The 288,358-nt window shown below is 41.8% G+C and overlaps 1 protein-coding gene across 9 annotated transcripts; it reads left to right on the forward strand.

Moving 5' to 3' along the window:
• The first annotated feature begins 30,836 nt into the window (after positions 1–30,836).
• LOC148038088 (putative RNA-dependent RNA polymerase 5) lies at positions 30,837–208,393 on the forward strand. 9 transcript variants are annotated; one of them, XM_087668744.1, is made up of 21 exons: positions 30,837–30,902; positions 30,988–31,916; positions 32,061–32,482; positions 32,608–32,743; positions 34,798–34,878; positions 34,981–35,149; positions 50,484–50,685; positions 62,885–62,975; positions 63,062–63,211; positions 77,386–77,463; positions 114,371–114,474; positions 114,581–114,729; positions 137,438–137,663; positions 137,825–138,053; positions 141,536–141,681; positions 189,899–190,061; positions 204,052–204,232; positions 204,339–204,523; positions 204,657–204,949; positions 205,032–206,487; positions 206,569–208,393. In XM_087668744.1, the coding sequence occupies exons 2-20, from the start codon at positions 31,878–31,880 to the stop codon at positions 205,042–205,044; spliced, it is 3,057 nt and encodes a 1,018-aa protein (XP_087524870.1). In that variant the 5' UTR covers positions 30,837–30,902; positions 30,988–31,877; the 3' UTR covers positions 205,045–206,487; positions 206,569–208,393. The 9 variants fall into 9 exon arrangements, with proteins under 9 accessions (XP_087524870.1, XP_087524929.1, XP_087524921.1 ...); XM_087668760.1 differs by having other exon boundaries at positions 30,840–31,916; positions 206,569–207,566; positions 207,674–208,393; XM_087668779.1 differs by having other exon boundaries at positions 30,840–31,916; positions 206,569–207,322; positions 207,674–208,393.
• Positions 208,394–288,358: the final 79,965 nt, after the last annotated feature.

A 288,358-nucleotide genomic window follows, 5' to 3' on the forward strand; every position in this document is an offset into this window, starting at 1 on the left:
TTCCTTGGTTGGTTTAGGGTTTGAGTCACATTTGAACATGCTAATGTATCAATATTCTTGGTCACAATGGTGCTTGCATTTAGGCATTCTATCATACTCTTGATTTGTGTGGTTGCACCATGTTATTACATCGATCGCATGGTGGGGTGCTTCATATTCATAGTCTTAATTTATGTGGTGTATGATCACATGATGATGTTTCTTAGTTGGTTTAGGGTTTGAGAATGATGAATCAATCATGAGATTGGTGTATGATCCCGTGTTCATCCATCAATTTCAAAGCTACGAACAACCTTTATAGATTCCTTTTTACACGAACTTGTTAAAGTCATTGGGTTCCATCCCTACTCTGCCATTTCAAAATTAGTATTTTATAATAGTTATACTACTTAAATAATCAAGATAATTGGTAGACCATACAACTTTATGCAATTTATGTTAACTCTAGTAGATGGCTAAGTGTCAAGAGTTTTATGTAGCATAAAACTATCTAATTAAGTCATAATGGAAGTAGCAATCTATCAGAAGGCTCTTATCGCCTCAAATTTTAAGCATATTTTGATCTTAAAGTTGTCAACTATCTTGATGCATTAAAGAATTCTATAAATATACAATGAAATTTATATAATTGATATGTGAATTGATATTTATATATGTCCTAGGAGATTCATATTGGTAAATTCATAATAAGTAGTACCAAACGATAAAAATACTCCATATTGCAAAGATAAACAATGACTAAGTCTTCAACATATCAATAAAATATTAACTTTGAAATATCATGTGTGATTTGACGATAGTACTTTTCCAAATATATATTGACTTTTATTATGAAGTAAGTACTATGTCAATATTTATGGCATACCCTTTGTATGACAAATTTATTTGATATCATAATGGGAAATGTGCTATAGTGAAAGACCCTCTAATTGATGCAAGAGTATTCACTAATTTATTTGATATCATAATGGGAAATGTGCTATAGTGAAAGACCCTCTAATTGATGCAAGAGTATTAACTAATACAAAGATGGAACTTCCTCGACCTTTTGAGTCTTAAGGAAAAGGTGTGCATCAAAAATGCAAACCCAACAATTTGAATTAAGTTAGTCAAAAAATATTCCAATAAAACAATGCATAAAGGATCCATTTTGGTGCAATGCATCAACTACGATATGAAATTGTCGTGCTATATAGGAAACTTGATGTAGTGCATCATGTCGGTATGCAAATAAAGCACGTTGTGGGAAAACTTAATGCATTGTATGAGGTTGGTTTGCAAATATAACATTTTGGGAGCAACGCTGTTACGTGAGTTTTTTTTTTGTTTTTTTTTTTACACACACACATTTGTGTTTTTTGCTTTTCAAAAAGCATAGAGGCTTTTTATGCTTTAAATAAAACTTTAAGGCAATTTGAATGCCTTATAAGTTATAAAGCTTTTTATAAGCTTTACATCTTCTTTCAATTCAAAGGTTCGAAAGCTTTTAGCATTTCGTTTTTTGTCGGGAGTCGCCACCCTACGCTTCAAGAGGCCATTGAATCCACCCACCATTGAAAATTGTCACCGAATCTTTTGCGTGCATTTGGTAATGCCACCAACTTGCTTCCGTTTTAAAAACTATCGTCATTGCTCCTACCCGAAATCAAACCTCGCCTTCTCTTTGCATTCGTGCTCTATGGGCTAATAATTAATCAGTATGTAACACATAATTATTGCTTCTTTGAAGTATCACAATAGCATCGGGACAAGCACGACCTTCTTGTAGGACAAACTTTGGTAATTCCAATGTCCATGCACTAATAAAAGCTTTCTTAAGAATCTAAATCTGATGACATAACTGATTGCCTTCCCTATTTGTGCCTTCTAGGTGCATTATTTTGCTCCTTCACAAATTGCAAAAATCGTCTTTTGTGCTTTTCCTTTCACGAGAGAGATGATATTAGTCTTCTCTGATGAAGCAATTCCACAACAAATGATTATATTGCAAAGTGTGGCCACATTAAAAAGTCATAGAGTGAAAGAAAAAACTATTGTGTCACATAATCAAAGTATAAAGCCCCAGATAACTAAATGTGTGATCCATGTCCATTGTTGAGAATCTATCGCATGATGTAGACACACTAATATAACCATTGAGATAATCCACTAGTTGCCAATGCTTCACTTGTCAATGGCTTATTTGATAAGTAAGAAATGGACATAGAAGACTACTAAACTCTGCCATAATGTATCTAGCATGGTGACCCAAAATAGCAAACTATTGTAATTTCCATCTCTTTGTCCAGCTCCATAGAGAGAAGAATATTTTAGCAATGCTTTGTGTGCAATGTCATCGTGCTCTCTCTCCTTCACATTTATAATCTTCCAGTTATTACATTGCCATGGTAATGAAATCTAAACTATTCTTCTCTAGTTCCTTTTGTGGCTCAAATTAGTCATTTCCCCATCGGTGTCAATCGCTCTTGGACCATTTCTTCGATATCCTTGGATGTTTGCATAGCCTTCAAAATTCATGTAGCATCAAATTTGGATAATCTAACTAGCATAAGCTCCCCACTTGGTACACTCATACTTAAGAAGATGTAATATTAAGGATATTTGCTCCAACTTGAATAAGAAAATTCATTCTAAACTGCTAGTCATCTCATGGCAATCCACCATAGTGATGTACATTCTCTGAGTCTTCTAAATTGTTATTCTCTTCATATGAACCAAACTTTTGTTCATGCAATGTGTCTTAGCAAGAATATGCTACGAAAAAATGTACACCATGCTCAACCATTCACGTCATTGAGAAGAAATGAAAATTTGAATCCATGCTAAGCTATCAATCAAGCAATAATTCACATGAAAATTATGGATGCACTGATGAATTTGTGCCTAGCCTATCTACATGTGCTCGTGCATTATGCAAAATGCAAACACAATTCCTTAATTATTTAAGATCCTTATCCTCAACAAGAAGAAATGTCGTACTCCACTCCACCTACCCAAAATCTCTCTATCGCTCAAGAAAAATGATGGTCCTCAAAATATCAACCAAATAAATATGACCCATCTCACAACTGTCGGCATCCTTCACAACCCTCAAACTCACCCAATCACCTCTCCCACTTATCCTAACACAGTGATGAAATTTCCAACTCTCATGCATGTAAGAAGCATTGTGTGTTCATTGAATGGTGCTCTCTCAAGTGTGTGTGCATCCAATATTTACTGCATATAGTTGCAGCAGGCCTCATGTCGTGCTAGTGCTCAAGGACGGTGCAAAACGTGCATCAACCCAACCCTTGGCATGGATATATTTGATAAGATTAGGAGACAACCCCCGAGTTCAATTTTCAATTTTCAAGTTTCGTAAAAGCACTTGACAACATAATGAGTACAGTAAGTTGGTATGCAAATATGACATCCTTTGGAGCAACCTTATGTAGTGCATTAAGTTGAAATGCAAATATGATACTTTGTGAGGAGAACTTAATGCAATGCACCAAGTTGGTGTGCATGAACTTGATATGAAAATTAAACATTTTTTAAAGGCACCTTCATGTAAAACATTTAGTTCGTATGGATACTTTCCAATATGGAGGGTCAACTTGATACGCAACATAGTGTTGACATGTATACTTTATTTTATTTGTACAATATATTGGTTTACTAAGAGTACACTTGATCATCATACTAAAATAGAAAGTCGTAGTTTGGTGGTAGTTTGTCTAATGTAAAAGTTTATATAATCTTGCCATTGTTTATTATGTGCAGTTCAAACATCCATCTTCTAGTATATTTGTTGCTTATGACTTGTAGGGCTTCCAATTTCCTATATGCTTTGGAAAATATTATAAACTACTTATTCCGCTATGAAAATGAGTGTCTCACTATGTTCTCCTATGCAATATATTAGCAAGAATGTTGATGGAAATTAAAGACAAGGCTTCAAATGAAAAGATAAGCAAACATGGAAGACAAAATTAATTGGGTATTTGATGCCACCTACCTCTTGTTATATATAAGATACATTTAGCTATAGGGAACATGTCATAGTTGATACCAATCAAAATTTCCCTTAAACTTCAAAAAGTATTACAAATGGATAAATTCATGGAAAGCATGTTGTCAATCTTCAAGCTCTATTCTATGTTGAACCTTGGATCTCTTTGGTGTTAGCATTGGTTGAGGATTCTTAAAAATAAAAAGTTTGATGCTTTTCTTGAGCCACATTAAAAGCCATAGGTGGATTGTTTTCAAAAAAGCAATAATGGTAGCAACGCTTTATTGAGCCAATTATTTTAAGTTCAAGTATCTTTTGTTAGCATTGTAATCTCTTACATTGCAATCGTTACCTATGGTACATGCATGATTTTGAAGTAATATCATTGAGCATATTTTTTAATTTAGTCATTTTCCATTGCCCTCATGTATTTCATATTAGTTGTGCTTTGCCTTTGATAGGTAAAGCTAGAAAATCATTAACATTGCTAGTTGACGAGCCATCGTCACCGCCCGAGCACCTATACTAAGTTGTATGTTGAGGGCAGGCCTGGAAAGTGTATCATCCAACAACACCCATGTGGCTACACCTCGCTCAACCACACCTAGGTGCCTACACCATGGGCACTTGCTACACTGGCCTCTTCAACGAGGCTAACATCGAGCCTCATGACCAATATTAGCCTCATATTAGCCAAGTATAGCATCAAGGTATAGGCCAATTTGCGATGTCTATGCTTACTACGCATCAAGATAGGAGCAAGTAAAGAGAAATCCCAATTTCGTGTGTCCAAGCACATTATCAATGTCTTCTAAAGCCAACTAGTGTGTTCTCAGGGGGGAAAGAGGTGGTGTTGAAAGAGCACAATTTGAGAAGAAGTGGAAGAGGGGGGGCGAGAGAGAGAGAGAGAGAGAGAGAGAGAGAGAGAGAGAGAGAGAGAGAGAGAGAGAGAGAGAGAGAGAGAGAGAGAGAGAGAGAGAGAGAGAGAGAGAGAGAGAGAGAGAGAGAGAGACCTTGCTTATTATGCACTGGTGGACTCGGTGGCAGCATTGGTGCCTTGAAAGATGGTGTACTTAAGAAGCTTGCCAAGGAGGATGAGGCGAATGGCAGTCTAGATCTTCGATGAAGTAATGGTGGGCTTCTTATTGTAGCAAGTAAGGCATAGGCCTCCTATGCGAGCTTCTCGATGATGTCATTTATGAAAGAGTTCATGATGCCCATGGCCTTGGACAAGATGCCCATGTCTAGGTGCACCTAGTTCAACACCTTGAAGATTTAGATATTGTAGCTATCCATCGACCACTTCACCTTATTCTCCTTGCCTACCTGGCTAGACTACCTTCCTTGGACAACGGCTTCTTCTGAACCTTGGGCTTCTTGGAGGCCGCTACTAGCTTCTTCTTAGTAGTCTTGGCAACCTTCTGCTACACCTCTGCATAGGTTTTTTTGGATTTGTTCTAAAGTCCAGCTAATATAGTACCAACCACAACACCATGCTCATCAAGTGGCATTTGGATAGTCCTGGCATGGTCTATGCTAGGCAATGCCAATGTGCATCGATCAATAGCCAAAAGAAGTAGCTCTTCCATCGATGTTGCCATGGTGGCGCAAAGCCTCCAAGTTTTTTCTAAAAACAAAAATTTCACATGTTTCAATGTAATGCATCAGAGTAAGGATACTTTTACACCAAAAATTGTTGACACAATCAATTTAGCATTTTTTTCAGTCAATTGATTGAAGTTTATCATGTTTTAATAAATAAACCCATTCTCACACCTTATTTGCATGCAATCTTAACTTTGAGAGAGTTTAAGCTATATTTGATGTGACATTGTAACCTATGATGAATATATATCCACTAGCCAACCTTCTTGAGACTCATGGGCAAGAAGGGAGGATAAACACATTTTTAGAGAGGGGTCTCCTTCTCATAAGAGCTCAAATTTGAGGATAAAAGGTTAAGTCCAATTTAGAAACATGACTTCAAACATAAGAAAGTATTTGTATGGCAATTATGAAGCTTCCTACTAGTAACCAAAAAGGAGAATGTTAACTACTAAAGTTGACATTTTCCTCTAATTCTATGTGCATAACGTAGGGTTCCACAAATTGGCCATGCACCATTTGTAGAAAGGCACAATCAATAATATATCTAGAGTACTAAAGCATTTACTAGAAAATAGCAAATGGACCACCTATACCCCTTTTCTCATCCACCAAAAAGAAAAATGAGAAACGACAAGTGACATAATAATACATATTATAAATTCAAAACTATTGCTATAGAGGGCCTTGTCTTTAGTTAAATATAAAATTATTATTAATTAGATTAGTTTCTTTAAAATGTTGAAACCCATGGCGTAAAAAAAAAGACAAGAATTTTGATCAAAATTATTGGTTGGGACTCTAGGAATCATCATCCATTTCATCTCAAACGGCTAAAACTAAAAATGACCAAAGTTGTATTTTTAAATTAAGTAAAAGTCTTTTCAAAAGGTTGGAAATACTTTATCTTATCATAAAATATCAACCTCTTCATAGGTTAAAGCTTAAAAGATAGATTAATTTAACTATTTTTAAATATTTAAAATAGTAAATATTTTTAATGGTATTTTATATTATTTTCAAAATTGATTGACTAAAAAAGTGGGCTTTTTAAAAAACTTATTTAATTCAAGTATTTTTAAAGAGAATCTTTTGAAAGATCCCAAATGTTTCTCCTAAGGTGCAATATTACCCAAAAGGTTTGCAAAACAATGTTTACAAATCTACCTTCACTACGAGTAACCCTTTGTTGTTTTCTTAACTACACATACAAAAGTCTCTTTAATTGTGAGTCTTCACTACATTGGAGATGTACTAAAGTCTCTTTATTTGCACACACAAAAGTCTATTTATGTGTGAGTCTTCACTACTCATTGTGTGTTCAAACTTTTCCTTTAATTGAGTAACCCTTGTAGAAACAAATGTCATGGACCACATCATGCCACCTCCATCCCCAAAAAATAATAGCCAGTATACCAAGGATGATGTAATGGAGCTTGTGCCATCAAGCAAATACCATGTTAACCTCTCTTTCACATCCATGCTACGTGCTCGATGGGGTATCCCAACCACACATCAAACACCACATGCTTCACATTCATTTCTCACATCCACCACCATTGCCTTCACCACTTGCACATCTACCTCCATCTACAACAGCCCCCATTGTCAAAGTGTCGTCATCCACACCGTATATGAAGCTACCAACATAATTAGCACCATATGCTTCACAATCTCTCAAGGAAATTCCATAGGCATCACATCCACCATGGAGAAGACCTCAACCCTATACACCATCCCAAAATACTAACACACCTTCTCTCCCAACAAACAATCATGATGGCATCACTAAGAAAATGAGCCAACTTTGGGGGAATATGGAGACTACCGTACTATTTGAACACTAAGAAGGGTGATGGGCGGAGGTCTACAAAGGGAACTTTCAACCCAATAATTGGGTTTTGGTCACGAAGAGTGTGAATGAAGAACTAAAGGATGCTTTTATGATTGCCCAAATGAAAAATATAATAAACACCCTTTGAAAGAAGTACAGGAAGGAGAATAGTAAATCTTCAACTTCTAGGAGTGTCCCCTCGACATGGAAATACTTTGACATGTTGGATAATTTATGCTCGCACACCTCTCATTATGTTAGAATCTTTAGGGTGTTGACAAAATGATGATCAAGATGCAAGAGACAACAAATGACAATCTGACATATGAACAACAACAAGACAAAGCAAAGGATGTCACAAAGGAGAGGGACACATTTCAACCATAGCTAAGGGCATCAAGGGACATAAGGCGAAAGAGAGTAAGAAAGGCTCCATGGCTAGCTATCAAAACCATGAACAAGGCCAGGGTGGCTCACAAAAGAGAGGCTAAGGAGTGTTGCGAGTAACATGAAGAAAAACAACTCTAAATGCAATTGCACAAGGAGACAAGACAAATGTAGATGCATATGAAAATGCAACTCAATCTTGCAAAGTTGCTAGCTCAAGACAAGATAACACTTACACACAATATGTTGTGGATATTGTGAATATTTTTAAAGAAATGTTTTCCTCCATGTGTGTGTGTGTGTGGGGGGGAGAGAGAGAGAGAGAGAGAGAGAGAGAGAGAGAGAGAGAGAGAGAGAGAGAGAGAGAGAGAGAGAGAGAGAGAGAGAGAGAGAGAGAGAGAGAGAGAGAGAGAGAGAGAAGGGCATGTATTTTAATTTTCATTTGGTTTCTTACATGTAGGATGGATAATGTTGCAAGGCATTTACTCTTACGCCACATGATGTATGCATGCAATCAAAGCACTCATAGTACAACAGTAGGTCACATCACTGCTACAGATGATGATATCATAATGATGTTTTGTTTCATTTATCATTGGGCCTCATTGCTTGTGTTGGTAGAGACAAGGGTGATAAAGTATTCCCCACACATATGGTGGTGCTTTCCAAAAGGCAAATCACATTTTGGAATGCCATCCACTCCTAGATATGGTCAAATGCGAGGTTAGAGAATCAACCTTGGTATGTGACATACTATCACATGTCGTATGAAGCATTTCATGAGTTGAAATCTTGGATTGAGTGGCACTTGCAATGTTCAAATGAGAAAGCTCCCATTAGAGAACCCATACATCCAAATCTAGCATTAGCGTGTGCCTTATGGTGTCTAGGCAACACTAGCTCATCTACTAGGATAATGGCCGAGCTTTTTGGGATAAGTGGCTCAACAATTATGAAATATGTAGAGTTGATCGTGAATATATTGTGCACTCCAATATGTTTTCTGGGAATTTAATTAGCAATAACACCTACAAACTATCATGGTGGAGTTTGAGGACATGGCCTAACTCCCTAATATGTGCGGAGCCATTGATGGCACACACATAAGGTTGAAAAAAAATTCAAATCATAGGTATCTCCCATCATAGTATATTTCTAAACATGGGTTCCACTCCTTGCTATTAAATGAGTGGCTTGCTCAAGGAAGTTATTCTGGAATGTAGTTTATGCAACTTTGGGTACGACACATGACCCCACGAACTTCAAGGCTTTAAAAGTGCTCCTTCAAATGAAGGCTTGCCAAGTGCTAAGCAAACCAATTATACAAGTGTATACTCAATAGATCATGCCATATCTTGTAGGGGACTCAACATATGAGCCCACTAGTTACTTGCTAAAGGCATTCAATTCAAAAGGAGGGCATGACCTTAATGAGAAAAATATGTTTGACAAGCAAATAACTAGAGGTCGAGTAAAGTTGGAAAATGCTTTTGGGGTTCTAAAGAATAGATGGTGACTTTTACAAGAATTGAATGTCATTACCATTTGCCCCAAAGGTCGTTGCAATGTGTTGCATTTTACATAATTATGTACATATTAGAGAGAGCCTTTGGAGCATGAGAGCTCATTTTAAGAGCAAATTCAAAGTGCAAAAGTGGCCTGAGAACTGTAAAAATGACAATTTTGACGAAAAAAGTGTCGATCATCATAGATCAAGAAGCTAGAGTTTTCATAGGTGTATTTTGACGTCGAGAATCCAAGCAAGTGCCCATTCATCAATCGAAGTGCGTTTGACCCCCCATTTAATGACTGCAAGCTTTGGATGTGTTTTTAGATTGCGATTCTAAGTCTGTTCGGGGCTTCGATTTTAAGCAAACCACTTGCCAAACTATGCAAATGCAAAGGACATGAATCAATTTTTTGAGTATTTAAGCTTAAGAAGCTTTAAATGACTAAAAACTCATGATTTGGGAGAGAAGAGGCACACTTTTTAGGATTTTTGATCATTTTAGATAGATCACATGGTGTTTGTAGACAAAAATGAAGATTTTAGGCTCCAAAGTGGTTTGTGGTGCAAAGTGATCAAGGCACAAAAGATTTCTTCTTGCCTTGATCAATGAGAGGTTTTATTTGTTTCCTGATCTTTGCCATCACCCTCTCTTCTTCTTCTTCTTCCTTTTCTCTCTCTAGCTTCATTCGAGCTAGGTCCTTGGACCTCAATGGTGCATGTACATCTTCTTTGGTTCTTCATTTGATTATTTGGTTAATGGGGGACCAAAATCAAATATACCGCTGTAAACTAGAATCTTTTACATTATCACCCTCCCAATCTCAAACATTTAGCTTTTGGCATGAGTAGTGAACTAAGGTCCTCAAATTTTGTTGATACTAAATTTGAAACTTGATCGATGAGGAGTTGTTTACATAAATTGTTTCTAAAGTCTAGACATTTGGAGGTGCTCAAGTGGTTGGAAGCATGGCATGTATCAACCAAAAGCCTAAGCTTTAAGTCTAGGGTCCTTAACATCCCTAAACAACATTCGATCTTTATTTGTACATGGGATTGATGAGATTCTTTAAGAATAGATGGGATTGATGACATTGTTTAAGAGTAGACAAGGAATTTAACATCGAGGTTCAAAGCATCCATGATTGTCTATTCAATGAGGGAGACTATGACTTGTTCTAACTCACCAGATGTTCCATTATCCCTATTCCAAACTGTGAATCCTTGTTATATAGTTCTATGAATTAGGTGCACTTATCATAGTCAATTGGTTCATCAAGGATGCTAGGTACTTCTTTAGATTGAGTGTAGAGACAAGTTTTTCAATAGCAAGTTTCTTCTTTGGGACATTGCTAGACCCTTTGATGACTTTTTGTCATCTTGTGAGGTGACCTCCATATCAAACTTTATTTGATCATTTGTCAAAAGGAAATTATGGTTGGCCCCAAAGCATGGATGAGATCATTCATAAAACATCAACGTTCTTAGCCACTAAACTTCAAGCGCTACTAACTTTACAAATGTCCTATGTGATTTTAGTCATTTTATGTGCAAACTTCAAGGTTTCATTGTATAGATCTATAGGGGTTCCTTTGGCATGTTTACTTCATTAACATAGAGCTAAGCTCTACTTGCATTTCAATAAGGACCATTGGTGGAAGTGTAGATTACGTTGAATATTGGCAAGCATATCTAGTGGCACTGAGTTCACATACAACATGTTTAAATGCATAATAACTTCCCCATGTCTACTAGCAACATGTAGCTCTTCTTCAAAAATGAATTTCTCCAATAACAAGTGATGATTTAACCTATCTATAATAGGGATTTCTTCTTCATGATGAGCTTGAGCTACAATTTGAATGGTCCCAAGGGCTACATACATTGGGTCATAGCCCATGATTTTCTTTATCCTATTCCTCTTTAATTCGGTGATGATTCCATGTCCTACAAGATTGAGAGCTATTTTATCAACACGCAATCTCTTAAGGAAGGGTTGATTCTATTGGAGTTTCAATTTAAGATAACTCTTCCTTCTTTGAAGATCTATGAGACCCTTACGTATGATGGTGTCATTCTACTTTCACGTCTTATGGCACAATTATATTCACACAAAGAGTTAATTGCATGATTTTGGGGAACCGTACTTTTTTACTATCTTTGTAATACCCTTGGGCCTCCAACAGTTAATTGTGTGATTTTGGGAACCATGTTTTTCTATTAGCTTTGTAATACCCTTGGCTCTTGAGGAGTTGTTTGGGCATTCATATTTCATTTGTATGCATCCTCTTGCATTCTCAATATCCTCAATCAATCCTCCTAGGTTTCTCATTGCACAAGCTATTCCTCTTTGGTTGTTGTGGTCTTTGATTTGTATGATGATAGGTAGAGTCTGGACTTAGCTTATTATTGATGTGCTTAACCCTACTTCGAGCTTTTTTTCACATCTTCACTCCACTTGTTAGATTGTTTTTTGGGTTGGGACTCCTTTGGTAGACTTTATTGCTTAGTGAGGCTACCTTAATTGGACACTTCCATAATTGTCACCTCTAGCAAAGTGAGATCCATTCATTCTACTATAAAACCTCTTTCCCAACATTCACACATATAGGAAATATAAAGAACATTCTATATATATTTTTTGTCTCGATGGACATAGTCTCTTACACTTTTCCAACAATACTAGCGGTTTCCCCACATATAGGCTAATCTTAGGATTGGTAGAGACATGCTTTGGTTATCCCAATTGGGTGGAGCCTTGTTCAGGTTTGAAGCTTCTGACAATGAAAGTTAGCCTCCAAGAGGAGGATTCTCACTTGGTATGATTAATGTTGATGGATTAGACAAGTGGATGTTGTGTGAGTATGGATTGACATGTACAATTCGGTGGTATGCCACCAATGACCTCTAGAGTCCTACCACATGATCTCTTCATTTCTCTAAATTATTTCATTGCAAAGACATGATGGGTAAGTTGTAATTTCTATTTCTCTCAATCTCAAGCATCACATCATATACTCACAATTGTATATACACCATGATGAGCCCACAAATGTGCATGCAAATGCGACCATGAATGATATAGATGATTTTGGGTGTACATAAATCCTTGATACGTGGAAGTTTGATTTCCTAATGACATGCACAGAGATAAAATAGAAAAATTTTGCTATTCTTTAAAGAATCACAATTATCTCAAGCCACTTACACTAGCTTGTACATTAGATATACCTCTTCACTGTAACTCTTGGAGCTATTTCATTAATAGGGCCACCTAAAGGCATCGGGACCTCTAGCTACCTTCAAACATATGAAACTATTAATATGATACATGACATCAAATCAATGCCATTGTTAACAATTGGTTATATCAAGATGGCTATCGTGGTCATTCCTCAACGACAAATGACCCATTTTATCACTTAACATCAGATGTAGGAGCTATATTCTGTTGAACGGTACTATTTGATTTATGATTATTATATTATTTCACTAATATTATGAAATACATACCTTGAAAGGATTTCACTGCCTTGTTAAGCTAATAAACTTTGATTACTCTTCTAGATCGTTTGTCAAGAATAGTTGAGTTTTTTTTTAAACAAATTAGAGATAGCAGCATGACAATTAGTAGATTGATTTCAATAGAAGGAGAAGTGAAGGAGAAAGAGATTCTTTGTTGAGTTATAAATGTGTGCTTGCAACACGTAATTGAATTTGATACCCAAGTAATTAGCCATTTTTAGAAATGATAATGAGGGAGCATACGGGTGTAATTATGTATGAAAAGACAACCATACCATCATAAAGACTATATACATTATAGAGGATTGTAGATATTGTTAGGAAGAAATGACCCAAGAGGGCTAATTGGGTTGTTTTCTGGGGCAAGATTACAATGCCACACTTCCTACTGGGGAAGTTGGTTTTTTAAACTATGATGCATGTGATATTGAGTAGGTATTGCATCCTTGTGACTATGAGAAGAAGTTTATTGATGCTAAATTTTGAAACACAGATAGGGGAAGCAATTACCAAGGAGCTATAAGAGTTATACCTTAAGGAGAGGAAAAAGTTAGTAAAAAGCTTTGTAATGGCCTTTAGCTTGCGTATTGAAATATCGAAACTATTTTTTAGTAGTGCACATAGCAATGAGTATTTCTAAAAGAGTTGTGGCAAGGGCCTTCATCAATGGCAACACAAATTAGATTTAATATGAGTATGAACTTTTTACCTCTACCATGGACTAAGTATGTAGGAGTATGTTCATTGTGTAAATGAGAGCAAATGACATACACACTCATAAAGGAACATGATAAACATCGTTCATCATCCAGAAGCTTGGGTCAAGCTTAGGTGCAACTATGCTTTGGCTATTCAACATGCCCTAATCCATGGATATGTAGATACTCGTGTGCTAATACAATCCTATAGCATAAATAATGATATGGATACGAACATGCATAAAATAGGGATGACCTTATCAATGTAAGGAACACATCTTGCATTTGAAAGCTTTCGTGAAAGACATGCATCTTGAATTTTTTACCATAAATGTCAACTTTCGTTAATCATAGACATAAACACAAATAGAAATGGCTTAAGAAAACTTGTATATATTGTAAAGAACATGAAGACAATAGTGATGCATTTATAGTACATAACATGAAAAGGTGTTGTAGACCTCTACATTTTGTTTAATGAATGTCAAACTCAAAAGAGAAAGAGAGAGAGAGAGAGAGAGAGAGAGAGAGAGAGAGAGAGAGAGAGAGAGAGAGAGAGAGAGAGAGAGAGAGAGAGAGAGAGAGAGAGAGAGAGAGAGAGAGAGAGAGGGAGGGAGGGGGAGGGAGAGAGAGAGAGAGAGAGAGAGAGAGAGAGAGAGAGAGAGAGAGAGAGAGAGAGAGAGAGAGAGAGAGAGAGAGAGAGAGAGAGAGAGAGAGATGCCATCACAATGCTAGTGCGTCTTATAGAAAATGTAAGTGGAGTCTCTTACACAAAGACAACAAAGAGTTTTACCAGTGCAATTCCATATGCCAATGGTAATAGATCAGCAAGTGCTATTACAATGTTATTGAGTGTGCAATGTAATAAATTGTTCACTTAAAACGCAATACAAGAAGTGTAATCTAGTACAACTTTATATATGATGGGAACTGAGCACAATTGCACTCCTTGTACATGTTTAGCAAGAATAATACTACTACTTTATTTGTGTCACTTTTTATACCACATAGGACTCTAAGCTTTTCTTGGTGAGCAATAATATATTGGCCAACATCATGGAAAAACTTTTCATTGAGGTCTTGTATATAATCAAAAGTATGAATGTACCCACCAATGGTTTGCAAGCAATCTCAATTCCAACATGTTGAGGTCTACCAGATCACACTCTAGTCCATTTTCCAACACTCAAGTCATCCTCTTAATAACTATATCCAACTCACATTGTCTCTTGCAATGCTTTTCTGTAATTAGATTGGGGCTCAATGTTATTTTTCCTAAGTCAAGGGCTATCTCCTCAAGGGTGTTGAGGAGTGACTATTCCTCACATGTGACACCTACCCTCTTGCTTGAGGATGTCATACCTTCTACCATTCAAACACATGTATGTTTATTTTAAGGGTGTTGAGGAGTGACTATTCCTCACATGTGACACCTACCCTCTTGCTTGAGGATGTCATACCTTCTACCATTCAAACACATGTATGCTTATTCATGGCTTCCAAAAACTTTGTCAATGGTAATTATGCATGTACACTTTTCAAAACGACTTACTCATATGCAAAATAGAAGCAAGTAAAGGAATATATTCTATTCCAATGTGATAGAGCAATTCAAATCACAACTATTTAGTACCTTGCAAATTTATATGCAATGCTTTGAAGAAGACGCCATAAATTTTGCAAAAAGAGAACATCAAACTTGCAAGAAATATGTGCTCCAAATAACATCTAATATCCAAGGGAAAGTCTAGACTATCACATCTCAACAAATAAAAAAGTAAATCAGCAAATATATATTTAAAATTGGTCAACTAGCCAGTACATTGATCAAGCAACCTCTACAAGGAAGCCAACTATGAGATTTACAGCTTCCAATGTGGTTTTCAAGGACTCGTTTTGACACTTTTCATGTCCCTACTCTGCCATATGTAGTTGCTTGTCACACGACCCTACTCCACCATTTCCATCCCATGGATTATGTCAATAGTCGCGGTTTTTAGTACAACATAAACTTCTAGGATCCCCTTGCATCCACACTTCAACACTCCTGCTGAAGACATGTTCGATGATGGACCATGTGTGTTGGGATCTATGTCCCTCATTGGCTTTGGAGGTGGTTGCACATCATCTATAAATTTGATAGAAACATAGTTAAATTCAAATACAAACATGTTTTAGATTATTATAACATTCCTCACACATGCATGCACAACTACAACGTGGAGGATCATAAGAGCTTATTACATTTGCTAAAGGGTCCACAACTCTCTCTTGTCCAAACTGACAATATATGAACCCACACAATTACTTCTCAAAACTAAGGTATCGAAAACAAACTCAGGTATCAGAAATACTCCTTCTTTCATTCTTCTAATGTCATCATCCAATAGTTATTCTTGCCACTTGGAACATGATATTCCCAATTTGAAATTTGTTGGTATGCTTGCCACCACAATCGAGCCCACCTAGCTTTGACTCATTTTCCATAAATTGGCTTGCAAATTGAGATGCAACATATCTTATATTTATGGGAATAAAGTGGGTTTATTTGGTCTGCGTCTCCAAGATCAAGTAAATCATATTTCATACCATCTTAGTGTTAGGTAAGGTAGGGACAAACTCCATAGTGATATGGTCCATTTGCCTCAAGAATAGGAAATGGACGAAGCAAACCGACAACTCTTTGAGCATTTTCAATTTTTAGTCAAGATGGAAAATGTTGAGCCACAGAAGTTCCTTACATTCCTTCATAACCCTTTTGTTAAGAAGCTTTTAAATTCCTCATATAAGTGTAAAAATGCCTAAAATGATCTACCAATATTGAGGAATGCATTTCTTCCATGATGTTTCACTTTAAGGGAGAAGTATAACCAGATTGCCATGTAAGAACCTTGAAAATGCAATTGCACTTTTCAACAAAGTCTTTGTAGCAATAAGCTTGTCCATATGTACTTTGGAACATACAAGTTCTCAAGAGCATTAGTGATGTGGCCCATAGATTAGAGCCCCTTGCCCCCCCCAATTAATAACAATGACAAAGAAGTATCATTTAATCCATGTCATAGTTTCATTGGCCAATTGGAGAAGAAGCTTGGGAACTTGATCAAGCGAAAGGGTTTTCCCATTTAGGATGCTTGGAAACCAACATCCATGCTCAAGATCTCTGTTAGCTTTGATATTATCTAGTGGTTATTCAAGATAGAGGCTCTATTTTAGAATAGTCAACTCATTATTAGTCCTATGTTTTAACCCATTATGGATTTTAGAGTTATGATGGAAAAATGATGATACTTGTATAACATTCATGTAAATAAAAATAATTATTGTTTGAGCTATCAAGATTTTTGTTTGGTTTTAGCTTATGGAAAGTAAGAGTCAGTACTTTATAGACATAGTGGATTGCACATGTACCTTTGTTTGTACAGGCATTTTGTTGAAAACAATCCATCAAGTTACTATGTTTTGTTGAAGTAAGCCCATCATATCACCCCCTTTGTGTTGCATGGAAGTGAAGATAAGACCTCATTTAGTTGGGATATGGAGCTTCAATGAATGAGTTCTTAGCTATTTGGATTATAAGGACAAAGAAATGCAAATCCCCTATCCATGATGGCTTGATCAAAGTTGTGCCTAAGTTTGCTTGTAGAACTAGAACTAATCATTGATAGACAAAAAGGTAATGGCTACAACATTTGTTTTCAATAAACAACCATGTGGACTAAGTTGTTGCATCCTTTTCATCAAGGTTTTTCCATGGAAGTAGAACTTTGGGATGCCCTTTTGAAGCTAATGGCAATCATGGGTTTGGCAATGCAAAGTGGAAACCACATGCCCTTATCAACATGCATATTGATAAGGCATATGTCATGATGTTTTAGTAAGGTATGTTGAAGGTCTTGAAGGCCATTAGGTATAATAAGGTTTTTGTGATATGATTGAGATATATTTAGTAATGCTTCTTATAAAGTGTGCATTGATGGTTTTCTCTAGAATGGGTTCAAATTTTGTAAATCTAGAAGGTAAGGTTGTTGAGCAGCACATTTGCTTTTCATTGTCATAATTGAGCCCACTTAGCACAGCTGAAATGAGGAGTGTTGATGATACCATCAAAGGAATAAGCATTTTTGATAGTCAAATGTTTGGAGCACAAATATTTGTGATGATGCATCATTTTGAACCCTTAGTATGGAAGCAGATGAGATCTAGGGAGACAATGCCCACATGCAACGAAGGGAGACAATGCCCATGTGCAATGAAGGGAAACAAAACCCACATGCAATGAATGAATCAAGGTGCTCTTGATGTGCTAAAACCAAGCCATAGCGATGTGTAAGTTTAAGGCAAAAGTACTTTGCTTATTCTCCAAAACATTTAGGATTTCCAGTGTCATTTTGAGATTTCTTGATGAATGATACACCCTCTCAACCAACAAAATGTTGCGTGTAACCAAAAAATCAAACCAAAGAAACAACTAAGTTCCTAGTTTAGCTTGCAATATCAACATTTCAACTTCTTGTACCTTCCAAGTGCGAACATCCTTAAGGTCAAAGGCTTGATAAGGTGAACTTGATTTTTTTGAAGGACATGCTATGCGATATGAATTTATCAAGGGAGACATATTCTACATAACATCCTGAATGTGCGAGTGGGAATAAACTATGCACACTACACAAACCAAGATTTGGTAATGATTCAATTGGATCCAAAAAGGCATTTGACCACCTCTATTTTGGGTCCATAGTGTTGCAAAAGCAACATCTAGGTTGGGGTGGGGGGGGCAAGAACAGTCTTTCTTGGCCCAGCCTATGCAAATGATCAGATTTGTCCCTAGAATATATCACTTGATTTACACTATCACGTTGGAATTTTCCTACAAAATCATGCTCAATGGAAGTGTTACAAAGCCTTCTGCTCTTCATCAATTTGTGAGACAAGGTTCCCCTCTAAGTCCATTGTTATTTGCTTTTGCCACTCATCCCATATTGATGATGTTGTCGTGCTTGGCTATAGATTGTGGTTGGCCTCTCCCTTCCTTTAGTGGAGTGTATGGTTGGTCAAGCTTTGGTGTGATTGATAACACCTTTACATTTTCGAAAGCTAGTAGTGATAATGCTCATAAAGAAACAAAGACATGGGACTTGTTCACTCTTGCTTCAAGGATTTCCATTAATGCCTCCAAGTTAGCTCTTGTTAATTGCATAGAATGAGACCTTTAGGCCTTGGCTTGCAAGGAGAGGGGGTCACTAAAGGACATCATTTTTAGGCATTTGGGCTATCCAGATGGGGTAAGTGTTTTAGTCAAGAAGTTGTTTGAGTGCATTTTCACATTATTTATAGTCAAGTTTGTGTACTAGAAATCACATATTTGCTTGAAAGTGGCTCGAACTATCATGGTGACAATGATTTCATGTTACTTGCCATTACTCCCTTGATCAAAGTCTAGTTTGTGGAGATCACTCAATCCATTCAATTCTTACTTTAGAATAAGGATTTTATGCGATTAGGCATCTATTGGATCTCTTGGAATCATGGTTGCTCCTCAAAAAGGATGGAAAGTGAATCCATTTTAGATGTGGAGAGACACATCATTGCACTTTGTTGGTCTCTGTTTCGAGCTTCATGTGTTGGCTAGTAGCCTTAGCCAACTATGATTAATGCTAAGTAGCCTATTCATTTCAAATCTTTTGTGTTTTTGAATCATTTGATCCATTCTTGGAGAATGGTGCTTGCTAAGTCTTCGTGGCATCTTCTTATTGCAAATAAGCTAATTCCTTGCGATCTAAATTGCTGGTTATTTTGAGGCTTCTTTAATGTAAAGGCAGACGACAAGAGAAGCCCACATTGAACAAAATTGCACAATTGGGGGGGGGGGGACTGTTTATGATTGTTGATGTGCTTCTGTCTACACATCCCAATATCATGTCTTTTATATCAATTTGATGATTCTCTCAATTCCCACAAGCTACCATCATTCGTGGGAAACAAATACAACTTCCTTGTGGGTCATGAAACCATTTCCCCTGTTGAATCTAGATACCCCTTAGCTACATTGGATTATCAATGGTAGATTGCGCTTGGGCAAAGTGTTAGCAAACTAGATATATCATTTGCTTATAAAAGACAAGAATTGGTTGAGTAGGGAGGGTAATCATGTTTCAGGTCTCCATAAGGGCAAGTCTTGGTGAAAATTAGTGGTGATGGTGAATTGGCTCAATAAAACTACGTTTAAATACAATGTTTTTATATGGAGAATATTGGTTGAAGGTCTTCCCCTTTCCTCCACACTCTCAAATCTTTAAAATGGTGTTCTCATTCACATACACACACACTCACACTCTCACACACATTGAGAAAAGGGCAATGCTCTTGCACATGATAATGCACCCTTGTTCCTTTCTTGTCTAGTGGGGAGAAGTTTCTCTTGTTTCTTGTTTGTTCTTGAGTGGTTGGGCCCTCAATATTCCCTGTTTATGAGGTCTTCTCCATTGGTAGCTTGATATCATTTAGCTAGTACTTCCTAGACACGATTCGCTTTCTTGGCACATTACAATTTCTTTCATCTCTTTCTCAACCATATAGACCATTTTCTTTCTTGAGACACTATAGTTTATTCTATCTCTTTTTAAACCATATAGGCCATTTGTATTTGCTGTCTTTTTGTACATATGAATTTTTGACCCCCCCCACACACACATGCATGCACGCACGCATGCATAGAGAGAGAGAGAGTGTGTGTGTGTGTGTGCGCGCGCGCATGCGCACATGCGCGTGTGTGCGCCACCTCCCCTCCACATATATTTTGATTCCATCCATATAAAATCGAATTACATTTGATAAGGCTGGAATATTATTCACAAATGGAATAAGGCTTTAATCAAGTAAATCCCTCAAAGTCCTATCATAAGGGTTTGAGAACTTGGCGGTTCCCATCACCTAGATTGGGATTAAATATCTTGAATTCTAGGTAAAATTTACAATGATTTCACGGAGTTGTAATAAAATAGGGATTGTAGTAAGGAACTACAATGAGTTGATGGGTGTGGGAATTATCGACCCCTATTTTGGGTCCATGGGGTTGTAGAAGCAACACTTACTTTTTTTCTTTTTTCTTTTTGGTTTTTTCTTTTTTTTGGGGGGGGGGGGGGGGGGGAGGCTTAAGTAGTAATCTCAACCCAGTTGTAAAGGGAATATTTATTGGCTGACTAGTGAAGCTTAATGACAAGATATGGCAATTAGATGATTATTGACTTCCATAGGCTATGAAAAGGAAACCTTTTATAAGATCTATTATCATCCATTTGGCCACAATAAGCCTTAATCTCTTTGCTTAAAATATGTATAGATTCATTGCTTTTTTAGTGATTTATTGAGACTGATGTGTTGTGTGTTAAGGACCATGCAATGAATCTTGTGTAACATGATACTTAAGCAAGTTGTTCACATACATCAAAAGAGTGCAGTAGCATAACTTGCTAAGATAAATATAGCTTTTTGGTTACATAGGGTGGAAAGTGGGTGGATGAAGGTCCCAACGATCCAAGCCTATGAATAGATGGACCTAAATAGGTGGCTGGCTTTCTAATGTATATAGGACTGGGGCTAACTAATCACAACTGCTTGCATGTGGCTATGCTAGGGAATGGGGATCGATAGAATATTGTTTAGGGGAATGGAGTGTGAATATGCTATGGGAGAGGGGTTGAGGCGTTTGATGGCTGCCTTTAGGATGTCCATAGAAGTTTTAGGACCCTTGCAATGGATCCTTTTGGATCAAGGCCTTGACTTATTGTCATGAGGTTGAGTTAGAAACTACTTGATGAGCTAAGTCCATGTATTTATGGGGTTTGGATAGTATTGCTCATGGAGAGGTGTATAAGAAACTAATGGATGCTTCCTCTTCTAGCCGAGTATATCATAATAAGACTAACATGTTCAGGGCTAAGGATGCTTAAATGAGAAGGTTGCTTAAGTTTCCTTATATCATGTTCTAAAGTCAACTAAGTGAGAGTAGAATTGATTTTTATTAGTTGGGACAAGATCTTTGAATGGATTTCCTGATTGAGATTTGAGGTGGCTAAAGCATTTTCAATCATTAGGTACCTTAGATATTGATTAAATTTAGCATTGCCATGGCACATAGATTTGTGTGGTGATTGGATAAAATCAAAGGGAAAAGATTGAAGTGATAAGGTCAATCTTGGGAAATGGCAAGGAGACTAATGGTCATTAAGTCAATTCTCTCCTCTTATGTCCCCATACGAGCATGGGAACTATTTTCCCTTGAAAGAATTGAAATGCATCTTATGGACTTTGTTGAAGGCTATGCTCCATATAAAGATAAAAGTCGTGGACTATTGTTGAATCCAAAAAAAAAAGGGAAAAGATGCTCGTATCTTTGAGATCAAAATTGAGCTAAATGCAAGCAAACCCACTTAAGTATCAGTGCTTTATCGAAGGGAAAACATTGCTTACGATTAAAGAGAGGCTAGATTTTCTTAATCCATGTCTTACTTTTATTAAGAAGGCCAATACTAGCTAGCAAAAATAGTTCCCTTCTCTTGATATGGAAAAGGAGGAGTAGGAGGTTTTGGAAGGTTCCACCCTCCTTAAAATTAATGTGTTCCTATGGAGAGTGTTGATGTGGAACTTGCAAATTGTATCCTTTAATCTCAATATGTTCTCTTTTGGAGAGTATTAATGTGGAACTTCCAATAGTATTTCACATTTGATGCACCTTGTAAAAAGAAGGAAGAAAATGTCTCCCACTTGTTCTACGAGTGCCTTGAAGTTAAAATACTTTTGAAAGGGTCATGTTCAATGCTCAATTGCATGGCGTTGTTACATTGTTAGATGTAAACACATTTTATCTAGTGATAAGGGGGATGTGAATGATGGTTCTCTAAAAAAATTGGGGAGTAGCTAAATCGATAGTGATAGATCAGAAGACTATCTTAGCCTTGTGCTTGAGACTTTAGGCTCTTTAGCTCTTTCCTTTTTTAGAAAATTGAACACATTTGCTTCATTTAGCACCAACGTATTGGTTTTGCCAAAAGACATTAGGTTAAATTAACATGTGCTCGTAGTTCGCACATCAAGAATGCATCTGGTAGATATTACATTATGTGGAGGAGGCTCAAGTTAATGATAAGGGGGACAATATACCATCATATCACAATCTAAGTCAAAAATTTAAAGGTCGCAACCCTAGGTCTTATCCTTCTAGAATGGTCACCAAAATATTACCCCTCAAGCAAAGTTTGATGAATTTGAAAAAATGGTCAAAGTGCCCTTCAAATATCTTTATGAAGAAAAGGGAAGTTAAAAAGAAAGTAAGTGAGGGGCAAGCAATGCAATATTGCTCCAAGGTAAAGCCTTAAGACATCTTTATAAGCTTTTTATTCTTTCATAGGCCATAGATTATCAATTTATTGTAATTTCAAAAACTATCTACCACTACACCAAATGTACCTCCTACCTAGAATAGGAATAGTTAGCAAAATGGGGTGCAGTTAATAGTATACATATAAAAAAATGTGGCATTAAATGTAAAGGGAATGCAATGCAATTTATGTATTGGATCACAACCCTTGAAAATTAAATTTGCATGGATAACGAGTTTTAAAAACTGAAGCAAATGGGGTCATCTATAAAATATTTACGAAGGCCTTGGCCAACAATATGGGACCAATAATGCAAATATGTATTATTAAGGGCAGGAGTTTATTAGATAATATGCTAAATGTCTTGATAGCCTTTGAGTAGGCCACCATGTATGGGCAAAAAATTGTCTTATTGCAAGTTGATATAGAGAAAGCTTTTGATGGGGTTGTGGTTGGGGATACCCAAGGCAAAATGATGTTGTGGATGGGATTCCACCATAGAGTGGCCAACTTGCCATATGTTATTTTTGAAGGGGAGCAAGTTTTTATTTTAATCAATGGAAGTCTTATGGAGCTTATTAAGATAGGAAGTGATATTAGATGGGGATGCCCATGGAACCCCCATCTAATATCATGATAGTATAGTGAAAGAAGGGTATCTATTAGGGGTCAGATATTGTGGCAAGCACTTGGTTTTGCTGATGACATGTTGATGATGCTTCAAGGCAGCAAGCAAAATTTCGAGAATGCCATGGATGTCTTAAGGTGGTATGAAAAGGCCATGGCTTTTAGGATCAACATATAAAAGTCATTTTTGATTAGTATGATTGAAGATGATTTGATAAACTTGGGCTGGAGAGGAAGGATTGTTAGTGGATGTGCAATATTTAAATATCTTAGATTCCCAATAGGGCATCAAGTTATTGACAAATGGATATTGGACAAAATTAAGAGGAAGTTCATGTACTGGAAATCTACAATCTGACCCCTACATGTGAAGCTAAAGATCCTGAATACATTTGTCTATCCTACTATCATGTTTTATCTCAGTCCACAGGTCTAGGTAAACAGGGTTTTCACAAGTTGTGGGCAGCCATAGCTCACACCTCTTAGAGCTTTCTTCACCTAGATCTTGCTTCTAGCCTATCAAGGCTTAGTGTAGGCCTTCTTTGGCCCCCATTTGTGGCCCCTTTGGGCCCCATTGTTGACACATGGGATAGCAGACCCCCCCAACTAGCTCACGTTTTTTTTGCGCATGTTTCAAAATCTGGCCCAAAAATCACTCTTTTTGTCATATCTCGGGCATTCGGAACCCAATTCAGGCAAGGTAAGAGTCTAAGTTGGGGTTTTGGCATGCTTCGGACATGATGGTGATATTTCATTTGACAAATTCTGATGACAAAATATTCTGCAATAGATTTTAGGTCCGAGACAACATGTATTTGTATGCCTATGCTTGTTTGGGCATGACTACATAACCGGTTTGGTGCCTATTGCATCCCGATTGATTGGGGGATTGAACCTACATGTAATGCTATGATTTTGGCATGATTGTGGGGCTGGAAATACACAGTTTATAACAATAAATGCATGCGGAATACTCTTAGACTGAAGCTATCTTTCATGCTTTGACATGTGCCTATTGGTTCCGGGTGTATGTCTTGGGTTATGCTATGATGTATTGATCATCGAGGGACGACTTCAAGCTTGTCATTGGATCCGGATACTTTTGGAAGCTTGAGCTTATTTCAGCCCGCACTTATTGACATATGCTCTTTGGGTACATGCTTACCCGATGCCTACGGCTTGATGCATTTGTCTTGGCACAGTGTACCATGTACCTGTTGAGCTTTAGTGCTCTCTGAAGACTTGGCTTGGATTCTCATTTGCTATTCCAGAATTTTGTATTGGATGTCACTTTAGTTGTTAGAGATCTTTATTGGGATGTATGTCTTGCTCATGGATGCTACCTACAGCCGCTCTGTAGCCGTCATGCTCTTGGGATGCTATTGAGGCATTGACTTGGTTACCTGTCTTTGGTACTTTGACTTGGTTTGATTGAGATGTTGAGCTCGTTTATCTACCTTTTGTGCTAGTGGGAGCATCTTGTATGCTTGACCGACATTGAGCAGGAGGTTTATGCTATTTGAGCATTTTTGTAGATACTTGAGACTTTGGGATCTCTTACACTTACATGTTGCATGGTTCATGCACTGATATCTTGGAATTACTTTTGACCTGAGCTTGGGCTTTGCACTCTAGTGAGCATATACCTACTGGTGTCAGGTCTTGCCAGTGTTATGTATACTTTGCCCTATTGTCCAGGGGGTATGCCTACTCACATTAATGGATACTTTGGTGACATGTTTGGGTGTTTGCTCAGGGTCTTGATGACTATTTGGTGATGATTTATGCACGTTTATGGCTGGTTATGTCTTGATTGTCATTTATTGACTTGGTGCAACAATTTGGTCATAAATTGACTCTCACAGTACCCTGCTGTCATTTATTACAGCAAGCATATAACTCCGGATTTACATGGATTTAACACGCTGAAATATTCTAAAATGATGTATTTTCACTAGTACTTGGTGGGCAGCAGCTTTGGTTACACTTTTCCCGCCATTTTCTCTCAATTTTGGTGATTTTTTTATCATTTTCTACAGTAAACAACAAGCAGTTTTGAACTGTCTACAGTCTTTCAGCCTGCATTATGGCGAGTTCGTCCACTCATCATCCTATTTTCAACATCACTAAGCATGATGGTATGAATTACTCTTATTGGAAGAGCCAGATTTGGCAGGTATTGGTGCAGACATCTCAGATCAAACCATTGAGGTTTGAGCTTGATGAGTTATGCAAGTCCACTATTGTATTATCTCTCACAGAACATGTTCATTACAATGTATTTGAGGAAGAACAAAGTGCATGGCAGTTGTGGGATAAAATCAAGAATCTCTATGACAAGAAAAGTCCAGCAAGTAAGATGTATTGGCTAAAGTAGCTTATGGATCTGCGCATGAAGGAGAATGTGACTATGTCTGCTCACTTGAGCTAGTCCCATGCTATACTCAAGAACTTGACTTCGCAGGACATCACTTTTGCAGAGGATGTCACTCCTATTTTCTTGCTTGGTACTCTTAATGAGTCATGGGATTTATTCCGCATTGCATTATGTGCCTCTACTGCTACCTTGAAATTATCTGATATTGAGAGCGCTCTTCTGCAGGAAGAGGTTAACCGTAAGAATTTGGATGCCTCTCGTGTGTCGCATGCTATGACAGTTAGGGGCATGAATGATGGATATAGAAAGCATGGCAGTGGCAGTGGTCGTGGATGGGATTCTCAAAAATCTCAGTCCAAGTCTCGTGGGAAGTCACGTAGCAAATCCCGTGGCAGGAATGCAGATGTTACTTCGCACCGTTGTGGGAAAAAGGGCCATATTAGGCCTCAATGCCATGAACTGCGCAATGAAAGGCACCAAGATAAGGGGATAGACAAAGTGCAGGATAAGTCTTCTGATCGCAGCATAGTGCCTGCAAAGTCCAGTGTTAAAATTGAAGAGATCAATGTTATGTAGCCTGAGGATGTTGATGATGATTATATCCTTGCAGCTTCTTCTAATGCTTCGCAGACGATAGAGATACACTCTATGTATGCACAGTGTTGGCTCTTGGACTCAGGTGCGTCCTTTCATGTGACACCTTGCCAAGAGTGGTTTCATTCATACTGTACTATTTCGGATTATGTGCGCTTGGATAATGACAGCTCTCTTGATATTGTGGGCATTGGTGATGTTAGGCTGCAGTTTCCTTCTGGCAGCAGTTTTGTTATGTAGGATGTACGTCATGTACCTCCCTTGACACGCAGTCTCATGTCAGCTGGACAACTTGATGACGCAGGATATCATGTATGTTTTGGAGACTCTGCATGGAAGATCACTCATAGCAGACTTGTGATTGCGAGAGGTGCTAAGGCTGGCAGCCTCTATCCCTTGATTGTATCAGCTTCTTCCCTTGATCATGTTTTGTCTGTGGGTTCTATCCCACATGTATCTCTTTGGCATGCCCTTTTGGGCCATATGTCTTTGAAGGGAATGAAAATGCTTTCTGGTTTGCAGTACTTACCGCCCCTTGATTATGCATGTTTTGATTCATGTGAGTGTTGTCTTTATGGCAGGCAGACTAGGTCTACGCATAAGAAGTCTGGTAGGCCACGCATGAGTGAGCCCTTGGCATTGGTACATTCGGATGTCTGTGGGCCCATGCCTTGTCAGTCTATGGGTGGTGCAAAGTATTTTGTTACGTTCATAGATGATTTTTCACAGAAAGTTTGGGCTTATCCCATTAAGCTGAAATCCGATGTCTTGGTTGTGTTTCAGAGATGGCTTGCATTGGTTGAAAACCAGTCTGGATATAGGCTAAAATGCCTAAGAACAGATAATGGGGGTGAGTATGTCTCACGTGCTTTTGAGCATTTATGTGATGAGAGGGGTATTAAGTGTCAATTGACCGCCTCCTACACCCCCCCAAAAAAGGTTTGGCTGAGCGGATGAATAGAACCATCCAAGAGCGTGTACGCAGTATGGTTAGCCATATGGGCCTACCACAGAGCTTTTGGGCTGAGGCTGTTAGTACAGCTGTGCATGTCATAAACAGATCACCTTCTAGTGGTTTGGATTTTCAGGATGCAGAGGAGGTATGGACTGGAAAACCTCCCTCTTATGCACATCTCCGTGTCTTTGGATGTGAGGCATTTTGCCATGTGCCCAGGGACAAGAGAAGTAAGCTATATCCTAAGAGTGTTAAATACATTATCCTTGGTTATGGGGATGCAGGCGAGATGGGTTACCGTCTCTGGGATCTGTAGGCGCGGAAAGTCATCCGCAATCATGATGTAGTCTTCCATGAAGACAAGATGCATAGGTAGCCTGAGAGAGTTGTTGAGATTCGTAGGGTCATATTTTAGGAGGAGTCGAGAGCTCCTGCACAGCCAGTTGGACAGCCTACAACTGCAACAGATGCTCATGGTTAGGGTGTTGGACAAGCAGCTGGGCAACCAACAGAGCTTGTCGTGAGACGGTCTACTAGAGATAGACGTCCACTTGATAGATTTCAGCCCTCAATGCATTATGTCTTGGTTAGATATGTAGGAGAGCCTTTCACTTATGGTGAGGCTATGCGCAGTGGTGACAGTCACTCCTGGGAGAGGGCTATGCAGTCTGAGATAGACTCCTTGCATAAGAATGAGACTTGGGATTTGGTTTCCTTGCCTACAAGCAAGAAGGCTTTGTCATGCAAGTGGGTGTACAAGCTGAAAAGTACCCCTGGACACCCCAAGCCGGCATACAAGGCTAGATTGGTAGCAAAGGGTTTTAAGCAGGAGCATGGTGTGGACTTTGATGAGGTCTTTTCTTCTGTGGTTAAGATGACCACCTTGCACTTAGTCTTGGCTTTGGTTGCTCAGGTTGACTTGGATTTATACCAGATGGGTGTCAAGACGGCTTTCTTACATGGGGACTTGCATGATGAGATTTATATAGAGCAGCCTAAGGGCTTTGCAGAATTTGGCAGGGAGCACCTAGTGTGCAAATTGAAAAAAAGTCTTTATGGCTTGAAATAGGCACCTAGGGAGTGGTATCATAAGTTTGATGCCTTTATGCAGTCACAGGCTACAGCATGAGTGCTATGGATCCGTGTCTTTACACGAAGAAAGCCCGTGATGGTTCTTTATTGATTTTGGTACTCTATGTGGATAATATGTTGATAGCAGGGAAAGCTCATGATGAGCTAGATGCTCTTAAGGCTCAGCTCAAAAAGAGTTTTGAGATGAAAGATTCTAGGACAGGCCTCTCACATACTTGGTATGCGCATTAGACCGACAGGCATCAGGGACTCCTCTACTTGTCTCACAGAGGGAGTACATTCATAAAGTCCTTGAGCACTTCCACATGCAGCACGTAAAGCCTATTGGCTGTCCATTGCCTTCTTATGTGAAGGTATCACAGGCCGATTGTCCGCAGACAGATAAGCAGAGGGCCGAGATGGCCAAGATTCCCTATCCATCCGTAGTGGACAGTCTTATGTATGCCATGATCGCTACTCATCCAGATATTGCCTTTGCAGTTGGTGTTGTGGCACGCTATATGGCTACACCTGGCAAGAAGCATTGGGATGCCATGAAGGGTATCATGAGGTACCTGAAGGGCATTGCAGATATGTGCATATGCTATGGCAGCCCGGATACTGGAGTCGTGGGGTACACTAACTCTAATTATGCAGGACATGCACATAGTAGGAAGTCCACTTTCGACTATGTACTAACCTATACTGGAGGTGTTGTTTCTTAGATGTCCAAGGTGCAGAAATGCACGGCCCTTTCTACTACAGAGGTCGAGTATGTTGCAGCCACTGAGGCTTGCAAGGAGGCCATTTGATTGGGTCGTTTGGTTGCTGACATTGGTATTGATGCTACCCCTACACTGCATATAACTACACTGACAGTCACCGCTACTGCACACTGCAAGTGGCGGGCACCCGTCACCGTCACTTTATTCTTTATTATTTTAGTGACAGTTTGAATAAAGGAAGGCGATCACACATTGTGACTGTTGGAGTTTCCATTTCTTGAACCTCTCTTTCTTGCTCTTGCTCTCCCTCCATAGCTCTCGAGTGCAAGCTTTGATCCTTCTCTCCTTTCAATATCTACATATATCTTATAACGCACATACTAATTGAGTTATAAGGGAATTACTTAGATGTTAAGCTTAAGGGGGTAGTTTAATTTAGTTTAGTTTTATTAAAGTAATTGAGTTATAAGGGGATTAGTTAGATGTCGAGCTTTAGGGATTGGTTTAATTTAGTTTGGCATTGGTTTAGTTTTAGTAATTAGAGTTGGTTTTATACAGGGATTAGTCAAATGTTAAGCTTAAGGGGTTAGTTTAATTTTCTTTAGCATTAATTTAGTTTTAGTAAGTAGAGTTAGTTTTATAACCTCTTTTAGTAGTTATAAGGGGGTTAGTTAATTTAGAAATTAGGATTAGTTTTAGTAGTTTGTTATAGTAGTTATACTCTTAATTAAATAGTGATACAATTTACTTTAAAATAAGGGGATTACATAGGTATTAGTTAGGGACTAGGAGAGTTAGTTTTAATTGGATTATTATATTAATTAATTACTAATAATTAATTTTAAGTCAAGCAAGTTAGTTAGTGTTGGGCTCAATGGGTTAGTTTTAAATAAGTAGCTATTTATCATTAAACAATTCATTACTTGTTACTTTCCATCGCCAAACTAATAATTGTTTTACTTTATCTTTAAGCAATTTATTACTTACTTAAAATTAATATAGTTTGCTCATTTGCTTCTATCTAATCATTACAAGCTTCAAGTTAGGAAAGGCAACTATGATATTCATATATACGATATTTTACAAGGTTAGAATCTACATTTACTCCTTTTTGTCAACACCGAGAGTAAAGGAAAGTAAAGAAAAGAAAAAGAGTGATGCCTATCTTTTTGAAAGATGGGAAAATGACATCTTCCCCCATAATTGTAAAACAACGAAAAGACTTGTGCTAGTTCTTTGGCATGCTTGCTTGTATATCATGTTTATATGTTTTTAATTTTTTTTTTTGATTAATTCTTTGCTTTTACAGAAGTGTAAGTTGATTGTCAAACAAAACATATTTATAAGAAAAAATAAAAGGTAAAAACCACCAAATCTCATCTCGGATCAACTCCAAAAACTTGTAAGTATTGTTCATCTGATGCATAGTTTAAAAAAAGAGACGTTTCATTTTACTTAACATATGATTAGATATACTTTGTGATTTTTTTCAAGCATATTAATTGAGGTATTAACACGATACATTCTTATGCTAATAGAGTACAGGACATTAGTGCACTGTATGGAGCTACCAAATGGGAGGACCTCATGCAGGCGGGCACCTGGCTGCGATCGAAAAGAAAGGCATATGCCTATTGCTGCTCTCTCGCTTCACGATAAACAAAAATAAGCGCTAGTAAGTATTCACTGCGGTTCCATGTGCGCGCAGGCTTTTTGGAGCACACTGCCCAACGAGCTGCTGGGAAAACGTTTGAAATTCGAGTGAGAGAAAAAGCGGGGAAGTAGCGTAGCTCGGCTAGACTACGTACGCTTCGAAGGCTTGTGAGACGCTCTCTCTGTGGGAAGGCTGGATTCGGCACACCGACGACAGGATGGATCGCAAATGAATTACAACAAAGATACTGTCAACAAACAAATTTTGTTCTAAGTCCTTCAGCATGTATCTTTTTGCCTTACTCCAAGGTTCTTAAGCAAGCTCAAGCTTTCAAGCCACTAACAAAGGTAAAAGCATTGGGGCAAAGTCTGTAGGGCAGCTGGTTTAACATACAAAACAGCATTCATTGCAAAACTGTGATATCAAAGTCCAATTAGAGCCATCGACCAAACATCAATTTGGTCATTGATTGCTTCAATTTTCCCTCTAGTGCATAAACCAGAGTACGACATATGCTGTCACTCTTTGATTGACCGAAGGAAGCTTCACTGACTGGGGGCAGCTCACCTTGCTGGACAGAAACTTCACTGACTTGGGAGCTTACCTTACCTTTTGTACTTGAATGCTGAAGCCCCGTTGAAGGAAGCGTTGCCTCCTTACTTTCAATGGACTGAAAGGAGCCCATACAATTTGCGATACAGTATCTCAAGAACCGTTTTCTTGAGCTGAAGAGATTCCATTCGGGGTGTAGATTATCGTGCTTAACTTTACGACATGAGAATTCTGTATGGTTTTTCATGGCAGCGATTGTAAAATGTGGAGCAGGAGTATTCCTGCCCCACGTAAGCGCACCGTAACTTCAAGCACTTCACCTTATCCTGCCACATGAGCTTTTTTCTGAAGCATTGCACCTGCAGTCAACAACCGGAACTTCCCCAATTACAATGGGGACACGCAGTGTTTCTACTTGCTCCATGGCGAAGGTATGGTTTATAATGTTTTCTCTTCACTTTAGGTTAGCCATAGTTGAAAGCAATACAATTTTTTGTTGCTAATTAAAGGACTCGATTGTAAGCATGATATGTTAATATTACTCTCATGATATGTTAACTATTCTCATGCCACAGCTCAATTTTGGAGATTACCACAGCAACAATAGTGATTCCATTGTGGGCACAATAATGCATGCAAACGAGCTTAGCAATGTATTACAAGAGTATGATTGTGAATCATACGATGATGCATTCTTTAGAGAGGTCGAAGAAAAAGAAGAAGTGTACAAGTCTCCCTTGAAATTAACCACATCAATGGAATCTAGCGCTCATACTTTGATACGCAAAACTAGCATTTTATGTGCATTTGAGGCTGAAGCTAGAAGAGGCCGTAGCTTCAGAAAGTTGGATTACATGGATGATAGGAGGAGTAAGTTAACAACTTGGTATGATAAGATGGTTCTTTGTGGTGGCGAACAACCATCATTGGAGTACCTTGAGGCACTTGGAACTTTGTCAAAAGAAAAGGTTTTGCTTCTCTTGACGTACTTTCCAAAGTAAGAAATTGCCTTTCTTTTGAATTCGGGTCAGTTAAAATCTTTTTTGAATTGATAAATTGCAATCTTTTTTTTCTTTTCTTTTTTGCTCGTTGATACGATTGAGGTGGGTGTTGGCCTTGAAGAGGGGGGTGGGACAAGGCTCTTCCTTTTGACGAACTTAGAGGATATGCATCTAAAGATATGAGCTTGCCGGAGATGGACAGCCGAGTGCGATACTATGCAGAATTTTACAGCTCATCCAATCAAAAAGCATTAACAGTGAGTTGCATGTCAATATCAATGTTTCTATCTACATAGTTACTTCTTTAATACTTATATTATCAGCGTGTTTGTAGATGCTGTGCTCGTACATGTATGGTGTAAAATGTTAGTTCATGGGTTGTGAAGAATTCTTGTATGAAGGTCACTCCGGCTCCAAATTGTGCTCTTAAATTGACTTGATTGTCTAAGTAATCATTGTATGTAGTAGTTTTTGCTGCTGTTGTAGCTTGCCATTGAGTTGATGCCCTGAAGAGGGTGCCCCCTCAAGATTCAGCTGTAAGTGGTGTGTGGTGGCCAACATTTCCCTAGGAATTGCCCTAATGTTAAATGTGACATATGTGGGAAGTCTAGCTATTTAGCTAGTACATGTTGGAGTAAGATTAGTTCTCTCCAGCAAGGGAGCAGGCAACTAGGTCCAGTCAATCATCGAGCGTAAGGGAATAATCTCCAATAGGATGATGGACCAAAGAAAATATTGCAAAGAGGGAAAGCTACTGTAGAAGAGCTACCTAGTGGTAGTGGTGTTAGCCTTATTGAAGCTATGAGTGTCAACAACATTGAAGCTTCTAATTTGTGAGCCATTACAAGAGAGAAAAGGGCTAAAGAAGGCAATAGGGAAAATGTAAAACTTGCTGAGGTAGAATTAGTCTTTGTTGTCATTGATATGTTTATTTATGCATTTTTGATGGCTTATTATCCATAGGACTGGAGTTGTATGATCATTGGGAAGGTGCTGATTGGACTTTATGGAGTTACTTAAGTTACATACTGTTTGTGAGATGTGTTAGCAGAAGTCAATGCACCTATCATATGGGAAACGAGCCAACAAGGGCCCACATTATACTGTTGTTATGCGACATGTTGAGGGCTCAGTTGCACATGTTTCAACAAACTTGATGCCAAGTATAAAGCAACAGGTATGACTAGTGGATCAGATGACAGCAGATGCTATGTGGGAGGGATTGTGGATGACATTATCAGAAGAAGGAGATGGAACTACAGTCTACTACTGTCACTGGGATGCAATTATTGTCAGCTAGGCTGGTGTCCACTTTTAAAAGCAGCTTTATTGTTTTATAGAGCTTGTAACAACATCTACTCTAGAGTGTATATCTTATGACTTACCCGGTGATTCAGGTTCTGTGGCAGTAACTTGGGTGCTGGATGACTGCACACTTTTGTGCAAGTAGTGCCCATGCTCACAACAAATGGATTTTATTTTGTAGCGATACATTTGCATGCCCTAGGTTCAGTTGTTTCTGATCCTTGGGGTCTAGCTATTTCCAGGTTGAGATTTCTTAGTTTATCCCTGTGTTCTATCTCTCTATCTCTTGTGCTTATAGTTCCTTCCAACTACCAATGGCACCATCATGCTAAGTCTTTACATGCCATGTGTAGAAATTGAGACGAGTTAAAGTTGGAATAGGCATCAAAGAGACTCTGTCTTTACAGTGGAGGAAGTTCTGTTAGCCTCATCCATAGATAAAGGCAACTGTGACTCTTATTTGAAGGATGAGAGCACTTAACATGGGAAATGAGGACTTGCTATCCATGCAAGAAAAGCATAGAGACTCTGACAGTGCACCCACTTGATGAGCTGCAAATTGCTTGTACCAACTGGAAATCGTGTCTGTAGACAGTTATTACAACTAAGATTGGAGAGTCTTAAAACTTATTTGAGAGATGGACAGACCAGAAATCTGTGTTCTCCTGCATATTGGAGACACCTTTGTCCACTGAAAGAAACATCTTATCTAACCACTTTGTAAATGTGCCATGTGCAAGGCCTCAATTCTAAATGTATATATGACATGCCCAGATTATCACTATGATTTGTGATAATGCAGTTGGGAGCTCTGGCATTGGCAGCAACTGTGTGGTCAACATGCATGTTCTACCGAGAATGAATCTTACCAAAGAATGGTTAAGTCAGTAGATGTACCTGCAAAAAAGGAAGATGTTAAAGCATCAGTACTTTAAGTTTGAAGAAAATGGTTGTTCTGTGGAGGATCAAGTGTTTTGGTTGTTTTAGTGTGCATATTTCTTTGCAGGTGGATTGGTCCAGGCAGGAGAAAAGCAGTCACATTGTCTTTCACTGCGAAGTAACGTCTGAAGGACTACAGGTCTTCAAGGTTTGAGTCTAGTCTCATTTGCTTTTGTGATGATTGTAAATAGTTTTCTCTTAGTATGTATGAAATGTTGCTGCATAATTAGTCTGATATGACAATTGGCAGGGTCCATATTTGGAGCAGTCTAGTAGCCCTTTACAACGAGTTTTTGGGGATGCTGGTGTCCTGCGTGTCCATTTTGCTGATCATAAAAACATTCAAGAGGTTGAAGGCCGTTATAGGAGAGTAGCAAGGGAAGGAATTTGGGTTGGGCTTCGACATTACATGTTTTTTGGTATGCTTTTTAACATCTTACTTATGTTCTTCTAGCATAGATGTTGGGAATTGTCTGAGTAAAGCATTCATAAAATTTTCACATCATCAAGGGGATTATGTTTATCTAGCATAGGTTTGAGAATTTTCCAAGTAAAGTATTGAGATGTTGCAATGGGAAGGGGTTTTAGAATGATAGGAGATGTTATTGAGATGATTTACTCATTTGCATGGTTGTCATGTTCGATGGTGTCTAATTAGTACCATTCGATACTAGTACGATTGTCACGGGGATGTGAAATTTTGAGATGCTTTAATCTTGTCGATAACATTTGATAAGTTATTAATCAAATGCGCAAGGCTGTTTAAGCATATGTGATGTAGATGGCAGTTATTTCATGGTAATAGGCCAAGGACATCGAGGATGCAGTGGGTGTCAAAGGCAAAAGTTGTGATAAATTATGCCGATTGGGTTTTGTTGGTCAATTGATATCAGATTGGACTCTAGGATAGTAGTTTAGCCAATAAGTGTCGGTGGTGGTACTAGGGACTAGCATTAATTAATTAATTAATGCTAGTTTAAGGGTCAACAGAGATTGGGGATCACTCCAAGTTGCAAATAGCCTAACCAATTTAATTATGGATGGAGACATTTAATTTTAGGTAGGGTGAGAAGGGCTAAAATTAAAATTTAAGAATATTTTACTCTAAAAATTAATTAAATGGCTAGATAATATTAAAAAATGAATTTAGAAGATTGCCACTTGGTAAAAATGTCCATGCAAACTAAGAAAACGTTTTTTGAGGTTGGGTTTGAGTCATTCAATTAGTTTACAGCGAGAGAGAGAGAGAGAGAGAGAGAGAGAGAGAGAGAGAGAGAGAGAGAGAGAGAGAGAGAGAGAATTTAGTTATAAACACATGTACAATTGATCTGTTCCAACTAACAAACAAAAGAAAGTAAACTTGTAACCACAAAAATGGTTATCAACACATTTTTATAAGGCATGGTTTGATTTCAAAGTTAAATGTATTGTGTATGTTCGAATATCAAATATCAAATATAAATATACCAACCATCATTGGATTATCAAAATTGCTCAATGTAAACCTCGAGAATGAGACATCACATTGTGCGGTGCAATCTCCACAGATACATAGAGAAGGTTGGCCAGAAGATTGAGCATGGCAGTTGCATAGAATTCCTGAGGACTTTCGACATCCAAAGGAACAATGACACAGTCACCATTAGGCAAGGCAAAAACTCTAAAAGGGTGGAAGTTGCCCTTAATCCAAAATTTGTGGAGAAGACATTGGGATTAGCAGAGAAGTTGGAGGAGAGGCTAAAGAGGGATGTGTACGGGATACTGGAGATGGACAAAAAGAATGTTTGCACTAATGATGGAATCAGCCTAGCTGATATTTTGGATTCCACCATTCGTCTGCAAGCTAAAATGGTCCACACCCTTTTCTCAAGCTAGAGACATAATACTCTCATGAATGGACTAAGCATACCATTGTTGAAGAGTCTTGCAACCAATGCCTTGGATGAGGTAAATTGGAACGCTTACGGTCGGAAGACAATACATGCATCGGCAAAAGTACTAGCCATAGCATCAAGGGTGGCAGAAGGGGGGTCTCCAGCTTCCATAACGGAGATAAGGAAAAAGCTAGTAACTAAGATCTTTAACATAGGTTTTGAAGGTGTGTCAAAGCATCAACAGCTTCCATGCCATTGGCCATACCGGCATTGACCAACTACGATGAGTATGTGCAGGAGCTCTTAGGCCAACTTGCAAAGATGAAGGAAGACAGGAAGGCCGCTATGGTAGAGTTAGAGATTGAGAAGGATGTATTCGTTGCCTACCAACTAGAGAAGACAAAGCAGATAACCATCTATCAAAGGCAGGTTAACGGCGTAAAGAAGAAACTAGAGGCAAGGAAGAAAATGGACGCAAAGAAGGAAGAAGAAAGTGCAAAAGAGCTACAAGTGGAGAGGGTAGAGGGAGAAATGGGGTTGGAAATGGGCTTTTTACGCCTCACATAGGGGCAAAAAGATATGGAAGAGCAATTTGAACAACTAAAGAACTTGGAGAGGAGCTAAAAAGGGTAAAGATACAAGCGCATGTAGAGTTCTATAAGGGGAGAAGGCAAAAGGAACGACTACTGAAGGAATTGCAAGAGGTTAGGGCCTAGAAGGACAAGGAATCAACTAAAAAGCTGCTAGAGGTAGAGAATCGACCCTCAAAGAGCAGGAACGATTGAAAGAAGAGTTGAATCGTCACAAACAGCCCCAAGGAAAAGATACTGTTAATCTGGAAAAAATAAGAGGAGGTGGTGACAACGTTATCACAAGAGTTGAGGCAGATGGAGGAGAAGGCTAAGGCGTATGGGAAGAGAGAAACCTTGGAAGAGTTAGGGACCTGGTTGAACGCCTTGCCCTAGCAGAAAGCGAGAGAATTATGGCGGAGGCAAGGGCCTAAGTAGTGATGGCAGGGCTAGAAGTTGAGCAACAGGCCTTTCTAAACACAGTGCTTCACATAACTCAGGCTGGAGGTGACGACTCCGTGGAAGGGATAAAAAGGAAGCTAGAGATCTCAAGCAGGGCCATAAAATATGGGCTATATGAGCATACCCTTAGAACCAGTACTAGCCCAAGCTTAACACAACAGAGACAACTTTTGGTGCAAGTGGGGCTCTTGACGGAGGAGTTAGAGTAGCTTAGAATCAGAGAGTAGGAGCACTAAGAGGAGCGAACCACAACGGCCCAAGGAGAACCACCAAGGGACGAAGAGCTCAGTTTTGAGTAGTGGGAGAATAGGTATAGTCCATTTGAATTTGAAATTTTCTACCCTTTTACCTTGAATCGATTATTACCCCTTGAAGTGGTAGAAGGAGCTCTTCAGGTCGCAAAGAGGCTAGGGAAGAGGTGGCTAGAAGAGAGGGTTAGAAATCCCACATTATGGAGAATAGAGCCTGCGAAATACTAGGAGGATAAGGTCATGGAAGAGCCAAGAAAGGTCAAAGGCTATGAAGCCCAACCCTAATGGCGTCGAAAGATCTGGGACACCCATTTTGAGATATGGATGGCTTTTTGCAACATGCTAGTATCTGAAAGGGATGATCCCATCTACATGGCTTACTCGAGGTGCCATGGTGTGGATTTTGATCAAGAGAAGCATGGCAAGCATGACTTCCCTTTGATTTACAACGTCAATGCCGCGACTTCTGAAGAATGTTTGATCTTTGGGGCACAAGACCTCCAACCCTCTATCACTCACTTCTTGGACAGGTTCACGACATGCCCCGACCTCGCTTTCCTTACCACTTGTAATTACCTTTGCTTCTTGCGACTCCCAAAATAAAAATTGGTAGCCTCAAAAGAGCACATGCCACCCCTCTATTTTGTTATCAATGTAGAAATAGACAATTGTGCGATCCACTTGATGTTAAGGGCCGCTCTCTTGCCAGCTTTTTGTATGAGCCTTTTGGAAGATATGAGTGATAGCAGATTCTCCAAATGTAATCATCATTTCCACTCTACTACCTCTTTGAATGTAAGAATTAACGAAAAGGGCTACATGCAAATCCATGCATTCCTCAGCAAATCTCTTAGGGCTCCTTGAAATGTAACTATTGAAGAGCATCAGGACGAGGTCTAGTGTACTTCCTCTCAATATATCTTTAAAAAAAAAGAGAAGAAAAAAAGAAAGAAAGAAAGAAAAAAAATGAAAAGACCCACGCGAAGCAAAAGGAAACGAACAAGGAGCTTTCTCTTGTAACATCAGAGTACCACAAACATTGGACCTAGGGGTTCTCAAGTTAAATGCGTCTGGTGGCCTCGGTTCGTCGACACTGTGCCTAATCTCCTAGCCTTCTTTGTCCCCCCACTTCACACTTACGGCATATCAAGGGCATGACACACCTAGGGAGTTTGCTCTTGCCTACGGTTAGACCTATCTCTCTAAGATACACCCACAACACCTCCCCTTGTACACAAAGTGGGTCCTTAAGTGTGGGACAACACGACAAGCTTCCCTGAGGTTTCGACTCAACTCCCAGTTTCATTGGCACGGACACCATGCACTGCACAGTGAGGTAGACACACCCCTAGGTAGTGCACTTCATTTTCTTTTTCAAGTACACTCAACAACTAGAATCAACCACTGACATCAAAGGCTCCCATTACCCACCCAATCTATCCTCGGCCTTTGCAACCTCTAATTTATTTTGTTACGCTTCTTCTCTACAACCAATCTCCCCAAAGCCCCATCATCCACCCACATGGCAACCTTCAACCACCTCAGTTTTCACCCACAAGTGCCATGAGATTGGTACTCGGCTATGAGAGGTTAATGGTAACCCCAGTGCAAAAAAAACAAAAAGAAAATTAAAAAGACGTAGGGCAAAGGAAAAAAAGGTGGCTTGATTGAAGAAACAGGATGAAAAAAGGCCAAAAGCACAAGGGAAACCTTAAAGAAAGTTCAGGGCAAGTACAAAAGAAGAAAGGCGCATTTTGAATATAAAAGTATACTCTAAATCTTTGTAAAAGAGTGCCAGGCTCCCTCCTATGCAATTTGTAAATGTAGATGGGCATGGGTGAAGAAACAATGTAAATAGGAAGGGAATAGGGAAAGAGGATCTAGGCTAAAATGATCAGTTATCTAGAAAAAGAATGGGTGCCCAAAGGGGATTAGGGCATGTATAAAAGGCAAAAAGTGAATGAAGAAGCTCATTCTTGTGTGTGGCCAAAACTAGCTCTCATCTTCTTCTCCTTCTTGTTCTTGCTTGTTTGTGCTTGTGCTTGAGAGAGAGAGTGTGAGGGGGTGAGGGAGTGCTATGGGCAAGGACGCCGAGAATGCAGTGGGTGTCAAAGGCAAAAGTTGTGATAAGTTATGCCGATTGGGTTTTGTTGGTCAATTGGTATCAGATTGGACCCTAGGGTAGTGGTTTAGCCAATAGGTGTTGGTGTGGTGATACTAGGGATTAGCATTAATCAATTAATTAATGCTAGTTTAAGGGTCAATAGAGGTTGGGGATTGCTCTAAGTTGCAAATGGCCTAGCCAATTTAATTATGGATAGGCACATTTCATTTTGGGTAGGGTGGGAATGGCTAAAATTAAATTTTAGGATTATTTTACTCTAAAATTTAATCAAATGGCTAGATAATATTGAAAAATGGATTTAGAAGGTTGCCACTTGGCAAAAATGCCCATGCAAACCAAGAAAACGTTTTTTGAGGTTGGGTCTGAGCCATTCAATCACACACAGAGAGAGAGAGAGAGAGAGAGAGAGAGAGAGAGAGAGAGAGGAGGAGGGAGGGAGCTACTAGTCCATTTTTTGAATAGAGAACAGCAATTTGCTGCAGAAGACAGTCATCTGGGAGACTCAATACGGAGGGGACAGCAAGGATAGACCTTCCAAGGGCTGGCAACAGTTTTGTTGATTAGGTGACAGCATTTTGGAGGTGTTTGGCAATAGGTGATTGCATTAAATGCAGATTGGAGTAAGTAACATGAAAAATTTAGAGTTTTCTCATGAAGAAAATCAGATTTTTCACTCATTTTGGCTTTCTCTCACCTTCTCCAACCCATTCTCAAGAGATCTCAGCATTGTTTAGCCATTTTGAGTAGATCTCAGCCAAATTTGGTGGACAACAGAGAGATCTTTGCTATAAACCCTAAATTTATGTAGAAATTAGGGTTTAGTAGCCACCTTGGGACCCGTGCCAATAGGAGAAGGCATCGTACACTGAAATCGATATTTAAAATTTGTGAAATTGACAGGGATTTCATGTGCCAATCCTTCCATTGTGAATAAGGCAACATTTGGTTAGTTGGTGGTTCCGTTTGTGCAAGTCTTGGGTGAAAAATCAAGGGGCAATTGGCTTGAATTGCTTATTGATTGTATGTATAACAAGGGATTTTTGGAATAGCAAAGGAGATTGTGAATCTCAGCTTGTACTCATTCCATTAGCAGTTAAGTTAAAGAAATACCGAAAGGGGTCCAATGTATGAGATTATTAAGGTAATTTGTGCATTTCAAGTTATATTCATTTGTTGATTGTTGTAGCTAAGTGCTTAATCAAGGAATTCCTGCCCTTTCCAAGAAGGAAGGTTGGTTTCAATGGTACTAATCAAACTAATAAAGCTTGGATGTTTGATGCTACGTCTAATGCCAAAGAATTGTATATATGATTTTAAGACCTATACTTAATTGTTGGTTAAAACCAATACACTACAAGTTTAGAGACTATATTGTAGGAGTTTATATTTGTAGAGCTTGAGCTAGAGAGGATGGAGAGCTTGAGAGCTCAAGGGTAAGAGGGTGGAGAGGACAAAGCTTGAGCGTAGAGAGGATAGAAAGTTTGAGGTTAGAGAGTAGAGCGTTTGAAATTCAAGCATGAAATTCGAAATTGAACACACACACACACACACACACACACACACACACACACACACATTGGGATCTCTATATGTACCTCTTTTTCTTTGAAAAATAGTTGATGCACATTGTCTTTTGATATCCATTGCCAGATTTCCAATGCTTGCTTAAGCACTCTTGTCCGGTACAGGTGGAAGTGGAGAGCTGCTTGACAGTTTATTGGCCCTTTTAAAAGATGCAATGGCTGCAATTGGTTGTGTTCGTACCCGCAAGTTTGAAGACAACCACCCACAACTGACTATGCACATTGTGGGATACCAGTAGAAAGGGACCTGGTTGGTTGCATCTCAATTGCAGCGGCATGAGGCCTCTTTGCTTTCGACACAAGTGGGGTACTTTTGCTGGTTACTGTTTCTTGTGCGGTAAATTGTGACGCTTCATGGCTGAATGTCCTAGTTGCAAGAGCACCGTGGTGGATCAGCCAATGGACATGGACCTAAATAAGCTGCATAACGAGTTTCTATCGATTGTTCCACAACAACCTACTCAGCCAAGTTCATCTAAAGGCAAGCAACTAGCTTCTCTTTTAGTTTTAGAGATATAGGGTGACGTAATAAAGGAAAAGCGAAGGAATCTTTTGTGCTTGCACCCCTTGCTCAATCTTCTTCTTCATAGGACCCTATTTGCACTTATTTGCATCGTCGAGATAGATTAGTGGACACGCCTATTACTTGATCTCATGTTCTTGCAAAGGATCCATTGCCCACTTGTGACCCTCTAGCCCAATTGGCCTTTGATGCTAATGGTAGAGTCATTACACTTTGGGATTGTAAGTATCCAAGTCCTTTCTCCCACCTTGTAGATGTACCTTCTTCCTTGCAGGCTGAACATCAGAGACCCAAATCCTTTGTGGTATCAGGAGACTTCTTTGAAGATGGTGTACTGGAGACATTGGCAATGAAGGTCTAGGCTCATGCGGCAAAATCTCACGAATCCTCTTGATTCTTTGTATTTGTCTAGTCTTGGGGTACCTCTTATACTGTCATCTTTTGTAGTTATTGAATCCTTGTATCTGGTTCATACATGATGGCCTAGTGTCGCCTTGCACTTTGTAATGCTATCATATTGTATCCCTTTTTTTTCAATAATTAATATATAAAACCCATTACGGAGAGAGAGAGAGAGAGAGAGAGAGAGAGAGAGAGAGAGAGAGAGAGAGAGGAGGAAGAGATGGCGGATCTGGCTTTCCCTTGACCTGGTGACGTGATTCCTGCCCTGTGCGCTGCGGGAGATCTCTCTTAGACCAGCGTGGGGTTCGTCTTGCCCCTAACGCCGACATCAAGCCTTGCCCTCGACATCTCGCTCTGTTGACCTACCTGTCGACTGTTTGTGCCTTCGTCCCCATTGACTACTGGACCTGCGCCATTGCCTGTTCGCTGCATCCCCGTCGCCTATCGGATTTGCGCCCGACTGCTTTTGTCAGGCAATCGCTTCTTTGCTGCTCACGTGCTGCACACCTGGTCACTTCGACATGCTCCGCCAGCTATCCAATTAACACGTATACTTCAGCCGTTGCTCCGCCAGCCATCACCACTGCATCTGCTGCCTGTGGGTGCCTGCAAAGTGCATGTTGTGCACAAAGAGAGAGAGAGAGAGAGAGAGAGAGAGAGAGAGAGAGAGAGAGAGAGAGAGAGAGAGAGAGAGAGAGAGAGAGAGAGAGAGAGAGAGAGAGAGAGAGAGAGAGAGAGAGAGAGAGAGAGAGAGAGAGAGAGAGAGAGAGAGAGAGAGAGAGAGAGAGAGAGGACCCGTCCGCGCCCGTTCGGACCAGTCCGCCCTGGTTCGCACCGTTCTTGTCCGCCCTGGTCCGAGCCAGTTCGCGCCCGTTCGCCCACGTTCACCTTGGTTTGCGCCCTGTCCGTGAACCCTGCCCGACGTCGATCTGCCCATCTGCGAGACCCCGCACGCACGACTGTGCCGTTTTCCTTGTCCGCCGGTTCCTGCGTTTGCATGACGACCTACCCCGCGATTCCCTGTGTCGGTGCGCCCGCCTGGCCCCTCGTCTGACCCGCCTTGCTGAACTTGTGAGGTCGGCTGACCTGCCCTGCGGACGCGAGACATCGGCTGACCTGTGACCTGGCTGACCTGCCTCGCGGACCTGCGACGTTGCCCTTGGTTGCGTGCCTTGACAGAGAGAGAGGACAGCAGTATGGCTGGCCTGGATATGGATTTTATAGACCGGACGGTGACAGCCCTTGGCCTTGATTCTGATACAAAGGAGCCGGAGGATATGGTGCCGTGCACGGAGGAGATGCCTTCTGGTTCTGATCTGCCGCCTGCGGGCAAACGCTCCAAGCATACTTCTGACGAGACAATGGGCCCTCAGGAATGTTCCTATGCGCAGGTGGCCTCTGATCCTGTGGATTCGCAGGAGATTGACTGGGAATATTTGCTGGACTTTGCCAATACTCTGCTTGGCGATTATGTCTAGCATAATCATGAAACTTTTTCTGACTCAGGAATTGATGAAGTGTTGGAAGCCACGGTGGACCCGAAATCAGTCTTGCGGTCTTTTTCGGTGTTTTATGACCGTGCCGTTATACTTTTCTTCACTGGCAGGATCCCAGTGCTTTCCCATATTCGCCAGTGGTTGCACCATTTATTGCAAGGGGAGTGTGTTGAGGAGATCTTTCTTGGACCCTGCGGCTTTTATGAGGTGTTGCTGAAATCAGAGACACATCGGACTGAGCTCCTGCCCAAGTTGCCATTATTCTTTGATTGCCGCTTGGTCCATGCTGTGCCATGGCGCCCTATGGCAGACTTCCAGCCCCTGCTTCAACGAGAATGTCCGGTGTGGGTGGAAGTGGGAAATTGTCCGGCGGTCTATTGGCCATTGTTAAAGGATGCGATGGCAGTCGTGGGAACGGTGCTGGTTCCCCCAAGCCTAAGGGCTATGAATCGAAATCGTTTATGCATGTTATGGGACACGGCCAGGAAAAGGCCTGCGTGGCTTCGCCTCAATTGCTCTGGCATGCATCCTTTGCACTTTCGCTTGAAATGGGGCAACTTTGCAGGACACTGCTTTTCATGTGGTAAATTGGGGCATTTTATGGCCGAATGCCCAGAGAGACAACCGTCTTCCGATGATGCGCATGTTGTGCTGCCTAAGGATGACATGTTGCTTGATGTCCCGGCACAGGAGGCCCCGTAGCCACCTAATGTTGTTGATAAAGGTAAACAACAGGTCCTGGGTTTGGATTCCCGTAGCAATGATTGGATCGAGGCACGTCCAAAAAAATGTTAAAAGTTGGATGCAAGCCTGCTGGATTTTGGGCCTAATGCTTCACAAGATTCTGTGCGCACATATATGCGCAGGAAAGAAATGTTCTCTTCACAGCGTGCTGCGCGTACTATGGCTCCTTCAGCTCCACGTAATCAGTCTACAAGGAAAGTCTATACAGACGGTCCAAAGGGCCCACTTGCTAAGCTGGCGTTTGATACTAGAGGTAATGTGATTACACCCTGGGATCGTCGTTATCCCTGTTCCACTCCAAAGGCAGTGGATATTCCATCTGCCTCTAAAGCGGGCTGCCAGAATTCGTTTGCAGTGTTAGCTGATTTTCTGGATGAGGGTGTCCTGGACGCTCTCGCGGAAAAGGTGAAATCGAGGCAACAGGTGCCTCGTTCTTGATTCTCTTTTTTTGAAGATATATGAAGATAGCCACGTGGAACGTGCGAGGCATTTGCTCTCGTCATAAGCAACATGCCATGTGGACTGCCTTGCATTAGAACCAGTGGGATGTCTTGTGTACAGTTGAGCACAAGAGTCATGGTGAAGCGGGAAAAGTTGTGGATTGCCATGGATTCCGCCTGTTTTATGTAGGGACACATGCTATGCACTATTTGGGCGTGCTTATGATTGTCCATGAGAAATACCAGCGTGTTTTTATTAAAAATGATATACAGGGCCGCTTTCTGGTAATCGAAGTCTTATTTGAAAGAGAGATTTTATGGTTGCTGGGCCTCTATGCTCCAAATGACCCCGCACCCCGACGGGATCTTTGGACGACTTTGCAGAGCTCCATGTCACTTGGTAGAAGGGGTTTTTTGATGGGAGATTTCAATATGTGTGTTGATTCTTCTTAGTCCACTTTAGGGTATTCGGTAATGGATGCTCCGGAAAGCCAGGTGTGGAATGCCTTTGCTCTTCATGTACTTAAGCAAGATCTTTGGTCTTGGCTCCACCCTTCTTCTACAGGGTTTACTTTTCATTCCGCACAATATGCAACTACTTGGTCGCGGTTGGACCGAATGTATATCATGCAGGGGGATGATTTTCTTCCCGAGATGCTGGAAATGAAAGTCTTGCAGCAATATGCATTGTCGGACCATTTTCCCCTCCAGCTTGAGATGCTTGCACAACCTATTGCACCTTTTATGCAGTTGCTGGATAGACTCCCTTTACGTTTCATCTCGTCTTATTTGAAGCATCCAATCTTTCAGGGCTATATGCAGCAATTGATTGAGAGGTTCTTATTGGACTTCGCTTCTAAGGGCTTGGCTTTCTTTGCACGGATGCTCTCTAATGTGTAGCGGGTTGCTCGGCAGTATGGGATCCATCATGCCTCTATTTGTTGGTGGCGTCGACATGCAGCGGAGGACTTACTGGCTTTGGTCCGTTCCCTGTTGGTGGACACCCCAGATGATGAATTTCTGCTGTCACTGGCGATGCATTTGGCTCATCTTATTCAAGTATTTCAGCTGAAATCTTATCAGCAGGCCAAGTTGCACAACTTGACCGACACATTGCAAGATAGTGCTTGTTAGACTCATAAGTTCTTTCGCGCCTTGCATGCTTCTCCTGCTCGTGAAAATATGACTAGACTCCAGGATTCAGAAGGTTGCATGGTGACTGATCCGCAGACCATTGTCAATATGTGCAGAAATTATTGTATGAATCTTCTTGGTTCTTCTCTGTCGCCTTCTAGCCAGGTTACGCATGCACGCTCAGTCTTCTATGATCTGGTCCGCCAGCAGGTTCCACTTGATATGCAAGCTACTTTGGAGGCAGATATTTGCGAGGAGGAGGTTATGGATGTTTTGTTACACCTACCTAAGGATAAAAGTCCTGGTTGGGATTGTCTCACCAATGAATTCTTTGAGAACTCGGCCACCCAGTTGGTGAAGCCATTGGCTGCTATGTTTCAGCAGGTTTGGGAAACAGGGGTCATGCCTTCCTCATGGAAAGAAGGCCTTATCAAACTGCTTCCAAAGGTCCCTTCGCCATCAATGCTGCAACATTGGAGACCAATTTTTTTGATGGGTTCGATGTATAAAATCTTCTCCAAAGTGCTAGCGAATCGGCTTCACAAGCACCTTCCAGCTATTGTGCATCCTCTCCAATATGGTTTCATTAACAGCCGCAACATTCTGCATAATATCTTAAATGTGCAAATGGCTATTGACTATGCGAGGCACTCCAGTCAGGAAGTGGTATTGATTCAATTGGATTTGGAAAAGGTTTTTGACTATTTAGACTGGTCTTTCATTGCAGAACTCATGTCTGCCATGGGTTTTGGTACTCGGATGTCCCGATTGATCTACACCATTAGTGTTGCGGCTTCTTCATGAGTTATGCTCAATGGTGGGGTTACAGAGCCATTTGTCCTTGCACGCTCGGTCAGACAGGGTTGCCCTTTGAGTCCTCTCTTCTTTGCCTTGGTGACTCACCCGGTTCTTTCAATGTTATCTTCAATGGCAGCTTTTGCTTAGCTGGCCGGATTGTCTCTTCTTTTGGGACAGCACTTCATTAGCTAATCTCTAGCTGATGATAGCTTTATGATTTTGCGGGCAGATAGGGACAACATTCGAAAGGCATTAGATGTTTGGACGCTCTTTGGTCATGCTTCTGGTCTTCGCATCAATGCCTTTAAATCAGCCATACTCAGTTGCACGGAGCCTTATTTACAGTCATTAGGCTGGCAGGGCCAGGTTGTTTCCCGTGGCTCCATTGTCAGGCATCTTGGATACCCATTGGGGGTGGATGTTCGACCAAAGGAACTACTGGAGTGGATTTTACAAAAACTGGCAGCGAAGTTTATGTATTGGAAGTCGCAAGCGTGGCCATTCCATGTCCGCCTCAAAGTGGCTCAGACAATTATGCTACCAATGCTAACATATTTCTTGCCATTGCTGTCGTGGACTCCTACTTTGAAGGCTCTCACTCGCCCCATTCGTTTCATGTTATGGAAGAAGGATTCATTGCAAGCAGGTATTTCGTGGATTTCATGGTCACATACATGTACCCCTAAACGCATGGGTGGTGGAGCTATTTTGGATGCTGAGTCTCATATGCTGGCTCTTCGTTGGTCTCTTTTTCACGCCATGTGTGTGGATCGTCACCCATGGACCATTATAGCCCGTTATTTTCTTGAGGACAGTGGGTTACACCATGGTAATACACGACTTCGAGGCTCCTGGTGGCATGTCCTTAATGCAGACTCTTGGTTTTCCAGTCCCTCTTCCTCTCTGTTACTGCATTTGGTCGGCTCCTGGAATGTGGTGCTCCAAAAGGCGCGTTGGCATCCAGTGGGGGACCGCTTGCATACTAACTCCTTTCAATTGGAATTGTTGGTAGTCTCGAGATTACTTTCATGGGAAGACGAACATCAGCTCAGACCAAGATTTAACCGCATGGCCTGTTTGGGTGTGACTTCGGTTGCGGATGCTACCCTTGCCACTCGCAATGTCCTCGCATCGTTTCGTACTGCCAGGAGACTTTTCAAGATCCCGCGCGGATACCGTGATTTATGGGAACGGCTTTTGTCGGTGCTTCGGGGTAGGTAACCCTTTCCTGCCCTGGCTGTGGATCGTCCTTGGCAAGACTGGGACCTTGCAAGCCAGTTGAGTCTGGGAAAGGCCTCTGCTAATCAGGTGTATCATCTTCTCATTAAAGATCATCAATGGCTGGGTGTGAAAGCTAATACTGTATGGGGATTGCGGAAATCGCAGTCATGGTGGAAGGCAACTGTGATGGAGGGCTGGTTGAATAAGACACCTTTCAAATGCAAGGTCTTTCTTTGGCGGGTAATGATTGGTGGTCTTTCTCTTGCCTCGGCCCTTTCCAAGCGTATATCTGGTCACTCTTGTCACAAGTTTGGCGCGCAGTGGTGGGGTCCTCACTAACTCCTTTCGATTGGGTTTTTGTGCGCCCAAACTACCCCACACCGCCACTGTTGGATATGAAGATCTTATTCCACTTTTTCAGATACTGGGGATGCTGGCACATTTGGACCACGCGGAATGCCTTTCTCTTTGATTCGGCCTCTAATGTACCGAGACACATTGCCCGGCTTAAAGGTCTCTTGCATTGGCAGATAGATCTCATTCGGCACTCGGACTTGCTCCCTCGGGAGGACTTGCTTCCCTGGCATATGGCAATTGCCTTTGGGTCTTTGCCATGATTTGTGTAACCTTTTTCGTGGATTAGTATTGGGATTTTACACACGTTGGCCTAGGGCCCTCGTGTATTTTGTAATCATGTAATCATGTAAACTTGTACCTTTTTTTCGTAATTAATACAATTACCTTTTACGGAGAGAGAGAGAGAGAGAGAGAGAGAGAGAGAGAGAGAGAGAGTTTTACCAAAAAAAAGAGAGAGAGAGAGAGGGGTGTGAGGTGGGGGGTAGGGAGAGAGAACACATGATATATTGGGGGTGTGTGCATGTGTGTTGTGGGAGAGGAAGTTTGAACAGCGCCTACAACAAACCCAAATGGTCACAAATGGGCAGCTTGAAACGGTCAAACAGTTGGGATTGGATGCCATCATATGTCATCCAGGACAGATTGAAGTAGTCCATCCGTCCATGAGACGTGGACAACTATGAGTCACTTGATATAGAGTGTAGGATCAGAAGTCTTTTCTATTATACTTACTCATGATTGGTTTCTATAGGACAAGGGTGGTAACAGGCTTCAAAGGTTCGTAACCATGCTGCTTTTTAAGCAGAACAAGCTGCATGCATGGTCCTCTTGCTGCCTTTCAGCATCTTAGCCTCCAATTGCACTCATCCTCCAAATTCCACTCCTTTGAAGGCTGTTTTCAGTTTTCACATCACCTCGCTGTGGCCTCATTGCTACTCCAACACGCTTGCCTCGTCGTCGTCGTCGTTGTCCTCCTCCTCTTGGATGGCCGATCTTCCTGTTCTGGTCGTTGCTATTATACTTCCTCCTCTATGTCACCACCTCTTTTGCCTTGTCTCAAGAAAGAAAAGTTTGAAGCCACTCCACTTTTCCTCTCCTTGCTCCTCCATCTCTGTCTCAGCCCCCCTTCTCTCCCTTGCCCTTTCTTCCCACTTTCAAAGTAAAACCAACACCCCTTTCATTGTACAGTTCCATTTCTGAGCTTTCTTGCACGTGCAAGTTTCCTTAATTGCTCACAATAGCAAGTACGAGTGCCATGGCATGTGCTGATAGACTAACTTGTATGTTGAGGGAGAAAATTGTGCATTCCTTCATGTTCATTTTTGGGGAAGGCATAGGATGATGGTGCTGTCCCATTCACACACCAAACCCAAGGAGAATGAGAAAAGCTAGCAAGGGAATCAAGCTTGATCTATCAAAAACAACCCCAACCTCACTGAACTCCATGTGTTATCAAGCACTCATGTACTCATTCTTTCAAATAGTTTGTGTTTCTTTGTGAGCCGCTCCATTGTCATGCCAGCTGTTCTTTGTTGTAATGAGCCACTAGGCTACTCTCCTTGTTGCACATTTTTGTGTCAATGTTAATACCTGATGTGTACATTTATCACATACTTGCAACATTCCCTTGCCCCTACATTTTGGACTCAGGTTAATGGTCGAAGTAGTTGTGCAAAGATTACTGGCTCTGAAACTTTCTTGTTTGAAGGAATCGTTCTGGATTTTCTTTATGAAAAGCTCACATCATTACTACGTATTGAATTTCTGTTCACAGCATTTAAGGACCCAAAATCCAAGAAGAAGCAAGGACTGGAAGACACATCTAGCTTACCGAAATGCTTCTTTGTATGTACTGATTCTTTGGCAAAGGCTGATTATGAAGATCCCAATTTTAGGCAGTTCAAAGATGTCTCTGAGGCCCAACGATACATGATGCACATAGAGAATGTACATACGTTCTCTAAGAAGTTTTCCAGGTCTGAAGCTCTTTCTGTCTTCCTGCTTATATATATTCTGCATAAAAAGGTGGGAGTTCTTAAGGTACACAGTCTTAAATGTGGGTAGCTTTTGCAAATTTATGGAGAGGATATCAAAATTAATCTCTACACTTGAAGCAAGTGTGTTGGCTGCATTACCTTGTTGAATAGCATCATACAGCAAGCATCCATGTGCTTTTGTGTTTACTCACCTTCTTCCAGATATATGCTAGTGGGGGGCCTTGGGAAACATAGCTATGCAAAGCAATATATATTGCTGTTCCCACAGAATGTAGAAAGAGCTTACCATGCCGCGTAATGAGACTGCTTCTCGACTAATTGGAGACCTCAAGAAATAGCACATTACTTCAGGGAAGAAGGGTAGGAAATAAATGATTCAGAAATATGATCCACAGTATTCATTGAAATTATTCAAACTCAATTTTCAACCAGCCTTTGAAATTGAAGCCATATTTGAGATGAGAAAGGTTCATGATGCCTATGACTCTTGAGTTTCCCCTAGCAACTTTGGGCCTATTAGCTATTGTATTATAGGTTGCATATTCTGAATATCTGAAAGCTCTATGAGCAAGAGCTGATCTTACTCCCTCACAGTGGACGTAAAGCATGTGTAGACAGGTCCTATAATGTAGAACGAATCATGGCTGGGATTACCAAAAGATAGGAGGTGCAGCCTCACAATGGAAGTAAAACATGTGCAGACAGGTGGCATAATGCGAGAATGGATCATGTTGATATGGGCAGGTAGTATTCGTGCTATTGAGTTCTCCAGCTGCCAAGACCTAACGAGAAGACTTGAAACATGACAATTTTTTCACTTTTATTTTTCTAGTGGTAAAGTTTGTGTGTTTTTAGCTCCATTGGGAACCAATATATCACAATATTATGATGAAAAGAGAAAGAAAGAAACTCATAAATGAAAATTGGTGTTGACTATGATGGAGGGATCTCAACACTTTTCTGACTGTATTTATTAAAGTGAGTTGCCTTGGGAATGTTCAATGGTGATGGGAGACGATAGCTTGGATCCTTAGATTGTCATGTGGACAGTCCCTGGTTGAAAGGGGATTGGGGCACCAGCTCCATGCATCTTTCATGCATCTTTGTGGCTTTGTGCATTTCAGCATTGTGATACTTCAGCCTCTGTTCCCCGCTGTAGAGACTGTCATGGGGCTGGCTGCATGTGCTCTCTGTATTCTTTGGACTTCAACACTGCTGCGCTTGACACTCCAGGTTGATGCCCTGCTGTCATCAAGCTCTCTGAGTCATCATCTCCATCCTCATCCTCTCCAGAATTGCTGCGCATAGTCCTTTTTATATAGTTTGCTGCTAGAGTGGTCTACATCAGATTTGTGCACCTAGATTGGTGGTTTGCTGCCCTCAGGATCTGTTCATATAGGACAACAGTCTCCGACACTCTCCCACAGCCTGCTCTCACTAGAGGCAGTGGCTGTTAGACTGCCTCGGCTGATTTTGCTCCTTGAGTACACATTGTATCTATATCTCATTCATTAATCATTTATTCGATATTCACATTTGTTCATCTTTTGCTTTTCTGCGTTTAGTTTGATTTCATTATGATAGTCATGTTTGCATACTCTCTGTGTTTGTTTTTTCAAGCACTAGTGTTTCCTCACATTGGCGAGTCTTTTAAATTTTAACAGAGTTTGGTGCAAACTTTAAATTATAATTGGCCTTACCCAAAATTCAGTCTGAAATTTCACTTATGTTTGGTTGAAAGTTTCATATTCAAACCTTGGAATTGTTAAATTCCAAGGTCTTGACTCTTTTCCATGTCCTAGAATGTTACTAATGCGATGTCCATCATACCCATCATATCCAGAGTTACTTTGAAGTAGATTCACATGATGGTGACACTTGGACTAATGCAATGTCTTTCATGTCCAGAGATAGAGTGAATTCACATGTTGGTGACATACCAGTAACCCCAACAGGATCATGAAATCTGTTTTGTGGAACTAAAGGGCAATAATAAATAAACTAGCTAAGCACAATATGCTTAACTGTAGATTAATAAACAGCTTACTTGTAATGTTGGCAGTATCCCACTGTTGAAAGGATCACAACAGTTGGCCTCAAACTTTGGCACTGGTTGTGATATTTCTTTCAATTGTGGAAGAGTCCTTTGTGAAGAAATGCTCAGGCAAATAGAGGGAAGCACAACATTTACAACAACACAGTGAATGTGAGTGCGCAATGAGATTGAGTGTGAATGAAACAATGAGGGCCTTGAATCTGTGTGTCTTAACGACTAGGACAGAGGTGATCTGCTTGTGATGGATCCTAAAATGCAGCAGCAGCAGTCCACCAATCATGATGATATTGTAGGGAGAAACATAGAGTCCTTTGGGCACAGGACCTCAGTGATAGCTCCAGGCAACAAAGGGCAAAGCTTGCTGGCTGAGATGAAGCCCCCATCAGCAACAAGGGGTGGACATTGTTGATGTCAGCTGGCACCCTGCCACAGTAGCAAAACACAGCTTGCTGTATGCAAAATGCAGACAATTTATCACTTTGATCATGGTGACCAGCTGGGCAGCAGCGAATAGAGGGGTGATGTCCTCCAACAGGAAGGAGGCAGCATTAAGCACTGGGTAACAAGCTAAGTAGCAAGGGTGACACCTCCTCTAGCTAGGTGGCAGCTCCTTAAGGGTGTGGGCAATAGCAGAAAGGTAGGATCGATAAAGGTTGAATGATCAAGGATGAGTTGGGATGTGCACAACGTACTCTTTTATAGAGGATTTTTGGGCGTTTGCCCTACTATTTAAAAATGAAGCCTTTTATTTTGCTAATAGCATTCAATCGATTTTTGGAGGTATTTTAAGGAGTCTTATTTGTGCATTAATGCATGTAAATTTGAAATTAATGCCTTAATTTTAGTGGCTCGGCTGTCACAAGGATGTGTATCTTTAATAGTTAGCTTTGGCATTATTAAGTTTTGCACATGTGAGGTACACATGTGAAGGGCAAGTTAGTTAAGTCATGTTGATGGCCTAACTACTCCAAGTGAGCAGTGGGTGATATTGGCAAAAGTTGTATAAAGTTATGTTGGACAGGCACTTGTGGGTGCTTGGTGTTATTTTGGGTCTAGGCCATTAATTGGGCCATTAAATGTCCATGGTGACGTTAAGGGGCTTTGAAGTCAAATTTGTATTTGCCATCATTTAAGCTTGATGATTTGTATTATCTAGCATTATCGGTTCCCAACGACCATAGTTGAAGAGGAGAGGAAGCGACCTCTTCTCTTCAATCACTATATGTAATTGAAGTCGGGCCACACACTTGGATTGAGAACCTATCTATCTGGGGGGAGGTTCTTCTTTGTAGGTTGCTTTCTTAATGCGAGCATAGTTAAGGGAAACTTTGGAATGGGAACAAGAATGGGAATGGGGACAAGAATGGGATTGAGAATTTTCAAAGGGGATGAAACGGGAATGGGAATGCCACATCATGACGACAAGATGAGGATTATGTGATATCCTAGTCAATAAGATTTAAAGACTGGTAGCATATGTTAGTTCATGTGGCATTTTTTATTCTAGTTTGACCAACCTTTATTTGAGACATATTTTATGCCTATGTATTGGGGCTCCTCCTTCTTAGTCATTGTCATTCACCTCCTTGAGGTTTTAGTGGAGAGAGGGAGTTGGTGCTGGTGCCTTGATAGTTAGTGACTTGCGTTGGATGTGTACTGTCTTATATGTTGGTATATGAATTCCATTCTCCAAGCATCTCTTTGCTTTTGAGTTCTTTGTGTAGTGTTTCTCTTTTCTTTGTCTCGTGTGTTCTACAATTTATTAGGGTAGTTTTCCACCCTTCCATCACTACATCCACTTCTCACAAAGATTTGCTTTAGAAACTTAAATTTATCAATATGCAAGAACTTACAGTTAGAAGTTGGAAGATGTTAATGAAGCTATAAGTTGGAAGAAGTTATATTTATACACTCATTCATGAAAAAAAGAGATTAGCTTCTCTATTGGTCATAATTGCTGGTCGTAAGTGTTTGTCTTGATTGACTCATTGTAGTCAAAACCAAATCATGGCCACAATCCTCATTTTTGATGACTTTTAAAGTTCGCATGTGGAAGAATTTGAATCTTTCTTTTATGAAAGGTCATGATTAAAAGGGCGGATTCCTTTTTGCTTTTAACAGGCTGTATTGAAATGGTTGATCCGATTTCACTTGATCAACACTCAAAATGGCACATTTGTGGCCTAAAATAGATTATATAATATATTTTCTTAAAAGATTCCAAACTTTCGAATTTTGATCATAAATATTGTATCATTCCATGCAAACTTTTTATTTCTTGAAACATTTTCTAAAACGTTTTAGGTTTGGCTTGAAACACCACATGGTGTACTTCATTCGAGAGAAGCTTTTGGATGGGACCATTGATGTGGAGTACTGCAAGACGGAGGATAATCTTGTAGAGTTGTTCATGAAGGCGCTTCCCCAAGCTCTTCTTCGGCAACATTCCAGATCCCTTAGTCTTTTGGCTTGTCCAGGATTTGAGTGGGGGTGTTAGAGAGTCATTTCTTGGATAGTAGTGTGCATAACAGTACGGCCAGAGTGCCATGTCAGTAGAGTAGGTGCCACGTCAGCCGAGCACGAGCCGCGTCACTAGCTGCAGATTCCACGTGGCAGCAGATTGTTAGTCGGACAGTTTGTGTGTAGTCGGACAAATTTTTACCATTATTTTATGCAACCGGCTGCATTTATTGCAGCCGACCTGGTGCTGGGCATTATTTCCTTCCTGGCTATTTATAGTCAGATTGTGGCACATTCTTAGACATTCTGATCGTGAGATCTGACAGAGACAGACTGTAGAGACGGACATCACTTGGGCTGACGGAGATCGAGGTCCTCAAGGCAGAGACACACATATATTTTCTTTGCACCTGTGTATATTTTTGCACTTCTATACAACATACTTTTCTGCAGATTTTTTGCGTTACATTGTCTCCTTTTCTCTCTCGCTCTCTCCTCTCTGTGTTGACTCTCTCTCAATCTTTGTCCTACGCTTTTGCATCGCTGCACTGTGACATGATGCTCATATGATCCTTTATCACAGACATGATGCCTATCTGCGGCACAGGCCAAGGATACTTGGTATTTTGATAGTGGGGCTTCAAAGCGCATCATCTCTTTTTGTGGGCTGTTTGTCCTATGAGATGCACCCAAGGGGGGATCGGTCATTTGTGCCAACAATGCTTCCTATACAATCAAAGCTTTGGGTGAGATTCCTATTGTTGTATCATGCTCAAAGATGTCTTGTATGTGCTTGGCATTAAGAAAACTTGCTTTTAGTTTCAACCATTGCATGTGCCTGTTTCATTGTTAGATTCCCTATGGACAGATGCATTGTCCATGATTGAAGTGATGGGGATGACCTTGTTGTCACAAGCATATTGTACAATGGAACCTACAAATGTAATTTGTGTAAGAGGAGACCATTGGTGGATGCAATGCCAATTGATGCTAGAATCATGGATGATATTGAGTTGTGGTATACTTGGTATGTAATTATGGTAGCTTGCTTCATCTAAGAAGCAAATACATGGTGGATGCAATGCCAATTGATGCTAGAATCATGGATGATATTGAGTTGTGGTATACTTGGTATGTAACTATGGTAGCTTGCTTCATCTAAGAAGCAAATACATGGTGATTGGTCTCCCTTCATCGAAGGTAGTTATCAAGAACATATGTGAGAGTTGTATGCAAAATGCATCATGCTTTCTTTCCAAAAGGTGGATCTATATGGATGGATAGAAATTGCAGCTTATGCATAGTGATGTTTGTGGTCCCATGCACATCCAATCCCACACATGGACTTGTATCTACATGCCACATTGCAACAAGCAATGGATTTAAGCCAAAATCTTTGAAGATTCAAAATTCACACGTTGAGGGTTTTTCAAGGAAGATGGAATTAAGCGATTAGAAGACTTAATAGAAAGCAAACACAAAATGGGGTAGATTTATGTATTAAGGTGATGTGAAGATATGCTAAGGTTTGCATTGAGGAAACACATAATGTATGAACATGAGTAGAATACAATAACTCCGAGAGTAATGCAATTAATGCAAAATGCAAAAACACAAACACAAACAAAGAAGAAAAAGGACTCTGAAGGGAATGAATCAATGTCGTAAATGGTAGAAAGAGTGCACAAGATGCTCAAAGGCAGAGCAATGAGAGTAGTTGGAGTGTGGCGTCCACTGAAGGTAGATCCCAAGGCCTATAACCACCGGTTGGAGCACTAAGAGTGTTGGATCTAGAAGGCCAGCAGGTTGGGAACCAAATGCAGCAGTTTGGAGGCTGAAATTTGTAAATGCAGTAGTGTACCACTCGTCGGTGCCTATCATCTCTCTAGATCGCAATCTAAGCCTCACAGTGGAAGCGCACAAGTGGACAAAGCCAACTTTGTTTCACTCCATTTGAAATTAAAGTAGTTTTTGTTCTTCTTATATTTGCTGTCTTCTCTATTGCTTGCTCAAATTTTGTCCGTTGTGCCATGCAATTTCTCTACTAAAGGCCAAAGCTTTTGATGATGGATCTGCCTATGCACAGGTGAGGAGTAATGACAACAAGAGGATTGTACAATTCTTCACAGTTTATGTTAACCATGTACAAAATATAGATACACTATGAGATTATCCTTTGCTTCCAAAAGAGCAAGATTTTCATTACGTACCACATTTGGTGGGATGACAATGGTAAAATGTTGATGACATGGCAGCAGTCACGTGAGGCTAAACAGCCATTGCAAGCAGGTTGCAGGTTGGAAACAAGGCGCCAACAATAGTAGAGAGGTTGTGGGCTGATGTAACTTGCAAAACAAGGATCGGGTGAATGGTGGGTGGCTCGTCTATTTATAGATGAAGGATCATCCGAAATTAGAGTTTTGCTTATGAGGCTGACAAACTCACAAAGGGTGCTTGTTGGCAGCCCAATGGCCTACCAAGTCTTGTAAAGGTGGATGTAACCACATTGAACTTTTTTTTTACATTTAAAAAAATAAAAGTGAGAGTTTTAGGTAAACTTTTCATTAAGTAATTGTGTCCACGGGGAGAATGAATAGGGATGGTTAGATCCAACACGTCACAAAACTAACAAGCTATCCCAACCATTGGTGGGTATTGGTGACGAAGCACAAGGGTGAAGAAGTAAAGGGCTGAAGAAGTATGGAGGTGTTATGGTAAGGTGGTAAAAGGACTGTGGGTGGAAATAGCCTAGGATCTACTTAGTTTTGCTTTGCACATTAAGATGCAAAGAGTAATGCTACATGATGAGAATGTGCATTAGCAAGGTACCACTTGGACATGGTTCTTCTTGGGAAAATTGTGGACTTTCCTTACCGCCGTTTTACAAAGATGATGATGATCATGCAATCCAAAGGGGAGGTACAACATGGAAGGGAGGCCGATGTCAAAGACCAATGCCGAAACTTGTAGAATACCAATGAAGGGGAGGAATCCCCTTACAACCATGGATGTCGATGCCAAAGGAGGTAGAAGACTTGGATGCTAGTCTTTGTGTGGTGTTGAGAACCATGATGAATGATGAAGCTAATGATGAAGTAATCTAGGCATCCCTTACCTAGAATAGTCAAAGGAGAATCAACCATTTGGATACGTGGAACATGCTCATACTTGATCTCAGGAGAGGGCTTCAATGCTGACCAAGTGGTGTAGACAATTATGAGTCTCAACCTTGGGAGAGGGCTCCATACTAGTTGAGAAGGATGAGGGTTGTAGTTCACCATGCAAATAGATTGGATGGATGGAGGAAGACATGACCCTTCGTTAGCAGATATGTCAGTTCATGGTTGAGTTGTGCATGTGATTCAGTAGGCTAGGGCACTAGGTTATTTCCTAGATTATTTAGGCATTTTATGATGGCTGTTTTCGCCTATAATGCTAGCCAACTTGACATCATTTATGGCATTATTTTTGCCTATTTATTTTAGGTTCCTCCTCCACAGTCATCATACATTCATCATCTGAGAAGTTCTGGTGGAGGGAGAGGAGCAGGTGCTAGTGCCTTCATAGCCAATGACTCACATTGGTTATGTACTAGCTCATATCTTGGTATATGGATTCCATTTTATAAGTTTCTTTTACTTTTGATTTCTTTATACAGTGCTTTTCTTTTTGGCAGTGTTTCTCTTTTCTTTATCTCTTGTGTCCAACAGTCTATTACAGCAGTTTTCCACGCTTCCATCACTGCATCCACTTGTGACATGGTATCAGATTGCAGGATTATGGTACTTGTTGCTGTTTTACACTGTTTCAGTTCTGAATTTGGACTTATTGTTTGCTGTTTGGACCTGTTCTTGCTGCTGCAACTGATGTACAGCCTAGGCAACCTTGCTCTGGTAATTTCTGGCTTGTTCTTTTGCTATTTTCTTAGTTTTTTGCAGTCTGCCATTTACGATTATAGTCTTTTGGGGTTGTTATAGGGTTGGGGACCTGTTATTGACCCTTCCCAATCTACGTTTTTGGAAACTGTAGGCGTAGGTGACCTTGTTTTCTTGCAGGTGGACGGGAATTAATGCAAGTATTATCTGTGTTTTATTGATTAGCATTTGCATTTTGCTCTTTTGCTTCTATGCAAGGCTGGGCAACAATATTTCAGGTTGTTTTTGGTTGTGATACATTGCTTTGCTTTAGAAAGGGTTGATGTGCATTCGAGTGTCGTGTTCTCATCACTACACTCTGGTTACTGTTGCTTGTTTCTCTATGTGCTTTCTTTATTGCTTTGAACTCATGCAATCCTTGTTTCTCTATGTGCTTTCTTTATTGCTTTGAACTCGTGCAATCCTTGTTGGTCTGTCCTTTTGGCATGCTTTTCTTCTTTGTATCTCCCTCATCATGGCTCCTTTGGTATCACCTCTTGATAGTTAGTATGCAGACATTATTTACTCATCTATTAGTGTTATGTTGGAGACATGTTGTGCTCAGCTTCAGGTTTTTGTGAGGATGCTATCTCTTGGTGCTTCAGAAGTTTCAGTTTTAGAGAGGGTTGTTGTATGGCGGAAGAGGGAGACGCTTCAATGCTATTATTGTGGTAAGAAGGGACACCTTCAAAAGGAGTGCAAGACACTAGTAGCCTTATGGTAGAAGCACGAGCGGAGGATGAGAAAGGGTGATGAGTCTTGTTGTTCACTAGGTCCAAGTTTAGGCTCCAACTATGTGGCCCTAATGATGGTTGTATAGGCCTCTTTTCCAGATTGCTAGTACAGGTGATGTGATCATCTCTCACAACTCTCAAGTGCCAGAGAGGGAGTGTGAGAGGTTGGTGAGATGGGGTTGGTGAACCTCATCTATACAAGTATACAAGTGCATAGGTTCTCAAGAGGGGTTTTCTTAACGCATAGTGTGGCAAGTTCAAATCTTGGAGTTGGGATTGACGTCTAGGTTCATGATGAGCTGGTTTTTTGATAGAAAGCGGGATTGGCTCCTAGTCTAAGCTCACGTGAGGGGAGACTTTCGCGGTCTGGCCAAAGGTGCGGGGAATCCATGATTACATGTGTTCACAAGCAGTTTTGACTGGATGGGTCTTGTATGCTACTGTGAGACATTGTTGATAGATTTTGAGAGTTGCTATGATTCTTGTCTGTTTTCAAGAGTTGATATGATTGATATCGGCATTAGGTTCTCTCTGAGGCATCTTGGTGGTGGCTTGTGCACCCACTGCTTGGGTATCCATGGTTCTACTTTGGTGATACTTGTTGTATGTACTATGATGGGCTCTTATCATTGTATATTGTATTGTATTAGATCACCCATGGTTTGAGAGAGGGTGTTAGTAGATATGTTAGTTCATGGTTGAGTTTTTGTATGTGATTTAATGGGCTAGGGCACTAGGTTATTTCCTAGATTATTTAAGCATTTTATATGGCATTTTATGATGGTTGTTTTTAGCATTTTATGCTTGCTAACCAACATTTAATGCTGGCCAACTTGACATCATTTATGGCATTGATTTTGCCTATTTATTTTAGGTTGCTTCTCCATAGTCATCATACATTCATCATCTGATAGGTTCTAGTGGAGGGAGAGGAGTAGGTGCTAGTGTCTTCATAGTTGGTGACTCACATTGGTTTTGTACTGTCTCATATCTTATTATATGGATTTCATTTCTCGAGCATTTTTTTGCTTCTGAGCTCTTTGTGTAGCGTTCTTTTCTTTTGTAGTTTTTCTCTTTCCTTTGTCTCTTGTGTTCATCAATCTATTACAACAGTTTTCTACGCTTCCATCACTGCATCTACTCCTGGCACCCTCCCCAACTAGAAGAGCAAGGAAAAGTGAGCCACCAAGGCAATCGATATGTGTCCGTACCTGATCTTGGGAGAGGGCTCCGATGCTGACCAAGTGTCCTAAGCATGCTTGAAAGTTTACCTCAAGAGGTGGCTCTATTGCCAACCAAGAATGCTAAGGTTCAACTGCTAAAGTAGGAGTCCACATGCCGTAAAAAGGAAACAAACTAGTAGTGTAGGAAATGATGATTGAATGATAAAAACACCTCAATTGAAAGGAAAGAAAGATGGATACCAAGATAAGAAAAAAATATCTAAGACTTCATCTTGTTGGGAGACAAGATACTATCTCCATCTTTTTGTTGATTTAGGCAATACTCAGAAAGGCACTAGTCGAAACATATCTTCAACCCAAGTAGGACCTATAATGCTCGTCCTAAATTGAAATACAAAATCCAGCACGAAAGGATTAAGAAAGAAACCTACATTCTATATGTTTATAGCCTTGGGAGGATAATGACTGAACCAATTAGAGATGCAATGAGGCTTGATGATAGGAAGTAGTAGGCAGCAACTTGAACTGAGATATCCTCTGTCAACAGGGTGTGGACAGCAAAGAGAAGGCACTTGTAAGTTGAAAAAACAAGATTAAGGTTGAGTGGTGGGCAACCTATCTATTTATAGGTGGCTGTGTCCTCCCAAATTAGGATTTGGCTTATGGGTCATTTTTAGCTCAATACAATGCTGTAGGAAATTGCCATAACTACCCTCTTTGCTACCACAACTCCCAAGCCAGCCATGACCTGATAAAAGCTGCCACAAACCATTCGAGAACTAATGATCCCTCCCACTTTTTGTGCTCTCAGCTTTTCCCATGTTTTTCTTTTCAACAAAAGTGGACTTTAATCCAAAATATTAGATCCCAATATGTTGGGTCCAAACTTTGGCCCTCTTGTCCCATATTTAATATTTCAAATGGAACTTTGGCACTTAGACCCATAAAGCCCGAAATTATTTGAATATGCATGCATATATTTAGACATTACGTAATTAAATAATCTTTGTCTTGTTAACATCAAACTCTCTCTAGTGACCATGGTGTGCACAACTTATACAATGTTGACATTTAGTATCATGGCCCAAACTATAGCCATCTTGCCTAAATTGGATAATTTTAGTGGAACTTCAGCACTAAGGTTCAAAAGCCCAATATTAGTTAAATGTGCGCCTACTACCTAGGAACTGCATACAAAGTAATTAATTGATTTTTGATTGTCTAACAGCAAACCCTTGCACTTAATGGACCTAGCTGCCTACACAACTTATGCAATGTCTTGTCTGCCCAAAATGCTTGGAGTGATTTGAATTTGATGTAATTCTAGAGTTGCTGAAGCAAATCAGAGACTACTCACAAATGTTAGGTTGATGATGTGTTTTACTCTTTACTTGTAGGGGATAGCTTGGCATTGTAGTGTCTTAAGCTTAATAATTTTTAAGGGTACCTATGTCCAGAGAAGAAACGTTTCATGTAACCGTAAAGGAGAACAATTCTGTAGCTCTTTTGAAATTGTGAAGGCCTTGTTATCCATGCAAGTTCAGCAGCAAGTTAACAGTCTACATGGGTCCTTTGACGCTGCTGTTGTCTCTTTACCTATGCCAAGGATCATACAGTTTTTAAAGTCCCTCCTTTATTATGGAAATTCCAAGGTTCTAGCAACAGTCATTTGTAACCATGGGAGTCTTTATGTTAGTCTTAAAATGAGTATGAAGTCCCGCTGATGGAATTTGAAAATAGAAAATGCTTTTGCTATGTGCACAAGAGAGCTAATAAAGATCTCTTGTTTTTCTTCTGACTATCTCAAGCATTCATGTTTGATTTATGCAGACTTCAGCTGGCGTTATCACAAACACTACCAATATGGGATTTGAATGATACAGACGCCAATGTAGTGGTCACTGATGATATTTACTGCAGAGTAAGAATGGCTGTTTTGATCCTGGAGAAAAAGATCTCTTTTTTGGAGTAAAACTTTTACAGGTTTTTATGATGCTTCACAAGTAGGATGAAGATGGCAAGATTGTGAAGGATTCAAATGGAGAGCCTCTCATTCATACGGATGGGACGGGTTTCATATCAAGAGATATTGCTGCCCGTTGTCCTCCACATGTTTACAAAGGGAAAAAAGTGACGAAGTATGAGGACTATGACCAGGTAAAACTTTCGAGGATTGGTTTGGTTATGAAGGGCCTGAATAAGTATGCTAAGCATGCTATGGATAGATGTAGGGATTTAAAGATAGTGTATACCAGTACTCCTGCATTGCTTTGTACTTTATGCAATCAGATTACACAAGTTTGATGCTTCACAACTCATTTGATGTCTGCCTTTTAGGCAGATCGGAGGTTTGAGGTAGAAAATGGTGCAAAAGTTGCAATTTTGGGGCAGTATCTTGTTGGTATAGTGAATGATGTTTGGGGAAAATCTGCTTATGTGGGGGGTGTCTCTCAGCATGGCTCCTTCCTCTCTCACCTGTTCTCAACATTTTCATAAAAAATTTCAGCAAGTTAGGCTGCATGTTGCCCTCTTGTACATTCCCTTGTTGCTGCAACAGTGGTTTTTTGTTTTGCCTAGTCTCTTCTCCTTCATATTAGTTAATTCGTTGAATTCTCAGCACTTACCTCATCTACTGCAGCAAACCCCAAAATCCTCTTCAGCAAGTTAGGCTGCATGTTGCCCTGTTGTACATTCCCTTGTTGCTACAACAGTGGTTTTTTGTTTTGCCTAGTCTCTTAACCTTCATATTAGTTAATTCCTTGAATTCTCAGCACTTACCTCATCTACTGCAGCAAACCCCAAAATCCTCTTGATATATTGATATATTTTCCTCTTCCACATATAGAAACCTTGTACAATCTCATCCTTTTTCTTCATTCTCATTTTTTCAGTTTGAAGCTGTGGCTATGTCAAATGTTTATGTGGCTGTGGCTACATCAAATGTTTATCTTTTCAGTTTGCAGCTGTGGCTACATCAAATGTTCATGTAAGGAAGAAGCTTTTAGGAGTCAGTGTCAAGAAAACACAAGGAAACCCTAAGACTGCTTTGAGACCATGTGGACAAGCGGTAGGCATTGACGTGGAGATGGCAGAATGTACAACAAACATGAACCATGAATGAACTCCTAGACGAGAGAATGAATGAAATGAAGAAGACTGTGCAATGATCATACATTGGGCATCTGGCCTGTGTGTTTCTAGGACCAGGGCTGAGGTATGAGTCATGGACTTTGATATTGATGGAGTGACTTGAGATGATTGCACTGTCCGGGCTGATCAAGACGGTAAGACCTATGGAAGGAGGATGCTGTGTGGAGGGAACAAAACAAAGTCCTCCAGGCAAGGGGATGTCAATGAAGGCACGGGATGAAGGTGGTCAAAGTGAAGGGAGTGAAACACAGTCCTCCATAGCTGTATGATGAAGAAGAAAGATCTTGAGGTGTTGCAATAGCCGAAATGCAAGTGTATGCCGATGGAAAAGATTTGTATCAGATAAAATGCAGATGTCTATTGATGGATAGAGCCTCTAGGAAGTAGAGTGACTGCTTTAGAAGGTGTGGCACAGTCTGTTGCAGCCATAGCAGCACGCAACACAGATGCAGACCTTAGTAGATGATGGCCACAGTGCATAGGAGAAGAATACCTGCTGTAACTGATAGGTGATTGCTGTATGATGATGACAACATTTGAAGATGGTTGCCAACATCCAAAAAAGAATGAAAACCAAAACACTGGTGATAGCCCATGGAAGATGATGGCGATTGCTGTAATCAGGGTCTGGAAGGCTGCTGCAACCAGAGCTGCTGGGGCAGCAACCAATCAGATGTTGCAGCCCCTCCAAGTTCCTCCAAATGGGCAGGAATAGCTCCATTGTGATTTCATGGAAGGAGTGCTTGCATGAGGAAGCGGCCAGCACTTGGAGAAGAGGGAGTGTGGCTAGGAGACAGATTGAACGTTAATTAGGGTGATAGAGAGTGTGAGGGTCACGACATCCATTTGATAGATTAGCCAACTGTGGAGAGCGGCTAGTGTGACTAACAGGCCAAACGATGTCAAGCCTGCTATGGCTGCGAAGGTTTCCTCGTAATCTATGCCATGCCTTTGTTGAAAACCTTGCACTACAAGGGGAGCTTTGCATTTATCCAAAGTTTCATGAGTTTTCATTTTGGTCCTAAAGATCCATTTAGTCCCAATGACCTTCTGTGGTCTGGACAATCCACCAAGGTCTTGTTAGAATTGTAGTAATGGAAGCATAGACAAGTGCTGAAATAAATTGCTGAACATAAGGTAGAAGAGAAAGAAAACAAGACATTGCAAAAGAAAAGAACTCAGATATGTGCTCGGGAGATGGAATCCATACACTAAACACGAGAATGACGCATATAGTAGTGAGTCACTGGTCGCGCGGGCACCGGCACTAGCTCCTCTCTCCAACAAGAAGACAACTTGAAGAATGATGATGATTGAATGGGAGGAGGAGAAGCCACATAATAAATAGGCATAAAATAGGCCTAAAATGGCAGCTGGTCAGCCAGCATAAAATGTTGATTGATTGGCATAAAATGCCACACAAAAATCACTAACATAATGCCTAATATACGGACTACAATGCCCAGCCCATTTGGTATGCACATACTCACACATGAGCTGACAATCTTGCTAACACCCTCTCTTAGATGGGTGATCTGATATGATACAATGGTAAAGGCTAATCATAATCCATACAACAAAGAACCACTAGAGTAGAACCATGGAGACCCAAGCAATGGGTGATCAAGCCACCACCAAGGTGCCTTGGAGAGAACTTGATGTTGATGTTGATTGTATTAACTCCTGAAAATAGAAAAGAGTCATAACAGATCTTTGTGTCTATCAACAATGTCTTGGAATAGCTGGTGCGCAGATCGGACGCAGATAGCTCACGTGGTGAATCCCGGAAGGTCCCCAAGAACAAAGTACTTTACTTTTTAGCACAAAAACCCATGTAAAAGCAAGCACGACAAGAGGCAAGAGACAAATTGGGTTCAATCTCCCCCATGCCTTGTGTGAGCGCTTCACAAAGCATGTATTTAATGTATATTTCCAATCTTCATGCTCAATAATAGCCCAGTTACAAAAATATGACAAGCTTTTAGCTTTTGAGTTTGCTTTCTACAAAAAATAGGAAAATAAAGCTAATGGACGGTGCCCATAGTGTCTGGCACGCCCAATCTCAATGTCCAAATAGAAATAACATATCCAGGCGCATAAGCGCATACAAAATAATAATAAATAATCGATGTCTCTATAGACATAACAAAATATAGGCGTGGCGCCTATCAAAATATAGTCCAAAGGTCGAAAACCCGCTAGACTCCAATGCTTTCCTCCGCCACTGCTGCTATCTCTACACATCAACTGAAGCATTCACAATCGTTAGTAAAATAACACAATTAAACCGACAAAAGTGAATACCTAGCAGTCTTCAGCTACATAAATAAATCAACCGGTTAGAAATAAATCCTAACCTTAATTTATTACGAGTGCGCACTCTAAACTCATAAACGTTTATTAATTTAATATGCATTTTGCGGAATCACCCGCTATGGAATCACCCATGTACACACTAAATTAATGAAACACCCGAAAAGGACAGGCGTCCCCATCAACTTCTCGCACAAAGAATCCTCTTTGCGTATGAGCCCCGGTCATCTAAGTTTACGGAATCCACCGTAAAACCTTACGGAATCCACCGTGGAATATGTCTCCTGGCATCATACCCCCGGGGTGGGATAGCAATTGACCTCAATTGCTATTAGCTCAATGTGGAGCTAACAGAGTGGGGAAAGCATTTAAGTCTCTAGCGTGCATCCATTGTGCTTCCTCTACAGGATGGTTCTTAAATTTAACTAGATATCTAGAATACCTTCGGCTAGTTCTAGTGGTCATGTAGTCAGTGTCTATAATGGCTTCTGGTTCAAGTATTTCAGTCTCTTCTTCTAGTAAAGGTGGGTTTTCATAGACAGGGTGGATAGGTAATTGGCCTCTAAATGGTCTCAATAAACTAATATGAAATGTATTATGAATTTTCCAATGAGATGGCAGTTCTAACTTGAATGCATTGTCATTAATCTTATGAATGATTCTAAATGGTCCGTAGAATCTAGGAGCTAATTTGACAACTGGATGTCTATCTACACTTTGCAGTCTACGCTTTTCTATTCTAAGCCAAACATAATCATCAACTTTGAAATTCATGGCTTGTCTTTTCTTGTTGGCTTGTTTGGTATATGATTGTTGGGCTTTAGCAATCATATCCTTTACTTCATCAAAAATAGTGTTATGCATAACAGCAATATCATCAGCACTCTGAATTCTATTAGACAAAGATGCAACAGGTGTAGATAATCTATATCCATAAATAACTTCAAAAGGTGCTTTCTTTGTAGATGTGTGCGGTGTATTGTTATATGCAAACTGTAATAAATGTAAATGAGTGTCCCATGTCTGAGGTTTAGAGATAGTGTATGCACGTAAAAGATCTAAAATAGTGCTATTTGTGGCTTTTGTTTGTCCATTTGTTTCTGGATGAAATGCAGATGAGAAATCAATCTTTGTGCCTAGATTTGCAAACAGTGTAATCCAAAAATTATTACAAAATCTAGAATCTCTATCTGAAATAATCACTTTCGGCAATCCATGGTTAGTAAAAACAGTTTTAAAAAATAACTGTGCTGCTTGTGATGCTGTTAAAGTTTTCTTACATGCAATGAAATATGCTTGCTTACTAAATCTATCTACAATTGTCCAAATCATGTGATGGTTGGATTTAGTATTTGGTAAACCAGTAATGAAATCCATAGATATATGTTCCCAAGGTTTAGATGGAATAGACAAAGGCATTAATAGTCCATACTGTTTACCATGATGTCTTTTTATTCTTTGACAAATCAAACATTCAGAAACAAAATTAGATACATCTGCATCCATATGCGGCCAATAAAAATCTTCAGTTAACATGCGTAATGTAGAAATGATACCTCTATGACCTTGATATGGAGGGCAATGAATTTCATTTAAAACAAAAGATCGGAATGGAATAGTAACACACAGTGTCTTTTCAAAGAACATGAATCCATCATTATATGACAATGAATCAATAGGAATGAAATTATTTTGAACTAATTTTTGCCAATCAGAATGAAAAGTAATATCCTGGTGATATGTGTCTTTCATGGCAATCAAAGAATCAAAAGATATGATAGAAATGTTATGAATTGCAGGTCTTCTACTCAATGCATCAGCAACTATATTTTCTTTTCCAGGTTGGTATTGAATGATAGGATGGAAACTTTGAATGAATGAAGCCCATTTGATATGACGGTCAGAAATTTGGGGTTGGCTAAGTAGATGTCTAATGCTTTGCTGGTCGGTCTTTATCATGAATTCTGAATCCATTAAATAATGCTTCCATTGTTTTAATGCTTGTACAACTGCTAAGAGTTCTTTGTCATAAGTGGAATATTTAAGCTCAGAGGGTTTCAGCTTAGAACTAGAATATGCTATTGGATGGTTGTCTTGCATTAGCACGGCTCCTATTCCTGATCCGCTAGCATCGGTCACAACTAAAAAGAATGGTCTTTTAAAGTCAGGCAATTGTAGAACAGGGGCATTGGTTAATGCACGTTTGAGTAAGTCAAAGGATTTCTGCTGATTTTCAGTCCATTGATAAACAATGCCTTTCTTAAGAAGTTTGGTCAATGGTAAAGCAAGTAATGAAAAATTACGTACAAACTTCCTATAGAAACTAGCAAGACCAAGGAATGAGCCTAATTCATGTACATTTTTAGGAACAGGCCAATGCAATATTGCATCAATTTTCTTAGGATCAACTTTTATTCCTTCTTTTGATACAATATGACCTAGATATTCTATTTCTGTCTTAAAGAATTCACTCTTGTCAGGATTTGCAAACAATTGATTTTCTTTCAGTAATTGAAAAACTAATGATAAATGCTCATAGTGCTCTTTTTCACTTTGACTGAACACTAAAATATCATCAAAGAAAACAATCACACAATATTGATATTTTAGAAAAATACGGTTCATCATTCTACTGAAAGTGGCAGGTGCATTAGTTAATCCGAATGGCATAACTAAGAATTCGTAATGGCCAAACAGTGTCCTGAATGCAGTCTTAAATATGTCGGATCTATCTAGCCTCACCTGATGATATCCAGACTTAAGGTCAATTTTACTAAATATAGAAGATCCTTGCAGTTTGTCCATAAGGTCGTCAACTCTAGGTATAGGATACCTATTCTTTACAGTGATCTTGTTTAATGCTCGGTAGTCAATACACATCCGATAAGTATTATTCTTTTTCTTGACTAAGAGCACAGGTGTACCGAATGGAGAACTGCTAGGTCGAATTAAGCTTCTATTTAGTAATTCTTCAACTTGACTCTGGATTTCTTTTTGCTCTATTTGATTGTGCCTATATGGGGCTTTGCAAGGTGGTTGTGTGCCAGGTATTAGGTCAATCTTATGGTCTTCTGGACGTGATGGTGGTAAACCTGGTGGTAGGTCTTCTGCAAAACAATCCTTAAAATATGCGAGAAATTCCTTATGCCTAGGGTGCATATGATTTTCCTTTGCATGCAATTCATTCACCCAAATGAGATATGATTTAGTATTCTTACGTAGTGCACGTTTTGCTTGAGTATGCGAAAGCAGTGGAAACATATGAGATGCATGCATACCAAATAATGTAATAGATTTTCCTTGAAAATTTATATTCATTGTGTGTGTAGTATAATCTATATTGGGATTATGTTGATGTCTCCATGGCATTCCTAGAATAATGTCGCTTGACTGTAATGGGACAACTAAGAAATTTCTTCTTTCAATATATGGACCAATTTGAATTTCTAAATCTTGAACTTCTTGTGTGCCATTGTACCTAGTGCTTAAAAATGCAGCTTTTATGCGATAGTACGTAGGTACAGTATGCAATTTCAATTCCTTTACCAATTTTGCTGAAATAAAGTCATGGGTACTACCGTCATCATGCAATATAGTTCTTTCTTTTCCATGCACCATACATTTCATAGTCAACAATCAATGTAAAGTAGGCATACCTGGTAAAGTGTCGGAAGTAGTAGTAGGATCATCTTCTTCTTCAGTGAAATCCGGCATATCCTCATGCTCGTCTTCGTCCATAGCTCCAAGGTAGTTGATATGTGCTGATGGCTTCTTTGAATGACAATTTGCTGCGAGATGCCCTGGCTGGTGACACTTGTAGCATACGATGGGCTTGGCTTTGGTCACATTATTTGCAATGGCTGGGAGTCTGGGAATATTTGGATTTGCTTGTGGAATAGGCTTAGGATTTGGATTAACAGTGGATGGTAATGCAGGTGGTTTAGGCCAATTCTTGCGGAAAGATGGTGATGAGAAACGACCTGGATTAAACCTTCTGAAATTGGAATTGAATTGTTTAAATCCATAATTACCGTTTGCTTGGAATTGCTGTGGTCGTCGATCTCTTCCGCGTAACTTATCTTCAGTGTCGTGAGCTAAGGAGATGGCGTCTTCAAGGGTAGCAGGCTTGAACATATTTACCTCAGCGTAGTAATGTCCAAGAAGTCCAGACATATACTTCCGCTTATGTGTCGTCTCTGGTACGTCTTCAAGCATGCGTAACTGTAGAAGTGCATTTCAAAAACGCTCTGTATACTGTGGAATAGGCTCACGATCGCGTTGTTGAAGTAAATCCCATTGCTTGATAGCTTTCTCGTGAAATTGCGGTGGAAGGAAATTTTGCATGAACTTCTTCTTGAAATCTTCCCATGTAGCAGGACATTCTATGCTCTTGCGGACTACAGTCCACCAAAGTGATGCTCTGTCTATCAGATGATTAGTAACACACTTGATTTTATCTTTTTCGGGATAAGTTTCCTCATGGAAATAGTCATCAAACTGGCTAATGAATGATAAAACAGTCTTTCCTTCTCTTATGCCATTGAAAGTGCGAAACTTGAAACTTCGTTTACTTATCTTGGATTCCTTGCGAATTGTTTGTGCTTCAAGAGTGGCGTCGATGGTACGGCGAATCAAATCTTCAGCTTGAGGTTCTTCTTTATCAGTGGACGCTCCTTGTAGCTTTGTCAATTGCGCTTGCAAGGCTTGCCTAGCTCTTCGCTCTTCTTCCAATTACAGCATGATAAGATCCAGCTTTTGTTCCATGGTAGGCTCGGGTAGATCGTCTTCAGCCATAGGATCATCCATATGTGGGGTAGTCATCCTGTAAAACTCAACAAACCTTTCTCACTCAAAATCAGTTAGCGGGATGAGCGTAGCTCAAATTTGGGGTTACAAGGCTATGTATTCTTGGGTATTTCTTCTTCAATTTTCAGAAATTCTGCAATATTTCTGCCTCTATTTGCTGAAAGTACTTCAACGAACTTGTAGATAGGTAGAACAGCTTGCTGCGAACAACTTTCCAGTTCAGAGTTTTTGCATACGAACAAGTCTTCTATGAGTTTTAAGCACTAGTCAGTTCTGATTTAGTCTGACTTGCAGAGTTGCAGACTTAGTAGACTTGCAGAGTTGTTGACTTGCTGGACTTAGGCCGACTTGCAGAACTTGCAGAACTTGATTACGAGTGACTTGCTGAACTTCTTGATCTCCGCTCCGCTCTGATACCACTGGTGCGCAGATCGGACGCAGATAGCTCACGTGGTGAATCCCGGAAGGTCCCCAAGAACAAAGTACTCTACTTTTTAGCACAAAAACCCATGTAAAAGCAAGCACGACAAGAGGCAAGAGACAAATTGGGTTCAATCTCCCCCATGCCTTGTGTGAGCGCTTCACAAAGCATGTATTTAATGTATATTTCCAATCTTCATGCTCAATAATAGCCCAGTTACAAAAATATGACAAGCTTTTAGCTTTTGAGTTTGCTTTCTACAAAAAATAGGAAAATAAAGCTAATGGACGGTGCCCATAGTGTCTGGCACGCCCAATCTCAATGTCCAAATAGAAATAACATATCCAGGCGCATAAGCGCATACAAAATAATAATAAATAATCGATGTCTCTATAGACATAACAAAATATAGGCGTGGCGCCTATCAAAATATAGTCCAAAGGTCGAAAACCCGCTAGACTCCAATGCTTTCCTCCGCCACTGCTGCTATCTCTACACATCAACTGAAGCATTCACAATCGTTAGTAAAATAACACAATTAAACCGACAAAAGTGAATACCTAGCAGTCTTCAGCTACATAAATAAATCAACCGGTTAGAAATAAATCCTAACCTTAATTTATTACGAGTGCGCACTCTAAACTCATAAACGTTTATTAATTTAATATGCATTTTGCGGAATCACCCGCTATGGAATCACCCATGTACACACTAAATTAATGAAACACCCGAAAAGGACAGGCGTCCCCATCAACTTCTCGCACAAAGAATCCTCTTTGCGTATGAGCCCCGGTCATCTAAGTTTACGGAATCCACCGTAAAACCTTACGGAATCCACCGTGGAATATGCCTCTTGGCATCAATAGCAAACAAGACCATCCTCTAAAAAATGCCTTTGAACATACATGACCATGGATTCCTTGCCTTTGGCCAAGATTGCCAAATTGTCCCCTCATGTGAGCTCGACCAATTCCGCTCTTTGTCAAAGAAACAACCCATCATGAACTTGGATGTCAATCCTAGCTTCAGGACTTGAACCTTGAACCTGCCAGACTTTAGTCGATGTGTCAAGGATGGCCCTCATTGGAACCTGTGCACAAGCATACCTGTATAGATGAGGCTTGGCTGCCCCATCTCACCATCCTCTCACATTCCTCTGTGGCACTAGAGAGTTGTGAGGGATGATCACATCACCTGGACTAGAAAGCAGCTGAGGAAGGCAGAGTTAAGCCCTTTCCATGGTCTAAAGAAGTGGATCCTTGCAGTGCCTTGGACTTTCTTTGGCCGGAGGATCAGAGTCGAAGTCTAAGGAAGAGGATGATTTGTTGAAGGAGTTTGTATCCCACTTCTTCTTTTTCTCCTTCTTCTATCGTGAGGCTGTTGACTCCTTGCAGCCCTTCAGCAAGTGTCCCTTCTTACCACAATGATAACACTGGGCCTTCAACTTCTTCTTGTCACCCCTCTTGGAAGTTGTAAAGGCCTCAGTAGAACTTCCATAATGAGACAAAAGCCTCCCTTGTAAACACAAATATGTCTCATGCTCAAGCAACATCGAGAACATATGTGTAAAGCTCACAAGTGTAGAGGATGTTTGCGATTGTAAAGCATTGGCCACTCCATCAAACTTCAGGGGGAGCTTGTAGATTATTGTTCCCAATATATGTGTCTCTAGAAGGGTAGATTGGATGTGTCGAAGTTGGTCTTGAACTTGTGTAACAAGAAGCACAAATGATTGAATGGTGTCTATCAGCTCAACTTTTATTTGCTGAAGTTGTTCATAAAGGATCACAACGTGCATGTTGAAAGGCGTCTTGTACAATGTCTGAAGCTTTGACCATATTTTTGGTGATGTCTTGCAGGAGGTAATTGCCGGTAACACTTCCTTAGAGATACATCGAAGCAGTGCAAAATATGCACATGCATGGTCCGAATCTCATGTTAGCATAGCTTTCTCATGGTTGTCCTTATCAAAATCTTTGGAAAGAGGAAAAGGATGATGAGGCTAAGGAATAGCTCCATATACAATGTATAAAATCCGCTTCTACACAAACCAAGCTTTCATCATAGCACTCCATATAATATAGTCAGGGCCATGTAACTTATCCTCTGTAGAAGTGTACGGAGGAGCCATTGGGAGAGGATAAGAAGAGAAAATAGAGAATAGAAGATATATAGAGAAAGAGTACATTCAAACCAACAGCAAAGACTTCACAAAATGAGAGTTCACATGCAATGTACCTAAAAATCTAATCAGAAACGGAGGCCGATTGTTGCAAAATGAAGAAAAACTAGTCAAAAAGTGCTAGAAACAGCAAAAACAGCCTATACAAACAATTAACCAGCCATGATTAGGTGTAGAAAATGAAAAATGCAGGTTGGGGGAGCATTTAATGCAGAAATTGACGATGGCAGGTTGGAATCCAGGCACAAGTTGAAAATGCAAGGTATTGGTCTAAAAAACGTAGGCCTGATCAGCAAGGGAAAGAAAAACCTATAATTAGTAGAAAAATCACAGCAGGAACTTAGATCTTGCAATTTGATACCATGTCAAAAGTGGTGTAGCAATGGAAGCATAGACAAGTGCTGAAATAAATAGTTGAACACAAGACAGAAGAGGAAGAAAAGAGAAGAAAAAAGAAGAGAACTTAGAGATGTGCTTGGGAAATGGAATCCATATACCAAATACAAGAATGATATGTAGAACAGTGAGTCACAAGTTGCGTGGGCACCGACATTGGGAAGACCACTTGAAGAATGATGATGATTCAATGGGAGGAGGAGCCACATAATAAATAGGCATAAAATAGGCCTAAAATTACAGTTGGTCGGTGTCGGCCGATTGGCATAAAATGCGACACAAAAATGATTAAAATAATGCCTAAAATACAAACTAAAATGCCCAACCCATCTAGCATGCACAAACTCATACATGAGCTAACAATCTTGCTAATAAGTTTAGGTTTTGTTTTGGTCAATGCTGTTAAGCTCCTTTTCCATGGCCTCATATCATTGCTTGAGAGGCTCTTGCCAACTCTCAGGTTCAGAATGCTATGCAATCTTCCATAAAGATTGACAAGAAGTAGGTGCAAGCTAGGTAGATCTTCTTGGGCCATTTGGGATGCAATCTAGTGGAAGGATCCTCGAATCCTACATGGTGTATTGGTACCAACGAGGTAATGGGTTTCTAAGAAGAGGGTTGAAAGTGGAGGTTTTGCAAGTGGGTCAGGAGCGGATAGTAGACGTGGCTTAGATGGCACTATCTCTATTAAAGTAGGTTGAGGAATTAGCTTGGAGGTTGGTGTAGTGGGTTGCGTTATATCCCTCTCGTAAAAAACTATATCTCTTTGGGTAATTACCTTGTTTGTTTGGGGATTGAACAAGTGATAGGCTTTTGCCTTGGAGGATTATCCTACAAAATTTAAGATATTAGCTCGGGGATCAAACTTTCGAATCTTATCATGAAGGGTGTTCATATAGGCACGACACCCAAAGACTCAAGTTGAAGGTAAGGGGTTGAGTGCTGGAGAATGCCTTGAAGGGGGTCTTTTGAGGGATCATCGTTGGACATTGCTTGAGGATGTTTGCTAACGTGTTAATGACCTCAGCCTCCAAAGGTGCTCGAGGAGCTCTACTACGAACATCATAGAGCATGCCATGTTCATCATAGTCTAGTTCCTATGCTCTACAGCTTCATTTTGAGAGGGAGAGTTGGTAGAGGTGAGGTGACGAGAGATGCCATGCTTATGCAAGAAGTTGGAAAACTCGTGGGAGCTAAACTCACCAACGCTATCACTCCTCATGGTTTTGATAGGATGACCTGTTTGATTTTATGTAAGATACACCAAAGTACCGAAGTATGTGAAGGTGTTAGATTTGTGCCTTAAGAAATACACCTACATATATCTCGAACAATCATCCATGATAAAAAAGAAGTACAACACGTCATTCAAGGTGGTAGTGGATGTTGGTCCACAAAGATCAACGTGAATCTAAGAGGCCCCTCAACTCGATGTGTGGTCTCTTCAAGGAATGTTGTGTAGTGTTGCTTCCCAAGCTGAAAGGCTCGACAAATATCGTTGGACAGTGTTACACTTGTGAAGAGTCATTTCCAAGGTGTCCAAAGTGGAATGCTAGAGACACTTATGTTTCTAGGCTCATGTCTGGTAGCTAAAGCCTAGAAATGGTTGAGTTGTTGGTAGTTGGTTGGAAAATAAACCAAGTTATTATATGGAGGCCACTAGATTGTGCCTTGTTGTGGCTAACAATTACTAATCGGGTTTGAGAGTCTGTAATCTCGATTGTGGTCGTAGTGAAGAAAATTACTTGTCCCAATCAGCAAAGTTGTTGAATGGATAAAAGTCTCACCCGAAGTTGGGGAATCGAATACACATTGTCTAGCTAAGCGAGATCTCGGCTCTTGTTAGTATTAAACTTGATGTGATCTAGACCATTGATCTTGATTGAGGAGTTGTTTCCACATTGGACATTCTTGGTTGCAAGGGTTCTAGAGACAAATATGTCTTGGATAGGGGTCATGTGATGGGTAACTCTACTATCCGTAATCCAAACATGTGAATATGTGCTTGGTCAAGTAGAGTGGATCTTTGTGGTCTCCTTGTCAAAAGGCAACCTGCAAACATGAATTAAGCTCACATTCTTTGATATCTCAACAGAGATGAGGTGGGCTTGTAGTCTAGCTTGTATGTACAATTGGTAGAGATCCTGTTGCATGATCGAGTTCCTCTGTGTGTGGGAGAGTTGTATGAAGGGGAAGCCATGATAATGTGAAGGGGGGAAGATGGTTCATGTTGATCCCATTTAGTTTCAATAAGGTTTGACCCTTGATTCGTGTTTCAACACAATCTATGAGATTTGATATTGTTATCTTGTTGGCAATATTGGATATTGACTGTTTGATATAGGTTTGAAGCCTATGAAACACTTCTAGACTTTTCTTATGTGCAAAACACCTTTTGTTAATTTTTTTTTGGGTCTCCCTTTTTTGGGGAAGGGAAATTAATGGGACTTCCTTTAATCATAGAACAATACATGGTGAAGGGGGATGGAGGGGAGATTTATGGAGATTTTAGTCTTTTTCATGATTCTATTGGTTTACCCCATTACACAAAACTTGTTTTCAACCATTTCTCAAATTCTATGAAACTTTCCTATGTATGAAATTGGTATGATGCGTGCTTGGTTGTGGTGGACCATTAAAATGGTGCAAGCATTCAAACATCATAGATAATGTTGCAATGATTGTCACCTTGCTGCTCAAATAGTAAAATTACGAGAAGCGTTTGAAGCAACTCATTTCATAGGAGTTCGGTGGTGCTGTCCCCAGATCTATGAATGTACCAAAGACCTCTAAAGCTTCAAACATTGGAAAGTATGTGATGTGCAAAGTGGGTGTTTGGTTTGTGTATACTATGCTCATCTGCATATGCCAAAAAGGATACCGTAGTAAATCCTTAACAATAGTCGTTTGCCAAAAAGGAAAAATTTGGGGGGCTGGGGGTGGGGGTTTTGTTTGGTTTGTGAATTTGCATGCATATACATCTTCTAGAAAGAATGCTTATGCAATATTTTTGTACTCTTTTGTTGGAATCGGTTATATTGATTGAGTGCTTATGCTTTTTAGGAATACCCTCTTTTGCTGCAAGTACGCGTATTCTACAAAGGAACTGTGGCAAAGGGCACGTTGTTGGTAAATTTAAAGGTGGGGAAATAGAATCATCTCATTTTGATATGCGTACTCCTATTGCATGCATAGGCATATGTGAGCAGACATACACACATACACGTATGCATGCGCACGTGCGATTTAATGTGAAACTGATTTTGAGCTTAAAAGTAGGATGTGAAACATACACACAGACACAAGAAATTTGTGTGGAGAGGATTGTAGTAATATACATGAATATGCATATATGAGCAGTCACACACATATACATGTATGCAGACATGTGCATCTTAATGTGTAACTGATGTCGAGCTTAAAAATAGGATGTAAAACACACACGTACGCACGCACACACAAAAACATGCACGATTATTTTTGGCTAGCGATTATGTTAACACAGAGAGAGAGAGAGAGAGAGAGAGAGAGAGAGAGAGAGAGAGAGAGAGAGAGAGAGTTTTACGAAAAAAAAAGAGAGAGAGAGAGAGAGAGTTTTACGAGAGAGAGAGAGAGAGAGAGTTTTACGAGAGAGAGAGAGAGAGAGAGAGAGAGAGAGAGAGAGAGAGTTTTACGAGAGAGAGTTTTACGAGAGAGAGAGAGAGAGAGAGAGAGAGAGAGAGAGAGAGAGAGAGAGAGAGAGAGAGAGAGAGACACACACACACACACACAGACACATGCAGAAGTTTTTGTGGAGATGATTATATTAATTGTTAGTGCACAAGTGGCTTTGGGTGGGTGCAGTCTATGAAATCTCACAAAGTTTGATGATAAAGTCATTTTGAGGTCTATGCAATCCTTGATTAACGAGGTTGTGTGAACAGTGAGAGAGATGGGTTCAATGATGTTTTGAAAGATAAAAAGTGCAGTCACTAGAGATAGTGGCCTCTGAAGTAGTTGAGTTGTGTAGGCTTCAAAAGAGTCCAACAAGTCTAACAGACTAGCTAGGCGAATGAGCAGCATAAATTTTTAAATCTCAAAAGGAAGTTACAAAATTTTGCTAGTGATATTTTTCTATTCACCATAATCCTATGCACAAAGCCATAGTTTACAGTAACTGGACCAACATGTTGCTGCTGTTCCTGCAAATGCTATATCCTGTGTGATCTCCTACATCCATCATGAAGAATCTTTGGAAAATAATGATCTCTTAGACTCCTGTATGAGAGTCCTGAATAATGTAATACTTGAAAAGCTCACTGCTGTGAGGCTTCTGACTCTTCCTGGGCACTTCAATCCCATAACAATGGCTCACTGTCCTCATTGTTGTCATTTGGCACTAAGAACTGTGTAAATGACCACTGATGTTATGGAAAATTAGGAATGGACCTCTGTAGAGAGGGTATTGAACATGTGGGAATCCTTGCTAACTTAGGGGTAATCTGTGGGGTAACTTATATTGTGGATTGATGAGGTCCACCATGATAGATGAGCTGTTCCACTTGAAGCCAGGAGGGGGTAGGGGGGGTTTGTGGAGTAGGAGGCAAAGACCAAAGCTGAGGATGAAGGGGTTGTTAAGAAATGACTGCTGTGAAAGCAAACCAGAGAGATAGTAGGGTTTGTGGGGGGCAAACAAAGAGTGTGTATGGCACACATTGAGAAAGAAGAGAAACTCAAAAAACACAAAAGAAGAAGAAGATGAATCATTGAATCATGCTAAGTGAACAAAGCTGATATAGCAGAGCCAAAGCTCAAAGGATGACTTTACTGTCCTGCCTGATCAGGCGGCAGCACTTGAAGGAAGCCTGCACTATAGAGGGAGTGAAACTCAGTCCTCTGGGATAGTGGAATGCTGAAGATGTATGCTGAAGGTGAAGGATGGCTGTTGAGGGAGCGGAACACAGTCCTTAGATGCCATTGGAGTTGAGGAAGAAGATCACCAGCTATGAACGTGTACTCCGAAAGTTGAGGATCAATAGGATGGCCTGCCAGATGAGGAAATCCTGCCCTTGATGGAGCAAGAACTGCAAAAACACAGGTGTTGTCCAGCCCTAGAATCTACTGCGTTTTAGTTTCCAGCTTGCTGCCTTCGAATTCCAACATCGGCCTGATTTGCGTTTGTATCTATAGCAGCTCGTTTTTGTGTTTTGAGCACTTTTCTTCACCAGACTCTACTCCAATTGGTGGTTACTACACTCTCGGATTTGTCTATGGTGGACAACACACATCGACACTTTCCTCAACCCACTCGCACGAGAGCCATCGGCTATTGGACAGCTTTGCCCACATCTTGTGGAAGTACCCTCCTCTTTCTTTCCCTTGATCTCTTTCTTTTCTTTGAAACCCTTCTCTTTTGCTTCCCGACCTTGATGATCACTCTTGATCCACAAGAGGTTAAGTCTCACATGGTTGCGAGGTAAGCAAACTAGTATAAAAGTGTGAACCTCGTAGGGTTCTTCAGCATTTTCCACACCTGTGCCGCAGTACGTATCTCCTTCACATGAACTAACACACTATCAGTAGATTAAGGAAGAAGAATGTCAAATCTCTAGGCTTGACCTTGGTTTACAAATTGGCCTGATCTTGTGAATCTCCACCATCAAATGTAAGTCTCAGGCGGGAATAATTTGGAAGACTAACTTCTATTTCTCATAGCTGTCAAGAATGTACTTGCTCTTGACCTTTCATAAGCAGCAGTTGGAGCAATCCAACTTTTAAACCTCAGAAAGGTTGAGGGGAATTAGACCAACCCCTGTTGGTGCAAGCAGAGAGAAACGAGGCTTGGACCTCTTGTGCCATAGTTGTCTATAGATGTGGAAGTAGAAGTAGATGAAGATGATGCATGACGCTGAGAACTTGCAAAGAAATATCTTCAATGATGCAAATGATAAGACAGCTAAGCACAGCTGCCAACAAACCTAGCAACTCTGAACATCAAGATGGTTGTCCACCATTGGTATGTGAGGCCTTTGGTTGTGTAAGGGGGTGTCCACAAGAAAAGGCACCAAGAGCAGCTTAAATGTGGAAGTGTAGCTGCCAACACATTCCAAACAGCACTATTGCATAGAAACTCTGTTTCTTACATTTTCTAAACCAATTCAACATATCTTAACTTTTCTTTTGTACAAAACGTTTTTTAAGAAGTTGACCTATTGATTTTCTGCAAATATTTAAAATAGTCAAGCTGTTTATTTCTTCATTGTTCATTCAATATGGATAAGTTCCTAGTATAGAATTTGATTTAATGACATTTTTCAAACTTTAGTACACAAGTTTCTATTTATTTGCCCTATTGTATGACACCTATTTCTTGCTGATCTCTTAACTTTTATGAAACCGTTTCCTACATCTGAAACATGTACAAACCCCCTATTTTTGAAATTGAAATTCCTAGCTCGATCAGTGAGTGAACATCGAAACACAGCTCCGAGATTTGGAAGGACTCCAGGCATTGAAATAACAAAACACATGATCTGGGTGGAGCTGTAATCTGCCAACAACAGCAGGAAATAGGTTGATCAGCTGGGTGATGCAGGTGTTTGCAGGCTGCTGAGGAAGTGCTGACGATGATTACAGCAAGATAGGCAATGGTTTGATGAGAGAGTTTTGGAGCTAGATAGTGCAAAAAAAGCAAATGTGACCATGATGGTGATCATACTACGTTAGGAAGGAAGCGGAAGAGGGAACTGCGAACAAATATGAAGAACATTGAAGAGCAAGATGAAGCCAATGAAGGACTTTGATTGGTGCAAAAGAAGGGTGATACTAGAACAGATCCTACATGAGATATGGAGTGTAGGAGGCTGTAGCAATAAGCGCATTGGGGAGTGAAGTTGGGAGACAGAGGAACTAATAGGGCAACCTATAAATTATAGTTGCACCAGTACCAGGTATGAAAGGGTTCACACTATACAAACTATAGGTATTGTAATGTATGTATTAGTACCATAAGATAACCAACTTAATGGAAACTTCTTTTCCAGTTCAATCTGCACTTTGGGATGAGCTAAATGCTTCTTGTACTAATATAATTCTCTTGTGGGATTATGTTATTTGAGATTCAAACTTCTTCTTTAAATTTTATTGTCAATAACAACTAGGTTTTGGGGAGAATAACACGCTTTTATCATATTGTACCTTAAAAAATGTTAAGGTACTGTTTAGTACCATATTTTATGGTATTGTACCATATTATACTTTCTGTACCTTTTAGTACCGTATTATATGGTCCAAACATGGGGGGGCCCAAGAATAGTGCGGACCAAACAAGATCAAATTGATCCAAGTGACTAAATTGGATAGAGCTCTATATGTTCGCCATTGACTTAATGTACGCCTCATAATAGGAAGTGACCTGCTAACATAGTATCATTGAAAATAGACTAACATAGTATCATTGAAAACAATAGGTTTATAGCATGTGGTTGGGCAGCTCTCTTTTTAGAAGCCTAGAACTTGATGGATTCACAAGCTCACTCCAATGTGTTTAATGCCCAAATGTTTCACCCTTGAATAGAATATCAACATTGCCCCTCAGATTCCCTTGCATTATAGCCCATGAGATTTATTGTTCTCACAACCATCGTATTTTTGATGTACTTAGCCAATCTTTACGTAGTTCCTTGTACTTTGTACTTTGCCTCAAGGGGGCGTTAGTAATAGAATATTCTTGTCTCGAAAAAAGAGATGAGGGTGTGTGTCATTACCAACAATCATAGAAATAGCGAACGGTTGTTCCGGCCCGTAGGAACGGCCTAACACGTTTCAAACCCTACGAGAAGGCAAAACGGACAAGGAACGTTCCTTGCCTCTCTCAAGCCCGTTCCCTAGCGTTCCTTGCCCTTCTTTGTCGTTCCCCTTGCCGTTCCTTGTTTGGTATGTCCGTTCTAGGCTTGGTGGCCAAAAATTGACATTTTTTCTAATTTTTTTCTTCTTGCTTGTGTCAAACTCCTACCACATGTTCATCCATCTCTATTGCCTAATGTGCACGCACTAATATATATATATATCTCTCTCTCTCTCGCTCTCGGGTTGAAGAATCAAAGTGTCAAGACAAGCCACAAGCCAATCGTGAGTCCATGCAAAGTTCAAATTTGATGCATTATCAACTCATGCAAATCACAATCAAATTTCAGGCCTATCCTCAATTTGGAGGTATGGGGGCAATCCAATCAATTTTGGGACATTTGGGTCAATTTGGAGTATTAAGGGATATTGGGGCAATTAGAGACATCAGGGGCATTCAGGAATTTGTGGCATTTTTGGGGCATTGAGAGCAATTTGGGGCATTTAAGGCAATTGGGGGGCTATTGGGGCAATTTGGGGCAATTTGAGTCATGCAGAGCATGGGCACTTAAGACATTTGCCGTTCCCCCGTTCTCGTTCCTTCGTCTCCCCATTCTTGGGGGTCCCATTTTTGTTCTTGTTCCCTATTCCGGGTAACTGTGCGAACAATGCATCCAATTGTTGGCGCATGGGCCAATTACTTGTGGCTGAGTTTCCGGCATACGTATGGACTCCACATACAAGCCATTATGTTGAGTTGCTCATGGAGGATATCAAGAAGCTCAAATGGCTAAAGAGGGTCGTGCTTGAAACTGTTAGCAGAGTATTTGTCAGCTCATGTGTGAGTCTGAGCTTGTTCTGGGCTGGGCATTTTTATTAGGTATTTTAGGTATTTTTCTGGTGTGGCATTTTATGCCAGTGGAGCATTTTTATGCACCAGTCGGCCAGCATTAATGCTGTCCGACCAGCATTATTGCTCCCCACTTTTTCAGCCTATTTATACTCAGTGGCTCCTCCTCAGTCAGTCACTTCACCATCTGCAGACTCTGTGGAGAGAGGAGCCAGTGCCAGTGCCAGTGCCCACGCAGCCAGTGACTCACTGTTGTATGCGACTGTCTCGTGTTCAGATATATGGATTCCATTTCCAGTGCATACATCTGAGTTCTCATCTGTATCGTGTTCTTTTCTTTTCTCTTTTTGTCTTGTGTTTCAGCAGTTTATTTCAGCACATGTTTATGCTTCCACCGCTGCTCCACTTCTGACATGGTATCAGTTTTCAGGATTTGTGTTTCTGCTGTGTTTTATTGCTGATTTCAAGACTGTTTTCCCCTTTTCTGCTTAGGCGACTGCTGCTCAATACAGGCGACCTGTTCAGCCTGCGTTTTTTGCAGTTTTGCCATCGTCTGCTGCCTACGCACCCTCTGCTGCTTGCGTTTTTCATCTGCAGCTGCTGGCGACAGTTTTCTACCTGTTTTTCTCCAGTTTACAGCCTGCGTTTTGCTGATTCAACGTCTCTCGTGGCTGGGTGACTGTTACTTCAGGCCGTTTTTGCTGTTTTTGGCAGTTTTTGACTGATTTTTTGACTTTCTGCAGCAGATTTTGTCTTCTATTGATCAGATTTTGGGTTCTATTGCATGTGAACTCTCATTTTCTGCAATCTGTGCTTGTGTTTTGGCTGTGTTTCCTCTCTACATTCCATCTCTTCTCTACTTCTCCTCTTATCCTCTCCGTATGGCTCCTCTGTGCACTTCCACTGATGATAAGTTACATGGACTTGATTATCTCACATGGAGTGCTGTCATGAAAGCTTGGTTTGTGCAGAAGCGGTTATGGTACATTGTCTGTGGAGCTACTCCTCGTCCTCTCCGTCCTTTTTCTCTTCCTGAAGACTTTGATGAGGACAACCATGAGGAAGCGGTGCTCACATGGGACTCGGACGATGCCCGTGCTTACTTGGCGTTGCTTCGGTGTATTTCTAAAGCGGTCTTACCGGCGGTTACTGTAGGGCATCTCCTAAAGTATGGCAGAAGTTGTAGCAGATGTATGAGGCACCTTCCACCATGCGGGCAGTCACACTTTATGGCCAGCTCCAGCAGATGAAGTTTGAGCCGAAAGATACTATTCAGTCTTTTCTTCTTCGTGTTACGCAGGTACAGGACCAGCTTCGGCACATGCAATCTGCTCTTTCTGAGGCGCATCTCGTCGGGACGGTCCTCTACAAGCTCCCCCCGGAGTTTGATAGAGTGGCCAATGCTTTGCAGGCGCAGACATCATCGACTCCTGTCAGTTTTACACATATGACCTCGATGCTTCTTGAGCATGAGACATCCTTGAGATTACAGGGCTGCTTCCGGCACATTATGGAGGCGAGGCTTATGTAGCTTCAGAGAGGGGTAACGGGAAGAAGAAGTCGAAGGCCCAGTGTTACCACTGTGGCAAGAAGGGACATTTGCGGAAGGACTGCAAGATGTTAGTGGCTTCCAGGAAGGAGCAGCAGAAGACGAAGCGGGATGTTGACTCTACCGATGAGTTCTCTCCTTCATCAGACTCCCACTCAGATCCTCCGACCAAGGTGAAGTCCAAGGCGCGGAAGGGATTCTCTTCTTCGGATTGCGGGAAGGGCTTGGTGGCCCCTTCCTCGGCTGCTTTCTAGTGGTGGCGATGAGGTCATCCCTCACGACTCTCTTGTGCCAGAGAGGGAGTGTGAGCGGGTGTTCAGATGGGGCAGCCGCGCCTCATCTGTACTTTTATACAGGTGCACAGGTTCCAGAGAGGGACGTCCCTGACGCATCGACTTCAGTCTGGCGGAATCAAATCCTAGAGCTGGGCTTGACATCCAGGTTCATGATGAGCTGGTTATCTGACAGAGAGCGGGAGGCTTTCGTCTGGAGCTCACATGAGGGGACGCTTTGGCGGTCTGGCCAAAGGCGGAGACTCCATGGTCACCTATGTTCAGGGGCATTTTTGATAGGCTGGTCTTGTATGCTACTGCGAGACATTGATGATGGACACAGAGACATGCTATGATCTTCTCTATTTTCAAGTGTTTGGTACGATTGACATCAGGTTCTCTCCGAGGCACCTTGGTGGTGGCTTGATCACCCACTGCTTAGGTATCCATGGTTCTACTTGGTGGTTCTCTGTTGTATAGTTTCTGATCCCTTTTCATTGTACTATTGTATTGTATCAGATCACCCATGATCTGAGAGAGGGTGTTAGCAGAGTATTTGTCAGCTCATGTGTGAGTCTGAGCTTGTTCTGGGCTGGGCATTTTTATTAGGTATTTTAGGTATTTTTCTGGTGTGGCATTTTATGCCAGTGGAGTATTTTTATGCACCAGTCGGCCAGCATTAATGCTGTCCGACCAGCATTATTGCTCCCCACTTTTTCAGCCTATTTATACTCAGTGGCTCCTCCTCAGTCAGTCACTTCACCATCTGCAGACTCTGTGGAGAGAGAGCCAGTGCCAGTGCCAGTGCCCACGCAGCCAGTGACTCACTGTTGTATGCGACTGTCTCGTGTTCAGATATATGGATACCATTTCCCGTGCATACATCTGAGTTCTCATCTGTATCGTGTTCTTTTCTTTTCTCTTTTTGTTTTGTGTTTCAGTAGTTTATTTCAGCACATGTTTATGCTTCCACTGCTGCTCCAGTTCTGACAGAAACCATATCGATAGCCACATTTATCATAGTAAAGATAAGTTGGATGCAATGTATCCTAGGCATATAGAAATCGAGTTGAAGAAGCCTTTTTCATCTTGGTTTGCTTCCATGTTGTTGCTTTTGGAGGGTCTTTATGAGGTGCGGTTTGCCCTTCACTAGATAGTGGTGTCCACTCTATGGAATGAGTGGGATGAGCATGAGAGAGAGGAGGCCAAAGCCATGCAATGCTTGTGCCGAAATGAACAGTTTTGATAAAGGCTCGTGCTACTCCCTTTTATAGGTTGTTGTGCATGTGTGATTGTGAGGGGTTCACCATGGGCCCTCTTGTTAAGTTTTTTAGAGTAGCATTGATGGAGGTGTGTGCATGCACATGTCATTGATACAACAGAGAGAACATTGAGAACAAGTAAATACTAAACCATAAGAGTATATTCTTAAATTTCGTTTGTTGATTTCTACTATATGCTTTACAAATTTCACCATTGTGTATAGGTGAATGTGGGCACCTTCAAGTTGACAATTGACTCTCTTGAGTATTCCTTAAGAGGTTAGTGAGGAGGGGTCGGTCTTCGTGGAGCTCTATGGGGACCTAATAGTAGTTTATACGTGTGACACTTGCAGGTAGTGTGCTTGTGGGTGAGGACTTGGAGTTCAGGTAGGTGGTGACAAGGACTTGATCATTTGGTGCCCTTCAATATCGACGAGGAAATGTTCGAGTGGCAGACATAAAAATGCAAGGCAAGGCTCTAGTAGCTCCAATCTCGTGCCTCAAGATGACATCCCCTTGCCTAGGGAACCATCATTTGATGATGAGTGTAACTTGATCAATGAGGATGAGCGCAAGAGTTTTTTGCTAACCGCCCTTGAGGAGCCATTCTTTAGGTTCTCTTGACGAGCTTTCATATTTTATTTCCATTGCGGAGTGCAAAGTCATATTTCTCATTTGAGAGTTCTTCGCTAGCAGCATGGTATCATATACTATGCGGGCGTTCTCCTTAGGATTTGTTTGTGACTTTTGTACTTTTACCCTTTAGGAGAGAGAGAGAGAGAGAGAGAGAGAGAGAGAGAGAGAGAGAGAGAGAGAGAGAGAGAGAGAGAGAGAGAGAGAGAGAGAGAGAGAGAGAGAGAGAGAGAGAGAGAGAGAGATTGGAATTATTGGCAGTCTTGCGTTTACTTGCATGGGAAGGCAAAAATGAGCTTAGACCACAATTCAACCGGATGGCTCGTTTGGGCTTGTCTTCGGTCGCGGATGCCACCCTTGCTAGTCACAATGTGCTTATATCTTTTCGTACAGCCAGGAGGCTTTACAGGATCCCGCGGGGATATAGGCCTTTATGGGAACAGCTTTTGCGGATGCTCCAGAGCAGACAACCCTTTCCTGCCCTTGCTTCAGATCATCCCTGGCAGGATTGGGACCTACAAGGCCGGCTGACTTTAAGCAAAGCTTCTGCTAATCAAGTTTATCATATTCTGATCAAAGATCAACAATGGTTAGTTACCAAAGCCAATGCTTTATGGGGCTTACGAAAATCCCGGTCCTGGTGGAGGGCAACTGTGATGGAGGGCTGGTTGAACAAGACCCCCTTCAAATGTAAAGTCTTTCTTTGGAGAGTGATGATTGGTGGTCTTCCGCTTGCGTCGGCTCTTTCCAAGCGACGAATCTCCAATGGCAATTGTTTCTTTTCCACCACTGCTGTGGAATCAGCCCGCCACAGATTTATTTCTTGCCCCGTCGCAAAAAAAGTCTGGTTCTTTTTGTCGGCTATTTGGCAAGGAGCGGTTGGATCCACCCTGCGCCCCTTTGATTGGGTTTTCGGGCAGCCCAAATACCCCACTCCTGCGCAGCCACATATGAAACTCATGTATCATTTTCTTCGATATTGGGGCTGTTGGCATAACTGGACCATTAGGAATGCTTTTCTTTTTGACTCCGCTTATGATGTTCAGCGACATATTGCGAGGCTTAAGGGCCTTTTGTATTGGCAGTTGGATCTTCTCCGGCATTCTGATTTGCTCTCTAGGGAGGACTTCCGTCCTTGGCTTATGGCAATTTCATCTGCCCCCTTGCCATAACTTTGTAACTTGTAGCACTTAGCCCCTTTTCACATGATGGCCTGGATTGGCGTCATGTATCTTGTAATCAAGTTATCTTGTACTTTTTTTCGTAATTAATACAATTACCTTTTAGGAAAAAAAAGAGAGAGAGAGAGAGAGAGAGAGAGAGAGAGAGAGAGAGAGAGAGAGAGAGAGAGAGAGAGAGAGAGAGAGAGAGAGAGAGAGAGAGAGAGAGAGATGGCATTTCTTGGATTTCATGGTCACATACATGTACCCCTAAGCGCATGGGTGGTGGAGCTCTTTTGGATGCAGAACATCATATGCTAGCTCTCCGTTGGTCCCTTTTTCGGGCCATGTGTGTGGATCATCACCCGTGGACCATCATAGCCCGTTATTTTCTTGAGGACAGCGGGCTCCGCCATGGTAACACCCGGCTTCGGGCCTCCTAGTGGCATGTCCTTAATGCTGACTCCCGTTTGTCCAGCTCATCTTCCCCTTTGTTACTGCACTTGGTCGACTCTTGGAAAGTGGTGCTCGAAAAGGCCCGTTGGCACCCGGTAGGGGACCGCTTGCAGACTAACTCCTTTCAGCTGGAATTGTTGGCAGTATCGAGACTACTTTGATGGGAAGATAAACATCAGCTCAGACTGCGATTTAACCACATGGCCCGTTTAGGTCTGACGTCGGTTGCGGATGCTACCCTTGCCAGGCGCAACGTCCTCGTATCCTTTCGGACTGCTAGGCGACTTTTCAAGGCCTCTACTAATCAGGTCTATCATCTTCTTATTCAGGATCGCCAATTGCTGGGTAACAAAGCTAATACTGTTTGGGGACTGCGGAAATCGCTGACATGGTGGCAGACAACGCTGATGGAGGGCTGGCTGAATAAGGCACCTTTCAAATGCAAGGTCTTTCTTTGGCGGGTAATGATTGGTGGTCTTCCTCTTGCCTCGGCCCTTGCCAAGCGTCGCATCTCCAATGGCAATTGCTTCTTCTGTACCACTACGGCGGAGTCGGCTCGACATCGTTTTCTTTCTTGCCCGCTCGCCAAGAATATCTGGTTACTCTTGTCGCACATTTGGCGCACTGTGGTGGGCTCCTCGCTAACTCCTTTCGACTGGGTTTTTGTGCGCCCGAAGTATCCCACACCGCCATAGTTGCATATGAAGATATTATTTCACTTTTTCAGATACTGGGGATGTTGGCACATTTGGACCACGCGCAATGCTTTTCTCTTTGATTCGGCCTCTAATGTACCGCGCCATGTTGCCAGGCTTAAAGGCCTCTTGCACTGGCAGTTAGATCTCATCCGACACGCCGACTTGCTCCCTCGGGAGGATTTGCTTCCTTGGCATATGGCAATTGCCTCTGGGTCGTTGCCATGATTCGTGTAACTTTTTAGTGCATTACTACTGGGATTTTCCCCACGTTGGCCTAGGGCCCTCGTGCCCTTGTAATCAGAAAGAGAGAGAGCGAGCGAGAGAACTTTTTCACCTGATGGCTTAGTGTCATCAACTATCTTGTAATCAAGTAATCTTGTATTTTTCGTAATTAATACAATTACCTTTTACGAAAAAAAGAGAGAGAGAGAGAGAGAGATTCGTGACACGGAGGTTATGGATGTTTTGTTACACTTGCCCAAGGATAAAAGTCTCGATTGGGATGGTCTCACCAATGAATTCTTTGAGGTTTTTGCTACCCGACTGGTGAAACCCGCGGTTGGACAGAATGTATATCATGCAGGGGGATGATTTTCTTCCCGAGATGCTGGAGATGAAGGTCTTGCAGCAATATGCGCTGTCGGATCATTTTCCCCTCCAGCTTGAGATGCGGGCTCAATCTGTTGCACCTTTTATGCAGTTACTGGATAAGCTCCCTTTACGCTTCAACTCCTCTTATTTGAAGCATCCAAATTTTCAGGATTATATGCAGTAACTGATTGAGAGGTTCTTATTGGACTTCGCCTCTAAGGGCTTGGCTTCGTTTGCACGCCTGCTCTCTAATGTGCAGCGGGTTGCTCGGCAGTATGGGATTCACACTGCCTCTCTTTGTCGCCGACGTCGACTTGCAGCAGAGGACTTATTGGCCTTGGTCCGTTCCTTGCTCCTGGATTCCCCAGATGATGATTTTCTGCTGTCACTGGAGCGCCGTTTGGCCCATCTTATTCAAGTCTTTAGCTTGAAATCTTATCAGCAGGCCAAGCTGCATAACTTGACTGACACATTGCAAGATAATGCCTGCCAGTCTCATAAGTTCTTTCGCGCCTTGCATGCTTCTCCGGCTCGCGAAAATATGACTCGACTTCAGGACTCGGAAGGTCGCATTGTCACTGATCCGCCGACCATTATCAATATGTGCAGAAATTATTTTATGGATCTTTTTGGTTCTTCTTCCTTGCCGTCTAGCCAGGTTACGCATGCCCGCTCGGTCTTCTATCAGCTGGTCCACCAGCAGGTTCCGTTTGATATGCAAGCCTCTTTGGAGGCAGATATTTGCGAAGAGGAGGTTATGGATGTTTTGTTGCACCTGCCTAAGGATAAAAGTCCTGGTTGGGATGGTCTCACTAATGAATTTTTTGAGCACTCAGCCACGCAGTTGGTAGAGCCTTTAGTGGTCATGTTCCAGCAGGTTTGGGAAACAGGGGTCATGCCTTCTTCATGGAAAGAAGGCCTTATCAAACTGATCCCCAAGGTCCCTTCGCCGTCAAAGCTGCAACACTGGAGACCAATTTCGTTGATGGGCGTGATGTATAAAATCTTTTCCAAAGTGCTGGCAAATCGGCTTCACAAGCACCTTCCAGCTCTTGTGCACCCTCTCCAATATGGTTTCATTAAGGGACGCAACATTTTGTACAATATCTTGAATGTGCAAATGGCTATTGATTATGCGAGGCACTCCAATCAGCAAGTGGTCTTGATTCAACTGGACCTGGAAAAGGCGTTTGACTGTGTGGACTGGTCTTTCCTTGCAGATCTTATGTCTGCTATGGGCTTTGGGATCCGCATGTCCCGATTGATCTACACCATTAGTACTGAGGCTTCTTCAAGAGTTATGCTTAATGGTGGGGTCACAGAGCCATTTCTCCTTGCACGCTCGCTCAGACAGGGCTGCCCTTTGAGTCCTCTCTTCTTTGCCTTGGCGACTCACCCGGTCCTTTCAATGTTATCCTCCATGGCGGCTTCTGCCCAGCTGGCAGGGTTATCTCTTCCTTTGGGGCAGCACTTCATTAGCCAATCTTTGGCTGATGACTCCTTTATGATTTTGCAGGCGGACAGGGATAACATTCGCAAGGCATTAGATGTTTGGACGCTCTTTGGTCAAGCTTCTGGTCTTCGCATCAATGCCTTCAAGTCAGCCATTCTCAGTTGCACGGAGCCTGATTTAGAGTCATTAGGCTGGCAGGGCCAGGTGGTTTCTCGTGGCTCGATTGTCAGGCATCTTGAATACCCATTGGGGGTGGATGTACGGCCAAAGGACCTGCTGGAGTGGATTTCACACAAATTGGCCGCGAAGTTTATGTATTGGAAGTCGCAAGCCTGGCCGTTCCATGTCCGTCTCAAAGTGGCTCAGACAATTATGCTACCAATGCTGACGTATTTCTTGCCATTACTGCCGTGGACGCCCAGTACTTTGAAGGCTCTCACTCATCCCATTCGTTTCATGCTATGGAAGAAAGATTCACTGCAGGCAGGCATTTCCTGGATTTCATGGTCACATGCATGTACCCCTAAGCGCATGGGTGGTGGAGCTATTTTGGATGCAGAAACTCATATGCTGGCTCTTCGTTGGTCTCTGTTTCGTGCCATGTGTGTGGATCATCACCCGTGGACCATCATAGCCCGTTATTTTCTTGAGGACAGCGGCCTCCGCCAGGGTAACACACGGCTTCGAGCCTCATGGTGGCATGTCCTTAATGCTGACGCTCAATTTTCCAGTCCCTCGTCCTCTTTGTTACTGCACTTGGTCGGCTCTTGGAAAGTGGTGCTCCAAAAGGCCCGTTGGCATCCTGTAGGGGACCGCGTGCAGACAAATTCTTTTCAGCTGGAATTGTTGGCGGTATCCACATTACTTTCATGGGAAGATAAACATCAGCTTAGACCAAGATTTAACCGCATGGCCCGTTTGGGTGTGACTTCGATTGCGGATGCTACCCTTGCCACTCGCAATGTCCTTGCATCATTTCGGACTGCTAGGAGACTTTTCAGGATCCCGCGCGGATACCGTGATTTATGGGGGAAGCTTTCCTCGGAACTTCAGGGTAGGCAACCCTTTCCTGCCCTGGCTATGGATCGCCCTTGGCAGGACTGGGACCTTGCAGGCCGGTTGAGTCTGGAAAAGGCCTCTACTAATCAGGTATATCATCTTCTCATTAAAGATCACCAATGGTTGGGTGTGAAAGTTAATACTGTTTGGGGCCTGCGGAAATCACTGTCATGGTGGCAGGCAACGCTGATGGAGGGATGGCAGAATAAGACACCTTTCAAATGCAAGGTCTTTCTGTGGCGGGTAATGATTGGTGGTCTTCCTCTTGCCTCGGCCCTTTCCAAGCGTCGAATCTCGAATGGCACTTGCTTCTTCTGCACCACTTCGGCGGAATCGGCCCGACATCGTTTTCTTTCTTGCCCGCTCGCCAAGAATATCTGGTCACTCTTGTCACAAATCTGGCACGCGGTGGTGGGGTCCTCACTGACTCCCTTCGATTGGGTTTTTGTGCGCCCGAAGTATCCCACACCGCCACCGTTACATATGAAGATCTTATTCCATTTTTTCAGATACTGGGGATGCTGGCACATTTGGACCACCCGAAATGCTTTTCTCTTTGATTCGGCTTCTAATGTACCGCGACATATTGCAAGGCTTAAAGGGCTCTTGCATTGGCAGCTAGATCTCATCAGGCACTCTGACTTGCTCCCTTGGGAGGATTTGTATTCTTGGCATTTGGCAATTGCCTCTGGGTCCTTGCCATGATTGGTGTAACTTTTTAGTACCCTAGTCCGGGGATTTCCCACACGTTGGCCTACGGCCCTCGTGCCTCTTGTACTCGTGTAATCATGTAATCTTGTACTTTTTTCGTAATTAATACAATTACCTTTTACCAAAGAGAGAGAGAGAGAGAGAGAGAGAGAGAGAGAGAGAGAGAGAGAGAGAGAGAGAGAGAGAGAGAGAGAGAGAGAGAGAGAGAGAGAGAGAGAGAGAGAGAGAGAGAGAGAAGACTAGCGGGACGTGATGGTGCGTGACGGGAGCTCCTTCCCGGACCTGAGCGGGGGTCGTCCGGCGCCTGTCGCCTAGCCGCCTGCCGACTGCGCGTCTTGTTGCCCACGGCATCGTCGTCTGCGTGCTTGGGGGTCCCGTCGCCATTGTGTCTGCTGGACTGCGCGTCCTCTCGCCTAGCCGCCTGTCGTCTGTGCGTCTCGTCACCCACGTGCCAGGCTGCCACGTCGTCAGATACCCTAGCTCTGCCCCTGCCGTCGCCTGGACCTGCGCGTCCTGACAGAGAGTACGGTCGACGCCTGGAGCTTGCCCGCCTGTTCCGCCCCTGTTCGCCTGTAGAGACCTGCCTGACGTCAAGCCCTGCCCCTGCCGTCGCCTGGACCTGCGCGTCCTGACAGAGCGTACGGTCGACGCCTGGAACTTGCCCCGGTTCCGCCCCTGTTCGCTTGGAGCTTGCCCGCCTGGTCCCTCGTTTGACCCGCCCTTTTGAACCTGTGACGTCGGCTGATTTGCCCTGCGGACCTGAGACGTCAGCTGACCTGTGATCTGCCTGACCTGCCCCGCGGACCTGCGACATGGCCCTTGGCGGCGCGCCCTGACAGAGAGAGAGGACAGTGGTATGGCTGGCTTGGATGTGGATTTTATCGATCGGACGGTGGTAGCCCTTGGTCCTGACTCCGATACAGAGGAGCCGGAGGATATGGTGCCGTGCACGGAGGAAATGCCTTCTTGTTCTGACCTGCCGCCTGCGGGTAAACGCCCCAAGCATACTTCTGACGAGACAATGGGCCCTCAGGACCGTTCCTATGCGCAGGTTGCCTCTGATCCTGTGGATTCGCAGGAGATTGACTGGGAGCATTTGCTGGAATTTGCCAATACTCTGCTTGGCGATTATGTCCAGCATAATAATGAAGCTTTCTCTGACTCGGGAATTGATGAGGTGCTGGAAGCCACGGTGGACCCGAAATCAGTCTTGCGGTCTTTCTCGGTGTTTTATGACCGTGCAGTTATACTTTTCTTCACTGGCAAGATCCTAGTGCTTTTCCATATTCGCCAGTGGCTGCACCATTTATTACGAGGGGAGTATGTCGAGGAGATCTTTCTTGGACCCCGCGGCTTTTATGAGGTGCTGTTGAAATTAGAGACACATCGGGCTGAGCTCCTGTCCAAGTTGCCATTATTCTTTGATCGCCGCTTGGTCCATGTTGTGCCATGGCGCCCTATGGCAGACTTTCAGCGCCTGCTTCAACGAGAATGCCCGGTGTGGGTGGAAGTGGAAAATTGTCCGGCGGTCTATTGGCCATTGTTAAAGGATGTGATGGCAGTTGTGGGAACGGTGCTGGTTCCCCCAAGCCTAAGGGCTATGAATCGAAACCGTTTATGCATGTTATGGGACACGCCAGGAAAAGGCCTGCGTGGCTTCGCCTCAATTGCTCTGGCATGCATCCTTTGCACTTTCGCTTGAAATGGGGCAACTTTGCAGGACACTGCTTTTCATGTGGTAAATTGGGGCATTTTATGGCCGAATGCCCAGAGAGACAACCGTCTTCCGATGATGCGCATGTTGTGCTGCCTAAGGATGACATGCTGCTTGATGTCCCGGCACAGGAGGCCCCGTAGCCACCTAATGTTGTGGATAAAGGTACACAACAGGTCCTGGGTTTGGATTCCCGTAGCAATGATTGGATCGAGGCACGTCCAAAAAAATGTAAAAAGTTGGATGCAGGCCTGCTGGATTCCGGGCCTAATGCTTCACAGGATTCCGTGCGCACATATATGCGCAGCAAAGAAATGTTCTCTTCACAGTATGCTGCGCGTACTATGGCTCCTTCAGCTCCACGTAATCAGTCTACAAGGAAAGTCTATACAGATGGTCCAAAGGGCCCACTTGCTAAGCTGGCGTTGATACTAGAGGTAATGTGATTACACCCTGGGATCGTTGTCATTGTTGGGTATCTCACACGCCTTACTTACGCCTACGCTCATATGGGAGTGTGCGGGTGATCACTAGGACACTAGGGCACTTTTTACTCTCGGTAGGAGAGGTTTTTCCCCCAGATTATGTGTACTATTTTGTATGTGCTTGTGGTGCACACTTACGGGCACTTACTGTGTTCGGGTGTGAACAGCCCCTTATAACTCTAAGGTATAAGGGTTATCATTTGTACTTTCAGTTTACACTCTATTCAGTACTATTGCATTGGGTGTCGTGCTCAACTCTGTCTCTCACTCTCACACTGTTTACTGCACTTCAGCTGCACCTCGATCCTCTCCCATCTGACATTTGGTATCAGAGCTCAGTTCTAAGCTTAGCTTCTGCTTGCAACGTGCAGTCCTGACCGCACTCGAGCCACCTCTGTTCTGCATCTACCCTGCGCGCAGCTCACAATCAACACGCAACACTGCCCTGTCCCAGCGCGCCACCAGCAGGCGTATCGCGTCAGCTGCAGGTGCTGACGTTTGTCAGCGCAGGCTTCTCACTACAGTCGTCCACGTCAGCAGCTGCCCGTCAGCAGTCGCTCGTCAGCTTGCGAGCAGCTCCACCAGTCCGCCAGGGCCCTGTTTCGTGCAGGCGGAATCAACGCCTGCTCGCGACAGTCTTACCTCGCCGTTTTTGACGACGCACAACTCGCGACCTGCCTGCCCGCTTCAGATTCGCGCAGCCCGCCAATCTGCCTACCGCCGTTGTAAAGCTCCACGTCAGCCAGTCCGCCCGCCCGTCAGACGACCTGCTCCACGTCAGTACTCTGCCACACGACCAGGTAAAATTTTCAAAAATTTTATTATTTCAGCCTAGAATAAAATTCTGGAAGCGGCGGTTCACACGCAGTTGGCACAGATTTACTGGAAAAGTAAATTTCATGCAAATTTCTGACTGAATGGTCAGAAAATTTTGGGGCTTTTGTGTATTTGGAGGACAGATGCATTTAAACTGCTGATACAGTCACAGACCGACTGTTTTTGACAGAGATTTTGGCAAAATTTTGGGGATTTATTCATAACAGTGTTGCACTGCACTGTTTGCACATTGGGAAACGTGCTGTGTCTGTCTGTGACACATTGAATGCACATTTTGGGGCTTTTGTAACAGACATTTGTGACAGAAATTTTGGGCAGAAAATTTTGGGGCTTTTGATGTTTTAGTGCTGCTGAGCACTAATTGCACCTTGGGAAGCGTGCATCAGTGACAGTTTTTTTTGACAGAGTACCCTTTGCACATTAATTGCAGACTTGTGTTTGCTGCAATTTCTGGAAATTTGCAGATTTCCAGCCCGTACTGCATTGACATTGCTCTATTACCTTTTGGAAAATAATGGCAAATCAGGGAGGAGATGTATTCACCTATGTGTCCAAGGAAGACCGATTGGATGGGAACAATTATTCCCTTTGGTCTTTCATGATGAAGAATGTATTAGTGGCCAAAAATTTGTGGGATTATGTCAGTGGAGAGGAAGCACGACCGGGAGTTGTGGCTCCCGCTACTCCTCCTCCAGGAGGACGTGCAAGAGGGCAACCTCAGCCCCCTCCACCTCACCCCGCTCAGCCACTTCCCCCAAGAACTGCAGCTCAGAAAACTTGGGATACACGGGATGCACAGGCTATGTCGCTGATTGCATTGGCAGTTCAGCGTTCTATCATTCCTCATATTCGTTCAGCAGCTTCTTCACAAGAAGCTTGGTTGATATTGGAGCAGATGTTTGCAGGAAAGAATGAGACTCGCATCTCTTTCTTGAAGAAAGAGCTAGAGACTCTAAAGATGAATGAGGGTGATTCTATGCAGGATCATCTCAACAAAATTCAGGACTTGCGGGAGCAACTCATGAATGTGGATGAGTACTACTCAGATGCGCAGCTGATTTCTACGACATTGAATTCACTGCCTCCCTCCTACTTGGCTTTTCATATTGCCTTGAACCTCACTATGAGGATTTCGAAAGAGCCCATCACTTTCATTCAGCTTGTCAGTTTGCTTCTAGAGGAAGAGCAACTAGACGGAACAGTGGTGTGGATGGTATAGCCTCTGAGCAGGCTTTTATGTCAAGGCAGAAGGGTAAAAACAGCCAAGGGAAAAATGCTTCGCAGAGTTCTGCTAGCAGTAACACTTCACAGACAAGTCAGAAACAGGGGGGCACGCAAGCCAAGAAAGGAAAATGCCATTACTGCAAGAAGCTTGGCCACTACATCACTGAGTGCAGGAAGCGCATCGCCAAAGAGAAGAAGAAGGAGTCAGGGATGTCTGTTTCTGCAGCTCCTTCCACTGCTAGTGAGTCCGCGTCCTTTGTTGCAGACAGGGACTATTGTTTTTACACTTGCAGTTATGATGTCTCTTGGGTTGATAGAGCATTTAGCTCTACAGAAGATGCTGACACTTGGTTCTTTGACAGTGGTGCTTCACGGCATATCACATCTCGTAGAGATTTGTTTGCTTCTCTTGGTGCACCTCCCGTTGGGAAGTCTGTTCAGTGTGCTAATAATGCATCATACCCTGTTCGTGGTATTGGGGAGATTCAGCTTACAGCCATTGATGGCTCTATTCTCCGCCTACAGGATGCTTTGTATGTGCCTGGCATTAAGAAGAATCTGCTTTCCATTTCTTCTATGGCACGTTGTGGTTTGCAGGTCACCTTTGATGATGACCGTTGCATGGTCCGTGACAAGGAACACATGACATTGGTCTTGACAGGTTCTCTGTGTCATGGGTTATATGAGTTGGATGCTCTTTCGGTAGATTAGTCTGCATATTTGACATCCACTCTTACTCCTGCTATGTTAGAGGCAGAGTTATGGCATGCTCGTTTGGGGCATGTAAACTATGGCAGCTTGATGCTATTACAGCGTACTCAGATGTTGGATGGATTACCTCTCTTGGAGAGACCTCCTGAGCATTTATGCGAGGGTTGCATTTTGGGGAAAATGCATCGTTTCTCTTTTCCCCGTGATGTTGCTTTTAGAGCAACAGCCAGATTGCAGCTTGTGCATTCGGATGTTTGTGGGCCCATGCAGACACAGTCATTGGGTGGTTGTTACTATTTTGTAACATTTATTGATGACTTTACACGTTTGTGCTGGGTCTATTGCTTGAAAAAGAAGTCAGAAGTGTATGATGCATTTTTGGCTTTCAGTGCACTTGTGGAAACTCAGTCTGGTTGCAAGATTAAAACTCTCCGTTCGGACCGAGGGGGGGAATACATGTCCTCTATGCTGAATTCTTATTTGCAGCAGAAGGGCATTATCCATCAGTACACTACTGCATATACTCCACAGAAGAATGGGGTAGCAGAGAGGAAAAATCGGTCACTCATGGAGATGGCCAGATGTATGCTGAAGGCAAAGAGTTTGCCTCATAGTTTTTGGATGGAAGCCGTCATGTGCGCTTGCCACATTTTGAACAGATGCCCTACCAAGGCCTTGAAAACCGTCACACCTTTTGAGGCTTGGCACAGCCGCAAACCTTCTGTTGGCCACTTCCGTACTTTTGGGTGTCTTGCATATGCCCATATTCCACAGGTACTTCGAAAGAAGTTGGACAACAAGGCTGTAAAATGCATCTTTATGGGATATAGCAGCGAAAGCAAAGGCTACAGACTCTATGATCCCGTGACCAAGAAGGTTTTTGTCAGCAGGGATGTTGTATTTGATGAAAAATCAGAATTATCCTTGGCTGGTTTTGATACATATCAGGCTGCCCGTGATGTCTTTGAAGGGCTGCTGCCCATCACATTTGGTGATTCAGCTGGTACTTCAGCAAATGAACCTAATGTTCAGCCAGCTGCTCCTATGGAACATGCAGGAAATCAGCACATCGCTGAAACTGAAATTCAGCAGGAACTTGTACACAGTCAGGAAGCAAGACAGGTGCCTAGATGGTACACGCAGACTATGAGAGATAGTCATTTGGAAACACCCTTGGCTGGTCGTACTCGAAGGCAAACTCGACTGCATGATTCAGCACATTCCATGGAGTTTGTTATGGCAGCATGTACTCATGATAATGAGGAGCCTGAATGTTTTGAGGATGCACGACATAGTGTGCATTGGATGGCAGCCATGCAAGCTGAATTGGATTCTATTCATAAGAATCATACTTGGGATTTGGTGTCTTTGCCAGTTGGCAAGCGTGCCATTGGTACGAAATGGGTCTACAAATTGAAAAGGAATGCAGATGGATCCATAGATAAGTACAAGGCACGGCTGGTAGCTAAAGGCTACGCACAGAAAAAGGGCATTGACTATGAGGAGACCTTTGCTCCTACCTCCCGTATGACGACCATTCGGTCTATGATTGCCTTGGCTGCACATTTTGGTTGGAAAGTGCATCAGCTGGATATAAAGACTGCATTCTTACATGGGGAACTTCAGGAAGAAGTGTATGTACAGCAGCCCATTGGTTTTGCAGTTGAAGGCTCAGAAAATTTAGTATGCAAGCTGAAAAAAGCTCTATATGGTTTGAAACAAGCTCCACGAGCTTGGTACGCAAAGATAGATGCCTTCTTGCTTAGTCAGGGGTTTGTAAACAGCCCATCTGAGTCTACCCTTTATGTACATAAAGAGAGGGGATCCATGCTGATTTTGTGTCTATATGTAGACGACCTTTTACTCACTGGAACACGTGCTGATCAGATTTCAGCATTCAAAAATAATTTACAGCAAACTTTTGACATGTCTGACTTGGGTATTTTGCACTATTACTTGGGCATCCAGTTTGTACATGATGCTAGAGGCATTGGATTATGTCAGTCAAGGTACATTGGGCAACTTCTTGAGAAGTTTGGCTTACAGGATTGCAAGCCAGTTTGTACACCCATGGAACCTGGGCTCAAACTGTCATTACATGATGACAGTGATTTGTTTGATATCCATACTTATGCTCCAGCAGTGGGATGTCTCATCTATCTATGCCACACTCGGCCAGACATACAGTTTGCCGTTTCAGTTTTGAGCAGGTACATGCATCAGCCTCGTATGTCGCATTGGCAAGCTGTGAAGCGTGTGTTTCGTTACTTGCAGGGTACTAGAGCTCTTGGATTGCTTTATGCCAAGGGGGGACCACTCCAGTTACATGCTTACAGTGACTCTGATTGGGCTGGTGATTTTGATACTCGTCACTCCACTAGTGGCAATTGTTTCTTTCTTGGCTCGTCATGCATTTCTTGGCTTAGCAAGAAACAATCCACTGTTGCCACGTCGTCATGTGAAGCTGAGTACAAGGCAGCCTTCACTACTGCAGTTGAGTGCGTATGGCTTAGACGCTTACTTGCTGATTTGGATGTATCTGTTACGGAGCCTACTCCTTTATATAATGACAGTCAGAGTGCCATTGCAGTGGCACGGAACCCTGTGTTTCATGCTCGCACGAAACACATAGAGATTCACTACCACTTTGTCAGAGAGAGGCTACATGCAGGTGATATCAGCCTTGTCTACTGTCCTACCACCAACAATGTGGGAGACATCTTCACCAAAGCTCTTCCACGAGACAAATTTGAAGCATTTCGCGATGCTTTGAATTTGACGCCCTTTGGTGGCGGATGATCCTTGTACACTTGATCACTCTTCACTCCAGGGGGGTTTGTTGGGTATCTCACACGCCTTACTTACGCCTACGCTCATATGGGAGTGTGCGGGTGATCACTAGGACACTGGGGCACTTTTTACTCTCGGTAGGAGAGGTTTTTCCCCCAGATTATGTGTACTATTTTGTATGTGCTTGTGGTGCACACTTACGGGCACTTACTGTGTTCGGGTGTGAACAGCCCCTTATAACTCTAAGGTATAAGGGTTATCATTTGTACTTTCAGTTTACACTCTATTCAGTACTATTGCATTGGGTGTCGTGCTCAACTCTGTCTCTCACTCTCACACTGTCTACTGCACTTCAGCTGCACCTCGATCCTCTCCCATCTGACAGTCATCCCTGTTCCACTCCCAAGGCAGTGGATATTCCATCTACCTCTAAAGCGGGCCGCCAGAATTCGTTTGCAGTGTTAGCTGATTTTCTGGATGAGGGTGTTCTGGACGCTCTCGCGGAAAAGGTGAAATCGAGGCAACAAGTGCCCCGTTCTTGATTCTCTTTTTTTGAAGATATATGAAGATAGCGACGTGGAATGTGCGAGGCATTTGCTCTCGTCATAAGCAACATGCCATGTGGACTGTCTTGCATGAGAACCAGTGGGATGTCTTGTGTGCGGTTGAGCACAAGAGTCACGGTGAAGCAGGAAAAGTTGTGGATTTCCATGGCTTCCGCCTGTTTTATGCAGGGACACATGCTATGCACTATTCGGGCGTGCTTATGATTGTCCATGAGAAATACCAGCCTGTTCTTATTAAAAATGATATACAGGGCCGCTTTCTGGTAATGGAAGTCTTATTTGAAGGAGAGATTTTATGGTTGCTGGGCCTCTATGCCCCGAATGACCTTGCATCTCGACGGGATCTTTGGACGACTTTGCAGAGCTCCATGTCACTTGGCAGAAGGGGTTTTTTGATTGGGGATTTCAATATGTGTGTTGACTCTTCTCAGTCCACTTCAGGGCATTCGGTAAGGGATGCTCCGGAAAGCTGGGTGTGGAATGCCTTTGCTCTTCACGTACTTAAGCAAGATCTTTGGTCTTGGCTCCACCCTTCTTCTTCAGGGTTTACTTTTCATTCCGCACAATATGCAACTACTTGGTCGCGGTTGGACCGAATGTATATCATGCAAGGGGATGATTTTATTCCCGAGATGCTGGAAATGAAAGTCTTGCAGCAATATGCATTGTCGGACCATTTTCCCCTCCAGCTTGAGATGCTTGCACAACCTATTGCACCTTTTATGTAGTTCTTGGATAGACTCCCTTTACGTTTCAACTCGTCTTATTTGAAGCATCCAATCTTTCAGGGCTATATGCAGCAATTGATTGAGAGGGTCTTAGTGGACTTCGCCTCTGAGGCCTTGGCTTCCTTTGCACGGCTGCTCTCTAATGTGCAACGGATTGCTCGGCAATATGGGATTCATCATGCCTCTATTTGTCGGCGGCGTCGACATGCAGCGGAGGACTTATTGGCTTTGGTCCGTTCGCACTGCTGGTGGACACCCTAGATGATGAATTTCTCCTGTCACTGGCGATGCGTTTGGCGCATCTTAGTCTAGTATTTCAGTTGAAATCTTATCAGCAAGCCAAGCTGCACAACTTGACTGACACTTTGCAAGATAGTGCTTGTCAGACTCATAAGTTCTTTTGCGCCTTGCATGCTTCTCCTGCTCGAGAAAATATGACTGGACTCTAGGATTCAGAAGGTGGCATGGTCACACTGATCCGCAGACCATTGTCAATATGTGCAGAAATTATTTTATGGATCTTCTTGGTTCTTCTCCGTCCCCTTCTTGCCAGGTTACGCATGCACGCTCGGTCTTCTATGATCTGGTCCGACAGCAGGTTCCACTTTATATGCAAGCTACTTTGGAGGCAGATATTTGCGAGGAGGTTATAGATGTTTTGTTACACCTCCCTAAGGATAAAAGTCCTGGTTGGGATGGTCTCACTATGAATTCTTTGAGAACTCGGCCACCCAGCTGGTGAAGCCCTTAGCGGCTATGTTTCAGCAGGTTTGGGAAACAGGGATCATGCCTTCCTATTGGAAAGAAGGACTTATTAAAACTGCTTCCAAAGGTTCCTTCGTCATCAATGCTGCAACACTGGAGACCAATTTCTTTGATGGGTTCGATGTATAAAATCTTCTTCAAAGTGCTGGCGAATCGGCTTCACAAGCATCTTCCAGCTATTGTGCATCCTCTCCAATATGGTTGCTGGGCAGTATGGGATCCATCATGCCTCTATTTGTCGACGGCGTCGGCATGCAGCGGAAGCCTTACTGGCTTTGGTCTGTTCGCTGCTGGTGGACACCCCAGATGATGAATTTCTGTTGTCACTGGCGATGCGTTTGGCTCAACTTATTCAAGTATTTCAGTTGAAATCTTATCAGCAGGCCAAGCTGTACAACTTGACTGACACATTGCAAGATAGTGCCTGTCAGACTTATAAGTTCTTTTGAGCCTTGCATGCTTCGCCTGCTCGAGAAAATATGACTTGACTCCAGGATTCGGAAGGTCGTATGGTCACTGATCGGCAGACCATGGTCAATATGTGCAGAACTTATTTTATGGATCTTCTTGGTTCTTCTCCGTCGCCTTCTAGCCAGGTTACGCATGCACGCTCTGACTTCTATGATCTGGTCCGCCAGCAGGTTCCACCTGATATGCAAGCTACTTTGGAGGCAGATATTTGCGAGGAGGAGGTTATGGATGTTTTGTTGCATCTGCCCAATGATAAAAGTCCTGGTTGGGATGGTCTCATCAATGAATTCTTTGAGAACTGGGCCACCCAGCTGGTGAAGCCATTGGCGGCTATGTTTCAGCAGGTTTGGGAAACAGGGGTCATGCCTTCCTCATGGAAAGAAGGCCTTATCAAATTGCTTACAAAAGTCCCTTCGCCGTCAAGGCTGCAACACTGGAGAGCAATTTCTTTGATGGGTTCGATGTATAAAATCTTCTTCAAAGTGCTGGCGAATCGGCTTTTCAAGCACCTTTCTGCTATTGTGCATCCTCTCGAATATGGTTTCATTAAGGGCCGCAACATTCTGCATAATATCTTAAATGTGCAAATGGCTATTGACTATGCGAGGCACTCCAGTCAGGAAGTGGTATTGATTCAATTGGATTTGGAAAAAGCTTTTGACTATTTAGATTGGTCTTTCATTGCAGAACTCATGTCTGCTATGGGTTTTGGTACTCGGATGTCCCGATTGATTTATACCATCAGTGCTGCGGCTTTTTCACGAGTTATGCTCAATGGTGGGGTTACAGAGCCATTTGTCCTTGCACGCTCGGTCAGACAAGGTTGCCCTTTGAGTCCTCTCTTCTTTTCCCTGGTGACTCACCCGGTTCTTTCAATGCTATCTTCAATGGCAGCTTCTGCTCGGCTGGCCGGATTGTCTCTTCCTTTGGGACAGCACTTCATTAGCCAATCTCTGGCTGATGATAGCTTTATAATTTTGCGGGCGGACAAGGAGATTATTCGCAAGGCATTAGATATTTGGACGCTCTTTGGTCATGCTTCTGGTCTTCGCATCAATGCCTTTAAATCAGCCATACTCAGTTGCACGGAGCCTGATTTACAGTCATTAGGTTGGCAGGGCTCAAATGATTCCTAGTTTTTAAGCTTTTTGAACCCTTAAAGGAGGGCAATAAAGACAAGAAGAGCAAATAATCTTTGAGAGCTTCGGGACAATAGGATGCATCGAAGGAAGAGCCAATATAATAGCATGATGTTTCAAATGTGAATAGTGAGCATAAGCAAATGATGCAAGTGGAGGAATTGTTGCATATGTGCAAGGCCAACTTGCAAGTGCCAATCCGATGCTTTTTGGATAGCAAGACATGTATACAATTATGGGGCAGCTAGGTTACTTTGGTCGTGGTAGTAGTTTCCATGCTATGGTGGGTCACGGACCGCATATATGTATGATACATCCCCTTATTGTATACTGCAATCAATGCGTGGGATGTAAGGCCCAATGTAGCCAGTATGGCTTGTAATATGCATAACCCCATGTATAGAAATATTGGCATGATGTTGGGGCGCAATGTGGCAAGTTTGGCAATGCATATATGTAGCCCATTGTGTTTGGGACTCATGGTATTAATGTTAGTCATGCAAATGCTCTGTAGTATTGGTCATGAGGAAAAATGCAACCAGTGATGTATGCAATATATGGGAAGATGTTTCTTGGTATGACTAGTGGTATGTAAATTCCCATGCACAGTCATATTGCAATGGTCCAAAGTATGCAAATAAGAATGTTTTCTAGTGCATTTGGTGCTCCTAGCATGTGAGATACACATGAGGTGTTAGTCAAGTGGATGCAATGTTGTATATTAGTTAAGTTGGAATTCTAGCAACATGAAAGTATAAAGCATTGCAGTGCTAAGGGGAAGAAATGCCTACAACCTAGTGGAGGTTTCGAGGCAAATAAAGTTAGAGGTAAGTTTCCGTATACTTCTTGGTAAAGCTTCAATATTGTTTAACCAACAGATGCAAAGTGGATGACTTCGCAGACCGTCCTCAGTTGTTGCAACTTTACCAACATGCCTTTTAGTTAGAGTTGACTTTGATTCGTCAGGTTGAGCAGAGCAAGGGTTAGAAGCATTGCTTAATGCTCAAGGGGGGGGAGGGTAGCAGTTCCACTCCTCCAGTTGTGGACAGCTCTCGTATGTAGTGGATCTCGGATTTATTAAGCATATATCCAAGATATTCTGTTCACATTATGTCGGCCATGGGGTCACTACTCAATGTACTAGTCATTGTGAGATGTATGCAGATGAGTATGAGTTTCATCGAGGCAGTGAAACTGTACTTTTGTATCGGTTTGGGATCAATTCATGGCCAATTGGGCATGCGCTTTTGCCTTAGTTTTGAGATCAATTTCTGATCAGTTTCAACTCAGTTTTTGATCAGATTGAGAATTATTTATGGTCACTTTTAGGATCAGCTTTGCATGAGTTTTTTGCATCAATTGTTGATCAGTTTTTGCAATCAATTTGTGATTAGTTTGGGATCACATTTGCAACACTTTGTGATCAGTTCTCGGATCAACAGATGATCAGATTATCCTCAGTTTTCAATGGTTGAGAGCCGGTTCCATGGACAACAACATGTTAGTAAATGCCATTGACAATTTCAGCCATGGTTTATGTTGAGAATATTCTTACCATGGTTTTGAAGTTAGAACAATTGAGAAATATGAGTTACAGATGCATCCAACAAGAGTTCTAGACTGATTTTCACTTCTACATTATGTTTATGCTAGTTGGAAATGTTCCATAGGTTTGAGGCATATGGCATGGTTGGACAACAGTGGCTAATGGTGTGATTGTGGTGCCTTATGAAAATTCCAGTGTAGTATGCTATTCCTTTCATAGTTACGCGAAATGGCTCCTAATCAGGTCCGAAACTCCGAAACTTTTGATGATCCTGGCGAAACGCGTCTCGATAGATGAAATGATTCAGCCTTCGTGTTTCGGCGCCACGTGGCATTTCAGGCAGGGTCCGGAATGTTTTGTGAGACATTTCGGGACAAGACGGTCATATTTTGGCGATACGTTTTTTGTTCGTTAAATTTGACGGATGGAACGTTTTACATAGCATTCGATGCCACTGATGAAATGTTTTGTTTTGACCTTTAATGTTAATGTTTCAACTTAAAAAAAAGTTTTTTTCCGTTTCGTATTATTCTTCCCGTATGAAGACAATTGCGCCACGCATACACGCATACTCCATGCTTGCCATGAAGTCGACCGGTGTAACAAACTCTAGAAAACTATGGAGTTGATCTTCCAGAGCTGCAAAACTTGGCTATCAAAATCTTAAGCCAAGTTTGTGCATCTTCTGCACTTGAAAGACTTTGGAGCACATTTAGTCATATACACACCGAGAAGAGAAACAGGCTAGGCGCAGAGAAGGCTGATCATTTAGTCTTTGTTAATGCAAACTTGTGTTTGCTAACAAAGATGAAATGTGAGTATACTCGTGATCTTTATATTGGATTTTATAAAGATGAAAACAATCCAAGATCCATGCAAGAAGCTGAAGATGAAGAGGAGGAGGATGCTGATAAAGAGAATCAAGATAATGAAATTAATGAGGATGACGAAGAGGAAGAGATTCTAAATGAGATAGATATTTGATGTATTTGTATTTTCTTTTTGCTTCTTCTTGACATGTCATTTGTATTGCACTTTTAGTTCTTGATATTTAAACGCAGCCTTAATATCTTTGATCTTTTGTAAGTTCGGCCTTCCCTTCGTTATAAATTTAGAAAGATGTTTACATTCTATATATTTCAAGTTTCAACCTTCAACTTTAAGTTATTCAATACTTCAATATTCATAAATTAAGTTTTCTTGCAAGTCTTAGAATCTTTTTAAGTAGAATACTACGCAGTATAAGTCCCTTGTATCTCCTTGATGACGTGGCGTTCTCGTTTCCGTTTCGCCCCTTCTAAAAATTAACGTTCCCGTTCTCGTTTGCGTTCCCTTGATGTTTCTCGCAACTATGGTTCCTTCGGTAGAATTCATTGCAATCGAGGACAATTGAAGGGATTTGAAAGGGAATGTTTATTACGCGGATGTGAAATTTTGAGATGCTTAATTCTTGCTGGTAACATTTGATGAAGTTATTAATCAAATGTGCAAGGTTATTTAGCACATGTCATATACATGGTAGTTATTTCATGGTAATAGACCAAGGACCCCAAGCATGTAATAGGTGTAAATAACAAAAGTTGTATTGAGTTATGCTTGATAAGTACTAGATGATACTTGGTGTCAGATTTTGACCTAAACCAATTTATTAGTAACTAATGTCAATGGTGATATTAGAGATTAGACATTAATTAATTAATTAATTAATGCTAGTCTAAGGGCTAATAATTTCTCAGGGATACTTGGAAGACAAATTGGTCTAGCCAATTTAATTATTGGTTGGTGAAATTAATTTTTTGAGTACTAGAATAATTATTAAATTAAGTTTTAGAATCAATATTTTAAAAAATAATTTAATAAGCTGGATAATACTGGAAAATGAGATTAGAAGGTTGCCACTTGGCAAAAATTACCCATGCAAGTGGGGAAAATGTTTTTAGGGGTTGGTGGAAGTCTATAACAACCATTGTGAGAGAGGAGGCTATTAGAGAGCAATGAGAGATTGCTGATGTGATTTGCAGCCACCAAAGATCCTATAGTATTGTGAGAACAGTTTAAAGCTCTCTAGGAGCAGGTGACAATAACCCAAGATCTTGTTCGTACAGATGACAGCATACAGGATGAGAGAGTTTTCTTTCTGGTGACCCTAAGTGCTAAATGATAGCTTCCATGGCTGTTTGAGTAGAGCAGCAGTAGCTTTTCTGTGTTTCTCGCAATGAAACGTTGAAATTTCTCTATCTATAGCAATTTCTCTCATTCCCCAACCATCTCTCAAGTATCTCAGCATTTGCCAACAGTTTGAGCCATCAGAGGAAGATTTCGGATAATCTTTGATGTGAACCCTAATTTACAAAAAAAATGAGGGTCTTGACCTCCGCCTCAGGATGCATGCTTAGAATTAAGGGCTTAGGACTTGAATTCCAGTAGCTGAAATTGAGGAATTTCAAAGAGATTTAAGAGGGCAGCCAGCCAATACGAGTTTTGGGCTTGAATTTGTCTTTTAAGGAGCAAGGTGAAGGCCAATGCCAAGCAAACCAAGCGGCAAATTGATTTGGAGGCTTGCTTTTCAGTTTTGATAGCAAGAGGCACTTGGATTAGTGGAGGAGATCAAAGGATCCAAGTTGTTCTTCTTCCATTTGGAAATAAGATAAAGAAATATCGCAAGGGGCAAATTTTGGAGCAAATAGGATGTCCAATGCCCAAGATTTAAGTGGTAAGGTATGTTGAGAAATTCTTCACTCTTCACTCGCAGTTTGTGTTTTCTCTTCTCTCCAGGCTCTCCACTATCCTCACACCCCTTTGGGAGGACATTGTGGTTCGTGGTTTGTGAATGTCTTCATCATCTTCCTTGTGCTACGGCACCCTTGTTCCTTGGTATCACATTCACTCCATGATTTAGAACTTCATCATTCCATTCATCAGAGTTTCTTTTCTTTTCTCTTCTCTTCTCCATGTTTGCTAAGTTCACTCTATGTTTGTCCTTGCAAACCCTACTGTCTCGCTGGTACGTCATCTTTTGACATGGTATCAGAGCTAGATCTGGTTAAACATGTTGAGAATAGCAAATGATGCTTGGCCATAGAGGCCAGATGAATGCCCATAGAGTCTCAATCTATGCCCTGAAGAGGCTAGAAGATATGACAAAGATGTATGCTCTAGAAGCTCTAGGAAGAGATGTCCAAAATCCCATATGCATAGTGAGTACAATGGTACTATCTAAAAAGCTATATATGCATGTACTTGACACTCATTTCAATGTAATGGAACTATCAGTTTGAGTTACTCAAGACTGTCTTTATGAGTCCTAGCTAATCTATCTTGGAACCTAATTCACTTGAGTTACAATTTCTCATTCTGATAATGTATCGTGTGTTTGATTTGCGTCCACCATATTTAACTAGCTCTAGATCCGTGTTTTCCAACATGGTATCAGAGCCAGCTGAGATAGTTGGTTAGTGTGTGTACTTTCTCAATCTCCTTCTTTATCATCTTCTTTATCCATCAAAGCTATCCACTACAGCATAAGAGGAGAAGGAGCTCAAGAGGTTCAAGATTGTGGAGCTCAAGAGAAGAGCTTGTAGCTGAGTGCTCCTAGCAAGCCCATTCTATAGACGAGATATTCCACTTCTTTCCATTCAGCATTTAACTCTGCAAGGTTTCTGATTTTGTGGTGAAGGAGGCGTACTTTTTGAATAGATTGGTGGAGAGTGGAAGAGCTCGCAGTGATGTTTTTACCCATAAGTCATCTAAGAGGCCGGAGAGAGAATGATGGTGGGTACTTACTACCTAAGGCTATGTAGTTGTTGTCTTGCAATAGAAGAAGGAGAAGACGACTGTTGTTAAAGAAGAAAGAAGGGAAGACTGCGTCTGCGTTCAGCTTGCTTCCGCCTCGTTGCAAATAATCTCTAAGGCGGGGCTTCGCAGTCACTAGATCTGACCGATCCCTCTGTCCATGCTCCCACCATCATGTTCTTGTTTGATTGATCTTACGACATCCTCGCCTTCCTCGGGCTATGGCAGAAAGAGGCCAAGATTTTGTTCCTCTGTCTCGACAACGCCGGCAAGACGACCCTGCTACTGGGGGGGTTTTGGCTATATCAATATATCATCTAAAGATGAACTGAACAAGATGGACGAAATGGAGGTGAATGGCAGAAGTTTATGCATCAATCTTGTAGAGCTGCCATCAAATGTGGGCGTGAAGAGGTCGTTGACAAGCGGCGAACTCATTAAGGCGTCTAGACTGTACCGATTCAGTTTGACGTTTTTATTAATTTAAAAAAAATCATAAGTTTAGTCTATCTATCCTAAGGCTAGAGCACATAGAGTCAATTCACACTGGTTCACAAACTACATATACACTTTCATACTTTGTCCTCTCAAACCGGTTTAATCCGAACCCTGTGCACACCTGTTGTTATCCAAATGACCTCGTTAGAAGCCATATTCAAACTTTAGAATTTATTCACATTGGTGAAGAAGCCTAGTAATACCACTACATTAGTCGTGTTGCCAATCTGTGAACCTGATTAAAAAAGGGATTAGACACTGCCACTGTGCGAAAAGTTAGTCTGGTAAGACCTTCCTGCATTTAAAATGATTTGCTTGCACCATGTGCAAGATTCCAGAAGGAAATCCAACGTCATGTGAAGCCCTTTCATTAAGTCAAAGCGTTCCAAAGAAAAATATATCTATCCTGCAAAGCTGCAAATCTATGTATCCCAAAGTCTATACCATATCAAGCTACATCAATGTACCTATTTATATCCATCTCAAACTCATTGAGAAAGAAAATCAAACCTCAGAAAGAAGACTAGAGCACAAGATAATGAAGAGCATCAAGAAAATAAAACCAAGACCAAGAAGATAGAAGACATCATCGAAGGGTGCCAAAGAAGCTCAAAGAAGATGAAAAAGATACTTTCCGCTGCTGCCAACAAAGAATTCCCCATAGTGGATGTAAAAACCCTACCAAAATGTAAAGTTTCAAGCCTTAACTTGACTAGGCTGTCAAAGAGCTAGTCTCCTGGTCCATGTTCACATGGAGGGGGATAAAAGCCAACAAGGGTAGAGACTCATCATTTGAGGGGGGGTGTTGAGAATAGCAAATGATGCTTGGCCATAGAGGCCAGATGAATGCTCATATTGGTTGAATCTATGCCCTAAAGAGGCTAGAAAATATGACAAAGATGTATGCTCTAGAAGCTCTAGGAAGAGATGTTCAAAATCCCATATGCATATGAGTACAATGGTACTATCCAAAAAGCTATATAAGCATGTACTTGACACTCATTTCAATGTAATGGAACTATCAGTTTGAGTTACTTAAGACTGTCTTTATGAGTCCAAGCTAATCTATCTTGGAACCTAATTTACTTGAGCTACAATCTCATTCTGATAATGTATCGTGTGTTTGATTTGCGTCCATCATAGTTAACTAGCTCTAGATCCGTGTTTTTCAACAAAATAGTGGCAAATATCCTCTACTCCAGTGATGGCAAAGACCAGGTTTGACATCCACTTCTCTTCTTGCTCCGTTGCATCAAAATCTCGTTTTGGTAGGTTTCAGTGTGTTTTCAGCTTGCTGCCCATACCCCTTTTGTAGAGGACATCACATTCTCAGCTATCCCTTGCTGTCGTCTACAGTTTGGTGCCTGTTTCTAGCCTTCCACCCGTAGTTTGCAGCTGTTTACAGCAAAGTGACTGTTGCTGATCACTGTCCATTCAGAAAACAATCTCGTTTTTGCAGATTTCAGCTATTTCAGGTTGCTGCCCACACCTTGGACATGGAGGATATCGTGGTCCAAGCTGGCCATTGCTGTCTACAACAGTCTGGCATCTATTTCCAGCCTATCACACACTGTTCGGATTTTATTTTAGCGTGCTGACAAATACTGCTGGTTTTTTTCTGCGTTTTTAGTCTTTCTTTCTACTCACCTGCGTTTTTCTACCAGCTGCAACCTCTTATTGTTGGTAGCATCCTCCTTCCACTGGTAGCTCACTTCCAAGCCTTCCACTACTCTCCCACCTCTTGTGACGGATAGTGCGATTCGTGCTTCACACTGCCCTCACATCCCTTGAGGCGGACATTGCAATTCGTGGTTCATGGCTGACCTCTTTCACCTCTTCCTTCTTCAGCAAGGCACACTGGTACCCATGGCTTCTTTACCAACAGTGACGAGACTATTAGGTGCTCCTATTGTGGCATCACCAGACACACCACAGATGCTTGCTGACTTCGATCTTTGCTCCCCACCCCCTGGAGTATATGCATCTTCCACTAGGCACTCCTTGTGTCACCTCTCCTTTTTGGGCCACAGAGATCGTTTTGCATCGGCTATCAGAGTATTATGCTCAAGGGGATAAGACGCATTCGATGCGCACTAAGTCCTTTTGAGCACATGGAGGATCGATTGGTGCTATGACCTCTTGGAGATTGTCGCAATGCCAATGGCAATCTTCTTCCACCTATTTTCGGGTACAGTGGCTACTATGGACCGCGGTTCTACCGTCCGCTCCATCGAGAGATAGTGATTGTTTGATATCGTTTGGTCGTCAGTCCGCTCCTTTGAGAGAGAGTGGCTGCTTGACTCCTTCCTCTTCTTGAGCTTCCCGGTCCACTCCATTGAGAAGCAGCGACTATTGTCCACTCATTGCTCAGTCTGAGCCCCCCACCCTTCAACCTCGCCTACTCAGGTTTAAGAGGCCAACTCTGGGATTTCTTCACCACCCCACATACCTTCTTCGGCTTGACCGGCGGCAATTCTTCATGCTTAGACATTTCGGAGTCCTTGATTCATCAGTTTTTGGATTCTCTATCTATCTCTCAGAGGGGGATTCAAAGGGGGATGATCTTTCTTTGCTCTTCGAGGGGGGACTCTAGATCTATTGCAACTTCAGAGGGGACTCCTATTTCTCCAGTTTCAAAGGGGGTCTCCACCCGCCGCTCAATCCTTCGCACACCTTGACGGAGGCCTTTTACCTTCTTCTTCTACCCTTGGATGGGGTAGTTTCCTTCTAGCCTTCGCCTCACCTATTGATTCCTAGGATCTCGAGGATCTACCTAGATCGGGGCCTTGGAGGTTCAGCCGTGACTTAGTGATGAGGTCTTCATATTCCTTTTTGCATGGATGCACTGAGCTAGTGGCTTCTCTCTCAAGGTTGAGTTTCAGGTTCTCTAGCTCACTTTGTCTATTGTTTTTTACTGCAGGTTACCTTTCAGGTGGAAATCTTGGATCTTAGGTATCCTCTACATCTTCTTCCTCTTGTTCTTCTTGCCTTTGTCACTTGGTCAGCATGGAGCCAACTCTCGAGATCGAGTACGGGCATATCCTTATGGTTCTCGGCACCACACAAAGTCCGACATTCCTCCTATGCATTGCATGCTTTCATTATCTTTGTACTAGGGCGCTTGCGCAAGTGAATAATTTCCCCACGAGGGACACTGTCCAAGTGGCACCTGCTGCATGAGCATTCTTCAGCATGTAGCATTTCATCTCCACCTCACTCTTCTCTTCTTCCCCTTTTTGGGCTTGAGAGGGGGTGTTGAGAAACCCTTCATCCTTCACCCGTAGTTTGTGTTTTTGCATTTTGTGCTTAGGGTTTGCAGCCCCAAAAAAGGGGCACCATCCCAGACCGACTGTGTGTATTTATAGGCCACTCTCTTATTGATTCGTCACGGCTGATTCATTCAGTCTATCACCTCTTCTCTCCACCCTCTCCACTACCCTCACACCCCTTTAGGAGGACATTGTGGTTCGTGGTTTGTGGCTGTCTTCATCATCTTCCTTGTGCTACGGCATCCTTGTTCCCTTGTATCACATTCACTCCATGATTCAGAACTTCATCGTTCCATTCATTAGAATTTCTTCTCTCTTCTCTTCTCTTCTCCATGTTTGCTGAGTTCACTCTGTTTTCGTCCCCGCAAACCCTACTATCTCGTTGGTACGCCATCTTTTGACAAGGTATGCATTTTCAGTTTATTTGAATTTTATGCTTGTTGTAATTAGTGCTTAATGAGGTTATTTACCAACCTATCCGAGAAGGAAGGTTGGTTTCAATACGAATACATTATCTAATATGGGTCTTGTCATGCTTGAGACAAATTGTGCATATGAGGCTTTAGTGTCTTTGGGACAAACTTGAAGTTTTCCCTATTTGAGGCTGCTAGTAGTTTATCGGTTGAAGGCCATTGTGTGGAGTCAAAGTTATTGCATTCAGAAAGGAAAGGTGCTTGAAACTAAAGCTAGTGTGGGATCTGGATCATAATTATAGTTTGTGGCCCTCTATGTAATTCAGCTACTCATTGTGAATGAGGTCCCACTCTGCAAGAGCTCCTTGTTTTTGCTAGTCCAGGAGGAAAGAAAATATATAATCAAGTGGAAGTGAGAGTGGAAGCAAAGCAGTGGTGATGCTGCACTCTGTATAAAGCCTATGGAATGATATGTGGGCTTTCTTAAGGGTTGATTTAGAAATCAAGAATGTTTCACAAAGTTTTATCTGTATCATAGCAAAGTCTGTCAATATTCGTGGCTTAAATCCTTCTTTTCTGCAGCTACCACCTAAGACTATTGTCTTACGGAAATCTATGGTAAAGGTGACATCTAATCTGGATAACTTGACTCCTCAGTACAACTCACTGGAACTTTGTGCAACAAGGTGAATATGGGAGGTTTCACAAATTACTTGTGTTTGGCTTCATACATTAATTGTTTCAAGATCAAGTGGAGCAATTTTGTCTCAGTAAATTGTGCATTATGTACAGTCGAAAACCTGTGCATGCCAAAACTTTCCAGCATCTTACCCTCTTGTTGACATATGGAGGTGTTCCTGAATCGGTGTTTCTCAAATATCTGGAGGAGGAAGTTGAAGAGGCTGTGTCGAGGTTTAGAAATCGGACTGCTGCTTTAAGTGGTATGTTTTAAGAATTAGAAGTATTTTTAATCAGAGGCACTGTTCTACTTTCCATGCTGAGGTATTGCGGGTTGTTGTTTTGGTTCTTTTGTCAGGTCTTCAACAGTCTGTAGTATTCTATGGTTTTGTTTGAACATATTGTGTGACTCCAACATGAGAAACACTACTGTTCATACTTCTGTTGTTACGCTGAATGCCAACTAGCAAATGCACACAAGCTAAATAAGCAAGTTGCTACACTTTATGTACCTAATGTGTATCATGACTAGCAGGCCAAGTATTTTGTCTTGTTTTGAACAGGTTTATAAATATCAGCTGCAGGGTTGACTGTTGTGCTTTCTAGGTCATATGTCCTTTAAAGATGGGAGTTGGGCTACTTGTAAACTCCTCTGCAAGTGATGTCATAAGGTGACTTCCCAATAGGAAACACAAAGTGAGTAACACCACATGATAGCATGCACTGTTATATACATTCTTTATGGGAGCTTTTGCAGAATTTGTGAGCCAGGATCTCACCTATGATTTTCCAAATGAACAAAACATGATCAAATAGTCATTGAATGTGCCTCCAATCAAGCTGGCTTCATTTATGGTCAGGTGGCTTGAATAACTTTTTGGATTGTCAATCCATGATTTTCTGTCTCTTTGTAAGTAATGACTTTGTTTGGTGGGTGACGGACTAGACATTAGACAAGTACAAGGTCTACCTTTTGGTGCAAGGGTTGAAACAAAAGTATAGTATTAATTATGAGGGGACCTTTGCTGGCACTGCACGTTGACATCCTTTTGCTTATTAGTAGACTTGGCCTCTCACCATAAATGACCAATCTATCAGATGCATGGTGCAGCCAGTAGGGTTTTCGATTTTGGATATGAGGAAAGGTACAAAGATTAAAAAAGCTCTTTATGAGCTGAAGCAAGCACTTCAATCATGGTTCCATAGAATGGATGCCTTCTTAAAATCTCACGGCTTCCATTCATTTCCTTATAATCTCAATGTCTATTTCCATTCTACTCTAGGGGGATTTAGCTATGTGGTGTTGTATGTTGATGATCTCCTGATCAAAGGTCTGCGATTTCCCATCTAAAGGCACATTAAAGCACTATATTCAAGATGTCAAAACTTGGTCTTCCCTTATATTTCTTGAGCATGGAGGTTGTCCAATATTCGGAGGGTATCCTTGTGTAGCAAAAAAAATATACCCTTCAATTATTTGGTCAGTCAATTTATCAATTGCCAGATGCTTGATTACCTTTGTTAGCATATCGGCATTGGTCCACCCTCCCCTTTGATGCTGCCACAATGGGGAGAGGGGATCCCCATACTTTTCCCTTCCAAAGTCGAGTGGTGAGAAGGGGTGGCTTCTTCTGTTCGTGCTTCTGGGATTTTGATTCCCCTCCATCATTGATTCAAATGTATTTGTATCATTGTCCATACTGCATCTTGATGATCATACTTGTAAGTGGGCATCATTGCCACCTTGAGCTTTCAGCCACCCACTCTCACACCACTGTGGATAGAACGTTTGGAGCTTCTGCTGGCCTGTTCCCAGTCTGTCACCATTCTTAGCCTGCTGCTGCTCATGTGAATGACGTCACCATGAGTGGAGGCTCACCAACTACCACCTTGCTGGTTGCTAGTCATCTGCAGCCTGATGCCATCATGAAATCTTATTTTGAAGAGGCTGCTGCTGCGTTTTCAGTTCTTAGAGTTGCATTTTACCGTTAGACAGGTCACCCTACTGATGTTATCACTTGCGACATGCTGGATCATCATTCACATGTGGGCTGTTGTGTTTCAGCTTGAGATTTGCATTTCACTGATCTGTTTCATCTTGGACATCAGGCTCACTCTCGAGGGACTGTGTTTTGCTCTCTCAGCTGCTGCCCACATGATCAACATGGTAGAGTGCTGGTGCTATGTTTTTGGATGTGTCACGAGTACCACACACTCGTGGAGCTGTTCTGTGTCCCAGAAACCACTCTCTGAGCTTACCCTTTCGTTGGTCCTCAAGATGGAAGTTTTGAGGCCCCTATTGTATCATTTTCAACCTGTTCATTCATTCATTCATCTGAGCTTTCTACACCTTGTCTTCCACAGTTGTCTCACTTTCTGCATTTCACTCTTCTTGTGCTAGCATTTCTTTGCAGTGAGTCCCTACTTCTGACCAACCAAGCAGGTTGGTGCAGTGTGCACGTGGAGGATTTCCAACACAATGACATTGGGGATTAGACTTGCTTGCAAGTGTGATGCACTTGCAGGCAATGGAGAGGTGTATATGGTGCAGGTTGCATTCCTGAAAACAAAGCTCCAAGGTACAAAGTGACACACACTTGGAGAGTGTGCTAAAGAGAGCTTGAAACCTATGTGAGGATCAAAGGTAGTTTGATATAAGATGGGTAGTCTATGGTGAGGTGGAAGAAAGGTCTTATATCTAAAGTGCTATGACCTAGATGAATGAACGACAACAAGACATCATGCTTGTGTAACAAACCCAAGAAGAAGTTCACCCATGGGAAATGCTAACATTGTCTATGAAAAACTTGGCAATATCGGTGTAAAGGTGATGCTGAACACACAAAGCTTATAAAAGGGAAAACTGCAAAGCCATCATATGGATTTAATGTCGAACAAGGCAGCACCACCCAACCATTTTTGTGTTCTAACATGTTGCTAGGATACCTACACTTGGCCCACTTGATTCCCTTGCTTTTTCCAGAGCGTAGAGCAAATAAGCTGCATGAGCTCTTGCAATGACTTTTGGGTTAGTGGAAGCAATGACAAAAAATCAGAAATCATGTTGATGATGATTTTTGGGCCAGTTTTTCTAGTGTTTTATTGCCCGCAATGAGACAAAGGTCTCCTATCTTCAGAGAGAGTTGGCAAATGTAAACATGGATGAGGGTGATAGTATCACCTTACTTATACACAAGACTTGCATGAGCAACTACTCAATGTTAATGAGATTATTCAAGATGCTGAATTGGTGAACATCACACTAAACTCTCTTCTAGAAACGTATCTTGGTTTCCACACCTCCTTGATGTTGTCTTTTAGGCAAAATGCAAAAAATCAACAAAAAGGTGATGCTGGACAGCCATCAAACAAGGAATCCCAAAACTCAAATAAGGCTCTTGCAATGACTTTTGCGTCAATGGAATCAATGACAAAAATAAGAAATCATGTTGATGATGATTGTTTGGGCGACTTTCAGTGGCACATACAGAGGGCTGAGGCCAACCTTGGGACTTCAATACATAAACTTATCATGAATGCATGAAGACATCAAATCAAGCAAAGAATGAGGATCCACATCCACCCCTATGGGATAACCCAAATTTCAAGTTATCTCACCTCGGAGAACCACACCCCCCGTGTGAATCCAAATTATTCGAATCACTGTTGTACAACTGAACAGAGTAGATTTCTGCTTATTGATATGCAAGCCCAAAGCAAGATGAAAAAGGCTCCATATTGCCATTGCTCTTTCTAAGTTAGATCTTTCAGCCTTAAGGAACATAAGGAAATCATCAGCGAGAGTCTGTTCAACAGCTTTTCTTCATTGGGAAGAGCGAATTCAATGCTCTCACGTTCAATAGGCAACTTATCCAGCAACGAGAGCATTGGATGTGTCTCCAAAGCAAACAACAAGAGACTAAGGAGGCCTCATTGACAAACCGGGCGAGAAAGATCAATCTCGTCAGTCACTCCCCCTTTAAGCTTGATAAACACCACTGCATTAGTGTTGGTAGTATCAATAAGAGATGTCATTCGAGGCCCAAAACCCATGGCAAACATTAATTGTTGAAGAAAGGACTAGCTTACATGATTAAAAGCCTTTTCAATATCCAATTGAATCCATAACAACCTGTTGTCTAGTGGCTTTTGCATAATCTATCCCTAATTGAACATTTAGAATACTGTGCATGATATTGTGTATCTTAATGAAACAGTTATGTCTTGGGTGAATCAACCGTGGGAAAACTTTTTACAATCTATTCTTGATGATCATAGAGAAGATAATTGACAAAGATAGGTTAATGGGTCCTTAAATTGTTCAATATAGGTCAAGAACAATTAATTAAGCAAGCCTTCGGAAAACCAGAGTGACTCTAGGCCATTGTGCATAAACTCAACTCTCTTTTACGAGCAATATATAAAAGGAACACAAAGGAGACAAAAAATTAGGGTAGGTTCATTGAAGAGATGACCCGACACCAAAGCATTGGCATGCTGAATAAAATCAAGCTGGCATTGAAGAAGCCCTTTAAGCTTGGCTACATAATTCTATATGCCGAGGTAGCATAAAAAAGGAATGCATTGTGCATGGCCCAAATATGCCAGCAGCCCTAGAATTTGAAAAAATGAAATAGAATCTTCATGTGAGGTTGCAGCGGACCGTGATGTTTAGGCTTACAAAAAACCCAATCAAAAGGATGCATCTTGGCAACCACCATAACATGTGAAGTTGCAGCGGACCATGATGCTTAGACTTACAAAAAACCGAATCAAAAGGATGGATCTTGACACCTACCATAGCATGCTGAATGTTAGAAAGGAGAAGCCAAATTTTATGGCAAAAGCACAAGAGATGAATCAGTGACGGGAAGACTCCATAGTAGTAGTACAAAAGAAATAGTTGCCACTAGAAATACCTCAGCAGCGAAGTGCCGAAGCAAGGGAAAGACCAACTACCAACATGCTCCAAATGAACACCTTGCATTTGAACGGTATCTTGTTATGCCATCCTTCCATCATTGTGAGCTTCCACCAAGCTTTAGATTTGTGCAGTCCCCAAAGTGCATTAGCTTTAATGGTGAACCATGAATGATCTTTGATCATGAGGTGGTAAATTTGATTAATTGAAGGGGGTTGTGAGGTTCCAATCTTGCCAAGGATAAGCTGAATCTAGGACAAGAAAAGGTTGGCTGGTCTTATAAAGGGCATGGAAGCCACAAGGAACCTAGAAAACTAGCCTAACTGTGTGAAAGAACATGAATGTGCATTGAGGTAGGAGAGTGACATTAGCTATCAAAACAAATCCAAGGCAAGCCATGCGATTGTGAGAACAGAGGATCAAGGTACAACAGAGATTCAGTAGACAGTGTGAGAGTGTGAGAGACAGAGTTGAAGCACGACACCCAAGAGAATCGACTGAATGAGTGTAATCTGAAAGTACAAAGTACAACCCTTAAACCTTAGGGTTGTAGGGGGGTGTTCACACCTGACACACACTAAGTGCCCAAATGTGTGTAACATAAGCACATAAGTACATACGACAATAAGACCATAAGTCTGGGGGAAAAAACCTCTCCTACCGAGAGTAAAAAGTGCCCCAGTGTCGTACTGATCACGGAGACTCCCATATGAGCGTAGGCGTAAGTAAGGCGTGAGTCAAATACCCAACAAACCCCCCTGGAGTGAAGAGTGATCAAGAGTACAAGGATCATCCGCCACCAAAGGATATCAAATTTAAAGCATCGCGAAATGCTTCAAATTTGTCACGAGGAAGAGCTTTGGTGAAGATGTCTGCCACATTACTGGTGGTAGGACAATAGACAAGGCTGATATCACCTGCATGTAACCTCTCTTTGACAAAGTGATAGTGAATCTCAATGTGTTTCGTGCGAGCATGAAACACTGGGTTCCGTGCCACTGCAATGGCACTCTGACTGTCAGTGAACAATGGAGTAGGCTCAGTAACACATACATCCAAATCAGCTAGCAAGCGTCTAAGCCATACGCATTCAATTGTGGTAGTGAAAGCTGCCTTGTATTCAGCTTCACATGACGATGTGGCAACAGTGGATTGTTTCTTGCTAAGTCAAGAAATGTAAGAAGTGCCAAGAAAGAAACAATTGCCACTAGTAGAGTGACGTGTATCATAATCACCAGCCCAATCAGAATCACTGTAAGCATGTAAATGCAGTGGTCCCCCCTTGGCATAAAGCAACCCAAGAGAACGAGTACCCTGCAAGTAGCGAAAAACATGCTTGACAGCTTGCCAATGTGACATACGTGGCTGATGCATATACCTGCTCAAAGCTGAAACTGCAAACTGTATGTCCGGCCTAGTATTGCATAGATAGATAAGACATCCAACTGCAGGAGCATATGTATGTATATCAAACAAATCACTGTCATCATGTAATGACAGTTTCAGTCCAGGTTCCATGGGAGTACTAACTGGCTTGCAATCCTGTAAGCCAAATTTCTCAAGAAGCTGCTCAATATACCTTGACTGTGATAACCCAATACCTCGAGCATTATGTATGAACTGGATGCCCAAGTAGTAATGCAAAACTCCCAAGTCAGACATGTCAAAAGTTTGCTGCAAATTTTGTTTGAATGCTGAAATCTGATCAGCATGTGTTCCAGTGAGCAAAAGGTCATCAACATAAAGACATAAAATCAGCATAGATCCCCCTTCTTTACATACGTAAAGGGTAGACTCAGATGAGCTGTTTAGAAACCCCTGACCAAGCAAGAAAGCATCTATCTTTTCATACCAAGCTCTAGGAGCTTGTTTTAAACCATATAGTGCCTTTTTGAGCTTGCATACCAAATGTTGTGAGCCTTCAACTGCAAAACCAATGGGCTGCTGTACATAAACTTCCTCCTGAAGTTCCCCATGTAAAAATGCAGTCTTGATATCTAGCTGATGGACTGTCCAACCATAATGTGCAGCCAAAGCAATCATAGACCTGATGGTCGTCATACGGGAAGTAGGAGCAAATGTCTCCTCATAATCAATGCCCTTTTTCTGTGCGTAGCCTTTAGCTACCAGCCGTGCCTTGTATTTATCAATGGATCCATGTGCTTTTCTTTTCAATTTGTAGACCCATTTTGTTCCAATGGCTTTCTTCCCAAATGGCAAGGACACCAAATCCCAAGTTTGATTCTTAGTAATAGAATCTAATTCAGCTTGCATGGCTGCCATCCAATGCACACTGTGTTGTGCATCCTCATAACATTCAGGCTCTTCATTATCAAAAGTACTTGCTGCCATAATAAACTCCATGGTATGTGCTGAATCATGCAAGCGAGTTTGCCTTCTAGTACGACCAGCCATGGTGCATCCAAAGGACTATCTTGCATAGTCTGTAAATACCATCTAGGTAGCTGTCTAGCATCCTGGCTGTGTGCAAGCTCTTGCTGAATTTCTGTTTCAGCATGATGCTGAGTATTCCGATCAGCCAATGGCTGAATTTCTGCACTTTCCATAGGAGGAGCTGGCTGAACATTAGGTTCATTTTGTGAACCTCCAGCTGAATCACCGAAAGTAATGGGCCGCAGCCCTTCAAAAACATCACAGGCAGCCTGATATGTGTCCAAACCAGCCAAGGATAATTCTGATTTTTCATCAAAAACAATATCCCTGTTGACAAAAACCTTCTTCGTAACGGGATCATAGAGTCTGTAGCCTTTGCTCTCATTGCTATATCCCATAAAAATGCACTTAACAGCCTTGTTGTCCAATTTTCTTCTAAGTACCTGTGGAATATGGGCATAGGCAAGACACCCAAAGGTACGAAAGTGACCGACAGAAGGTTTACGGCTGTTCCAAGCCTCAAATGGTGTGATGGTCTTCAAGGCTTTGGTAGGGCATCTGTTCAAAATATGGCAAGCACACATGACTGCTTCCATCCAAAAACTATGAGGCAAGCTCTTTGCCTTCAGCATACATCTGGCCATCTCCATGAGTGACCGATTTTTCCTCTCTGCTACCCCATTCTGCTGTGGAGTATAAGCTGTAGTATACTGATGTACTATGCCCTTCTGGTGCAAAAAAGAATTCAGCATAGAGGACATGTATTCCCCCCCTCGGTCCGAACGGAGAGTCTTAATTTTGCATCTAGATTGGTTTTCAACAAGTGCACTGAAAGCCAAAAATGCATCATACACTTCTGACTTCTTCTTCAAACAATAGACCCAGCAAAAACGTGTGAAGTCATCAATGAATGTCACAAAATAATAACAACCACCCAATGACATGGTCTGCATAGGCCCACAAACATCTGAATGCACCAACTGCAATCTGGTTGTTGCTCTGTAAGCAACATCACGAGGAAATGAGAACCGATGCATTTTTCCCAAAATGCATCTCTCGTATAAGTGCTCGGGAGGTCTCTCCAAGAGAGGTAAGCCATCCAGCATCTGAGTACGCTGCAAAAGCATCAAGCTGCCAAAGTTTACATGCCCTAAACGAGCATGCCATAACTCTGCCTGTATCATAGCAGGAGTAAGAGTGGATGTGAAGTATGCTTACTGATCTACTGAAAGAGCATCCAATTCATATAAACCATGACACAAAGATCCTGTCAAGACCAAAGTCATGCATTCTTTTTCTCGAACCATGCAACGGTCATCATCAAAGGTGACCTGCATACCACAACGTGCCAAAGAAGAAATAGAAAGCAAATTCTTCTTTATTCCAGGCACAAACAAAGCATCCTGCAGGCGGAGAAGAGAGCCATCAATGGCTATGAGCTGAATCTCCCCAATACCACGAACAGGGTATGATGCATTATTGGCACACTGTACCGATTTCCCAACGGGAGGTGCACTAACTGAAGCAAACAAATCTCTGCGAGATGTGATATGTCTAGAAGCACCACTGTCAAAGAACCAAGTGTCAGCATCCTTTGTAGAGCTATGTGCTCTATCGGCCCAAGAGATGTCATAACTGCAAGTGTAAAAACAATAGTCCCTGTCCACAACAAAGGACGCGGACTCACTAGCAGTGGAAGGAGTAGTAGAAACAGACATTTCTTTCTTCTTCTCTTTGGCAATGCGCTTTCTGCACTCAGTGATATAGTGGCCGGGCTTCTTACAATAATGACATTTTCCTTTCTTTGCTTGCGTCCCCCCTTGTGACTGATTCTGCGATGTGCCAGAAGTGCCAGAACTCTGCCTTGTTGTTCTTGCCTTTCTGTCTTGCCACAAAAGCCTGCTCAGAGACTATAGCATCCACACCACTATTTTTCCGTGTTTGCTCCTCCTCTAGAAGCAAGCTAACTAGCTGAATAAAAGTGAGTGGGTGCTCAGCAATCCTCATGGTGAGGTTCAATGCAGTATGAAAAGACAAGTACGAAGGAGATAAGGAATTCAAGGTGGTGGATATCAACTGTGCATCCGAAAAATACTCATCTACATTCATGAGCTGCTCCCTCAAGTCCTGAATCTTGTTTAAGTGATCCTGCATAGAATCACCTTCATGCATCTTCGGAGTTTCCAACTCTTTCTTCAAAAAAGAGATCCGAGTCTCATTCTTTCCTGCAAATATATGCTCCAAAGTCAACCATGCATCTCGTGAAGAGGATGCCGAACGGATATGAGGTATGATGGACCGCTGAACTGCCAGAGCAATCAGCGACAAGGCCTGTGCATCACGGGTATCCCAAGCTTTTTGAGCTGCAGTTCTTGGAGGAAGTGGCTGAGATGGAGCGGGCTGAGGTCCCCGTTGTCCACGTGCACCATGGGGAGGAGGAGTAGCGGGAGCTACAACTCCCGGTCGAGTTTCCTCTCCACTGACATAATCCCATAAATTCTTGGCCACTAATGCATTTTTCATCATGAATGACCAAAGGGAATAGTTGTTTCGGTCCAGTCTGTCCTCCTTGGATACATACGTAAAAACATCACCTCCCTGATTTGCCATGATGACAAATTTCCAAAGACAAAATGAGCAATGTCAAAGCAGTACGAATTGGAAATCTACAAATTTTCAGAAATTGCAGCAAATACGTTTTTGCAATTAATGTGCAAGGGCGTACTCTGTCAGAAAATTGTCTTTTAATGCACGCTTCCCAAGGTGCAAACAGTGCACTGCAACACTGTTATGTCTAAATCCCCAAAATTTTTGCCAAAATTTCTGTCAAAAACAGTCTTTCTGTGACTGTATCAGCAGTTCAAATGCAACTGTCCTCCAAATACACAAAAGCCCCAAAATTTCTGACAATCCAGTCCAGAAATTTGCATGAAATTTATCCCCCCACTTGTTCTGTGCTTGTTGCATGTGAACCTCCGCTTCCAGAATAGTGTTCTGGGCTAAAATTAAAAAAATTTGTTGAAAATTTTACCTGATGGTGTGCTGGTCAGACAGGCGGCCGAGGTTGCGAGCAGAGCTGACGTGGACTTTAAGTCAGCGGGCAGTTTGGCGGCGCAGGACAGTCGCGTGTGACGACGAGCGGACTGTATGACCTTGACAGGCGGGCGCAGGACAGTCGCGTGTGACGGCTGACGACCGACCAGGCGAGGTCGTCTGGCGGGCGTCGTCTGACGAAGGGTTGCTCGTGGTCAAACAGGCGACGCTGCTGCTGACGTGGACGACAGGCGACGCAGCTGCTGACGTGGACGACAGGCTACGCAGACAGTCGGACTGCAGGTGGACAATCGAACAGTCTCGAGCTGTGGGAGGAGTCAGGCTGCGCAGACCGTATGACGTTGACGGGCGGACTGTTTGCTACGAACTTCTGACAGTACTGACGACGGGCTGTCAGGCGTTGACGGGCTGACAGACTGGCGACTGGAGCTGGCGACACGGGGGCAAAACTGGCGGGGACTGCTGGCTGCTGACTGAGGACCGCTCTGATACCAAATGTGAGAACAGAGGATCAAGGTACAGCAGAGATTCAGTAGACAGTGTGAGAGTGTGAGAGACAGAGTTGAAGCACGATATACCCAAGAGAATCGACTGAATGAGTGTAATCTTAAAGTACAAAGTACAACCCTTAAACCTTAGGGTTGTAGGGGGGTGTTCACACTCGACACACACTAAGTGCCCAAATGTGTGTAACATAAGCACATAAGTACATACGACAATAAGACCATAAGTCTGGGGGAAAAAACCTCTCCTACCGAGAGTAAAAAGTGCCCCAGTGTCGTACTGATCACCGACACTCCCATATGAGCGTAGGCGTAAGTAAGGCGTGAGTCAAATACCCAATAGCGATTAACTCTCTTTTGATTTGTCCTCCCATGAGAGTAGACGAGAAACTATGAGAATTTTCATTTGGAAAGAATTTATAGCTAGTCTATCCTTTGTCGAGTGCCATTGCACCTTGAAAAGCACTCGTTTTTGTGAACCTACTAGTAAGTGAGGAGTACTGAAGTAGATGTAGAGAACTGAATGTCACCAACAAGGACATGCCACCAAGAACCGCGAATCTTCGTATTACCATGCCAGAGGCCATGATCTTCAAGAAAATGATGGCTAATAATTCTCCAGGTTTGTTGACTAGCACACATGGCTCGGAGAACCGACTAATAGGGGGATGTTATATGGGCTTTTTCTCTCTCTCTCTCTCTCTCCCTCTCTCTCTCGCATGTGTGTGTACACATGCACACATGTGTTGAGCTAACAATGCATTAGCTTCACCTAAACAGCCCCAAAGTACACTTAATTAATGAAGAAAACCTCTTATTTTTAAAAGAAATGCGATCCTAAAGAGTTATTGTGTACCACATGCAAAATCGAGACTTGAGTATCTAAAACTTTGTGTAAATAGGCATGCTGTCCACCACTCTCCCTTAATCTCGTTTTTGTAGGTTTCATGAGTCGTATCTCTGCTGCCCAAACCCCGTTCGTGGAGGACATCGCGGTTAAAGCTTCTCCTAGGAATTTCCCACCATTTGGTGCTTGATTCTAGCTTTCCCCACCTGTCTGTAGCCTTCACATGGTACCTAGAAGCTGTGGCCTACTAGTTAATTATTGCGTTTAATGCTGATATTAGCATTTGGTGTTGTTGCTAGCAGTTTGGAGTTGTCGCCCTAAACTCAAATCTTCTCTTCTCCATAGGTTGTGTTTACACCTAATAGCTATCGCTTATTTTTTCTCTCCTTGGGTACTTGCGGTTTTAGTCTCTCTCTCTCTCTCTCTCTCTCTCATACATTACCATCTGCATGAAATCTAGCCTTCCTTGGTTATGTTTATTGGTGTTCGATACACGGAGGCTGTCTTTGTGATTCGGGACCCGTTCGGAATCCCCCTCTCCTCTCCCCTTTCCTTTGCAAAAAACACACATATATTCAGGTTATTCCTATGGGAGTGCATCCCAGAGATACTTGAGTGTGGATCGTTTCGTATCGTAGTTTGCCTCTATGGCATTCCCTAGTGGATCATTTTATTATTTTGTTGTACCTCAATTGACATTTGGACAAGGCTACCATGTCATAGAACCTTCATCTACAGCTACGATATTATATGGATCTATGTCCGTTTCGGTATCTCTGCAGCGATTGACACTCATTGGGTATCAGCAAGAGGCTATTTTTTCCTATCTACTTTTATTCATTTTTCCTTCTTATCCACCACCACCACCACCACCACCACCATCTTATGCTCCATTTTATCCCATTTATCCATCTTTATAGACACCTCATGGTTCTAGCTTCTCATCTGACAGGTATGCATTTAATGACAAGACTCGTTTCAACAGGTCAAATGGCACCACTTGGTGAAATTTGACGATGCATATCTTAGACTCTCAGAAGCTATGAGATTTAGTGCAAGGGCTCGAACCCCAATCTCATCTCACCCTTGTCCGCTCATGAAAGGCTCTCATAATGCCTTCGCTATTGTTGAGCTTATGTAGGGCTTTTTGCTTGAGTTCCACTATTAGGTTTAGCATTTCCACTCAACATCTGGGTGTTGGGCACACTTGACTAACCGCTACACGGCTTGCAATCATCACTATTAGGAAACTACTCAACTCTAGAGCGTTTGTTTGATTGGTGAGTAGAGGTCTACGTCGTCTCTTTAGAGACATCGGATGAGTCTTGTTCACATTAGTGACTTGTCTCTTAATGAGGTGCCAGATTAAGGCCTAGGGTCGTGTTAGTTTTTCCATTGACTCAGGTTTAGATCTCGCTTCGTTGGATGATGTCTATCATGTCTCCCAGCTTGGGGTGAACTTGTTGTCCATTCAGCAGCTTTGTAAGTTGGGTGAGTAGTTTTCTTCACATCGACTACAATTAAAGTCCTAGACTTTTTGATTGGTTTAGTGATTGCTCTTGGTAACGCACAAGCTAATGGCCTTTACCACATGACCCACTCTCTTATCGAGCCGACTGTGGCCACCACATGGGAGTCCATGGACTCTAAGCGTCTTTGGCATTTTTGCTTCGGATATCTTGGTTATGACTCTTTTTATGAGTAGTCGCGTCAAGGAATGGTTGAGGGCCTTCCACACCTAAAACTATCTTGAGAGGTTTGTAAAGCATGTGAGCTACGTAAACAATGTCGTGCACTCTTTTTTGAGCAGTCTATTACTTGTGCTTTTGAACCCCTTAAGCTCATTTATGTAGATCTTTGTGGTCCCACATTCACTGCCGCCTTAGATGGTGCACTGTACTTCTTTTTGATAGTGAATGATTTCTCTAGATACATGTGGGTGTATTTTCTAAAGCACAAGTCCAATGCTTTTACTTATTTCGGTGATTGGGTGTTGCTAGTCCATACCCAAGCTGGTCGGCGTGTGGGTTTCATGAGGAGTGATTCTGGTGGTGAGTTTACCTTCTATGAGTTTTTTGAGTTTCTACAAGAGCAAGGCATTTCACACTAGCTCACCTCTACAAACTCCCCTACACAGAATGGAGTCATAGAGCGTAGGAACCAAAGTGTCTTGAATATGGCATGAACTATGCTGTTTGTAGCAAAGCTGCTTGAGTGCCTTTGGGTTGAGACTGTTAATACTTCAGTATACATTCTCAACCGACTATGGTGAAAAGACTTCGTGCTAGGCATTCTTTTGACTCTCGGCCTTTTATTGCTCACTTTAGAGTTTTCGATAGTCGTACTTATATGCACACTCTTGATGACAAGATAGCAAAGCTCACCTCTCGAGTGGATCTCTTGTTCTTTATGGGCTATTTTCGGAAGCAAAAGCCTATCGATTCTTGGACAAACAAGGTGATTGTTAGGAGGGGTGTTCTCTTTGATGAGAGCGACATAGTGTAGTCCTTTGCTTTGGACTCTTCATTCTCACCTTTGCTCATATCATTTGAGATCTTGCCTATTGAGTGAGGTCTATTTCCTACTCCTGAGCTTCCTGCAGATACTTCAGCTCCTAGGTCTTCTTCGCGAGACCTATTACCTTATTGATATTGGTAGTTTATGCTAGGTTCGAGGATCCTTCCATTAGATTTTACTTCAGAGGGCCCTGAAAGGTTTTCTCGGCTCGCCTCTCAAGCTTCATATGCATTGTATTTTACTGCTGATTATATTGGACATTCTGAGCAAGTCAGTGGGGAGTAGGCTGTCTAGGATCCTTTGTGGCATGAGGCTATGAAGAAGGAATTGGATTGTATCGATCAAAATGGGACTTGGACATTGATGGATCGTCATTGTTACAAGTGAGTCATTGGGATGAAGTAGATTTTGAGAATCAAGCTAAAGCATGCTAGTACATTAGACAAATACAAGGCTCGTCTTGTAGTGCAAGGTTTTAGGCAAGAGCATGGCATTGACTATGAAGAAACCTTTGCACCTATTGCTTAGTTGATATACTTTTGTTTGTTGGTTATGCTCGCCGCTCACTATGGTTGGTTGATTTATCACATGGATATCAAAAGTGCCTTTCTGAACGGTTCTTTGAAGGAGAAAGTCTAAATGGAGCAACCTCCTTGCTTTTCTTTGATTGACTCGAGTGAGAAGGTATTTCACTTGCGGAAAGCTCTTTATGGGTTGAAGCAAGTATTGAGGTCTTGGTACCACAGGATAGACAAGTTTTAATGGACTCATGGATATCACTCTACCGCCTATGATTCATATCTATATGTGTGGACCACTAGTGTGGGGCTTAGCTATATCTTAATATATATTAATGATATATTACTCACTGGCTTAGATTTTGCGGCTATTGCACAAATTAAGGCACAACTTTATGCTACATTGGAGGTGACAGACTTAGGATTATTGTCTTACTTTTTGGGAATAGAGATTGTTGGCTCCAAGGGAAGTATCTTTCTGACACAACATAAGTGTATCCTACAGCTGGTGGACTAGTATTGCACCGATCAGATATGACCATTGGCCACACCTCTAGATCCCACTGTACATCTGCACAAGGATACCTCGGGTCAGTCTTTTGATTCTCATAGCTATTGTTTTGTTGTAGGAAAATTACTTTGGTTGATTCATACTAGGTCAAATCTTGCATTTTGAGTTAGTTTGCTTGGTCAGTATTTTAATGCATCTAGAGTGTCTCATTGGATTGCCTGTCTTCGTGTGTTAAGATATTTAAGGTGTATCTATAATATGGACTAACTTATGGTTATTGTTTACGCCTACAGGGATATACTGATTCTGATTGGGTGGGAGAACTTGAGATCTGACGTTCTAATAGAGGTTCCATCTATATCTTAGAAACGATACTAATCTCTTGGGCTAGTGGTAAGCAAGAGATGGTGGTGACTTCCACTGCCGAGACAGAGTATTCGGCTCTCTGGATGGTACTACGGAGGCTATCTATGTGAGAAACTTGTTGGTCGCATTACAGTTTCTTTACTAGTTATCTACCGTTGTCTATTGTGACAATGAGAGTGTCATTGCTCGTGCGTGCAATACTATCATCACCCCTCGAACAGCGGTTCACTATCATTTTACTAGAAAGTAGGTTGAGTTAGATACCATTTGCCTAGAGTTTGTGTCATCTAGTGATAACTTTGTAAATATTTTGAATAAGATGGTCAACTGATTAGTTTTACATTGTCTTCTACCGTGGATCGGATTGGATACTTCTTTTTTACTTCTTCTTCCAGTTTGAGAGGAGGCGATTTTCTTCCCTTGATAGTGACAATTATGATACTTACAGTTTTTTACTTTCAAATATTTATTTATTTTGTATTGTATATCATGGATATTTGTTACTTCATCCGCATTCTTAGGATGACATGATTGTAAAAGAACATTGTAGCAAGTGAACAATTCTCTTGCGAGTCCATTGTCCAAGTGGCAATGTTGTATCGCCTTTTGCATGAGCATGAAAACTTGTGTCGTCCTTTGCATTTCCCATGCTATCATCACACCTCGAACATGGCACACGACAGTTCACTATCATTTTACTAGAGAGCAAGTTGAGTTAGATAGCATTCGCCTAGAGTTTGTGTCATCTAGTGACAACTTTATAGATATTTTGAATAAGGTGGTCAACTTTCCGGTTCAACATTGTCTTTTACAGGTGGATCGGATTGGGTACTTTTCTTTTACTTCTTCTTCTAGTTTAAGAGGGGACAATTTTCTTCTCTTGATAGTGACAATGATGATATTTACAATTTTTTACTGTCAGATATTTATTTATTTTGTATTGTATATCATGGACATTTGTTACTTCATCCGTATTGTCAGGATGACATGATTGTAAAAGGACAATTCGTCAAGTGAACAATTTTCTTGCGAGTCCATTGTCTAAGTGGCATCGTTGTATCGCATTTCACATGAGAATGAAAACTTGCATTGTTTTTTGCATTTCCTAGGTATCGGCATTTTGTTCATGTATACTTACATCTGTGTGTATTTATCGCTTTTTGGTCATCCTTGGAGTAGTCGACTTTGGATCTACCATAATCGTGGCATTGCACATGGCAGTTTGCAAAGCCCTCCTTTTCTCCGTGCGCTTCCAATGCTTACATGCTAGATTTGCTCATCTTGCTTGCTTATTAATCTTGCATTTCTCTCCAATATGATTGACACACATACACATATCTAGAAATCTCTAGGCACTTATCCTAGTAGCGTGTGGGATTGTTTTGTTTGTTTTTTGAAGGTTGTGGGGCTAACCATCCCTACTTTCCTGTACTTCGGGAAATAGTGACTCAATGGGACGAAAACTGATTTAAAACCATCACTTGATGCTAAATCTTTTGACCAAATTACGCCAAAAGTCCTAGAAAAAATAAAAACAAGAAAAACACGAAGTCTAGAGTTGATTTCATCCGTCTTTGCAAGACTACGTAGGCCCTTGGGCAGCTGATGCACACCCTTGGTGTGATGCCTTGGCCTCGCAAGGGGGATGACTTGGCCTCCCTTAGTAAGATAACCATCCGCTTCGTAGTCTTGGTAGGTCATTGGGCAGTCAACGTGGGCCCTTTACTTGATGCCTTGGTTGCTTTGGAGTAGGACGCCTTGGAGTAAAAGAAAAATCCATATCAAGGGTTATTTCTCATGGCTTCATTTTGGGCTTGAGAGGGGATTTGGAGCTAACAATGCATTAGCCTTACTTAAAGAGCCAAAAAACACACTGAATTAATGAATAAAACCTCTTACTTTAATATCAAGAGTTACTGTGTCCCACATGCAAAACTTTAATTTGGGTGCCTAAAACTTTCTATAAATAGCCATGCAGCCCGCCTTTGTCCCTTAATCTCGCTTTTGCAGGTTTCAGCAGGCGTATCTTTGCTGCCTACACTGCGTTTGCAGAGGACATCGCTGTCAGATTTTCTGCTACCATCTACTACTATATGGTGTTTGATTCTAGCCTTCGACACTTGTGTGCAGCCTTCCCATGGTACCTTGGAGCTGTTGCCTACTACTTGAGTGTTGCGTTTGATGTTGATGTCAGCGTTTGATACTGTCACCAACAGTATGGAGCTATCGCCCTGATCTTCTCTCTCCTCAATGTTGGGTGTAATGTCCCTTCGTCTCCGTGTATATAGTCATACGGGTGTGAACACATCCTTATTGTACCCTAACATATAAATACATTCTTTCATTCTTTGTGTACCATCACAATCTGCAACGGGCGACTAACACACGATTGGCAACTGCTGCGCGATAGGCGATGGTTGCAATGGGATGGGTCCAGTGGGGGGAACCAACGTCTAAGTGACGGCTGCAGGGAGTCATGACGACCTGCGTGATGGGCCGGCGAATGGGTGTGTGATAAGTCATTACGGCGGGTCAAGGAAAACCCCCCCTCTCCCCCCCCCCCTCCCCGAGAAAAAAAAAATTTAAAAAAAAAATTAGAAATTCCTTTATTCTTAGTTATCCTCTTGCTCTGATGGGGATTCTCGCGCGCAAGCATAGTGCTCAGATTTATGCCCAAAAATTTGGGGCTTTTCAGATTTAGTACTGTTCAAGCCTAATTGAGACATCGGTATCAGAAATTGCAGACATTGTGCGCTTTTAAATTGGGGACTTCCCCAATTTCAGTGAAAACATTGGACCCATAAAATTTGGGGCTTTTGTTGTATTGATGAAATTTTGTTCAGCTGAGTTAGATTGACTGACGTTCGTGCACCCAAGAAATTTTGGGGCTTTTGCAAATTTTTGTGAAATTTTGCTAAATTTGCATGTTTTATGCTCTTGGGAACATGTATTAATGCAATTGGGGCAGATTTGATAGTGAAAATTTGGGGCTTTTGTTGAAATCTGTGGATTTTGGGAAAGTTGATGCGAGAAATGCACTTTGGGAATATTGCTGAAGCAATCTTGTTGCCATAAGCAGAGTGATTTGAGCATTTTTTATCTCCCACTTGTGCGATTTCGGAAAAATTGCAGAGATTTCTTGGTGTTTTGTGTATTAGAAGTTGATACGAGCACATATGTATGCAATACACATGTTGGGCAGCTGCTACTAAGTTGATGTACTGCTGATTATTCATGTTGCAGTAGTCTTAGTGATCATTTGCAGATTTGGGATTGTTGCAGATGTTTGTTTGGTGATATTGCTGAAGTGAGAGTTACCTGGCAGTGATGTATGCATTTAATGTATGCTGAAATCACAATCATACTGCTGAAAGTCATTCGTTCTACTGCTATACATATACTTGGATTGAATCTTGCTATTATTTGCTGAAAATTTGGGCTGAAATCAGCTGAATATTCAGCTCATTTTTGCGGTCATAAATTGCAGCTGATGACAGCTGAGAAATTTCTCCCTCATCTTCATGGGATATGGAGATGAGGGAGAGATGGGTCATAGAGTTTGGCTTCCTCAGGGGGGTAGGAAGATAGTACGCAGCCGAGACGTAGTATTTAATGAGGCAAAGTTGCTGAAAAATGCTACACATGGTGATCTTGACAAAAAGAAGGTCAAATTCCAGCATGAACAGCCAGCCATTCAGCAGCCATTAGCTGAAAGTTCTGTCCCTTTTGATGCTGAAAATGAGCAGCAACCTATTGTGCTACAGTGAGAAGATCATGGACAACAAATAGATGCACAGGATGAAATAGGACAGCAATAAGAGCATGCTGAAAACAGATTACAGCAGCAAGAAAATGCTGAAAATCAGCCACCTGGTGATGGTGTGCACATTCCTCATGATGTAGGCCCACTGCCTGATAATACAGATCATTGGGTAAGAAGGTCTACACGTGTTAGAAGGCAGCCATAGAGGCTTCAGCCATCTTTGGATTGCATTTTGTTGATTGATGAGGGTGATCCTCTAACATTTATAGAGGCATAGTTATGTGAAAATAAGAGAAAGTGGGAGCTTGCTATGTAGGAAGAGATGAAGTCTCTATATGCAAATAACACAACCCAAGGATAGGAAAGCTATTGCTAATAAATGGGTTTACGAAGTGAAACGTATTGATGGGAAGCCCAAGTACAAGGCACGGTTGGTTGCTAAGGGCTATACAGAGAAGGAAGGCATAGACTTCCAAGAGGTCTTTTCACCAATGGTAAAGATGACTACACTCCGTGTTTTGTTTGCTCTCACTGCATTCTTGGGTTTAGAGTTGGATGAGATGGATGTGAAGATTGCTTTTCTTCAGGGTGACTTGGATGAAGAGTTGTACATGAAGCAACCAGAAGGATTTGTTATTCCAAGAAAAGAGTATTTGGTTTGTAAGCTGAAACATAGCTTATATAGGTTGAAAGAAGCCCCCTAGACAATGGTACAAAATTTTTTATACCTTTATGCTTTGCCATGGATTCAAACGCAGTCATGCAGATCATGGCTTATACTCTAAAAATGCTGATGATGGAAGCCTTATTGTGTTGGTTTTATATGTGGATGACATGCTGATTGCAGGACAGCATAAGAGTTCTTTGAATGCTCTTAAAAGGCAGCTTAGTTCAGCCTTCTCCATGAAAGATTTGGAGGTAGTTGAATACATTTTGGGCATGTGCATTAAAAGAGATAGAGGGCAATGTTTGTTGTTTCTCTCATAGGACAAGTACATCATCAAAGTCCTTGACAAGTTTAATATGGGTGATGCTAAGCCTCTTGGTGTGTCTTTATTGCCAGATACAAAACTTAGCAAAGCTGATTGCCCTAAGGATGATGTAGCTGCTAGTGCCATGAAGGGTATACCTTATGCATCAACTTGTGGATCTTTGATGTATGCCATGGTTGCAACTTACCCTAACATTGCTCATGCAGTGAGAGTTATTAGTAGATTCATGTCTAACCTTGGCAAGCCACATTGGGAAGCAATGAAATGCTGGTGCTAAACATACTGAGGTTGCCTTTGCTGCGATTCGAGAACCATTTGGAGTACAACACACTCTACAACTCATAATCTCTACCTTGATTCCAGAGATATGAGAGTTCGAGGTTTAGTATTCACTGCATAGTGTGTTTGCTGCGTGAGCATTGTATTTTCATTATTCATTGTGTTCATTGTCTCTAAGTTACCCTAACCCTAATTGTGTTGTGCGTTAGTCAGTGTGTGCTTTGTAATATGATTGGCTTTGTGCTTTTTGTGTTTAGAGTTCTTTGCCACCCGCGCACACACATATTGCATTAGATAGGGCTTGCCCATTGAGCTGCAATTTGAGTCTCCACGAGCCATTTTGCAATATGGCCTGAATGGTGCAATAGAATTGTTTGTAGCTAGAATAAACTACTTATGCTTGTGTATCTATTGGTGCTGTTTGTGGGTTGCATGAAGTATAATGGTGAGTTGCTATTCAGCTTGGGGAGCTCTCCAATGGATGCCAAGCTAGAATAAACTACTTATGCTTGTGTATCTATTGGTGCTGTTTGTGGGTTGCATGAAGTATAATGGTGAGTTGGTATTCAGCTTGGGGAGCTCTCCAATGGATGCCAATTAGATGTGTCGGTTGCTTAGGGACGAGCCCAACTTTGTTGCGCGAAGCCACTGTAACACCTGGTCATTCTCACTTGAAATGGTCCTCGCTTGCTCCTCCCTAGACTGATGTGTTGGAGTGGCTGTTTTGGGGAACAAGGGGAGTGATGAGCGGAAGGTTGTAGTGTCACAATTTGAGTAATTAGGATGCCCATCTCTAGAGGAAGGGGATAACCTTCAAACGGGACAGTGTTACTAGAACTGACTGTAGATTTGTCACAGTGTCATGGAGAAGCTTAGCTTTGTGCTCCACTGGGGCATTGGTATTATAGGGAAGCGGATGTAGGAGGCAGGTTTGGCTGGATGGGAAAAGGTAGATGGACATGGGAAGTGGGAATGAGTCCAAGGGGAGAGGCAAGCTGTCTTTTTGATTAAATGTTTGAAGAGAAATGCTGATCATGAAATCAATAAGAGGTCTTGTTGAGTGACCTTTAATGATCTCTTTGAATAGGCATGATGATTATATGAAAGATATTTGATGAATCTGCTGTAAGAGGTCATGTTATTGAGCTGGAAAGTTGGGGTTTACATGGTGATATGGGCCTATGAGACAATGCTACGAGGTGAGAGAGAGAAGAAGAGGAGATACTGTGTGTTGAATCATGAACGCATCATTAAAACATATTGTTTAGAGACCTCAAGTATTTGTTTATGTTAGGCCTACTCAAGGCCAGTAATATAGCACAAAAGGAAATTGTTTGAAGCTTAGCAAGTGATTTGTGTGGGTTTTGTAGACTCTCTTTGCTTAAAGTAGAAGCTAGCATGTTGACTTTTGTAACCTTACATAAAATGTGCATTCTGAATCTCTCTAAGAGTTTGCTTTTGTGTCAACGACCTATTGAATGTATGTGATGACCAGAGTTTATGAGAAACTTGAAAGAGAAGGAAATTACTATCCATCATAGTGACAAGATATGGTTGTCACTCCAGTGTCCTAAATAGTGAAGCTAGTTACAGGGAATGGTCATTCTGAAACTTATCAGTCCCCATTCCATGATCCTATATTGCATTTGTGGTTGTTATGCTATGCATGCAATGAATAGATAGAACCTACTGTTTAGACCACTAGACGTCCTGTGCATCCCAAAGTAAACTATATTACACCTCAAACTTCGTTGCATCCCAAAGACTCTTGAATAAGTAAACTAATGGATAAGGTAAGTACAAGCTTCAAACTTTGAAAGCAAGCAACAAAGGTAAATCAGATTTGATTCATAGCTTTTCCCATCGATTACCATAGAACAGCCAAATATTATTCCTCTTTCTAAAAAAGGGTCATGGTATTTAACTTGGACTATCTCATAGGTTGTATCCATATATTTAAGTGAAAGGCTATGAAGGTTGGTTTCAGATCTAGAAATTTTTAGTGGTCTACTGAATTGAGAAATTCAGTTGTAGTTGAGTAACTGCTACTTGCATGTTGGCATCAGCATTTCCTGGATTAACGTCAATTTGTGCATTGTTTTCTGGTGCATGTTTCCTTACCTTAGTCCTGCTTTATTGTTTTGTTGGAATCACCTGTAGATATCATGACAAAGCACCCATGTCTCAAGAGAATGAAAGTTCAAAGTAGTGAGAGGTTTGTGTAGAAATCTTGAGTGTACTGAAAGTAGTCACTTGCTATGAATAGTGTTGGTGCTATTAATTGATGCAAAGACGAACTTTGGCAGCTTTGAAGAATTCGGAGCAGGATGATCTCAATGATACAGCAATAAGGATGCTTGCTGCAGACATACCGTTGCATGATCCCTATCTTCAGAAGACTCTTTGGGATGCAACCAAGTCCACACTTCAAGATCTAAGCAAAGCACGCATCTCAATTCCATACTGTTTCAACCTCATGGGTTGTGCAGATCCAACTGGAAAATTGAAACGGAATCAGGTGACTGTTGTCTTGTAAGTGACTACTGAGCAAGAGCTACTTATTTACAAACAGGTTGATTTTCACCACCAGGATGATGGTTATGTTAAGGTTTGTTTTGTTAATACAAATGAGTTTTGTTATTCCTGAAAGACTGCCAGCATTGAATAATTGTGATTGTATAAATATGTTATAGGGAGCAGGGTCCAGTTTATAGACCAAAAGTTATAGTATATAAACCTCCAGGTTTACATGCGGGTGATGCAAAGGTTTTTGAAGCAACGTGGTATAAGGAGTTTGAGGAGATCATTGGGAATGGGAAGTTTGTTATCTTTTTCTCTACTCAAGGCCCACGTTCAGTTGTTGATGAAATTGCAAACAGTGACCTTGATGGTGACCAGTATTGGGTTTGCCTAAACCCACAGGTAATCGTCAGTTTTTCTTTGTCAGCAAAACAGAAAACCATAATACTGTTTCCTAACATGTGCTGATTTGATTATTAGCTTATGTGGTTTTGTGATCAAGTCAGACATGTTTGTTCCTGCTGGACTCATGTCTGTCGTCATCTCATAATCAGTAGCATTGTCGTGGGTTTTCTCCATAGGAGGCGTAGTATGGAATCTTTCAGGTTTTCATTTTCTATGAGATGTAAAGAGCGGTGTCCTGACTGGAGTGCAAAGGAAATTGTACTAAAAGCACCTTGGAACAAATCTTTGAGGTAAAATATTCAGTGGAAAGAAGGATCTGTACGGGATTGTCAATTACATCATTATAATAGATTGGTTGTGAGAAGAACCAGTCTAGCGGGCTGCCATACCAGATGATATATCAGTCTAAGTGGAAGAAGGTGCGAGTGTCCGATGTTCTCATAAAAGCATTTATCCTCTTCCTAATATGCTGAGTTGCAGTATATGAAAAGTCTTTGTCCAGATCTGATAGAGAGTGTCTGCAGTAGATGCCTCATGAAGACCAATGACATGGCTACACTGCAGTCAAAATGAGCCAAGCAAGAATATTTGCAACTGACTTCCATTTGTGAGAATCCTTCTTAGCTGATGGTACTTGTGAGTAATCTTGTGTGGGAATGCTGCTTAGGTACTGGTCAATGACGAGGAATATGAGTGGCTCCCATGAAAATGCTCGTATGACATATCCACATGCAGTGCCTCTGTGCATCTGTTGATGGAAATCCTCATATGCACATGCTGTGCCTCTGTTGGTGACCTGAGCTACTGCAGTCTGGTTGCAACCAGTCTTGACCCTCAGTTGTGCCATGAAAAGACCATCTTGATGGCCCTCGTCCACATCACCTTGTATGCACATGCAGTGCCTCTGTGTCTCTGTTGATGGAAATCCTCGTATGCACTTGCCAACGAAGGCCTTGATTTTTGTAGAGCAGAATTCATGGTAGCACACATGGCCAACAATGCTTGAACCCTAGAGCATTGATTGGTGATATTTCCTGTCACTTTCAAGGGTGCAACATTCAATGGTATGAGAGATGTAGCATGGACTTTTGGTACATGGGACGAATTGAAATGTGCTTTCCTCACCAGTTTAGGTGTGAAGGCTTTGAAGTCTCTTCTTTCCACTTTTTATTCAACAAAAGAGGATGGATTAAATGTTTTAACAAAAGTGTGCTTGACACTCTACCTCCCCTTTCCACATTGTTTTTCACATGGAAAGTGAGGAAAAGCAAGCCACTCTTATACTATGAAGTTAACTTGCATGGAGAATATCACCCAAGAACATGGGTCCACTACGCAAGGGTGTGAATTGACTCTGATCTCAGGTGATGGTTAAAGAGAATTGTTTGTCTCAACTTCCTATCAATTGTGGTTGTTGTTAATTGATGGAGCACGTGAGTGGACATACCCGTCTGACTGATCTTTGAATTTTGAAGCTATCTCCTCTCCCCCATTGTCAAGGAGGGGGACTCTAGGCTGAAGAATAGAGAGACATGATTGCTGTGACCCACTAATGCAGGAAACCCATCCTCAACATGGTATCTTCCAAGAACTTGCAGGCCACTCTGTCATATGTCTTCTCAAATTCGGGAAGAAGGACCAATCTTGACTTGTGGAAGGGGCAAGAGTAGTGGATTTCCAAAAGGTGAGGATCTTCTTGCCCCAAAAGTGCCCAAACAGCAGCTGCTTACGTCAAATGAGCCTCCAGCAGCAGTTGCCTGCTGCAAATCAGTGCTGAATGGCTGTTGTAGCTTGGAACAAATTCGGATTTTGCTGCTGTTTTCAGCACAAGATGAGTGTGTAGATTAAGTCGCCCGCTACTAATTGACCTTGTGTTGCTCTCTCTGCCCTTAGAGCTGCCCTCTCTAGCCCCTTTCCAGGCTTGAATGGCTCTGTTGACGGCTGAATGCCAAGTGGCAAACTTGCCCATGCAAACCATTCTCCAAAATTGAATTTCCCACTATTTATAAATCAATAAATTGGTAAATACTTAGCCCTCCCCAAACTTTGTCTAGTGCTTGGCCTCAATTTTAAATTCCACAAACCTTAGTTGAAGACATTAATTGATTCAATTCTGAACCTATAACACCAAAAGTCACTCCCAAGGGCTATTCAATGTGTTGGCCAAGGTTTGCCCAAAGTACCCTCAGTAGCATGTGTTCACCACAACTTTGCCCATTTCACTCAACAGACTAATACATGTGTATGATTATTGTTGTGGTCATTGTAGTGCCAAATTATCTAGAGTGTTCTTCAATTTACTTCTCATGTCGAATTTTGCCCGTAGCTTGTGTCTTGATCTATGGGAACTTGATATTAACCCTTGCAGGCCTGTTGGCTGCACCTTCTCATACATTATTGTCTATACAACCATTTTGATCATGCACAGTCGCGTTTCTCTGAAGCTTACACATCCAGATTCGAAGATTACCATTCTTCTGCTTTTTAAGCTCAAATCATTTACGTATGATTAACACTCAATAATAGAGCTCTGAAATCTCTATCTGCCTTTTACAGTCTACAAGGAAAGAAAAGCTAAATTCTATCATTTTCATGTGGCATCTTAATCTGTAAACTCTAGAGTCAAAATGATGTAAACATGTTTTTAGTGTTTAGTGTTTCTGGAAGAGCCTGTGGATTTTGTCTATAACAAGAACCAAAGAACAATGGATAAGGCTGAATCCATGTGTTTAATAATGAAACCCTGAGCTAAACTACCCCTTTTAGTTATGTGGTGTGTTTTCTAGGTCCAACTAAGTCCATAGGCTTAGAAGGGCTGGCCTTGGAGAAGTATACAAAGACATTCTATGGGGAGGCTAATAACAGCATTGAAATGAGCTTCTTTTATACCAGTATCATAATAAAGACACACTTCTTCTTTACTATCAGTTGTGACCCTAAAATATAAAGCTTAATATGAAGCTGTTACTAATACATGACAAAGCTGTTTGGTATAAAATTGCTATACATGATACATCCTATGCAGCCTAAGTAGGTTTAATATTTCTTCAGCTACAAGCATTGCACATTCATCAAAAGGGACATTTGCTATGAGAGGCATTCTTTTTTCTCCTGCGGGGGGGCCGGGGGGTTTTCTGGGTGGGTGAAAAGGGTTATTAAAAGGATTTTCTGTTTTTGAGAGCTATTGTTCAGCTGATGCTGTAGTTGAGTTCTGCGTTATGCCTGTTACAAAAACCTCCGGGAAGGCACTTTCATTCTAGAGTGAAACAATAAATCATCAAAAGATTGGAAGCCTCATTCCAAATATGTAGAAAGTTATTTGCTAATCTATTCTATGGTGCATGTTGTTTATAGATTCATTTGCTCCTAGTGTATAAAGACTCCATGATCCAACAGGACTTCAGTGAAAATCTCTTGATATATCAAATCATGCATCCGATTCTGCAGAAGATACTGAAATTAAAATAATTTCCTTCCAGGTGGTGGAACATTTTAGGCCTTCTGAAGTTTGGCAAAATCCTGGTACAAAAAAGAATGCCAGTCAAGAAAGTGAGAGCTCTGGGAATGATGAAGTATTTCACAGATTACACTTTGAAGCCTACCTCAAAGCAAGATTTAGACCAAGGTATGATGATGTAGTCTTTGTCCTTCTTGTGTTCTGGAGCCCTTTTTAGAAGTTAATATAGAGGTTGTCAAAGAGGCAAAGGCAGAGTTGAAGGCAGAGGCGTAAGCATACATGCATGCATTTAGATGGCCGCATGCATTCATGCATGTATGCATTTAGTATAGCTGCATGCAACATATTATGCATTGTTGATGCTGTCTGCATGCATGCATGCATTTAGGTGTTAGTATGGCTGCATGCATGAGTAGATGCATGCACACATGCACATACATATTTGTGTGTGTTTTTTGTAAAAATGATGGTTTATTGTATCCTCACCTTGGATAGTAGGCATGGCAACATACTCTAGGATTTAGATAAATCTCTAAAATAGTGGAAAATAAAGCTTCTTAAACTTACATACTCTAGGATTTAGATAAATCTCTAAAATAGTGGAAAATAAAGCTTCTTAAACTTTAACCACTAATTTTCCTTTGAAGTTTGAAACAAAGGCTATTCCTTTGGAGATGTATGATAGAGTGGTACCTGTGGATCAAAATTTGGCTAATTGCTGCATTACCTTTCTTCAACGTTTGAGGTGCTCAAATGTTACCTCAATTTTCCATTATCTCCACAATTGCATGCTAGATTCCTGGCACAAGGAATTTGGAAATTCTTTTGACCTTTTGGCATATTAATGGTTCGAATTTTAACAGAGTCTTTCATAAAATTGGAATCAGTTTTGAGGTTTGTGGATCACTTGGGCTCAAAGGAATCATGCATTCTTCGCTATTTTGTAATTCACACCTACTTTTGTTTCTGATGTTTGCTGCAACAACTTTTATGTGATTGGTTCTATTTCGTGTGATTTACATCTGTCAAATGGATGCCTTTTACCACTCTTTTTGGTTAACTTTGGGAAAGGCTTTGCATTGAGTATTCTCTCAATATACATGTATTTCATAATAAACAATGGTTTCAGAACAAGAGGAGAATATGTGTTGTACACATTCCCATACACAAAATTACAGCATGGCCACTTTATGTAAAGGGGATGTCCACCTTAGTATTTTGTTTCTTAGGTGACTCTTGGTTCATATGCATGCTAGGATTTTGTGATTTGTTTACCTTTGTATTCGATGTAGGAAATAACATATAACTGAAACTTCTAAAAAAGGAGTAGGGATCCAATACTGAAAATCGGAAGATCTCTCTCATGGTCCCATCCAAGAAGGATAAGCTGAAGTGTCGAGGTAGACCTGCTCAATGATGTGCCAGTATCATTTGTATCCTCTCATGGTGTCTTAAGTGGGGGCTTGGACAAGTAAACCATGGCCGATGTGCTCTACATCTCTTGGTGGCTTTGTCTTAGGTTACTCCTTGTGAGAGAAATAAATATTTACATCTTCTAAGGCCAAAATTGGCCCATGAGGCAAAACCATGCACAATGTTGGTCATCACTAGATATCAAAGTGTGACATTCTAAAATATGCTTAGTGATGTACTGTGAAAAGAAGCTAAGGTGATGTACAAAACAAAATAGTGATATTTTGAGAGAAAGAGAGAGACAGAGAGAGAGAATGAAAGAAAGAAAGATCTATTAACGTCTCTAAAAGGCCAGAGTGGCCTATGAGACCATAACCAATACAACTGGTATCATCATATCTCATCAGATAAGAAGATATAAAATTTATGTGTAAGTTTACATGGTATATTGGAATGAGATGTATGGAAAGAGAGAGATGCTTGATTTACGAAAAAAAAGAGAGAGATGCTTGAATTACGAAAAAAAAAGAGAAAGATGCTTGAAGAGGAAGCGAGAGACTGTTTGTAGGGTTTCGAATTCATGTACAGACCTGTTTTTAGGGTTCTGAAATCAGCTGCAGAACTGTTTGAGGGTTTCGTTTTCATCTGTGCTGCTGTTTTAGGGTTTTGAATTCCTGTACATACCTGTTTTTAGGGTTTCGAAATCAGCTGCAGAACTGTTCTAGGGTTTCGTTTTCATCTCTGCGTGACAGCAGCTGTGCTGACTCTGTTTAGATAGAGAGAGAGAGAGAGAGAGAGAGAGAGAGAGAGAGAGAGAGAGATCTTCAGCGAGGCAGTACTGGAATTCTGCGGGTACAGACAGACTGTGGCAGCAGGTCTGTCATTGTGAACGTGACTGCAGACTGAAGGCACCTGTGACATAGGATGACAGCAGACTATTGATCTGTACCTATTTGTAAATACGCACACATAGAGAGAGAGAGAGAGAGAGAGAGAGAGAGAGAGAGAGAGAGAGAGAGAGAGAGAGAGAGTTCAGATCTCTTGTTAAAGTGGTGATACAACATGGCTGGTCTGGACATGGCCTTTATTGACCAAATGGTGGCAGCCCTTGGTCCGGATTCTGAAACAGAGGAACTAGAGGATATGGTTCCTTGCACAGAGGCGATGCCACCTGGTCTTGACTTCCAGCCTGCGAGCAAACGCATCAAGCATACTTGGAAGATACAATGGATCATCAGGAATGTTCTTAGGCTGAGGTTGCTTCTGATTCTGTGGATTCTCAGGATGTTGACTGGGAGCATTTGTTGGAGTTTGCCAACAGTCTGCTTGGTGATTATGCTCAACATAATCATGAAGCGTTTTCTGACTCTGAAACTGAAGATGTTTTGAAAGCCACTGTGAATCCTAAAAATGTTTTGCGCTCATTCTCAGTGTTTTATGAATGTGCTGTTATACTCTTTTCACTGGTAGGATCCCAGTGCTTTCCTATATTCGCGACACTCGTGATGATGAATTTCTGCTCTCACTGGCGATGCGTTTGGCGGATCTTATTAAAGAATTTCAGTTGAAATCGTATGAGCAGGCCAAATTGCACAATTTGATTCACAATTTGCACGATAGTGCTTGTCAGACTCATAAGTTCTTTCGTGCCTTGCATGTTTCTCCTGCTCGAGAAAATATGACTAGACTCTAGGATTCCGAAGGTCGCATGGTCACTGATCCGCCGACCATTGTCAATATGTGCAGGAATTGTTTTCTGGATCTTCTTGGTTCTTCTCCGTCGCCTTCTGACCAGGTTACGCATGCACGCTCAGTCTTCTATGATCTGGTCCGCCATTAGGTTTCCCTTGATATGCAAGGTACTTTAGAGGCAGATATTTGTGAGGAGGAGGTTATGGATGTTTTGTTACATCTGCCTAAGGATAAAAGCCCTCGTTGGGACGGTCTCACCAATGAATTCTTTGAGAGCTCGGCTACCCAACTGGTGAAGTTATTGGCGGCTATGTTTCAACAGGTTTGGGAAACAGGGATCATGCCTTCCTCATGGAAAGACGGCCTTATCAAACAGCTTCCAAAGGTTCCTTCGCCGTCAATGTCGCAATATTGGAGACCAATTTCTTTGATGGGTTTGATGTATAAAATCTTTTCCAAAGTGCTGGCGAATCGGCTCCACAAGCACCTTCTAGCTATTGTGCATCCTCTTCAATACGGTTTCATTAAGGGCCGCAACATTCTGCATAATATCTTAAATGTGCAAATGGCTATTGACTATGCAAGGCACTCTAGTCAGGAAGTGGTATTGATTCAATTGGATCTGGAAAAGGCTTTTGATTATTTAGACTGATCTTTCATTGTAGAACTTATGTCTGCTATGGGTTTTGGTACTCGGATGTCCCGATTGATCTACACCATTAGTGCTGCGGCTTCTTCGTGCGTTATGCTCAATGGTGGGGTTACAGAGCCATTTGTCCTTGCACGCTCGGTGAGACAGGGTTGCCCTTTGAGTCTGCTCTTCTTTGCCCTGGTGACCCACCCAGTTCCTTGAATGTTATCTTCAATGGCAGCTTCTACTCAGCTGGCCAGATTGTCTCTTCCTTTGGGATAGCACTTCATTAGCCAATCTTTGGCTGATGATAGCTTTATGATTTTGCGTGCGGACAAGGACAACATTCGCAAGGCACTAGATGTTCGGACGCTCTTTGGTCATGCTTCTGGTCTTCGCATCAATGCCTTCAAATCAGCCATTCTCAGTTGCACAGAGTTTGATTTGCAGTCATTGGGCTCGCAGGGTCAGGTTGTTCCCCGTGGCTCCATTGTCAGGCATCTTGGATACCCGCTGGGTGTGGATGTTCGCCCAAAGCAATTACTAGAGTGGATTTCACAGAAACTGGCAGCCAAGTTTATGTGTTGGAAGTCACAAGCATGGCCCTTCCATGTCCGTCTCAAAGTGACTCAGACAATTATGCTGCCAATGCTCACCTATTTCTTGCCATTGCTGCCGTGGACTCCTATACTTTGAAGGCTCTCACTCGCCCCATTCATTTCATGTTATGGAAGAAGGATTCATTGCACGCAGGTATTTCTTGGATTTCGTGGTCACATACATGTACCCCCAAACGCCTGGGTAGTGGAGCTATTTTTGATGCGAAACTCATATGTTGGCACTTCGTTGGTCTCTGTTTCGCGCTATGTGTGTGGATCATCACCCGTGGCCCATTATAGCCCGTTATTTTCTTGAGGACAGCGGGCTTCGGCATGGTAATACACAAATTCGGAGCTTCTAGTGGCATGTCCTTAATGCAGACTATCGGTTTTCCAGTCTGTCCTCCTCTTTGTTACTACATTTGGTCGGCTCTTGGAAAGTGGTGCTCCAAAAGGCGCGTTGGCATCCAATGGAGGACTGCTTGCATACTAACTTCTTTCAACTGGAATTGTTGGCAGTCTCGAGATTACTTTCATGGGAAGACAAACATGAACTCAGACCAAAATTTAACTGCATGGCCCGTTTGGGTGTGACTTCAGTTGCGGATGCCACCCTTGCCAGTCGTAATGTCTTCGCATCGTTTCGTACTGCCAGGAGACTTTTCAGAATCCCGCGTGGATACCGTGATTTATGGGAACAACATTTGTTAGTGCTTCAGAGCAGGCAACCCTTTCCTGCCCTTGCTGTGGATCGTCCTTGGCAGGACTGGGACCTTGCCAGTCGGTTGAGTCTGGAAAAGGCCTCTGCTAATCAGGTGTATCATCTTCTGATTAAAGATCATCAATGGCTGTGTGTTAAAGCTAATATTGTATGGGGATTGCGGAAATCTCAGTCATGGTGGAAGGCAACTGTGATGGAGGGCTGGTTGAATAAGACGCCTTTCAAATGTACGGTCTTTCTTTGGCGGGTGATGATTGTTGGTCTTCCTCTTGCCTCGGCCCTTTCCAGGCGTCGAATCTCGAACGGCAATTGTTTCTTCTGCACCACCTCTATGGAATCGGCCCGGCATCGATTCATTTTTTGCTCGCTTGCTAAGAATATCTAGTCGCTCTTGTCACACGTTTGGCGCGCGGTTGTGGGGTCCTCACTAACCCCTTTCAATTGGGCGCCGAAAATACCCCACACTGCCACAGTTGCATATGAAGATCTTATTTCACTTTTTCAGATACTGGGGATGCTGGCACAATTGGACCACTCGGAATGCCTTTCTTTTTGATTCGGCCTCTAATGTACCGAGACACATTGCCAGGCTTAAAGGTCTCTTGCATTGGCAGATAGATCTTATTCGGCACTCGGACTTGCTCCCTCGGGAGGACTTACTTTCCTGGCATATGGCAATTTCCTTTGGGTCTTTGCCATGACCTGTGTAACTTTTTCGTGGCTTCGAACTGGGATTTTACACACGTTCGCTTAGAGCCCTCGTGTATCTTGTAATCATGTGTACTTTTTTTTTCCGTAATTAATATAATTACCTTTTACGAGAGAGAGAGAGAGAGAGAGAGAGAGAGAGAGAGAGAGAGAGAGAGAGAGAGAGAGAGAGAGAGAGAGAGAGAGAGAGAGAGAGAGAGAGAGAGAGAGAGAGAGAGAGAGAGAGAGAGAGAGAGAGAGAGAGAGAGAGAGAGAGAGAGAGAGAGAGAGAGAGAGAGAGAGAGAGAGAGAGAGAGAGAGAGAGAGAGAGAGAGAGAGAGAGAGAGAGAGAGAGAGAGAGAGAGAGAGAGAGAGAGAGAGAGAGAGAGAGAGAGAGAGGTCGGACCCTGGCACCCTCGTGACCTAACCGGGCCTGCCGCCGAATCCTGCCGTTGACCATGTTGCCGTCGTCTGTTGCACGCCGTCGAATCCTGCCGTTGACCACACCGCCGTCTTCTGTTGCACGCCAGGTCGCCTGGATCTGCCCCATCGTGACCTGCACCCCGTTTCGTTGCCCGTCTGCTGCGCGTTGTTGGCGCGTGGCTTTGGTCGCGACTGATCCCACCAGGCAGTCCCGTCGCCTCTGCGCGCCTGCTGCGCAACAGGTCGAGGCCTGGACTTGCGCCGTCGCGACCTGCACCTTGCTTTCTCGTCCGTCTCCTGCGCGCTGTTGGCGCCTGGCTCTGGTCGCGACTGAGCCCGTCAGGCAGTCCCCTCGCCTCTGCTCGCCTGCTGTACAACTGGTTGATTGGTCAGGCGGCGCCACTTCTCCTGAAATACGAGCTAAGGCAGCCGAGAGCGAGAGAGAGAGGATCGCCTAGACCTGCGCGCCGCCTGGAGACCCATCTGACGACTGCCGCCTGACGACTTCTTCAGAGAAAAGACAGCAGTATGGCTGGCCTGGATATGGATTTTCTTGACCGGACGGTGGCAGCCCTTGGCCTTGATTCTGATGCAGAGGAGCCGGAAGATATGGTGCCATGCACGGAGGAGTTGCCGCCGAGTTCTGAAATGCCGCCTGCCGGCAAACGCTCCAAGCATACGCCTGATGAGCCAATGAGTCCTTCGGAACGCTCCTATGCGCAGGTGGTCTCTGATCCTGTGGATTCGCAGGAAATTGACTGGGAGCATTTGCTGGACTTTGCCAATACTCTGCTCGGCGATTATGTCCAGCATAATACCGAATCTTTTTCTGTTGCGGGAACGGATGATGTGCTGGACGCCACGGTGGACCCCAAATCAGTCTTGCGATCCTTCTCGGTGTTTTATGATCGTGCAGTTATACTTTTCTTCACTGGCAGGATCCCAGTGCTTTCGCATATTCGCCAGTGGTTGCACCATCTATTGCAAGGGGAGTCTGTTGAGGAGATTTTCCTTGGACCTCGCGGCTTTTATGAGGTCCTGCTGAAATCGGAAACGCATCGCGCTGAGCTCCTGTCCAAGTTGCCGCTATTCTTTGATCGCCGCCTAGTCCATGTTGTGCCATGGCGCCCCATGGCCGACTTCCAGCGTCTGCTTCAACGCGAATGCCCGGTGTGGGTGGAGGTGGAAAATTGTCCGGCGGTCTATTGGCCCATGTTGAAGGATGCGATGGCAGTTGTGGGAACAGTGCTGGTTCCCCCAAGCCTCAGGGCGATGAACCGCAACCGTTTATGCATGCTATGGGACACGGCCAGGAAAAGGCCCGCGTGGCTTCGCCTCAATTGTTCGGGCATGCATCCTTTGTATTTTCGCTTAAAATGGGGCAACTTTGCGGGCCACTGCTTTTCATGTGGTAAATTGGGGCATTTCATGGCCGAATGCCCTGAAAAGCAATCGTCTTCGGAGGATGCGCACGTTGTGCTGCCCAAGGACGACATGGTGCTTGATGCCACGCCCCAAGAAGCCCTTCAGTCTCCTCATGTCATGGATAAAGGCAAACAACAGGTCCTGAGTGTGGATTCCCGTCGCACTGACTGGATTGAGGCATGTCCCAAAAAATGGAAAAAGTTGGATGCAAGCCTGGCAGATCCTGGGCCTACCGCGCCCCAGGATTCCGTGCGCACGTATACGCGCCGGAAAGAAATGGCCACTTCACAGCAGGCTGCGCGTCCTACGGCCCCGTCTGCCCCCCGTAATCAGTCTCCAAGGAGAGCCTATACCGATGGCCCCAAAGGCCCACCTGCCAAGCTGGCATTCGATGCCAAAGGAAATGTTATTACACCCTGGGATTGGCGTTATCCCCGCCCCTCTCCCAAGGCAGTGGATTTCCCTTCTACCTCCAAAGCAGGTTGCCAGAATTCTTTTGCAGTATTGGCTGATTTTCTGGATGAGGGTGTCCTGGATGCTCTCGCGGAAAAGGTGAAATTGAGGCAGCAGGCGCCTCGTTCCTGACTTTCTTCTTTGAGGATACATGAAGATAGCCACGTGGAATATGCGAGGCATTTGCTCTCGCCATAAGCAACATGCCATGTGGACCGTCTTGCATGAGAATCAGTGGGATGTATTGTGTGCAGTTGAGCACAAAAGTCACGGTGAAGCAGGAAAAGTGATGGATTGTTATGGATTCCGTCTGTTTTATGCAGGGACCCATGCTACGCACTATTCGGGCGTGCTGATGATTGTCCATGAGAAATATCAGCCTGTCCTTGTTAAAAATGATGTGCAGGGCCGCTTTTTGGTGATCGAAGTCTTATTTGAAGGAGAGATTTTATGGCTGTTGGGCCTCTATGCTCCGAATGATCCCGCATCCCGACGGGATCTTTGGTCCACTTTGCAGGGCTCCATGTCACTCGGCCGAAGGGGGTTTTTGATGGGAGATTTCAATATGTGTGTTGACTCTTCTCAATCCACTTCAGGGCATTCGGTAATGGATACGCCGGAAAGCCGGGTGTGGAGTTCCTTTGCTTTGCACGTACTCAAGCAAGATCTTTGGTCGTGGCTTCACCCTTCTTTTTCAGGATTTACTTTTCATTCCGCACAATATGCAACTACCTGGTCGCGACTGGACAGAATGTATATCATGCAGGGGGATGATTTTCTTCCCGAGATGCTGGAAATGAAGGTCTTGCGGTAATATGCGTTGTTGGACCATTTCCCCCTCCAGCTTGAGATGCGGGCACACTCTATTGCACCTTTTGTGCAATTCCTGGATAGGCTCCCTTTACGTTTCAACTCCTCTTATTTTAAGCATTCAATTTTCCAAGGCCATATGCAGCAGCTGATTGAGAGGTTCTTATTGGACTTCGCCTCTGAGGGCTTGCCTTCATTTGCACGGCTGCTCTCTAATGTGCAGCGGGTTGCTCGCCAGTATGGGATCCATCATGCCTCGCTTTGCCGTCGACGTCGACATACAGCAGAAGACTTACTGGCTTTGGTCCGTTCCTTGCTCCTGGATTCCCCTGATGATGATTTTCTGCTGTCTCTGGAGAGGCGATTGGCCCATCTTATTCAAGTGTTTCAGTTGAAATCTTATCAACAGGCCAAGCTGCACAACTTGACGGACACATTGCAAGATTGCGCCTGCCAGTCTCATAAGTTCTTTCGCGCCTTGCATGCGTCTCCGGCTCGCGAAAATATGACCAGACTCCAGGATGCGGAAGGTCGCATGGTCACGGATCCGCAGACCATTGTCACTATGTGCAGAAACTATTTTATGGAACTTCTTGGTTCCTCTTCCTCGCCTTCTAGCCAGGTTACGCATGCCCGCTCGGTCTTCTATCATCTGGTCCGCCAGCAGGTTCCAGTTGATATGCAAGCCGCTTTGGAGACGGATATTTGCGAGGAAGAGGTTATGGACGTTTTGTTGCATCTGCCGAATGATAAAAGTCCTGGCTGGGATGGTCTCACTAATGAATTCTTTCAGACCTCGGCCACGCAGTTGGTGAAGCCATTGGTGGCCATGTTTCAGCAGGTGTGGGAAACGGGGGTCATGCCCTCCTCATGGAAAGAAGGCCTTATCAAACTAATTCCAAAGGTCCCTTCGCCGTCAAAGTTGCAACACTGGAGACCAATCTCTTTGATGGGCTCCATGTATAAAATCTACTGCAAAGTGCTGGCGAATCGGCTTCACAAGCACCTTCCAGCTATTGTGCATCCTCTCCAATATGGTTTCATTAAGGGCCGCAACATTCTGCATAATATCTTAAATGTGCAAATGGCTATTGACTATGCGCGGCACTCCGGTCAGGAAGTGGTATTGATCCAATTGGACTTGGAAAAGGCGTTTGATTATGTGGACTGGTCTTTCATTGCAGATCTCATGTCGGCTATGGGCTTTGGTACTCGAATGTCCCGATTGATCTACTCCATTAGTGCTGAGGCTTCCTCCAGAGTTATGCTTAATGGTGGAGTTACAGAGCCATTTGTCCTTGCACGCTCGGTCAGACAGGGTTGTCCTTTGAGCCCTCTCTTCTTTGCCCTGGCGACTCACCCGGTCCTTTCAATGTTATTCTCCATGGCAGCCTCTGCTCAGCTGGCCGGGCTGTCTCTTCCGTTGGGTCAGCACTTCGTTAGCCAATCCTTGGCTGATGACATTCTAAGGGCATTAGATGTTTGGACACTCTTTGGTCAGGCCTCTGGGCTTCGCATCAATGCCCTTAAGTCAGCCATTCTCAGTTGTACGGAGCCTGATTTACAGTCCTTAGGCTGGCAAGGCCAGGTGGTTTCCCGTGGCTCCATTGTCAGGCATCTTGGATACCCATTGGGGGTGGATGTACGGCCAAAAGACCTGCTGGAGTGGATTTCACAAAAACTGGCGGCGAAGTTTATGTATTGGAAGTCGCAAGCGTGGCCTTTCCATGTCCGCCTCAAAGTGGCCCAGACAATCATGCTTCCAATGCTAACGTATTTCCTGCCTTTGTTGCCATGGACGCCTACTACTTTGAAGGCCCTCACTCATCCCATCCGTTTCATGCTGTGGAATAAGGATTCACTGCAGGCCGGCATTTCCTGGATTTCATGGTCACACGCATGTACCCCTAAGCGCATGGGTGGAGGAGCTATTTTGGATGCACACACTCATATGTTAGCTCTCCGTTGGTCCCTTTTTCGTGCCATGTGTGTGGATCATCACCCATGGACCATCATAGCCCGTTATTTTCTTGAGGACAGCGGGCTCCGCCATGGCAACACACGGCTTCGGGCCTCCTGGTGGCATGTCCTTAATGCTGACTCTCGTGTTTCCAGTCCCTCTTCCTCTTTGTTACTGCACTTGGTCGGCTCTTGGAAAGTGGTGCTCCAAAAGGCCCGTTGGCACCCAGTAGGGGACCGCTTGCAGACTAACTCCTTTCAGCTGGAATTGTTGGCAGTATCCAGACTCCTTTCATGGGAAGATAAACATCAACTCAGACCAAGATTTAATCGCATGGCCTGTTTAGGTGTGACGTCGGTTGCGGATGCTACCCTTGCCACTCGCAATGTCCTCGTATCGTTTCGGACTGCTCGGCGACTATTCAAGATCCCGCGTGGATATCGTGATTTATGGGAGCAGCTTTCGTCGGAGCTTCAGGGTCGGCAACCCTTTCCTGCCTTGACTGTGGATCGCCCTTGGCAGGACTGGGATCTTGCAGGCCGTCTGAGTCTGGAAAAGGCCTCTACTAATCAGGTGTATCATCTTCTTGTTCAAGATCACCAATGGCTGGGAGAGAAAGCTAATACTGTTTGGGGACTGCGGAAATCGCTGTCATGGTGGCAGAAAACGTTGATGGAGGGCTGGCTAAATAAGACACCTTTCAAATGGAAGGTTTTTCTTTGGCGGGTGATGATTGGTGGTCTTCCTCTGGCCTCGGCCCTTGCCAAGCGTCGCATCTCGAATGGCAATTGTTTCTTCTATACCACACCGGCGGAATCGGCCAGACATCGTTTTCTCTCTTGCCCGCTCGCCAAGAATATCTGGTCACTCTTATCGCACATGTGGCGCGCGGTGGTGGGGTCCTCGCTAACTCCTTTCGACTGGGTTTTTGTGCGCCCGAAGTATCCCGCACCGCCACAGTTGCATGAGAAGATCTTATTTCACTTTTTCAGATATTGGGGATGCTGGCACATTTGGACCACGCGCAATGCTTTTCTCTTTGATTCGGCCTCTAATGTACCCCGACATATTGCCAGGCTTAAAGGGCTCTTGCATTGGCAGCTAGATATCATCCGACACTCCGACTTGCTCCCTCGGGAGGATTTGCATCCGTGGCATATGGCAATTGCCTCTGGGTCGTTGCCATGATTGGTGTAACCTTTTTAGTGCATTACTACACGGCTTCCCCACACGTTGGCCTAGGGCCCTCGTGTATCTTGTAATCAGAAAAAAGAGAGAGAGAGAGAGAAAGAGAAATCCTCTTCACATGATGACTTTGTGTCATCATGTATCTTGTAATCCAGTAATCTTGTATTTTTTCTCGTAATTAATACAATTACCTTTTACGAAACAGAGAGAGAGAGAGAGAGAGAGCGAGGGAGGGAGGGAGGGAGGGAGAGAGAGAGAGAGAGAGAGAGAGAGAGAGAGAGAGAGAGAGAGAGAGAGAGAGAGAGAGAGAGAGAGAGAGAGAGAGAGAGAGAGAGAGAGAGAGAGAGAGAGAGAGAGAGTTGCGCGCTACGGGAGCTCTTCGCCGGACCGGAGCGGGGTCATCCGGCGCCTGCCGCGTGCCGCGTGTACGTCCCGTCGCCCACGTCGTCGTCGTCTGCTTGCCTGGGTGTCCCGTCGCCATGTCGTCTGCAGGACTGCGCGCCCCGTCGCCTTGCCGCCTGTCGCCTATGCGTTCCGTCGTCCACGTGCCCGTTGCTACGTCGCCAGACATCTTGCCCCTGTTGTCGTATGGACTTGCGCGTCCTGACAGAGCGTACCGTTGACGCCTCGAGCTTGCCCGCCTGTGCCCCCCGTATTCGCCTGTGCGAGCGTGAACGTGCTCGCCTGACAATTGCCCGGCTGAGCCGCCTGTGATCGTTTCCCCTGCGTCACCGTGCAGCGCATTGCGGCCCCGTCGACGCCTGAAGACTGAACGCCTTCCGTTTGCAGAAACAGATCAGAGAACTAATCTGCTCCTGGAGAGAGAGAGAGAGAGAGAGAGAGAGAGAGAGAGAGAGAGAGAGAGAGAGAGAGAGAGAGAGAGAGAGAGAGAGAGAGAGAGAGAGAGAGAGAGAGAGAGAGAGAGAGAGAGAGAGAGAGAGAGAGAGAGAGAGAGAGAGGCCTACGTGTATCTGCCTCCCGTGAGCTCTTCAATCGGCCTCTGACCGGCAAGCGTACTAATAGAAGATGGCGGGCATGGATCTGGATTTTATAGACCGAACGGTGGCAGCTCTTGGTCCGGATTCTGATACGGAGGAACCTGAGGATATGGTTTCGTGCACAGAGGAGCTGCCCCCTGCTTCTGACCTCCAGCCTGCAGTCAAACGTACCAAGCATACCTTGGCTCACACAATGGATCATCAGGATCGTTCCTATGCTCAGGTTGCTTCGGATTCTGTGGACTCTCAGGATGTTCATTGGGAACATTTGTTGGAATTTGCCAACACTCTACTTGGCGATTACGTTCAACATAATGAGGAAGTCTTTTCTAACTTTGCAATTGAAGATGTTCTCGAAGCCACTGTGGGCCCGAAACATGTCTTGCGCTCCTTTTCAGTGTTTTATGAACGTGCTGTGATACTCTTCTTCACTGGTTGGATCCCACTGCTTTCTCGTATTCGTCAGTGGCTGCACAGTGTGCTACAAGGGCAATGTGTTGAAGAGATTTCTATTGGGCCCCGGGGGTTTTTGAGGTGCTGTTGAAATCTTAGACGCACCGTGCTGCTCTCCTGTCTAAACTGCCATTGTTCGTTGATCGCCGTCTGGTCCATGTTGTGCCATGGCGCCCAATGGCAGATTTTCAGCGCCTGCTGCAACGTGAATGTCCTGTGTGGGTTGAAGTGGAAAACTCTCTGGCTGGTTATTGGCCACTGTTAAAGGACGCCATGGCCGCTGTGGGCACTGTTCTGGTCCCCCCAAGCCTAAGGGCCATGAATCGCAACCGTCTGTGCATATTATGGGACACTGCTAGGAAAAGGCCTGTGTGGTTACGTATCAATTGCTCTGGCATGCATCCTTTACATTTTCGTTTGAAATGGGGCAACTTTGCAAGACATTGCTTTTCGTGTGGAAAATTGGGGCATTTCATGGCTAAATGCCCAGAGAAGCACCAGACTTCAGATGCTAAGCATGTTGCGTTGCGTATGGAAGACATGGTATGTGATGCTCCGTTGCAGGATGCCACCCAGCCACCTAAAGTTTTGGACAAAGGGAAACAATAGGTCTCGGGTTTGGATTACCGTGGCAATGATTGTTGCTCTCTAATGTGCAGCGGGTTGCTCGGTAGTATGGGATTCGTCATGCCTCTCTTTCTCGGCGGCGTCGACAAGCAGCAGAGGACCTTGTGGCTTTGGTTCATTCTTTGCTGGCGGACACTCCAGATGATGTATTTCTGCAGTCACTGGCAATGCGTCTGGCTGATCTTAGTAAAGAGTTTCAGTTAAAATCTTATCAACCGGTCAAATTGCAACATCTGACGGAGACTTTGCAAGATAGTGCTTGTCAGACTCATAAGTTCTTTCGAGCTCTCCATGCGTCTCCTACTCGCGAGAATATGACTAGACTCCAGGATGCAGACGGGCAAATGGTCCTTGATCCGCAGACTATTGTGAATATGTGTAGGAATTATTTCCTCGACCTTCTTGGTTCCACTTCTCCTCCTTCAGGACAAATTGCTCATGCTCGTTCAGTCTTTTATGATCTGGTCCGCAATGAGGTTCCGCAGGACATGCAATCTACTCTGGAGGCAGATATTTGTGAGGCGGAGGTTATGGATGTTTTGTAACACTTGCCCAAGGATAAAAGTCGTGGCTGGGATGGTCTCACCAATGAGTTCTTTGAGATTTTTGCCACCCAGCTCGCGAAAGCATTGATGATTTAGCAAGTGTGGGAAACGAGGATCATGCCTCATGGAAAGAAGGTCTTATTAAACTGCTTCCAAAAATTCCTTCGCCGTCTATGTTGAAACAATGGCGCCGAATTTCTTTGATGGGTTAACTATGTATAAAATCTTTTCCAAAGTAATGGTGAATCGGCTCCATAAGCATCTTCCTGCCATTGTGCATCCTCTCCAATATGGTTTCATTAAGGGCAGAAACATTTTGCACAATGTATTAAATGCGCAACTGTCGTGCTAGGACTTACTAACATTTTGGGTGGTCCAACAAGTCTATCCTATAGTTCTCAAAAGCTATCATTAGTTCAAAGGGGAGATCTTGATGGCTTAGTTGGAAGACAATGGAGAGTACAGATGCTCAAGGAATTATTTAGAAGATGAGAAATCAAGTTATCGGAAGCTTTGCTTATTGCCAAGTATGGGGAGTTGACGAGCCAGCAGAGGTGGATTGTTTAGTGTGCTTGATGAAGTACCTCTTAAATTTTTTGTGTATTCCATGGCCATTTATCCAACTTGAGAGTCCTATACAGACTTTCCTCCGTTACTTTCTTCTCATCTCTTGCAAGTGTGAGTCTACACTCGCAATCTATGTCACTTTTATAGTTCTAATTTAGTTTCTTTCCGTTTCTTGCAAGCGTGAGTTCACTCTTGCAGTCCTGATATACTCTCTTCTCATCTTTTGCAAGTGTGAGTTTGCTCTTGCTCTGTGTGTCACTTTTACAGGTCTTTTGCTGCTGTTGTCAATTTTCAGGATAGAGAGCTTATGAGAATGCCCATGTTTGATTCTGAATCCTGATCTAGAATATTACATTTCTCATGTATTCATGTAAGTAATTTTCCTGAGGTGCATATGCATTGCTGCTAACTTCTGTAAATGCCAAATTTACCAGATAGTTTTCACTTTTTTAAGCAACCTGGATTGATTATGCAAGGCATTCTAATCAGGAGGTCGTACTGGTTCAATTGGACCTGGAAAAGGCTTTTGATTATCTGGACTGGTCTTTCATTGCAGAACTTATGTCTACTATGGGCTTTGGTGCTCGGATGTCTCGTCTGATCTACACTATCAGTGCTGCAGCGTCTTCGCGAGTCATGCTGAATGGAGGCGTTACCAAGCCAATTGTCCTTGCCCCCTCTGTCGGACAGGGGTGCCCTTTGAATCCTCTCTTCTTTGCCCTTGCGACTCATCCAGTTCTTTCGATGTTATCTCACATGGCAGCTTCTACTCAGTTGGCTGGATTGTCGCTTCCCTTTGGACATCACTTCGTTAGTCAATCCTTGGATGATGACAGCTTTATGATTCTACGTGTGGACAAGGATAACCTTCGCAAAGCATTAGATGTTTGGGCTCTCTTTGGTGAGGCTTCCGGTCTTCGCATCGACGCTTTGAAATCAGCCGTTCTCAGCTGCACGGAGTCGGATTTGCAATCATTGGACTGGCACGGAATGGTTGCTCCCCGTTGGCCCATTGTCAGGCATCTTGGGTACCCTTTGGGTGTTGATGTTCCCCCAAAGCAGCTACTACAGTGGATTTCACAGAAACTTGCGGCTAAGTTTCTGTATTGGAAGTCTCACGCCTGGCCCTTCCATGTTCGCCTCAAAGTAGCCCAGACAATTATGTTGCCAATGCTCACATATTTCTTGCCATTGCTGCCCTGGAGTACTACTACACTGAATGCTCTTACTCAGTCTATTCGTTTCATGTTATGGAAGAAGGATTCTTTGCATGCAAGCATTTCCTGGATTTCTTGGTCGCATGCGTGCACCCCCAAACGCATGGGTGGAGGGGCTATTTTAGATGCCCAAACTCATATGCTGGCACTCCGTTGGTATCTTTTTCGTGCCATGTGCTCGGATCATCATCCATGGGTCGTCTTAGCCGGTTATTTTATTGAGGATCACGGGCTTCTGCATGGTAATACTCAAATCCAGAGTTCTTGGTGGCATGTTCTTAATGCCGATTCTCGCTTCTCCAGTTCTTCTTCATCTCTGCTTGCCCATTTGGTGTGTTCCTGCAGATAGGTCTTCCGGAAGGCTCAGTGGCATCTAGCAGAGGATCGCTTAGCTACTAATTCTTTTGAATTGGAACTGTTGGTAGTCTCGCGGTTAATTTCATGGGAAGGTAAACTCGACCAAAATTCAACCGCATGGCACGTTTGGGCTTAGCTTCGGTAGCGGACGCCACCCTTGCCAGTCGCAATGTGTTGATATCGTTTCGTACAGCCAGGAGGCTTTTCAGGATGCCTCGTGGATACAGGTATTTATGGGAACAGCTTTTGATGGTGCTCCAGAGCAGACAACCCTTTCCTGCCCTTGCTACGGATCGTCCTTGGCAGGACTGGGACTTTGTAGGCCGGCTGAATTTAGAAAAGGCTTCAGCTAACCAGATGTATCATCTTATGATTAAAGATCATCAATGACTGGTTACTAAAGCTAATACTCTATGGGGATTGAATAAATCCAGGTCATGGTGGAGGGTAACTGTGATGGAGGGCTGGTTGAACAAGACACCCTTCAAATATAAGGTCTTTCTTTGGAGGGTGATGATTGGTGGTCTTCCGCTTGCTTCAGCCCTTTCCAAGCGTCGAATCTCCAACGGCAACTGTTTCTTTTGCACCGCCACTGTGGAATCTGCCCGTCATCGTTTTATTTCTTGCCCCATCTCTTAGAAAATTTGGTCATTCTTGTCGGCCGTTTGGCGAGAGGTGGTTGGTTTCTCGCTACGCCCGTTTGATTGGGTTTTTGGGCGGCCCAAATATCCCACACCGACACAGCCTCATATGAAGATCTTGTTTCACTTTTTTCGATATTGGGGCTGTTGGCATAACTGGACCATTCGGAATGCTTTTCTTTTTGATTCCGCCTTTAATGTTCAGCGGCATATTGCGCGGCTTAAAGGTCTCTTGTATTGGCACATAGATCTTCTTCGGCACTGTGACATGCTCCCTCGGGAGGACTTGCGTCCCTGGCATATGGCAATTTCCTGAGAGAGAGAGAGAGAGAGAGAGAGAGAGAGAGAGAGAGAGAGAGAGAGAGAGAGAGAGAGAGAGAGAGAGAGAGAGAGAGAGAGAGAGAGAGAGAGAGAGAGAGAGAGAGAGAGAGAGAGAGAGAGAGAGAGAGAGAGAGAGAGAGAGAGAGAGAGAAACTCACATGCAGGCACTCTGTTGGTCTCTTTTCCGCGCCATGTGCTCGGATCATCATCCATGGGTCGATATAGCCCGTTATTTCCTTGAGAGCCATGGGCTTCTACATGGCAATACCCAAATCCAGAGTTCTTGGTGGCATGTTCTTAATGCTGATTCGCGGTTCTCCAGTTCTTCTTCGTCGCTGCTTACTTATTTGGTATGTTCCTGGAAACAGGTCCTCCAGAAGGCTCAGTGGCATCCAGCGGAGGATCGCTTGGCTACTAACTCTTTTCAATTGGAATTGCTGGCAGTCTCGCGTTTACTTGCATGGGAAGGTAAACATGAGCTTAGACCACAATTCAACCGGATGGCCCGTTTGGGCTTGTCTTCAGTTGCGGATGCCACCCTTGCCAGTCGCAATGTGCTTATATCTTTTCGTACAGCTAGGAGGGTTTTCAGGATCCCTCGGGGATATAGGCCTTTATGGGAACAACTTTTGCGGATACTCCAGAGCAGACAACCCTTTCCTGCCCTTGGTTCAGATCATCCCTGGCAAGATTGGGACCTACAAGGCCGGCTGACTTTAAGCAAAGCTTCTGTTAACCAAGTGTATCATATTCTGATTAAAGATCATCAATGGCTGGTTACCAAAGCGAATGCTTTTTGGGGATTACGTAAATCCCGGTCATGGTGGAGGGCAACTGTGATGGAGGGCTGGTTGAACAAGACACCCTTCAAATGTAAAGTCTTTGTTTGGAGAGTGATGATTGGTGGTCTTCCGCTTGCTTCGGCTCTTTCCAAGCGACGAATCTCCAATGGCAACTGTTTCTTTTGCACCACTGCTGTGGAATCAGCCCGCCACCGATTTATTTCTTGCCCCATCGCAAAGAAAGTCTGGTTATTTTTGTCGGCTGTTTGGCAAGGAGTGGTTGGATTTACCCTGCGCCCCTTTGATTGGGTTTTCGGGCAGCCCAAATACCCCACTCCTGCACAGCCACATATGAAGCTCATGTATCATTTTCTTCGATATTGGGGCTGTTGGCATAACTGGACTATTCGGAATGCTTTTCTTTTTGACTCCGCCTATAATGTTCAGCGGCATATTGCGAGGCTTAAGGGCCTCTTGTATTGGCAGTTGGATCTTCTCCAGTATTCTGATTTGCTCTCTAGGGAGGACTTACGTCCCTGGCATATGGCAATTTCATCTGCATCTTTGCCATAACGTTGTAACTTGTAGTACTTAGAACCTCTTCACATGATGGCTTAGATTGTCATCATGTATCTTGTAATCAAGTCATCTTGTACTTTTTTTCGTAATTAATACAATTATCTTTTACGGAGAGAGAGAGAGAGAGAGAGAGAGAGAGAGAGAGAGAGAGAGAGAGAGAGAGAGAGAGAGAGAGAGCGCGGAAGGATGATGCGTCGCCTGCAGCCCCGTCGCCATCGCTTGGTGCGCAATGGTCATGTCCTGGTCGTTGTCGCCTGCAGCCGCCTTCCGGCCGTCACCCGCAGGCCTGTTGCCTGCCTCTGAAGCCGCGTCAGCTGCGGCTGAGTCCCCCGCCTGAACTGCGGGCTCTGTGCCTGCTTTTTGCCTGTTCGCCCTGTGCGTTAGGGTTTCTGCTGACGCCTGGCCCCTGCCCTGCGCCCCCGACTGTCCCACTCTGCCGTCGACTGCCAGCCCTGTGTTCCGCCCTCCTGCCCCTACGCTGTTAGGGTTGTGGCCTGCCACACGTGTTATTGGGACAGGCCACGACTGAGGCCGACAGGTGAAGCTCAGGTTTCATCGGCTGTGCTTGCAGAATACACCCCTGGACAACGCCTCTGTACGGGGGGGGGGGGGGAGAGAGAGAGAGAGAGAGAGAGAGAGAGAGAGAGAGAGAGAGAGAGAGAGATACCCGTTACCCGTCAGAGCTCACGCGTGCATACCTGTCAGAGCTCACGCCCGTCAGAGCTCGCCCCTGGCAATGTTGAGAATCTGAGCGCAGCAGGGTATTCGTGACACAAAATGCCAGGGCAAGTCGTGACGGGCAGAGGCGCAGTCCAGGGGTGTAGTCCAGAGCGTTTGGGACCAGCGCGGTGTATATTGGCGTGACAAGAAAGAAGACAAGAAATTGACATGGCAGACAAAAGACGACCTGCAGATTGATGATTCCAGCCTCAGAGAGAGAGAGAGCAGAACTGTTTTAGGGTTTCGTTTTCATCTGTGATGCTGTTCTAGGGTTTCGAATTCCTGTACAGACCTGTTTTTAGGGTTTTGAAATCTGCTGCAGAACTGTTCTAGGGTTTCGTTTTCATCTATGCGTGATAGCAGCTGTGCTGACTCTGTTCACAAAGAGAGAGAGAGAGAGAAGAGAGAGAGAAGAGAGAGAGAGATGTTTGTTTCAACGAGCGCGATGGTGCCCCTGCTTCGTGCCGCCCTGCCATCGCCTGGTCCTGCACGCCCTGTCGTCGCCTTGACCTTTGCTGTCGCAGACTGAAGACCCGCCTGTCTTCCTCGCTCGCTCGCGTCCGCACAGTCGCTGCCTGACGTTCCGTCGCTTCTCGCCTGTCACTCGCGTCTTGTCCGCTCCGTCGACGCCTGCAGATTCGTCTGTCGTCGACCTTCTTCGTGTCTTCTCCCTGCGCCGCCAGCGGAACCCCTCGCGCCCTGTTCCTGATGCCCTGCGCCTGACGCCGTCAGCGCGTCTTGCTCCTGGCGCCCTGTCCACGGCCGCCCTTGACGCCCTGCTTCAGACGCCCTGTCCACGGCCGCCCTTGCTGCCCTTTTCCTTGACCTGACGGATCCCTGCCCGGCACCCCAGCCTGTCCCGTCCTGCCGTTGCGACCGCCAGGCCTTTGTTTCGTCCTTCTGCCCCTGCACGGTGATAGGTACAGCTCCGCTTTTATTAGCTGTCCTTGCAGAGTACACCCCTGGACAGCGCCTCTGTACAGACAAGCGGGCGAGAGTGAGAGTGGGAGAGAGACAGGGTCAGTCCTCCTTCGAGATCAAATCGTCATACACGATGGTTGGTTTGGATCTGGATTTCATAGACCAAACAGTGGCAGCACTTGGCCCGGATTCTGATGCCGAGGAACCTAAGGACATGGTTCCGTGCAACGAAGAGATGCCCCCTGGTCCCGACATCCAGCCTGCGGGTAAACGTACCAAGCATACTTCGGAAGAGATAGGTGTTCATCAGGATCGTTCCTATGCTCAGGTTGCTTCGGATTCTGTGGACTCTCAGGATGTTGACTGGGAGCATTTGCTGGAATTTGCCAACACTTTGCCTAGCGATTATGTTCAACATAATCAGGAAGCCTTTTCTGACTCCGCACCTGACGATGTTCTGGAAGTCACCGTGGACCCAAAAACTGTCCCACGCTCCTTTTCGGTATTTTATGATCGCGTTGTGATACTCTTCTTCACTGGTCGAATCCCGCTGCTTTCCTGTATTCGCCAGTGGCTGCACAGTCTGCTACAAGGGGAATGTGTTGAAGAGATTTTTGTTGGCTCCCGAGGTTTTCTTGAGGTTCTGTTGAAATCAGAGACGCACCGTGCTGCTCTCCTGTCTAAACTGCCTTTGTTTTTTGAACGCCGGTTGGTTCATGTGGTTCCATGGCGCCCAATGGCAGATTTTCAGCGTCTGCTGCAACGTGAATGCCCTGTGTGGGTAGAAGTGGAAAATTGTCCGGCTATTTATTGGCCACTGTTGAAGGATGCTATGGCCGCTGTGAGCACTGTTCTGGTCCCTCCCAGTCTCCGGGCGGTGAATCGGAACCGCTTGTGTATGCTATGGGACACTGCAAGAAAAAGGCCTGCTTGGTTAGGCCTCAACTGCTCTGGCATGCATCCGTTACACTTTCGTTTGAAATGGGGCAATTTTGCAGGGCATTGCTTTTCCTGTGGACAGTTGGGGCATTTTATGGCCGAATGCCCGGAACAGCAACATACCTCCGATGTTGGCCATGCTGCGCCGCCCATGGAAGATATGGTGTGTGATGCCCCGTCGCTGGATGCTATCCACCAGCCCCAAGTTCTGGCCAAAGGTAAACAACAGGTTTCGGGTCTGGATTCCCGTGCCACTGATTGGGTTGAAGTACGTGCAAAAAAAGGCAACAGGGTTGTTGCTGGCATGGAAAATACTGTGCCTACTACCTCACAAGATTCCATGCGTACATATATGCGCAGGAAGGAAATGTTGTCTTCCGAGCGCTCTGCTCCTGCTATGGTTTCCTGCTATGGTTTCCTCTGCCCCCCGTCATCAGCCCGCCAGAAAAATGTATTCGGATCGTCCAAAGGGTCCCCCTGCTAAGCTGGCATTTGATACCAGAGGTAACGTCATTACCCCGTGGGACCGTCGTTATCCCCGTTCCAACCCCAAGCCAGCAGATATGCCGTCTACTTCCAAATCTGGTCCTCAGAACTCTTTTGCCGTGTTGGCGGATTTCTTGGACGAGGGAGTCCTGGACATTCTTGCCGACAAAGTCAAATTGAGGCAAGCTGTGCCTCGTACCTGATTTTGTTTTAACTACACATGAAAATAGCCACGTGGAATGTGCGAGGAATTTGTTCTCGCCACAAGCAACATGCCATGTGGACTATATTGCATGAAAATCAGTGGGATGTCCTGTGCGCTGTTGAGCACAAGAGCCACGGTGAAGCCGGAAAAGTGGTGGATTGCAATGGCTTTCGATTGTTCTATGCAGGGACACATGCCATGCATTATTCGGGTGTGCTCATGATTGTACATGAAAAATATCAGCCTGTTCTTATTAAAAATGATGTTCATGGCCGCTTTTTGGTGATTGAAATTTTATTCGAAGGGGAAATCTTATGGTTACTTGGCCTCTATGCTGCGAATGATTCGTTGTCTCGTCGGGAGCTTTGGCAGACTTTGCAGACCTCCTTGTCACTTGGCAGACGGGGCGGCTTTATGGGGGATTTCAATATGTGTGTTGATTCTTCCCAGTCCACATCGGAGCATTCGGTAATGGACGCGCCGGAAAGTCGTATGTGGCATGAGTTGGCTCTTGCTGTTATTAAGCAAGATCTCTGGTCCTGGCTACACCCGTCTTCTACAGGGTTTACTTTTCATTCTGCCCAGTATGCAACAACATGGTCGCGATTGGATCATATATATATCATGCAGAATGATGATTTTCTTCCCGAGATGCTTGACATCAAAGTGTTGCAGCAATATGCCTTGTCGGACCATTTCCCTCTGCAGCTTGAGCTGCTTGCACAACCCATTGCACCTTTCAAGCGATTTTTGGACCGACTCCCTTTGCGTTTCAACTCGTCTTACGTGAAGCATGCAATCTTTCAGGGCTATATGCAGCAATTGATTGACAGATTCTTCTTGGACTTCTCTTCTCAGGGCACTGTGTCATTTGAAAGATTGCTCTCTAATGTGCAGCGGGTCGCTCGGCAGTATGGGATCTATCATGCCTCTCTTTGTCGGCAGCGTCGCAAGGCAGCAGAGGATCTGCTGGCTTTGGTTCTGGTCGACACTCCGGATGATGCATTTCTGCTCGCACTGGCCATGCGGGTGGCTGATCTTATTAAAGATTTCTAGTTGAAATCATATCAGCAGGCCAAACTGCAACATCTGACGGAGACTTTGCAAGATAGTGCATGTCAGACCCATAAGTTCTTTCGGGCTCTCCATGCCTCTCCTGCTCGAGAGAATATGACCAGACTCGAGGATGTAGAAGGCCACCTTATCCTGGATCCGCAGACTATTGTGCATATGTGCAGGAATTATTTCCGTGACCTTCTCGGTTCCACTTCTCCACCTTCGGCCCAAATTACTCAGGCCCGTTCAGGTTTTTATGACCTAGTCCGCAATCAGCTTCCGCAGGACATGCAAGCTACTATGGAGTCCGATATTTGTGAGGCAGAGGTTATGGACGTCTTGTTACACTTGCCCAAGGATAAAAGCCAGGGTTGGGATGGTCTCACCAATGAGTTCTTTGAAGCTTTTGCTACCCAATAGGCGAAACCTTTGCAGGCTTTGTTTCAGCAGGTGTGGGAAACGGGGATCATGCCATCCTCATGGAAAGAAGGCCTTATTAAACTGCTTCCAAAAGCTCCTTCGCCATCTAAGTTGACACAGTGGCGCCCAATTTCTTTGATGGGTTCAATGTACAAAATCTTTTCCAAAGTAATGGCGAATCGGCTCCATAAGCATCTTCCGGCCATTGTGCACCCTCTACAGTATGGTTTCATTAAGGGCCGAAATATTCTGCACAATGTATTGAATGCTCAACTGGCAATTGATTATGCCAGGCATTCCAATCAGGAGGTCGTACTGATTCAACTGGACCTGGAAAAGGCTTTTGACTATCTGGACTGGTCTTTCGTTGCTGAACTTATGTCTGCTATGGGCTTTGGTCCTCGGATGTCTCGTCTAATATACACCATTAGCGCTGCAGCGTCTTCGCGGGTCATGCTGAACGGAGGTGTTACTGAGCCATTTGTCCTTGCCCGCTCTGTCAGACAAGGGTGCCCTTTGAGCCCTCTATTTTTTGCCCTTGCAACACATCCAGTTCTTTTGATGTTATCTCATATGGCAGTCTCTTCTCAGTTGGCCGGACTGTCGCTTCCTACAGGGCAGCACTTCATTAGCCAATCCCTGGCGGATGATACTTTTATGACTTTGCGTGCGGACAAGGATAACCTTCGAAGAGCATTGGATGTTTGGGGCCTCTTTGGTCAGGCGTCCGGCCTTCGTATCAATGCGCTCAAATCAGCCATTCTCAGCTGCACGGAGTCGGATTTGCAGTCCTTGGACTGGCAGGGTCTGGTTGTTCCTCGTGGCTCCATTGTCAGGCACCTTGGGTACCCTTTGGGTGTTGATGTTCCCCCAAAGCAGCTTCTGCAGTGGATTTCTCAGAAAATGGTGGCTAAGTTTATGTATTGGAAATCTCAAGCCTGGCCTTTCCATGTTCGCCTCAAAGTGGCCTAGACAATTATGTTGCCAATGCTCACATATTTCTTGCCATTGTTGCCCTGGACTACTACGACTCTGAATGCTCTTACTCAGTCTATTCGTTTCATGCTATGGAAGAAAGACTCATTGCATGCAGGTATTTCCTGGATCTCTTGGTCGCATGCGTGCACCCCCAAACGCATGGGTGGCGGAGCTATTTTAGATGCCCAAACTCACATGCAGGCACTCCGTTGGTCGCTTTTCCGCGCCATGTGCTCGGATCATCATCCATGGGTCGATATAGCCCGTTATTTCCTTGAGGGCCATGGGCTTCTGCATGGCAATACCCAAATCCGGAGTTCTTGGTGGCATGTTCTTAATGCTGATTCGCGGTTCTCCAGTTCTTCTTCGTCGCTGCTTACTCATTTGGTGTGTTCCTGGAAACAGGTCCTCCAGAAGGCTCAGTGGCATCCAGCGGAGGATCGCTTAGCTACTAACTCTTTTCAATTGGAGTTGCTGGCAGTCTCGCGTTTACTTGCATGGGAAGGTAAACATGACCTTAGACCACAATTCAACTGGATGGCCCGTTTGGGCTTGTCTTCAGTTGCGGATGCCACCGTTGCCAGTCGCAATGTGCTTATATCTTTTCGTACAGCTAGGAGGCTTTTCAGGATCCCTCGTGGATATAGGCCTTTATGGGAACAGCTTTTGAGGGTGCTCCAGAGCAGACAACCCTTTCCTGCCCTTGCTTGGGATCATCCTTGGCAGGATTGGGACCTACAAGGCCGGCTGACTTTAAGCAAAGCTTCTGCTAACCAAGTGTATCATATTCTGATTAAAGATCATCAATGGCTCGTTACCAAAGCGAATGCTTTATGGGGATTACGTAAATCCCGCTTGTTTCGGCTCTTTCCAAGCGACGAATCTCCAATGGCCACTGTTTCTTTTGCACTGCTGCTGTGGAATCCGCCCGCCACCGATTTATTTCTTGCCCCATCGCAAAGAAAGTCTCGTTATTTTTGTCGGCTGTTTGGCAAGGAGTGGTTGGTTTCACCCTGCGCCCCTTTGATTGGGTTTTCGGGCAGCCCAAATACCCCGCTCCTGCACAGCCACATATGAAGCTCCTGTATCATTTTCTTCGATATTGGGGTTGTTGGCATAACTGGACCATTCGGAATGCTTTTCTTTTTGACTCCGCCTATAATGTTCAGCGGCATATTGCGAGGCTTAAGGGCCTCTTGTATTGGCAGTTGGATCTTCTCCGGCATTCTGATTTGCTCTCTAGGGAGGACTTACGTCCCTGGCATATGGCAATTTCCTCTGCATCTTTGCCATGACGTTGTAACTTGTAGTACTTAGAACCTCTTCACATGACGGCTTTATTGTCGTCATGTACCTTGTAATCAAGTAATCTTGTACTTTTTTCGTAATTAATACAATCACCTTTTACGAGAGAGAGAGAGAGAGAGAGAGAGAGAGAGAGAGAGAGAGAGAGAGAGAGAGAGAGAGAGAGAGAGAGAGAGAGAGAGAGAGAGAGAGAGAGAGAGAGAGAGAGAGAGAGAGAGAGAGAGAGAGAGAGAGAGAGAGAGAGAGAGAGAGAGAGAGAGAGAGAGAACCTTCCCCAAACGCATGGGTGGCGGAGCTATTTTAGATGCCCAAACTCACATGCAGGCACTTCGTTGGTCTCTGTTCCGCGCCATGTGCTCGGATCATCATCCGTGGGTCGCTATAGCCCGTTATTTCCTTGAGGGTCATGGGCTTCTGCATGGCAATACCCAAATCCGGAGTTTTTGGTGGCATGTTCTTAATGCTGTTTCGCGGTTTTCCAGTTCTTCTTCATCGCTGCTTACTCATTTGGTATGTTCCTGGAAACACGTCCGTCAAAAGGCTCAGTGGCATCCAACGGAGGATCGCTTGGCTACTAACTCTTTTCAAATGGAATTACTGGCAGTCTTGCGTTTACTTTCGTGGGAAGGTAAACATGAGCTTAGACCACAATTCAACCGGATGGCACGTTTGGGCTTGTCTTCGGTTGCGGATGCCACCCTTGCCAGTCGCAATGTGCTTATATCGTTTTGTACAGCTAGGAGGCTTTTCAGGATCCCTCGTGGATATAGGCCTTTATGGGAACAGCTGTTGACGGTGCTCTAGAGCAGACAACCCTTTCCTGCTCTTGCTTCGGATCATCCCTGGCAGGATTGGGACCTACAAGGCCTGCTGAATTTGAGCAAAGCTTCTGCTAACCAAGTGTATCATCTTCTGATTAAAGATCATCAATGGCTAGTTACTAAAGCGAATGCTTTATGGGGATTGCATAAATCCCGGTCATGGTGGAGGGCAACTGTGATGGAGGGCTGGTTGAACAAGACACCCTTACAATATAAAGTCTTTCTTTGGAGAGTGATGATTGGGGGTCTTCCGCTTGCTTCGGCTCTTTCCAAGCGACGAATCTCCAATGGCACCTGTATCTTTTGCACCACTACTATGGAATCCGCCCGCCACCGATTTATTTCTTGCCCCGTCGCTAAGAAAGTCTGGTTATTTTTGTCGGCTGTTTGGTGAGGGGCGGTTGGTATCACCCTACGCCCCTTTGATTGGGTTTTTGGCCAGCCCAAATACCCTACTCCCGTATAGCCACATATGAAGCTCATGTATCACTTTCTTCGATACTGGGGCTGTTGGCATAACTGGACCATTCGGAATGCTTTTCTGTTTGACTTCGCCTATAATGTTCAGCGGCATATTGTGAGGCTTAAGGGCCTCTTGTATTGGCAGTTAGCTCTTCTCCATCGTTCTGATTTGCTCTCTACGGAGGACTTCCGTCCCTGGCATATGGCAATTTTCTCCGCATCCTTGCCCTGACATTGTAACTTGTAGTACTTAGAACCTCTTCACATGATGGCTTGGATTGTCGTCATGTATCTTGTAATCAAGTAATCTTGTATTCTTTTTCGTAATTAATACAATTACCTTTTACGAAAAAAAAAGAGAGAGAGAACCTGAGTCGTCGGCTGACCTGTGACCTGGCTGCCCTACTCCGCGGACCTGCGATGTTGCCCTTGACTGCGCGCCCTGAAAGAGAGAGGACAGTAATATGGCTGGCCGGGATATGGATTTCATCGACCGGACAGTGGCAGCCCTTGGTCTTGATTCGGATACAGAGGAGCCGGAGGATATAGTGGCGTGCACGATGGAGATGCCTTTTGGTTCTGACCTGCCGCCTTCGGGCAAGCGCCGCAAGCATATTTCTGATGAGACAATGGGCCCTCAGGAACGTTCCTATGCGCAAGTTGGCTCGGATGCTGTGGGTTCGCAGGAAATTGACTGGGAGCATTTGCTGGACTTTGCCAATACTCTGCTTGGCGATTATGTCCACCATAATCATGAAGCTTTTTCTGACTCGGAAATTGATGAAGTGCTGGAAGCCACAGTGGACCTGAAATCAGTCTTGCGGTCTTTTTCCGTGTTTTATGATCGTGCAGTTATACTTTTCTTCACTGGCAGGATCCTAATGCTTTCCCATATTGGCCAGTGGCTGCACCATTTATTACAAGGGGAGTGTGTTGAGGAGATCTTTCTTGGACCCCGCGGCTTTTATGAGGTGCTACTGAAATCAGAGACACATCGGGCTGAGCTCCTGTCCAAGTTGCCATTATTCTTTGATCGCCGCTTGGTCCATGCTGTACCATGGCGCCCTATGGCAGACTTTCAGCGCCTGTTTTAACCAGAATGCCCGGTATGGGTGGAAGTGGAAAATTGTCCGGCAGTCTATTGGCCATTGTTAAAGGAGGCGATGGCAGTTGTGGGCACGGTGCTGGTTCCCCCAATCCTAAGGGCTATGAATAGAAACCAATTATGCATGTTATGGGACACAGCCAGGAAAAGGCCTGCGTGGCTTTGCCTCAATTGCTCTGGTATGCATCCTTTGCACTTTCGCTTGAAATTGGGCAACTTTGTCGGACATTGCTTTTCCTGTGGTAAATTGGGGCATTTTATGGCCGAATGCCCAGAGAGGCAACCGTCTTCAGATGATGCGCATGTTTCGTTGCCTAAGGATGACACGGTGCTTGATGCTCCGGCACAAGAGGCCCCCCAGCCACCTAATGTTGGGGATAAAGGTAAACAACAGGTCCTGGGTTTGGATTGCCGTAGCAATGATTGGCTCGAGGCACGTCCAAAAAAAGGTAAAAAGTTGGATGTAGGTCTGCTGGCGGATTCTTGGCCTAATGCTTCACAGCAATCCGTGCGCACGTATATGCGCACGAAAGAAATGTTCTCTTCGCAGTAGGCTGCACGTACTATGGCTCCTTCAGCCCCTCGTAATCAGTCTACAAGGAAGGTTTATACAGATGGTCCAAAGGGCCCACCTGCTAAGCTGGCGTTTGATACTAGAGGTAATGTGATTACACCCTGGGATCGTTGTTATCCCCGTTCCACTCCCAAGGCAGTGGATATTCCATCTACCTCTAAAGCGGGCCGCGAAAATTCGTTTGCAGTGTTCGCTGATTTCATGGATAAGGGTGTCTTGGAAGCTCTCGCAGAAAAGGTGAAATCGAGGCAACAGGTGCCTCCTTCCTGATTCTCTTCTTTTGAAGATACATGAAGATAGCCACGTGGAATGTGCGAGGCATGTGTTCTTGTCATAAGCAACATGCCATGTGGACTGTCTTGCATGAGAACCAGTGGGATGTCTTGTGTGCGGTTGAGCACAAGAAGTACGGTGAAGCAGGAAAAGTGGTGAATTTCCATGGATTCCTCCTGTTTTATGCAGGGACACATGCTAGGCACTATTCGGGCATGCTTATGATTGTCCGTGAGAAATACCAGCCTGTTCTTATTAAAAATGATGTACAGGGCCGCTTTCTGGTAATCGAAGTCTTATTTAAAGGAGAGATTTTATGGTTGCTCGGCCTCTATGCTCCGAATGACCCCGCATCCCAACGGGATCTTTGGACGACTTTGCAGAGCTCCATGTCACTTGGCAGAAGGGGTTTTTTGATTGGAGATTTCAATATGTGTGTTGACTCTTCTCAGTCCACTTCAGGGCTTTCGGTAATGGATGCTCCGGAAAGCCGGGTGTGGAATGCCTTCGCTCTTCACATACTTAAGCAAGATATCTTGTCTTGGCTCCACCCTTCTTCAGGGTTCACTTTTCATTCCGCACAATATGCAACTACTTGGTCGCGGTTGGACCAAATGTATATCATGCAGGGGGATGATTTTCTTCCTGACATGCTAGAAATGAAAGTCTTGCAGCAATATGCATTGTCGGACCATTTCCCCTCCAGCTTGAGATGCTTGTGCACCTTTTATGTAGTTCCTGGAAAGACTCCCTTTACGTTTCAACTCGTCTTATTTGAAGCATCCAATCTTTCAGGGCTATATGCAGCAATTGATTGAGAGGTTCCTCTAAGGCCTTGGCTTCCTTTGCACGGCTGCTCTCTAATGTGCAGCGGGTTGCTCGGCAGTATGGGATTCATCATGCCTCTATTTGTCGGCGGCGTCGACATGCAGCGGAGGACTTATTGGCTTTGGTCCGTTCGCTGCTGGTGGACACCCCAGATGATAAATTTCTGCTGTCACTGGCGATGTGTTTGGCTCATCCTAGTCAAGTATTTCAGTTGAAATCTTATCAGCAGGCCAAGCTGCACAACTTGACTGACACATTGCAAGATAGTGCTTGTCAGACTCATAAGTTCTTTCGCGCCTTGAATGCTTCTCCTGCTCGAGAAAATATGACTGGACTCCAGGATTCACAAGGTGGCATGGTCACACTCATCCGCAGACCATTGTCAATATGTGCAGAAATTATTTTGTGGATCTTCTTGGTTCTTCTCCGTCGCCTTCTAGCCAGGTTACACATGCACGCTTGGTCTTCTATGATCTTGTCCGACAGCAGGTTCCACTTTATATGCAAGCTACTTTGGAGGCAGATATTTGCGAGGAGGAGGTTATGGATGTTTTGTTACACCTGCCTAAGGATAAAAGTCCTGGTTGGGATGGTCTCACTAATGAATTCTTTGAGAACTCGGCCACCCAGCTGGTGTGCATTTCGATGCTAATAATCCAACTCAAGTGTCCATCTATTGATCAAAGTTCATTTGACCCCCCATTTAATGACTATGTTTCAGCAGGTTTGGGAAACAGGGATCATGCCTTCCTATTGGAAAGAAGGACTTATCAAACTGCTTCCAAAGGTTCCTTCGCCGTCAATGCTGCAACACTGGAGACCAATTTCTTTGATGGGTTCGATGTATAAAATCTTCTTCAAAGTGCTGGCGAATCGGCTTCACAAGCATCTTCCAGCTATTTGCATCCTCTCCAATATGGTTTCGTTAAGGGCCGCAACATTCTGCATAATATCTTAAATGTGTAAATGGCTATTGACTATGCGAGGCATTCCAGTCAGGAAGTGGTATTGATTCAACTGGATTTGGAAAAGGCTTTTGACTAATTAGACTTGTCCTTCATTGCAGAACTCATGTCTGCTATGGGTTTTGGTGCTCGGATGTCCCGATTGATCTACACCATTAGTGTTGCGGCTTCTTTAGAGTTATGCTCAATGGTGGGGTTACAGAACCGTTTGTCCTTGCACGCTCCGTCAGACAGGGTTGCCCTTTGAGTCCTCTCTTCTTTGCCCTGGCGACTCACCCGGTGCTTTCAATGTTATCTTCAATTGCAGCTTCTGCTCAACTGGCCGGATTGTCTTTTCCTTGGGGACATCACTTCATTAGCCAATCTCTAGCTGATGATAGCTTTATGATTTTGCGGGCGGACAAGGAGAACATTCGCAAGGCATTAGATGTTTAGAGGCTCTTTGGTCATGCTTTTGGTCTTCGCATCAATGCCTTCAAATCAGCCATACTCAGTTGCACGGAGTCTGATTTACAGTCATTGGGTTGGTAGGGCCAGGTTGTTTCCCGTGGATCCATTGTCAGGCATCTTGGATACCCATTGGGGGTGGATGTGCGGCCAAAGAAGCTACTAGATTGGATTTCACAAAAATTGGCAGCGAAGTTTATGTATTGGAAGACGCAAGCGTGGCCATTCCATGTCCGCCTCAAAGTGGCTCAGACAATTATGCTGGCAATGCTCATATATTTTTTGCCATTGCTGCTGTGGACTCCTACTACTTTGAAGGCTCTCACTCGCCCCATTCGTTTCATGTTATGGAAGGACTCATTGGAAGCAGGTATTTCGTGGATTTCACGGTCACATACATGTACCCCTAAACGCATGGGTGGTGGAGCTATTTTGGATGTTGAAACTCATATGCTGGCTCTTCGTTGGTCTCTTTTTTGCACCATGTGTGTGGATCATCACCCGTGGACCATTATAGCCCGTTATTTTCTTGAGGACAGCGGGCTACGCCATGGTAATACACGACTTCGGGGCTCCTGGTGGCATGTCCTTAATGCAGACTCTCGAGTTTCCAGTCCCTCTTCCTCTCTGTTATTGCATTTGATCGGCTCCTGGAAGGTGGTGCTCCAAAAGGCTCGTTGGCATCCAGTGGGGAACCGGTTGCATACTAACTCCTTTCAACTGGAATTGTTGGCAGTCTCGAGATTACTTTCATGGGAAAACAAACATGAGCTTAGACCAAGATTTAACCGCATGGCCCGTTTGGGTGTGACTTCAGTTGCGGATGCTACCCTTGCCACTCGCAATGTCTTTGCATCGTTTCGTATTGCCAGGAGACTCTTCAGGATCCTGCGCGGATACCGTGATTTATGGGAACAGGTTTTGTCGGTGCTTCGGGGTAAGCAACCCTTTCCGGCCCTGGCTGTGGATCGTCCGTGGTGGGAGGACTGGGACCTTGCAGGGAGATTGAGCTTGGAAAACGCCTATGCTAATCAGGTGTATCATCTTCTCATTAAAGATTATCGATGGCTGGGTGTAAAAGCTAATACTGTATGGGGATTGCGGAAATCTCAGTCATGGTGTAAGGCAACTGTGATGGAGGGATGGTTGAATAAGACACCTTTCAAATGCAAGGTTCTCTTTGGCGGGTAATGATTGGTGGTCTTCCTCTTGCCTTGGCCCTTTCCAAGCGTAGAATCTCGAATGGCAATTGTTTCTTCTGTACCACTACTGTGGAATCGGCCCGACATCGATTTCTTTCTTGCCCGCTCGCCACGAAGATCTGGTCACTCTTGTCTCAAGTTTGGCGCGGAGTGGTGGGGTCCTCTTTAACTCCTTTTGATTGGGTTTTTGTGCGCCCAAATTACCCCACACCGCCACAGTTGTATATGAAGATCTTATTCCACTTTTTCAGGTACTGGGGATGCTGGCACATTTGGACAACGTGGAATGCCTTTCTTTTTGATTCGGCCTCCAATGTACAGAGACACATTGCCTGGCTTAAAGGTCTTTTGCATTGGCAGATAGATCTCGTTCGACACGCGGACTTGCTCCCTCGGGAGGACTTACTTTCCTGGCATATGGCAATTTCCTCTGGGTCTTTGCCATGATTTGTGTAACTTTTTTGTGGCTTAGTACTGGGATTTTATACACGTTGGCCTAGGGCCCTCATGTATTTGTGTACCTTTTACGGGGAGAGAGAGAGAGAGAGAGAGAGAGAGAGAGAGAGAGAGAGAGAGAGAGAGAGAGAGAGAGAGAGAGAGAGAGAGAGAGAGAGAGAGAGAGAGGCTCTTGGCGGCTCAGCTCGAGATAACAGCGCGTTCATGGATTATGGAAAAGCTGCCCTCTGTGCCTTCTTTGCATTCTGATTATTCTTGCCTTTGCCATTTCCTCAGATGGACTGCCTTGTGGCATATTTTGCGTACTCGGAATGCCTTTTTTTTTGATTCGGCTTCAGGCATCCATGGTCATGTAGCACGTGTTCGAGCTTTAGTGCTATGGCAGATTTCTTCTATGATATCAGCTGACCTGGTTCTTCCTGACCTTGCCGCCCCGTGGCTGGCTATTGTTCGTTCTACTCTAGTTGTGTGACTTTTCCTTTGTGTTAAAGTCTTGATAGTCTTTTGTCACTTTCTCTGACAACCTGATGGTCTGATGTAAGAGAAAGTAAGAGATTAAGTGAGCATGCTGACCTGATGAATTGATGTATATATTTACTACTTCATTCCATTATCTTCACGAAAAGGGGGAGAGAGAGAGAGAGAGAGAGAGAGAGAGAGAGAGAGAGAGAGAGAGAGAGAGAGAGAGAGAGAGAGAGAGAGAGATGGCGCGCAACAGGAAGGCGATGGCAATGGCGACCCCGTCCGTGACCTGACTGCAGCAGCGAGTCCTCTGCCTCGCCTGCTCGTCCAGGGCAGCCCGTCGTCTCCTGCAGGTGCGCGAGAGAGAGAGAGAGAGAGAGAGAGAGAGAGAGAGAGAGAGAGAGAGAGAGAGAGAGAGAGAGAGAGAGAGAGAGAGAGAGAGAGCGCGAACATGGGCGCCTGCTTCAGACGCCTTTGCGCGCCGCCCTGCCCTGTCGCCCGTCGCTACCCCCTGCGCGCCCTTCGTCGCCCCTTGCCCCGTCGCCCCTGCCCCGTCGCCCTTCATTGCCCCCTGCGTGACGTGCTCGACCTGTCTGCGTGCGGCGCTGCCCTGCCCTGTGATTTCCTCGCCGCCCTGCCTTGCCTTCCGCTTGGTCCCTTCCCCCAGGGCCGTGCAGGCTCGACTGGACCTTGCGTAAAGTTGGGGACCTGCAATCCGACCCTGCGCAGGATAGACCTCACCAAACCTACCTCGCCCTCTGTCAGGACGTTCCGTCGCCCCCTGCCTGCTGCCCGCCCTGAGCCACCAAGGGCCAGCAGCCAGTCACCCCCCGGTTGCCACACAGAGCGCGCGCCAGCGTGAGCCAGCCACGGGAACGAGCCCGTCTCTGCCTGCGAAGAGGTAGAACGGCCGGTGCAGTCCTGCTTGCTGTGAGATTTTCGATCAGCCTCTGACCGGTATACGCAGCAATAGACCATGGCCGGCTTGGACTTGGATTTTATAGACCAAACGGTGGCAGCGCTTGGTCCGGACTCTGACACCGAGGAACCCGATGATATGGTTCCGTGCAATGAAGAGACGCCCACTGCTCCTGACTTTCAGCCTGTAGGCAAACGCACCAAGCACACTCCGGAGGCGTCAATGGATCATCAGGATCGTTCTTATGCGCAGGTTGCTTCGGACTCTGCAGACTCTCAGGATGTTGACTGGGAGCATTTGCTAGAGTTTGCGAACACTTTACTTGGTGATTATGTGCAACACAATCAGGAAGCCTTTTCTGAATCTGCACCGGAAGATGTTTTGGAAGCTACTGTTGACCCCAAATCTGTCTTGCGTTCCTTTTCAGTATTCTATGATCGCGCGGTGATACTCTTCTTCACTGGTAGAATCCCACAGATTTCCCGTATTCGCCAGTGGTTGCACAGTCTGCTACAAGGGGAATGTGTGGAAGAGATTTTTGTGGGGCCTCGGGGGTTTTTTGAGGTGTTGTTAAAATCTGAGACGAACCGTGTTGCTCTTCTGTCTAAACTGCCGCTGTTTCTTGATCGCCGTTTGGTCCATGTTGTACCATGGCGCCCAATGGCAGATTTTCAGCGCCTGCTACAACGGGAGTGCCCTGTATGGGTTGAAGTGGAAAATTGCCCGGCTGTTTATTGGCCGCTGTTGAAGGAAGCCATGGCTGCAGTGGGCACGGTTCTGGTCCCGCCAAGTGTAAGGGCAGTGAATCGTAATCGCTTATGTATGTTATGGGACACTACCAGGAAAAGGCCCGCGTGGTTACGTCTCAATTGCTCTGGCATGCATTTCTTACACGTTCGTTTGAAATGGGGCACTTTTGCAGGACACTGCTTTTCCTGAGGCAAATTAGGGCACTTCATGGCCGAATGCCCATAACAGCACCACCCTTCAGATGCGGGGCATGTAGCGCCCCCCATGGACGATATGGTCTGTGATGTCCCATCGCAGGATGCTAGTCATCCACCCAAAGCTCTGGATAAAGGTAAACAACAAGTTTCGGTTTCGGCCTCCCATGGCTCCGACTGGGTTGAAGTACGTGCAAAAAAAGGTAACAGGGTGATTGCTGGTATGGAGAATTCTGTGCTTTCTGCGCCACAAGATTCCATGCGTACTTATATGGGCAGGAAAGAAATGTTGCCGTCAGAGCACTCTCCTCCTGCGATGGCTTCCTCTGCCCCCCGTCCGCAGCCCCCTCGGAGAGGATCTTCGGATCGTCCAAAGGGTCCACCAGCTAAGCTGACTTTTGATACCCGAGGCAATGTCATTACCCCGTGGGATCGTCGTTATCCCCGCTCCATTCCCAAGCCAGCAGATCTGCCGTCTACCTCCAAATCTGGTCCGCAGAACTCTTTTGCCGTGTTGGCTTATTTCTTGGATGAGGGAGTCCTGGATATTCTCGCGGACAAGGTCAAAGCACGCAAGCCGTGCCTCGTACTTGATTTTCTTTTACAACAACCATGAAAGTAGCCACTTGGAATGTGCGAGGAATCTGTTCTCGCCATAAGCAACATGCCATGTGGACTCTATTGCATGAGAATCAGTGGGATGTCTTGTGTGCTGTTGAACACAAGAGTCACGGTGAAGCTGGAAAAGTTGTAGACTGTCATGGCTTTCGTCTGTTCTATGCAGGGACATAGGCCATGCGTTATTCTGGTGTGCTCATGATTGTACACGAAAAATATCAACCTCTTCTTATTAAAAATGATGTGCATGGGCGCTTTGTGGTGATTGAAATTTTTACTAGATGGAGAAATCTTATGGTTACTTGGTCTCTATGCACCGAATGATCCTTTATCGCGCCGAGAGCTTTGGCATACTTTGCAGACTTCTTTGTCACTTGGCAGACAGGGCCTCTTCATGGGCGATTTCAATATGCGTGTTGATTCTTCGCAGTCCACCTCGGAGCATTCGGTGATGGATGCGCCGGAAAGCCGTAGGTGGCATGAGTTGGCTCTTGCTGTTCTTAAGCAAGATCTCTGGTCCTGGCTGAACCCCTCTTCTACAGGGTTTACTTTCCATTCCGCGCAGTATGCAACAACTTGGTCGCGGCTGGACCGCATATACATCATGCAGAATGATGATTTCCTCCCTGAGATGCTTGAAATGAAAGTCTTGCAGCAATATGCATTGTCGGACCATTTTCCTCTACAACTTGAGATGCTCGCACACCCCATTGCACCTTTCAAGCGATTTCTGGACCGCCTCCCTTTGCGTTTTAACTCCTCTTATTTGAAGCATGCAATCTTTCAGGGTTATATGCAGCAATTGATTGATAGATTCTTACTGGACTTTCCTTCTCAGGGCACTGCCTCCTTTGAAAGATTGCTTGCTAATGTGCAGCGGGTTGCGCGCCAGTATGGAATCCATCATGCCTCTCTTTGTCGACAGCGTCGGCAAGCCGCCCAGGACTTGCTGGCTTTGGTCCGTTCTCTGCTGATGGATACTCTAGATGATGCGTTCTTACTAGCACTGGAAATGCGTGTGGCTCATCTTATTCAAGAATTTCAGTTGAAATCGTATCAGCAGGCCAAACTGCAGCATCTGACGGAGACTCTGCAAGACAATGCGTGTCAGACTCATAAATTCTTTCGAGCCCTCCATGCCTCTCCTGCTCGAGAGAATATGACTAGACTTCTGGATGCAGACGGGCAACTGGTCATTGATCCGCAGACTATTGTGCATATGTGCAGGGATTATTTCATTGATCTTCTTGGTTCCACTTCGCCACCTTCAGCCCAAACTACTCAGGCCCGTTCAGTCTTTTATGACCTGGTTCGTAATCAGGTTCAGCAAGACATGCAAGCCACTATGGAGTCAGATATTTGTGAGGCGGAGGTTGTAGATGTTTTGTTACACTTACCCAAGGATAAAAGTCCTGGTTGGGATGGTCTCACCAATGAGTTCTTTGAGGTTTTTGCTACCCAATTGGCGAAACCATTAACGGCTTTGTTTCAGCAGGTGTGGGAAACGGGGAACCATGCCTTCCTCATGGAAATAAGGACTTATTAAATTGCTTCCGAAGGTTCCTTCGCCGTCTATGTTGAAACATTGGCGCCCAATTTCTTTAATGGGGTCTATGTACAAAATCTTTTTCAAAGTAATGGCGAATCGGCTCCACAAGCATCTACCTGCCATTGTGCATCCACTTCAATATGGGTTTATTAAGGGCCGAAACATTCGGCACAATGTGTTAAATGCGCAACTGGCGATTGATTATGCACGGCATTCTAATCAGGAGGTCGTACTGATTCAATTGGACCTGGAAAAGGCTTTTGACTATCTGGACTGGTCTTTTGTTGCAGAGCTTATGTCTACTATGGGCTTTGGTGATCGGATGTCGCGACTGATCTACATCATTAGTGCAGCGGCGTCTTCGCGAGTCATGTTGAATGGAGGCGTTACCGAGCCATTTGCTCTTGCCCGGTCTGTCAGACAGGGGTGTCCATTGAGCCCCCTCTTCTTTGCCCTTGCGACCCAGCCGGTTCTTTCGCTGTTATCTCATATGGCCGCTTCCACTCAGTTGGCTGGATTGTCGCTTCCTTCTGGATAACATTTCATTAGTCAATCCTTGGCTGATGACAGTTTTATGATTCTGCGGGCGGATAAGGATAACATTCGCAAAGCATTGGATGTTTGGGATCTCTTTGGTCAGGCTTCCGGCCTTCGCATCAATGCGCTGAAATCAGCCATTCTCAGCTGCACGGAGTCGGATTTGCAGTCATTGAATTGGCAGGGTATCGTTGTGCCTCGTGGTTCCATTGTCAGACATCTTGGCTACCCCTTGGGTGTTGATGTTCCACCAAAGCAGCTTCTTCAGTGGACTTCTCAGAAACTGGCAGCTAAGTTCCTGTATTGGAAGTCTCAGGCCTGGCCATTCCATGTTCGCCTCAAAGTAGCCCAGACAATTATGTTGCCGATGCTCACATATTTCTTGCCCTTGCTGCCCTGGACTACTACTACTCTAAATGCTCTGACTCAATTTATTCGTTTCATGTTATGGAAGAAAGATTCCTTGCATGCAGGCATTTCTTGGATTTCTTGGTCGCATGCGTGCACCCCCAAACGCATGGGTGGAGGAGCTATTTTGGATGCCCAAACTCACATGCTGGCCCTCCGTTGGTCTCTTTTCCGTGCTATGTGCTCAGATCATCATCCCTGGGTCGTTATAGCCCATTATTTCCTTGAGGAGCAGGGGCTTCGGCATGGCAATACCCAAATCCAGAGTTCGTGGTGGCATGTCCTTAATGCCGATTCCCGATTCGCCTGTTCCTCTTCATCCTTGCTTACCCATTTGGCATATTCCTGGAAACTGGTCCTCCGGAAGGCTCAGTGGCATCCAGCGGAGGATCGCATGGTTGCTAATTCGTTTCAACTAGAATTGCTGGCAGTCTCGCGGATACTTTCATGGGAAGGAAAACAAGAGCTTCAACCACAATTCAACCGTATGGCACGTTTGGGCTTAACTTCAGTCACGGATGCCACCCTTGCCAGTGGCAATGTGCTAATATCATTTCGTACAGCCAGGAGAATCTTCAGGATTCCTGGTGGATACAGGCATTTATGGGAACAGCTTCTGATGGTGCTCCAGAGCAGACAACCCTTTCCCGCCCTTGCTTCGGATCGTCCTTGGCAGGATTGGGACTTTGAAGGCCGGCTGAGTTTAGATAAAGCTTCCGCAAACCAGGTCTATCATCTCCTGATTAAAGATCATCACTGGCTGGCCACTAAAGCTAATGCGCTATGGGGATTGCGTAAATCCCGGTCATGGTGGAGGGCAACTGTGATGGAAGGGTGGCTGAACAAGACACCCTTCAAATATAAGGTTTTTCTTTGGAGGGTGATGATTGGGGGTCTTCCGCTTGCTTCTGCTCTTTCCAAGCGACGAATATCCAATGGCAATTGTTTCTTTTGCACCACCAGTGTCGAATCTGCCCGTCACCGCTTTATTTCTTGCCCTATCGCTAAGAAAATATGGTCGTTCTTGTCAGCTGTTTGGAGAGCAGTGGTTGGTTTCTCGTTAAGGCCCTTTGATTGGGTCTTTGTGCAGCCCAAATACCCAACACCCGCACAGCCACATATGAAACTAGTGTTTCACTTTCTTCGCTATTGGGGCTGCTGGCACAACTGGACCATGCGGAATGCTTTTCTTTTTGATTCCGCCTCTAATGTTCAGCGGCATATTGTTCGGCTTAAGGGGCTCTTGTATTGGCAGATCAATCTTCTTCAGCATTCTGACTTACTTTCCCTGGAGGACTTGCATCCCTAGCATATGGCAATTTCCTCTATATCTTTGCCATGACCTTGTAACTCGTAGAACTAACACTGTTTCACATAATGGCTTAGTGCCATCATGTATCTTGTAATCAAGTACACTTGTACTTTTTTACGTAATTAATACAATTACCCTTTACGAAAAGAGAGAGAGAGAGAGAGAGAGAGAGAGAGAGAGAGAGAGAGAGAGAGAGAGAGAGAGAGAGAGAGAGATTTTCGTGGGACCACGAGGCTTCTATGAAGTAATGCTCAAATCGACAATGCTTTGTGACAACCTCTTGGCAAAGTCGCCTATGGTATTTGATCGATGCCTTGTTCATGTGATACTTGGGAGACCAATGGCCCACTTTCAACACTTGCTCTAGTAGGAATGTGCAGTTTGGGTGGAAGTGGAGGCCTACCATGTTGTGTATTTGCCTTTACTTAAAGAAGCTATGGCAGCCATTGGCATGATCTTGTTGCCCCCTAGCGTGAGGGCTACTAATCACAATCACGTGTATGTTGTGGAATATTGCTTGCAAGAGGCCCTACTGGTTAAGGCCAAATTGTTCTTGAATGCTATCCTTGCATTACCGTTTGAAATGGGGCACCTTTGCTGGTCATTGTTTCTCTTGTGGGCAATTAGGGCATTTTATGGTTGAGTGCCTAGATTAAAAGGTAATTCAAGAGGTGGAAATTCCACTAGTGGTTGTTGTGAAAGATATGATGATCGAAGTCCCTCAAGATGAGTAGGTTCTAGCACCCACAAACATAGACAAAGGGAAAAAACCTATGTAGTTTTAGGATCAATTGAAACATGGTTGGATGAATGTCTATTTTAAAAGAAACAAAAATACTAATATGGACATCTTGGTTGTTGAATCTAGCTCTGCCCAAGACTCCTTACAGGCCTATGTGTGATGTAAGGATAAGCAGCCCATGGAATGTCCATCTCTTAGCAGGGTCTCTTTTGCTCCATGAAATGCTTTTGTTGGGAAGACCCTTGTGGATCACTTCCAAGACCCCCTAGCTTTTGATATATGAGGCAAGGTTATCACTCCATGGGATCGGTGTTATCCTAGATTTGTTGCCAAGGAGGGGAATGATCCCTCTATGTCTTAATCGATGAGTCAACACATGAGCTCATTTGTTGTATTGGCAGATATTTTTGGATGAGGGAATGCTTGAGTTGTTGGCTCAGAAAGTTAAAGCGAGGCATGGCCAACCTTGGCCTTGATTTTTCTCATGCACGTGAATCAATGGGATGTGTTATGCGCCCTCGAACTCAAAAGTCATAGTGAAGCATGAAAGATTGGGTATTGTCATGGTTTCCATTTGTTTTATGTTGGGGGCTTTGCGTGACACTAATTTGGCATTCTAATGGTGGTTCATGAGAGATTTTAGCCAGTCCTGGTCAAAAATGATGTGCCCAGCCGCTTTGTGGCGATTGAAATTGTATTTGATGGGAAGGTCTTGTGGTTGATTGGGGAGGTTCTCATGGTGGTCCATGAGAGATTTCAGCTAGTCATGTGATTGAAATTGTACTTGATTGGTTGATCTCTATGCTCCGAGTGATCCCTGAGGTTGATTGGGGAGGTTCTCATGGTGGCTCATGAGAGATTTCAGCTAGTGATGTGATTGAAATCGTACTTGATCCGCTGGTTTCTATGCTCCGAGTGATCCGGTCTCTAGACGTGATTTGGAACGTAGACTAATAGCCTCTTTGACACTTGGTAGACTGGGGTTGCTGATGGGAGAGTTCAATATGTGTGGCATCATTGGAGTCTACTTTTGGTCGTGTAGTAATGGATGCTCCTGAGAATCCTGTGTGGCAATAGTTTGCCTTGAATATTCTTAAACAAGACCTTTGGTCTTGGTTGCATTTATGTTTCACATTTCATTCGTGTAGTATTTTGCTACAAGGTCTAGATTGGATTGCATGTATGTCATGCATGATGATGCCTTTTTGCAAGAGATCGTGGATATGCAAGTCCTGAATCGATATGCCTTTTCAAATCATTTTTAATTCTTCTTATTTGAAACACTCAATTTTTAATGGCTACAAGGGATAGTTGCTTGACCGTTTCTTGTGAGACTATCGAATGAGCGACAATTGATCCTTTGAGCAATTAATTAGTAATGTACAATGGGTTGCTTGATAGTATGGTACTCATCATGCATCCCTTTAGAAATTGTGCTGGAAGGTGGCAAATGATCTCGTAGCCTTGGTTTGTTCAGTGCTTCTTGAGTCACTAGTTTGCGTTTCTGTGTTTTGCGTTTAGGGTTTGCAACCCCCAAAAGGGGAGCCATCCTAGACTGACTATGCCTATTTATAGGCCTCTCTCTCATTCATTCCTCACGACTGATTCATTTAGTCTGGCACCTCTTCTCTCCAGACTCTCCGCTACTCTCACACCCCTTCAGAAGGACATTGCGGTTCGTGGTTCGTGGCTGTCTTCATCATCTTCCTTGTGCTACGACACCCTTGTTCCCTTGTATCACATTCACACCATGATTCAGAACTTCATCATTCCATTCATCAGAGTTTCTTCTCTCTTCTCTTCTCTTCTCCATGTTTGCTAAGTTCACTCCGTGTTCCTCCCCACCAACCCTACTGTCTCGCTGGTACGTCATCTTTTGACATGGTATCAGAGCTGGATCTGCTCACCTAGCAGCGAAGATCCTCCACTCTAATGAAGGCAAAGACCAATGGCGGGTTCGGCATCCGCTTCTCTTCTTCTTCCGCTGCATCAACATCTCGTTTTTACAGATTTCAGGTGTTTCAGCTTGCTGGCCACACCCTGTTCACGGAGGATATCTCAGTTGAAGCTGTCCATTGCTGTCTCCATCAGTTGGCGCATGATTTCCAGCCCTCTTCACACAGTTTGGAGTTGATTCTAGCCAGGCGACTGTTGTTCCTGTGCAAACTTGCTGCGCTATAGCCTGCCACATCATCACAGTCCTGCTGCCTGCGTTTTTAGTCTCTCTCTCTCCTGCAGGTTGTCCTGCCTGCGTTTTAGTCTTTTTCTCACGTGCTGTCTGCGTTTTTAATCTTTTTCTCTCCTGCAGGTTATCCTGCTTGTGTTTTTAGTCTTTCTCTCACTTGCTGTCTGCGTTTTTAGTATTTCTCCCTCCTCACCTGCGTTTTTCTACTGGTTGCAGTCTCTTACTGCTGGTCATATCCTCCTCCCACTGGCAGCTCACTTCCAGCCCTTCCACTATCCTCCCATCCCTTGAGGCGGACATTGCGGTTAGTGCTTCACACTGCCCTCACACCGCTTGATGCGGACATTGCGGTTTGTGGTTTAGGGTGGCTGACCTCTTCCTTCTTCAGCAAGGCGTACTGTTATCCATGGCTTCTTTACCAATAGATGACTAGACTATTGGGTGCTCCTATTGTGGCATCACTGGACACACCACCAATGCTTGGCGACTTCGACCTTTGCTCCCCACCCCCCGGAGTACATGCGTCTTCCACCACGCACTCCTTGTGCCACCTCTCCTTTTTGGGCCACAGATATCGTTCTGCATCGGCTATCAGAGTACTATGCTCAAGGCAATAAGACGCATCCAATGCGCACTAAGTCCTTTCGAGCACATGGAGGATCAATTGGCGCTACGACCTCCTGGAGATCGTCGCAATGCCAGCGGCAGTCTTCTCCCACTTATTTTTAGGTAAAGTGGCTTCCACGACCTACAGATCTGCAGTCCGCTCCATCGAGAGACAATGATTGTTTGATACCGTCTCCTCGTTAGTCCGCTCCTTCAAGAGATAGTGGCTGCTTGACTCCTTCCACTTCTTCGGCTACCCAGTCCGCTCCATTGAGTGACAATGACTGTTGTCCACCTCTTGCTCATTTTGAGCTCCACCCTTCCTCACCCTCGACTACTCAGGTTCGAGAGGCTACCTTTGGGAGCTCTTCAGCACCCAAGATACATTCTTCGGCACGACCAACGGCACTTCCTTTGTCATCAGACATTTTGGAGTCCGTGATCCATGAGTTTTTGGATTCCCTATCTACTTCAAAGGGGGATTGAGAGAGGGATGTTACTTCTTTGTCCTCAAAGGGGGCATCTACTTCTTCTTCGACTTCAACAGGGGCCCCTCCACCTCCTACCTTAGAGGGTGAACCTACTCCACATGAAATTCTTCACCCATCCTCTACTTTCTTGGGGTGGCTCTCTTCGACCAGTCATCTTTTCTACTGATATGTAGGATCTTCAGGTACCACCTAGATCGGGACCTCAGAGGTTCAACCGCGACTTGGTGACAAGGCCTTCGTATTCCTTCCAGCATGGATGCATGGAGCTAGTGGCTTCTCTCTCGAGGTTGAGTTTTGGGTTCTCTAGTTCACTCACTCTACTGTTCTTTACTACAGGTTCCCTTTGCGGTGGAAATCTTGGATCTTAGGGGTCCTCTTCTCTTCTTGCCTTGGTCACTTGGTTAGCATGGAGCCACCTGCTGAGATTGAGTAGAGGCATATCCTTATGGTTCTCGGCACCACACAAAGTCCGACATTCCTCCTATGCATTGCATGTTTTCATCATCTTTGTACTAAGGTGCTTGGACAAGTGACCAATTTCCCCATGAGGGATATTGTCCAAGTCACACCTGTTGCATGCGCATTCTTCAGCATGTAGCATCGCATCTCCACCTCACTCTTCTCTTGTTCCCCTTTTTGGGCCTGACAGGGGATGTTGAGAAACCCTTCACCCTTCACCCGCAGTTTGCGTTTCTATGTTTTGCGTTTAGGGTTTGTGGCCCCAAAAGGGGAGCTATCCTAGACTGACTATGCCTAGTTATAGGCCACTCTCTCATTCATTCCTTACGGTTGATTCATTTAGTCCGTCACCTCTTCTCTCCAGCCTCTCCACTATCCTCACACCCCTTCAGAAGGACATTGTGGTTCATGGTTGGTAGTTGTCTTCATCATCTTCCTTGTGCTACAACACCCTTGTTCCCTTGTATCACTTTCACTCCATGATTTAGAACTTCATCATTCCATTCATTAGAGTTTCTTCTCTCTTCTCTTCTCTTCTCCATGTTTGCTGAGTTCACTCCATGTTCCTCCCCGCCAACCGTACTGTCTTGCTGGTACATCATCTTTTGACAACTAGATGATGCCTTTTTGCCCCTATTGGCCACAGGATTGGTTGATCTTATTCAGCAGTTGCAGTTAAGATCTTATCAACAAGTGAAATTGAAATCTTTGATTGAAAATCTGCCAAATGCCTCATGCGAGGCTCGTAATTCTTTCTGTGTTGGCCCGCTTCCCTTGCGCGGGAGAATATGGTTAAACTCCAAAACTTGGAGACCAACATGGTCATGAATCCAGAGACTATTGTTCAAATGTGTTCAAATTATTTTCTAGATCTTCTTGGCTTAGCTGAGACCCCTCCTGCACATATCTTTGACATTTCTGCAGCTCTTTTATCACTTGGTTAGGGATCATGTTTTGCATGACATCCATGATTCCTAGGAAAGTGACATCCATGAAGATGAGGTGATGGATGTATTATTTATAATTGCAGTTACCCATACATAAGAATCTTGGTTGGGATGGCCTCCGTATCGAGTTTTTGACACTTACACCACTAGTCAAGTAAAACCCTTGGTCGCCATGTGCCAGTTGGTAATAGACCCTCCCCTTGAAATCTTTGGAATCACCCCCGATTGCACTTGCAATTATGCTTTGATTTCTCCTATTTGAGCCACGTAAATTTAAATTGTTACATGTGATAGGTGCTTGACAGGTCTTTGCTTGATTTTCCATGTGTTGGGCGTGTCCCCTTTGAATTGTTGATTCAAAATGTGCAGTGAGTTGCTTGGCAGTAGGAGATTCATCATGCTTCACTTTGCAAACAACATATGCATTTTGCTGAGGAATTGTTGGCTTTGGTTTGTTTCTTGTTGCTTCAGTCTTTGGATGATGCTTTCCTAGCTCCAATGTCAATGAGGATGCTTGATCTTGCTAAGGATTTTCAGCTGTGATCTTATCAGCAAGAGTGTGACCGTCCGGCCTTTGGAATCCCCTATCTGGCACACCTACAACCCTTGGGAGGCTCCTTGTGAGCCCGTGACGCATGGTGTTCCATCATGGCTTCCCAACTCAACACACACTTCTCAAGACGTGAAGGCACCAAAGTTTGCAGGATGGTCCATCTTGAGGGCAATGTTCATATTCATAAGAGGGGTCTGTGTACAAGACAAGATGAAGGCATAGAGGACAAGGTTCGTAGGTGAGGGCTAGCACTAGCAACATGCATGCAATCACGACTCGATGTTGTGGAGTGAGGCAACAAGGTGTACTCCCTCGTACACACCTCCCGTTCAAAGAACTCAATGCTCACATTGAGTAGGGGAACCATCTCATGGCCTGCAAAATTGGCTTTCAGACTTGGACTCCAAAATTCCAGGGTTATAACAGGCCTCACTATCAAGGCTGTCAGTGTTTGTTTTCTAGTAGCCATGTCTGCTAACTCTATACAAATGTGGAACATGGACTTTTTAAGACTACAATTTCGTCCCACACCCACTGACTCAATTTACAACCGTGGAATGGAACGTGACCAGGCAAGCTACAAAGGACGGTGACTTTATTGTGCACATCAACCATTGAGAACTGCCTGTGGACATGGACTCGGCACCATGCTTTTACATGAGAATGTCAAGCCTAGAGGGCAAGGGTCCATGCAGAGACACCTTGTGATGAATGGTCCTTCTTGGCTGCATTTGTCAATCTTGATCCAATGGAGAAGGTAATATGGGGCCACTGTAGGGTAGCCACATGCTCCTTGATCTGAATGGTGCGTTTTGGCTGAGACAGACCTCCCCTTGAAAAGAGTTGGGCGTTAGCCGTCCGAGTCTCCTACTGAGCACACGTGCAAGGGGACAAGTTGAAGGTGGTACAATGTCTCTAAAGCGAAGCCACATGTTGCCTTGCACAGAAAGTGCAATCCCATGCTGCGGCACCTCCCACCCGCCTCCTTGTGTTGGTGCCCTTGAAGGCACGGATCTGACTTGAAGGTCTGATCTTTCTAGTGGTGCCCTTAGAGGCACTGATCTTTGCTGGTGTGCGCTTCTTTTTCTTCTTCTTAATGCCCTTAGTGGCATAGATCTGGCTTGAGGAGCTCCCAGTTTTCGACCACTCATCACACTGCATCATAGCATGACGCTCTGCCCTTCTTGCGAGGTCCATTTCACTTGCACCCATTATCCTCCCCCATTTTACACCATTGAACTGTGAATGAATGTGGGGGAGTCTTCTGTTGAACTGGATTGCACGGGGAGCACGTGGGGCAGGAATGAGCTGTGCGACATGCCCCGAAGCTGCAGGCCGTTTGGCCCACCACGTGACATACATGTCTCCCCAAGGTGAAGGTCTTTGCAGAGTTTCTGCATGTATTCAGCACAAATTGGGAGGATCATTCATTTACGGGTCCCCAGCATCTATCCAGCAGGTCGACCAGATGGAGGAAGGTGTTATTGTTTGGTGCTGCTCCTAGCTCCACACTCATACAGTAACTTGTTCATTAGATGGGAGACCATTATCACTATTGGTCGTCCCATAACCGTCCACCTAGTGTCAAGAACTAGGTATAAGAGGCAATGTTTGTCCAAAATATAGTCATTTGTTTCATTTTATGAGATGCATTGGAGTATGACGTATTCTTGGACTTATGATCTGCATCAAAGTTTATTATTATGAAATACCCCTTTTATGAACTCTGAGGTACAGCCATCCAGAACACAATTGATACATGCCTTGAGAGTATTGCATCTCAGTACTTATTATTTGAGGATGATTTCTTTACTACCGGTGGAGAGGTCAAGATTTTCATGAGCTGTTTGAAGGTGCCAGAGACCATGTTCAGCTGTAGATCAGTGATCTAGCCAGTGTCTTAGAAAATATCTAGAGGTTTTTATCCCCCTTCTGTAATTGTTGGTGGGGTTAGAATTTCCATCAGTCTTTGGATCTTGAGATGCTTGTGTAAGCACCAATTGATGGTTTTAGGCATTATATTACAGCCAATTTGGTGTGTCAATGTCATAAGTAGCACTGAATATGTCCTTTGATAAATTGTGCTTTCAAACTCCTATTCTGTTCTCTGTGTTAACTCTTGTTCAGATTAGAGTTTAGATGAGGATGAGTTTTTTTCATTGCTCATTGTATGTGCTTCAATTATTGGTTGTGGTATGGTAGATAGTGGGCTACCAAGTTGGAGTGTTCACTGTCTTGCTCTAGATGCAGATGATTTTCCTTAATTGGACTTGTTGCTGGTTTTATTTTGGAAGGTAGGGAGAGAGTGTTTTTCTTTCTGGTTTTGGGTTTTTGTGGGTGGGCTGGGGGGGAGAGGAAGGGAGAATAGCTCAAAACATGATTCTGCCACTGTATTGAACAGTTCAACAATGGGAATTGCGGCAAACAGCTGGTTGGCACTGATGGACAAGTATTTGACAACGCCAGATAATAAAAGTGAAGATAAAAGAGCAATGTGGTTATGTATTCAAAGTCTTGTGAACACTTACTACGAAGCTGTAGACGCAGAAAAAACAGGAGTACAGGTTTGTTTGACATTTTCAAGTGTATGAACTGTTTATGTTTAACAGACCTGTAGTGTATATACAAAGCTGTAGATACAGAAAAAACAGGAGTTGAGGGTTTGCTTGACATTTTAAAGAGAATGAACCTTTTATGTTTTATAGAACTTCTCTGATTGGGACATTCCCATGAATAACAGCTTGAAGTTAGATCATGATTGCACATCAAAAATTGTCATCTGGCCTTCTGCATCTCAAACATGTTTTCTTGGAGAAGCAAGTTCATTGGATTAAGAATTGATAGTTGAAGACTGCCATGTGGGACTTGAATTAAACAGCAAAATGGCTGCATCTCGAGTGTAACCATGTGACCTTAAGCAGCAATATCATAGTTTCCTTCCTACATAGTACGAGCAGATCTGTACCGTATGATACCTTATGGTATGTATCAATACAATTCCATATGAGAAAACTGACCCTTTTTTGCTGCTGTGTGTGGGTTCATTGATGGGTTGACTGCTCATTTTCCTGCAAGTGTCTTGCTTGTTTGTACTCCATTGCCAGCATGCCTTCCTTGGATTCCACATACCCCAGCCCCTTAACAGCTGTCCATGTACTGACAGCCCCCTTGAATTCCAGCCTTCTCCACCTCCAATATCCCCTTGAATTCCAGCCCTCTTGGATTCCAACCTTCTCACCTCTAACAGCCTCGGCCCTTCTCCACACTATAAGGGGAGCTCCCTCTCTATCCTCACATGACAAGCAAGCCTTCAGCCTTCTAAGCTCTCCATAACCTGTTCTAAAAAACACACACACACACACACCCCCCAGCCAGCCAAACAAAATGATAACAACTCACATGAAGCAGGCCTTTTGGACAGGCAGAAAATCCTAACAATTCGCGTGTCAAGACAAAAGATTACCAAAATCTAGCATACAAACATCATGTTGGTGGCACAATAGAAGTAGAGCGAACAATATCCAGCCAAGGAGCAGCCACATTAGGGAGGACCAAGTGCGTTGAAACCAAGGAAGAGATCTACCATTACAATAATCCTCGAACATGGGCCACATGACCACGGATGCTTGAATCCAAATAAAAAATGAAGGCATCACGGGTGCGCCAAAAGTGCCAAAGAGTTCTCGAAAATGGAAGAAGGGATCTTGCCTAGGACCCAAGATTGGATGGGCATCAGTTGTTGCTGCCGAGTCACCAAGGTCCACACACGAGAAACAAAGCTCCAAATTTGTCTTGCTAGAGGGCACGAGGAGATGAAGAGATGAACCGATGTCTCATCACATGTAGTACAAAAGATACATCTACCATGTGAGATCTTGTGGGCACATAGCACATCCCCAGTGGAAAGACCTTCAATAAGCAGTCTCCATGTAAAAAACTTTCCCTTGATAAGGATTCTTGGACCTCCACCATTGAATTTCTCAACAACCCATTTCTTATCTTTAACCATCCTATGGTAGATATGATTACCCGATCTTTTTTGAAAGTCATCAGGTTTCACAAACATGTAGTCCTATCAAGGGGAAGTATGTTGAAAAGCAGGCAATGGATTATATTGCTAAAGTTTCTCTTGCAAGGTTGACCAACTGTGGCTATAGTCTCTCAGCAGCTGAAAGTATTGGTGTATGTGAGGGAGATGTTGCCCAAGAATGACATCTCTCACTGTATGCAACCCCAAGCAAGTCACCCTATTGAATTTATCTCACTATAAATCTTTATGTGCCCAATCAAGCAGCTTGGAAGTGTCCCGAACAACACTTTTTCTTGTAATGAATCGGCCTTCTTTTGACATCACAAGGATGTCAAATTGTAAAATGAAGAATCTCTTGCGAAGAGACAATCAAATAAGTAGGAATGATTGTGAAGTTTTGAAAGGCTGTGTTGAATTCAGCACATGTCACCAACATGCTCAAATAACTATGCGACCATGGGAGATACCAATCTCCTTGATGAAAAATTTCCCAACATTAGTCGAGGGATGACTTTGCACACATAGGGCTTGCAAAATTGCCATTCTTAGAGCTATCGTATGAAGATCGACATCTAACAAAGGAGCTTCCCCAAACCATTTTGAAGTAGTAACATGCTACAAAGATATCCACAGATGACCCAAATGCTTGCCTTTCTTTGTCTACAACATAAAGTAGATGGGCTGCACCAATTCCAAAAGAAACTTCTTGGTCCAAGGAGTCGAGGGTGAAAAATAAGAGACAATACTAATCATGATAGATCGAGCCACTGTGAGCCGCACATGGAGGGGCTAGGCTTGAGATTTCGAATACCAATTGGATATCCCAATTATTAGGTAATATTGCCTTGAGAAAGAATAGTGGCCAACCGAATATTTGCAAATCAGTCTCGGTACAAAAAATTAATATATATTTTTGAGCATTTATATGAAGGCCCAAGGCTAAAGCAAAAAAAATGGCAAATCGCCATTACCCGACTCACATTGGTCCGATCAGCCTTAAGGAAAGGAGTCATCTGCCAACGATTGACATAAAAGTGGAAAACCACTCGAAAGAGATAAAGCAACAATGTCCCCATCATCAGCAACCATCCTATCCAACAAAGAGAGGATTGAGTGAGTGACCAATGCAAATAATAGAGGATCGAGAGAAGATTGTTCACGAGAGAATGAGATAAGGCAATCTCATTTGCGACTTCCCCATCAAGCGCAACATGTGCCACTGTGTCTTGGCTTATGGTGTCAATTAGAGAATTTATGTGGGGACCAAAGCCCATGGTAGTCATTAATTGCCGGATTGACGACCACAATTGACATGATCAAAAGCCTTTTGAATATCTACCTGAATCATAACAAGTTGTTGGCAAGAAGCTTTGGCATGATCAATCCCCATGTGAACATTGAATTTTTTTTGCATAATGTTCTGTCCCTTGATGAAATCATATTGACGTGGATGAATCAACTATGGGAACACTTTATGCACTCTATTGGCAATGACTTTGAAAAATATAAAAATATCTTATACAAGGAACCCATAACAAAAATGGGTTTCCACTATTTCAAAGTACATGGGAAAGGAACGTTCGGCAAGAAACGAATAATTGAAATCTTCCAATACGATGGCATCGATCCAGATCTCTAGTTATGCTGGCAAAGGTGAGTTATTGGGCCTTTTGGCTATTCCACATTGACAAAAAATAGCTCGTTAGGGAGGCCATTCAAACCCATTCTTTTTCTCAGTAAAATCTGCTTCCAATTAATGGGATAGCACTTTCTCCACTTCTTCCTTAGTAAAGTTTGCTTCCATGAAGTCCACCCATTGAGGCTTAACTTGATTTTAAACTAGACCACAAATGTATCTATGAGCAGAATGAACAAGACGAGAAATAACTTCTAGTGGATGCAACAAAGATCTATAGTATTTGAGGCACATCCGGACAATAGATGTTGGCTTCACAACTATGGATATCACTAAATTGATTGCTTATTACACATTCTCTATTTAGTAAATTTATATCAATAAACTAATGGCTCACCTTTCTTTAAGTGTTGATGATGATCTACCATGGCCATGAGACCATTCCAGTATTCCTAGTACATCACTTAATGGGTATAGGTAGTATAAGTTATGATGAGTGAATGAAGTGTCTGCCAAGTGTAAGAGTATACACAAGAACCAAGGAGTTACACATAAATCAAGATGGATTGAGTTCTAAGAAGAGAAAGTGCATTAGCATTGTGTATATGTATGTGTATATGTATTTATGTGTGCATCTAGGGACGCCTTGGAATGTTTACTTGTGTGTAGTGAGCATTGCATTCATTTGGGGTCATCGTCTCCCTTAGTATATGTATATATATTTATGTGTGTATCCGGGGATGCCTGAGAATGTTTAGTCCTGTGTAATGAGCATTGCGTTCATTTGGGGTCATCCTCTCCCTTACAAGTCAAGGTTTAAGGTCTTTTTTTTCATTAAGAAAGATGAGAGAGGTAATTCTCTCACTAAGAAAGACGAGAGACGTGATCCTCTGGAAGTGAGGAGAGAAGTGATTTTCTCTTTCTAAGGTCTAAAATGACACAAGCTTTTGTGTGGAAGTCAATCGTAAGGTTGAGGCCCAAGGCAATTTAATGAACTCTCCTTAAGATGGTTGCATGGACCACAAGTTAAGAGTACAGTTTAAGAAGCTCTGTATTTTTTTTAAAGACATGATGAATCCGTTTTTAAAATATCTCGCAATAGAAAGATGATCTCTAAAAACAGCCCATGAGGGTTATCGGAAACAACAAGGTCTACAACTTTTGTGTTGAACATTTTTTCATCCAAGCAACACACAGAGAGATATCTCAAAATTGGTGCTGCAGAGTAGGTCTTGGAATAGCCACATCTTGCATGAAGATCAACTCAAGTCTCTCTCTAAGAAGATAAGCTCTTGAAAGCCTATAAAAGAGGAGGCTCTCCTTGGATGTGAGAGAGGTAAAGGAAGCATCACTTTGCATGCATCCAAGAGGAGAAGAGAAGGTGCAAGTGCTGCAGAAGCCCTGTTGAAATGAAGTTTTGCAAAAGCGCTACTGAAATCAAGTGATGCGGAAGCTCTACTGAAATTAAGTTCCAAGAGGAGAAGAGAAGGTGCAAGTGCTACAGAAGAAGCTTTGTTGAAATCAAGCTCCAAGAGCAGAGCCCTATACATATTGTGAGAAGGAGACTGAAGAAGGATCAAAATGTGCTAACTTTCAAGTTGTGCAAGTGTTAGCCGGTTGTATACCGTGCAGGGAATCGTGATCTTATTTCCAAGATCTTCAAGTAAGAGTTGGTTTATGTGTAACGGAGGAGCTTGCTCCTTGTCAATAATATAAATCTACAAGGGGGGGGACTGGCCCATTTTCGACTCCCTAGTGTGTCGATTTCTCTATCTCTCGCTCTCTACTTCTTTCTTTTCTCTCATTTGTTCTCTCTCTATGCTAGCATAATATTCATGTAACGTGTCCGCCTCTAATCTTCAGGACACGTCTTAGCAGTCCATCAGAAAGGATGTCTAGAAAGCTCCGCCCGGCACTCCCATGGAATATCACGGGGTTTATCACCCTTCTCGTTCATCAATCACACAATATTCTCCCGTGCATATGTTTGACGTAGACAAGCAAAGAAGTAATGAGTCTAACAGTCATTATGTTGCAAAGCATTCAATCGAGCTAGCAATTTAAATTTAGCATTTTAGCCATTCAAAGCAGGCAATGAAATCATGGGAGGCATCCCGAGCCTGTTGTAAAGTGACGGAATGTTCCAATAAAGAGTGCAAATACTGCAACTCAGCATGGAAAGCAGATGCATTCAGAATACCATATTGTTGGGAGAATGCAGGTGCATTATCCCAAAAAGCAAGCCATGCATCGATACCCATGGATAGAACTGATGTGGAAAATGCGGCAATCAACTGTTGCATGTACTTGAAAAACTAATTATTCAATAGGAAAGATTGGTTAAAACCTAAAAGGCAAGTAGGCAAGCTGAGCCCTGAAGGCATACACTGGTTGATGAGTCATTTTGAAAGCCAAGGGGTAACGATCAGAAAGGACATGTTGCCTCTCCACCCACATATCAATCATTTCAGAAGAAAGCAATCAGAGTGGCCAATGTCATCTTATCGAGCCCAGCCCAAGTGCCCAAATGTTGGAGGGATCGATATGTAAATCGAGACTCATAAGGATGCATCCATGACCACATATCGTGTTTCATAGCTATAGTTGGCATAGCATGCCACGCTTGACGCTCATCAGGACCATCCATAGCAGAGTAAGGCAAAGTTGTTTGATCCATAGATACATAAGATAGGAAAGTCACCCATAACAAGCCCCTGATTGGCCATGGAAAGGGACTACAAATCTTCCCAAAGTTGATAAGGATCTCGGGTAGTTTCTTGGGCATAGTACATACACACCCACCAACCATAGGACTTCCCCCTCATACATAATATCCACTGCCATGAATCTATCCCAAACATACTGATGAATGGATGAATGCTGCAACCAAGATTGAACAGTGAACTTACTCCAGATTTGAGGAATCCGGCCACAGAACATTGGAAAATCCTTATAAAAATAGCTGGAGCCAGCTGATGAGTATTGCTTATGCTCCACTAGGCAAAATCCATCCCAATCATCTACAAAAACAATCCTCCACAACTTGTACTGGGTACTGCCCTTGGAAACCCCTTTGACATTCCATAAAGTGAGTTTCATGACAAATAAAGAGTTAAAGAACTAGTGGACCATTGCTTTTCCTTTTGCATCCACATATTTAGCAAGGTGAAATCTCTCCATTTCACTACATATCATATCTAGAAGATTTTCCCTTTGCAAACCAGCAATCGGAGCATGGGGAGGGAATTGGTGCTGTTGAGCACCGAACGCATCATGAGAGGGCAGCAGCTAGCTACGAGCCTCAAACCTCAGAGCAGAATCAGCAGCACCTTTACCAACCATTGCAATTGTAGGCACACGAGAGCATTGAGGTTGAGGTTTAGAGTAGAGTCCTTGTGTTGAAAAGTCTGTGTGATATTATCAGAGGCCAAAAGTGTAAGAATCGAACAAGGTTCTTAGTGAGCATGGCATTTAACCATAGAAACCCGAGGAGCATCCTTAGATGTGTGACCTTGACAAGTAGGACGCGAGTCACTAGGAAGCCTTGCTTGAAGTGAATATGTATCAGCCTTTCCATGCAAACCTGGAGGTGTGGGGGGAGGAAGAGATCCACCTCAAGATCCAAGCCCCTTTGTGACATCTCCGGAGCATGATCACAATGAGGGACAAAATGACCCAAATGGCCACATTTGAAATAATGTCTTGCAAAGGTTCCCCATTTTAGCTCAAAAACCAATGTACACGATCCTGGTGCCTCTCAAAACGAATCTTATTAGGCCAAGGTTTTCTGGTATCCCAAAGCATTGCAAGCTCTGTTTGTAGTCCGGAAGGCCAAACGGGGTTCTGCTGAGACCTGATCAAGAGATCAAGAGGGGCTTGCAGTTTCCTTGAAGCATCAGTCTGCACGCATCATCACTCAATAACATTGATTACCATGCTCTAATATGGGGAATCAAAGGAGTCCATCTTTGCCTTCTACCGCAGTGAAGTGCTGATCAAGAAAATCTATATCAATACCAAAAGAGGGCTTCATCTCTGGACGTCTGCTGCACTACCCAAGCTGCCACACGTGCCAACACTTCCACAGCAGATTCCAAGTGCAGGTCTGTGAATACCCACAGGCTGGACAGAAGTTTCGTCTGTCTGTTTTGAGTGTGTAGCTGGTAGGAAACAGCAACCTGCACAGTCTCTGTTACTCTACGTTACCCAGGACTGAGCCCCTGTTGACCTGAATGTCTGCACTGATTGTCACACGTCTGTCTGGGTATGCAGGTCATCTGGGCACAGGTCTGCGTGCGTCCAGGTTTGGAAATCTTCTGCTTGAGCACACATATCTAAACACAGATGTGCAGTTCATCAGGTTCTGTACACACTTCTCTCTCTGTTCTGCTGCTGGTCTATTTGCACGCTTCTCTCTGTGCTTGTGCCTAAAACCCTACCTGCAGGCCATGTCTGCAGACTGCATCTGTCCTGCATGATGAAGACCTCTCTCTCTCTTTCGTGAAGATAATTGAATTAAGTAGCAATATTTACATCAGACCATGAGGTCAGCTCAGAAAAACAGACAAGACACAAATCAAGGTGAAAGGTTACCGGACAGCTGGTGTGGAGCGAACAATATCCAGCTAGGGAGCAACAATGTCAAGAAGAACCAGATCAGCCGAAACCATAGAGGAGATTTGCCACAACACTAAACCACGAACACGGGCCACATGACCATGGATGGCCGAGGCCGAATAAAAAACAAAGGCATTCTAACTACGCCAAATATGCTACAGAGATATCCATCTAAGGAAATGGAAGAGGAAGGAATAATCTGATTGCAAAGCAGACATAGAAGTCATCCTTCCCATAATCCAGCAACGAGTTGATATCTGTTGATGAGTCACCAAGGACCACACACGGGAAACAAAACAACAAATCTGTCAAGCAACAAGGCAAGAGACAAGGAGATGAAGCAATGCCTCATCACATGTAGTGCAAAATACATAGCAACCACAGGAGATCTTGCGAGCACGCAACACATCCCCAATTGAAAGACCCCCAACAAACAATCTCCACATGAACACTCTACCCTGATAAGGAATCTTAGACTTCCAGAGTTGGAGGAATCTTTCCTGCCCCTTCTTTTTGCTATTTCGAATATGCCATAATTTATTAGCCTTTCCAGTGACCCATCTCTTGGCCTCGACCATTTGATGATAGATATGATTAGCTGACCTTTTCTCAAAATCATCAAGAAGCACAAACATCCAATCTCACCAAGGAGATGGATGGCTGTAAAGCTAGCAAAGGAGAGAACCTCAAAATCTTATCCTGTATGGACACCAAAAAGTGGTGACGAATATGTCGGAAAGAATAAAGACGTGGTGGCCTAGGAATGATACCATCATGGACTATTTGCAACCCCAAACAAGCTATCCGATTAAACTCATCTTGCTGCAAATCTTTATCAGGCCAATCCAACAACTTGGAGGTAGCCAACACTTCTTGCAACAAATTCTCCACCTTACGAAGATCAAGAGGGCGCTAAGTTGCAAAATGTAACATCTCTTGGCAGAATGCAATCAAATGAGAAAGGAGAAAAGACTGGGAGGCCTTAATAGGCCTTGTGGAGTTAAGCACATGTCACCAAGAAACTTGAATAACCGTGCTACCACGAGAGATACTAGTCTTTTCTATGAAAATTTTTGCAACATTTAACTAGGGACGACCCTCTATACATAGTGCCTAATTAAGTGCTAGTCTCAAAGCAACCATATGCAAATTAACAACCAATAAAGTTGCTTCCCTCATCCTTTTAGGAGTGGTCTGTTGCCACAAAATCCACACTTGGCCCAAATGATTCCCTTTCTTTTTCCATAACATGAAGCGGATAGGTTGAACCGGTTTCAAAAGAGACTTCTTAGTTCAAGGAAGTAACGGTAGTGAAAACGAGACAATACTAATTATGATACATTGAGCAACTTTAAGTCTCACATGAAGAGGCCAGCCTTGAGATTTTGAGTACATGAACCAATCATGTATACGAGATGACATCCAATCAAGCAAGGGACACCTCTCTCTCTCTCTCTCTTTTTTTTTTTCGTAAAACTCTCTCTCTCTCTCTCCCCTCCCCCCCCCCCCCCCCCCAAAAAAAAAAAAAGTAGTCTGTATGTAGCGAGGTGATTGCAGGGTGCAGGGTGGAGATCTTGCAGGTACATAGCTCATGGCTCTCTCTCTCTCTCTCTCTCCCCCCCCCCGCCCCCCAAAATCCCCCTAATAAAAAAAGAAAAACCCGGAGGTGTAAAAGGTAGTTGTATGATATTAAAAAATATAACCTCAAAAGTACAACTTGACCAAGAGTACAAAAGATAAAACATGACTAAAAGTACAAAGGAACTAGATGGTTTGTAAGGGAGCCAAAGGAACTACAGTCTGCCAAGAAAGCAAATCTTATGGAGGGACAATATCGGCCAACTCAAATCATGTCGAGTGGTCAATGAAGAAGGCCTCTGAAGTTGACTATATAGCTCTGCATGCTTGAAGAAGAATAGAAAATGAATGCATTTCTCATAGTACATATGCGCTAAGAACCCTAGAAGCATAGAAATTGAAAGATCACTTTTGTAGCGGGTAGTAAAGGATCCATGAACTTGGGATGTTCAAAGACCCAGTCCTTTGGAAGCATCAATAGCTTGACCACTCCAAACCAAATGGTTGATAACAGTGCCGAAAATTTCCTTGCCACAGGACAAGAAAGGAACCGATGGCAAGAGGTTTCCACGCGTCTCACAAAAGAAACAACAACAAATTTGGAGAGTGCAGAGGCAAGTGCAAGAGTATCAATCAATGTTGGCTAGATAAAAACCTAGTATTTGAAAGGCATTTTGTTGAGCTAGCCTATCATCACCATAGATTACCACCATGTTTCACCTTTGTGGAGACTCCAAGTTATGTTGCCCTTGTGGGCAAGTCAATCCTTATCGTGTACAAGCAAGTGGTATATCTAATTGATTTAAGCACGACCCAAATGCAAATGACCATTAATCATCGAGACTTGCCAAAGGGCATCCTCGTTCTAAGGGGAAAAAGGTTGCATGGCATGTAAGGAGGTTGAAATGGAATCCTATAAGTGACGATACCCTCTAGGAACACGAAAGTTGCGTTGAACTCATCTAAAATACATGATAGCTACTTGTAGATAGAAGAGCATTAACCTCTCCCAAAATTGAAGTACAAGCCTTGATGTTGAGGGTAATGTTATTGAAGAAACTGTGATCATTCATAAAGGTATGAGTTCTTGAAGGAGTAGCTTATACAATCTTTTCAGGAAGTGGATGGTTTTTGAGGTTGACGTTGAGACATGCTTTGCTTGAAGAAGTTAGGGCCTAAATGTTGGTGGTTATTGCATGTCGTTGAGGATCATCGGGGCTTTAGGTTGGTCTTGCATCCTTGTGATGTTTCCATAGCTTGAGACCTTGATGAGGTTCGTTATTGCGAATGTCTTCTCCTTGTCCAAATTTTCATTGCTTACTACCTTTTGCATTCACTTGATGAAGTGGATACTCATAGTCATCATGCTCATGGGCGAGGACTTAAGAGTTCGAGCAAGTTTGATTGGCGTATTGACATATGTAAGATGAGCCTGTAGTTAGTGCAATCGATGCTTCAAGATGACATCCCCTTTGTTGAGCTAAAAATGCATTAACTTTACTTACATAGCCCCAAAACTTGCTTAATTAATGAAGAAACCTTGTTTATTTAAAAGAAATGCGATCCTAGAGAGTTTTTGTCCCATAAGCACAAACCCACTTGGGAGGGCCCAAACTTTCTATAAATATGTATGCTGCTCTCCATTTAGTCAACAATCTCGTTTTTGCAGATTTTAGGTATTTTAGCTTGCTGCCCACACCCTGTTCGCGGACGACATCTCAGCCGAAGCTGTCCATTGCTGTCTACATCAGTGGGTGGCCGTCTGATTTCCAGCCCTCTTCTCGCAGTTTGGAGGTGATCCCAGCCAGGTGACTACTGTTCTTGCACTGACGTGCTGCCGTATGGCCTGCACGTCATTTGCAGCTTGCGTTTGGCAGTTTTCTCTCTCCTCAAGCTGTCACCCAGCTTCTGCACGCTGTCGCTAGGCTGTCCAACCTGCGTTTGGTAGCTTTCTCTCTCTTGCAGGCTGTCTTGCCTACGTTTTTAGTCTCTCTCTCTCCTGCAGCCTGCGTTTTTAGTATTTCTCTCTCTTGACTGCTGTCTGCATGAGATCCAACCTCTCACTGCTGCGTTTGCTAGTGTTCGATGTTCGGAGGCTGCCTTGTTGTGATTCGAGATCCGTTCAGAGTATGACACTCTCGAGCTCATTACCCCTGCCCTGATCTTTGAGATACAAGAGTTCGAGGTTCAGTATTCATTCACTGCATAGTGTGTTTGCTGCATGAGCATTGTATATTCAGTAGTTATATCACTTCAATTATTTTCTGTGTTCATTGTCTCTGAGTTACCCTAACCCTAACTGTGTTCTTTTATCAATCAGTGCTTTGTCGTACGATTGTTATTTGTGTTTCTGTGCCAGAGTATTTCTTTACACCCTTGGCTAAAGAGCCATTGCATAGGGAGGCATCATTTGATGATGATGGTAACCTCATCAATGAGCATGAGTGCAAGAGTGTTTCACTAGCATGAGTGCAAGAGCACTCTATTGTAGATGGTATCGATGATGATGATGATAGTGATATTTCATTCTAGACCTCCCTCTCCATCGAGGCTCCAATTCTCTTTTTGTATGAACTCCCATCTAGGTAAGTTGTAGCACATGTTGCCCCTGTGGTTGGCCGGCATATGCCACAGAGATTTTGGCTTGTAACCTCATATATTTATCTTATGTACTCTAATGGCATTGCTATTTTGGCTTGAAGCATGTGTTCTATCATCTATAGTCTTAAAGAATCAAGATAACTTTTTTCGTATTAATATCATGTTGTACCATTATTTATTGTATTGTACTATATTGTGCCTTTTGCACCTTACAACTATGATCAACATAAAAGATAAATCAAGTACAAATATAGATAGAGTATGCACATAATCTTTCAGTGATTCCATCAACTCTGTTTCAATGCTTCTTATTTGAAAACTTTCCAAGCTAACATCTTGTTGGAGGTTTTCCTCAAAACAGACCAACTTCGTGACTTGGTTCACTATAGCTGATGACATTGAACTCTCACTTGTCCCTCTAGAAACTATAGCAAAAGTGTCAACAATCATGTTGTGATGCATTAACAATGGTATCCAAAATCAAAACCATACATATATCCAGATACCACATATCATGCTTTCACAAGCATTATGCTTGTTGAGATGCTTTCCCCACCCTAGACTCCCAAGGGTTGCTCTAATAATCCTCACACCCGTGGGTATCCCATACATGCCATGAGTCACCCGTAACTACTGGTACATCATGACCAGAAGAAAGCATTTTGAAACATTATTGCAAACCATTTTCTCCTTTGTTTCTTTTAGGGAATGCACTCAAGACATTCAAGCCTACATTCATCTTATACTTTCCACACTCAGTGGATGGTCATCTCAAAGGACCCACAACCAATGGCTAATTGTGAACCTGATAATATAACTCTGCTCACATGCACTTGCACCTTGCACAAGCACTAACACATTTGACCCAACAGCCCGTTTCTTGATCTCAGATGTGCTAGCCATTAATCATCTTGACTGTTGAAAAGTCAAAATAGCAGAAAATTTGCATTGCGAGACCAAATCATCCACTTCCATGATTGAATCAGCCTCTGCAACTGCCAAAACAACTCTACAACAGCCTCAGGAATGGCCACGGAGGTTTGCAGTACAGGAATAGACCAATCATTATGTAAACATGGTTCATAGAGCTTGTGGTCTTGAATTCAACTTCGGACATGTAGATCAGTGTCTCGTTTGTGGTTTATCATTGTCATAAGGTTGGGTTATGGTCCCATTTAGTGTTCTGCAGTTAGATCCCTGATAGGAGATTTAGGTGGATGTAGCAGCAGGTTAGTCATTGAACCAGGTATAGAAATAGACAAAGCATGATGTATACATCCTTCCATCCTTTATTGAGTCCCACTTAATCACAACTGGATGTTCAAATTAACAAGGCATTCTCTAACCAACATCACAGATGAAGTCAAAGAGAGAAAATTGTGTGAGAAAGGGTTTACCTCTATTCACGCAGCTTCAAACAACATCGTGTCTTATAAACATCTTGTGTGTAGTTGCCAAAGAGCATCGAACAACATTGTACCTCGTTATTCAACATCTTATTTTATGCGGGTCATGCCAAGTAGATGAACACGATTAGCTGGTATGAACTTTAATAATGATTAAATGAGGGGAGACGTCTTATAAAGACTCTGAAGTGCTCTAGAGCCTTATAGAAGACCTCTTTCTGACCTTTCATTTACCATAGCTATCCTTGGCATTGAAAGTCCTTTTATGTGCCCACTTCATTTCAGCCTAAAGAGAAAAAAATATATGTTTTTAGAATTTCAACACAGGATAGCAATTTCATGGAGGATAAATTATGCTTCATAGATCCTTTGATTCGTTTTGTTCACAAGAAAATGGTGAAGTTTTGGTGATGTTTCTAGTGTTTATAATTTGCCTTATCAAGGTAATATGACCAAAATTTAAGAACTTTTGGTTGACCAATGGGGTTGTGCCTCCTAGTCTAGCACTCTTCTCTCTTTTCCTTTCTTGCTTCTAAGTGAAGGGAAAGGTTGATTTGAAATTTCAGCTCGGTACATTGCAGATGGTATATTGTTTTCAGAACGTTGATCCAGATTTCAGAATTCAAGTTTCGTTTTTCCAAATTAGTATTGGTTAGGCAAGGTGACATATTGATATAATAATGCAGGTCAGCGTCAAGGCAAAAGATAGAGCCAAATGTTGGCCACATTACATGGAAAAGATGGATAAAGACCACAAGGAGAAGTGGATTGTGTCAGATAGTGAATACAGATCCTCAAGCATATTGGGAAAGATATATGACTTCATCAAGGGATGTTGTGAAACAGTTGATTTCGTATCAAGTTTAGGTTGGTTATTACTCAATAACCTTTTAGAATTCCTGCCAATTTATATTAGAGGGTTTTTGGCACTAACACTTTGGAGCAATTGTTCATTGTTCTTAAATTTTGTTAGGCAAAATGGTACATGAAAACACATTCATTGACACAAGCTTTCAGTATGATGGATATTCAGAGTATTACCAAGTATGGGATAAACACTTTAGCGAGTACAAGCAACAAATAAAAGAATGCTTGAATGGTTATGAAAGTGAACAAAGAAATGCTCAGATAGAAAATCTGTTTCAAAAGTATCGTCAAGTAAGATTTTTCTTTCACTTGAATCACAGGTATTATCTTATGATTGCTGGCAAATGTTATTTGTATGCATTTTCTCTTTCAGAAAAGATGGATCTAGGTGTCTCTCTCTTATTGTGCATTTTCTTAATAATAGGAACTCTATAAGGCCGACACGCTAATTGATAGTCAAGAACCTATAGACAAAATCTACAAGCAAGCATCAGCAGTGTATATTGTGGTTTATACAAATGCATACAAGAAACTGCTCTCTCTTAAAGTGCAAGATTACGTCGAGCATGCACAGAAGTTGGGATTGCAGTTTGCTTGGAGAGTTGCAGGTTATGCTCTTTTCAGGCTTTATCACCGAAGGAATGCAGTGACTAAACGTAAGGAGCCAATTTTTGTTGAAGAATCTGTCTTTAGAGATTTTAGAATCACCAAAAAGAGGTAAGTGGCTTATGAATATGTTTCTCGAATGGTCTCTATATTGAACATTGTTTCTTGCCTTAGTAAAATGTATTTTTCTCAGGTGCTCGCAATAGTGATGATTGCTCTCATATGTCCCTAATTCTTCCTAAAAGCAGAAACCCTGATATTGCGTTATCTCAACCAATTTTCCAGAACTTCCGTTCTGAAACATTTGGCTGTTGAGTCATTCCACCGGTACAAAGCTATTCTCAGACGCACATACTACACAGCTGTGGTGAAATGCATCTTGAGGCACATGGGTGATGGAGTACACGTAACCCATAGCATTCCAGGAAATCATCTGTGCAGAGCTTTACTGCTGTTCGAAAGAAACCTTCATTCAAAAGGGGCAATTTTTACAATCGCCAAACTGCACACCAGAACTACTTGGAAGAAGAGTGACCAAGTGTGATGCAGTAGCTTCACCAAACGAGTGATCTGACATGGCAATCAGACTGCCTGCTGAGTGGAGACAGCCCTGTCCCCTTAATCCAGTCAGAATCCCACCCATTGGCAAGTCCATCCATGCGACAACAAGTCAGCATTTGGATATTTCCCTCGGTGTTCCTGATATCATATGGACCATGGTTACAACATGCAACTCTGGCAAGCCAATACTATTTTTCAGAGGCTCAACTTTTCTTGCAGGCTCAGCCTTACTTCTAAGATGCACATTTGTGGAGTCTGACATAGTGTGACATAGTGTCAACATGGGACCTCTCTCTCTCTCTCTCTCTCTCTCTCTCTCTCTCTCTCTCTCTGTGTGTGTCTCGTCGATCTTAACTCCATCTAAGTAAAGGTGCTTGTGGTGATATACCTGAGTTTGACGAAATTAGAGATAAACGAAAATTTATTTGCAAAGAACGAGCTTAACAGGCTCTACCAGCATCTGGTGGTCACTCGATACAAACAGGGCTGTCACGTCGTTGGGGCCCCTTATTAGTGTCATAACCGTGCATTATTGGATCGTGTAGCACCTTGGACGTTGGGCCCCGTGACTGTAGGCTTTAGGACTAAATTTCGAAACTCCGAAGCTTTGCTATTTTATCTTCCACTGTCCACATTTTAAGAATGCGTGTGTCAAATACAACATACGATCTTTTTGCTCAAATACGTTTTCTAATCACATTTAACACGTCAGAAGATAAACTAACTGCGATGTACTTTGGAGTCTGCTCAGTCTGGACTTGAGGAAGGAAGATGGATTTTTCGGGCCTGCCACAGAACGGATAACCATTGTATTTGTTCTTGGTAATGCTTTGTCCTTAAGAATGAGAAGAGAAAGTATCAATATTCAATAATGAAAACACCTCATTACAGTAAGGTTCTCTCCACACTCTGCCCCGGCATGAATGCCCACTTTGGGTCCTCTCCTAGTCTAGCTGTTTGGTTGGATGAGGGAGTTACCGCTCTGGCAGCACTTGGGAAAGTATTGTACGTCCTTGCAGTGGCGGCGTCCTACAGAGTTCTCAAGCCAGACAGGAAAGCTTGCTTTTTGTGGGACCCAGCATCATCAGGTTTGGAGCTCTCCGAACCTCATTTCAAAATGTCTTGCAAGTGTGCTTTGGATCTTTTCCTGATACCTCTTATCTTTGTAGGCAACAGGGACACTTTCGAGAGGAACTGGCCAATGAAGTAACCCAACCCAAAGGAGTAGCCGAAAGGTCAAGTCCCCCATAAAGAGCAGACTCAGAAGCATGATAAGGGAAAGAGCTGCTTCCAACCAAAGATTGGTAAACAAACAGATTGGTGAGGCCCCTAACAAGAACTCGCATCAGCAGCGGAGGCAAATAAGAACATTAATCTGAAGGGGCTAAAGAGAAGACCAAGAAGGGTAAGACAAATTTCTATCAAGAAACGGGCACAGCTTCGTCTTGCGACAGAAACTATTACGTCGCGATTGGGGAGACAGAGGAGACCTTGAAGATTGCATTGTTGGGGATGCCTCACAGATCAAAGGAGACAAACATTATCACTTGAGTGCTAGCCCCTCAAGAGATAAAGGCGGGCTAGCAAGAAGCACTTAGCCGGAAGGGCCCTGGCTATTCTTCATTTGCTCGAGGTTGCATCAGGGGACGAGGGGGCACAATGTTTATGATCAGAGTTGAGTTAGAACCTAAGCTTCAATGGGCATTTGAAGATGGTTCACTAGTTGTATCTATCAAACTGACAAGTAGCGAAGTCTTCATGGTTTCTGTCTATGCAAACAATAATTCCGCTAACAAAGCCAAGTAGTGGATTTTTCTGGACTCTCACAAGGTTAAGCCACTTCCATTGGCTAGGAAAAAGAAAGCTGGATTGCTCTCCAAGCCTCTCACAAACTGCGAGACATTGCTTTACTCAGTTGGATAGGTATTATGCCAATAATGGTGGATGGTGGATGCATTTAATAGTAAGATAAACATATTTTTTGAGGTCACTGTGTCGAATCATTGTGAGAGATTCAATGATGGCCCTCCACTATTCCGATTTAACAGGCCCTCAATTTGGTATGAGAGGTCATCACGTGTGGGATCAAGCTAGAAAGCAATCAATGGCCCTGATTGAGGCATGGAATAGTTGCTTGAAGGCCTTTGCCCATTTGACTAAGAGCAAGGTTGAGCTTCTGCTTGTGCATGAAAGAGGGATTTGGCTTGTGCTGCTCGAGTTAGAAGTGTTCCGCTACTTGCTATTCGTGATTCTAATTGTGATCTTGCTCTTCAGCGTTTGCAGGAATGCAAGGATTACCATTAATGGCAGGAACATGCTAGTGGACAAGCTGTGAAGATCTAGCTGAAGGCTCGATGGGTGACGGATGGATAAGCATCGTCCTCATTTTACTTCAATGCCCTCAAGGAGAAGAACGGTGAGAGAAACTATCGCATGCATCAAAGGCCAAGCAGGCAAACGCCATGCTGGCTGACACCTCGGAAATATTGGGTGTTTTCCAAGACCACCTTGCTGCAATAGTTAGGAAACCATGTCCCACTAGTATCAGAAGAAGCAGCTGGAAGCTCGAGTAGGCCTTTCATGAAAGATGAGCTGTCCCTTGCCTTAATGAAGATGGATGCTAAGTCCCTTGGTTTGGATGGTCTGCCTGTCAAAGTATTAAAGGCTTTGTGGGAGGACTGCGGGGCGGACTTTACCAAAACTCATCAATCACTGTCTGAGCATAGGAAGTTTCCAAAGGAAGTTACCTCGAAATTTGTAATGAGAATCAAGGTCACTCATTGGGAGACACCTCTAACAATGCTTAACATTTCTTAAAGCAAGCATCAAAGGCCCTAGCCCTAAAGAGTTAAATCACTGTTGTCTCGAATCTCACACCCACACTTAATATGGCTTCACCTTTGAAAGGAGGATTCGAGATGCCATCATGAATGTGGCAACAGTACACGACATGTAACTCCTAAGGTAACTTGTAATATTATTTTTTATGTGAAGCATGAATATGTTATTTTCTAGGTATGGTTTAATGTTATAGCAAGTGACTTTAAAGTGATAAAGACATCTGATTTTTCATTAATAGCATGTTCTGGTCTAGCTTGACAATGCATGAAAAGATTGGTCAAGGGATTGGTACATTAGTATATAGTGTATACGCCATAGCTGACTTGTTCGATTGTAAGTGCATAACGAGTTCTATTTGACTTATTTGTCCTCGTGAATGTTGTTACAATGAAGTCTAGTCCAACCTAAGTTTCGGAACAACTCTCTCCCATTGAAGAGGGACATGTGCGCATATGATAAAGCACGATAAATTCAAAGTTATCCAATGTAGAATTTTAATGTTCATGTCTCTAAATGATAACAGTATTGGTGGTACATTGAGAAAGTCTTTAAACAGCTACATGGCGATATTTGATTCTCTCATAAATTTTAACATTTTTTGAGATCGTTCCTTGTATGAGATGCTTTTTGTAAGAAAACTTTTTTATAAGCTTAATCGTGCATTGGAAAAAGATGCATGTAGACATTACTCTCACATGGTGCTTCAACTTTGATCTCTACGCGTGTACCAAAATCATGAGATGTGATCCCTTGATTTACTACCATTTTCATGTTTTATAGTAATGTTTGTGGTTACTTTGTATATTTATTGTGATTCTTTCTTTGTTTGATTGTTGAAACTGGTTTACTGAAGTGAGATCTACAACTAGCAAATAACATGATGCAACAATGAAGCTAGTGGTGAAATGAGGGCTTGAATTTGATGAAGAGAAATAAAGATACATGAGTGCCAAGAGAAGTAAAGCTATTCATCATATGCTCTTTTAGTTAGGAAATTAATTCCTTTGAAGAAACCTTAAGCTCTCCAAAAGCAAGTAGTATCTTGTTGCCTAGGGGCAACTCAAATGATGAGTGTTGAGGAGAAGGAAGCAGTGAGCAATCCTTTGGGTAGTTGAATCCAAAAAAAAAAAGTCATTCTAGAAAAGATTGCAAGGTGCATGACTTGATTTGTGTGAACAACTTAAAGTTAATTATGTTGAGAGTTGTAAGGAGCCAATGCTAATCACCTTTAAAGATCAATAGGGGTTTGATTTCCTTAGGGCTCAATATAAATGCACTTTGAATTATATCGGGAGTGCCTTTTGTGTGCCTAGGGTTTAATCAAAGAAAAAGTCGATAGGAACATCAACATTATATTGTTGTGATGAGGTATGAGAACATAATTCAACAGGGATGTATATTGCAACTTTTTTATCCGTGTCTTCTCTATGCAATGATGTTTTTTTGGATATATTGTTACTTCTCCATTCAAACATTTAACACTTGTCTTGGAATTTGTACTAGCCCTTAAGAGTTTTAAGTCTCATAAGCTATTTAACATTTATTTTCCTATTCTCCATTTTGTCCTCTTTCTCTTTTTATTTTTGTGCCATTTTATTTTCTTTTGTTTGTATTGTTATCACTCCCAATTGACATCCTCCACTTGGACAATGCTTTTCTTTGGCTTTATCATAAGGGGATGCTTAAGATATTATAGGCCTTGGCCATGTGTATATCCTTATCTATAAGTATGATCCTAGGGACATGGATCATACATAATCATTTTAGACTCCTAAAGGCAAGCCAAGGTAGTGCTTTATCACCTCAAGGATTTGATTGAAGTATCTTCAACATGTCTCTAAATGGTGCTTTTGGTATCAATACATGAAGTGCTTTTGGTATCAATACATGAAGAGTATACTTTTAACATGGTGCAAAATTGCCCTACTTGCCTTCTCCAAAGTTCCTAGCCTTGTGTGTCTTTCATTTTTTGTCATCTTTGGGAAGGTTTTCAATCCACTAGAGGTTTAGGAACCTTTTTAGTAGTATGTCTCAATTTAGCCATTGTATCTATCTTGTGATAGTTATGAAGTTGAAAAGCGATAAAATCACATAAAAAATAGCTTAAATCTTAGAGTGTGAACAAAGGGTATTTAAGAGCCCAAGAGGCCTAAATGCATGCCTTAGGGTCTATCTAGAAAAGAAACACAATGTTGAAAGTTTAACCTTAGCAACACATTTCATTTTACAAAAACACATCTCCATACTTTGATTACTTTTGAGGTTGTGGGATATTGTCCCATTCTTACCACATTTTTTGGTGGAGATACATGACATTTACCTTATTACAAAAATCCAATTTTGTAAGCTTTAGATTAATTGAGCTGGAGTTAGTTTTAGACTACACATATGAGATACATGTGCTTTGGAGGTTTTCTTTGCTTTAGAACAACCAAGACATTAAAAAAAAGAATTGATGTGCATTGAAGAGTACTTGTGCTATTTTGTTATTGTCTTTGCTAATGTAGTGAGTACTTTCTACCTTGTAGTTGACTATATCTTAGGGTTTAGTGTATATCTTAGTTGGTTTTGTACATTTGTCTTGGTTTTGGGCTATTAATGTTATTTTATTTGTTGTTTGGCTTTTCGAGGTACTTGGATTGCAATCGGTTAATTTTCTTTGGACTTACAATTGGGCATATATTGGTATTTTGGAGAAGAACATATTGCAATGACTATGACTTATTTATCTACTTTTGAAAATGCATTATTTCATATATTGAAAGATTGGTGGTGTGATGGATGCCAAGAAACCTAGTATTGTTAGAAACCAAGTTTTAGAAGATTTTTAGAAAGCTCTTATCAGAGTTCTTACATCAACACTTACATCAGTATTGTTTATGTCGTCATTTATATCATCAATGCTAATGTTAGCAATGATATCATCATCTAGAAGCTTTCTCTTAATCTGCTCAACTCTAGTATAAATAGGGGTTGTGGGCTATAAGCCCCTCAATCTTTCCAACACTGGTTTAAGGCTCTTGCAATGAAATTCCTTTGTAATTCCAACTCAAGCTATGTATCTCTAATTCTTGTCTTTGATTTTCTATTGTAGCAAGGTCTTGTCTTGTATTAAGAGAGATATTATACTTCATTCTTTATCCTTTTGTAATAAAGAATAATTTTCTTCAAATTATTCTATTTTAATTCATCAGGTGACAATCTTTGTCCTTGCCAAGTTTACATCGTTCTCATAGTACTTTGATAAGAAAGATTGTATACTTTGGTCATGCTTAGTTGTGTTGGATACATTAGTGGAAGTGTCTAGTTGTGATGGATACATTGATAGACAATTTCAATATCACCTTGTGAAATATTCAAGAGCCTCATGAGAGTCATACGTGATGTACGATGATAAGTAGAGAAACCTTAAGCTTTGGGATTAGCCATCCAAGACATTGAAACTCAACTCCAAGTACTTCAAGAGACAAGTCTATCTAAAAAATACACTTTGACATCTTGTATAGTCACTCTCCTAGCTACAAGGAGATGAGGGATAGGTTATCTTAAAGTTTGATAGGACCAGATCAAAGTTTTAAAGTTTTTGTAGCAAGTCCAATTACTCATCCACATGCAACTTGAGCATTATCTAGATGATGCTTCTTAAGTGGAGCTTATTGGCATACTCCTCTTAGGTATAAACCTCCCTTAGTTCACATACTTGAAAAGAAGCTTCTTTTCTTTATGAGTTTAAATATTTTATTCAAGAAATTTTTGCTACATTTAGAGGCACTTGTAGAGTTAGAGTTGTCAAGATTAAGATGTCTATGTCAAGGACTTAGATCGATATCAGTTTATGCATATGAACATCAAAATTTTACTTGTGATTTGACTTAGCATGAGGATTGTTTATTAAGCCAATTTCATTGGGGAGGACTAACTAATGTTGTGAAAGATCATTTGTTGATAATGCCATAGGTTTCTACATTAAGTGACTTTATTTCTCAAGCAATAGAATGTGACAATTGGCTACATAAGAGACATCAAAAGAAGCACAGTGGGGATTCATTAAGTCTATGAAAGACAATACTAATCCTATGTAAATTGATTTAGCTCGATTTAAGCCATTGTCAGCTCAAGAGAAGCAATGATGATATGCTCTTGGATTATGTTTGTATTGCAGAGGTTTTAGGTACATTGCTCATCGTTATTCTGATAAAAAGCTATAAGTATGAAGCTCTACAATGCTACCTAGAAACTAACAAGAAAAATCAAATGCATTGTCTCAATGCTTCTATTTTGCACCTAAAAAAGATGCAAATCATGACCAATAGGATTTTATTTTGTTGAAATAAAAACAATTCCAACTTTGCATAAAAACAGGCAAAGCTTCAAAAGATTCGATCTTCCTTCTACAAGCCAAGAAAGAACTTTCAAAGAATCGCTTTACCTAGAATGTCAATCAAATATTCAAGAAGAGCATGAAAGTGTCGAAGGCTTCCAAGAAGTGGAAGGCATATCTTATTATCAAGTGCTATTGTATGTACTACTTAGGTCTCTTTGGTTATATACACTTCAAACAAGGCATGGCCTTCCAACTACAGGATATTTTGGGTCAATACAATAGTAGAGCTTACATCTCAAGACGATTAGTGGTCTCAAATATGAAAACTAGTCAAAATTTGTATGAACATGTGATACTTACACAAATCCAAAGTCCCTTGCTAACAAGCAAATACTTGGCATTGGATATTGTGGGTATTGGAGATGTCCAACTATGGTTTCCCTGAGGCTATATGTTTACTTTACATGATCTTTGCCATGTTTCAACTTTGACTAAAAGCCTTCTTTTTGTTGGATAGTTGGATGATGCAAGTTATGTTGTCTCTTTTAGTGATTCCTTGTGGAAGATTACTCGTGGGAATCTTGTCTTGGCATGAGGGGTTAAGTCTAACACTCTTTATCCCTTGTATCTAGATCTATCATCCATGTTTTGATAGTGGTTGTAATATCACATGTATTATTGTGGCATCATCTCATGTCTTTGAAAATGAAAATGCTTACTTGTTTACATTATCTTTCGTTCCTTGACTATAAGTGTTTCGACTCTTGTGATGGCAGTTCACATAAGAAACTTGGCATTACGTGCATGGGTTAGCCTTTGTCTCTTGTTCATTCTAATGTTTGTGGATCTATGCCTTGCAAGTTGTTAGGTGGCACAAATTATTTTGTTACTTTCATTGATTAAGGTGTGAGCACACCCCACAAAACCTTATCTGAGAGGTCATTGAGGGCAAGTCTATCAAGCTTGTCAGAGATCTCAGCTCACCAAATTTCTATATATTTGCTCACTAAAAGCCTCTTAGTAGAGCATTTTACCTTCCTTAGGAAGTTGATGGGTGTTGGATGAGATGACGTTTTTCCTCATCTTGTTATACTTTATGTACATTTATACCTTGTCACTTTTTCCTTGTTCTCATCTCATTAGGGATACATTTGCCTTTAAGTGGGAGATTGTTGGGGATAAAGGTATATGTGCCTACACCACACCCACGTATTACTACACTAACAATACCTACACATCTATACATTGTAGGTGGCGGGTGCCCATCATTATCACTTTATTCTTTATTCTTTTAGTGATATTTGAATAATAAGGAGAAGGCTGCTCACACAACGTGACTATTGAACTTTCCACTTTTTGAGTCTCTTTTATGTTCTCATACCTCACGTCTCCATTGCTTCTACTTGCTCGTACTCTCACTCAAGTTTTTTTCTTTAGATTGTCACCTCACAACTTACAAGAGAATACTTTAAGAAAAAGAATAAAATTTTTAATTAGAAAAGAATGAAGTACAACAATATACTACAAGACTAGATCAAAGACGAGAGATAGATAGCTCGAATAGGAACTAGAGAGGACTTACCTCATAGGAGCCTCACAATTGGTGTTTGCAAGATTGAAGGGCTTGTAGTCCAAGAATTGTATTTATACTAGAGTTGATGAGGTTAAGGGAAAACCTCTAGATGATGACATCATTGATGTGTGTGATGTCCTTGAGCGAACCCAATATGAATGGGGGCTTAAATAGGGAGGAAGTAGCTAAGGTCAAAAAATTTAAAGTAAAAAGAAAAGAAAAATATCTAATTGAGCTATCGCCACCTCAGAATTATCAACATCACCTTCCTCTCAAGACCATCGAGAAGCATTAGTTGGGGCTCATCCAAACCCCCTAGCAACCACACAAATGGGCACCATGGAAGTTGCCTCTCAAAGGCATTGTTAAGAGGAGAGAGAGTTGGTAATGATGACAAATCAAGAGGATAATAGCCCTTCATTCGACTATATTGTGTCTTAGTAGAAACAAGCAATGAGGGTACTATAAATACAAAGAGAGAGAGAGAGAGAGAGAGAGAGAGAGAGAGAGAGAGAGAGAGAGAGAGAGAGAGAGAGAGAGAGAGAGAGAGAGAGAGAGAGAGAGAGAGAGAGAGAGAGAGTGTGTGTGTGTGTGTGTGTAGTGGGAGAGGAGGAGAAGAAGGGAAGGAAGAAGGAAAGCTAAAGAAAGAGAGAAGAAGAGGTGGGGAAGAAGAAGTGAAGAGAGGAGAAGAAGAGAGAAGAAATAGGAGATAAGGAGAAGAGAGAGGTATAGGAAGAGAGGAAGTTAGAAAAGATGAGAGAAGAAAAAGGAGGAGAGAGAGGATTAGAAGTAGAGGGAGAGGAAAAGAGAGATAAGAGAGTGAGAAAGACATAGAGATAGAGAGAGAAAAGAGATATGTAAAGTGAAATATTAAAAAAGAAAGAAAGAGGAATTGAAAGAGATAGAGGAAAAGAAAGAGATTGAGGAAGTGCAATACTACTTCACCAAGTGGACATTGTACCATTGATTCCAAACTCCATCAAGCCAAAGTGGGTCATTGAGACTTGAAACATCCTTTTAAAAAACACTCAAATGCATTTGCAGTGTCCATTCCACCCACGTCAAAAGTCTTTTATATAGTTGGACTTCCTTTTTCCTAAGTAAACTATAGAAATATAAGTAGCCTACTAGCTAAAGATAAGCTACAATCTACTAAAGGAAAATATTAGAATAGTACGATTAGTAACATGATTTCTTAAATAGTATGATTTAGTTAATGAGAAACTCTATGTGAATGCACCCAAGAAAAGATAAGTTGTGGATTATATCTTCTTTTGCAAAGTATCCAAAAAGACATTGTTTGGGTTGATGAAGTTTTCTTTTAATAAAAGGTTGACTTTTATGGAATAATAAAAGTAATGATTGGATTAATTTTATGGAAAATAAATTTTATTAAAAACGAATTTTTTTCTAGCTAATGATAATAGGGTGATTGTTCCATTGTGTATTTATACAAAGTTATTGTGCCCTCATGGGCGATTATATGGTTACACAATAAACCTTCCCTAATGTTAGTAACATGAGCCCTTCACCAAGTGGTTGATATGACCATGTTGGAGGCTAGGACCGGCCTTAGATGTGAGACATCTCTCTGTAGGAGGATGTTAGGTGAAGAGGCGACAAGGGGGCCAAGGGGACTTTGGCCATAAATCCCTTGAGTCTATTGAGGACTGCCTAACCCCTAAGAGCCCAAGATGAACTTCTTGGATTGCGTGCTTAAGATTTGGAATAAGTCCTAGATGAAGGGATGGATTGCCAATGTGGCATCGCATTTAGGAGAAGGTGCAAAATAAATACGCTTATATTGCAACTACTTTCAAAGGATGGTTTGACATTGTCTTTGTGTGTGTGACAATAAAATACTTGAAAGGAATTGGTATTGATTAATGAATAAATCTATATTTGCATGACAAACATAAATGTGTTAAGATAATTAGATAACTAAAACACACCCTCGAGGAAAGCAGGAGGGTGAGACTCCCCAACAGGTCCATCCTACACGGATGGGTGGTCAATGGGATTAGAGTTTTTCTTAAAGGCACTCAAATTAGGGAAAGGCCGAAATACTTGACTATTAAGTATATTGTTTTAGATGCTAATCAATGCCATTTTAGGGGACCAGAGTTGAGACTATATCCTATAGGTAAAGGGGTTGCCACATATCACTCCTCGTTTCTCACTCTCTTTGAACCAAGTGTGGCATTGATGTACTTTAGTATGAGTTAACTTGTGAATTTAGTGGCTCAAGGACGACTGCTAGTTAAGTTGTTAGGTGACCTTAGTGCCAAATTAGGTACCTGGATCCTTATGGGTTACAATCGAATCCTTTTGTTATAGAGTGTACTCGAAAGAGCCTAGGTGACAATAATCATGTTATTCAAAATAGTATTAGGTACGGTGCGGCTTTTAGGATAATCTCTTGATGGGCCATTAAAGTCATGCCACTAAGGGATCCTCAGTCAGGCACCTTACGCATGGTATCATAGTAAAATGATTAAGTTATCAATAAGATATGCATATGTTTCCTTAGCATTTTGATTTGTAAGTTCAAGAGTGAAAGAGTTGAAGCTATCCTAAAAGCAACAGCCTCAATGATGTGGTCTTGATTTCCAGGCACCTTTTGCAAATATGGATTCTAAGACCCTTCAAGATTATTTTGATGCTATAGAAATAAGTATAATTAACAAGGCCATGATTGCCAAGCTAAGTTGGTAAGTGAGGCACACTTATGGTGAAAGCAATGAACGGGCTGTTCTCCTTGCACCAGTAGAACTAAGTTTGGAAACCTATTATTCCTGGTTTGTGACACTGCAAAAATATGCAATGCGTATGGATGTTACCCAAAAAGTGATTAAATTTTACTTGGATTGAATCAATCATTGGACACTCGCCTAGAGTCCCTAAGGCCAAGTGAGTTACAAGACAATCGTGTTATTCAAAATAGTATTAGGCACGGTGATGCTTTTAGGATAATCTCTTGATGGGCCACTAAAGTCGTGCCACTAAGGGATCCTCAGCCAGGCATCTTACGCATGGTATCATAGTAAAATGATTAAGTTATCAATAAGATATGCATATGTTGCCTTAGCATTTTGATTTGTAAGTTCAAGAGTGAAAGAGTTGAAGCTATCCTAAAAGCAACAACCTCAATGATGTGGTCTTGATTTCCAAGAACCTTTTGCAAATATGGATTCTAAGACCCTTCAATATTATTTTGATGCTATAGAAATAAGTACAAATAACAAGGCCATGATTGCCAAGCTAAGTTGGTAAGTGAGGCACACTTATGGTGAAAGCAATGAATGGGCTCTTCTCCTTGCACTAGCTAGAACTAAGTTTGGAAACCTATTATTCCCAGTTTGTGACACTGCAAAAATATGCACTGCATATGGATGTTACCCAAAAAGTGATTAAATTTTACTTGGATTGAATCAATCATTGGACACTTGCCTAGAGTCCTTAAGGCCAAGTGAGTTACAAGACACTTTTGTACAAGTCAAAGCTCTAATCGGGCCTAATGATGGTCAACTTCTTCAAGGCAGCATAGCGAAAGCATGATACATCCTCACCCACAAGTCTATGATTCTTATGAATATGGCATTATTGGTGAAAGAGATATATATTTGTCACTACCTAATGAACATTTTCTAATCTTGTGTAATATATGCCATGCTCCTTACTTGAGAAAGAGTTTGATTAGCATTGGATAGCTTGATGATTGTGGTTATAGGTTTATCTGCAGATATCATGTATGGAAAATTTACAAAGAGTCTTTCATTGTTGACAAAGGGCATGAATGTGGTCTATATTGTAGCTTTCAAGGAAGAACCATTATTTTCTATATGGCATCACTATTTGGGACACATGTTAGTTATTAGAGTGAAAGCTTTGTGTCATTTGAATTATCTTCCATATTTTAAACTTTTTAATTTTGGTTTTGTGAGTGCTTTCAAAGATGTAATGGTGCTAAAAGATCAAAGAGATTGGATTTGGTTCATGGTGATTTGTGCATGCCTATGCCCATGGTCTCATTGGGTAGAGCTTCATATGTTATCACTTTCATTGATAATACCACCAAGAAGGTTTGGGCTTACCCTATTCGTAAGAAAAGTAATATGCTAGATGTTTTTCAAAAGTTTGTGGTATGTTAGATGTATTTCAAAAGTTTGTGGCATTTGTAAAGAATCAATTAAGCAAAAAACTTAAGTGCTTAAGAATTTTCAATGTGGTGATGAATACACTTCTCATACCTTTATGATCTTTTGTACAAGTCATGGAATTGAAAAAGAGTAGACTTGACAATCATGCTCAAAATGGTATAGGTGAGAAGATTAATAGTACCATTTAGGAAAGGGTCTCACGAATGGGTTTTGGATTGAAGTTGTAAAGACAACAATGTATTTGATCAAGTCTCCTAGGAAGCCATTGGATGGCTAAATTCCAAAGGAGTTGTGATTTGGAAAGAGGCCCAGTTATGATCACATATGTGTCTTTGGCTATGAAGCAAGCATTTATACATGTACCGAACGACAATCAAGGCAAGGTTGATTCTAAGTCCAAGAAGTGTATCTTTCTTGGATATGGGAAGTCAAGAGCGATGGGCTATCACTTATGAGGTCCTAAGCTCTAAGAGGTAGTATGGAAGCATGACATCATTTTTAATAGGGATAAGATGCATAGGTAGCCAATTAAAACACCTAATGGTCTATAAGGATTTCTAGACCACTAAATAGATACACACCATCTCTAGACTGTGTCATGGTTACAAATTGCAATGAATCGTCCTATTAGGCTAATGCTATGACTAGGGATGATAGTCAAAATTGAAAGAAAGCTATTTAATAAAATATGGATTCTTTGGTGAAAAATGCTACATGGGAGTTAGGCTATTTACCTAAGTGTAAACGTGCACTACCATGCAAGTGGATCTACAAGTTGAGGTCTATAGCTCCTCTTAGGTACTTGAATCTTGTATCTCTAACCCACTCTCCTTGATATCCACCTTTGGAACTAAAACATCTATTAGCTAATGATGGAGGCTCATGCCTAAATGAAGAGGGAGGTGAAGGGAAACTTGTGGGCTAACCTAGGGAGTATGACAATAATAGCATATTGGTTCAATTATTTGTGAACTATGTGTTGATGCCCATGATTATGGATGATAGTGAGCCCTATATTGAGGTGGCCTTGACATAAAATACTATTGAAAATCAGGCAATAGAAGCAATAGAAGGCACACAATGAATGTCTTTTATTCACAAGAGAGCCAGAATATATAGACCAGCGATTGACATCATCAATGACTCCATGAATTGGAATCCAGATCCTATAATCTCTCCTCTAATTTCTCCATGATTCTCTCCACACCACACATGGTACTTTCCTAGATTCTAGCCTACACACACATGGGCATACTGCCTTATGTCATAGATTAGGTCACTCACACTAGCACACTCTTAAGCACACATCTAGTCCTATGTTCACCGTGTGAACTAATGCGATCCCCCTTTACATTTAGTCCTCTTGAGTTTGATTTACCAACATATACATGGTATTGTTCCATATAGGATGAGCTCAATTCCATTAAGAGTAGTCAAATTGATACTTGGCTCCACGCCCTTTTCAAAGAAAGGTGATTGTGATCACATGGGTGTACAAGACCAAGTATTGGCCTGATGATACCTTGGACAAGCATAAAGCCTAGCTTGTTACCAAGGGTTTTGTTTAGAAGCCTAGCTTAGATTATGTATAGAGACCTCTTGACATCATGGATTTTGTCATTAAGTTAATTTTAGCATCACCAATACATCATAGGTGGCTTGTTTATCAGAGAGAGGATATGTTAGCATTGCATTTCATGGGTATTAGGCTCTTTATTAGACTTTGGATTGGTCACCTTTATGGGAAGTTGGGCAATCTATTTATAGGGCTAGCTTAGTTGTTTTAGGTATCTACCTAGGTTCTATTTATACTCCAAGCCTCCTCCATTATTATGTATTTGAACATGTCCAGATGAAGAGAGGGAGTCTAGAGCTAGTACTAGTCATCACACATGCCACTCAGCTGTGTGGTTTGTATGTTACATCTCTTATAGTGTATTATGAATTATTCCATAGCCCATTTGTTCATTGTTTGAGTTCTTATTCTCCTAGAAGTGTTCTTCTCTATTTTTTGTGTTCTTGTAGCATAAAATGTCTTCTAAACTAGAGTGTTGAAGTATATCCCATGATGCATTCAAAGAAATAAAATGTTCTTGTAGCATAAGTGACTCAATACTTGGCCTCCATGGGGAAGAGAAAGAAATAGTAGGGGATCCCTTGTTGCTCTAGGAAATGGCAAACAATCCTAAGAAAAAACACAAATTTATACTATATCTCTAGGTGCCTATGTCACTGGCTATTCAAAAAGTAAGGCCATATCTTCATATAAAATTCCATAGTCTTGAGTGCCCTAAATGGACTTGAAGAGACCTTTTCATAAATAGACTCAATATGGTAACGTCATAAGCATCTCCATATTATGCATTACCTAAGTATAAGGCGAGATTGGTGGCCAAGAGATCAACTAGGAGGAGGGGATTGACTTTGATGAGATACTTGCATCAATAGTTAGGATGACCACCCTTCATATGGTATTTGCATTCGTTTCCAAAGAAAACATGGAGCTTGTTTAGATGGATGTAAAGATAGCTTTCCTGCATGAAGATTTGCATGAGGATATGTATATCCAACATCCTAAAAGGTTTGTTCTAGAGAAGGCAAGGAACAATGGGTGTGTAAGCTACACAAGAGCTTATATGATTTGAAATAGTCTCTCATAGAATGGTATCAAAAGTTCAATGCTTTTAGCAATCTCAAGGGTGCACTGGAACTATTATCTATATACTAGGAAGGCTAAGGATGGCAACCCTCTGGTTTTCATGATGCACTAAAGAAAAGGTTTCATGAAACCTTTGACATGAATGAAGGACCTTGAGAAAATTAGTCACATTTTTGGCATGTGCATCATGTGGGATAGAGACAAAATAATACTCTATTTATCTCAAAAGGAATACATTGGGAATGTATCAGAGTGTTTGTATATGGAGAGAGAGAAGGCAACCCATGTTCCATTGCCTCCATATGTGAAAATTATCTAAGAGGACAACCCCCAAGTTAGATGAGCAGAAGGTCAGAATGGCCAGGGTTCCTTAGGCATGCGCAATGGTAGTGGAAGTAGTTGCTATACGTTGAGATATTATTTATGTAGTGGGGGTGGTTAGTAGGTATATGGCTAGGGCTTAAAGGGGACTACTCTATGGATATTATTTTAGGATCCTATGAGAAGAGGAGAAGGAATTTGTGGATAAATCCAAAGAAGAATTCTCTTTTCTAGGCATCAATAGCACAAACATTAGGATATCCTTGGTGCACTTGGATTTTACCTCTAAAAAGCTTAAGAGTATTCATAGTAGCTTTCGATAAAATATATTTTAATGGATAATTAAAGAATACTTGGAATTCAATAGATGGAAAAGGGGATCTATAGGAGTGTTATTGTACTTTAGAGCTAGGAGCCATCAAACTTTGAGAAGGAAAAGTTAAAACATGAGAATGCAAAAAATGTAAGCTCCACCTTACATTGCTGAATATCAATTCTATGAAAGTTTAAATAATTCATTACAATATTGACTTTTTTTTTGCCCTTTAAATATTGGTTTATGATTATGACATTTTTTAAACTCGATTTGTTGGGACAAGGGCCAATATTGGGGCGACAGATTTTGTACTTGCTTATTACTTGTCAAGGCTTAATCAGGGCTTAATCTTGGCATTTGAAGATGTCACTTCAAATAGTTGGATTAGGCCATCATCCTACTATATTAAATCTTTGTCCATTTTTTTGGGCTTTTCCTAGACATCTCCAAATAGAGACAAAGGAAAACATAATGAACTTCAAATTTTTTCCTATTCTCTAGGCTTCTAAGGCTTAAGAAGTCGATATTTCTTGTGCTATAGTACTAATTCCTTCTCTACTCATGTTAAGAAACCCCTATTACAAGCCTACAATAGGTGAAGGTACCTCATGTATAACAAAGAAATAGACATTACTAGAAGAAAAAGGGAAAGATAAGGAAATTGATAAGAGCAAAAGAGAAGGCTTTTGATTGATTTCTCTACACACTTATGTGATAAACCAACATTATCATGCAAACACTCATTATACCAATAAGAAACTTAATATCTTATAATATCATATAGAGATGTTTCGTTTATTGACCCTCCACCACATCTTGAAATTAAACTAAAATGTTCTTGCTTCATAGTGCAATTTCACCATGCTTTGGGTACTTCTATATTAAAAGAAGAAGGCTATGTTGTTATTACATCTACCCTTTAGAAGGATTTTTTATAATGCAAAACATCACACAAGGAGAGAAGCCATATCATGGCCTACAATCATGGCCTTATCTTAGTAATGTGTCTTAGGAACTATGATAGGCACTACTCTTACATCAATAGGGGATCGAGATAAATAGTAGGCACAAATTTATCTAACTCCACGGGATAGGTGAGGAGGTCGATAATCTAGCAATGTGTCTTAGGAACTATGATAGGCACTACTGTTGCATCAACAAGGGATCAAGATAGATAATAGGCACGAATTTATCTAACTCCATGGGATAGGTGAGGAGGTCCATAATGTAGCATGCATGCATGCCATTTAGTGAGAGCATGTGGTTACATTCACAACAAATTTTGTTCCTGCTACTATAGAACATCATAGCAATAATTTAGAAATTACTTTGCTTATTGAAATCCATGCATAACCATCCATAGTGTAAATATCAAAGAATACATTTACAATGGACAAAGTATCCACGCACTGAGATGTCTGAAGGGCAAGATAAACTTAAAAACATTGTTCACATACATGGAAAGTTGAGCATGGAGTCATAATATGCTTAGACATAGCCTATTTCCATGGCTTTGAGTCTCTAATCATCCTAAAAAGGATGGTTGGTTGTTGCAAGAAAGTTGAGCATTTCTCGCCATACCCTATCGACAATCTAATAAGATGTGAAACACTCGATGCCATTTTGACCTCAATGTGCGAAAAACACTTTTTCCTACCATATGTTTTCGAAATTACTTGGAGGCATGGTTGGAGAGTTGTGATTGTTTCCACATTATGTTGCGATCACATCACATTGATGACCATAATGTGTGTTAGACAAAGCAATAGACAACAAAGTAAAACAAATATTTGCAAGATATTTTTATTAAAAATGGGGGTCATGCTTATAGTATTACATCATACAATATTGAAAATGAGAATGCATATACATGAGGTCAATTAAGGACCATCTAATTGAGTAAATGTTGAGGGAACATGGTACACAAAAAGATATGAAGGGGTTGCACATAGGAACTTGTAGATTGACTAGGCAAATGATTAGTAAGTGGTAATGCAAAAAAACCTATGTTGCAGGTGTGTCAGGGCATAGCCTGGTTGCAATCCCCAAAAAAAGAAATTGAACCATAGCTAAGACACCTGATTGATTGCATTCAAGGTGCTATACAAGGATTGAGGTATGCTTAAAGACTAAACTTATAAAAGATCATGTTTTACCATTTAAAAAATTTAGTATGACAATTAGAAGTGTAGCACATACTAGGAATGGACATCATGGGCTTTCGATATCCTTTTAAGACAACCAAGCAACCAATTGAAACTTGCATCATGCCTATAGGGTTCATCTAGTCTAATCAATACTAATATCCTTGGCCCTATACTTTTGAAGGCAGTGAAGGCCAATAGGGATGTCATGTAAGCATATCAACTCTAAGCATAATGTAATGCATGAGAGAGATAGGTTGAGGAAGATGGGGAGAAGTACCCATAATCTTTACTTTACTATTATGGAAGAACAACCAATGATCACACACAGTGTCCATATCCTATATATGTGAGAACATGGGACAATGTACATGCTGGCATTATTCTAATGGAGGGGAAACAGTGCATGTTTTGCACCCTTTAGAATTTCAAAAGACCTCTAAAAAATACGAGAGAAAGATAATGAGAGGAGAAGGCTATGAGAGCAAGCCATTAGAGGTAGAGAGGGCATTGAGTTATGGTGTCTTTTTTAATCCCCAAATATGCCAATAGTAGGTTGAGTACATGAGTGGCCAGCTCACCATGGCCAACTTGGGTCATTTGGTGTCTTAATTAGGCTTGATAGTTAGCTTATTAGACCTTCATTCTAACCTCAATAACATGCTTTATCCCTCAAAAGTCACTTTTCCCATACTAATTCATATAGATTACATTAGTAGGCCTCATGGATGGGGTCCTACCAACCATTGTCAAAATTGCAAACGTGGTTGCTGATAGGTCCATCAACTACAACTCATGCTTATATACCTCTAGGTCTAAGAAGCCAATCCCAATGTCATTCCATTATCGGTCTACCATATGTGGTTTTCAACATGGAATAAAGAGCTATTAGCTGCTAGCCTCATCAATAGAGCAAGCTAGCTTATCAACTTTTAGCCCAATGATGTGGAAGCCACTTACTAGTGGCAAGCCCAAGTACTAGGTATCACATGCACATGAAATTATAATCCATTAACAATTTTAAGAAGAAATTCAACAACCAAGTTGGTCATTTTATCATTTTTTAATTAAATATGCCGCCCTCATTAAGCTCAATGAACATGCTATATGGGTGGGCATCTATTTGGGCCTATCATTTTGTAATCCAACATTGTTGTATGTCATGATATGTAAACTTGGCATCCTAATCATCACTCCTTGGCACAATAGCAGCATTTCCTTCCTTTGTAGCTTGTCATGTTGTCAATCATTGGCCAATTTTATTTGTTTTGTTCCATCTATGGATATTTGATGTTTGAATACAAACATGCCTTTTATTTTCCTTTTGGGTGTGCTTGATTACCTGGGATTGTGGGGTTCTCTTGCACATTAATATGTTTCCATCACTCTCTCCCTATCTTATTAGTATTCATCATTTACTTCTATTTATTTTGCTCTGCCTATGGAAATTTAATGTTTGGGACATGGTATATGCTCTTACTTTTCTTTTTGTCATACTTGATTTTGTGAGATTGTGAGATTTGCTTCTCTTGCATTGTCAAAAAACTTTCAATCACATGTATACAATTCATACAAAGATTCTTCCATAGCATGTGTACAAGGTAGTATAGTGTTCTTGGTGTCCATGTTGATCACCATTTCATTATTATTATTACTTATTGTGTGTCATTGCTATGCACAAGATTCTGTCTTTTCTTGTATTGATATCTATCCTTTATAGTCTAAATGGTGCCCCTTGCAAGTTCAATGCATCCCTTAGTCTCTTCTTTATTAATGACCTATGATTCTATCTACCTCAAGGTACCCTCTTTTAGGGCGAGTTCATATATTTTTATTCTCAGGTCCTTGCTTCTTGTTTCTCAATCTTCAATTCTCATATGGAGTCTTGTTTTGTACATTTAAGCCTACTTTATTCATCTTGAGGTCTAGGTTCTCACCCAAAGATCCAATCCTTAACCCCAAGGTATCCAAATTTTCTTGTACTCTTGCAAACTTGTATTGATTGCGTTCTTTTTCAAATGTCATCGTAGAGTGTGTTTTTAAGTTAGACGATGGCATATGATCTACTTTCCAACTAGTTACTTTATTTGTGCTTTATTACTACTTTTGTAGTCTTACAAAGTACCATTCATAGATGGAACTCTACCACTACATGTAAGCCCTTTGGCCTTATTATTAATGGAGTTATTACTACCTTTATCACGTTAGCCTTGGCAAAGCTACTTACCATGTGCATCTCTTCCTCACTTAGGAATTTGTCTCTTCCTCAATCATATGACCTGATTTTTTTTACATATTGCTTAGATAAAGTCTTGAGTAATGCTTCTACCATGTGGACCTTGCTAGAGAATGCCAAGAAAGCATGGTTATTATATGAGAAAATCTACCTTCAAACACAAACAAGCAACAATAAGAACCATGCCACACAATCTATCACAAAACTAAGGAAAAAGAACAACAATAATAACCATGCTACTATGTATCACAATATCTCACAATATTTCTCCATGGATTTGTCTTCGTTACCACAGATCCGCATTTCCATTATCACAATAATATGGTCATAAACAAGAAACATAACCATCATAATATCTTCATATTCATTAAGAATCCCCTTCATAGCATTCTATGGCTTTGAACCTCATACAATCTCTCCCATAGATACATGAGTTTTGCAAAATGACTCTCTCTTTCTCTCTTGATAACTTATGCTTATTTTCTCATCAAATGTATGTTGGAATATGAATAATCCTCCATCTTTTCTATGGAGGCACCCATGATTCATCCTTTGGTTTGAACAGTCACCAAAGCCACTACAATACATTTTCACGACTCCTTACACTTTATTGTCACGTTTCTTTCCTTGTACGTTTCACCTTTAGATAGCGGAGGCTTATTAGTAGACTCCATCATTTTGATTATGGATATTGACTAAGGATTTTTACTCTTAGGTTAGCTAAGTTAAAGCCTAATTAAGATTAATAGTAATCGAATTGGCACTTGATGTATCTTAGCATGCACAAAAGTGTGCAACTAATTATTATATGGGTAGAGGATCTTATGTCTTATAAAATAAACAAGATAGGGTCATTAGCCACCACACCTTGAAGAGAAGGTGGGGTAATAACCTCAACAATACCCTCTGGATGTGTGGAAAAGAGGTTAGAGAAAGAAGAAAAGGTTATGCAAGTACTACCAAATGTGGCAAACAATAGAATAATAATGCCACTAGAAGTAGAAATAAAATACTAATTTTTCTTCTTAGAGCAAGGCAACAAGAAAGGAGATGATTCACGATCAACAAGAGTTGTAGCACAAGTAGAAGGATGCATAAAAATAGGTTCTAGGTTGAGAATTGGGATACCACTTTTGGTGCAGGGAAAAAGTTTTATGCTCATCATAATAAGACCCATAACACACTTATGATGCCAAGTTGAACCTTAGCTAAATTTTGATCCATCGGCTCTAGTAGCTTGCAGCTCTCTATTTCATGTTGAACACCACATATGATGGACCCATAATAGAAATATAGTTGATTTGGCCTCTTGCTAATGTCCTTTGCAACCTTAAACCTTGAGATATATTAGCATGAACCATTATTAAATTGATGGACCTACCAATAACTACACTTGCAATTTTGAGGAATAGTTGGTAGGCCCCCCATCCATGTGGCCTATTAATGTAATCTATTTGATTTATTGTGAGGCAAAGTGACCTTTGAGGGATAAAGCATATTAGTGAGCAAAATGAGGATGTGCTTATCCAGCACATATTCTTCTTGGATGTCGTTTATCCAATCCTTATAAATTGTAGACACTGCAGATAAACTACATGCCCACATTCTAGATAACACATCAGCCCACAACGTTATCCTTTCCAACCATATATGCTATTTCAAAATCATATGACTACAAGGTAGCCAATCATCTCTTTGCTTAGGAGAAAGGTTGGACTGTGAGAGAAAATACCTCAACACCCTATGATCGCTTTTGACTTTAGAATGTGCTCCATAGAGATAATGATGTCATTTCTTGATTGCATGTAGAATAGCAAGCATCTCTTGCTCGTATACATGCATCTCCCTCTCTTTATCATCGAATTTTCTGCTCTCAAATGCAATGACACCATGCTCTTGAACCAAAACAGCCCCTAAACCTCTACCACTAGCATCCGCATATATGGTAAAAGTCTTGGAAAAATCAAGGCAAACTAGTATTGGTGCTGAAACAAGCAATTGCTTCAGCTCATTAAAGCTCTTGTCGGCAATTTCATCCCAAAAGAAGGCCCCTTTTTTTAGCCAATTGGTAAGAGGAGCTGCAACATGGGCATAATTCTTCATAAACCTACGGTAAAAAGATGATAATCCAAGAAAACCTCTTAAAGAAGTAGCATTAGTTGGGATAGGCCATTCTTTGACGCATTGCACCTTCTTAGGATCCACTTTGATTCCATCTTCTCCCACTATATGACCCAAGTATTCAACTTCCTTTGTCATAAATGAATACTTAGTTGCCTTGGCAAATAGTTTGTGCTTCCTCAATATATTGAAGACTTCTCTTACATGTTGTAAATGGTCCTCTTTGCTCTTACTATAGATTAAAATGTCATCAAAGAACACCAAAACAATTTCAAATAGCAAGGGCTGAAGTATCTTATTCATAAGAGATTAGAATGTGGCTGGAGCATTGGATAAACCAAAAGGCATAACCATGAATTGATAAAGGCCTCTTTCCATCCTAAAGGTTGTTTTAAACTCATCCCCTTCCTTCATGCGTATTTGATGATACCTCGATCGCAAGTCAATCTTGGAGAACACATTAGCATCCTTCAATTCATCTAGGAGGTCATCTATTCTAGGTATTGGATACCTATTCTTGATAGTGACCTTGTTAAGGTTGCGGTAGTCGATACACATGCGAAAAGAGCCATCTTTCTTCTTTACAAGAAGGACTAGAGAGGCAAAAGGTGATTGGCTTGCCTTGATGAGACCCATTTCTAATAGCTCTTTCACTTGGCGCTCTCCCTATTCCCTTTCCACCTTGGAGAGGTGATATGGTGGTTTCTTAATGGGCTTGGTGCTGGGCAACAAGTCTATAGGATGATCCACTTCCCTTTTTGGGAGGAAGAGAAGTAGGTGGCTGAAAAATATCATCATAATCCTTCAACAACTTGCAAAGACATGGATCTATGTCATTGGTAGAAGGAGAGGGCTGATCCTCATTAATCTTTGAAAGAAGAATAGTGAACATGCATGCCTTTGTATTTATCTCTTTTTTAATCTTCTTAGGGGGCTGATCACCTCTATTTTCTTCTTCTCAACACCATGTAGGATTACTTGTTGTCGATACCATTGAAATTCCATTTCAAGCTTGTTAAGATACATAGTAAATCTATCCGAAGATTTCAGCCAATTGCAGCCAAGTATAATGTCAATGGGACCCATTTCTAATGTGATCACACTCACTGATGTAGTGCATAATGGAGATAGAGTGATAGGAACATTTGGGTAGCATTGATTACTATTTTCAAAGTCTCCATTGGCCAGTTGGATTTTTAGGGAAGAAGGCATATCATGTGTACTCAATTTCAACCCGTTGAATGATTTGGAATTAATAAAAACTATGTGTGCTGCCCGTATCAATGAGTATGTGAACGGTCCTTCCATTTATTTGGCCTTTGAGGCGTAGGGTGTTGTTCCCTCTTGAACCACTCCATGCGTCTTTCAATATGGAACATAGCGAGGGATGTAAATCAGTCCAAGAATCATTCATGCAATGACCACTCGAATCAAAAGGAAAGCCATCCATTGGGTCATAAAACTCGTCAAGGATACTCTCTTCATTTTCATGTATCTCTTTTTGAGTAGTAGAGCCTTCAAGCTGTGCTAGACTTCCCTCAATAGGTTCAGCATCATAATCATATTCAAAAATCATACTAACCTTCAAATTCTTAGCCTTGCACTTGGACTTATGGTCGGGTGACCATTTCTCCCCGCATTTGAAGCATAGGCCCTTGGCATACATTTCTTTGAGCTTGTCATTAGACACATGCTTGCCTTGGGTAGGGGCTAACATTTTGGCACTAATATCAGTCATTTTTCCATCAAACTTATTTTTAGCATTAGATCTGAAATTGCTGCCCTGCTTTGGCCCATAAACAGTGGGAAAAGTTGGTATCTTGCTATAGGTATTGCTATGAATATTTATTGGCTTCCCACCATGCTAAAAATCAGTCATCATTGCATGGCCATAATGGCCGATGTCTTTGGGAACTATGTAGACTGAAAGAAATGCCTTGTTTTTGGCTGAAAACTCTTGTATTTCTGCCCATAACACTCAGCCAATTGAATGGCAGCTTGCAAAGATGTAGGCTTCATGGCTCCAACTTCGGATGATAAGGTAAACTTCAAACCAAATATATGCTTGTTCAATTTGGCACTATTGGAGACTCCATGAACATACATTGAGAGGTTTAAAAACTGATTTGAATAACTCTCTAACTGACAGACCACGTTGCTCAAGGGCGTACCATTTCTTTTCCAAGCGCTCTTTTTCAATGGGAGAGACAAAGACTTCAATCATAGCATTCTTTAGTGCTTCCCACGATAAGAAGTCATGCCCAATTCTTGTCATATATATCTACCAAGTATGTGCATAGCCTTCTAAATGAAGGGCTGCAAACTTCACTTTGGCATTTGCGCGCCTTGGATAAAGGGAAAAGTACATCTTCAATTTGTCAAACCACTCCTCCAACTCCGTAGGTGAAGGATTCTCCCCTTTGAAATTTGAGATGACAATTTTCTCTTTATACTCTCTCTCATATTGAGGTGGCTGCCCATTGTGGTGCTGCTGTCCATTATGGTACTGCTGTCCAAAAGAGTTACCAAATGAGCCTTGCCTAGGGAATTCATTATTCCAAGTTCCTTGTCCAAATGGGGTTTGATGTCCATACTGCATACCATGACCTTGTGGCTAGAAATAATGTCCTTGAGGCTGAAAATGAGTGTCCATGCATAGGAGTATTAAGTGGTGGTTGCTGCCCACTGTTTTGTTGAGGCCAACCATGATTGGATAAAGGGCTTGGCCTATTAGGCTGGACTTGAGTATGAGGATTGTGTTGTTGCTGTCCATAGGAGTTTGGGGCTGAATTCACATGCCCTTGTTCATGCCCACCAATATTAAGTTGAGGGTAGAATTGTTTATAAAATGGATTGCAACCATGGATGTTCTCTTCATGCCTAGAGCTTTCTTGAACCCTATCATGTGGATCTTGCCCATGTGGCTGAGAATAGGCCTTTGATTGATAGGGTTGAGGCTGAAATGAAGTGGGCTATATAAATCTTTAGCCTTTGACGATTCCCCAATCTCAAATTGTCCTACCACCTTTGGAGTAGAGGGTTTGGGTTGGTCTTCAACCAAAGGAGGGTTTGGAACATTAAGACTAGCTGTAGGCAACATCTTTTCACTAAAGATAGCCACTAACTTGTCAATACCCATCCTCATACCATAAAAACCCGATTTCATCTCTTTAATATCATTTGAGAGTTGTTGTAGGCTATTAGAGTTCATGGAAGCATGGGACATCTCAACTCCATTCATTGGTTGATTGATAGGAGAATGAGTGGAACTTACATCAACCTCTTCATTCTCATAATGCCTATGGTATATAGCTTCTTTAGGCTTTTCATGTTCATGTTCATGTTGGTATTCTCTTAGCTCTTCATTGATGGTCTCCAAAATAAGATCCTTTTTCTTGTTCCTTGCCATGAGTAACTTCCTATCATGTATATACAACAGAGGAAAAGCTCAAATATCTTGAGTTATAGTGCTCCAAATAACAAGATCTTTGGCTCTGCTTGAATCTTGAGAAGTTCCCTTCCTAACGAACTATCAAGTGTTGAAAGTAGTTGAATATAGAAAATTCTGTAGATAGTTTACTATAGCTGTTTGGAAATTCTTGCACCCTATAAATGCTCTGTTTTGATCATATAGTGACTTGCACCTTCAATTTTCATGTATCTACCAACCATGCAGAACTGTAAGGGAACTCCATACATCTGCCAAAATTGAAAATACCCTCTGCAATAACCAAAATGAATGAATAATCCAGTACAGTAGACTGCAATATTAATGGGACCCTGCTTGTATACCCTGTCCCAAAACCTCAATGCTAATCCAATGTCAAAATACCATGCTGAAAACTAAATTCTTGTTCCCTTGAGTGGTACCTGCACCTAAACTTTAAATGCGTGGGATCTGAGACTTGAAGGGTGTGCAAATTTCCCTCTCAAGCCGGTTTGTGCTCCCCTTCAGGGTCCTTGTCAGTAGGGGAGGGTCACTTATCTTTTGTCCTACCAACTTGCTCGGCATCCACTTTTCCTCGTGGGTATATACATAGCAGTTCAATGCTAAGCTCTAAAAATCAGCATGAAATGCATGGAATGAAAAGAATTTGATTTCCCTTTTGATGATATGCAAGAACTTGAATAGAATAGGCTGAAATTGAAATGGGAATAGGTAAGGGATAACCTCAGTAGTGACTCACTGCTTAACAATTCTTATTCCACTTACTATTGGGTAAAATTATACTCGTGTCAATGAACAAAAGAAGCAAACATTTCAATATCAGGGTTAGGTAAATGAAATGACAATTTGAGGCACTTTGAAATGATTATTTCAGTGAATGAGATTGATTATGCTATGATCAATCACTAACATAGCTCTATGGATTTCCTCATGAAATGCATTTAATAGAATGGATGGGATTCTTTATCATTTTAATCCCTCTTTCATCAATTGGACTTAGCTCAGCAAAAGGATTTATAGAGAGATTAAAATTGATTAGAACACCTCTTAAGCTGGTAGAAGAAGAGTGTTGTTGTTGATGAAGGAATCTCCCCAAAACTTGACTTCAGCAAATAAAGCTTGATTTCAGCTTCAATTAATCCAAGAAATCCCCATTTTAGCTTTTCAATGCTAATATCCAACTTCTTGATCAAGAATCTTCATGAAGAGTGCTCCCATTAACCATTGGAACCAAAATTTGATGAAGAAGGCTTCAATAGAGAAACCACTTGAGTTGAAGATGTTGATTACTCTTCATTGTATTAAGTAGGCTTCAAAGAACTTCAAAATTTGAAAGAGAATCCAATAATTCCCTTCCTTCAATTGACATTGGCTGCCCCTTCCATGAATCCTTCAAGAATCCACTCCATTCTTCCACAATGGTGGAAAATCCATGTAATGTTGGTACTATCCTTTGTGTAGAGGCTTCAGGAAGTGAGATTGACCAAAAGCCCCATGATCCTGATGAGAAATCTGAGAAAATAAGCTTGCTATCCAAAATTGTCCTTGTTAGGGTTTCATGAGAGAGGGAAAGACTCAAGATGGAAGAAATCTCCTCAAATCTTAGAAGGGACCAACTGCCAAAGGAAGTAGGAGCTTGGTATGGCTTAGCTAGAGCTTATTAGCTCCAAATTTCACCACATGATGCAGGAATATGATCAGGCGCAGATCACACAGCTTGCATACTCTCATACCACGTTGAAAAAAATGAGTAATACACTCAAGATTGGTAGTCCATAGAAAGATCAAGTGGCATGGAAGATGGTTGTGAGGTCAAATGGCAAGATAGAGTTCATGGCTGGAATGTAGGATCGGAGATTTCCATGGTTTCCATGAGAGAAGCTTGTAGGAAAAGTGAAGAACCCCTGTTCTTGAAAAGTAATCACAGTAGCTCACCATTGTCCACTGGTTCATGCCAAGAACCTCCATCTTAGTCACGGTTTGTAAGAGTTCTCCATGTCAAACCACGGTTATGGAAGAACTAACTCTTGTGACTAAATTTTAACTACGGTTTTTACTCCCTTGTAACTAAATCTATTGCATGAAAATGACTTTTGACAAGATCTAAACTAAAGCTCTAATACCAATGTAATGAAGCATTCAACCAGGAAAAGAAATCTAACAAGAAATCTAACTAAACTGAATTAGACATAAAGTAACAAAGAACTATTGCACCAAGACATCTTGCCATGTATTAATGATGAGAATTCCAAAGAATACATGACAGCCATGGCTGATGCTTCATCTAACAAGAAGGAAGCTAACTTTAAGAAAGTGAACATTAAAATTTTTGTGAATGAGCCAAAAGATGTCTTCTCTTAGCCTCTTGCCTTCTTTATCCTAACTCCTCATCTCCAAAGTTAAGGGCACATTTACATAGGCAAGGGCTGAATTTACAAAGGCTGGAAATTACAAGGTATGGAATTAGCATGATTCCCAATTACAAAAGTATCAAGATATTTTTCTTTTATGACAAATTGGATGTAGAAAACCATGGAAAATAGGGCAATTATCAATCATACCATGACTCCATGCTCAACCTTCCCCCTTTGGATATCTCAGTGTGGACTCTGTAATCCATTGTAAATGGGGTCTCTGCTCTTTGTACTATCTTAGAAAAATAAATTATCTTTCTTAATTAAAATCTTATTCATGAGACGTAAATTAAAGCCTAAGAGCACACAAATAGCTTGGAGAATGCAACAAATAGCTTGGAGAAGACAAAGCCTAAGAGCACACAACACAAAGTGATAAACCTTACAAAAGAGAATATCATTTTTAACTTAAATATTATTCATGAGACATAAATGATGGATTAAGGGTCACAAGAATGCACACAAACAGGTTGGAGAAGACAAAGCCTAAGAGCACACAACACAAAGTGTATTGAGAGGAACAATAGTGAGGATTTTGCAACAGTAAGTATTCCCTAGAGTGAATATATCACTACCAAAATATGGTAATAAACCCCCCTTGAAAGTGAGGTAGAATAAGAGCTAGCACTCATGTATAGGGAACTATCAAGCCTAGTGAAATATGATCAATCTCACAAAGGGGAGTAAGCCCAAAGCTTTGCAAAAATCTTTGAACTTATCATGAGATAAAGTATTTGTGAAAAGACCTATAAGGTTGTCCTATGCTGGCACATAGGCCAAGCTAATCTCTCCCATAAAGAGTCTCTCTTGACATAATGATACTACACTTGAATATGATTAGTACAAGCATGGAACACTAGGTTTTCTAGAATTATCAATGCATTCTATCAATGGAAATGATGGTGGTAAATGACTATCTGACACACAGATAAGCTAAAAGGTGTTTGAGCTAAACACACTCAACTGCAACTATGAAAGTCGCATATACTTAGGCAAATTGAATGTCACGCCTTGTAATGCATACATAAATTGAGTATCCACTAGCATGTTGATAAAGAATGATATCAATGTAATCTCTAGTATCATGAAGGCTTAACATCAAACTTGTCTCCATAGGAGTAGCAGTAGATTTGCAATCCTCAAGGTCAAGTCTTCATAATAATATCTCATCATACTTTGTTTGGTATAAAGCATTACCCCCATCATAGTATTTAAATTGAATGCCCAATAGTGATGTTATAGGCCCAAATGTGATGTGTCAAAATTGAATTCAAGTTAGCCTTAAAATCAACAATATACATCTCATTAGGAGTAGTGAGTAGCATATCATAGATATAATCCATGATGATTAAAGTCACATTACTATCATGTCTGATATTCAAGGTGCTTCTAGTTGGAATACTTTGAAAACCCTTTGCAGTCAAGTATGCATATATTTTATTATAACAAGCACAAGGTGCTTGCTTCAAACCATACAATTTCACCTTCAATATACATACATTGTTTTCTTGCCCCTTCTTAACAAAACCAAAAAGTTGAAAGACATATAATTCTTCATGTTTACAGGTCAAAATCTAGTTTTAATGTCTAGTTGATGTACATTCCAACCATCATGAGTTGCTAATGTACTAACATTACAATTACAATTATATGGAAAGTGGGATCAAAGCTCTCATCAAAGTCAATGCCCTTCTATTGAGCATAACCCTTTGTTACAAGTCTAGCCTTATAGAAATCAACACTACTATCTCACTCATATTTTAGCATGTAACTCAATATCAATTGCCTTTTTACTAGAAGGATTTGAACTAGTAAATGCACACTCAATTCATTTCCCTGGCAGAAAGGACAAATCGGATAAATTGTTCCTTGGAGCTACTACTATTGTAAAAGGAGGATCTTCTAGAAAATACAAAGGAAAACAAGCAAAACAAGGCTCGTCAGAATCTGATGACTCTGACACTTCTACAAGCTCCTCTTCAAAAAAGCATAAAAACAAGATACGCCAAGAATTTTTCCCTAACCCGTATGATCTTCCTAAACCAGGTACTCTTGGCCCAGAAACAAAAGGACAAGTCAATATGTTTGTCTCATGTGCTCTTGAGAAAATGCATTAGCCCCGCATAGCAACACAACTAATGCAATCTCTCTCTTCTACAACAACTAGTACTCAACAAGCAGGTGCTGATATGATTTAAGCTTTTACTCTCATGCAACAGGAATTACACTCCCTCTACAAAGTCTACATAAGGATTCTTAAAAGGTAGTAAGAATTAGCACAAGGTACAATTGCTATTATGCAAGAATTGCATAACTCCTCCTCATCTATGGAAATTCATGTTAAACCTGTAAATCAAATCCAATTGGCACAACCATGAGTACATAAGATTAATGCTATGACCACTAGTGGACCAATCCCTATGGTATGAGTTCTAAAGAACATGACCAAATTTTCATTATATGTGGATGCTTTGTTAGACATAGGATCGAGTCTAACCATCGCCCCTTTTGAACTCTTCCCTGCACATTGTATAAAATCTTCTTCTCCAATCGTAGTGGAACTCTCCAACAATAAGAAGGTTACATTAATCCATGTAACACAAGCTTTTCTCCAACTTGGCCATATCAAGGTTCCTATTGAGGTTTAATTGATGAAGCAAATGAGATATAATTTGCTTATAGGAACTGATATCTTACAACCTTTGGTTCCATACACTTTTTAGTTTGATCACTTTACAATCTCCTATAAGGGCAAATAGGCAAAAATGCCCTTGCTACCCAAAATTGGTCGGAGTCTTTATTCCATTACAGAATCTATACACCAACATAAAACTATTGCCAGAGAGCGATGGATTAAAGGAGAAATGCACTTGCATGACTCAGAAATCCACAAGATCAAAGATCATCTTACCACCTTCATATAAAGAAAAAAGAGTTTCATATGTAGTCTCTCTTCGCATTCAACCTAACGCAGTACCCACAAAGGCTATTCATTCTGGAATGAAAGAAGAAGACCTAATTCTATGCAAGGAAGAGATTCAGAGTCTTCTCGACAAAGGCTTAATCAAGCCAACTACTTCTCCATGGGCATGCCAAGTGTTCTATGTGAACAAGCACTCAGAGCAAAAAAAAGGAAAGAAAAGGATGGTAATCAATTATAAACCCTTGAATAAATATCTTATAGGTCATGGCCATTCCATACCATCAAAAGATTTGCTAATCAAAAAACTAAAAAATGTCAATATTTTTAGTAAATTTGAACTTAAATCAGGTTTTTTGGCAACTACCTCTCAAGCCCAAAGATCGGTATAAAACCGATTTTTGTGTTCCTCAAGGCCATTATCAATGGATTGTTTGAGCCTTTGGCATCAAAACAACTGCTCCCACTCAATTTCAAGGATGGACAGATCAAGTATTTTCCAAATTACCTTTTTGTTTGGTGTATATTGATGATATATTAATTTTCCTTAGAGACTATCAAAGAGCATAATGAGCATCTTACTCAATTTGCTAAAGTAGTGGAGGATGCTGGAATGGTTTTATCACCCACAAAATCTGTAATGTTCCAAACTTCTGTGGAATTTCTAGGTTTGGAAATCCAGCAAGGAACTATAAAATTACAGGATCATTTTTTTACTAAAATTCTTGATATGCCAGAAGAATTTACCAATGTGAAACAACTGCAACAATTTTTAGGGTGCTTAAATTGGATTAATTCTTCCACACCTAGCATTGCCAATTATTCCAAAGACCTTTACCCACTTCCTCATAAATATTCTTCACACATTGGCTGTCCAAAACATAAATAATTTGATTGGACATCTACCTCCTCTTTGCCCACACACTGGCCTACCTTTGATTCTTTATACTGATGCATTTGATTCCGGATGGGGTGCCTATCTATGTGAGGAAGAACAAACTACCTCCCTACCAACTCTTCACCCATGCAGACATGCTTCAGGGATTTTCAACAATACACAACAAAATTATCCCTCCTACCAAATAAATTTTTTGGCAATGATTAAGGCTATCAAAAATTTTAGACTCTTTGTTGAATTTGTTCCCTTTACTATCAGAATAGACCTTAAGCATGTCCCTAGTTATTTGACAAAAAAGGCCCTTAATGAAACAGGGAATAAACACCTTTTATGGTGGTCTCTATTTTTCAATGCCTAAAATCTAGAAGCATCAGCATAAAAAAGATTGTCCTTATCTTCACTTGGGTTATATTGTGATAGGTATAATTTCCCTATTTTGCAGAGGTCTTAATGTCTCTTCTATGTCAGCTATGTTAGATACTAGACATCTCTAGTTAAATGATATGATTGTTGGAGCTGCTATAGCCCCACTCTCTAATGGTCCAATCTTTTTTGAACTTTGTGCAAACTATGTAATAGCAATGGATGATCCTTATTTAATTGAATTACTTATGATCCATGTTAGGACAATGGGGTTACAAATGAAAGCATCATCTGCTCATTTAGCTATCCAGTATCGAATGGTTTTTAGATGTACATCTTTAGCAATTCCTAGAGTAGTAGGAGTAAATTCCTCAAGACAAAGTGCAAACAATCATTATGAAATCTGATGGAAGCACACAAGCTTTCTTCTGGATTGTGTTAATTGGTCAGAGATAGAAATTTCTCATGAATGGCTAATGGACATATCTTCTTTAAAGAAGAAAGAATTGCTTCCTCCCAATATCATCAAGGTCCATAATATTAAAGGCAATACACTTTTTTTGCCTCAACATAATACTCATGAAACCTCTATTCCTGATACAGTGGTACCCCAAATGCCTTTACAGCCTCAACTAAAGGTCTCCCCTTCTCAAAGAGCCAATGTACTGAAGTTTCATACACAACCTTGCCAGCACAATCAAATTGTACATGGGATTTGCCAGCACTGCAAGAAGCCTATTGAACAAGCCTCTTCCATTTCTTCTTTGATCAATGTTACTCAAGAATTTGAGTATGAAAACAACAATTATAAAGTTGCCCCATACTTGAGGCCACAAGATGTTGCCTCATGGACTGTTGAAATGTATGCCGCTAACTGGATACATTTGGCCCTCACAGGTTCGATAGAAAAAATGGATACTTTACAACAACTTACTGAACAAATCATTATGCTATGTCAATAAATGACCAAAGCCTCAAAATCCAGTACTAGTACTTCTACAGCCCTACCAATAAGCACATTTTCTTCATTAGTACCAACTACAACTACTGTTACTGACTAGGCTAGTTTCTTGACAAAGAGACTCTAGAAAGGATGGAGTTTCCACTTTGCTTCTCCATCATGAGGAACCTTAAATGTACATCAAATCTCCCCCAATAGCAAAGGTAAAGAAAAAATGATTATTCCTATAGGTGAAGGTACTTCAAAAACACAAACAACCTCTAATATGGATCTATATTGTTATGAAGACCTGGAGTATTCTTCTAATGATCTGGATTTAGAAAATATATTAAAAGAGATACAACATATCTATTGTCCTGCTTTGTTTGAAGTACTGAATGATCCCCCACCAAGTCTATATCAAAAACTCTACAGCTAGGAAATACTGCTAAAGGATTGGCAAAATATCTTGAATTCCTATTCCGAGACTAGTCCAATAATGATTATCAACTTGCATTTGATACAATTGATCTTGATTGTATCAAATGACAAAGGGAAGCAAACCAAGTTCTAGATCATATGCCTTTGTGCATTGATCTTGAGAACCTTCAGAAGGATGATTTAGAATGCCATGTTGAAGCTCATATCGACTCAATAATGATGGGAGATAGCATTGAGCAACACCCTCCTCACATTCCTCCAAATGAAATCCCTGCATGGTATTTTAGAGACCAAGCCGATTTCCAGAGACAAGCTACTTACACACTTTTCTCTTCTGATGAAGATGATGATAATGTGGTAGAAGAGGACTTTGTTCCTATCAATCCTCACAGAGCAAACACTTCTCCGGATTCTATTCTTCGTGCTTTTCTCAACGCACATACTATAAGTAAATCCACTCCACTTCATCCTATACATAACACTACTGTTGTTTTCCAAAATCCTACTACGAGTACTCTAGGAGGAGAAAATCTAAAGAACTATTTTTTCAATTTAGTCACAAGAATCAAGAAAGAGTTGATGGATGTGATTACAGAACAATTGGAGATGCTAAAGGTAAGTGTTGCCAACATATTCAGTCCGACAGGAGGTGGAAGAGATGTGATGTGATCTAATACATGGTATAGAAAGTGCCATCATGCAAGACATTTAACCATTGAATGTACCTGAAAACCAACTCTCCATGGGACCTTCTATTCGTACTATTTAATGAAGAACCATATAGAAGATATCTACTCTGTGAAGGAGATGCACGAAAGAAGGGAAAAAGATGAGAAAGAAAGATTCAACTTGTTGGAATCCAAGATGACCACCCAGGATATCAGATCAAAGTCTAGAGAGTTCGGTCGTAATTTAGCCTAAGGAGGATTCCCTCTCAAAGTTACAGTGGATGAAAGTTTGTGGCGATGGCCAAAAATTAGAAGTGGAGTTTATAGATGTGGAGAAAAGGGACATATCTCACCAAATATTGTCCAAACCCTAGAAGATCCATGGACTATAAACCCTTATGCAATCGATACAAATAACAAAGCCACACTGCAAAAGACTATCCCAGTCTAGCTATTGTGAAAGCCAACACCTGATAATCAACAGAACATCCAAGAACCTGCCTCCAATTTGTGGAATTGGAAGTTGCCACAATAATACATGCCGAGAAAAGAGAATCCACATTTTCAAAAGTGAATGTTCCCTCTACCAAAATGGTAAAGTTCAATCTTGTAAAAGAGAAACAGAACAATACAGAATAGAATGGTATAGTATAGAGTAGTCTAGTGGATACAAAGACAAGACCAGATATCCAAGAGATAGAGGATGCAAAAGTACCCCTAGTGATAGAAGTAGTGCAGATGTTGCCACTACTAGAAGAAAAACAAAGGATAAAAGTGGATGTTACTCCATTCCCTAGTTGATTGGAGAAGCATGTGGTGGATCGTATCAAAGAGTATAACTTGGCCAAAGATGTAGACACATTCAAACCAAACCTAACATTTTGACAATTTACTGATGTTGTCCCCTAGGTGCCGAAAGAAATTTAAAAGCATATTGACAAGAAGACGTGGCCCAAGAATTGCTTCTACAGCTATCACTAAGTCCAATAAAGCCCCAAAGCTTATGAAAGAAGTGGATGTGGCTAACACCTTCTTGAATCCCAATACCCCATAGATTGGCATCTGGATTAAATGATGTTTTATAGCAGATGCATTGATTTATGGAGGTTCATTATTAGTGAACATAATGATGGATGTGACAATGAAGGATCTAGACCTATAAGGTATGCAGCCTACACAATGGCTTTTTAGACTCACAAACCAAAGCAAAATTGAGCCTTTGGGTATTCTACCATATATGAAGGCAAATCTCGTAGGATAAGACTATTGGCTCACCTATATGGTAGTGATCAAGTTGTATGGATGGCAAAAAGAAAATGGATTGACCTCTATCGAAGTCTTAAGAGACTCCTCCAATGAAGCTATAGATGGTACATTAGTCGATGATGAAGCAGTAAAATAGATATTTCTCAAGAAATAGGGGCATAGTCCTTGATAATGGGTACTGTAAGAGCCAACAACTCCTGAAAGAAGTAAAGTCCTTGTTGATGGATGAATACATACTGCCTAAACTAAGAATAAATTTTGAAATCACCTTTTACAGTGAGATAGAGACATGGATATACTACTCTCCTTGTTACATGGCCATAGCAAAGCAAGAGACAGAAGTAGAGATAGACACAGACACAGACATAGGAGCAAAGCTAGAGGCAAAAGTAGAGCATACAACAGAGAGTCTGTTTTTCTCATAGATATCCCTTACAAATTCTAAGACTAAGTTTGTTGAAGACGAGGATGAAAGTCAAGATGAAGACAATGGAAGTGTAAGGTGCCCGCCCCATCGACTGTCTAGGCATGCTTTTAGCTGTCTATCGAGAAATGAATCTAAGCGTCACTGCCCGGCACTCCTATAGAATGTGTCTCCTAACAGCATTCTAATGTTGGATCCTGGACATCCTACTTTACGCAGAGATATCCAAGCTGAAGCAGACCCATGCCGCACTTGTTTCAAAGAGAATGGAAAAAGAGAGGGATGCGCCACTCAACCTCTCTGCTCGTAGGGCATAGTCCCATTCCGGTCCCCTAAAACAGCATGAATAAGGTTCTAACCTAACAATAACTAAAGGTCGAATGATAATAAAAATCTTCTGAGAAGCCTCCCAGTACTCTAGGACCACCCTGCCGTAGGACGAACCCGTCAAGGGTTCCGCCCACCCCCTTCCCTTAATAGCTTTAGTTTTTTAATTAGGTCCTACCACATTTATGTGTAACACTTAAGGCCAGCTTCATTAATTAAGCCTTTTAGGGAACAAGGTTTATTCTCGCATAACTTACAACACAGAAACAAAAACAGAGTAAAGCAATCTAATGACAAAAAAGTTTAAACAAGTTCCTTATCTTCAAGTTAATCTTTGTCTCCCGCCCATACAAGAGAAATTATGTATCCCTTTTGTCCAACAAAAGTAGTTGGTCCAAATCACATGGCACCACAAATTCCATATATTTCTGATCCAGCGGAAGATACACAGAATTCCACGAGGGTATTCTGCCCACCAAGATTCCACCCTTATAACTAGTATTTAGGATTCCAAGATCCCATCTTGGGTCACAAAGGGGCTTGTCAAATTCTAGGAACAACGCAGGATTTATAGCTAGAGCCTCCTCTGGCACCTACATTTCCTACTGTTCGAGACTATCCCTACTGACAGACCTTTCAGTTACAAAGCCAGTCCAAGCCTCTTGTAGCGATAATCATGACTCCCTTGGAGTAGAGTCTCGCCACTAGCTTGGGGGTAGCCTAGTGCAATCCTTCCTTTTATTCTGTTTGACAATAATTTCAATCAGAGATCTAGATTCTAGCAAACACAAACGGTCCTTTCAAATGTATATCAAATGATGCAATGACAATCACCCCATCATGCAATTCACAGCTTCACATAGCCAAGGTAGACCTTATCCTAAGGTAACCTTACATTCTAATGAGGATTCTCCTCCCCATAAAGAAGTGTTGAGTACATCTCTTATAACATGTTAAGCAAGGCATGAATTTTCCATTTGGGCTATCTTACCCAGCATAAGAAAAATTCTTTAAAGAATATATTGTGCTAATAACTCAACGAGATGACCTATAGGACTCTTAAATAGACAATCAATTTCTATAACCATCTCTAGTCAACTCTTAATCTTGTCACATTTGACCATAACTATATCGAATGCGCATAAAGACATATGTGCAATAACCTTTGGCAATTAATTCCAACATGATTTTATGACTTAGAATCTCAATTAACCTAGATGCAAATCATAGCGATTAATTGCTTATGCTTGTACTAATATGTTTTCTAGATGAGTTATCAATTTGTGTAAGTGAAGAATATGGAAACTAATATCTTATGTAATTATCTTATATAGCACAATAATAATCTAGTAATGAATAACCTGGTTTGGCAGCATGACGACATTAGGAATTTCGTATTTACTCGCGCTTGCATTAGCCACACCTGATGTTCCATTGGTAGTGGTAACTCCCGCAACCTCGGGCACTCCCGTATCATTGGCAATACCCGCTGCTTGACCGGTTGTGTTGGTCCCCATGGTTTTTCCACTCCGTCGCTTTGGAGCCATCGTCCACAAGTGGTTCGAGAGATAGGGAAGGTGGAATAGATTCGAGATGAGAGAGCATAAGAGAATATGGCTTAGTTGAATATCGAGACAAGGGAATTGAGCTAACTCTCTCTCTCTCTCTCTCTCTCTCTCTCTCTCTCTCTCTCTCTCTCTCTCTCTCTCTCTCTCAATCTTCTTCTCATAGCCTCTTGAAGGGGTATACCTTCAGCCATAAAATCGTCCATGTTTTGTTCTGTCATCTTGTAAAATCAAAAAGACCTCACACTCTCGAAATCTTATTAGTGGGATAAGCATAGCTCAAAGGTGGGTATACAAGGCTTGTAAATTTTGTTTGGCTTTTATGGTCTTTCTCCTTTGCGATTGCGGTATTCGTTGTCACAACCATCTTCGTAGAAACGGCGTATGAACTTCTGTTCTTGCTAAAATTGGTTCAGCAAGTCTCCGAGTGTGAACAGAGTCTACCGGAGAGCAATAAACAGATTCTGTGCTTCTGCGTGTGAACTGCCTTTATGGGAGTTGTTGAATAAGTCTTTTATAACCTCTGTGACTTGTAGTATTTAGGAGACTTGGAAGACTTATGGCATTAAAGCTTAAGTGACTAAGCTTTATAAATCTGACTGTCGACGACTTCGTTTTTAAGGAGGGGGGGCCGTTTTTTTTGCGCCGCCGCTTCAAGCGATAGCATGCCGTGTTACCAAATCGTGAATTTGAGAGTTCTTAAGCTTTTTTTATTAAGATTATTATTATCGGGGCACAAAGTGGATTCTTTGTGCGAGAAGTCAATGGGGACGCCTATCCTTTTCAGGCATTTTGTTAATTTTATGTGTACATGGGTGATTCCATAGCGGGTGATTCCGCAAAATACATATTTAAATTAATAAATGTTTATGAGTTTAGAGTGCGCACTCGTGATAAATTAAGGTTAGGATTGATTTCTAACCAATTTATTTATGTAGCTGAAGACTGCTAGGTATTCACTTTTGTCGGTTTAATTGTATTATTTTACTAACAATTGTGAATGCTTTAGTTGATGTGTAGAGCGAGCAGCGGTGGCATTGGGAAGCATTGGATGATAGCGTCTATTCAAGTTATCATCAATATTTTGATGGGCGCATACCTTAGGCACGGCGCCTATATTTTGTTGCGCTTATTTATCAAAGCGCTTAATATTTATTTATTATTTTTGTATGCGCATGGGCGCACGATTTAGATATTTGAATTGGACATTGTATTTGGGTATGCCTGACTTCTTGGGCGCCCATTAGCTTTAATTCTATTTGGCACAAAAGCAAATTCAAAAGCTAAAGCGTGCTATTTTGTAATTTGGGATATTATTTGAGCTTGAAGATGATTAATATATGAAATACATGCTTTGTGGAGTGCTCACACAAGGCATGGGGGGAGATTGCACCCAATTGGTCTCTTATTCATGTTGTGCAAGCTTTCTACATTGATTTTGTGCAAAAAGTAGAGTTCTTTTGTTCTTGGGGACCTTCCGACGCTCACTACATGCGCTTACGGCAACCGATCAAATAGCTTCTTCATGTCACTTCCTGTAATACTTCCACACAATAAAAGTTAGTTGGTTAGTTTGAAAGTTAGTTAATCAATTAATAAGTTAATAAGATTACTAACTAAAGACTAACTAAAGAAAAAAAACAACTAACATCAATAATTAAGGATTTTTATTTAATTAAAATAATATGTTTAAACAAATCGAGAGTCATAAATCTGATATTTTTCTCAGATTGGCAAGGACTGTAGCCACCCTTCACGTAAGTTACAACGTGAATGAGACTTATGTGCTATATTAATCACTAGTATTAATGTGTATAGTTTGGATGGTCAAAAAATATTAGATTTTGGGCAAAACTAGCATATTCTAGATATTTTAGATATTATCTAAAAAGATATGGAGATTTCTAGAAGTGGATGTCATTTAAAAGAAAAGACAAGTGATGTTTTAGTTAGTTTTGGAGATTTTATAAAAAGAAAAAAATAAAGAGAGGGATTTGCAAAATTGCGTGCGCCGCGATCGCAGTCTACAGGCAGTAGACAACACTTCGAATAGAGAAAAGAAAAAGGAGTGAACTGAGAGCATTCTAATCAAGTGTCTTGGAGTTTTACGCCCCTTTCAAAGCCAATGGAACCATCAGATTTATGATCTGAGCATCAGATAACTGATCTTTCCAAGATCCCCCTCCACAAAGGGCTCCACTTCTCAGCCACAAGCCCTCTTGTCTAATTCACTATAAGTATGAGGCATGGGGAGGCACAAGGGAGCATAAGGAGATCCTGACAGGCTACGAGAGAGAGGTGGAGAAAAAACCAACGATGGAGCAAAAGTTGGATTTGATTATGATGCAGCTCGAAGAAGAACGAAGAGCCCAATAAGCTTTGCAAGTTCAATTGGCCAATTTGCAACGATCTACCACCGACCAAGATGGACCGCAACCCGAAGATCTTATACGACGTACCATCGATGCGACACTTGAAGCCCAATCCATCCACAAAGAAACAAAGATAAGTAAAAGAAACTTCAAATTTCGTACTTTCAATGGATCACGAGATGGAAAGATTGTACTTGCATTTATCAGTCAATTTGATGATTACTTCCATGAAGAAACATACGCTGAGAAAGACAAAATTAAATATGTCACTAACCATTTAGTTGATCAAGCATCCTTATGGTGGACTGTGGTCCGCAAGAGCATTGATTATCCTACTACATGGGAGAGTTTCCAAAAGAAGTTTTTGCAGAATTTCCTTCCTCCTCAGTTTCATGAAAAAACCATTAAGCAATGGGATCTTCTACAGCAAAGAGATCACGAACCTATTTCCCAATACACTGAACGTTTTTGGAATGCCCTACTGCAACTCCGAATGCTCGAAGATGTACCTGAAGCGACTCAAAAACACAAGTTTATGTCTGGCCTACTTGGACATTATTATACTGAAGTCAATATGTTCAAGCCAACAACCCTTGAAGATGCAATTTCCTTGGCTCATGACACTGAAGACAAGAATCGCGGAAGAGACAAGTGACCACAACAATTTTCAACTAATGTTAACTATGGTTCCAAACAATTCAATTCAAATTTTCGAAGATTCAATCAAAGTCGTTTTCTTCCATCTTCATTCCATAAGTCTTGGACATGACCACCTGCTTTGCCATCAAATACCAATCCAAACCCTAAGCCATCCTCACAGTCAAATCCCAACATTCCTAAACTTCCTGCCATTACCAACAATGTATCTAAAGCCAAACCCATAGTTTGTTACAAATACCATGAACTTGGACATCTAGCAGCCAATTGTCAATCGAAAAAGCCACCTGTCCATATCAATTATCTTGGAGCAATCGAAGAAGAAGAATGTGAGGAAACACCTGACTTTACAGAAGATAATGACGACATTGGTACTACTTCAGATACTTTGCCAGGTATGCCAACTCCTCATTCTTTGTTAACAATGAAATTTTTTGTGCATGGTAAAGAAAAGACTATTTTACATGATGATGGGAGCACACATGACTTTATTTCTGCAAAGTTAGTGAAAGAATTGAAATTACAAACTGTTTCTACACATTACCACATTAAAGCTGCATTCCTAGGCACAAGATATAATGGAATACAAGAAGTGCATAATTTAGAAATTAAAATTGGTGAATATACTGAACGAAGAAATTTCCTAGTTGTACCTTTGCAGTCTAGTGACATTATCTTAGGAATGCCTTGGCGTCATCAGTACGATCCTGACATAGATTATTCTACGCATTCAATTAAAATTTATTCTCAAGGAAAACAAATTACATTGCATGGTATGCACGCTTCTAATAATTTTCCACTGCTTACTCATACTCGGGCTAAACGTGCATTACATAAAAGTAGCAAATCTTATTTAATATGGGTGAATGAAATTCAAGCTAAAGAAAAACAAATGCATCCTAGGCATACACAATTTCTTGCCCAATTTCAAGATTGTTTTGCTGATGATTTACCACCCGAACTACCACCTTCACGTCTTGAAGATCACAAAATAGATTTAATTCCTAGTACACAACCACCATGTAAAGCACCATATAGACATAACCAAATTGAGCAGAAAGAAATTCAAAATCAAATGGAAGAATTGCTTAATAGAGGATTAATTAGACCCAGTAGTTCTCCATTTGGTGCACCTATTTTATTAGTTTTAAAAAAAAACTTATCGCATGTGCATTGATTATTGTGCCCTAAATAAAATTACTCTTAAGAATAGATATCCGATTCCTAGGGTAGATGATCTTATGGATAAACTACAAGGTTCTGCCATATTCAGTAAGATAGATCTTAAATCTAGTTATCATCAAGTAAGATTGGATAAATCTGATAAATTCAAAACCGCATTTAGAACACAATTTGGACACTATGAATTTCTAGTTATGCCTTTTGGTTTAACTAACATACCAGCCACATTTAGTTGTATGATGAATGACATATTCTTGAAACATCAGCATTGTGTCATAGTATTCTTTGATGATATATTGGTATTCAGTAAAAATGAGAATGAGCATTATGAACATTTGTCTTTAGTTTTTAAGTTGTTAAAAGACAATCAATTGTATGATAATCCAGAAAAGAGTGAATTCTTCCAAACAAAAATTGAATATCTAGGACATATTGTTTCATCAGAAGGTATTAAAGTCGACCCTAAAAAGATAGAAGCAATTTTAAATTGGTCCATACCCAAAAATACGCATGAGTTACGTTCTTTTCTAGGTCTTGCTAGTTTTTACAGAAAGTTTGTAAGGAATTTCTCATTACTTGCATTACCTTTGACTAAACTTTTAAAGAAGGGTTTTGGTTTATAACTGGTCAGATAATCAACAAAAGTCCTTTGATTTATTGAAACATGCATTAACCCATGCTCCTGTATTACAACTACCTAACTTCAATAGACCATTCTTCTTAGTAGTTACTGACGCTAGTGGATCTGGAATAGGAGCTGTCCTTATGCAAGATAACCATCCCATAGCCTACTCTAGCTATAAAATAAAACCATCTGAACTGAAATACTCTACCTATGATAAAGAATTGCTAGCTGTAGTACAAGCCTTACGTCAATGGAAACATTATTTAATGGGATCTGAGTTTATGATCAAAACTGACCAACAAAGCATTAGACATCTCCTTAGTCAACCACAAATATCTGACCGACACATTAAATGGGCAGCTTTTATTTAAAGTTTTCATCCCCTTATACAATATCAACCAGGAAAAGAGAATGTTGTAGCTGACACTTTAAGTAGAAGACCAACAATTCATAATATTTCTGTCATATCATTTGATTCTGTTATTCCTATGAAAGATACTTATCATCAGGATCTTACTTTTCAAGCTGATTGGAATAAATTAGTTGCAAATAATTGGATTCCTATTGATTCACTGTCTTACAATAATGGATTCATGTTTTATGAAAAAAGATTATGTGTGACAGTTCCATTTAGATTATTTGTTTTGCATGAAATTCATTGTCCTCAATATCAAGGTCATAGAGGTATCATATCTACTTTGCGTACATTGACTGAAGATTTTTATTGGCCACATATGGACACTAATGTATCTAACTTTGTATCTGAATGTTTAGTTTGTCAACGAGTTAAAAGACATCATGGTAAACAATATGGTTTACTAATGCCATTATCTATTCCATCACAACCATGGGAGCAGATTTCAATGGATTTTATCACTGGTTTACCTAACACTAAAGCTAACCATGATATGATTTGGACTGTTGTAGACAAGTTTAGCAAACAAGCATACTTTATTCCATGCAAGAAAACTTTAACTGCATCTCAAGCTGCTCAATTGTTTTTGAAACCTGTTTTCACTAATCATGGTTTACCAAAAGTTATTATTTCTGATTGTGATTCTAGATTCTGTAATAATTTTTGGATTACTTTGTTTGCTAACTTAGGAACAAAGATTGATTTTTCATCTGCATTTCATCTTGAAACAAACGGTCAAACAGAAGCTGCTAACAATACTATTTTAGATCTTTTGTGTGTTTATACCATTTCAAAACCACACACATGGGATACACATCTACATTTACTTCAGTTTGCATATAATAATACACCACATACAGCTACAAAGAAAGCACCATTTGAAGTTATTTATGGATATAGATTGCCTACACCTGTTGCATTATTATCAAACAAAATTCAGACTGCTGATGATATTGCTAACATGCATGCTACTATTTTTGATAAAGTTAAAGATATGATTGCCAAAGCCCAGCAATCATATATAAAACAAGCAAATAAGAAAAGATAGGCTATGAATTTTAAAGTTGATGATTATGTTTGGTTACGCATAGAAAAATGTAGATTACAAAGTGTAGATAAACATCCAGTTGTGAAATTAGCACCTAGATTCTATGGACCATTCAGAATTATACACAAAATCAATGACAATGCATTTAAACTTGAACTACCACAACATTGGAAAATCCATAACATCTTCCATATCAGTTTATTACAACCTTTTAGAGGCCAATTACCTGTACACCCTGTCTATGAAAACCCTTCTTTACTAGATGAAGAGACTGAAATCCTTGAGCCTGAAACTATTATAGATACTGACTTTATGACCACTAGAACTGGCCGTAGATATTCTAGATATTTGATCAAGTTTAAAAACCATCCTGTTGAAGAGACCCAATGGATGCACGCTAGAGACTTAAATGCTTTCCCCACTCTGTTAGCTTCACATTGAGCTAATAGCAATTGAGGACAACTGCTATCCCACCCCGGGGGTATGATGCCAGGAGGCATATTCCATGGTGGATTCCGTGAGGTTTTACGGTGGATTCCGTAAGATTTTATTACCGGGGCTCATACACATAGTGGATTCTTTGTGTGAGAAGTCGATGGGGACGCCTATCCTTTTCGGGTGTTTTGTTAATTTTATGTATACATGGGTGATTCCATAGCGGGTGATTCCACAAAATACATATTTAAAGTAACAAACGTTTATGAGTTTAGAGTGCGCACTCATGATAAATTAAGGTTAGGATTGATTTCTAACCAATTTATTTATGTACCTGAACATTGCTAGATATTCACTTTTGTCGGTTTAATTGTATTATTTTACTAACAATTGTGAATGCTTCAGTTGATGTGTAGAGCTAGCAGCGGTGGCAGTGGGAAGCATTGGAGGATAGCGTGTATTCAAGTTATCGTCAATATTTTGATGGGCGCATATCTTAGGCATGGCGCCTATATTTTATCGCGCTTATTTATCAAAGCGCTTGATATTTATTTATTATTTTTGTATGCGCATGGGCGCACGATTTAGATATTTGTATTGGACATTGTATTTGGGTACGCCTGACTTCTTAGGCGCCCATTAGCTTTAATTCTATTTGGCACAAAAGCAAACTCAAAATCTAAAGCATGGTATTTTGTAATTTGGGCTATTATTTGAGGTTGAAGATGATTAATATATGAAATACATGCTTTGTGGAGTGCTCACACAAGGCATGGGGGGAGATTGCACCCAATTGGTCTCTTGTTCATGTCGTGTAAGCTTTCTACATTGATTTGTGTGCAAAAAGTAGAGTTCTTTTATTCTTGGGGACCTTCTGACGCTCACTACGCGCGCTTACGACATCCGCTCTATGCACCATACAACTTAAGTGCTTTCCCCACTCTGATAGCTCCACATTGAGCTAATAGCAATTGAGGACAATTGCTATCCCACCCCCGTGGTATGATGCCAGGAGGCATATTTCACGGTGGATTCCGTGCCATGGTGGATTCCATGAGGTTTTATGATGGATTCCATAAGATTTTATTACTGGGGCTCATACACAAAGTGGATTCTTTGTGCGAGAAGTCGATGGGGACGCCTATCCTTTTCGGGCATTTTGTTAATTTTATGTGTACATGGGTGATTCCATAGCTGGTAATTCCGCAAAATACATATTTAAATTAATAAACGTTGATAGTGCGCACTCGTGATAAATTAAGGTTAGGATTGATTTCTAACCAATTTATTTATATAGATGAAGACTGCTAGGTATTCACTTTTGTCGGTTTAATTATATTATTTTACTAACAATTGTGAATGCTTCAATTGATGTGTAGAGATAGCAGCGTGGCAGTGGAAAGCATTGGAGGATAGTGTGTATTCAAATTTATCATCAATAATTTGATGGGTGCGTATCTTAGGCATGGCGCCTATATTTTGTCGCGCTTATTTATCAAAGCACTTGATATTTATTTATTGTTTTTGTATACGCATGGGCGCACGACTTAGATATTTGTATTGGACACTGTATTTGGGTACGCCTGACTTCTTGGGCGCCCATTAGCTTTAATTTTATTTGACACAAAAGCAAACTCAAAAGCTAAAGCGTGCTATTTTATAATTTGGGCTATTATTTGAGCTTAAAGATGAATAATATATGAAATACATGCTTTGTGGAGCACTCACACAAGGCATAGGGGGGGATTGCACCCAATTGGTCTCTTTTTCATGTCGTGCAAGCTTTCTACATTGATTTGTGTGCAAAAAGTAGAGTTCTTTTGTTCTTGGAGACCTTTTAACGCTCACTACGTGCACTTACGGCAATCGATCTGTGCACCAGTGGTATCACGCATCATACACGGTGGATTCCGTGCCACAGTGGATTCCGTGAGGTTTTGCAGTGGATCCGTAAAATTTTGTTACCGGGGCTCATACACAAAGTGGATTCTTTGTGCGAGAAGTCGATGGGAACGCCTATCCTTTTTGGGCGTTTTGTTAATTTTATGTGTACATGGGTGATTCCATAGCGGGTGATTCTGCAAAATACATATTTAAATTAATAAACGTTTATGAGTTTAGAGTACGCACTCGTGATAAATTAAGGTTAGAATTGATTTCTAACCAATTTATTTATGTAGCTGAAGACTGCTAGGTATTCACTTTTGTCGGTTTAATTGTATTATTTTACTAACAATTGTGAATGCTTCAGTTGATGTGTAGAGCGAGCAGCGGTGGCATTGGGAAGCATTGGAGGATAGTGTGTATTCAAGTTATCGTCAATATTTTGATGGACGCATACCTTAGGCATGGCACTTATATTTTGTCGCGCTTATTTATCAAAGCACTTGATATTTATTTATTATTTTTGTATGCGCATGGGCGCATGATTTAGATGTTTGTATTGGACATTGTATTTAGGTACGCCTGAGTTCTTGGGCATCCATTAGCTTTAATTCTATTTGGCACAAAAGCAAACTCAAAAGCTAAAGCGTGCTATTTTGTAATTTGGGCTATTATTTGAGCTTGAAGATGAATAATATATAAAATACATGCTTTATGGAGCTCTCACACAAGGCATGGGGGGAGATTGCACCCAATTGGTCTCTTGTTCGTGTCGTGCAAGCTTTCTACATTGATTTGTGTGCAAAAAGTAGAGTTCTTTTGTTCTTGGGGACCTTCTGACGCTCACTACTCGCGCTTACGCCATCCGATCTAAGCACCAATGGTATCAGAGTGAAGCTGAGATCGAGAGCTTCCAATCGCTTTACCATCTTGTGCGAAGGTGGAGCTCTTGGAACGATCGAGCTCTACAGTCAGTTTCGTCGCGAACGGTCGATACCACTATGTTCCTGGCAATCAAGAATCCCCTTCTGCACTCTCTGATACCACTGGTGCACAAATCAAATGCCATAAGCATGCGTAGTGAGCGTCAGAAGGTCCCCAAGAACAAAAGAACTCTACTTTTTGCACACAAATCAATGTAGAAAGCTTGCACGACATGAACAAGAGACCAATTGGGTGCAATCTCCCCCCAATGCCTTGTGTGAGCACTCCACAAAGCATGTATTTCATATAATATTCATCTTCAAGCTCAAATAATAGTCCAAATTACAAAATAGCTCACTTTAGCTTTTGAGTTTGCTTTTGTGCCAAATAGAATAAAGTTAATGGGCGCCCAATAAGTCAGGCGTACCCAAATACAATGTCCAATACAAATATCTAAATCGTGCGTCCATGCACATACAAAAATAATAAATAAATATCAAGCGCTTTGATAAATAAGCACGACAAAATATAGGCGCCATGCCAAAGGTATGTGCCCATCAAAATATTGACGATAACTTGAATACACGCTATCCTCCAATGCTTCCCACTGCCACTGCTGCTTGCTTTACACATCAACTGAAGCATTTACAATCATTAGTAAAATATTACAATTAAACCGACAAAAGTGAATACCTAGCAGTCTTCAGCTATATAAATAAATTGGTTAGAAATCAATCCTAACTTTAATTTATCACGAGTGCGCACTCTAAACTCATAAACGTTATTAATTTAAATATGTATTTTGTGGAATCACCCGCTATGGAACCACCTATGTACACATAAAATTAACAAAACGCCCAAAAAGGATAGGCGTCCCCATCGACTTCTCGCACAAAGAATCCACTTTGTGTATTCCGTGCCACGGTGGATTCCGTGAGGTTTTGCGGTGGATTTCGTAAGATTTTATTACCGGGGCTCATACACACACTACAACATATACATGCTATAACGACGTTTATAATGACGTTTTCTTTATATATGAAAAATATCCTTGTCATCACTATTAGCGTTGCTACAAAACCGTCACTATTTGCCTCGCTATTTTCGTCGCTAATTTCATTGGTATTAGCGACGCTAATACCGACGAAATTAGCAACGATTACAGAGGAATTTTCGACACTAATACCGATAATTGTAGAATTATTTTGCAACGCTGATACCGACGGTTGCAGAAAAAAAAAAGTGGCAGAGCTGCAAATGCAGCCCTGCCACAGTTAGAGCCACACAGGGCTAAGAGACAATTCTTGCTGTCAAAGAAGTTAGACAATCGATCCCAAATAATGACAAGACTTTGCAAACAAGTACTTTCATGACATTAATTAACACAAATGTGTACTGCATTGATAAAGAAAATAACTGAACTTAAATTGAGAAGTGCTACTGCGACAAAGCAAATATGTATACACCTGTACATCAATACGTGGTGGATAACATGGAGATGTGTATATGGAGTCATGCTACAACATAGAAGTCCGAACCATATACACTTAGCTATTACATATGGAGGATAGAGGCCATAAGGCCTTACATAATACAAGATGGGGAGTAATCCTATATAGCCTAATCTGCTCTCTACGACTCATCCACATCAGGCAACTCCTCTCGCTGGAGTGGCATATCAAAGGGAGCTTGCAATAGCAAATACATATATAATTGTGAGTACCAAATACAAACTGGCATATAATGACAAATTTCTCAAATTAGGAATGATATTTATTACTACTTACCGGTCCTCTGCGAGCATAGAGCTTCTCGATCAGGGCACTCAAGCCATGCTTCTGCCCGTATGTCACCTCTAGTGCAGTCGGGTCGCAATTCGTAAAACCTTGCTGTGGCACACAAACATTGAAAAAAAACGTACTTGAGATTCATGTTTGAAATACATACATCAACATGGATGCCATTAAATTAGAGTACTCTACCCTATTAATACTTATGAAATCTGCCAGGAATGTTGCGTAGTCGTCGCTACCAAGGTGATGCACCGATCTTGCTTCCAAGCGTGCCTTTGCTGCGTCCTTCTACTACTTCCACTTGTCTGGAGTGGATGTCGCCTCATCCTGGAGATTACTCCAGTCCTCTGTATCCAGCCCACTCCGGCTTCGATTTGCCCTGCTTGACTGTTTCGAGTGCATCAGACTGCCTATGCGACTGATAGTCATGCACACGTGTCATCATCCACCCTCTCGAAAATCTATCATTGCTAGAGGGCTGAGGGAGTTCTCGATACAATGTATCGATTATGTACTCCTTGCTGGCATCTGGGATCTGCTTCCACTTGTCTGTAATGTTGTGCCGAAATACTTGTTGGCACAACTCATGCATCCTAGAGATGACAGCTTTTCCCTCATCATTCATGTATAAATGGCCAGTGGCCTTATCTATGAGATACGAGTAACCTGCAAGATTTTGCAAACATATACTTTCATGACATTAATACAAATATGTCAAACACAACTTGAATTGATAAGTGCTACTGCGAAAAAGGATGTGAAAATACATACCTGGAGGAGTGGGTTTCGTGTACTTCTTGTCGACCCTAGGAGTGATTGGTGGGGTGCATGAAGGAGTGGGAGCAGTAGACGCCTGCCCGCCACCGCCAGTGAAAGACGGTGTCGACTCCCTGGTGGCAGTGTGAGTGGGAGAGACTTCATCTGTATCCCCATAACAGGAGCTGCCTCCTCCTCGACTACGTGACTCTGAAGCAAAGCGAGACTTGCGATTGCGTCTACTGGAGACCAAAGCATCGGACTGTCTAGAGTCTGCCGATCGTGCTGAGGTGGAACGGGAAAGTTGTGCATCGTCCCTATCTCTGACCCATGCTAGCTGCTCCGGTGAGAAACGCGCTAGCATCGCGTCAATGTCGTCATCTGTAAAATCGCGACTCATCCTACCGTCTGTGCACAAATCCTAAACCTGCACATACAAGGAAAAATAATAATATTAGATAATGAATTGCAAGACATAATAAAACTAAGACCTAATTTGCAAGAATTCATTTTAAAATAATAATAATAATTAGATAATACAAAACACCATACTCCAAAAACATACAAACTGTCCTAACCGATTTGCAAAAAGTGGCATTACTGTAGTGGGAGGAACGTTTTGATCGAGTCACTTTTGTTTAGGGTTCCACAATCTCATCTTGACATAGCTCAGTATACACCGGGAGATCTATACAAAATTCTCCACAAAATGAGGACTCTACTTCATTTTCAAAAAACCCATCCTCTATCTCCTCTATCTCCATAGGTGAGATGCCTTGGACCTCTAGGTGGTTCATCCTAGTTTCTTGCATGCCTTCTGTCATTGCCCCTATTAAAGGTGTCTCTTCTACGATCGGTACGGGGGTTCTGGCAAACACGGGGATACTCCTAGATGTCATGGGAATGACATACCACCATTGAGGTTGTTGCGGATTAGGGAAAAAGATGACATGATCCATATTACGATTAGTATAAAAGTCCACTTTGAGATTGCTAAAGCACGTCAAGTATTAGGGACTCTTACCTAATCACAGTGATTTGGCAAAACAAATGTATCACTCAAATCGGTCCACTTCTTCGTTGAGTCAATCTCAACAAACTGAACAACTGGTTGGAGCCAAGCCCCTGATGAATGACACAATCAAGAGGCAAGCGTTAGAACGAGTCCAGAGGTACGTGAGAAGAGAGAAGGCAAAAATCAAAGCTGAGAACGAGCTCGCAACAGAAGCTTCCTTTGACGCCCTAAAAGCACTCTTTACAAAAGTCCCCATGGTGACTCAAGGTCCCCTTCCTAGTCAGATTCGTCCTGGAAATATTGATGACAGGCCAGCAAATGTAGTCCCATTGCCAATTTTTAAGGGAGAGTACAATAAAGACCCTGATCTTCATGTAGCAGAATTTATGGTAGCATGTGTGGCTAACAATGCCAGAACCCCTGAGCATTGGTTAGCAATATTCCCTGCCGCTTTCAAGGGCGTGGCATTTCAGTGGTATGAGAGACAAGCAGCAGGAACTTTTGGCACATGGGATGACCTGAAGTTGGCCTTCCTCACTAAATTCAGGCGTGAAGGTTTTGAAGAGCGGATATGAGAGAAGTTCATGAACCTAAGTCAGTCCTCTGGAGAAAGAGTAGAAGCATATGTCTCGCGAATGGAATCCATCCTGAAGAGATGGACTAGCCATCATTTGGACGAAGGCATTCAGAAAGGAGTGTTCCTTAGAGGCCTACAACCAGAAGTTCGCAAGTTCGTGGAATTGAGAAGAGCGGTCAATTTGCAAGCTGTAGTGGAAGATGCAAGATTGTATGACGCGACTTGGCCCTTGCCGAACAATTGCACCTGCTCCTTCGAGAGTAACCCTGAACTGAATAGTGCGTTCATTCTCGCAGGAGGGCGACCAAGAAATCCTTCTCTCATGACATGACCCTCTGGCAAAAAAGCCCGATGTCCCTCAAATACCATCTTCTTCATAGATTTTGACATACGAGAATCCAACCTTGGTCCACACAGAGGACATGCATGGTAATCTGACGTGACTAGCCTTGCAGAACACACATATACAATGAGGCATGTCATAACACCAACATCGCTCAAAGAAAACTAGCAAAATAAGAAAGCACGCTTTACTAAAGCATTCTCCATAACCTGGAAAGTCATGCATGGTCCATATAAGAATTGCCCTTATAGTTGCGGATCACCTACCAATATGTTTGCTCATGTCCTCCACTACAATTCCCTCCCACAACTCCTTTAGCTCATCAATCAGTGGAGAGAGGTAGACATCCATATTCTTGACTTTGTATCGTCTAGGCACAAGCAAGCTGAGCAAAAGGTGTCCTTTCTTGGTGGAAAGTCATGGCGGCATATTGTAGTTAACAAGGACCACGGGCCATACACTATAGGAGGTGGAACGTAAACCAAAAGGATTTACCCCATCCATGGCAAGACCGAATCGTAGATTCCTCGCCTCCTTTCCAAAGTCAGGGAAAGTCTCGTCAATGTGATACCATGCTTCTGAGTCAGCTGGTGTACGTTGTACACCATCAATGGATCAATTTTCCGCATGCCATGTAGTCAACTTTGCAAAACTCTTGGTCCGAAAAATGTAACGAACACGAGGTATCAGCGAAAAGTGCCTCAAAACCTTCTGTGGAACAGTCTGTCCTTGCAAGTCATTTCGATACCTGTCCGCACCGCACTTGGGACATGTGGCCAACAATTCAAACTCTCCCCGGAAGAGAACATAATCATTGGGGCAAGCATGAATGCAATTATAATCCATGCGTAGCTTTCGCAACACTTGTCTTGCATCATCACGAGACTCATGCATCGTGTTTTGGGTAGACAAAATGTAAGATTTCAACGTTCTACAAATTGCAATGAAGCATGTTATTAGAGTACTGCATAGCACATTTTAATGGCTTTCAATAAAGAATCATACACATCATAATATAGATGAATAGCTCTGTCACACTCGCATTGCTCCATCCATACTTTATTTGTATGCTCGACAATGCAAGAAGTGTCTTCAAACGGGATACCCGACTCCCATCATACAATGGAATGGCAGCCTCTGCAATTAAAGGATCTTGGGATTCGGAGTCCATCGGAAGCAATGATTCGATCATGTCCTCCAACTCGGGCTCCAAAAAAGCAGGAGGATTGTCCATGTCTCCAACATTCTCACCCATAGAAGGGGGTTGAGAGTTATCACCTTCTATGAGACAGTTAGTTATCTCAGATGGCATTTGTATAGAGCGCGGATGAACCCATCTTACTGGATGCAAGAGATCTGCGAACTGTAATGTATCGACATGGCCCTGACCCTGTAAAGGACGTTAATGAGCTAACTTCTAAGATAACCCCAAACTATTATACTTAAATCAATTACATGTCATATAGTAATGAGAGAGAACTTACCGCAATCTCGTAATTCAAGACTGCTTGGTCGATTATCTCAACTCGAAACTCTCCATACCGTTGCACATGCTCTATGGACAAACGACGTTTCCGACGAATGGCCAATTTGCATTGCGTGCATGGATAGGGGACACGTTGATTGAGCCAAGCCTCACGATCCCCACCATGTTGGTCATGAGTGCTAGACATCTTGACTGCGATGTAATGGAATGATAATTTAATAATGATTCTATATTGTATATTGGGACCACTCCACTATATATATTTCAGGTCTTTTTTTAAAAATTTTCGTACCTATCTCTTTGAGTTCGCCTCTAAACTTATCTATCTTTGAGGTCGGCTCTAAACTATGCTCACACACATACATTTTTATAATAGTTAATAGATCTTCCACTATGCCTTGAAAGGCACAACTACTTTTGAAGCCTTTATTGGTCAAACGCTAGTAGTGAGTTGTTTGAAAGTTTTTGAAAGCATTACTTATGCTCATAGAAAGAAATTAGACTCTAAATCTCTCAAACATATTCTCATGAGTAATAGTAACATCACCAAAGCATTTTACTTTTATGATCCTAGAAAAAGAAGTATTTTTACATCTAGAAATATAATTGTGGATGAATATGTAGTTTAGAAAGATCTTGCAAAAGATACAATCCAAACAAAACAAGCATCTCATTTCTCTTTCTCTACATCTCTATCTCTCTCACTCTCTCTCTAAAATTATAATCAAGCAAAACAAGCATCTCCCTTCACATTCCTTTCCATTTCTCTTTCTTTCAACACTTCCTACCCTATATACATTACAAAGATTGAAGAGAACCAACACAAGAAAAAATATAAAAACACTCTCTTCCATTTCTCTCTTTCAACACTTCCTAACCTACATTGCAAATTAAAGCAACACAAAGATTGAAGAAAAACCAACACTTTCTTATCTACATTGCAAAGAATAAAAACAAACACAAGAAAAAATTTGAAAACACTCGCTTCCATTTCTCTCTCTTTTAACACTTCCTAACCTACATTGCAAAGCAACACAAAGCAACACAAAGATCGAAGGGAAACCAACACTTTCTAACCTACATTGCAAAGCAAAACAAAGATTGTAAAGAAACCAAAAGAGGGCATACCGTTGTACTCTCTTCTTCTTTCACAACCTCTTCGTGCGAGAGACGCTCCTCTCCTCGCGTGCGGCTCATGGCTTGCTTCCTTGCTCACCTCCCTTGCTCACCTCCCTTTCTCTTTCTCTCCGCCTTCGCCTTGCTTCTGCAGTTCGCGTGCGCGTTTGAAAGAAACATTCGGGTTTCCACGAAATGTTACCAGAATAAGCCGTCGCTACTAGCATCACTATTAGCGTCGCTATTTACGTCACTATTTGCGTCGCTAAATAGCGACGCTAATAGCGACGTTTTTAGCGATACAGATAGCGATGCTAATACCGACGTATTTTTTGACTTAAAATATTTCGAGGATTAGTGACGTAAATAGCGACGCCGAAAAAAAACATCACTACTTAACATCACTATATGTGTGTACCCTTGTAGTGATAAAGTGGATTCTTTGTGCGAGAAGTCGATGGGGATGCCTATCCTTTTCGGGTGTTTTGTTAATTTTATGTGTACATGGGTGATTCCATAGCGGGTGATTCCACAAAATACATATTTAAATTAATAAACGTGTATGAGTTTAGAGTGCGCACTCATGATAAATTAAGGTTAGAATTGATTTCTAACCAATTTATTTATGTACCTGAACACTGCTAGGTATTCATTTTTGTCGGTTTAATTGTATTATTTTACTAACAATTGTGAATGCTTCAGTTGATGTGTAGAGCTAGCAGCGGTGGCAATGGGAAGCATTGGAGGATAGCGTGTATTCAAGTTATCGTCAATATTTTGATGGGCGCTTCTCTTAAGCATGGCGCCTATATTTTGTCGTGCTTATTTATTAAAGTGCTTGATATTTATTTATTATTTTTATATGCGCATGGGCGCACGATTTAGATATTTGTATTGGACATTGTATTTGGGTACGCCTGACTTCTTGGGCGCCCATTAGCTTTAATTCTATTTGGCACAAAAGCAAACTCAAAAGCTAAAGCGTGCTATTTTATAATTTGGGCTATTATTTGAGGTTGAAGATGATTAATATATGAAATACATGCTTTGTGGAGTGCTCACACAAGGCATGGGGGGAGATTGCACCCAATTGGTCTCTTGTTCATGTCATGCAAGCTTTCTACATGGATTTGTGTGCAAAAAGTAGAGTTCTTTTGTTCTTGGGGACCTTCTGACGCTCACTACGCGCGCTTACGGCATCCGATCTGTGCACTAAATGATGCCAGGAGGCATATTCCATGGTGGATTCCGTGAGGTTTTGCAGTGGATTCCGTAAGATTTTATTACCGGGGCTCATACACAAAGTGGATTCTTTGCGCGAGAAGTCGATGGGGACGCCTATCCTTTTCGGGCGTTTTGTTAATTTTATGTGTACATGGGTGATTCCATAGCGGGTGATTCCGCAAAATACATATTTAAATTAATAAACGTTCATGAGTTTAGAGTGCGCACTCATGATAAATTAAGGTTATGATTGATTTCTAACCAATTTATTTATGTAGCTGAAGACTGCTAGGTATTCACTTTTGTCGGTTTAATTGTATTATTTTACTAACAATTGTGAATGCTTCAGTTGATGTGTAGAGATAGTAGCGGTGGCAGTGGAAAGCATTGGAGGATAGCGTGTATTCAAATTTATCGTCAATATTTTGATGGGCGCGTATCTTAGGCATGGCGCCTATATTTTGTCAAGCTTATTTATCAAAGCGCTTGATATTTATTTATTATTTTTGTATACGCATGGACACATGACTTAGATATTTGTATTGGACATTGTATTTGGGTACGTCTGACTTCTTAGGCGCCCATTAGCTTTAATTCTATTTGGCACAAAAGCAAACTCAAAATCTAAAGGGTGCTATTTTGTAATTTGGGCTATTATTTGAGCTTGAAGATGAATAATATATGAAATACATGCTTTGTGGGGCGCTCACACAAGGCATGGGGGGAGATTGCATCCAATTGGTCTCTTGTTCATGTTGTGCAAGCTTTCTACATTGATTTGTGTGCAAAAAGTAGAGTTCTTTTGTTCTTGGGGACCTTTTGACGCTCACTACACGCGCTTACGGCATCCGATCTGTGCACCAGTGGTATCAAAGCAAAGCTGAGATCGAGAGCTTCCAATCGCTTACCATCTTACGCGAAGGCGTAGCTCCTGAAACGATCGAGTTCTACAATTAGTTTCATCGCGAACGGTCGATACCAGCGTGTTCCTGGCAGTCAAGAACCCCTTTCTGCACTCTCTGATCGCGAAGGACGAGCCTGTGGAGGCGGAGGACCACGTGGTCATCTCCTTCTTCAAGTCATTTTCAAACAGACAAACAGTTAGCTTCTATAGCTCAAAAGCTTCAAAAGCTTTAACTTAAAGCTTATTAAGCCTTAATAGTAAGCTTTAAAAAGCTTACTCCACGAATTCGTCACTGGGCGGCAAGAGGATGTTCTGGGCGGCGCCGATTTCGTCGCCAACATCCTGAGATACCCGAAAATCACGTAGGCTTCATAAAGCCTTGAGTTTCTAATTCTTTCAAGTCTTCCTTATTCCTGCAAGTCACCTAAGTCACAGAAGTCACTAAAGACTTATTCAACGACTCCCATAAAGGCAGTTCAGACGCAGAAGCACAGAATCCGTTTATTGCTCTCTGGTAGACTCTGTTCACACCTGCAGACTTGTTGAACCAGTTTCAACAAACGCAGAAGATCATACGCAGGTCATATGAAGATTATACGCCGTTTCTATGAAGACGGTTAAGACAACGAATACCGCAATTGCAAAAAGAGAAAGACTACAAAAGCCAAACAAAAATATACAAGCCTTCTATACTCGCCTTTGGGCTATGCTCATCCCGCTAATAAGATTTCGGGAGTGTGAGGTCTTTTGGATTTTACAGGATGACTGAACAAAACATGGATGATTTTATGGTTGAAGGTGATCTACCTGAACCAATGATGGAGCAAAAGTTGGATTTGATTATGATGCAGCTTGAAGAAGAACAAAGAGCCCGACAAGCTTTGTAAGCTCAATTGGCCAATTTGCAACGATCTACCACCGACCAAGATGGACCGCAACCTGAAGATCTTATATGATGTACCATCGATGCGACACTTGAAGCCCAATCCATCCGCAAAGAAACAAAGTAACCATTTAGTTGATCGAGCATCCTTGTGGTGGACTGTGGTCCGCAAGAGCGCTGATTGCCCTACTACATGGGAGAGTATCCAAAAGAAATTTCTGCAGAATTTCCTTCCTCAGTTCCATGAAAAAGCCATCAAGCAATGGGATCTCCTACATCAAAGAGATCGCGAACCTATTTTCCAATACACTGAACGTTTTTGGAATGCCCTATTGCAACTACGCATGCTCGAAGATGTACCTAAAACGACTCACAAACGCAAGTTTATGTCTGGCCTACTTGGACATTTCTATGCTGAAGTCAATATGTTCAAGCCAACAACCCTTGAAGATGCAATTTCCTTGGCTCATGACACTGAAGATAAGATTCGCGGAAGAGACAAGCGACCACAACAATTTCAAACTAATGGTAACTATGGTTCCAAACAATTCAATTCAAATTTTCGAAGATTCAATCAAAGTCGTTTTCTTCCATCTTCATTCCATAAGTCTTGGACACGACCACCTGCTTTGCCATCAAACAACAATCCAAACCCTAAGCCATCCTCACAGTCAAATCCCAACATTCCTAAACTTCCTGCCATTACCAACAATGTATCTAAAGCCAAACACATAGTTTGTTACAAATGCCATCAACCTGGACATCTAACAGCCAATTGCCAAACCAAAAAGCCACCTATCCATATCAATTATCTTGGCACAATCGAAAAAGAAGAACGTGAGAAAATGCCTGACTTTACGGAAGATGATGACGACATTGGTACTACTTCGGATACTTTGCCAGGTATGCCAACTCATCATTCTTTGTTAACAATGAAATGTTTTGTGCATGGTAAAGAAAAGACTATTTTACATGATGATGGGAGCACATATGACTTTATTTCTGCAAAGTTAGTCAAAGAATTGAATTTACAAAGTGTTTCTACACATTATTGCATCAAAGTTGCATTCCTAGGTACTAGATATAATGGAACACAAGAAGTGCATAATTTAGAAATTAAAACTGGTGAATATACTGAACGAAGAAATTTCCTAGTTGTACCTTTGCAGTCTAGTGACATTATCTTAGGAATGCCTTGGCGTCATCAGTACAATCCTGACATAGATTATTCTACGCATTCAATTAAAATTTATTTTCAAGGAAAACAAATCACATTGCATGGTATGCACGCTTCTAATAATTTTCCACTGCTTACTCATACTCGGGCTAAACGTGCATTACATAAAAGTAGCAAATCTTATTTAATATGGGTGAATGAAATTCAAGCTAAAGAAAAACAAATGCATCCTAGGCATACACAATTTTTTGCCCAATTTCAAGATTGTTTTGTTGATGATTTACCACCTGGAATACCACCTTTACGTCCTGAAGATCACAAAATAGATTTAATTCGTGGAACACAACCATCATGTAAAGCACCATATAGACATAACCAAATTGAATAGAAAGAAATTCAAAATTAAATAGAAGAATTGCTTAACAAAGGATTAATTAGACCTAGTAGTTCTCCATTTGGTGCACCTGTTTTATTAATAAAGAAGAAGAATAATACTTATCGCATGTGCATTGATTATTGTGCCCTAAATAAAATTACTGTTAAGGATAGATATCCAATTCGTAGAGTAGATGATCTTATGGATAAGCTACAAGGATCTGCCATATTCAGTAAGATAGACCTTAAATCTGGTTATCATCAAGTAAGATTGGATAAATCTGATATATTCAAAACTGCATTTAGAACACCATTTGGACACTATGAATTTCTAGTTATGCCTTTCGGTCTAACTAATGCACCAGCTACATTTAGTCGTATGATGAATCGCATATTCTTGAAACATCAGCATTGTGTCATAGTATTCTTTGATGATATATTGGTATTCAGTATAACCAGGATGTCCTGAGAAAGGGGAGTCATGGGCTTTCCACAGTATCTTCTACTTGAGAGTTTGGCTTGCAGGGATGCATAATCTTGTCCTCAAGTAGACAAGCCCACTACTGATGGAGAATTCTTGATACTTCGTCTTTAGCTTTGGGTCTTGATCCTTGATGGGGTTCTCCCTTAGCATTTTTTGATAAACTGGGTCATGATATGCCCCTTCTTTTGCTAGCTCAAGAATCGGGTTGTTTGGCATTGATACCTTTGTGGCTAGAGACCTTGCTGTTGATGGATCTTGCAAAATGAGAGAATTTAGAAATGCCTTGTGACTAAGTGCATCGGCAACTACATTCTCTTTTCCAGACCTATATTTGATTTCAAAATCATATTCTTCCAGCACTTCGATGCATCGACGTTGCCTCATGTTGAGCTCATTCAAGGTGAAAATCCATTTAAGACTCTTGTGGTCCGTTACTAAGGAAAATTTGTTACCTAGCAAGTAATGCCTCCAAAGTTTGAGAGCATGGATGACAGCCAACAACTCCAGGTCGTAGGTAGCATAGTTTCTTTCATGGCTCTTCAATTTTCTTGAAGAATATGCTACGGGATGAACTTCTTGCATAAGTACACGTCCTAAAGAAAGTGAGCTAGCATCAATTACCACTTCAAACTCCTTACTAAGATCAGGAAGTTTCAGGATGGGTGCTGATACTAAGCTTTGATTTAGTATGTCAAAGTTGGTCTATTCAGCAGGTGACCATACAACTGCTATTTGCTTCTTTAGTAGATCAGTCAGAGGTGCTGCAATCAAAGCATAATCTTTGATGAAAATCATGTACCACCCTATCAACCCAAGAAAACTACGTATTTCTTTGACAGAAGTTGGTGTTGGCCATTCCAAAAATGGATCTACTGAAATTCCTTCTACTGATACAGTGAATCCCAGATATTCAATCTGTCGCTTGAAAAATGCGCACTTCTTCTTCTTGGCATAAAGCTTGTGTGCTCTCATTGTTTCAAGAACAATGCAAAGCTCGGGTTCACGATCCTTTCCTTGTTTTGAGTAGACTAGGGTATCGTCAAAAAAGACGAGTACGAAGTCATCAAGATAGGGCCTAAAGATATCTTGCATTAACCTGTTGAAGGTAGCAGGAGCATTCGTCAGCCCGAATGACATCACTAGGAATTCGAAGTGTCCATACCTTGTACTGAATGCAGTTTTTGGAATGTCTTCTTCTTTGATCCTTATCTGATAATATCCAGATCTAAGATCTATCTTTGAGAAGATCTTCGCTCCTTGAAGACGGTCAAGTAATTCATCTATTCTTGGAATGGGGTATTTATTTTTAATGGTTGCTTGATTCAACCCTCTGTAGTCAATGCATAGGCGAAGCGTTCCATCTTTCTTCTTTTGGAACAACACTGGAGCTCCCATGGTGAACTGCTAGGATGGATGTAGCCTTGATCTAACAGTTGCTTGAGTTGCTCTTTCAGTTAGATAGCTTTCGGGATGGACATCTTATACGGCCTCTTTGTGACCAGTGCAACTCTTGGCACAAGTTTGATTTCGTAGTCGACTTTCCTTTGGGGAGGAAGTTCCGTCAGATCTTCAAGAAATACGTCTATGTATTCCTTTAACCATGAAGATTCTTCTCCAGATTTCTAATTCTGATCCAGCTTATTCAGTTTAATCAGATAGATAGGTAGGCCCTTTTGAACACATTTTATTATCCGTATTTCTTTTGCCAACTGTATTTTTGGCTTACCAGCCTCACCTTGAGTCATGACTAGTTCTCCTTCAGAAATTCAGAGGGAGACTTGGCCCTTCCCACAATGGATGTGGGCATCATTGGGTATTAGCCAATCCATTCCGAGTAAACATTCGTGGACACCTAGGTTCATTACCTTGAATCCCACAGAAGTTGGCTTCCCACCCAATAGGAATTTCACCTTAGCAATTTGCCTAGTATAAGTGACCTCACTACCATTTGCTAATTCCATAAGTAGGGTAGGTGCATCTATCGTGGCTATCCCTAATCTTTTTGCACAGATTGGTGAGATGAAGGAATGTGTACTGCCATAGACAATCAGGGTTTTGAAGCTTTTACCTTGATATTCTGATGGAGTTTGAATCACCGAGAATTGGCGATTTGGACCCTTCTTGTGAAGAGTGGCGTGAACCGTTGCCCTCTCCATGTCAGGATCCATGGATGGATCTTCTTCATTGTCCAGCTCCTTGTTGGAGACACTGGAGGTTCTCCCTCTGGCCATAACAGTGGTTCCTTGGCCATGAGCAGCTCTATTCTGACCTTGGAATTTCCCCTGGTGAAGTCCTCTACCAAGCTTGGGACACTCCCTCTTGAAGTGTCCAGGCTTGTTGCAATGGAAACAACGTGGGTTGCGATCATTGCTTTGTGTTGAAAGAAAGTTGTTGACAGCATTGACCCTAACTTTCTTTCTTTGGCCCTGATTCTACCCCTGTGCTCTCTTAGTTTGAGCCTTAGTCATGTCCTTATTTTGATCCTTGTAAGGCCTAATCCTGTTGTCCCTTGGTTTGGTCTGCACCTCTTGTATTATTGGAGCAGCTTGAATGAGTGTGTCTTGTAGGTCCGTTGGGCGCATTGATTCCAATCAAGTGTTTATGGGTGGATTCAACCCAACACTGAATTTTGACACCTATTGTGTCATATCCATTGGGGATGCATACTTTAGGAGTGAAACGAACTTTGAATAATATGCTTCCAAGGATAATCCTAGTTGCTTCAAGTCATAGAATTCATTCATCTTTTGTGTGTAGTAGGCAAGTGGCAGATACCTCCCTCGCACAGCTTCCTTAAGCTTATCCCAAGTGACTGTACCCTCCGAGATCGCTTGGTCTCTGCACCACTATTTCCACCAAAGTCTCGCTTTGCTTGTAAGCTTGAGTTTGGCGAGCATGGCTTGGTTAGCAGGTGCAGTTCCTGCTGCCTCAAAATAGTCCTCCATGGACTCAATCCAGATCTCGGCGTCAGCTTGAATAGTCATTCCCTTGCCATCAAACTTGGGTGGCTTAATTTGTTTGAGAAGGAATTTCTTCTCTTGAGCCATAGTTGGACTTAGTACAGTAGTCGGATTTGGAACCTGCACTTGGGGTTGCGTATGGACAATAAGATTCTTTATGCTAACGTCTTATCATACATTCCCATATTATGTTAATATGACTAGCACAGCCTTTTAGCTAAGTGATTTGATCGCTTAACACCTTAGTTAACATTTACGATCAAGAAAAAAAGTCTTATTTATTCATGAAGGCAGAACCCCTTGAGTACATTTATTTTGGATAAGTAGGACAGGCTGATTGATACATCAATTTGGGGAAAATAGGATTGTGTTGCAATTGGCTACAGGGACGGAATAATAATATGGAGTGGGGTCATGGATTTTCAAGAAATGGTAAGTCATAGGAAGCTTGGGGTATCCCTTCCTTTGATACCCGTTCTTCTCATAGCACCCTAATACTTTGATTTTGTCAGCAGAGATTACCCGGGTCACTTCTTCATAGACATACTTGTTCTGCTTGACTTGATGATTGCTAACAAGCAAAGTTGCGTTTACACGAGCTTCGACAAAGGTGAACAGCTTCACGATCTTTAAATCCTCCATCCACTTTATTCTCTTCAAGTTGGTCTGAAGGTACGTGAGTCCGTGGGCTGCTATGTAATATATTTCTGAGTCTCCCATCCATCTCCGTTCCGCATACATGGGCGAAGGATTATAGATACGGTCCAGAATATCAATCATGCCAAGCCTCTGACCATAATTCAAAGCATGCATTGCAGTCATGAACATGACCTGGAACACCAAGAACTTGCTCCATGCTTCGTGACTTTGCAACCCAACATCCATAAGTGAGTAAAGAAATATTTTCAACAGAAAACACTGCTCTATTCTACTCATCTTCCCATGTTTATCCCCTTATTCCCTTTATTTTCCTCCATTAAGTTCCGTTGTAATCCTTAGATCTCGTTGATTCGCTCCGATACCAACTGTAACGTGTCTGCTCGTCCACCTATGGGACACATGTTAGCAGCCCATCGACCCTTAATGCGGTCAGAAAGAGCTATTATTGGGAAAGGCTCAAGGGAGACGTACTCAAATATGTCACGAAATGTTTGTCTTGTCAACGCATTAAGGCAAAACATGTCAAAAGGCCTGGAAAATCGCAACCACTTGACATTCCCCAAATGAAATGAAAGTTCATTAGTATGGACTTTATTGTTGGCTTACCCCAAGTTCAAGGAGGATATAACTCTATTATGGTTGTAGTAGATATGCTCACCAAGGTCACACATCTCATCCCTGTCAAGACGAACTATAAAGCTTCAGACATTGCAAGATTATTCATCAAGGAAATATTCAAACTTCATGGGTTACCCAGAAGAATCATTAGTGATCGTGACTCTCTTTTCACATCACACTTCTGGAGGGCTATCTTTGAGGCTATTGAAACTCAACTTTGTTTCAGTACAGCTTACCATCCCCAAACAAATGGTCAAACAGAACAAGTCAATCAAGTCATTGAAGATATGCTTAGGGCATACTGCTGTCGCGAACCCAAAAAGGTGGATTCAATACTTACCATTGGTTGAGTTTGCCTATAATGCTTCTTACCAACAAAGTATCCAGATGACCCCTTTCCAAGCATTGTATGGGCATGATTGTCGTATCCCTTTGAACTTCTCGGATCCAACTTTGAGGTCCATAATACCTTGGACTTAGCTTCTTGAACTCTCCCAAGAACAGTGAACTCATTTTAGGGCATACACTGGCTTGAAATGGCAAGATAGATCCTTCGTCGAAGGTGATATGGTCTTCATCTGCGTATGCCCTAAAATGAGTTCACTGTTCTTGGGAGAGTTCAAGAAGCTAAGTCCAAGGTATTATGGACCTTATAAGCTCACCAAGTGCCTAGGGCCTAATGCTTACAGTCTACAGTTGCCCGCTACTCTAAAGATTCATAATGTATTCCACGTTAGCCTATTGAAAAAGTATCTACCTAATCTGAATCGTGTACTTGATGATCAGCAAATTGTAATGCCTAGCCAAGGAGTCCTTGAGCTATGGCCTGATAGAATCCTAGATGTTAGGCAGAAGCATTTGAGATCAAGGACCTTGAGAGAGTACCTCGTCCAGTGGAAAGATTATCCCGAAGAGGATGCCACCTGGATGGATGAAAATACTCTCAATCAACAATACCCCCAGGTCTTCTCAAGATGAGGACGTCTCTATTCCTCTAAGGGGGAAAGGATGTAATATACCCCCCTACCTTCCCCATAAGAACCCCCCCTTAATTTTTTTAAAAATTTAACACAAATTTTTTTTACTCTCTCCCTCTACCGATTGCATGGCGAGGAGAGAGTGTGTGTGTGTGAGTTAATGGAAAGGGGGGGCATGCAGCCCCCAGGTGGAAGGGGTGGCGGCCGTTAATGGCCATCTCCCCCCCCAATATACCACCTCCCCTCCCCATTATAAAGGGGAACCCCCCCCCTAGTCGTCAGCATGCAGCCCTTCCCTCCCTCGTGAACAGTGTCCCCCCCCCCCCCATGATAAAAGACACCGCCCTTCTGTCCACAGAGAGAGAGAAAGAGAGAGAGAGAGAGAGAGAGAGAGAGAGAGAGAGAGAGAGAGAGAGAGAGAGAGGGAGGGAGGGGAGAGAGAGAGGGAGAGAGAGAGGGAGAGAGAGAGAGAGAGAGAGAGAGAGAGAGAGAGAAGCTTCTTCTTCCCCCTCCTTAAAGAGAGGTCACATACCCCTCTTGTTATTTCCTAAAATACGCCCCTCCCCCCTTCATTATCTTTTCTCCACTCAAGGAGAGGCGGTGAGAATTTTGCACAGGAGAGTGGGAATTCTATCTCTCGTACATGCGTCTTCGAGTATAGCCCCGAAGCGTGGTTCCACAAACATGACCGGAAACCCTACAAGTGTGGATGGAGATTCGAATCAAAATGGCACCGCAACCACGAACGGTTTATCCTACGTGAATACCGTTGGAATCAAGACATCACTCCAAACACAGATTGCTCTATTGTTAAATCATAGGTTATAATTATCATGGTGAAAAGCATATTCACATGCATCACATTAATTGCGCGATTGATAATTGTTGTGATGTTTGTAACAAACAAGATAAATTTCATTGTAGGATGACATCATAATAGGTGAAATTGATTAGGTAATTGCATCATAAATTATCCAAAAAACTTCATGCATGAATTCTTGCATAAAGTGCATTGCTCCTTGCACAAGTTCTTGCTTAAAATGCATTTCAGAGGACATTGAAAGAAACAAAGTGCATCTCTGTATCGCAAGATGGATTCTAAGGTACATGTAATAATCTGCAAAAAATATTAAAGTGCAGCTAGACTCATACAATGATCACATAAAGTTAGATCACTCAAGAATATTATAGATCGTGTAAATAATTACTTAGAGGATAATGTTAAGATTGTATGCATAGAAAGTACCTTCGCATGTGTGGCATAAAATAACGCATGGATTATATCAAAATTGTAAGCATTGAAAATGAAGGCATGGCATTATGTTGCGTGCATTAAAGTCATTGGAAAAATTCAACATTGTTTGTAATTTACCAAATGGGACCCATGTCAAAGTCCTTGGTGACTTCAAGAGGGATAGGTAAAATCTTAAGCGCATGTGAGTATTATTAAGAGGGCTTAAGAAGATTATACTTAAGAAAGAGTAGGAACTGTTCTAAATAGAACCATCTTGACCAACCATGGTCAAGGGGATAGACAATCTTGATCAATTAAGATCAAAGATAAAGGTACATAGGTACTACAAGGGATCTAGGAGACAACCAGCAAGTTGACCAACCGAACGACGGGGCTATCCATGATCTATTTTACAAGGAGACCTAAGGTAAGGATAATTAAGGTCGGTAGGGTACAAACCCTAACCCAAAGAAAAACGGGAAAACAAGCAACCTAGCTTGCCAAGCCCTGGAATCTTGCCAAGTCGTGAATGACCCAGGACCAAATGCTGGGAGCATTCGGGAAGAAGGAATCACACCTTAGCAGTTGGTCGTACGAACGACCACTCAAATGATCGTGATTGTACACTTAGGTACATTGTTTGAATTTCTTTGCTCAAGAAACTAACTCAAGGCAAAACGCTTAATGCTTCAGGTTAAAATCCTAGAGGGAGAGGCAGGTTCAGTTACCTCTGACTGCCTACTTGGCCCTATCTAAGGGGGTTGTTAGCTGTGCTGGGTATATGGACCGAACCCGCCACGAAAGGTCTCTCCGTGGGTGCTGCTTGGAGTGGGAGGACGCTTGGGTACCAGGGGAGGCTCTGGCTGTAAATTCCTTGCCTCTGGATCCCACACAAGAGGCCGATGTGACTCGAGATGGGATCTCGAGGCCCATGTACTAGTCTACGGGAACTTGGAGCAGTGATCTTGTTGATTGCTGGGATAGCCTTCGGGCATGATACTTGATGTATTTTGGAACTATGATAAATAAAGATAAAATATTTGAAGAAGAAACTTTCTTGACATTGTTTTTGTGTTAGTGCCTAAGTTACGTGAAGGAACCTGTGTTTAAATTGATTGATTAAGGAAGTTGCTTTTGCATGTCAAACATAATGTGGTAGGTAATTAGATAACTAAGCAAACCGAGGAAAGTGCGGTGGACGTGACTTGGGTCCGTCCTACGGAAGGGTGGTCCCAGTTAGCTGGGAACTTTTCTCAAAAGACGTGAAAATGATACTGTGAAGACCCTAGAGTCAGTAGAGTTAGAATCCCGATTTATGTTGTTTTAGGGGAGCGGAATGGGACTATGCCTTATGGGCAGAGAGGTCGAGCTTCGCATCCCTCTCATTTCCCATTCTCCATGAACCAAGTGCAACATAAATCCGCTTCGACTCTGTTGTTCCTACTCAAAGAGGGTCATCTGGAACTCGACACTCGCTACTTCCTAGGGACTTTGCTTATAGGAAAGAAACCATGACTTCAAGCCGATCCTAAGTGAGAACGGTCGGATACTTTCGCTCGGGGCAGACTCGAGAAGACCTAGATCGCAAACCCTGTTACATTCCTTGCGAGTGCCAAGTGGCACTTTCTAGACTCTCTTCCCGATGGGCTGCTAAGACATGTCCCACAGGTGGAGGAGCGGACACGTTACAATGGAGCTCACTGCAAAAAATCGTGAATAGGGCCCCATCAACCTAATAGAGATACAAGATGTGGAGATGTCAAAGAGAATAGGGGACAGCACAATTAAGAGCAGCATGGAATGTGAGATCACCAAATCATCGTTGAAGAGGAAGCATGGGGACGATGGGTGGGAAGTCGAAGGAGAGGTGGTCGAGCAAAAACATGGGACTGAGCAAGAAGATCACCCTAAATGCACAAAAGGTAAGCAAAAATGTTTGCTTTAAGTCGAGAGCTATATTGCATGCCGTGGTCGTGTTTAATGCAATACTAAAAAACGAGAACAATGTTGATCGAATCTACTACGTTGGTCGTTTGTTTTCTGAGGTTGTGGTGGATTGAAAGAAGGCAACTAAGAAACTACTTGACCGACGCGTGCTATTTTGGGGCCTTAACATTGTTCACATCATGTAATAGTAGTTGGTGGAGATCGCCTGGGATCTCCTTTGCAAGGAGTGTCTAGTTTGGGGATGGAGGTGCCAACAGACCTACTTCCATATCTATGGAGCTCACTACCGAAGATTTCTAAGGGGTTGGCTAAGTTTTGTATGTACCTTTGCTTGCCAGCCTTTTAGAAATAGATTTTATGTTTTATGGGACACGACGATGCCTAGACCTGATCATCTTGAGCCGAAGATCTCAACAGTTGGCTTGTTTAAACAATGGTTGGTTTGGATCAAATATACGAGGGCATGCTATGGATGTGGAGAATGGGGCCATTGTAAAAAGGAGTGCCCAATGGCAAAGGGAGAGTGAGTCTCCTTGTCATGTCACCACACACGGACACAGTGTGAAAAAACTTAGAGTGCATCATCATTCGAAATTTCTTATGAATCTAGAGGGTCAATGTCATCTTAGTCATTAGTGCTAGTGTCCATAGTATAGTTAGTTCCAAAATACAAGATTTTTAGACAAATTTAGTCTATTTTTTATGTCTTGGATATTATTTCTTGTAAATATTTTTTAAACTTCTAGAATAGAGTGGCATGCAAAAAGCAAGTGGATTTTCAATCAATTTTAGGGGATCTCATGCAAAAAGAATGGGCTTTCGAATTGGTGCAATAGCACTCCAACAGGGAGAAGAAGGAGTGATCTGACATAATTTTGGCTAGGTGTTGGGGTTTTATCCCCCTTTCAGAGCCAACAGAACCATCAGATTTGTGATTTAAGCAGCAAAGAAGAAGCTAGTGTTTGGTGCTCATTTTTAGTCTACCAGGGAGCTCTAGAAGATTAATGCTTGGAGATTGCTTCTGAGTAGTCCCAAACAAGGATTTTTCTTATCTACTCGAGTTCTATCAATACATAGTGCTTTGATTCATTGAGATTTATCTTTACCTTGTGTATACCTCTTGCATATTCTTTTTCTTCTCTTCTATCTCCTATTCTCTACTTTCTTCTTTCTCTGATCCCTGGTGGATATGATATTTCGACTAAAACCCCTTCGACATCATAGGAAGGGAAGGTAGAATATAGACCTTGGATATGCAGGTGGTGAAGGAGAAGGCCTAGGATGACCACAAGGGCCCCAAGAAGAGAGGGGACACTCAAGAGGAAGAAAATGGGTGGCAAGTGGTACAAAGAAAGAAAGAGAAGCAACAAGATAAGAAAGACAACACACAAGCCCAAGGTAATGCAGAGGACAATCTACATCAATAATTTTTTGCAAAAAGCAGAGATCCCCAAACATAGCCATGGCAAGGCCAATGTATTTGTCAACATCACTAGACTGCCCATTGAACATCTACATAGAGAGTACCTAGGCATCAACACAAAGCTCCGGCTCATATCCACAACTAGGGGAGCTAATTTCTCCAAAGCCCAAGGCTTGGGATGGTTCAAGGCATAAACTAGGATGGGAAAGTGGGGAGGAGAAGGAGCAAACTCGAGATCAAAAGAGGATGCTGAGTTGAGATGGAATAACAAGGGTTTCAAAGGTAATGGGAACTACTATGATTACACAAAATGGAGAAGTATAAGAATCTATATTTGGTCTCATTCAATGTTAAGGGAATAGGAGGTGAGGTCAAGCATAGCCTTCTATGGTAATGAATCAATGCCACCCAACTAGTTGTGATCCTGCTCCAAGAACATAAGATGCATAATTATGGTGGAAAAAACTCCGAAAAGGGGCCATACAACATCTTTTTATGTGAAAGGCAAGGGGGAGAATCTATATGCATGCATCAGTGGAGTTTTGAGGTCTCGAAAATGCCTTTTAGTAGATAGAAAGAGAGTGCTCTAGACCAATAGGAGCAAAGCCTCCATAACGGAACTTCTATTTTAAAAAAGGTAAAAATTTATTTTACAAAAAGATACATATATAATAATATTACGAATTTATATTATCAATATCTATTTTTTAGCCTCTTATATTCGTGATTATGATATTCTTTGCATTAATGATATATTGTCCCGACCACTTTTATTTAATGATATGTCTAAATTAATGATAATTACAGGTTTACTCTAAATTCAAATTAGTAAAAAGCTTGGCACATACTTTTTTCCTCCTTTCTTTTATCCCTCTTGTGTTTTTCCCTCCTTTATGGTAGCCTAGTCTTCTCTCTCTCTCTCTCTCTCTCTCTCTCTCTCTCTCTCTCTCTCTCTCTCTCTCTCTCTCTCTCTCTCTCTCTGTGATATATTCATTCTCATGGGTGAAGCCGCGCGAGTGCTATGGATACAAAAAATTGACCTTCAACAAGGTGTCCAAGCTCCCAAATCACATCCATATTAGTGTTTAACTCATTCCAAAAAGATGGAAGATGGATTCCTATAATCATTAACAAAGGTAGTTGGATCACCATGCAATAGGCAAAACGTGGGAAAAGGCGAAGTTATGAGATCTCGTTCATCTTTGCTTGAAAGGGTAGAATCCAAGATTTCAAGCTTGGAGTAAATAAGAATAGCATAAAAGAGGTTCTAGTGCAACATGTGTTTATGCATAGAGAGCTATATTTGGAACCTGGAAATTCAAATCTTCCAATGGATAAACCAAATTGTAAGGATTTTATTCTTAAAGTCTTTCTTTTCTTGAACTTGGTTTAAGGCTTTCTATTATAACATTTGTTCATTTGTCTTGTAGATGTCTATCCCTCTAATATTGAGGAATGGCAACCGATCGAGTCTATTGTTGATGTGATTGATGTGATGCATGGCTTGATTGGAGAAGAGATATACAAAGGTAGAAAGAAGACAGAGCTTGTAGAGAATGGAATGTTCTTCTATGACCATTCTTATATTGTCCCCATGCAACGTAGCCAATGGGGATCAATATCCCCCCTTCCTTTGCCAGATTTTTCAAGCTTTGAGTGGCCTTTGCAACTACTAGTGAGGGCTATAGATGTAAAATATTTTTTGAGATATAAAGAGCATTAAAACCTAGTATCTCAAGTAGGCTAAGAAAAGTTACTTTGTTCATGCCTATTAATATATTTATTGACTTTTTTTCTAATGTTGAGACAAGAAAATCAAAGGCTATGATTTCAATTAAGAGACTAACATATGATCATGTTATACACTTTGTTGATGAGGGATGGGACACTAGGACAGAAGGGAAAATTATATGTAAGATAGATCAAGACTCTATAGGTTATAAATATATGATTTCTACTCAAAATTTCATCCTTAGCTTTTATTATAGTAGATGGCATTATGTTTGCGGTAGTCTGGTCACTTTAGACCAAAATCTTGATAATTTTAGCAAAGATCCTACAGTGGATCTTGATGTTTGGTACAATGAGGACATTATTGCAATCCTAAAGGTTAGATCATCAAGTACACTACATCAAGTGAGGATGGATTTACAAAATAAAGATATTAAACTACCATACTCATTTTTGTTCCAACTTAATAACAAACAAGTAAGTTTTTATTTCACTTTATATCCACTTAGGTGTATATCTAATTTCACTTCCTCATTAATAAACATTTGTAACATTTTTAAAACAGATATCAACACGGAGAGAAAAGAATATACAATGCAAGGATATTGAAGAAAATATATCTTTACAATCAATATAAAATACATGTATAAATTTTTATCAGTCATCTCCATGACTTATACACAAGGGCTAAAAATCTAAGGCAAAGCTGCTTTTTTTTTTAACTTTTCTCAGGAGAAGGGACATCCTTTCTAGGAGTCCTTTTGCCTATCTTTGATGCTTTGGTTGCCTTGGGTGTTGAAGGCATAGCTTCGCCTGATGTAGTTATATACACCTTCTCTCCTTCAATGTCCAAGCCCCCACTATTGTCCATTCTTGTCGATTGTATACAATTGGCCATTATATACTTCATGAGCTTTACTCTTATATACCAAATGTGCTCACTTGTATAGCAATCCCTTGTAAACTGTCATATATTTGTAAGAAAATAATTTTAGTTCATTGTTATTTTTTACTATGGACTATTTTGCAATAAAATTTTATCGTAAAGTTTAGCATGTTTCACATTACCTTTATAAGTTTATCGTCATTGAGATAAATAAACTGAACCAATCTTCTAGCATTTAAAATTACTCTCTAACCACAAGAATAACTATTATCCTGATGAGGATACTACAATCAACAATATAAAGTAAAACTAAGAAACTTGTTTATGATAGTTTTCAGAATAATTTTTCTTTGTATGTTCCAACCATATTAATCAAGACCTTACCGCAACTTGTCTATATTGCATTGTTACAAGTAAGTCAAAAGGCATGGAAGGCCTTTTCTCTAGTACTTCAATCAATCTTTTTTCAAGTCTATACCAAAAAGGCAATAAAATTTAGAGTTATTACAAAAGAAAGATCAAAATATTTAGAGTACGTGCAACAAAAATATCAAAAGATCAAGGAGACCCTAAATTATATAACTTACAACTTGGCATTTCCATGGCTTCCTTTTATAGAATTGATGAGGAAACATTGCCTCTCCACACACAGTCTATTCCAATTAGCTCCAATGAGAACTAAAAATAAAAATATTTTAATAATCTAGCAAAACAAGATCTCATAAAATCTTACCAAATATCAAATTACTTACTTTTCATTATATGGAATTAGAAGAAGCTCCAAAGATTAAAAGTCAATTGAATTGAGCCAATTGTCAAAAGCACTTGCATCAAGCTCACTCCTCATATAGTATGAGATAGATGGATCAAGAACCTCAATCTTTTGCTATATATCGAAGGGGAGTTCATGCATTACACACCCAACAAAGGAATGGAGATAGTAAGCATCAACATGAAAGTCTATTGCTAGAAAAATATGGTGAGTAAAAATAAATTTTGGTAAACTATATCTCATCCCAACAAGAAGAATCAAGTCATTTACTTTTTCACTTTATTCTTGAGAATTTGAACACAATCAAAGTCCAAAAATGCCATATCAGATCTTTTGTTAATATCACCAAGTAAAAAGCAAGAAACATTGAAGCCCTTAGGGTCAACCCTTTTAAGAAGGGTGGATAACTCCTCTTCAAAAGATGGGAGTTGTTCTGCTTCCTTTTCTTCTTCCTTTTTTCTTTTATACTCCATCCATTTATCTCCTTACTCTACTATGGCATTTTTCTCTTTCTCATGTTGTCTTGTGTCCTTTACATGTGTCACATCTTCAACCTTCAGATCAAGATCATTTTTCTTCTTTCTATATAGAGGCACATTTAAAATATTAAAAGCCTTCACATTAGAAAGAGGTACTAGCTCAAGGACCTTTGAAAACATGTATCTCAATCTCCTGAGAATTATCGATATAAGAATCTTGGAAAAAATTAATCAAAAAATCCTCTGTAGCCTCCTAAATACAATTGAGACCTGCCCTAGTCCATCTAAAACTATGTAGACTATGCTTGTTACAAATTTCTCTGGCAAGCCTCTGAAAAGACAACTTTGGAATTGCATTATTCAGAGCTTTCATTGCACTTCTAATCTCCTTAAGGCACTTCATATGCTGTGAGAACCTTCTTCTTGGCTTTGATTTCCTTGTAAGTTTGGAAGGCTTAGAGGACTAATGGATCTTCGAAGCAATACCTCTAAGATCAACTTTCAGCTTCCTTGCAGTGGCCTTAGTTCTAGCCATCTAAAAAATCCAAAAAAAAACAAATAATACAAACAAATTAGGAAAGATCTTCTAATCTCTCATATCAATTTATCTACAATCACTAAGTAACAAGCAAACACTAATCACATAGTCTAAATCCAATTTCAATAAAACAATGTACAAGACGTATGAAACGCGAAGAGGCGTTTTAGACCAGGGAACTTAACACCATATCGCATTTCATACGGCACAAGGGAAACAATGCATGCTCAAGTCGTATATGAAACACAATGAGGCCTCACTCAAAAAAATGAACATTACACCAATCATGTTTCATATATCACAATAGAATAATGGTAGGCCTTAGTCGTATGGAATGCAAAGAGGCCTCACATGGACAAGAGAAACATAACACCCATCATGTTTCATATGTGCATATTCTTGCTATATCATTCAAATAACAATATGTGGTATCTAATTACTTAGTGCCTTCACCTAGTACCTTCAAGCAACATTTTCCATCTCACTATCAAGTAGCAAAATTTATATTTCAAGAAATTTATATTTAAAGTTTTATCGTTCGACTCAACTTTTAGACTAGTTTATGGGCAACATTATTTACCCTAAACATTTTGACTTTGTAATATATGTTGTTCCAACAAACACATGCATTTGGAAGATTCAAAGAGATTCTTTCACTTCAACTTATTTATTTACTTGAAGCTTGAAGTTAAAGGTCATAGAGGATATTGACAGTTCTATAACCTGCATGTGCATGTGCATGACATATGAAACGCGAGGATGGCTTAAATGGACAAGACAAAGCTTGCAACCACATCACAACGAAAACACCTTAGTCGTATGAAATGCGAGGAGGCCTCACATGGATAAGAGAAACCTAGCACCCATCGTGCTTCATACGTTCGACATTTTTGGGGATAATTTGGTAGAAATTGTCAAGTGATTCGGAGCTTACTCATATTTTAGCAAAAAACTTACATTCTCGAGGGTTCAATGCACATGCTAGCGATGAAGCCTTCTTTAGTAGCCTTATGCTGAAGAATAATTTTGCACTGCGATCAAATTAGCATTGTGTTGGTCTAGTTGAGCATAGAGAGAGCTTTGTCATCGAAAAAACTCTTATGCGGTTCAGAAATCAGATTTATAAGGATATTGGTATGTGTGGCTATTGCAATACGTAGTTACTTTCACACGTGCAACTACAGATCGTTTTTGCCTGGGAAGTTGTGCCATTTGTCACTTACTTTTTCGGCATGTAACGCTTTTATGGCTTTGACTTTTAAGTTTTTTTCCTTTTTTTGCAATGTACTTTTTGATCAAACATGCGGTGATCGTTGGCATATATATATGAACACTCAAGTTTGGGTTTTGGTTACTATTTCTTTCATGTATCTTGTCTTGTCTTCAACCAACTATTTATCTTGTAAGAATCACAAGCCAAACCAAACATATGCTTACAAGAAACCATTTATTCTCAAGAGCAAGGCCTGAAAATATTAGGTATCACACTTTTCTTAATATTTTTCTCTGCAATCCTGAATTTCAAGGCATTGAAGATGTTAGTTGGTTTAAGAGGAGAAAGATCCATCTTGTTAGTTGGTTTAAGAGGAGAAAGATATATGAGGGACTTAGAAATTATGTAATGGTTTTACTTTGTTTTTCTATCAACATTGGTTTGGTACACATATTAAACGATGTTTTTTTTATGTTATTGACGAATTGTTTTGTTCAAATTTTTCGGATGTATAAAACGAAATTCATCAATTTTTTTTATAAGTGATGTGTGAAACACGATTTTGTGAACTATGAGGCGACCTAAATCACTATTTTCATGTTTCATGAGTCGTAAATGTTAAATAAAGTTTGATTGATGAGACTTGAAAGTTCATGCTTTCTCTGTTACATAAAGTTCTAATTCATTTCATTCATCTTGTATTTCCTAAATTTTTTTAGCAATCTTTCTTTAGTCTACTGGATATGAGCAAATGTGGATTTATATTATGCCCCTTATTTTTATTTTTGTTTTCTGGTTTTTCTTTTGTGAGTAATTAGGATGGCTAAAAGGATGTTGTCTTTAGAGGGAATGGAGGAGGAGGATCTGGAGGATACCTGTGATGAAAAGCTATTTTATTTTCTTCATGCAACTGAAAATTCATCTAGATTTATTTGCATCAAAGATATGCTCAATGTTCCCTTTGATTTGCAAGAGCTTTTGAAGGATCTTGAAGATAAATTGAAGGATTTCATAGAGTTTTATGATAGACATGTGGAAGGCCTAGAGATTGAGGGATTTGTCCATTATAGTGATGTAATGGAAGCTTCCAATGCTGCTATAACAACTTTGTGAACAAGGTTTAGCCTTATTAATGAAGAATTCAAGAAGTGGAAAGCAGATTTCCCTTTTCATTAGAATTAGCAACAATGTCTTCTTGTATAGAAGGATGTTGGATTTCTTGTATATCTTCAATATATGGATAGTTGTTCTTCAGATACAATACAAGAGAAGAAAATGGATGATATTGCATGCAAAGACAAAGAAGTTGAAGAGAAGGGTGAAATGTTTTAGGAGGATATTGAGAACCAATTAGTGCAGGGATTTGATGTTGCTTTGTTTAAAAGTGAGAACATTGCAAAAGTGGAAGAAAAGGAGATAGAGTTGAGTGCAGAGATTGAAATAGGTCCTCTTGAATGTGTACCAACATTTTCCAGTTATCTCATTAACAAAAAGAGATATGTATTGTTAAATAATATTCAACACCTTTTTTATCTTAGAGAAGATTACTACTTGGCAATCCTTGTTGCACGGGGTCAAAATGATAAGAATTTTATAGGTTATGAAAAGCAATTGCTAGCAACTCTTGATGTTGAGGGAGAGAATTTTCAAGACAGTTCTGTAGCCTTGCATTCTTGTATTAATCAGATCGTGGAATATGAAAAGGAAGGGATACCTACAGAGGAAAAGTACTTACAAATTCAACAGAGACTTGGTATTGATAACATGGGGTATGAAAAGAAACTAAAGTATCTATTAGAGGAGAAACCAAAAAGTTCAATAAATCTATATGATGATAGTATTCTTGAAGAAGATGAAAACCCTAAGGTATGAAAGATAATTCTAAGATATCCATTGTGATTTATATTAGAAAATGTTATGTATTATAGACAAATATTTTTGGATATTTATCTACTAACATCTTATACTATTGTGGTTTATTGTGTAGATAGAAATTGAAGATGTAGACAACTTTCTTGGAAGAGCCAAGGGCTCAAGGCCATTGAAGCTTGGAAAAAGTCAAGGCCTTGGTCATTATATTGGAATCTTAAAGAATCAAACAGCTGCAATTTATCATAGCAAGTTGTCAAGCTCTCCAAGCTTACGAATAATGGCTTTGAAAGCTATCTCCAAGGTGATTGGATCCCAAGCTTTCGATAGAGGTTCAGACAAGATAATTTTGGTGGAGAAGGAAGAAGCTGTAAGATTTTTTGGCTTCATGCCTGGATATAATGGATCTAGGGCAGGATACTTTGAATTTCTTGCCTCTTATTTGATCTCCCATGTAAGAGATGCCAAGAATTTAAATCTTCTTCCAAGCTATAGGAAACAAGAGTTCTTGAAATGTAGAGGTCTCATCGAGTGGGATGAAACAAAAGATTCCTTTAGAGGACCTAGTGAATTCCTTGAAACTGAAGACTCTTCTGCAACATAGTCTGACTAAAAGATGTTAAGGGTTTCTTGAAACCCATCTTTTTCCATCTCTTTGTCTAGTTTGTAACCATTCAGAATATCTTTGATTTGCACAAGAGTTTAAATATCCATTTTTTCTTCTTTGGGTAATAGTGGATATAGTCCTTGCCAAAGATGATGTATTACATTATGTGATTGTGTCTTTGAGCTTGAATTTGTGCCAAATTTGTCTGTAGAACCATTGAAAGGCCTCTAATAAACTGTTTCCTTTGTATCTTCCACCTCCATGTCTTGGGTGTCTAAATTATTTTTTTCTTGCTTAATAATGTGATTTTTCCATATCTTGGGTCGACCAAATAGATAGAGATCCATATTTCTTGATAAAATATGGAGCATGGTTGTATAAAATTTGTTGTATAATTAAAAAATAAAGAAATTCAATTAAAAAACTCTATATGAATCAGACAATAAAGAGACATACATATGTAGACTTCTTACCATATAGTGAGTAAAGTGTTGATTACCCCAAGCTTCTGTCATTGCCTTTTTAAAAAGGTTCAATTGGTTTTTAAAGTATTTGAGATCATCACCATTCCACTCTGTTTTATCACAATAAAAAAATACTTTATCTAGTGTTTCCCAAACATTGGCTTTTCTATTCCGAGCTTGTTCATTATCAGCATGATCCTTAACTACATTATGTAGGCACTTCCATTGATTGTAGCTAATAGTTGAGCCACCATTCCTAGAGTTTCTTATCAAGTCTCCCATCAAAGTCTAGAAACCTTCTAGCCTTCACTCCACCAATAGATGACTTTCTGGGGACACAATTGCCATCCTTAGACTTTTGAAGATCCAGTTCAATAACAACATTACCACCATGCAAACCAATTGCATATAAGACTTTTTCAATCTTTGTTATAGCATCTGTTCTGGCTGATAATGGCTTCAGCTTCCATGCAAATCCTATATAAAGATGGACAAGCTTTTCAATTATCCTACAAAGCGCATGAAGTGTACAGATATGGGCGGATATTCACTAAAGGAATATCTAGGACTGGCTTAAACTGTGGATCCTTGTTGTGCCTAGAGGGGAGCTCTATTTCAATTGCTTGAGTTCAACATTATGGTTGGGAACATGCAATATAGGCAAGGAGATCTAGAGTTGGCTCCCTTTGATACATTGTACATACATTTAAGTGTCCTTAAGTCACCAGCTATGTGCCAGTCAATCTCATAGTTTCGAAATCCTTCAACAAATAGCTCTTCTCCTGCTTGTTGTCTCTTAATAACATCAGGTATTGGTGTTCGATGAAAAATCTAATACATTATATCAAAATCCTCTATATCTACTTTGAATACTCCTAGCCACCAGATGTTGTGTTTCAATTGAATACTAAATGACATTTAATGACTGTGATGATCTGATGAAAGTGCTCTATTCATCAAGGTAATAGAGACCCTCTCTAGTTTTGTACATTTTAAAATCTCACTTTCATAAAGTTTAACCACAAATATAGCCACTCCTTGTGCCTCTTCTAGTGACAAGTCATAGAATCTAATCATTAAGCATTGTAGGGTGGGCAAGTCAATGAAAATATTATTAAATTCATTAAATACAACTTCCCTTCTCTTGCCCTTAAAGCTAGCCTTGATATGAAAAGGCTCACCCAGAATCTCCGTTACCTTGTTATTCACTCTCTATCTAATAGTTCTAATGACAGATGGCCTTGGAAGTATGCAATCACATACTTGTTCTTGCTTTATATTTGATTGTAAAAGTTGAAAATTTTGTATATAAGCATCTCGACTAATACCAATATTATCTAGTGTCTTCTGCAGTAACTCGGTATCCAAACAGAGATCCTTTATAAATGACTCCAAGCATTGTTTCTTTGCCTTTTTAAATTTCTTCTTCTCCAAAATATCTTTTGAAACTACTGAAGGAAGAATATGATAATAAAACTGAGATGCTTTCAAAGAATCTCTTTCACTTGCATTTGGTTGAAGAGGAAACCTAAACAAAATCAACATCACAAATCAATACAATTAATTATAAACAAAGTCATATTTCATATTTTTAAAGTGAAAAAAAATGTATCTTGCTGCTTGGATTCTTTTACAACAACCACCTCCTCCTCGTCTGAGGCTCTTAATATTTTTAAGAGCCTTTTGTTAATGTTGAAGTCCTAAAATAGTTTGCTTTCATTGATAAGATTTGATGCGTTTCTCCAACAAATGAATCCTCTATTTGATAGCCTTCTAGCTTCTACAGTAACTCATTGTTATGTTTTGATAAAAGATGGTTCTCCAATTTGAGGACATCCTTTTATGCAACCAAGTTAAGTGTATAGCCTAGAAACCCATTATAACCATCACTAATGAACCTCAACAATGAAGAGCTATTATAGAAAGGTGGAGTGTTGTTTTTACTAGGAACTTTGGGATATAGCCTACCATCTAACCGAAGATCAAGATTCTTCTTTCCTTCAAACCTGAGTATATGTTTCGTAGACTTTGTAATAGTAATGGGTTTTATTCTCTTCCTTATTAGTTCATACTCACTATCCAACTCAATATGAAGATGATAGATATTCTTTTTACTAGAGCTACAGAGATCATTGGATGATTGATCCATATCTAAGGATGTGATTAAAAGATTGGATTGAAAAAGTATGTGAATTAGAAACAAGAAGGAAAATGAAGAAGAAACTAGTAAGGATGGGAAAGAAAGAAGAGAGTGAGAATGGAGGGAAGTAATCAAACATTTAAAAAAATTCAAATTGAATATTAGTTTTCACTTTAATGAGGATGAGTAAGATCTTCATTATGACAATCTTTGTCACCTTTATGGCGGCCTAGATTTCTAGGTTTGATGTGACTACGAGAATATCACGACAATGATTTATTAACAATTTTTTATATATTTACTTATCAAAATACAAAATTTTTTAAAAATAAAAAAGTGATTTTATTTCCTAAAATATTTTCTCTCTCTAGGATCGCTTACAAGGCATTTTCGAGACCTCAAAACTCCCCTAATGACCTTGGTCAAATGCAAATGGTGCCCAAAATTCAAGACTACTCATAAAGATGGACATTCATTGGTGGTGATCCTGGATTGGCAAGACCAAAAGCTAGATACAAATAATGCCTATGGCTATAGTGATCATTAGTCAAGGGTGAGGATGTGGGCCACTCTAACTGAATGCATCCTAGAAAGGGCGCTAATAGGGGGAGACTGCAACTTGGTCATGGACAAACAAAATGCAAGCACACATGTTGCTCTCATGGGAAGTAGGGAGAGGGGAAGCTAGGAGGAGTTGGCAGACTCCTTACAACTGGTTGACATCCAAGAGTACATGTAGGAGGAAAGACTCAAAACCTATAATGAACCTAGGCTATTGGGCGTGCTTAGATAGATGGTATGCAACCTAAGGTGGGGAATGGGTACTCATAGTGGTGGACTTCTATGTGGAGTACAATAATGTCCTCTCGAGCCACATGCTACTCAGTATCTCCCTTCGCTCAGATGAGCCATGTAAGATAGCCAGGCTAGGACGTTGGCTTGTCACCAACAATAAGCACTTCATGTGGATCAAATTCGAATGCATGATAAGTGGTGCCATACAAATGTCAAAGGAGAAGACCGTAGAACAAAAAAGCTATACTTGGGACCAATCCATCAACACTGTACAGCAATGTATACATCTTCAATGAATATGGTTGACCCAAAAAAAAAAAAAGAGCTATAATGGGCAGAAAGGGTAATGCAAAAGGCGGCCAATAAGCAAGATGGAAGACCTCTATCTCTTGCATGAGAGATCTAATGCTTGGAGATTACTTCTAAGTAGTCCCAAACAAGGATTTTGCTTATCTTCTCAAATTCTATCAATACATAGTGCTTTGATTCATTGAGCTTTATCTTTGCCTAGTTACCTCTTGCCTATTCTTTTTCTTCTCTTCTATCTCCTATTCTCTACTTCTTTCTTTCTTTGATCCCCAGTGGATATGATCTTTCAACTAAAACCCCTTTGACATCATAGGAAGGGAAGATAAGATATAGACCCTAGGTGCAGGTGGCAAAGAAGAATGCCTAGGAGGACCACAAGGGCCCCAAGAAGAGAGGGGACACTCAAGAGAAAGAAGATGGGTGGCAAGTGGTACAAAGATAAAAAGGAAAGCAGCAAGATAAGAAAGACAATACACATGCCCAAGGTAATGCAGAGGTGTAGACAACCTACATCAAGAATTTTTGGCAAAAAACAAAGATCCCCAAACACAACCATGGCAAGGCCAATGCTTTTGCCAACATCAATAGAGTGCTCATCGAATATCTAGATAGAGAGTACCTAGGCATCAACACTAAGCTCCAACTCACATCCACAACCATGGGAGCTAATTTCTTTAAAGCCTAGGGCTTGGAATGGTTCAAGGCACAAACTAGGATGAGAAAGCGGGTAGGAGAAGGAGCAAACTCGAGATCAAAAGAGGATGTCGAGCTAAGATGGAATGACATGGGTTTGGAAGGTAGTGGGAACTACCATGATACACAAAATGGAGAAGTATTAGAATATATCTTTGGTCTCATTCAATGTTAAGGGAATAGGAGGTGAGGTCAAGTACAGCCCTCTATGGCAATGGATTAATGCCACCCAACTAGTTGTGATCCTGCTTCAAGAATATAAGATGCATAGCTAGGTGGGATGAACTCTGAAAAGGGGCCATACAACATCTTTTTCAATGGAAGGAAAGGGGGAGAATCTAGATGCATAACCTTGGTCAAATGCAAATGGTGCCCAAAATTCAAGGCCACTCATGAAGATGCCCATTCATTGTTGTGACCCTAGATTGGCAAGACCAAAAGCTAGATGCAAATAACATCTATGGCTACAATGATCATCGATCAAGGGTGCGGATGTGGGCCACTCTAACTAAATGCAACCTAGAAAGGGTGCTGATAGGAGAAGACCACAATGTGGTCATGTATAAACATGATACAAGCACACTTGTTGCTCTCATGGGA

This window comes from Lygodium microphyllum, chromosome 3 (genome assembly GCF_053477565.2).
Source record: "Lygodium microphyllum isolate KBCC chromosome 3, Lygodium_microphyllum_v1.1.10, whole genome shotgun sequence".
Classification (NCBI taxonomy): Eukaryota; Viridiplantae; Streptophyta; class Polypodiopsida; order Schizaeales; family Lygodiaceae; genus Lygodium; species Lygodium microphyllum.

Excerpts from the sequence above, each read along its gene's own strand:
- LOC148038088 (XM_087668744.1), top strand. The coding sequence starts at position 31,878 with ATGGGGACACGCAGTGTTTCTACTTGCTCCATGGCGAAG. Across the intron at positions 62,976-63,061 it reads CTGATGATATTTACTGCAGA|GATGAAGATGGCAAGATTGT; the intron begins GTAAGAATGGCT and ends CTTCACAAGTAG. Across the intron at positions 114,475-114,580 it reads CTGGAACTTTGTGCAACAAG|TCGAAAACCTGTGCATGCCA; the intron begins GTGAATATGGGA and ends CATTATGTACAG.